The sequence below is a fragment of the Rattus rattus genome, chromosome 5 (genome assembly GCF_011064425.1).
Source record: "Rattus rattus isolate New Zealand chromosome 5, Rrattus_CSIRO_v1, whole genome shotgun sequence".
NCBI classification, from domain to species: Eukaryota; Metazoa; Chordata; class Mammalia; order Rodentia; family Muridae; genus Rattus; species Rattus rattus.
Window position 1 is genome coordinate 107,487,160 of NC_046158.1, and position 220,729 is coordinate 107,707,888.

A 220,729-nucleotide genomic window follows, 5' to 3' on the forward strand; every position below is an offset into this window, starting at 1 on the left:
CCCCCTCCCCTTCCTCTCCATCTCTCAATCCTTTTAGCTCAAGATGGTCGCCCTCCCTAGCTCTATTCCATCTTCTTTTCCTTCTCCTCCAGTACCTCGCTTCCAGTCTTCCCACACACTCAGGCCCGGGGGTAACCTGCTGGAGTAGGCCCAAGTTCCATTCACCTCTGCCCCGCCCCTCCACCCTCCCTAGGGCCCTGGCCTTGGATCCTCCCCGGCCCGCCCTCTCCTCCAGTTCCCTCCTTCTCCGCTCTCTTTGCCCTTCCCCCTACCCGCCCCTGTCCACTCCAACCTGCTGGCCCCTCCCGGGCCTAAGCCCTGGCCCCGCCTCTTCCAACTTAAGACGCCCCCGATCCCTAACTCGGCGCTGCCACTGCGGCGCCTGCTACCCGGGCGGCCGGGACTGAGGCGCTCCCCTGGCGCGCTCGGTTACCGGCGAGTTCGGGACGGCGACCTACGAGTTTGGGACGTTGGTGTGTCCGTGCATTTGTCCGGAGAGAACTGCCAGATCCGCGGCCCCGCGATGGTTCTGGCCCCACTACTGCTGGGGCTGCTGCTGCTACCCGCACTCTGGAATGGAGGTGAGTGAGGGCTGCGGGGTCTCGCGGAGCTGCTGCTCATTCCAGAAAGCCGTCGAGGGTTCTGGGGGATCCCTAGCCAGGTCCTGGGGTGCACGTCTTAGTGGAACCGGTGGGCACCCAGAGCTTCCCGTTACCACAGGCGCTCTGAGAGCACCCAAGTTTGAGCCTGTAAGAAAAGCAGCTCAGGTCTGGCGTGGCATGCACCGAGAACTTTACCCTCAACACTATCTGGCCTGGCCGTACTTTGGCGGGAGTTCTGCGAGTCACAGACCGAGGATTCCTAGGTAATTCCACACCGCGAACCAATAAGTAGCTGCAAGAGTTGGTTACTGCGGTTCGCGCGTGGCGTTGCACGGAGGCTAGGTGCCAGGGAAAGACTGGTTCTGACTTCTCCCCTGGGCTCTGATGAACACTGTGTTGGCCCTCCTCTGCGGGGACACCCTGCGAGTGTAAGAAGCCCGAAAGAAGCAGGGGGGAGGTGCTATACGGTCCCTTCACTATTATTATTATGGAGCGGAATCTGTTTTGTTTGGGTAGCGTCTACGTTCACCTCGGACCTTAAGTGTTCTCACAAGCGGTTCAATTTGACATGCTGGATTGATTAGCGCAAACAAGTATGGCAGGTTCCTCCAACAGATGACACTGAGGTACTTTGTGAAGAAGCTAGGAAAATACAAACTAGGCTTTTCCGAAAAGAAATAGAAGTGGGAGGGGTTGGAAGAGTACTGTAAGCAAGCACATTTCAGGTATTGCCCCTGCCCTAAAAGATCTGTTTCTATTCGGAATGTGGTTTTGTCTCTTTGATCTTGAATCGGGTTGACTGAAGTTTGCCTTTTAAGACTACCCGGAAAGTTTGGTTCGTTTTTCCACATTTTTTGAAACAATTCTTTCCTTGCACATTAAACTACATAAGCAATTTGTAGTTTGAGGCAACATGACAATATTGCAACAAACATCAAGAACCAAAAATGAGCAAAGAACCGAGACTGCTCTCTTCTCCGTTACGAAACCTTCAAAAATTCCTCAGCCTTTCTGCCAGGTCTACTCTTAATAATCCGCTGCAAGTGGCGGGTACTTTTGCTACTAGTGCTGGCAGGCCATACATCGTTTTGGAGGCTGTGAGTGTGGTAGGCAAGGGAAGAGTGACAGGAACCAACGCTTTTATTTGATAATTTAAAATCTGTGCTTTATTTTCTAAGTTTAGAAAACATTTGATGGAGTTCTGTAGCTAACAGACTTACACAGCCATAGAAAGGCTTAAAATGCTTTCTGAGAAAGAGTTTCTCAATCTTCTACCTGAATTGGAGATGCTGGGAAACATGTTCCAAGCCTTCCTCTCTGCTCAGGTCATGAGTCATAAGGCGGAGGGGTGGGGGTGGGCACAGAGCAGTATAAGGGGCATTCATGTGTGCTTAGGGAGGGTCAGGGAGGGGAAGAGGATGAAGGAGAAGTTTGAAAGTGTGTAGAAGTGAAGCCTGTCTGGTGACTTCGTCTGTGACTAATGTGTGTGAACCCTGAGAACAAACTGGGCTTTAAAATGGTCAATTTCTTAAATTGACAATGAAAACAGATATTCCAACTTATTATAAACATTTTCACAAGAACTCTAAGTGGTTGTATTGCTTACAGCCATTTTTTTTTATAGTGACTCCTCTTGCCTTTTGGAAGTAAGTGGGTTTATTTGAATGAATAACTTTTGTGAAGTTCTTTAAGGTTTCGAGCAAGATACAGCCATTTTTAAATTAACAAAATTATGCTTTAATTTAAAAAAAATTATCTGTATGGGTGTTTAGGTTATGTGTGTCTGTGCATCCTGTGTATGCATAGTTCCCAACGAGACCACCAGAGGGCACTGAGTCCCTGAAGTTGGAGTTACAGGTAGTTCTGATCAGGCTGAGAATTGAGCATGGGTCCTCTGGTAAACAGTCAGTTCTCTTAACAACTAAGACATCTCTCCAGCTCAAAATTAGGTTTGTAATCCTTACTTTTGGAAAGAATCTCTAGATAGTTCTGGAAGGAGGGCTAGTGAGTCACAGCAGATTGACAGGTAGGAAAGATGAGTTACTACATTAGACAATCATGTACCCCAGCCACTCCCCACACGACAGCCAGATGTGGGCTTTCATAACAAATCCAATTGTGTTGTCCCCAAGTGAAACATCCTCCAATGGCTTCCTGTCCCTTGCCAGATTTCCAGGTCCTATAAAGCCTCACAGGGCCTCTGCCCCTGTTTGACTCATTTCTAGTCATTTCCCCCTTGTTGCTGTTGCCCTGGCCACCTCTGTGTCACCTTCCTAGCACTAAACGGCTTTTTAAAAAGTATTTATTGATTTTTGCTTCGTGTCTATGAGTGTTTTGTCTGCATGTTGTATGTGCACCTATGCATGCCCAGCGGAGGCCAGAAGAGACTGTCTGAGGAGTTTCAGGAAGTTGGAAACCACCAGAGAGTGCTGTCCTCTGCAAGAGCGGTGCATACCCTTAACCAAGCCATGTTCTTTTATCCAACACTAGGTCTGGTACCATAGTGCCCTAAGACATCTGGTAGACATCTTCATCTCAGTCAGCAAAGCGTCTCACCCGCTTTGCTCCATCCCATCTCACACTGCTGATGGCTCCTCTCTGAGCCTGGCAACAATCTCTCTACCCATCTAGTTCCCAAGGCAGGTTGCCACCATGCCAGACATACACATCCCAATACCGTGGCGACCCAGTGCCTCCAGCCACCACACACTCTCTTGAATTCAATTAAATCTCCACATGAAAGAACACACAACACAATAACCTCTGATCCAATTGGTAAGATATAATTGCTCATCTAGACATACAAAGCCCTGTACACATCCGTCCCTTAAGAACATTCGTAACAACCTGTAAGTGTGCAGAGAGGAATCTTAACATCCGCCTCCATGTTCTCTCAGCTGCTTCCCCTCTTTCACGCCAGTCTCCTCCTCTCTCTAAAACTTGCATTTCTCCAAGGACTTTGACTTCGGATAGGAACCAGTTTCACCATAACTCAAAGCACAGGGCTCTGGGTCGGGCCTCATCTATATGTAGGAAGTGCATGGCTGAACTCTATGGGCCTTGGGGAGGTGGTTATGTCTTAGAACCCCTAGACTGTTTTTGGTACAGCGGGACACTTTCATAGAACTATTGTGTTAGAGTAAGTTTTTTTGTCAACTTGACACAACCTAAACCTATCTGGGGGGTGTGCCAGCAGGATCTTAGTCCTGCTGCTGTGAATGCCTGGGAGGTGGGAGGCAGCTTCTCTTTTAGACGGGTGTTCAGTGACACAGCTGTGTTCTTTATTTGAGATGAACAAGGACTATATGAACCTTGGAGAGCGGGAAGGGATTTTCATGGTGAGTGTGCAGTAGCTGGGGCTTAAGGTACTGGGAATGCCTCGTTTGCATGGAGAGGCATTCCAAGTGCTTGCCCTGCAGGTTCTTACTGAGAGAAAGGGAGTCAAACCTGTAATTTCCCCAAAGACTACCTGACATTCCTCAGGGAGAGGATGTGGGCGTCAGGCTCCCCCATAAGGTCAGGAGGAGAAGACAAAGCATGGCTGGAAAAGGGAGTCCTCCATTTTGGGCTGAGCTCAGGGAGCTGTCTGGTCCTGGTAGACCACCTTAATAGCGGGGGTGGGGGGTGGGGGGGAGTTTCCCAACAATGAGGAAGGGCCTAACCCATTGTGGGTGGAACCTTTACTGGCCAGGTAGTCCTGGGCCATATAAGAAAGGAGCTGAGCAAGCTGTGGGAACAGGTCAACAAACATGGCTTCTACTACAATTCCTGCCGTCAGGTTCCTGCCTTGGCTTCCACTGATGGTCTGCAAGCCAAACAACACTGATAAGCCCAATAAACCCTCTCTTTCCCAAGTCTTTGGTCAGCACCTCATCACGGCAACAGGAAAAGCAGTCTAGGACGCGCTGCAAAGATGAGATGGGCAAATAGCACGCTGTAAATGCCGAACGGTCAGTGCTATGATCGCCAATGGTGCTCCTCTGTGCTTGTGAGTCCAGTTTAGGAGTGGGCAGTTCCTTTTCCTAGACAAAGGGTGTTGAGTAAAAGTTCTTTTTTGTTTTTTACTGGAATGCTTCCCAAATAAAACCCCGAACCACGAGGGTAGAAGTTTCAGATGTAGCTGGGTCAGGTGGAGTGCGTGTCTATCACGCACACTGCACTGGTTGCAAGTCCCAGCGTTGCCTAAGTCAGGTATGGGGATTGGCTCACCAGGACTCGCTTCTACCTGAAGAGCTATTGGCAGGAGAGGGACCCGGTTTTCTTTAGGAGCGTGGCTCTTGGTGGCCATGCTCTAGTGGGTGGATCTACACTCCTGTGATACCTGCAGCACTAACTGGAATCAGCGCCAGTTGTAAAATATAAATAAAAAGAGGACGTGAACTTGGGAGGGGGAATCTGGGAGGCGTTAAAGAGGGGAGTTGGGCGGTAGATATCATCAAAACACAGTATATACATATATGAAATTCTCTAATTACAAGTTTAAAATTACATACACACTGACATATACCTATAATCCCAGCAATCTGAGGTGTAGGCAGGAAGGTCAAAATTTCAAGGTCATCCTTGGCTACATATCAAGTTTGAGGCTACCCCGGGCTATACTAGACCCTGTTTTCCCACCTTCCTTTCCTGCAGAGGTTTGGTGAAGAGGCTGTGGGGTGGTTGTTCTGGGTGCCAGAGTCCTTTGCTATACAGCCCTTTAGGATTTCGCTTCCTAATTCTGCCAGCAAAACCCAACCAGGAGTCTCCCAGAAGAGACTGGCCCTACCAACCCCTGCCCCCTACCTTCCTTGTGGAGTACAGGCTCGACTTGCCAGAGGAATAACTTCCTGTCATGTGCCTCACAGGAAGGCATAAAAATGAGGTCCAATTCTGGCTCCACTTTTCCTGCGTAGCTCTACGCCAAAGTGGGTGTGGGTTTGCTTTGTGTTTTTTTATTTGTTTTGGTTCCGGCTTTTTAAGTGATTGGATCCAGGTCTTTCCTTTGGTGCCCTCTGCAAGAAAATGAGCATTGTTAATTCTGTGCAGATACAAGGGTCTGTGTGTAGATTGCACTGTACTATTGGAAGTGGAGAGGAAGGTAGGTTCTGGGTGCCGTCCTACTTCCCGTTTGATGATCGTGCTATCAGAGATGTCTGCTAGCCAGGAGGTAGACCCAGCCTCTCCTCTCTCATGCTGGATATTCTTCAGCCTCTGTCCTTGGGTAAGTCTGTACCCTGGGCTTCCCCTCCACTGTGTCTGCTCTTCCGCCTATAGCTGGAACAGTAATGATGAATCCTGACAGGCAAGGTACATCCTCTCCTATCTGTGGACTCCATTCAGGGAATAAGAATACTGAGACACTTATCGAGAGAGGCTGTTCTTGATCACTGGCTTTAGTTTTTGCCGTGGTTTGCTTGGTTTTTTGGTCCATCCCCTGGCTTGTGCTCGGTGGGAAGTCATTTACTATACAGCAAGAGCCCTAGTTTTGTGGAAAGCTTACACTCAGTTCCAACGTCAAGCAGATGGAAGCCTGTTGCTACTCTTTCCCTGAACTCTCTCAGTTGGTGGGCTCAGTGGATGTGTGGTTACTTGAAGTCCTAGATATCTCATCAAGAAATCTACATTTACTTCCAGAGTATGTTATTATCCTTCTAGCCTGTTCATTTTTCATCATTTGACTCCATGATCAAAGGGATTTTCTGTAAGTCTTGAGGTGGTAGAAAGGCAGAGAGGGCAGAGACAAGAAAAGACCAAGAACAGAGATCTTGGCTTTGTGCAGTGCGGTAGTTTGAATATGCTTGGCCCAAGGGAAGTGGCACTATCAGGAGGTGTGGCCTTTTTTGAATAGGTGTAGCCTCCTTGGAGGACCTGTGTCACTGTGTAGGTGGACTTATTCCCAGTGCTCAAATTAAGGACACTACATCTGGTACAGCAGCTGCAATCGGGGTTACTACCTGATCTAGCTTTTGCTAGTCAACTGTCATTCTCCATGATCCGTCTGTCTTCTGCACTGGCCAGATAGGAGAATTAAAGGAAGATGTGGCAGGAACCACCACCCCCACATGTCCTTTCATGTCCTTGATGGTGGCACTAATTTCTGCAGTTCTTCCAGGTATATGATACTGTTTTTCATTCACTATTTTCTTTGGCAGAGGTAACTCTATTTGTTTTTTGTTTTTTTTTCCGGAGCTGGGGACCGAACCCAGGGCCTTGCGCTTCCTAGGCAAGCGCTCTACCACTGAGCTAAATCCCCAACCCGGCAGAGGTAACTCTAAAGGCTTCCCTTTTAGCCTTTCCAACCAAAATAGCCTTTAGTCCACAGGTTGGGGAGACAATGCAAGAATTCTACCAACTTCTAAGTGTATCTATTCCAATTATATATTCTGGAACTGGGGAGATGACCACAGGATGAGTTCAGGGACCCCAGTGGACCTACTGTGAATCAGACCTCAGCCAAAACTATTAATCACCTGGCCTCCATAAACCCCTACTGGTGGGCCACAGTGTTTTTGGGGATCTCCCAGAATTAGCATCAGTTAAGAACCAGTATCCTATAGGCCCCAGAAAATCTGATTGTTTCTGTTCCCTCACGCTACAGTTACCCTTGTAAAAAGCCTGTAGGTCCCTCTGGGGAAGAACAGAAGAGAGGCTAACAGCAAAACTTTTAGGTGTCTTATGAAGGTCCTTCCTCAGGGGTAACTGGCTGCCCTTTTCATTCAAGGGGTTCTTGGATCTGCAAACAGGCTCAAGCCCTGGAAATTGATTCACTGGCTGAGATTGCCTTCTGCCATGATCCAATGTAACCTTTTCCATTTGTTTGAGAATGTTTCTGCTTATATAGACCAAACAGAAATTCAGTAAGCTTCTTATCTATTTCATGCCTGGAAACACCATGACTAATTAGCTAGTACCAAAGGTCCATACGAGTCATGCCATTATAAAACTCACCTCGCCTGTGCTGACCATTCATTACGGGTCAGGTCGTTAGGCACGTTGTTTTGTCTGTGTTGCCCATTATGATAACTATGATCACCTTGCCTCTAGCAATTTAGTGCTGCCACTTGGCCCCACTACCTCAGGGCCCAATTAAACCCATTGCATTCAGTTCATCCAGTTGAGCAGCATCATCTCCAACCCTAAGGTCTGGCACAAGGAAAAGGGCAAGAATAGAACCCTTCGAATGTACTGGTGCCCCTCTCACCAGTTTGCATCTTATAGGATTACGTGAAGGGCATATGTCCCGGGCCTTCCCATTGTGGAGGATTAGGTTTTACATAGTGTGCCCACTCTAGCATTGCAATTTCCCTGAGCCTTAAAATCCCTTTATCAACACTAAGCCAAGGGCTATCAGGCATCTCCAACTTCTTTTCCAAAGGCTGTCTTTTGATAAACTTTTCAGTCAACCATTCAAATAAACTTCTGACACCTTTCTTTTTAAGCTGTGTGAGTTTCCATATCAATAAACTCAGCCTGATCTAGTTTTATGTCCCTTCCCACCACTGACACCCTTAAAACCCATTCCCACACATATTCCCCAGACTTCTGTTTGAATGAATTGGCAAACTCATTAAGCTCCTTAGTAGTGTAGTGTACTTCCTCATAGACTACACTTCTACCTCCCTGCTAGGGGTTTGCTTTGCCTTGAGTCTGGTTATAGGTCTGTTGGTGGGCCTTGAGGAGCACTGTCTGGCATTTTCTTCAAAGAAAATCTTTGCTGGTTTATCAGATAACCTCGGCTTTACATTTCTCAGGCAAAAAGGGTGATATTTTAAGAGTGGGGCTGAGGGCACTACTTGTTTAGGTAAGATAAACCCTTGAGAATCTAGGGGTTCAAAGTTCTTAGCTTCTACAGGGTCCTCCCACACATCCCCATCCCAAGTTATAGGATCCCATTCTTTGTCAATTAATGCCCTTAATTTAACTGCTGACACCCTCTGAGGTTGAGACTTCAATCGCTGTAATTCAGCCACCTTTATTATGAGGGCTTCGGTTTGATTTTCTGCACCTTGAACTCTGTGACTGCTGGAGAGAAGATTCTCTTCAAGGGCACACTTAGAAACCTCCAGATTGTTCATTAGAATCTGGAGCTGGACAAGTTCATCATGGATCTCATTCCTTTCCTTTATCAATTTATCTAAAAGTGCTAAGAACAACCAACCAGCAAAATCATTTTCCTTACTTCCCTCCAAACTGTAGAAAGTTTCATGTACAAGGTTCCCCTAATCCATTGCCATTCACAATGGATGGATCAAGATAAACAAAGGTATTTACCTCTTCAGCTTTGAAATACTATTTTTACCACGGGCCTTTCATATTCTCTCAGCTCTCAGGAGAGAGCGACTGGAAAGGTTTCATTAGCTGAAGGTGCTAACAAATTATAAAGGCTATTCCAGATAGTTAAAAGATTCACCCTTATACTTCTGTTCCTCTAGAACCACTCCAGGTACCAACTTCTGTCTTAGTTTGGGTTTTATTGCTGTGAAGAGACACCATGACCAAGGCAACTCTTTAAAGGCAAACGTTTAACTGGGGCTGGCTTACAGTTCCAGAGGTTCAGTCCATCATCATCATGGTGAGAGGCATGACATCATGCAGGTAGACTTGGTGCTAGAGAGTTAACAATTCTGCATCTTGATCCAAAGGCACCCAAGATTCCCACAGGCAGCCAGAAGGAGGGTCTCTTCTGCACTGAGTGGAACTTGAACACTAGGAGACCTCAGAGCCCACCTACACAGTGACACGCCTCCTACAACAAGACCACACCTATTTCAACAAGGCCATACCTCCTAATAATGCTACTTCCTAGGGGTCAAGCATATTCAAACCACTACGTGTAGGCCAAGGTCATACACAAGAAGTTGTATAGCCAAAACTAAGATATTCCTTTGGTTTTGGAGGAAGCCCATTTTAGTTCATTAGCTGTTTTTTTCTGACAATTCATTTGATGTATCTGTGCTTCTCTTGGTACTTAGAACCTCCCAAGGTTTCTCGGTTGACCTCTTCAGAGGTGCTGTCTGGCCCAGCATGATATGATCCATACAGAGTGAGTTCCTGTTCAGTTCCTCTCTGGGGGGACTGTCCACAACTCATGGGCCTCAGGTGTGCAGTTAGGTAAACACTTTCTGATAAAGATCCCTTTTCTGGCAGGGACATCCAACCTTTTGACACTGCAACACCTGTAAGGTTCACTCGCTCTCAGAATACATGCAATTGAGTTATCAAATAGATAAAATCACACACACACACACACACACACACACACACACACACAATGTTTGAAGTAAGTTTACAATTTTATATTGGGTTACACTCATAGCTGCCCTCAGCCACATTCAGCCATGGGTTGGACACCCCGGAGCTGCTTGCTCTTGCAAGCTCTAATTACCTCAGCATCCAGGGACTCTAAGCATGGTAGGATCTGCCCTAGCCACAATCTCACCTCATTAGACACACAAAGGAAAGCCTTGTTTGTTTTGGAGAAAGCGTTGCTTTGCTATCTTAAGCCTTCGGGGCTTCTGGTTAAAGCTACTAACAGCAAGCTGGCCTCCTTTATGGCTTTGATGAGGAGTTTCACAAGCAAGAACAGGCTGTCTTTGTGGCGAATATTAGAACGGGGCTCACACTAGCTGAAGTTGCTTTCTGTCCTCACACTGCTCAAGGAACTCTCTGGGAGGTGATAAATATTCATGGATTCCCCATTGCTGCTTGAATCTGGTGGCTGGTGTTCCAGTTTTGCTGGGAATGACCCTCAGCCTCTCTGGTACACAGGAAATGAAACCGGCCCGTAAGCATTTGACAATTCTCCACATGATTTGGAAATGACTGTCCTTTAAACTTTTTAGAGCAAAATTAAAAGGAAGCTCATTGGATTCACAACAAGTTAAAACAACAACAGCAAAAACCAGTTTGGGAAACCAAGCTGTAGGTTCTTGTCTTGGGTAAGATTTCATCTTGAAGGGCATTTAGGTCATTGCTCAATGCCCATTTATCAGAGAAGATAGATGAGAGTCTGTGTAGAACACATTTCTGTCTGGAGGGGAAGGAGATGGAACACTTTCTTGAAACCGGCCCAGAGCTCTGAGCTCTCTGGATGTGAGCAGCAGTCAGTATCCATTATACAATGAGGAAATGGAGACCAAGGGAGGCATGTGATTTAAAACACAGATCACTCAGTTGGCTCTTCAAGTGTTGGTAGCGTCCAATGCCTATGCTCCTCACACCCCCAATGAAACAGCCCCTTCAGCTCTAGCTGGAGAAATAGAATAGTCTTGAAGTGCAAAGTCATCTTCTTAAAAAATTGTAGACTTCCCTGAACAAACCATGAGGTCTTCCCATCAGATGTGCTGGGAGTGTGGGCTCTTGGGTTCTGAGTAGCATGAAGGACCCTAAATCTTCCTAGAGTAGGTGGGATGGGGCGTGTCCGCTGGAGTAGAAGCCTCAGGGTCTGGGGGAGACTGGCATCAATTCTAAACATCTGCTCTTTTAGTGTTAGGGTGTAGTTTTACATTTGGGAAAAAAAGCAAATGTGCTATACACGATTAAATGCAAGCCATCTAAGTATTTTGGCTGAAGGATAAGGAAAAAGGCAACTGAGGCAGAGGCGATGTGATTTTAGTTGTTATTATTGTTTTGTAAGACAGGCTTTCTCTTTATAGCCCTGGCTGTTCTGGAACTTGCCCTATAGAACAGGCAGGCCTCAAACTCAGAGATCTGCCTGTCTCCGTCTGTGAATTGCTGAGATTAAAGGCATTTGCCACCACTGCCCAGCTAGGAAGGTGAGCTTTAAACTCATCTACAAAATGTTTGCAAAACCCAACTGCCCAGGGCAGCCCAGGAACTACAGACTTGCTCTTTGGGAGTGTGGACCTGCCTTGTCTGGTTATTCTAAGTCACCTCTCTAATTACACTCCACAGAGCCATTGTATCTAATACTCTGATACTCAGAGAAGGCTGGTGAGCCTTTTCCTACCTTACAGGAGGAAGTGTATCATTACCTGGCAGTTAATTTAGGACTAAGGTAGTTGTGCTTATCCAAGGAAAGGGGCGGGTCTTAAGTCAGAATGAGAACTCTGGATTGAATCTTCAAGTCAGATGCTGTCATGGTTTTAGGACTTGTAGGGAGAATAACAGGACATAGCTTCCTCTCTCTAAACCGCACAAGCATGCTGCGATTCCAACTAGGTGGGCCAACCAATAAATATCCTTGACTTCTTTTTGCCGTTGCATTTTTTTCTTTTCTAATCTATTCTTTAGTCTTTATACGGAAGACTTGTCTAAGTAAAGCATAGGAAGTACTATTTACCCACGGCCTTCCCACCCAGTGTAAAAGCTCAAAGGTTAGCAATACAGACTGTTACTCACTTGTTTCAAACCTTAGTCTCATTTCATGTCAAGTTCATTAATGGCTTGTAGATGGAAATGCCGACTTTTCTGTTTCGTTTTTAGACAGGTTCTTATGTAACTCAGGGTGACCTGGGACTTGTTATATTGCTGAGTATAACCTTGAACTTCTGATCCTTCTGCTTCTATCTCTGGAGTTCTGGGATCGCAGAGTATGGTGCCATGTTCGGGTTATGCAGTGCATGCTGGAGCTAGAACCCAGGACCTCCTCCTGCACATGAGGCAGGCACTCTATCAACTGAGCCACATCTCAGCATGGTTCATAGATCCTTACAGGGACACACGTGAATATGCCATGCACTTACTGATGTATTAACGCTGTACAATAATATTTTTCTTTCAACGATCCATAATGTCACTCATAAGTATCTGTGTATTGGTAGGGGCATGCGAGTACGGGTGCCTGAGGGGGACAGAGGCATCAGTTCTCCCTGGAGTTACAGGTGATGAATGAGCCCCCCAGATGTGGGTGCTGGGAACCAAATTTGGGTCCTCCGCAGAAGCAGTGTACATTCTTAACTCCTGAGCCTTGTTCTTTCTTTCTTTTTTTTTTTAAAGCCACAATCTAGTTATCTCTTAATAGCTATTTAGGTTTTCCTAAAGAAAATTTCCAACTGATGGATTGGAAGGGCCTTAAATTTTTAAAATCATTTTATGTATATAGGTGTTTTGCCGGTATGTGGTCTACACTGAATGCCTGGTGTTCTAAGAGGCTGAAGAGGGTGTCAGATCTCCTCAAATTGGCGTCACAGAGAGTTGTCAGCTGCCCTGAGGGTGTTGGGAACACCTGGGTACACCTGGATGCCTTGCAAGAACAGCTAAGTCCTCTTAGCCACCGAGCCATCCATTCTGTCCCCAGATACACAGAATTTTAAGTGTGGAACTTGACGAGTTTCGGCAAATATTCACGACAAAGCCACCACACAAGTTAAGATAGCCCCAACTTTTGTGCACCTCTCACTGAACAAGGACACAAACTTAAAAGTTGAAATGCTGAGTTGTGGGTTAAAAGCTGCCTTCCCTCACGGAATGCCAGTTCTGTGTGTCTGTCTGCTCAGCAGGTTGCTGTGGCAGAAATCTGGACAGAGCCATTGCTTCCCAAGGCTGCTTTAGACAGGTCTGCCCTGCTCAGTCAGGGCAGGTGAGAGCTGGTTTGTCAGTGCGGCTGAGGCTTCACTCCCTGGCCCCACCAGGATTCTCATTCGGACCTTCCTGCTTGTCCTTGGTTGTCACGCCTAGGACTCCTCCTTCTGGTCAAACCCCCATCTCTCCTTCCTGGCTATGTAGACCCGCTTGTGAAGGCCCCACCATGTGAGAGGAACAATATTTTTAAAATATTCATTTTTATTTTGGGTTTAAGTTTGTGTGTGTGTGTGTTATGAATGTTTACCTGCCTGTCTGTGTGTGGTGAAGGCAAGTGGGCGAAAAGCAAACGCTTTCTTCTTCCGTGTCCTCTTCCATAGGCTGCCTCTGGAAGGCATAGCCCATATTTAGGGTGGGTCTTCTCCCCTCAGATGAGCCAGTCAAGGAAACGCTTCACAGGTATGCCCGGGTGCTTAGGTTTTAGTTGATTCCAGATGTAGTTAAGTTGACAACCATGATTAGCCATCGAAAGCTGTAACTCCACACCATTAAGTCCCCCTCCCCCTCCTCGGCAGCTGCCATACAACTTTCTGGCTTTGCTCCTTTTGACTGCTTTAGCTTTTTCCAGAGTGTTTGTTGTTGTTTTAAATGTTTGTTTTAAATGTAATAGCCGGGGTTCTTAATTATACTTACTACAGGAAGTAGGCAAAAGTTCATTTACTGTTTTTGAAGTGGATGCTGTGCTTTCTGTCACCTAGAAAGAACTCTAACAAATTAGTCTGGATAAGGGTTTATCCCTCCAGAATTGTCACATTTTATAAGAAAATACTTATTTTCTTTAAAAGATTTTTTTTTTTTTTTTTTTTTTTTTTTTTATTAATAGGGTTTTTTTGTTCTGGAGTATGGTATAGGTTTGGGAACAGCATGGTAGAGAAAGTGAAGCTGGGGACTGAGAGTCTCTCCTGGGCTTTGGAAACCCACCTCCGGGCCTTTGAGAGAATCAACTCCACCCCTCCACACTCCACCTCCGCCCCCACATACACAAACACGGTCTTGGTGAGAGAGAACCACGCTTTCTGCCTGTGGCCAGAAAGAATTGCTTCAAAGTCTTTCTGGGGCACTTGGCAGACTGCCAGAGGGGAAAGGCCTGGAACCCCTTGGTTAAATAAACAGTGTGTGTTCACATTTCGTTATGAGGAGTTAAGGGTCTAAGTCAGCAGAATTGATTCCATATGTTTAGCGTCTCCAGTCTAGGCATGACTAGTTGCAACAGAAACAAGGCAGATCAGATGTTGCTGTGGTGGAAATACTCCCTGCCATCCGTCTGTGCAGCGTTTACCTCCAGCGCCTGGCATAGCTCCACTTCATGGCTGCTCCAAGGCCAGACCGTGCCTCTGAAACCCTTCTCCTCATGCCCTCCTCCATCTCCCAAGGGACACCCAGTCAAACTTGGGCTTATCCAAGGGGTAGTTTCAGTTGCCATATGTGTTCCCTAGAGTTCGAGATAGTTTAATCAGGAAAATAACCAGGAGAGATTTTCAGAATCTTGATGCCCAAACTGTACCTCAGACATAAGAATCTAAAACCCTTCCTTGGAAGACTCTGGTGTTCTGCCAGGGTTAAAAATGTGGTAAAGAGGGTTGGAGAGGATGGAGAGATTTTGCAGTAAGAGTCTGCAATGTTCTTTCTGGTTGAATTGGGACCCCTCTACAGAGAGCACCTAGGGGCGGGGATCTACTTGGAAAACTGATATTACAAAGGATAGAAGAAGGAACCAAATACCCATGTCAAAAAGTGTGAGGCATTCTGCAGACATCATGGGGAGTGGCGCTTACAGCCCTTTGGGTCAACGGGTAAACACGGTTCTCTTTTTTTAACCCCTCCTCTTTAGCCGAAAGAAATGTGTAGGGCAAGAGTGGTGAGATTGTCATTCTGGTAAGTTCTTTTTACTTTGGTCAGAACTTTGGGACCCTTCAGACCCTCCAAGAGGATAAGAAGTTTGCTCGGTAGACCGGGGTCCCTGTCTGTCCTTACAGACCTTCTCTTCGTCCCACTGTAACCCCAGAAAGCCGACCTGTGGTCCCACTGAATGACCTGTGAGTGAGTGCCATGGAACTCTGACTCCAAGTAATCTCATATATACCACATAGTGGTTGTTTTTCTGTTATTTAGGTGTGAAAGTAGTGGCTGACATTCTGTACCCACTGGGTCCGTGTGAAAAATCTGGCCTGGCCAACATCATGCCTCATTGGCTACTGTACTTTCTTCCCACTGTGTGGGGAGCAAGGGGAGCTTGGGGCTTTTTGCCTCCTGTTGAGCCACAGCTGTGACCTCTTGCAACCACATGTGACCACTGGCCACTTACTCCCCTCTTTTCAAGTCATCAAGTCCTGTTCCCATTCCCTCCACCACTGACAAAGGCTGGGGCTGTACACTTACACACAAGCACGGCTCCAGAGTCTTTAATCTCTCAAATAGCCTTTTAACTTTTTCCAGTGGTCTGAGAGTAGTCTTTCTGGTGAAGTTAATGATTACTATATACAGTTTAGAACTGGTCAGGCCACATGATCTCTGATTGAAGGTTATATTTTTCCTACTCCTTTTTGGAGACAGTGCCTCATGTATCTCAAGACTGGCCTTAGATTCTCTCGTTCTAGCCTATGGTGACCTTGAACCTTCTGTTCCTCTGTCTTCCCCTCCTCCTGAGTGCTGGGATTACAGACATGTGCTTCCAGGACCAGTTGTATGTAGTGCTGGGGAGCAAACTCATACAAGGCTAGCACAGGAGCTCTCCCACCATCCCCAGCACATGAGCTACACCACCAGCCCCATATTGTTACTCTCTCTTAATTCAGAATCCTTTGCATTTGCATAGTCAGACTATACCAAGTGGAAAAACTTTGCCTTGTTTTTAGCAAGGAGGAGGAGAGTGAGGAGGAGGTCGAAGAAGAGGAGGAGAAAGAAGGGAGGAGGAGGAGGAGGGAGAGGAGGAAGAAGAGGAGAGGAGGAGGAGCCTCCACTTAGCTCCACAACTTGGGGATGCACACAGAACAGGAGATCAGTGACCCAGTACCTGGCCCCTTCTTTTGAGGAAGGCAAGAGTACTGTATATACAGGTCATGTGCCCCATTCAGAAAGAGGCCCCCAAGGAATGTCAGGATAGCAGATCATACCACAGGGAGGCCACAGGGCAGAAAGGAAAACACAACATTCTGAGACAAAGCATACTATGGCCCAATCATGGTATGTATGACCCTGCAAACCTATGGATTGCAAACCAAGAACACCCTAGTGGCTCGAGGGTAAGTCACCACCTCTGAAACCTCCTGTGGGCCTCCTGACGTCGGGACTGAATTATAGAGCATACAGCTGAGAAAGAGTAGAAAGAGCAGCCCACAGGTTCCACAGCCTGGCATTTCAGGCCCACTCTTCCTCCACCATTGGCCCAGGAACTCTCTTCCCAGATCCCAGCATTCCCTGTGCATCAGGATCATGGTATATAAATAACACCCCAGGGTGAAGGTATAAGGAACAGGCTCACTAACAAGGACCCTCTGCCCTCCAGAGCTGCTGTCCTGCTCAGCCCACAATTTGGAGGGACTTAAATCCAGAAAATCTGTTGATGCCCCTTGCTCACTTCCCTGAGGCCTTCCTCTTCTGCTACTGCCTTGATATTCAGGTTGTCTCTAACCTCTATGAAACCCAGAGCAAAAGAGGACCGTGGAGGAAAGACTTGGAACACACTCTCCACGTCCTGCCTGAGATGGTGCTCATTGGCTTTTCTCTGCGGCCTTCAGTGTCAGCTTCCTTTTTCCACCTTGGACTATGGTCACTGAACTTCCAGAAAATTAAAGTGAGGTTCTTGTTAGAAAAGTCTTATAGAGACCAACCCAGGAGAAATGAAGATCCCCAAGAACCAAGAGCCCAGAACATGTTTTCCTTGGGATTCATGGCTGTCAGGTACTTCACCATGGTCATTCTCTAGGCACTGTCCCTAGTGGGTGCCATTGATTATTCTTCGAGCTTTTCCCTACAAGGCATCAGAAATTGCTACTGCAGAGGACCGCCAGGCCAGAGTTCAGAGGAAAGCCAATGAGCACCATCTCAGGCAGGACGCGGAGAGTGTGTTCCAAGTCTTTCCTCCACGGTCCTCTTTTGCTCTGGGTTTCATAGAGGTTAGAGACAACCTGAATATCAAGGCAGTAGCAGAAGAGGCAGGCTTCACCTCTGAGTACAGAACTGCTGACTAACCACTGAGCTTCCCTACCCACCAGTCCTCACACACTGTGCTCCCCAAACATCCTTGGGCTTAATTGTGAGTTGCGTTAGTTCATCATACAGAATATAGATTGTTTGCTGGCTTGAAAATTCGTGGTCAGTCTTGAGCCTTCACAAAGTCCCCGAGTGTCTGCGCCACTGCAGATGTGTGGGTGCCAGAAGCCCGTTCTGGAGGCACAGCAACAGTCCCATCATTGTCCTCTGGAGTGGTTTGAATAGGAATGGCTCCCATAGACTCAAGGGTTTGAAAGCTTGGCCCCTGGGGAGCAGCACTATTAGGAGGTGTGGCCTTGCTGGAGTGGGTGTGGCCTTGCTGGAGTGGGTGTGGCCTTGCTGGAGTGGGTGTGGCCTTGTTGGAAGAAGTGTGTCACTTTGTGGGTAGGCTTTAAGGTCTCATGATCAAACTAGGCCTAGTGTAGCAATCTCCTCCTGCTGCCTGATGATCAATAATAGAACTCTCAGCTCCTCCAACACTGTGTCTGCCTGCATGCTGTCATGTTTCTGGCCATGATGATCATGGACTAAGCCTCTGAACTGTAGCTATAAGAGTCGCTGTGGTAGCCAGGCTGTGGTGGTGCAGGCCTTTGATCCCAGCTCTCGGGAGGCAGAAGCAGGCAGATTTCTAGGAATTCGAAGTCAGCCTGGTCTGCAGAGTGAATTCCAGAACAGCCAGAACTACACAGAAAAACCCTGACTCAAGAAAAGGTTGCCACTGTCGTGGTGTCTCTTTGCATCAATGAAACCCTAACTAAGACATCCTCTCAGCCGAGGCAGCATCAATGCCTGGCCTCTCTGTCTTCCCTGTCCACTCTTTAGAATACTGTGCAATCTCATGCCCATATTCCATAGATGTTCACCGTGTGTCAGTGCTAGACCATGCATCATGCAGAACTCTGAGGATGCCTCTGAAGAAGCCACAGACAAAAATTTGAGAAAAACAAAACAAACCCACATGGAAAGTGGACGTCATCCCTAACCAATTTAGCAACTGGGCCATTAACTATTGCTCATCGCATCCCACACGTCTGTCCCTGTGCTGAGCATGGGGGAAAGGTGATGAGGACAAAGTCTCTGGCTCTGATCATGTGATTCTAATTGAAGGTTAAGTGGGGCTTGGAAACACACAGGCGCTGTGCAGCCGGGGTCTCCTACCTAAGGCTGGGACTACGTGGTGCTGTTCAGCCGATGCAGGTGCTGGAGCAGCTGGGCAGCCCACCTGAGCTAGCGGGAGGCCACGTATCTAAGGGTGTGTGCGTAGCAGCGTGCGCTGTGAAGGAAAAATCACATTTCCCACAGCCTGCTCATTGGCCACCACAATAGAACACCCTTGGTTGGGGGTGGGGGTGGGGGTGGGGTGATTTCTTCTGCATTCACCCAAGTCACAGCCAGATGCAGCCCACTCTTCCACACATGCTGTGTGGGGAGGACTAAATTCACAGGGAGCTGCTGACGTGAGTTATCTCCAGAATGGGAGTCATCCCGCAGACCCACCTTTGCCTCGGCTTCCTAGAAGTTGATAAGAGCACGCCAGTGACAGTTTTAAAGGCTCATTATAGAACCCATTCTTGTTGTCTGATCTCATCTTCCCACCATCAGGCAGCCAGAAATAATTCTACTTCTGTGGCAAATGAAAGAGGGCGATAAAGGGGAAACCTGGCAGCCAGGAGTGTTCTTTGAAGGCTGGGAAATGGACTCAGCTAGAGGAGTGCTTGCCTATTGTACAGGATTCTCCAGTTCCTCATAGACTGGGTGTGGTGGCCTATGCCTGTAGTCCCAGCACTTGGGAGGTGGAGGCAGGAATGTCAGAAGTTCAGGGTCACCCTCAGCAGCACGCCAAGTTTGAGACCAGCCTGAGTTACATGAGACCCTGTCCAAAAAGAAAACAGAAATGTATTGTACAATTATCCTGACCCTGGGTCCAGAACCTCAGACTGTTTCTGATTTCCGTGCCCACTCCCTTTATCCACACTGAGGGTTATGCATTGCTCAACGGTAGGGCACCATTTATACCCATGGACGACACTGCAGCTGCACCCCGAAGTTGTAGAGTCCACATCTTGCCAGCCACAAAGAGAGGCCTGGTCCCCGGCACCAGGCCTTGGAAGTCAGCACTTTTCAAGTACGAGGCGGCAGCAGAGAGGAGAAAATAATCAACATCATCGCTAACCCTCACTGTTTGCTGTGAGTCACACACGGTATCTAGGACTCCTTTACTCCTCACAGCGGCCCTGGAGGCACCAGGCTTGCCGTCTCCGTTCTCCCTGGGAAGAAGCAGTGCACAGCGGCTCAGCCCAGGCCGCCGACTCCCCACTAGCTCTCGGACCCTCTGCTGCTCTGCGTTTTGGGCACGCATATGCCTTACTTTCTCAGATTGGGCTATGGGAGCAAATGCTGATGCCAAAACTCTATCTCCGTAGGTACCGGAGGGCAATATTGCGGGATGATGTCACAGGTGAGGCAGGTACATATTCAGGCAACTTCTGGGCAGTCACACATGGAGATGAGTTGTCTTCTGAGCCGTCTGGAGTATGGAGAATGTACAGGCCGAGTGCAACTATTGACTCAGGGGTGGCCCCAGAGATAGGGAGCCTTCCCCCCCCCCCCACTTAGCAACTTGTTTGCTTATAACAGCTTGGCTCGTCTAAAGCTGAAAGCCATAACTGCCCCAGATTGTTATAAAAGGTCATCTTGCAGGGTTGAGATTGGAAAGTAGTTTCCATTTTATGTGATTTCTTTTTTAAAATAACAAATTAGTGGTACCTTTACATTAGAAGAGCTTGGTGTTAAGGAATAAACCAAGTAATGGAACTTAGAACCTATTTCTTCCCCTTTTAAGTTTTGCCTTCAGAGAAAGAGACATACATCTAACTGAAGGAAAGCAATTTCTTAGACAAAACCCCTGACCCCTCGGTCCCACAGTACTTGAAAAATAGAAGAACTGCAGTTGTCTTTGCCCACAGTGAGGAAGTTCAGTCTTCCCTCTAAAGGTCAGGTGACTGGGTCTGCTCAAACAAACTGCCGACAGACAGACAGACACATTAGCAACAGAAAAAGTATATGAGGGGCTGGGGACATGGCTCAGATGATGAAGTGCTTGCATGGCATGCACGAGGCCCCAGGATCAATTCCTAGCACCACACAAAACCTGGCATACTTCTAGCGCTCCAGAAAATAGAGACAAGAGAATCGGAAGTTCAAAGTCAACCTAGGATATATAGAGAGTTTGAGGCTAGCCTGGGCTACATGAAATCCTGTCTCAAAAATATATACTTTTATCCATATTCATAAACACAGGGCTGATGAATATGCATATAAGTGAGATGCACCTGTCCTCTTGTAAACGCCTTGGGTGTTTAGGGGAGAGAATGAATGAATGAATGAATGAATAGAACAATGGATGGCCTAGAGCAAATTTCCTCTGGGTTGTAAATAAGAAGTCTGATTCTAAGCCCTTCCCTATGAAATAATTTCATTCTTCTTTGGTTAATAAAAGTCAATCAAAAGAATGGGGAAGTGGTGTCCTTCGGTGATTATAGATCTATTTAATTAGATGAAGACTACTCTCTGGGCAGTGGTGTTGCATGACTTTAATCACAGCACTCAGAAGACAGAGGCAGGTGGATCTCTGAGCTTGAGGCCAGCCTGGTCTATAAATCGAGTTCTAGGACAGCCAGGGCTACACAGAGAAACCCTTTTTCGGGTGAAAAGAAAGAAAGAAGGAAGGAGAGAGAGAGAGAGAGAGAGAGAGAGAGAGAGAGAGAGAGAGAGAGAGAGAGAGAGAGAGAGAGAGAGATGACCTTCTTGGTATTAACTCCTCTTCAAGTACTCTCGGTTTCAAACCCAAAGCCATATAGTTTGGAATACTGTTTTCTGAGCCCCAGTACCACACCAGAAGCAAAGATGAACAACACAGAGACCTCAAAGTGCTGAAAATAAAGTGTAGTGTTCCAGGACTCCACTGATACAGAGCAAAAACACACAAAGCAGATTTTACTTCTGTGAAAGGGAGCATCACTTCTTTTGATTAGCAGTCATACCAAACTGAGAAGGTTTCTCTAGAGTTTGTCCAAATAGACTGGGAAAGTCAGTAAATCCCTGGGGATGAACTGTCCACCTATGATATTTCTTTCTTCTTCTCTAAGAATCTTTTCAGTCTAAGGGAATTTGGTCTTATCTGTTCTTGGCTGAAGGACAAGACCCCAAACATATGTTGTAGGTCTACAACACTAAACCTATTGCCATGGTCATGTGAAATCTTGCTGATGAGAATGTAGGAGTTGAGTAACACAGGTGTCTGCTCTGGATAATTGGATTTGCTGTCCTAAGGTCTTGGGCCAACCTATAGGATCCATAATGGTTTGAATGAGAATGCATTCCCCCCTCCCATAGGCTTATATATTTGAATACTTGATCTCTAGTTGGTGGAACTATTTGGGAAGGATTAGGAGGTGTGGCCTTGATGGGAAAGGTGTGTTACTAGGGACAGGTTTTGAGTTTTCAAAAGATCCATGCCATTCCCAGTGGATTCTCACTGCCTAATGGCTGTGGAACAGCTCTCAGCTATTCCTTTACTCCATCATCATGGACTCTAACCCTCTGAAACCATAAGCCCAATTAAATATGTTCTTAGGTCATGGTGTTTTGTCACAGTAGTAAAGTAACTAAGATAGTACCCATCAGCCTTTAATCAGTGAGATTGGAGTGTTACAAGTGAACATACAGGACTCAGTGACACCAACTTTTATCAGTCCTGCAATGGCAGGTTTTAGTCCTGACCTCTGTTCTAAGGACATGGAATACTGCCCTGCCCTTATTGTGTCTCCCAGGACTCATAGAGTGCTATGAATTGGAGGACTCTTTAGGCTTCCTCTATATCCCTTCTTATTCCAACCCTTGAGAAAGTGTTCTTTCACCTGTGAAGTCAAGGGGTTTAGGGAGGCTTGGCTCTGCCTCTCAGCTACTGCTAGCCCCATGCCTAACCTGGACATGAAACTTCACCCTGTTAGATTAATCCTGGCCTCAGGTACAAGTGAAAGGTTTTTCTAGTTACTCTTTCCCAGACTCACACACTTTGGCTTCTTAAAAAAACGAGGCCTGGGATTCTCCTTTTAACTCTAAATGAGTAGTCCCTCTAGAGACAATTTGAGTATACAATGATTGTATACAATGAGAGGACCTACTTGTACCAGAATTAACCAAGAGATAATTTCTAGTTATAAACAAGTATAATTGAATATAACTGATTTCTTTAGGCTGTTGATAAGATCTAAGTATAAAAGAGCCCTGATACCCCTAACTCCTCTTTGAAAGCAATAAAGAAAGCTGATGTTTCTTCCTTTTTTACATCCAGGGCATCCCCTTTTGAAATGGCCCACCATTCTACCCTTGGAGCCTTGTCATCTCCCTTACTTATGGGCTTCTTTTATGTCACCCTTCCCTGGGGTGGCCTGGTGGGACGATCTCAGGCCTGTGGAGCTGAGATTCATCCTCTCCAGGAACACCCTGCCTACAGCTGAGAGCATACATTGAGCCTTTTACTTTTGTTTTTCTTCACTGCTTTCTATGTGCACCTTTTGGCCTAAGTAACTGCTCTAACTCTATGTATTTCCAATTTTCTATCTTCAGTCATCATTTTTTTTAGAAATAACTGGCCAACTACTGGTCGCAAATGTAACTCAAGCGTTCTCTTATGCAAAGAGGTTAGACTTCTTACTTCTCTGCTTCTGTAATAAAGTTACATGGCCAAGACAAGTTATAGAAGGGTTCATTAGGTTTATTGTTTCGAAGGGTTGGAGTTCATAACAGCACAATTGAGGCAGGCACAAACGATGGAGTAGGATGCTGAGAGCTCACGTCTTAAACCACAGGCAAAAGCAGAGAGAGCATACTAGGAGGAGGTGAACCATTTCTCAAAGCCTGCCCCCAGTGACACACTTCCTCCAGCAAGGCTGGACCACTCTAAACCTCCCCAAACAGTGCTTCCAGCTGAAGATTGAGTGCTCAAATGTCTAAGATGAAGAGGGAACGTTTCTCACTCAAACCACTACAGGGATCCTCCAATTTTTACTTCGTAGTATTTTCTCATCTGTTCCCTGATCATGCATTGGTACCCTCCTGGGGTGGCCTATTGACAAGGCTTCTTACCTGTGAAATTGAGATTTTGGTCAGCCCTTCATCTATTCCTGGATATTGAAAGGCTTACTGATATTTTGAGATCAAGGGATTGGCTCCTTTATCTCTCCTATACCTCTGTCTTTCTAGTTCCCCCCTGTGTTCTTGATAGGCCTCACAATTGTTGTTCCATTGAGTGTTCCTGACTGGGGGATTTAACCTCTTGTGCAGAACCCCAGCTGGCCTGTTAGATGTTCTCATCTCCAAATAACTAGTACGGCCCTACTAATCATTATCTCTTCTTTCTCTAAAATATCTAGTTCAGTCCTACTAGTCCTTACTAGTCCTTATGACTTCTTTCCTTGAGAACAGAATACTCAGAATAGACGCTAATAGCCCATGTACAGAGCTGGAGTCCTGAGAACTGGTCTAACTGGTCTACCACTCCAAAGGGTCCTCTAAAAAGGACTTATGTTCACCTCTCAGAGAGCTGACCTCAGTGCTAGTTAGTGAGACATTAACAAACCCAGTTCCTTCTCTTGGGGGACTTCCCTGTGGGGAAATGAAGTCAGGGGTTTCTCCTGGAGGGTTGGAGGGCAGGTCAAAGTTTAGTGTTCCCTTTCACATTTCTCTTCTTAGCTGGGACAGGGAGGGGTACACTGAGTGAGATAAGGGAGCTTCTGACCTGGTCAGAGGACTCAGTTCTTCTGCTGTCTTAAGTCAGTCAGTCCAGGTAGAGGGGCTGGAGGATCCACCCGAGGAGCTGGCTGTTGAGCAAATTCTGTCAGCTTGACTGTTTGGATCTAGTTGGGGCTGATCAGAGATAAGTGGGAAGCAAGAGATGAGGGAGTATGTTCAGGAACTCGATCATAGTTCCTGGCTTCTCATTGGATAAAGGAGCACAGGTCAATAAAGGGCATGGTCAATTTCTTCTTGGGAAATCAGACAAACTCTTACAATTAATGTATTCAATTAAGAGCTGAGAGACTCTCTTTGAAGTCTAAGAATGGGCTCCTTGGTCCAAATAAAACAATCTTCATTCAGTTTTCTTGTTGTTTCTGTTTTAAATTATTCTATTATTTAGCCTAAGTCTGGGAGAATCTGTTTACTTTCTTGGAGCTCATTTTGGCCTGATTATTCCCCATTCCAAAATAAAGAGCCCCCAAGATGGGGGCTGGAGAGATAGCTCAGAGGCTAAGAGCACTGACTGCTCTTCCAGAGGTCCTGAGTTCAATTCCCAGCAACCACATGGTGGCTCACAGCCATCTGTAATGAGATCCGATGCCTTCTTCTGGTGTGTCTGAAGACGGCTACAGTGTACTCATATAAATAAAATAAATAAATCTTAAAAAAAAAAAAGTCCCTGAGAGGCTCAGCACCCCACTACTCACTGTCTCTAAGGACTCCAACTCTGCTGCTTCACCCAGCTCCATCTGCTTCCCTTTCGAGACAGTATTGAAGGTTGGTACCTCTCACGCTAGGTAAATGGTATAAACCTATGATTGCATCTAGAGGCCTGGCCTGTTACTAAGTCTACTGAGGCCCCTGAACAGCTATAGAACTGTGAAGAGGGCTCCATGCTCACAACCTGTTCAGATGTTTATCTCATTCACCCTCAAACAACCCCAGGTCCCAACCATTAAGGCAGTACTTTGGTTTACTTTGATCTGTGAATAAAGTTGCATGGTTGCCTTTGTGCGTGGGCCCTGTGTTGCTGACTTTTCTGTCATTGCTGATCTAGGGAATATCAAACGCCCAGCTAGAGGACCACTGCAACGGGGCTGGCCATAAGACACATTTCTCCAATGTGTCTTCTGGACTTCTTTGCAGATGGAATTAGAATTCTGGATGAGCCCCTAAGTTGTTGGAAATAAAATATGGGGCCCAGGGACCCTCTGATCCTACACAAAGAACACATGGAAATGCTATTACCCTTTTGATATAAATGATTTGGATTCTTTATAGTTGTTTCCCTCAAAAGTTGCAGTGATAAATAGCATCCTTGAGGAGGTCAATAGTCATGAGCTAAACACCCAGAAATGCATGACCAGAGAGAACAGCCCATATGAGAGCAGGACTGGATGGAACCCACAGACTAGGAAGAGCATGGGTTTGGCTTGTGAATGAAGCTTTTTTGGTATGGCTGTGTGTAAGGACCAAAGAAGGGCCCCTTCTCTAGGGTCCCACTGATCACCACTCCTTAAAATAAATTAACACTCTCATTGTGACATGCTCATCTGTCTAGATGAATGAGCTCAAGGCTAGCCCCCAGCTGACCCATGATGCCCTATGTCATTCCCAGCCCATGGAGATTTCCAGTGAAGGAGATGTAGAGAGCTTTTCGATATTAGTGGATATCAGGGTTCAGTGGGCACCTCCTGAGGACTTCCAGGTTATTAGATCCCAGAACAAAGAATCGGAGACACCCTGATGCCAACAGAGGCAGGGCTGGGGTTTTTTGTTTGTTTGTTTGTTTGGTTGGTTGGTTGGTTTTTTTGTTTTTGTTTTTGGGTTTTTTTGTTTTTGTTTTTGGTTTTTTGTTTGTTTGTTTGTTTGTTTTGGAAAATGATATATTTCCAAGAAAGGAAACTGAGCTGGAAATGCTGGAGTGAGAAGAAAGCTTAGAAGCTCGAACAGCCACTGCCATGACCACATTGTACAAAGGGTGGGGTCATTTGTGTCACATCGGGTATTTGGGGTCATTTACATAGAGTGGGCTTTCTCAAGCATACTGTGACGTATATTTCTGTTATAGAAATAAGGGGCTGAGAGATGGCTTAGAGGGTAAGAGCACTGACTGCTATTCAGAAGCCCCAGGTTCAACTCCCAGCACTCACGTGGTGGCTAACGAATGTCTACAACTCTAGTCCCAGAGGATCTGACACCATCTTCTGGCCTCCATAGACACTGCATGTACAGACATACACACAGAAACACCCACATGCAAAACACCCACACATGTAAGCATTTAAAAAAAATAAAAATAAGAAATAATGCACCTGCCCAGGGAAGAATCACTCCACACACTTTCAGATTAATTAAGGTGATTTCCTTAAGTGCCTGGTTACCTGGGACTAATGCTCAAATAAGGGTCAACCTCAACGGAAGACTTCATTAGCAGACACAAGATGCATGTATAAGAGGCACACCGTAGCTTATGCATTTTTCATGCTCTGCCTTCCTTAAATCTCTTCTGGGTCCCAGCCTCAGGTTCCATCTCAAATAAATGGAAGCAGGAGTCGGAAAGTCTGTCTACTTAGGCAGGTAGGAGATTTACACAGTAAGGATATCACATATTCTCAGATTTAAAAGTCTTCCAGTGTTGGCCTTTTTCAAATAGTTGTTACCCAGGGCCATTTTGTCCACTTGGCAGAATTATTTTTTTTTCTGATAAGAGCAAAGGGGACTTCATGATGGTTGTGACTCTGCGCCCTGCCCATGCCCTTTAGAGGTATGTCTTTGGTATGAGAACGAAGTACTAATGGCTGGTCGTAAGTCACTGCTGACTCCTTCCTGTGGAAAGCAGAGCCTAATGGCTGGTCAGGCTCCCTGAATAAACATTTGCATCCTAGCATCCTAAATTTCACTTATCTCTAGCAGGCCTGGTTAGCATAGTGCTTACCTTTGCAGCAGAGATCTTTTGGTTCAACTCCACGTGTGTAAGTTAATCCTCAGCACATCTTTATATAATACCAGTTCTGTAATTTTAAGCTTCTTCTATATCAGTTCTATACAACTTCATATACGTGCCTCATTAGCATCTTAAATGTCTTCGTGTGTGTGCGTGTGTGTGTGCATGTGTGTGTGTGTGTGTGTGTGTGTGTGTGTGTTCCTAAATATATAATCACAACTGTTCAGTTTATAATGTCACCGTATGTTTCCAGGGCTGACCATTTGGTATTGGATATTCTATAGATGTGCTCTTCCCTGGGGAAGACTATTTCTCCAGCTTTTCAACATTCTTCAGTTGCCTGTAGTTCTCTGTATAGGGTTGAGACCTTAAACGCTTTTCTGCATCCACATGGGCATGTCTATTGGTGACATCCTTGTGTGTGTGTGTGTGTGTGTGTGTGTGTGTGTGTGTGTGTGTGTGTGTGTGTGTGTGTGTGTGTGTGTTAATGGCATGAGTCATAGGTTACCCTCGGGGACTCTGAAATGCTCCTGAGGCATCTGTTCTAGCTGGCTCCAGTGTGCCTTGTTAGGGAAGGAAGGGGCCCTTGGCCTATGGGTGTTTCTAGTAAACTCAGGCCTGTGGTAGCACATCCTTTACTGTAATTCTCCTGCTTCATTTTCCTTTCTGAATTCTTACATTGACTCTCTTGCCTACCATCTGGCATCCACCCTAATTTCTAAGAGGCATTTCCAAAGGAGGAATCTTGAGAGTCGATCCCAGAGTAAGAGAGCCAGGTAGAGTGGTTCCCAAAGAGGTGAAGGGTGTCCCAAGACGTTTCCTTATGGATAAGAGCAGTGGCCACAGCTGAACAGTAGATATGCAGCCTGTAGTGACAAGGCATGGAGGAAGCTACAGGAGCGGTCCCTAGGTCCTTCTTTTCCTTCCTCAGACTTCTTGCTTCTCTTCTTCACTAGCTAGTTGAGTATTTGGCTGGACACTTAATATGAAATGCTATTTGTAAAATTCAAGCTTATTTGGTGTTTATCTTAGTTAATTTTTTACTGATATAAGACACCATGATTAATGCAGTTTATAGAAGAGTTTATTTGACACCTGAATTCATGACCATCATGGCAGAGATCATGGCAGCAGGTAGGCAGGCATGGAGCTAGAGCAGTAGCCAAGAGCTTACATCTTGGTCCACCAGCAAAAGGCAGAGTCCACTCCCAATGACACACTTCCTCCAACAAGGCCACAGCTCCTAATCCTTCCCAAACAGTTCCACCAACTGGGGACCACATAATCACATAGATAAACCTATGGGGGTGTCAGTCTCATCAAACCACCACAGTATCCTGTGTTCTTTTTTCCCTCCTTTCCTCTCCTCTCCTCTTTCCCCTCCTCTCCTCTCCTCTCTCCCTCCCCCCCCCCCCCCCCCCCCCCCTCCCCCTCTCCTCTCCTCCCCTCCCCCCCCCCCCCCTTCCTCTCCCCCCCCCCCCCCCCCCCCTCTTCCCTCCCTCTCCCCCTCCCTCCCCTCCCTTCTTCCTTCTCCTCCCCTCCCCTCCCTCCCTCCCTCTCCCCTCCCTTCTTTTCTTCTCCCCACCTCTCCCCCATCTTTCTTTTTTTTCTCTGAGACAGTCTCACCATGTAGCCTGGAACTTGGTATGTTGATCAGACTGGCCTCAGTTCACATAGATCTACCCGTTCCTACCTCCTGGGTGCTGGGATTAAATGTGTGTACCGCTCATCTGGCTTGAGCATTTTTTAAAATCATATTTATTTCTTTTGTGTATATATGTGGAGGTCAAAGGCCAACTTCAAGAAACCATTTCTCTTCTCCTTCCACACATGTCACTGGGATTGGTCGTCAAGCTCAGCAACAAGTGACATACTCACTGAGCCATCTTGCCAGCCCCTGTGTTTTTAATTCTCTAATTATGGCTTAATCCTAAGCAGAAGTCACAGTGCTCCCTCTCACCTACTATCAGGCGCTTGGCAGGTGAGATACTCTGAGCAATGCAGGGGGTGTGGCCCCCAGGAAGGCCAGGTGCTCCAGGGCACTGCAAGGCGCTAACCCACAGCATAGAGTGCTGGGCTGTGTCTGCCTTGCTCACCGCCTCAACCGTTCACTGCCAACATATTTGAATGAACGGCAACCAGCAGAGAATGTGTGTTCCCAAGTGCCGCTTACACAAGCTCAAGTTCAGTGAATATGAGTCTCTATTTTTAGAAATACTTGCAGACCAGATGAGATAAAAACATTTCCTGCCTCGTTTGTGTAGACATGCATTTGCTAGAAGGTCCAGATCTGGAGCCTAAGAGAACTTTCCCTGTTGGACACAAAACCTCTAAACCCATGTCTTTGTGACCCACAGTGGCCATTCTGGTTGTCTGACTGAACAGATGGGGAGTAGGAAAGGTGACCCTAGACCCTCATATAGCTGTCACTTTCCTGCTAGGTTATGTATATAGAACTTGGAGTGAGTTACCACTTGACAAAAATTGTCAGAGAAACTTTGTTGTTTAAAATTTATATACTTGGTGTGTATAGGGGAGGTGGTGCACATCCTTCTGTACACATGTGGAAGTCAGACGACACCTTGCAGGAGTCAGTTCTCTCCTCCCACTGTGTGGGCTCTGGGGATGGAACTCAGGGTCATCAGGCTGGGCAGTAACACCTCTGACCCACTGAGCCATCTCACCAGCCCAGGAAATTAACTTCCTTCCTTCCTTCCTTCCTTCCTTCCTTCCTTCCTTTCTTCTTTCCTTCCTTCCTTCTTTTTTTTTTTTTTTTTTCCCAGAGAGGGTTTTTCTATGTAATAGAGCCCTGTCTATCCTGTACTCGCTTTGTAGATCAGGCTGGCCTTGAACGCACAGAGATCCAACTGCCTCTGTCTCCTGAGTGTTGGGATTAAAGGCAAGCACCACCACACCAGGCCAGAATTTTCTTAAGTATTCTTTAGAACAGTGGTTCGCAGCCTTCTTAATGCCGTGACCATTTGGTACAGTTCCTCATATTGTGATGACTCCCAACCATAAAATGTTCTCATTGCTACTTCATAACTGTGGTTATTCTGCTACTGTTATGAATCATAATGTAAATATTTTTGGAAATAGAGCTGCCAAAGTGGAGGAGACCTACAGGTTGAGAAGCACCCGGGTACACAAATTGTTAACTGAGGATAGTCGTCAGATGTGCGTATCTGTCAGGAAGTTCTCCCCCCCTCTTTTCTCCTTGTTAAGGTGCTAGGAACTGAACTGGGGGACTTGTGTGTGTGAGGCAGTGTTCTACCACTGAGCTACATCCCAGCTCTTGATTCTTTTGGGACAGATTTTCACTGCGTAACTCGGGTTGGTCTTGAGCTCTCGACCCTCCTGCCTCAGCCTCACAGATGCTTGGATGACAAGCTACGCCTTTGCATCCAACTTCGTGTTTATCTTCTCTGAGGCCATGGAGGATGCTCTGCTTCACCGACTGGTGTGGCGTCAGCATCTGAAGTTTTTCTCCATCATCTTAAAGGCTAAAACTCTACTATTTTGCTTCGCAGGCACTGCTGAAAAGGGGGAAGAAGCCAAGTCAGACCAGCCATTTTCAGGGCCTTTACCAGGGAGCCTACCAGCTGACCATAGGCCATTCTTCGCCCCTCACTCCAGTGGGGACCAGCTGTCACCATCCCAGACTGGAAGATCACATCCAGCACACACAGCCACTCCCCAGATGACCTCTGCAGCATCAAACCTCCTGCCTCCTGTTGCGTTTAAAAACACAATTGGACGCATAATACTTTCGGAACATAAAAGTGTCAAATTTAATTGTTCGATCAACATTCCTAACATGTACCAAGAAACAGCTGGCATTTCGTGGTGGAAAGATGGAAAGGAACTGCTTGGGGCGCACCATTCAATCACACAGTTTTATCCTGATGAGGAAGGGGTATCAATAATTGCATTGTTCAGGTATGTGTCCTTCTTTTCTAAATGCCATCGTGCTAATACCCCCTCCAAAGCAGAATCCCCAAGGAAAGAGCACCCTGGCTTTGTATATATGATTGTTCGTCAAGCAATCTTGATCCTTTTAGAGTGTAGATACATAGTTGACCTGGCTGTGTTGTTGATTTCTTTTAAATGAGCTTGCTTTGTGGTAACTGTTGGCTAACACACGCTCTGAGGGTTTAGAGGGCTGCTCCCAACTCATCTAAGGTCAGTATTAAGTACACCTTAGATCCAATGGCTACCAGAGAGTGGGAAACAGCGTGTATGAAGGGGGTGTGTTCATGTTTGTGCCTGTGCATGTGTGCGTGCATGCATGCGTGCATGCGTGCGTGAGAGAGGGAGAGGGAGAGAGAGAGAGAGAGAACTTGGAACTTGTCTTCATTTTCAGTTCTGGGAATGGAACCCAGAGCCTTGAGCATGTGAAGCCTACATTCTACCTCTGAGCCATACCTCAACCAAAGAGAAAGGCTCTCCGACAGTCCAGGCTGACCCCGAACTTGCTAGATAGCTGAGGCTGGTCTTATTTTTTTTTTTTTTTTTTTTTCTTTTTTTTGGAGCTGGGGACTGAACCCAGAGCCTTGCGCTTGCTAGGCAAGTGCTCTACCACTGAGCTAAATCCCCAACCCTAGGCTGGTCTTGAATTCCTGATCCACCTACATGCTGAGGTTACAAGACTGGATTAAGAAAGTGCTTAGATTTTTTTGTTTTTAAATAATTTATTAATTTATTTTATATTATTTATGTTTGCCTGAATGTGTAGACATACACTGTGTATGTGCCTCGTGCCCTAAGAGGCTAAAGAAAGGTGTTAGATCCTCTGGAACTGGAGTTACAGACAGTTGTGAATCACCACGTGCATCCTGGAGCTGAACACCAGGTCTCTGCCCCAGCAGCATGTGCCTGCCCTTAACTGCTAAGTCATCTCTCCAGCCCCAGGAAAGTAGCTTTATAAAGGACCATGAAAAGAATGCCAGCTCCTGGAGAGATGGCTCAGTTGCTAAAGCGCTTGCCTTGTAAGCGTGGGGACCTGAGTTCAGTCCTCAGTGGGAGATAATGTATTCCGGTTCTGGAGAGACCGAAGACAGGTGGCTAACTTAGTCTGACCCACCAACCGACTTGGCCTACTTGGTACACACGCACGCCCACACTCCAGGCAGCATCAATGCCCTGTAGTGGTTATGGGAACTTTAAAACAGTATAGCTGTCCCAGTGCTCTGATTCACTCTGTCACCCGCCCTCTGCCTCTCACCATCTCCTGCCTTCTTTCTGCTGCAGCTCGTTTTAGGGAATGAGACAGGCTGTCAGCCACAGTCTCAATATTCCTTCCATTTTTTTTCAAAGGTAAGGCTGATGAGTTAGAGTAACTGCCATCAGCCAAGGCGGGACAAGCATCTGGGATATTCTATTCTTCCGAAAGTTGAGCCATCGTTTTCAGAGGTGGTAGACTGTGGGGTTTTCTCTTCTATCTCCTCACTTATTACCTGGCTTCTATTTTTATTAACATGCATTAGTCGTGCATATTAATGAGGTGCCTTGTAGTATGTGCATTACATAACTGATCGGATCAGGGTAATTAGTATTTCCTCTTCCTTACCATTTAGATCCCTTCTAGATCTTTGTAAGACATATACCAGATTGTCACTGCCGTGGAGCACTGAGATAGATTCCTTTCACCCAACTGCGGCTCCTGTGTGCAGCCTCTCTTCCTCCCACCTTACCCACTCCCCATCCTCTAACAATCAGAGTTCTGTATTCAGATTGACTTTTTTAAACCGGGGAGGGGGGGTTAATCTTTTATGTTTTTCATGTACGATTGAAGAACTGACTCCGTCCCTTGTTACCTAAAGCTCAGACTGAGGTGAGAACCGCTCAGAGTCCAAGCGGGGCCCCTTTTCCGACGCCTGCCCTGGAGTGGGGCACTCTTTGATCTGCACTGTTTTTTCACTTTCTCTGACCTGACCCTTGGCACGATCCCACGTGTGTCATTGCCTTTAGGTGAATCATTTGTGTTTCCTTTTCAGAAAGCCGCCTCACGGTTCCCACAGTCCACATGACTCTGCCCGGGATCTAGTTTGTCAGTGTTTCCACTAGCTGTGCTTTGCTTCTGGGCAAAGAGCAAACTTCTACGGGTCTCTTGGTTCATTTTATTCTGGCAAGGTCTGTGGAGCTGCCCTTCTCAGACAGTGGCTCTGATGGTATTTTTTCCTGCGTCTACTTCAGAAAGCAGATGTTTTACATAAACAAAGATTACGAAGAGAAAGGGGTGACATTCCATAAGCACCTATGGGGTGTTTAAAGAAACAAACAGTAGGGTTGCATAGGTCAGGTGCCACTCGAAGAGAGCGCAGCCCTGCTGTTACAGCCATCTGTGTGACTCTGGGTCAGCTGCCACAGCTCCCGGGCTTTCCACAGTGATGGGCTTGGTCCAACCATATGATGCCAGCCCCAAGGATGTCAAATGGTCCTTTAGGCCTGGGAGATGGCTCAACAGGTAAAGTACTTGGTGTAAGGACCTGAGTTTGATCCCCAGAACACACCATGTTTTAAAAGCTGAATGTGGTGGCATGCGCTGGATATTCCAGCCCTAGGGAGGCAGACCCGGGGCCTTCTCACCAGTCTCTGAGCAGGTTCTGCTGTTTTTGAGGTGGAGGTGCATAGACCCTGTGAGCCTAACTTCCCTATGCTTGGCCTTTCCTGGACCGAGGTTCTGTTGTCACTCCTTTATCTCACTGCTCTTGGTAACAGTTAAAATGGGATCCAGGGACTGGAGAGATGTTTCAGCAGTTAGGAGCACAGGCTCTTAACTCAGTTCAGTTCCCAGCACTGACATGGTGGCCTCACAGCCATCTGTTCACTCCAGTTCCAAGGGATCTGAGTCCCTGGTGCTCAGGGACACCAAGCATAAACAGGATACACAGACATACATGCTGCCAGACACATCATGATGATGATGATGATGATGATGATGATGATGATGATGATGATGATGATGATGATGATGATGATAATGATGGAGAGGAGGGGAAGGAGGAGGAGGAGGAGGAGGAGGAAGAGGAGGAGGAGGAAGAGGAGGAGGAGGAGAGGAATCAAACGGGACTTGACAGAGCATGCCTGTAATCTCAGCAGTTTGGAGGCTGAGGCAGGAGGATCTCACATGGGAGGTCTGTCTGGGCCACACAGCAAAGAAAACTTGTAGGAAGAAGAAAGGGAAGGGGAATAGAATCAAGTATAAGAAGAAATCTGGGAAACAACAGCACAGTTCCCTTAGCCAAAGGACCATGGGCAAAGTTATTGTTAACCACAGGACATGAGGGTCATGGACTTGATTCACAGTCACAAAACTGTCCACCCAGTGACTTTTTCACTTGGGTCTCCACTGCACACTCTTACAACAGGCAAGAGCAAGACTTCTCAGTGGGTCTTTGCACTGATTTATTAAATTGTATTTTTTTTTTTGCTTTTGTATTTGGTAAACTGTATATAAAATCAGTAACTACTTAAGCCGTGTGTGTGTGTGTGTGTGTATGTATATGTGTATGAGTGTGTATGTGTATGTGTGTGTGCATTGTGTTTGACTGTATGTATGTGTTTTTCTGTGCATGTGTGTGTGTGTATGTGTATGTATGTATGTGTGTGTGTGTGTGTGTGTGTGTGTGTGTGGTGGTGTATATGTATGTGGTGAGTGTGTGGAGTGTATTGGTGTGTGCATACGTGGTGTGTGTGTGGGTGTGAGGAAGTGTGTGTGTGTGCATGTGTGGGTGTGTGGGTGTGTGCATGTGTGGTGGGTGTGTGTGGTGTATTGGTGTGTGCCCTGTGTGTGGTGTGTGTGAGTGTGAGGGTGTATGCATGTGTGGTGTGTATGTGTGTGTGTGTATGTGTGTGTGTGTGTGTGTGTGTGTGTGTGTGTGTGTGTGTGTGTGTGTGTGTATAAAGGTCAATGGTAATAAGAACATTTACCTTGACTGTGTGACCTTCCTATTCCCTGAAATGTGCCCCTCCCCCACAGTAACAATTATCTACCTTCCCTGTCCAAGCGTTTGACAGCTCTAAGCTTCTCCTTTGTGCAGAGTCATACAGTACCTATGCCTCTTTGTATTTCTTTGAAGAAGACTTGAGAGTTTAACTGCTCCTCAGGAGACATTTCCCTGTAGGCCAGCCCAGCATTGGCATACAGAGGGATGGAGATGCCGGCTGCTAGTGAACTGTCCTGGGGCCAGCCCAGCCACCACTTCCCCGGAGTGTGGGCTTCCTCAGTGCCAGCCCTGCAGCTCTGGCCAGGTGGTTCCTGTCTAGACACTGCAGCTCAGTCTGGATCACCTCATTCAGACTTCTTGGTCCAGACGTTTGTATTTCAAAGGCTGATGGGATTCTCATACCTTGGGTGAGGAGTGATGCTAGAGCCAGAACCCAGGGTCAGAGGCTGTGCTGCTAGTGTTCTGCATCAGGACTGCATTGACCAGACCCATAGTATTTTTTAAAGCACCATGAACAATTATAAATTTAAGAATTAAAATATATTATGTAAATTAACACCCACGAAATGCATCAAGAAGTAAAGTTAACAAAGTATGTGCTACTTAGACCTAAATAATGAATACACTAAGCCATAACTGGGAAAAAGTAATGATTAATAAAGCTACATATATAATGTAGTAAGTTATACATAATTATTACATATATATTCATTGGCACATATGAAGTATTTTGTAATTGACTGATTATCTGGAAAAGCATTAAATGTAGACAGTGTTTCATATGGCTTCATCAAATTTACCATAGGAAATAATAAAAACAAAAAGCATAGGGGAGAGATGGCTCAGTGGGTAAGGGTGCTTGCCACCAAGTCCTACGATCTGAGTTTGATCCCTGGAACCTACACGGTTAAAGGAGAAGATCCTTCAACTCCCCAAAGTTGTTCTCTGATTCCCACTCATGCACTGTAGCATGCATGCATGCACATGCATGCATACACACAAACACACACACACACACACACACACACACACACACACACACACCACATGTACTTGGACACAAAATAAATACATAAAAATGGAAGGAAACATTTCAATGCATTTCAGCTGCTTAAAACATTTCCCCTCCATCCCTGCCCCTAGCCCCTCCTTGTGGGGAACTGAGGTTACCCATCCTTATGGGGGCTGAGGTTACCCGTCCTTAGGCATCTTTTCAGAGCTCTCAGCCCATGTGCAATCAATACTGTGCATGCTTGCGTGTGTGCCCATCCCCGTGATGGTGTGCCAATGCAGTGTTTATTCATAGCAGTGGTAAGAATCAATACCCAGGGTCTGTATTTTTGTGGGTGTGGAAGTTATGTGTCTAGGTGAATCACTATATACTGTGCTATGGGTATGTTCTATCTTGTTTGTTTGTTTGTTTGTTTGTTTCCCATGCCTTTTCCTTTCTTTCCTGCATGCTTCATTTTAACTCTGAAAGGAAGCCCTGTCTCTACTTCTGCTCATGTCATGAAACTGCCAGGACTGTGCCTCACAGTCCCTGTCCCTGATTTTTGTCCTTGTTCCCAGCTCAGTCCTGGGGATTGAACTCAGGTCCCCAGGTTTGACAGACAATCACTTTTACCCTCTGAGCCATTTTGCCTGAAGCTTTTATGTATGCTGTATAACCTGCTGCTTGTAAACACATTGCAAAGGTGGAAAGGAGGCAGTAGTAGCCAAAGTTGCTTTTTGTTTTGTGACAAGATCTCAAAGTGTATCCCATGCTGACCTCACACCCACAGTCCTCCTGCCTTAGCCTCCTGAGGGCTGAGATCACAGGCACACAGCCCTGTGCCAGATGGGTCAGATATTTTCCAAGTGTTCCAGCTGGAACGTAAGCTAAGCAAGGCTAAGATGACTAATAACAAACCAAGACAAATTTCTATGTGCCAGCACTGGCCTGACCATGCCAGGAGAAAGGAAAGAGGAGACAGTCATGTGTCCCTTGTCTGTGTCTCCCTCCCTGACCACCACCACCTGAGCACAGAATTAGCACAGTGATGTTGGCCAGCCAGAGTGATGGTTTAGGTGGGGCTGGAGAGGCTCTGGTTAAAAGGACCGAGTTTGGTTCCCATCACTCATGCTAGGCAACACACAACTGCCTGTAACTCTAGCTCCATGGCATTGGAGGCCTCTTATGGCATCTGTACACATGTGAGCAAACTGGGACCCCCCCCCACACACACACACACGCACACGCACAGAGTGGGAGGGAATAAATCTAAAACAAGAAAAGATGACTCAGGCACCAGAAATTTCCAAACCAGACAAGAGGTTACCAGCCCTCCATTTTCACAGTAGTTGTACTTTTAGGCAGTTAGGTGACTTAGAGACCATGCAAGGTAGAAGCAGGAACTAATTTCAGAAAATTATCTGGGATATAGAACGATTGTTCAGGACCTTGAAAACTATGGAATTCCATAATCCTAATGACTGCCAAAAACTCCCCAGACTTCCAAAAATGTCCTGAAAGGAGAAGAACCAAAGCCATAGTTTAGAGGTCACCGAGGACAGCAAGACACCTGATAGTATGTGTATTAGGGATTCAAAGAGATATGAAAGCAAGAGATGTGAGTGCAAGAGTGACGGGGTGTGTGTGTGTGTGTGTGTGTGTGTGTGTGTGTGTGTGTGCATGTGCGAGCGTACGCTGTCTCATGTAATAGAGAAAGAGAGAAAGGGTCAATGAATTCACACTATAATAAATACTAACAAATATGAAACCAGCCGGGTATTGGTTGGAGACCCTAGAAGGTTGACACTAACATTCCTCAGGGGACCTTGGTCTGCAGCTGATTAGAAAGATCCACGCATGTTGGGAAGGGCCATCTGCTTTACTAAAAGGTGGCCGAGTTAAATGTTCAGAGCGTCTGAAAAATATTCTTACAGCAGCTTGTAGGCCACCAAGCACCACAGCCTGGCCACGCTGACTCATAAAATTAACCACATGATAAGTGTGTTGAAGGATTTTCTGTTTCTATAATGGAGATTCAAAAGATAGTCACTGCAAATTTCTTCCTGTGTTTCCTTTGAAGCATAACCAGTGTGCAGCGCTCAGACAATGGGTCGTATATCTGTAAGATGAAGGTGAACGATAGAGAGATTGTGTCTGATCCCATATACGTGGAAGTCCAAGGTAAGCCCAAAGCCATATCCTGTTGCCCGAGAGCTGGGTAGAGGCTGCATCCCATGTCTCCTAGGTGACGCTCGGGGTTTGGTCTGCCTGTTTATAACTCCGTCAGCCCTATGGATCTGTCAGTGTTGGGATTTTACAACACAATCCTCTTTTAGACTTTAGGTGATGATGTAGTGATCGATTTGGCTCTAGGGGTGTGTGTGTGTGTGTGTGTGTGTGTGTGTGTGTGTGTGTACACCTTCTCCCTCCCACCCAGGCAATTGTGCATGCTAACTAAGCATGTGCTCCACTACGGGGCCTCTATTGCCTAAGTGTTGCTCCCCAACCATGAGGTGCCACCTTCCACAGCGTCCTTGGCAGCATCCTCATCTTATTACCTCACCTTCCACATCTCGTTCCCACCTAAAGGCTTTTCTAGTGCCTATTCCCTTGTGCACATGAACCTGATGCCCAGTACCACAGCAGAAGGCTTGAGAGAGTGAGAGAGGGAGAAGAAAGGGACAAAGGAGTCCGTCAGACTTACAGCAGGTAAGTGTGGAGGGGAAGAGACAGGACAACGGGCCTCAGATGGACATCATATGGACCTTTGCTTGGGCGCGTTCCAGACCAGACAGCCAATGCCAGGATTGTGTGAGGATCAGTCAACAGGAGGGCATCTCTACATTAATCTTGTAAAACACAGTATTTAGTAGACAGTTTCCTTGTTAGGATCCCAGGAAAATACACAAGTTGGGGAAAAGTCTGAATCCTGAAAGCTTTGGAACAGGAAAAAAAGAAACCTATTATCCTGTGTGGATTTGTGAGACACGAGTTTATAAAACCCGTGACTTAAGTGTTGAGGGTAGCCAGCTCTCCCTGGTACACTTTTGGGCATGTGGTTCAAGCAAGCATTCATTGCTTTCTTTGAAAATTCCCAAGCTTTTCTGTGGGCCAGATTTTGGGGTTTCCTTAGATCTTAGGACTGTAACTATAGAACTGCTGATTATGTCTTCAAGTGAGTGCTTGCTATAAACTCTTTAGTTTCACACAATCGTGTGTGTGTGTGTGTGTGTGTGTGTGTGTGTGTGTGTGTGTGTGTGTGTGTGTGTACTGGGGAAAGGGGATGGAGAAGAGGACACCGGATCCCCTCGAGTGGGAGTTACAGGTAGTTACAAGCTGCCTGATGTGGCTGCTGGGATGAACTTGGGTCCATTCATAATGCTAGCCACCTTTCCTGTGTCACTCTGCTTGTTTTGGTGAGAAATACTGCCAATCTGCCAACCAGTGCCAAGCCCTTGAGCAACAAACACCTGCTTTAAAGGCTGGCTATGGATTCCGTTCTGGCCAAAGCGCATGAATCACCGTGCACAGTGACTAGAAAAACTGTGTCCTAGAAAGCTGACTGGGGATGGACCGGGAGCCAGGAACCTCTGCCCTCTTTATTACTCTACTTGGAGGTGACAATTGGCTATTTCAGACCCGGGAAACCCCCGATCCCTGTCTTTAAAGGCTCTGCATCTGGTTAAAGCATGCTCCGCTCCACTCTCTCTCTGCAGGACTCCCTTACTTTACTAAGCAGCCTGAGAGCGTGAATGTCACCAGAAACACAGCCTTCAACCTCACCTGCCAGGCTGTGGGCCCCCCTGAGCCCGTCAACATCTTCTGGGTTCAAAATAGCAGCCGTGTTAATGAAAAACCAGAAAGGTCCCCGTCTGTCCTAACTGTCCCTGGTAAGTCTGAACGTTATGCGCATGCGTTGAATTCATTCATTTATTCATTCATTTCTTCCCCTCTAACTGTAAAGGTGACAAATCTTTGGTGATGATTGCTATACCCCAACAGTGGTCAAAAAGAAGGGCAGAAGGAGGTATGGGAACACTAGGGGAATAGGTGTATTGGAAGAGAGGTGGGATGTTCAGGTGCCCCCCTCGATAGAATCCAGCCCAGGCATCCAGAGCCCTGCTCACATCTCCGTGGCACTGTGGCCTGGCCTACCTGGCAGGAATCACCCTATGGAAACACTAAGGTAAAGACCTAATTGAGGTTGGATGCCAAGAGAGTGGATCGGTCGCAGAGCACTGTGACAGGAAGCTTGTGAGTCACTGTGGGATGGCTGGTGAATTGACATTCCATGGTCATCTTGATCTCCATCCAAACCAGAACGCCTTGGCTTTGCTCCTGCTCTTGGGCTGGCTCTTGTCAGCCCTGCCACTGAAGCTTCCGTTGTCGATGCCGCTCGAGCCAATGGGCTCCTCTTCTCTCCCCGGCTTGCCTTTCTGAGCTCTATCTGACGGTGTGGCCTCGCTCCACCCCTTCTTCCTTTCTCAGGCACTCAGCAATGATCGGGAGGGTCTGCGTGTGCCCGAGGCAGAGCTGGGCCAGAGAGCTCCGTGGCGGACTCTTTAAAAGGCACATGATCCTGGCTACCTTCCCTCTTCACTGCATCTTCTTTGTTGCTGGGCCGGTTCTGAACATCGGGTGCCCAGCTCGGTCCTGGCCCAGCTCCTTTTCCCTCCGAGTCACACCCTCCTGGCTGAGTTCCGCGGCCAGCTTCAATGCCGACTGTGGGATGGCTGCCTGGAACTTTATGTCTTGGGCCCCGCCCTCTCTACCCAGCTCCCAGCTCCTGTGCCCAGACAGCTCCTTAGCTTTTGCTACTTGGTGAGTGCGTATGCATTTTAAAGTGCAAGTCTGCGTTCCCCTCAACCTTCTGCCTCAGAATTCCACCCTCTCGCTAAATAATATCAAGGAAAGGACACTCTTCCCTTTCCTCATTTTTTTTTAAGCTGCAAGCGTCAGCAGTTTTGTGGATTCTGCTTCAATAGCACAGTCTGCCTCGATCCATCTCCGTGGTTCACATCCGCTCCTGCCAAAACCACTGCTCCCATCCTGTCCCTTCGTCTCTCCGGTCTCCTCAGCAGCAGCTCATGTCACCCACCTCATGAGACCCCTCGGTGGCTCCCCCTTGATCTAGACTGTCACCCAGAATCCTTCCTGGTCAGCCCTTCATGCTCCGGCCCCTGCCCTGCACCCAGTCCTCTACCTGTGCTCACTAAGCACTGTTTTCCACACAGAGTCCCTTCCATTTCTTCAGACACATCATGTGTCTTCCAGCTCAGGACTTTGAACACCCTCTCTGTCTGCTCACAGTGTCTTCCCAACCTGCCCTTCGTCCTGTGACGCATACATATATCACTTAGTACCTCTGCTTTCCTTTTGATGCCCAGTCAGATCGTGTGTGCAGCCTTCACCACCCTTATCAGAGTTTAACTTCATTCCACGTAAGAATGGAAGTGGTAACTAACATATATCTCCCTTCTGAACATGGTCTCTGAAACCCGGGGCTTTGTGCTTGGTGCCCCACTGCAAGTCACCTTAAGCAGGACCCCACTGATGATTTGAGCTGAGGCCACAGAAACAAGTGAATTCCAGCCCCGGGTGTTGTCAGGAGGCCCCTCTGTAACCCCTGATGGTAGGAGAGGTGATGCGGGGTTCTCTACCTTTGAGTTCCTCCAAGGAATAGATAATAGGAGAACTTGTGTGTTTAATCTCAATTTCAAATAATACCCTCTCTGTGAGATACTTGCTCCAAAGTCCATAAAAGAAAGACATTCCTATTATCATTATTATTTTGAGATATGGTCTTATGTAGCCCAGGCTGGCCTCAAACTTGCTGTATAGCCCAGGCTGACCCTGAACTCCTGACCGTCCACCTGAATTTACCTACGAAGTCAAGTGATGGGATTACAGCCTGGGCCATTGCAGCCAGCAATACTAAGATTAATAGTTTGAAAAGACAGATATATTTAATTCAGAATTCTTTTTACATTTGTGGGAGGTTTGGGTGTGCAGGTAGAGGTCAGAGGACAACTTGTAGGTTTTGTTTTCTTCTTCCTTCCACCATGTAAGTTTTAGGGACTGAGGTCAGGTCATCAGGCATAGCAGCGGGTGCCTTTATTTCCCAAGCCAGCTTGCTGGCCTCAACGTTTTGTTTCTTTAACTGAGAAAAATAGGGTAAGCATTCATCGTGGAGTGCGTGCTGTTTTGAGATGCTTATGTGTATTGTGGAATGGCTTTAGTAACTAACCTATGTACTCCCTCAAATATTCTGTTTTAATCTTCAATGTTATTGTCTCTGTGTGCATATGTCCACCTGCCACAGGGCATGTGGAGGTCAGAGGTGACTTGTGGAGGTCAGAGGTGACTTGTGGCGGTGTCAGGTCTCTCTCCCCACCTTCACATGACTTCCAGAGACTGAGGTCAGATTTACTCGGAAATGGATGACTTTACCCACTGCACCATCTCACCAGCCCCACAGTACTGGTTTTGCAGGGTTTGTTTTGGTTTGTGTGATGTGTCTTAAATCATCTGCTTTTAGGAGAGACAGATAAAGGGGGATAGAAGGGGAAAGTGCATGTATTTTAAAGTTTGAAAAGTCCATTCTTTTTCCAAAAAGGCCTTGCCAGTTTCTAGACTTTCTGATAACGCACAGAGGCACAGGCTATATACCATGTGCAAGCAACGTTGACAGATTTGTATTTATGCCGACCTACAAATAGACCTGGGTCTATTTGTGTGTGTGTGTGTGTGTGTGTGTGTGTGTGTGTGTGTGTGTGTGTGTGTGTGTGTGTGTGTGTGTGTGTGATGTGGTGTGGTATGTATGTGTGTGTGTGTGTGTGTGTGTGTGTGTGTGATGTGGTGTGTGTGTGTGTGTGTGTGTGTGTGTGTGTGTGTGTGTGTGTGTGTGTGTGTGGAGGGTGCAGGTTGGCAGCCGGGTGCCTTTCTCAAGAGCACTCTGGCTTATTTTCTGAGACATCATCCCTCATCAAACCTGGTGTCCACAGACCTGACTGGACTGGATGGCCAGTAAGCCCAGGGCTCCTCTGTCTCTCTGATTACACAGATTCAAATCACACCATTTTTGGTTTTATTCTTTAGATTTTTTTTTTTTTTTGGCTCAATCTTGCTAGAAGATTCTCTCACCATCATAATACAGTAAACCCCACCCACCCACCCAATCTGAGATTTTGTTTCCTGCAAGTCCAAAAATTGTTTGGAAGAAAATTCCAGAAATAAGAAAGAAAATATATTCACATAATTTTTATTACAGTAATTTTAGGGATTGTTCTATTTTATTAGTAGCTCTCATTATTGATCTTATAGTGTACCTAGTTTATAAATTAAACTTTGTCAGAGGCATCTATGTCTAGGAAAATCATGTATTTCTGGAGTCTGGAACTGAGATTTCAAGTGTACATTGAAAGAGTCCTGGGAACATATTCCCCACAAACCAAAGTGGGGAGGTGCTTCATCTGACTTATTCCTTTAGCTCTCTTTGAGAGCCTCAGAGAGCAGGCACTAAAACTTCCTCTGGTTGCATCTTCAATGTCTAGGAATGACAGATAAGAGAGGGCCCAAAGCTACATCACAAGAGAGCCCCTTCAAAACTGTAAATATTCCATCAGAAAGCCCACGACAATGGAAAGTCTCTCTAACATCTTGTACATCCATGGGCTTCACCAGTTCCTCTATAATTTCCCAAGCAACGACTAATGTCTCTGTAAATGAAGAGCCTGTGTGTAAGCTGCCGAGCTGGCATTTTCCACCTAGTTCCCGAATGACCACAGTGTACTACGTTGCTCAAGCAATTCTCCTGGTTGTGAAAGGCTGGAAGAGTGGGTTTCTGACTTTTCTCTCTTTCTCTTTTCCTTTTGGTGAGGGCACTTTTTGCATGTGTGTGGGGGCAGGGTCCTAGCCCTGTATGTGCATGCTAACCATACACTTTATCATTGAGCTGTTACTCCAACTGTGTGTTCTTAAAGTTTTTTAGGATTCACGTTGATTATTTCAAAATAATGTGTCAGATTTACATTCAAGTCAACCAACCAACTTACAATTGCCTCAAAATGCAGCCATCCACCTGCTTCTCTGGCTTATGCAGAAGAGGCAACACCAGGTGCCTCACTGTCTCAGAATCATGTCATCTTTTAAAGACACATTTAATTTATTTTACATACATGAGTATTTTGCCCATATGTATACATGTGTACCATGTGTGCCTGGTCCCCATGGAGGTCATAGAGGGGGTCTGATTTCCTGGAATTGGAGCCACCATGACCATGACGGGAACTGAATTTGGATCCTCTGCAAAAGCAACACGTGCTCTTAAACACTGATCTGTCTCTCTGGCCCCTCCTACAAATATTTTGTTTTGTTTGATGGCAAAGATGATGAAGCTCAGGCCCAACAATGAAGGCCGCTTGAGCCAATGATGAATCCTAGTTGGAAACCTGAAATTTACCCAAATTCTTTTCTCTGCCCTGCCCGGCAGTCAGTCATCAGGTGCAGCACATTGCTCTTGACTGTCATTGAGCCCCTTCCCCTGTGCTTTTCCACAGAGATGCCCTTAATTCATATTTTCCTGCTTCCTTGCCAATACTCTTGCTGCTGCACCCTGTGGCCCTGCACTCCTTGTCCCTCTGTCCTCTGCGCTCTCCCCCTCCCCCAGCCTGCCACCTACACAGTGAGTCATTCTCTGCTTTGTCAGCTTCTCCTAAAGCACAGAGCATCCCACTGCAGGCCGAAGATGACCCCGATGACTCTGATGATCCATAGCCCTCAGTCCTTTGACCTTTATCCCCCTACCTTTCTCCTGAAGCATCACTGCTGCTCATGGGATCTCATGAGCCCGTGGCAAGTCCACAAAGGCACTGTGCTGACTTGCTTGGTTTCCCATGCTGGCCCTTCTAGCCCAGCTTTCTCCTCATTGGCTTTCTGGTAAGCCTCTATTCCATCAGATGATTCTCTGCTCATCTCCGAATGCCTGCCTGGTCACTCTGCCCTTATCTGTGCACTCACAGCCCCTCTGACTTCAGTACCTCTGCTTCATACTCAACTACAACCATCTACTTGTCAGGTCCCCAGGAGAGGCGAGCAGTCCGTGTACTGATTATGTGAGAAGTATTAGCTAGTGTAACCTCTTCGATGAGCACCTGAATGAACCACTGAACACATGAGTGGTTGACCTAAGGGTTGGAGATGCGGTTCAGTTGGTAAAATGCTTGCCCACCACGCATAAAGCCCTGCATTGGATTCTTAGCACCATGGAAGTGGGCCATGGTGGTACATACCTGCAATCTCAGCACTTGGGGAGTGGGAAGGTCATCATAGACTCAAGGCCATTCTTGACTATATAGTGATTTGGAGGTAGTCCGGCTACCTCTTCATCTTAAAAAGACAACTTCCTGGATACAAGCATTTCCTATCAATCCAAGAAAGTATCATAATAGGGAAGTCGTTGACTGGCCCAGGCAGTTTGGACTGCTCTGAGCAAACTTACTTGCTTCAGATAGGATCTCCCTTCAGGCTGGCCTCCTCTCTAGCAGAACTGGGGTCACAGGAGTGTCACCACACTCCTGGCAGTTTTCTCCTCTTGTCACAATCCCTCCTTACCTGACTGTAAAAGCTGTCTCGAAGCCACAGGAGGAAAGGTACTGTGTCTGAAGGCCATTATTCTGAGTGAACAAAGCCAGCCTCGAAGGTTGCATAGGGTCTGATTCCATTGAAATCACCGTCTCTAAGTGCAAAATTACCGCAGTAGAGAAGGGATCAGCTCTTCCCATTGGCTCTCTTAGACCTGTTCCCGTGGGGGAATCCTTTTACAGGGGAACAATTTTGTAGGCACAAATCTGTACCTCTGATTAAAATTTCGTAGGATTATGCACACATCAATGTGCCCTCCCCCAGAAAAAAAAAAAAAAAAAAAACAATCCTGATATGATCAGAGTAAGGTTGAATTTTAGTGACTAGCATTGTACTAAAGTCACCTTCCCAGTTTCCGTCCTGGGACTATGACTGCTTAAAATCATTTTCATGGAGAAGTGGAGGCGGGGTGGGGGGTGGGGAGCAGGAACTTGGCGCTATTTTTGCAACTTTTTTGTGAATCTAAAATTACTTCAATCTGAATTTTTTTCCCTTTTAAAGAAGCATTTTGTAAGGCTGGGTGGTAGAGAGTTTGCCTACCAGACACGAGGTCTGGTTTCTGTTTTTGCAAACAAAATGCCCAGAGCAGGGTGCATCCCTGTAGGTAGAGCGTTTGTCTGTCATTCAGGAGCCCACAGGTTGATCTCCAGCACGGAATTAACCTGGTGTGGTGGGCGCGTGCCTGTAATCTTAGCCGTTGGGATGTAAGGCAGGAGGATCAGACATCACCTGCGTGGTGAGTTTAAGGTCATCCTGGGCTACAGAGACCCTGTCTCAGAAACAGAAAACAAAATCCTTAGCCCCAGAAATAACACACAAGTAAATGGCTTTTGTCTTGAGCGACTCCAAATCCGAAATGTACGAAGACCTTTTCTGCTGTTATTTATGGTGGAACGTCCTGTGGGTGATTATGACCTCTCTTAGCGTACAGATTGATGGCCTCTTGTTGAGCACCGGTATCAGACAGCTCACGACCACCTCCAACTCTTTCCTGCTCCAAGGGAGTCAATGCCTTCCTCTAGACTCCATGGACACCCACACAGAAGATGTACACTCACACAGACGTACACGCAGATGAAAAATAAAACTTAAAAAATAGGACCCCCACCAACTATCTGTTTAAATGAGCAGCTAACAATTAGTTCTTGTTTTAGTTAGCTGGATATAGTTACTAATACTCCTCATACTAACCACAACAGTGAGAATTTATACAACTCAGTTCCTCAGTCTTACAGTGCTTACCAAACGGTTCGCTTTGAACCCCATTGCATTGAACCCCATTGCATTGTTAAGCCTATTTTGTCGTAATCGGGAACTTGCTTAAAGTCTGTTCTTCCGAGGTCAGCTGGAACAATCCTGACAAAGCCAAATCTGTCAGTCCTCCTCTAGAGCTCCAGGCTCCCCCCACCCCCACTCTTCACCCCCCACCCCCACCCCTACTCTGGAAAAAGGCCTGGGCAGTTTATATGCTAGGATTCCCCCAGGCTATTCCCTAAACCTAGGTATTTCCCTGAGGCATTTCTCAAAGCTCTACCTTTAACCTCTCCCTCCCTTGAAAATCACAGCCTGCTTCCCCACCCACCCAGACCATCCAGTCTTCAGGGGTTTTCTAGTACTTGTCACCTTCCTGCCACCTTCCAGCACAGCATTCAGCTTCTCTCTCAGGTCTTGCTTCATTTTGTTCTGGAGGTTTGGGGGTGTGGGGGGATTTGAGCTGTAAGGGACAGGAATTAAAGACCTCCTGGGGGGCAGGAGGGGGTGCTGGTACATAATCAGTACTCAGTATTTATTGAGTGGATGAAACCAGGGCAGCCAGAGTTCCAAGTAATAAGCCATTTTACCATACAGTATATTCTGTGTGTTTCATTCTTGGGTAGACAGACTCAAGGGGAAAAAAGATGAACGCACAGGGTTGTTTATTTCATTAAATTTCAGGGTTGCTTAATCCAGAACTCAGAGATTTGACCTAACTGCTCCTGGAAGTTGCTTCCTCAGCAACTGTGATTGTCCTTCCCTCTAGGGAACATCTTGTTCCTCAAAGCTCCTTAAAATACCTCAGGTCTGGGTCACAGGCTGCCATTTCTCAAACTGTGTGTGTCTGTGTGTGTGTGTGTGTGTGTGTGTGTGTGTGTCTGTGTGTGTATGTGTGTGCCTGTGTGTCCGTGTGTCCTGTGTCTCTGTATGACTAGGGTGGGGCAAGCAAGAGAGCTATCGACTATCAGCCTGGGGCTTGGGAAGGAAAGCCTTTCACTAGAGCCCAGGGGACGGGTGGGGAGGAAGAGGTCTCAGGCACTGTGGATTCTCTACCGGGAGCAATCAGGATCTGTGGGAGGAAGACCCGAGACTCACAGATGCTGTTCACCCAGGAAAGCCACAAGGAGTTGGACTATAAAACTCTCAGGTTTATTTTAACTTGCATAGAGGGGACCAAGCAAGGGAGAAGGAGCTGGCTTTTTCTGCTGAGTACTCTGTATAGCTAGTCTGGCTGTGCTTGGTTTGTACATTACTGCCACTAAACCAAAAACCATAAGGGAAAAAATTACACAGAGCGAGGGCGTGGTTCTGCGGTAGAGCAGTAACCTAGAATGAATGAGGTCCTAGTTCTGTCTGTCCCTGGAATGTGGGAGAATGGAATACCTGGTGGGGTGAGGGTGGTGTAGACTGGGAGTGGTGGGTGGAGGTGGGGTACCCCTGAAGCTGTCAGTGCCAGTCTAGTTGTGGAGAAAGTTGCCTTTATTTAGATGGGTTTCCACCTCTGTCTGCTTGCATCTGTTGGCTTGTCGGGGTCAACCCCCTGCCCTCATGGAGAAGCCTTGGCACTGATCTCTGGGAGTTTCAGTTTGATGTGAGTACCTTACGCTGCTGAGACATCTGCTACAAACTGTTTTTCTGACCTTGTGTAAACTTTGGGGAAAAAAAAAAAAACACAAAGAGGAAAATGACTTCCTGCTTGATCTAAAATCAAGTCGCACAGTAGCCAGCTTCCCTATGAGCACTTGTGCGTCCGTCCACCTTAGAGGCCAGAAACAGTGCTACAGTGCTGCTGGCAGATTGCGCTCCTCCGGGGAGCTTCAGTGAAGTACAGGATGAAAGTGAAGTACTAGTGAAATAAACATGGTTTTCCGGAGGGCCGACTCTTCCTGCCTCACTCAGCATGGAATGTGATTTTCTTAGTTCGTACTCCATGTATGTTTCCTAAAAGTTGGGATAAGAGTAACTGAAGTCAAATGATAGATAGGTTCTGGCGTGCAGACATCTACATCAAAGAAAGAAAGAAAGAAAGAAAGAAAGAAAGAGAGAGAGAGAGAGAGAGAGAGAGAGAGAGAAAGGAAGGAAGGAAGGAAGAGAGAGAGAGAGAGAGAGAGAGAGAGAGAGAGAGAGAGAAAGATAGATCGATAAATAAGTAAGTAAGTAAAATGAGTGAGTAATAGAATTCCTTGTGATGGAGCCAAAACGTGGTTTTCCTAAATAAGAGCCAAGCGTTGCAAGCTCTCAGGAGCTGGTAGGGTGGGTGTCTCCCCAGGGAGATCAAGACCCCAAGACCCATCGGTTCTGAGGACACTGCAGCATGACATGGAGCTGTGGCATGGAGCACGGCAGAATGCCCTCCCCACCCCATCCCCCCAACCCACCCCCACCCCCATGCACTGGGTCCTGTCTCGGCCCTCACTGTGTTCATTCTCTTTCCCACAATCAAAGCCCAACATTTGCACACTTGCTGTTGTTTGCCACCTGCCTCTCATTTCTTCCTCCTTTCACAGGAGGAAGAGCCTCCCCCTGCCCCTCTCTCAGAGCCCCAGTGGGACAGCAACTCTCAAAGAATTTGGAGTCAGGAGCCCTTTAAGAGTTGAAAAATTGTTGAAAAACAAAACAATTTTGTACAAGTTATGCCTATCTGGTTACAGACTTAGAAAGTAAAATGGAAAACTTTAAAAAAAAAAAGAGGATATGCCAGACCGAGTTCCACTGACTGGTAGACTGTGATGTCATCATATGACATCACCCTCTGGAAAACTCCTTCTTGCATTGGTGAGATGATGAGCACGGAAGGGAAATAACACTGCTATTATGGCAAGAAGCTAACTTTGGAGGCCAAGTGTCCCTGGCACCTCCTGGAGTCTGTGGACCCAACTCTGAGAGGAGCTGCAATGGCACCTCAGGGTTCAGAACTTTCTAGACTACATGCACAGAAAATTACAATTTGATCTGGCAAAGGAGATAACATTTCTGGGGAGAAAATGTAGCTTGTCTATCATACATGAAGTCTTGGACTGCATCCCCATCACTGACAGAAGAAAACATGGAATTATTTATACCAATTAATTGTTTCCTGATAATTTCTATAAATATAATCAATCCAAAAGAAAGAATCATACGGTTATTATTCAGAGATTTTTCAAGCACACATATGAATGCTATTAAAATAGACTTCATAGGAGAAGTAGAAAATCATGGTGGAAAATTTAGACTCTGCAGGAGGAGTGATTCCAGCAGGAGATGTTGTGTCAAGATATTGCAGGTGGAGTTGGGGATTAGTATGCCCAAGTTCCTAGACTTTATCCAGCTTTCTAGGTCTCTACAATTACATTTTATTCAGCTGCTTCAATCATGAAACATTTTGGGACGTAGACATCAGAATGTCTGAGGGGCCTTGCATACTTTTCGCAGTTAGGGGGAAAGCACACAGAAGATATAAGGACACCCCTTCCGGTGGAGTAGTCATTCACAAGCATCCTTTATAGATGCAAGTTAGGGGTGCAAGATAAAACATTCATTTCCAGATAACTAATTATTTGCTTTACCCACCATATAAAATAGGAGCGTTTCCCCCAAGAGGAAGTGAATACGCAAAGAGATGGCTCCAGAAGCAACTGTTCTTGGTTCTTTAAGTTGTTGGGAAAACATAATTAAAAATCCACTTGAAAACTTCCCTCCAGTGTTCCGCCACTGGTAATTCTTCTCCTTGGTTCCTGTGTCTTTATGACGTAACCCATCATTGCCTAGATGTACTTGTGTGTTGACTGTTGTGTTTGTGACTACCTCTGGCTGGGCATAGTGTCTCACACCCCTTAATTGCAGCACTTGGGAGGCAGAGCCAGGCAGATCTCTGTGAGTTCAAAGCCAGCCTGGTCTACAGAGTGAGTTCCAGGACAGCCAGAGCTACACAGACAGATCATGTCTCAACCTCTCCCCCAACTCAACTCAAAAAAGTCTGAACAGCACTACCTTGGCATTCAGGGATTGAAGGGACAAAAACAGCTGCCTCTGGGGCCAGGGCTGCCCTGCTTTGGGTACCTGTGGTGTCGTCTCAGGTTGGTTTTCTAATAGTTATGCTTTTCTCTTTAGATTGATTTTACATTTTAGGCTAGAAGCTATGAGCCAAGAAATAAAAGCTGGCAAAGCCAAGGTCTCTAGCCCAGGACCACCTGTTTACCTGCCTTTAATCTCCTGCGTCTCCTCCCATCCCAGGTCTGACAGAGACCGCAGTCTTCAGCTGTGAGGCCCACAATGACAAAGGACTGACGGTGTCCAAGGGTGTACAGATCAACATCAAAGGTGAGCAGGAAGGCCAGGGCTCTAGCAGGTTCCGGAGGCTTGCGAGGGGCACAGGATTGAGTCTGGTTACTCCATGGCTTTCTTTGTAACACTGTACAAGCCTCTTCTCCTCTTTGGTGTCAGTGTTGGGAAGAAAAAAAAAAGTCAGGGTAATTACAAAGCCTACTTATTTTTGAAACTTGGTCATTTACTATAAGTATTACGCTCATAGCAGTTCTTGGCACATACATCATCGATTAGCATGAGCTAATGTAGTTCTGCTTAGCACAAGAATAAGCTAGAAACTTTACCTTCATTTTCAATTTCCCATTTTCATCTCATACTTATTCCCATTAACCGTTGAGCAGCCCAGAGGTGGGCTGGTCGGGGCTGGGGGGGACTGGGTCAACAGAGCCTGATCCAAATCTTACAAGAGGGAGACTTACAACTGGGAGCAGAGAGCGGAGAGCAGGTGGAGTGCCAGTCTGTCTCCTCCTTTCCCTCTCCATTACCTCCCATTTCACTAGGTGGGAGCTCCCTGGGCAGTTGATTGATAGAAACAGAGCCCAAAGCAGATGTTAGTGGAGACACAGTCCTTCCCCCTGTCCCTCTACTCCCGTAATAACAGGTATTGACACCCTAAACTTGGAAGGGAAGGAAAACCCACCAGCAAATTCTGCCTTATTTTATCTTTATATCACCGTTCTTACTCATGGAAACTCAAACACATTTTACATTTTACCGTCGCATAGATCTTTAGATAGCGAAGAGTAAATACTGGGTTCATGGTTCTTTCCTCTTATCCTTGGGAAATCAAAGCAATACCAAGATATGCTAGAATATGCTGGATGATAAGTTAAAGGCTGGGCATGCGCAGGGAAGGGGATTTAAAACTACAGAAGGAGTTCTAAAGAGACTGATTTCAGTTTCGGTAAACGGACTGGATGAAGGATATGAAACAGCATTTATTTTATAAAGGTTCATTGCAAAAAAAAAAAAAAAAACAAACAAACTAAAAGTGACTCCTGGAGGAAGTGTATAACTTCCTTCCTCTTCCACAAATTCCGCTATTACAGTTTCAAAAGGCACGTTGGGAATCTCAGAAATCCGCTCGTGGGTGTAGACTTGTAAAGACCTATTTACTAAGTGTAAGGTTTAAACTGCTCGGAGTTTAGACATGTATAAAATGGGACGCATTAAACTGTGTACTTCATTTAGAATCTCACCTAAACTTTCTTTTAAAACTCTATCCCATTCCCAAAGCTTGTGGAATTTCTATGCGCTAATTTTAAGATGAGGTGACCTTGAACTTCTGGTCCCTCTCCCCAGTGCTGAGGCCAAACTTGTGTTTCTGACCTTCATTTACCTTAAAACTTAAATCAGAGCAACCAAGACCCCCTTTGTCTAAGCCAGTGGCTCTCAACCTCCTAACGCTGCGATCCTTTAACAGAGTTTCTCATGCCATAGTCACCCCCAACTATAAAATTATTCCATTGCTACTCCATAACTGTAATTTCACTGTTGTGAATAGTAATGTGAATATCTGTTTTCTAATGTTAGGGGACTCCAGTGAAAGGGTTGTTTGAGCCCCAGAAGGGTCATGACCCACAGGTTGAAACTGACTAGTATGATACTCGCAGCCTCCTGGGGTATAGAATTGTGATTCTGTGCGTGTCTTGTCTTTCCATAGTCATCCCTTCCCCACCCACTGAAGTCCATATCCTCAACAGCACAGCACACAGCATCCTGGTCTCCTGGGTCCCAGGGTTTGATGGCTACTCCCCACTTCAGAACTGCAGCATTCAGGTAAAGCTCCAGGGGTTGTGCGCTGCTGTGTGGTGCTCTCTGACTCTCCCACCTCCTCCCCAGGGCAGGCGTGGAAGGTCTACCTCCACCTCTACTCAGAACCTCTTCCGCTCCCCTCAGCGTCCATCATGGGCTGTTTTGATTCTCTGGCCACGGTGCTCCATTATGGCCCAGAACCCAAGCAGGAGAGAAACATGTTTCCAAGGACAGAGGTCTTGAAGCCGGGGAAAATTCTTTATAAATTATCCAGACTCATCCCTGAATGAGAACGGGTTTGTGATCAAAGGTCCAGGAGGCTACACGCCTCCCAGAGTGACTCATCCTGGGCTGGGGTTATGAAGGACAGTTAGTTGTACCAGCCCAAGGTGGGTCATGTATGCTGATAGACGAAGTCCCTTAGCCACTGTCTCTTAGGGAAATGGGGGTTGAGGAGTGGGTTTGCTGGCCTTGTTCAAGCTTCAGTTCCTTTTAACATTAGTGAAAGTTACTTTGAAACAGGGCTAGGAAAAATATGGGTGGGCCACCCTAAATGATACCTTGTCCATGGTATAAGCTGTACTCCTGAGTGCTCCTTTCATGAAAACAGAAACACTGTCAGAGGTCCTAACTCCACAGTCAGATCAGACACTGTGTGAGAGCTAGTTACCAGTCACTCAGAGGCTGTCTGCTGACAGTATGAATGTATTCTGCCTTGTTCATTGTCATGCATAGGTACAGAATTACTCTTAATTTCCTGAATATCTAGTTTTCTCATTAAAAACCCATTAACTAGCGGACAGTGGTGACGCACACCTTTAATCCTAGCATTCGTTTAGGGGAGAAGGGGAGGTTGAAGGGGGGCTGGGGGGGGTGGATCTCTGAGTTTGAGGCCAGTCTGGTCTACAGAGTGAGTCCCAGGATAGCTAAGGCAACACAGAAGCCCTGTCTCAAAAAACAAACAATAAGCAAACAAAAGTCATTAACCAGGCCAGCAAGTTGCCACGCTAGCTAGCCTGACAGCCTGAGCTTGATCCCACAGTAGAAGGAGAGAACTGAGTCCTGAACATCACCTTCTGACATTCCCTCCTGTATCATGGCCCACAGCGCCCCCCATGATGGTAATAATTAATAATAAACAAATAAATGGAATTAGATTTTAAAAAGACAAACAAATGAGCCTAGCATGCTTGTCGTGCCAATTAGTTTGGAGAAATGACTTCCAGAGAATTTTGTGTTGATTAGCCAGATGTTTTTCATACCAACTGGAATTAATTTCTCTGCCCTTGGTGCCTCCTACTCTTATCTGACAGCTGTTCCTTCTCTGAAAAATAAAAACAAGCATTATCCCTAAAATAGTCTCCTCGCCCTGTGGCCCCAGCCTTGCTTAGCTCCTTCCTGCCTAACTTTATTTGTAAAGCTCAGTGCACTCCTTGTGCCTATCGTCCCCCACCAGGAAATCCAATCGACTGATTAATGATTTTTTTTTTTTTAAGACAGAGTCAGCCTCGTGTCATCTATAGTGGCCTTCCGCTCACTGTTGCCAAAAATAACCATGAACTCCTGTTCCTCCTGCTTCTGCCTCCAAAGGGCTTGGGGCTATAGGTGTGTGGCACCAGGCCTCATTGAAAACAAATTTACTATAAGCAATTATGCTGCACGTCTGTGCGAAACATTTCCCTGTGAACATGGCTTTAGCTGTGCCCCAGGACAGTTTGGTTTGCTGTGTTATCATTCATCTCGAGGGTTTTCTTTCTTGGTTTTGTTTTGTCTTTTTCCTTTTTGTCTTCTTGATTATTTAGGAATGTGCTTAAGTTCCTGCTTTTAAATCTTTAAAAATCGTATGTGTGTGATATACTCACATGTGTATATGCAGGTACATGCACACATGCATGGGTGAGGGCAGAGGAGGCTGTCTGGTGTCCTGCTCTGTCGCTTTCTGCCTAGTCTGTGAGACAGGGTCTGTCACTGAAGCCTGGAGTAAGGCTGGCAGTCAGCAAGCCCCGGAGAGGCTCCTGCCTCTGTCCCCACCACACTGGGGTTACACGAGACTGGGTGTGCAGTCAGTCACATTCTGCTTTTTACGTAGGCACTTCTGATTTGCACAGGGTCTCCATGGGTGTCCAGCCAGTGGTCCATCCACCCCCTGAGCCATCGCCTCAACTTCTCCTTTATTTCTAATGTTCCATTAGAAAATGTTTAGCATGATTTCAGTCACTTAACATTTAGTAAGGCTTATTTAATGACATAGCAGATGTCCTATCCCAGAGACTGCCAAGCACTAGATGTGGTGTAAACCAGTTGTAGAAGTGTTCTTTTGTGAGAGTGGCTAACTTAAAGGAGACTCAGAGACAATGGCTCCCCTGACCACCTCAAGAGGCTAGGTGTGAAGATGGGCGGGACAGCTGAATGCTGGAAGTAGCAGGTCACTCCAGAAGGTGAAGAGTCAAACTTCACCCATTGCCTCTGACTTTGCTGTGGCTTTTCATAGCTGTGGACTATATAAAGAAAGTATCCCAGGGCACACAAATGGCAGGCCTCCCTCAGCCACCTTGGATGGTGTGGTGCCAGATGTGGTCACTCTGCACTCAAACCACCAGCTAACTCTTTCTCCCTTCTTCTCTGGTGGGGTTGTTAAATCAGCGAATGACACAGGAAAGCCAGTTAAATGACACAGGCAATCTTGATATTTACCTATATTAAAAACTGGGTTTCGGTTTTCTGACTTTTCTGAACCTCACACTTAATAGGAGCATCCTTTGTTTCTGTGGTAGCCCTGCGTGGAATCTAGAAGTTGTATACAGTCTGTCCCCTTCCTGGAGGGACTGAGCACGGATTTGAGTTCCTCACCATTTTAAACAAACGAACGGTTTGGATGGCGTTCAGGGCTGCACACTTTCGGGACACACCCTTCCATTTCCTTTGATCCTGACTATAGTTTCTTTCTTCATTTTTGGGACACATGCTCCATTTCTGTTTTTAACTCTTCTCCCACGTGCTCTGGCCATTCCTTCCTTTCCCCCAGGGTCCACAGAGGAGGGCCATGTTAGAAATCCTATTTTTCCCCCCCAAGAACCTGCCTGTACAAGCTCACAGAAGGTTCCGGAAGTGGGATTGGGGCAGAGAGCCAAAGGTTTCTTCCACCTTAATTTTAGTGGTTGCTCACCAGGAAGTCTGTGCATAGTTTAATATGAAAGAACAAAAAGTCATTTCTGCCAAAAAGCCACCCCAAGATAAGCACATGGCCCCTGCTTCTGGAACAGTGGTGGCTCCTCAGCCTCAGGCCAGCTGGGACCTTCCTGTCACCCACAGGGTCTGAGTCAGAGGTGGAATTCAGCCTCCACTCCACCTCGTGGCATCTACCAGGGGACTCCAAAATGTTCCAAAATGTCTATTTACGGTCCTGTGCGAAACTGCACGCACACCTACCCTGACGTAACGACACTGTAGGCCCATGACCTGTGATTGCACCTCCTTATTAAGGGGAACTCGTTTTTGGGTTAAAGATTTTTCTCCTGGGGATTTTTTTTTTCTTAATTAAATCAATGGAGGTGGAAAGACCCACTTTTAATCCAGATTTTTTGAGGTTGGAAGATCTACCTTTAATCCTGGCCACACCTTCTGCTGGCAGCCTGTATAACGGACGGACGTGAAGAAGGAAGCCTTCACTCTGCCTGCTGCTCTCGCTCCCACGGGCAAGGCCACTCCTTCACTGCCACCAGAGGCTGTTTCTCTGGGATTCTTTCAAGGGAAGACCAGATGAGACCTCCGGCCTCACAGACTGGACAATTACAGGACTCTTGGACTTTGCACTGGTAGACAGCCATTGTTGGACTAGCTGGACTGCAGCCTGTAAGGCATTCTGATAAATCCCTTGTCCCATATTTATTCTATCAGTCCCGATTAACACGGATGGCTCTACCAGGAGCGAGGCATAGTGCTGGGAGTTCATCTGTCTTCCCGGAATGGAAAGGCTGTCACATTCTCAAATTCTACAGCTGTGGTCACATGCATAAGACCTGCACAAGACTAGGCCCATCAGCATCCGGTCATGGAGTAGGGAGATGTTCATACAGCTTTACTCCTCCCTGAGAATGGATAGGCAGTTAGCAATGGTCAGGAAGGAGCAGCTCATAGAATCTCACTCCTTGAGGATTCATAGGCAGTTGATGATTGCTGGGGGAGGAAGAGCCTTTTTTTCAGTAGTATAGCCTCTGGTAGGGTACACATGGTTCTGTAAATAACCCCTTGCCCATGCTTCTGTAAACAATCTTAATGAAACCCATCACACACACACACACACACACACACACACACACACACACACACACACACACACGACCATGACTGTGCTGGCTCAGGTGTTAAGAGAATTGTTTACTTTTGCCATGACCCAGGTTGAGGTCCCAGCACCCACCGGAAGGCTCAGAACTGCCTGAAACTCCAGTTCCAGGGTATCTGGTGCCTTTTTTTCTGACATCTGCCAACACCAGGCATGTGTATGGTGCACATACATGCATGGCAAGGCATTCATACACATAAAATAAAAATAAATACTATTTTTTTTTTAAAAAAGACGAAACCATAGAAGAGAGACCAAGACCTGGAAGAGGGTGGAGGGAACAAGAGAATGTAATGGGAATCGAATATAATCAAAACACATGTATATACATGCATGAAAATGTTATAATGAAACCCATTATTACGGATAATTAACATATTAATAAAAACTTTTTAAAGGGGACTGCAGAGATTGCTCAGTGATTAAGAATGCTTCCTGCTCTTCCAGAGGGCCTAAACGTGTGTCCCAGCCCCCACATCTGCTAGCTCGCAAGCATGTAGATGCTGTGGCTCCAACCTAGGTCCTCTGAAAGAACAGCCAGTGCTCTTCACTCAGCCGTGCTTCCAACCCCACGTCGTAAGCTTTTAAACGCATGATAAACTGCATAGGGATCATAAAATTGCAGCAAAGCCGTTGGTACTGAGTCAGAAGTGCGAAGTGAAACAGACTGTGGTAAAATGCAAGATACGGTGGCGCTCCTTATGAAGTACTGAAAATGTGCTTGAAAGATATTTGGCATTTGATTTTCATGTTATCATAAAACAGCAATGCTGACAAAAGCCAAGAAACCCACCTTCTAAAACAAGGTCTGGAAATTATTTAAAGGACCAGCTACTGTGAAGCAGAAGAATGGATTAAGAGCTGAAGTTGGGTTGGGGATTTAGCTCAGTGGTAGAGCGCTTGCCTAGGAAGCGCCAAAGGCCCTGGGTTCGGTCCCCAGCTCGAAAAAAAAAAAAAAAAAAAAAAAAAGAACTGAAGTGGATCTGGGAGAAGTGGGGGGGGGGCTACTTTCTATTTGAGTCCATATCATTAGTACAGTAATAATATAATCATCACAGTAACTGTCTGTCTGTTGCCTGCCGCAGTGAAACTCCACGGTATAGACATTTTCCTGATGGCGTCAGTTGTTGCCAGAGCGACATGACTAACACACGCAATGCTGATGGGGAATTTTGTGTGTGTCCTGAATGGAAGCAGGTCCTTCCTCCAGCACAGAGGAAGGGCTACGTGCAGCCGACATCTGCGTGCCCGAGTCTGACCCCCCTCCCCCTCACAGCTCTTACTAATGCTGCTCCACATCTACTCTTCATCCAGGTCAAGGAAGCTTACCAGCTGAGTAATGGCTCAGTCATGGTTTTTAATACCTCTGCTTCGCCACATCTGTATGAAGTCCAGCAGCTGCAAGCCCTGGCTAATTACAGCGTCACTGTGTCCTGTCGGAACGAGATTGGCTGGTCTGCAGCGAGCCCTTGGATCCTGGCCAGCACTACAGAAGGAGGTAATTCTTGGGATACACAATGACCAGTTTCCCCAATCTGACAAGCCTTTCCCAATAGCCTGCTGTCCTGTGCACTCTGCTTGTTTGGTGCATTTTAGTGGAGTGGCCAATAAAATAGGAAAAAAAAAATAGTTCCTTAGTACTTTGAGAGGCTTGAGTTAAAAAAAAAAAAAAGCAGAAACAAAACAAAAAACCTTATCTGTACTAAGCGTATGTAACATTTTCTTTTAAGTGGGAAGACAGTGATACCATTTTTAAAGCCAGTGTTTTTTTTTTTTTTTTTTTTTTTTTCAACTCACAATGCACAGTTATTATTCGGCAACCTAAGGAGAAAGTTATTTTTTCATAAATAAAATTCTAGCCTGACAGTTGTCTAGAGGTGACCTAGTTAGATTGATTGAGACAAGGTCTCACGCTTGCTTGGAACTTGCTACACAAACCAGACCGGCCTCCCTCTTAGAAACCCTCCTGCTTCAGCCAGGGATCCAAACAGCGAGCAGTGGTTCCTCCGTGGCTTCTGCTGCAGGTTCCTGCCCTGAGGTTCTGTGACTGACTGTGACCTGGACGTATAAGACAAGTCACGCCTTTCCCTCTGCCAAGTTGCTTCTGGCGTGGCGTGTATCACAGCAGCAGAAGGAGCTGTGCAGTGTTGGTTTTGGTTTTAAGGGCTGGGATTGAGTCCTTGCTTTTCCCTTTTCTTTATTACAATGTTCCGTTGTTTCCTCTCTTGTTTCGCTTCCATTGTAAAGTTGGTGGTAAACCTGATTTTGAATCATAAGGGTTTCCAGTCTGATTGATGGGTGCTAACACTGTCTTCAGCCTTTTGAATGCCTGGGCACTGATGCCTTTGATCCCTTTTTTACCACTCTTTCCCATATCTTCCCTTGGAGTCATCGTAGAGACTCTCTTGCCTTGCCCTACATTTATCTCTCTTGGTTTATTCCCCAGTATGTGTGTGTGTGGGGGGGGGTGCGCGTGCATGCACGTGCTCTCTCCCATATGTATTTGTTCCATGACATTTCTGAGGGAGGTTCCCCTAGACTTTGGCTGACCTGTCTTTTCTCCCTGAAGCGTGAAGAACCAGAGGCGATTTGCATGAGACTCTGTGAGTGTGGGTGGGACTTACAGGCCTCACTGTCTGTTGAATGGATGAAGATCCCAGGGTTTGTTTCAGATGCCTCCTGCTTTTCTTTCTTTTTCCTTTGTAACTTTTTACTGATTCTTTGTGAATTTCGCACCATGCACCCCAATTCCACTCACCTCTCCATCCCTCCATATCGACCCTCCATGCTTGGAACCTCCCTGCCCAAAACAACAATTAAAAACCCATCTTGCCATGGAAGCTGTGCTGTGACATGATATCCCACAGTGCACCCTTTTGTCCACACGGCTTTGCTTGCAATGTTCGTTGCATTGAGTCCTCGGTCTGGCTTGAGGCCTCTGGCTTCTGCTATGCTATCAATACTGGATCCTCACTGGGACTCCTCTAGGATAGCCTGTCCTCCTGCTTTTCTTTCCTCTGTAAATACACGGGTAAGAAGAGAAGTCTGCTGTCTTCTGCCTCAGAAATAGGAGCATGGTACTGAGGTAAGAAACAGGTCAAGGGGGCACAAGAAACAGAATCCTCCTCCCTTGGGGAACCAACTTGCTCTTCTCTGGTTTTAGTGAGACTTCTTACCACATCTCCAGTGTGTTCATGCCCTCATACCCTCATACCAACAGCTTTTACCTCAGAATAAACTACCTTGTTTCCTGTGGCAATTTGGGGAAGAACTGCCAAGTGTCAAGGAATGGGGTAGAGGACAAATCGCCTCATAATCAAATTTTCAATGAGGCTTCCAAATTTTAGCCCCCATTTAGTGCTTGGGCCCTCAACCTCTGAACCGCTTTATGGTTCTTAGTGGGAAATTAGCTTGTTGAGTTAATGATTCCTAACTCTTTTTCAGTGTTCACTTATGTGTAGAAAATCCTCTATGGTTGACTCCTTTTGCCTTGTGAGCTCACGTCTTTTAAACCACACACACACACACACAGAGATACACACACACACACACACACACACACACACACACACACACACACACACACACACACAGGGGTTTTCAGACAGAAAGACCTGCTTAGCTGGCTCTGCTTATTATTAAATTCTACAACAGATCTGGAAGCGTGTAAGCTATTTCCCGGGTAGGTTTGGCCATAGGACGTTTCCCAGGAGGAAATGTCTTCAACTTCCATCCTGCCTGAGGATGCAGCAGAAGTGAAAGGGATTGGGATATCTTTTTTGTTATTTTCTCTTCAAACATATCCCAAATGTGTAATTTAATCTATGAATACAACTATAGGTAATGGTCCAGTATATACTATTCCTAGTAATACTTCTTTTTCCATCAGTAAGTCATGTAGTTTTTAATTTATAAAGTGGGTTGATATGGGAGCTGGGAACATAGCTCTATTGGTAAAGACTTGGCTGTATTCAGTCCTGAGCTGGACATGGTGATGTGTGCTTAGGATCCCAGTACTGGGGAAGCAGAAACGGACTGATCCCTGGGGTTGGCCATCCTGTCTAGCCTAATTGGTAAACCCAAGTCCTAGTTAGAGACCCTGTCTCCAAACAAATAAACAGAAAAATGCAAGTTGGTCAGCTCCTGAAGAACGACACTGAAGGTTTGCCTGTAGCCTCTCTGTCTACATGTACATAAACACGAGCATATGTGCTTGATACAGACATACGTGATTTGTAGTAATATGTACTGTAATATGTAATATTAAATGAAGTAATATGTACTGTTAGCCATTCCTTCTACCCCATTGGCGTTGTGTTATCTCTTGTTATTATTGTTGGGTATTTTTCATATCAATATACATAGTGTACCTAACTCCTTCAGTGGCCACATAGTAAGTTTCCCCTTGGGAAATGTATCAAAACTCATCTTATAATTTCTGCCTGAACATTGCATGTATCCTGTTTTTTGTTGTTACTATGCGATGATGAGTATAATTCCCAATGTAGATTAAATTATTGGGAATAAAATACTTGGTCAAAAAGTCAGGCATATTGGCTCATGGCTTTAATCTCAGAACTTGGAGACAGGTAGACCATGGTGATTCTGAGGCCAGTCTGCTCTTCCTAGGAAGATCCTCACCCACCAAAGCTTGCAGTAATAATCTTGACTTGTTTTCTAAGTTGTTTTATATATGCATACACAACACGCAGTTGGCTTCGTTTATAGACATCCTCAGGTCCCCACATCCTCAAAATTGATGTAACTGAGGATGGAAAACATTTGAAAATCAGTTGCATCCACACTGAGAATGAAAAGGCTTTCCCCTGCCCCCTTATCATTATTTTCTAAACAATGTAACATAACAGCCATTGGGGGGTGGAGTGTGGGGGGGTAAGGTTTCTCTGCGCAGCCCTGGCTGCTGGAACTGTCTCGGTAGAGGAGTCTGACTTGAACTCAGAGCTCCACCAGCCTCTGCCTCCCGAGTGCTGAGATTAAAAGCATGCACCCCTGCCACCCAGCAAACAACATCTATTTTTATAACATTTGCACTGTACTGTTTAGAAACAATCCAAAGATGACTTAAAGGTCATGGGAGGACATAGGTATTTGAGCACCTGGGAATGCTGGTACCTGTCGGAATCCCTTGTAGATACCGAGGGATGACTATACAAATGCTTCAGTCTCACCAACTAGTGTCACTAATGACTGCCCTTACTGTCCGGAGCAGTAAGCTGCCTCTGGACTGTATAATGCAGCTTCCTTCTGAGCTCCTCAGCATTCCCTGCCTGCCCATTCCGGACACAGAGAGCTTATCGCTGTCCAGCCTTGTTCACTTCCAATGCCCTAGGTATCTACTGGAGAAACCCACGAGCACCAAGTTCCTCCTTCCCAGGAGTTATAAACACCCTGGGCGTCTATAACATTACTAAAACAGCAAGTGAAACTTGAGGATTTTGCCTCCCAAAACCCTTTCTTGTAAAAAGTTACATGAGAGCTGGGATGTAGCTTACTTGGAAGGCTGTTTATCAGCATCACAAAGCTGGGTTTAATCCCCATCACCACATAGAACGGGCGCACAAAACTCCTGTGGTTTCTTTAGTGGTACTTTTCTGAGTCTTTCAAGACAGGGTTTCTCCTTCTAGTTCTGGCTGTCCTGGAACTTGCTCTGTAGACCATGGTGGCCTCAAATTCAGAGATCCTCCTGCCTCTTCAGGCCGAGCTGTGTTGCCTGCTTCCCTCTTCTCAGGGAACTTTTTTTCCTTCTACTTTTTATTTTGAGACAGTTTCACTAAGTTACCCACACTGGCCTGGGACTTGTGATGCCCCTGCTTTGGCCCCCAGGGATTCTGGGATTACTGGATGGTTTGTGTCACCGCCCAGCTCTCAATGGTCCCTAACTGCAAAGAAGATAGGAATTGACCATTAGTCTGGGTCGTTCATAAAATATCTGAAACCCAAACACTCAACAACCAAGAAGAAAATGAAACCACATGTTATGTTCCTTGTGGTCCTTCTTATCTCTTTCTCTCTCTCTCTCTCTCTCTCTCTCTCTCTCTCTCTCTCTCTCTCTCTCTCTCTCTCTCTCTCTCTCAGCTCCAGCAGTGGCGCCTCTAAACATCACTGTGTTTCTGAACGAATCCAGCAACAACCTGGAAATCAGATGGACGAAGCCTCCGATTAAGCGGCAGGATGGGGAACTGGTGGGCTACCGGATATCTCACGTGTGGGAGAGTGCGGGGACTTCCGTAAGTATGCACCCTAAAAGCACGCTTAGTCATTTCCTTTTGACTTGTCGATTGCATTCTGCTTCAGAAACTTTCGTTTTGTGGGACTCGGTATGATGGAGCATGGCAAGGCACCCTTTAATGGCACACAAGCAATGTGGTAAAAATTAGAGATGGCTAAAAAAGCTAGAACATTCTATGGAGTCTTTCGGGGGCTTTGCTCAGTACCTCATTTACCCTTTCGTTAATTTATCAGCAAATAGGTACTTCAAGAGTATCTAGGTTATCATGCGACTCTTGCCTTCAGGAATTTAGACTGTTATAGGAAGAGTACTGTGGACTCTCCAGTGATCGTAGCTTACAGTCAGGAGCTACAGAGCTTAGCATCCTGGCAGTTGATAGCCTCATGGAAATTTCTGAAGATTCTTTCCTGAAGAGGATTGTCATGGCACATTCTTAGCCTTATAGAGAGTGGCAGAGTAAACAGCCTCCAGAGGAGAGGATTCAGCAAGCTTCTCTTTGTGGAAAGGCCCAGCCCACTGTGGGCAGCACTATCCCTAGGCTGTGTGAGAAAACTACTTGAGCCTAAGCCAGTGAACAAATCACTAAGCATCATCATCCATGGTTTCTGCTTCAATTCCTTCCCTGACTTCCCTCAATGATGGCTTGTTACCTGGAAGTATAAACCAAAATAAACCCTTTCCTCTTCTCAAGTTGATTTTAGCCACAGTGTTTGTCAGGGCAACAGGAATCAGACCAGAGAAAGTGGCTTTGTTGGTGTCACTAACAGAGCTGATTCCTCCTTACTGTACCCATGGAAAGTATGTCTCTTGTGTTATCATATTCCTCCTCCATCTAACCCTGCTGGTAAATCCGATGTTGAGCCTCTTTATCACATGTGTCTAGGACATCACAGAAAGTTTTGGCAAGAGAGAAGAACAGGGTAAGCAAGCAAATAGCAACAGCACTGGCCCAAGCTGTCATGTCCAAGTTCATGCCATCCAGTGTTTATAAAAATTGCTTTGTTCTAAAAGGACAATTAGGATTTGTTCTTTTCCTTCCTATAAGAAAACAGCCTGTTGGAAACAGTAGGTGAGGAGGTGATAGAAGAAAAATACTCGGATTTAGACATCCACGTTTCTGTCATGTGAATGATAACCAAGTATCTTTAGCAGTCTGACATAAGAAGCCTCTCATTCCCTCGTCTTGTTCCAAGACATTTGTCCCACTGTCTCAAAGTGAGGTGCCTTTCTCCTTGGGCTGAGTTAGGAGAGTAGCTGGTTCAGTCGGTGTAGCATTTCCACCATGTTCTTAGTGTAGAACAGAAAGGTTTGGTAATTGACCAGTTCAGTAGGAATTTCACCTTTCTCTGTTGGCAGAAGATACTAGCAGACCCATATGTGCTCTAAAGCAAGCCAGTGTGTTTAAAGAGCTGTTCCTTCTGGTTGGGATGAAAGTCTCTTTCCTAAAGGGGACGTCTTGAGTTGTGCACTTGAGTGATGGAGAAACCTTCATGAATGACAGTGGCCCCAGAGCCTAATGACTGCCACTCACCCCCAGCCTCGCCCTACATTCTCTTTGCCCTCTCGACTGTCCCCTGGCAGTGAGAACAATAGAGGCACAGTTCAGGCTGTGACCTTTCAGTATCTTACCTCCTTGCGGAGGTCAAGTCTTCCGATCATGAGGTCATTTGCATTGCGCCCACTCTGTACTTTGTGCCTTGTGACAATAACAGGCGGAGTTGGTCACGTGACTTTGCGAACTTCGCCTGCTGCAATTAAGGTTTTGTCTTGTGATCTGAACCGAGAAGCAAAGAGGGGCTCCTGAAGAAGGCTCCCCACCCCCGCCAGGCTGAAACGATGTTTACAGTGACCTGGGCGTGCATCACTTCATTTCAGGACCCTCTGCACCTCATAAGGCTATGGCTGAGACACTTGTACTTTCCTTTGCACTTTTAGACTTTGCACAATTATACTTTCCTTTGCACTTTTAGCTACTTCTTCTTATGCAAGGCAGGAAATTGGACATTTCTAAAATTTCTGACTGACAGCTAAAATAAATAAGGTTTCGGATTTGTGTAATTTCAGAACTTTCTTGGAAGAGGTGTCTGCGTGGTTTGTTTTAGTGACCGTTACATCATCATTGTGTCAAACAAGTAGGAATTTCACGTTCCTTTATTGGTGGTGACTATTGACTGCCAATAGCAGACATCTGGTGCTCAAAAGGCCAACCGATGCCTGGCCATCCCTTCTGCTTCCGGTATGGGTGAAAGCCACCCTTCTGTTGTGAAGGCCATTACTGATAGAAATGTTGTGAATGACGCTGGCCCAAGGGCCGGCTACACAGAATGCCAGCAGTGCTCGGCTGTGTGCTGGGCTGTGTGCTGTGTTCCCAGTATCCTTCAGAATTGTGATCTGTGCACTGAGATCCATTTAGGCATTTAGACAAAGAACTTCTCATCTGGCTGCTTGGATATTTCTTATGCCTCAGTGAAGATTTTTACCTTTTTTTTTTTCTTTATTTCTCTCGATGTCCCTTGCCTTCCAAATCAGAGCTCAAAGTCCAAAGGTGAGGCACGAGTGCCAGTGTGCTCTTGTTCAAGCTGGAGTCCTGTTTGTCTGCAGTGTCTGAACTCGGGGTCTTTCCCTTCCTTTGGAGGCATCTGTCATGCTTTGGACCCAATTTGCTACACCATCTAAACAAGCTGGAGAATGTTCCTCTGAATAGGACAGCCTTTGACAAATGTAGACTAATGTTTCCCACCCTATACCATTCTCATAAAGTATCAGTAGACCTTCCAGGAAAACAAGGGCTCGGTGAGCAAATAGGATGGTCAAGTGTTGTACGACGTACAGCTTCCCTAAAGACCTACAGTGTAATCTAGCAAAGCTCAAGCCTCTTCAATAGTCTATGGTAAATAAGCCTGGGCCCTGAATTACCCGAAGGTTAGGGGGAGCTCATTTCCACACGTGTGGGCTTTATGGAGCCCATTGTTGGGGAGTCTAGCTCTGAAGCTAGCTTAATCTGTGATTGCCATGGGTAGAGGTTTTAGATCAGATGGAAATGTCAACAGAGATTATTATGGTCTTGAAACAATGTGATTGGGCTGAGATAGAGCACTTGCCTACCATGCTCCAGGACCCAGGTTCGATCCCCAGAACTAACACACACACACACACACACACACACACACACACACTATGGAACCAACTTCTTTAACATCACAGGGAAGTTGGAGCACACTTAGTATTCCCTTGGACATAGACCTCTGTTCTTCCTTCTCCTGAGTTCACATGGTGTCTGCATGTTGTGTGATCCTCTCTCTCTCTCTCTCTCTCTCTCTTAGCCAGAAGGGCAGGGAATGTGAGTGGGTATAATTTTGAGGCCTGAGAAATAGACAAGATTCTCACAATATGGGCCAGGGTTCTAAGCCATGTCTGAAAGCCAGGAATCAATCAAGGATGGCTGACTTGATTAGAGGAGAAGTTCGCTATGAAGGAGTCTTCGAGTGGGTCACTGCTCTGGGAAGCTAGACAGCTTCATTTCCTCCTGTGCACGAAGGCTTGCATGTCGCTATGAGACCGATGCTGAAGGAGGCCCTCAGCTATAGAGGAGGGAGACCAGAAGCACAGCACCCTGATGAACACAATGTAAGACCATTCATTCATTCATTCATTCATTCATTCATTCATTCATTCATTCATTCTTTGCCAGACTACTCACTGTTTTCTATAGGGAACTTGTTTGTGAAAAAGACAGTCACCTCAGTTTTCACCCAAGAGAACAAGCTGAGAGGTGTTGAGTGACTCACCCAGAGCCACAAAGCCTGGACCTAGAGGTTAGGGATAAGAACAAGGGCCTGACTGTAAGGCCAGCCCTTCTCAGAGCCCTCTGTCTGCTACTTCCCAGCAGCCGTTGGCTCTCTTCCTAATGCAGACTCTCACGCTTGGCTCCAAGGTGTGAACTCAGTAGAAGTAATGACAGGAAGGTATGAGTTGGTCCTCAGTGTCTATGAACCCGAGTACCTTAAACAAGTGACCTTTGTTACTTCATGTGACACATTTTTATGTAATACTTCTTTCCTCATTGAAGTTATTGCTCTTTGGGGCTGGGAATGGACCATATTCTTAGATGCAGTTACCTGTTATAGGGTGTAGTTCTTATACAATATTTGGTGATGTTAAAGCCATTTGATAATAATAAAACAAAATAGTATAGTTACCCTAACCCCAAGCCACGCCCATAAGGAAAAAAAGAAATTCTTTCGAAAGATGTACTGTTACTTTCTTGTCCCCAAAAGATTATAATGTCACTTTTTAAAATAATTATGGGAAATTGCATTTAAGAGCTATATTATGAAGTAAATTTCATTTCCTGAAATAAAAAAGCTAGTAGAGGGGTTGGGGATTTAGCTCAGCGGTAGAGTGCTTGCCTAGCGAGCTTAAGGCCCTGGGTTCGGTCCCCAGCTCCAAAAAAAAAAAAAAAAAAAAAAAAAAGCTAGTAGATTTTTTTTTCACCTTATGTTGGTGAACAGTGAAAGCTCACTAAACAAGAAATATGCAGTTGGTCCAGGGCACACATTGCATGGACCATTGCTTGCTGGGAAATGGTTCTGTTCTGTACTCACCAAGACAGGATATGTGTGGTAGATACTTAGTGATCCAGTCTTAAATCGATTTCCCAGTGCCCAAACTCAATTAAAAGGACTGGAGACTATGGATATGAGCACATCCAAACAGTAAGACTACATTACATCCTTTGGTGTGGTTTTTTTCTTAGTACTGTTTTGTTGAAACAGTTTCCCTGTTTTCCTGGCTGACCTGGGATTCGCTGGGTAGACCAGGCTGAATTCAAATTCACGGAGTTCTTGCTTCTGCTTCCTGGGTATTGGGATCACGACCACAGTGCTGTATTCGTGTTTTGAGACTTTTTTTTTTCTTTAAGAATGTGGGTGGGTGCATGTCTGTGTAAATGTGTGCCTCGTGTGTGGGTGCTTGAGGAAGACAGAAGAGGATGCTGAAGCAAGCACCCATCATGGCTGCTGGGAACCAAACTCCAGTCCTCTAGCAGAGCAGCAAATGCTCTGAGCCATCTCTCCAGTCCCCGCATGAGGGTCTTTGTTTGTTTGAAATGGACGAGGCTTTCGCCCTGGTACACTGGTAGCCTTCTCACTTGAGTCTTCTGAGCAGCTGGGATTGCCGACAGCCACCATGGTGCCCAGCTCTTGGGGTGTGAATGCTTTTTAAGCTATATTACCATTTAAGGGTTTATATAGAGAAAATGGTTAAATCTGCTCTAAAATGCCTACCAGGTAGCTTTCAGGTCATTATGTTAATGATGCATACTTCCACCCCTAAAATGGGATCATCAATGACCTGTTTCCCAACTGTTGCCAATTGCCCTAGCAACATTGTTATCCTTTGAGAGTCAGAGCAATGACAGTTACATACAGTGCCACATTTGCCAGGCTAGACCCTGTTCCATGCACTTTACCCAGGTTAGCTCTTTGTCTATGTTAACTCCTCTTGGGAATAGAAGGTGGAAATGAAAAATAGCTTCTCTGGGTTTTCATAATAGATTATAGGCCCCAGGTAAGAAGGCATTGTAAGCAGAGTTGGTCTTCCATGGCTGTGACTTACGTGTCTGTGGATTCACTTAATCACAAATTGAAGCTATTCAGAAAATAAAGCATGCCTATTGGTAAGCATTTTGTTTTCCTAGCCAGGCATGGTTGTATTGTGATTTTGGCACTGAGGAATTGTGGTTATGAAAACTGTCAGTTCAAGACCAGCCTGCTCTACATAGTGAGTATCCAGTCAGGCAGGTCTAAATAGTGAGACACTACTTCAAAAAACTTAGTTTTGATTTTGTTTTTATTGGGGGGTGGGGGTCAGGACCTTACTAGGTGGCTCTGACTGGTCTAGAAATTTTAGCATTCCTCCAGCCGCTGGCTTCCCCTTGCTGAGATTAGATGTATGTACCACCAGCCCTGAGCTTGTTTTGTTTTCTTGAGGCCAGGAATATATTTGGTACAAGAAAACATGTTCATAGTGCACAAGATCCTGGATTTTATCCATAGGACAAAAAAAAATTATAAACATTTTGAGTCATTATTCCCTAAGCAATCTAACCACATTAGCAATACTATATAAATAACCACACTGTTAAAAAAAAAAAACAATGTAACTAATAAAGCAGCTGTTAACACTTATCAGTTAGTACATGCTATCAAAGGATTTCCACATACCAACATGAGCTGGGGAAATCTCGCAAGATGAAGAGCTATAAGCAATTAATGGCTGCTGAGAGAGGAAGAATTCGTTTTCTCCAGAGAAGGTCCATGATAGGTTATCCAATTCCAGGAGGTCAGCCTTAAATAAATAAACATATGAGCTACACTAAATGAACTCGGCGGATTGTATTTATATGTGTGTGTATGGGTTGGAGAGGGAGTGGGAGAAATGATGTAAATAGTGTGTTTGTGTATGCATATCGAGGATGGAAACCCACCTAGAGTATCCCTTCAGCTAAGCGTGCACCCACAACTGAGCATGCACCCAGACATTTTTTGTGGGGAACCAACCCTGTACAGATCCCAAGGGACAAATGTACTGTTACATTTATTTTCCACCCTCACCCCACCCCACCCTAAAATTAAAATTAATTTCTGTGGGGATTTATATTGGTCTAGGCATGTCAATTTCTTCTAGTTTGGTGTTTTGTTTTAAACATATAGGTTATTTCTTTCATAAATGATGTATAATCTTTGGGTCCTTGGAGGAGAGAACAGTATATGGCAGAAGCAGGCCCAGTCCTCTAGCGTAAGTCCCATGATTTGAAGAGTGATCAGGGTGAGAGCTATGCTGTACCCGTTTCCTCAGTGAGAAGCCCAAGTCACTCCAGGGCTCTGAGACTCGCTCGGGGTGTGGACTGTGGAGTTACACTACCTGATGATTTTCAGTACTATCTACCCCCGAATTAAATGCGCAATTGCAAGCTGAGCTGCTATCAAAATAAAGCACTTTCTTTCTAAAAAGGATCAACCCAGGATATGCAACCCCTACCCTGGCTAACTTTTCATTTGTTTATTTAACAACAGAAATCTTTGGCAAATATCCTGAGCTCAGAGCTTGGAGCAGAGGGGAGGAGGCCGAGTACTTCCCCTTTCCTTTCTTTTCCTCACTTGACTAAAGGTCACTTCTAGTTTAGACTTGGAAACAACTCCGGAAGGCCAGAAGGCCAAACTGAAAGGCCTCTTGATTCTGAACGACTGGCCTGGAATTAAACCAGTACTTATCCCCGTCTAGCTTAGGAATGAATGAGACTCCGACTGTGGTTATTTTATTTAGCTTGACAATTACGGGAAGGGGGGTAACCCCTAATCTACTCTTCTAACCTCTGGCCTGGCTACTTCTCCAGCTGTGTACCCTAAATACTTGCTGTTTCTCCTGGCCCCATGCTCATGGTTCATCTCCTCTCGAGGTGGCTTCCTCCCCTTCCCTCCCTCCCTCCACCCTCCCTCCCCCTCCTTTATTCCCCCCCCCCCCTCTCTCTCCATATATAAATATCTCCTTTCTCCTCACCCTCTCTGCAACTTCCAACCAGGTAACTCAAAAATCCACCTACCTCTAATCCCTCCAGCAATTGGCTGTAGCCATTTTTACTTAACCAATAGTTTTAAATTAGGGAACAAGATTTACACAACAAAAACTGGCAAATGTGAGACTTCACTCTTCCCTGTACCTTCCAGTATAGAATTTTGCATTACAATACATAGCAACTGACCAAGCCTCTCACTGGCCTGCTCTGTCCTTGAAGCTGAGCTAGCTCTGTCCTGCACCATTTCTAGAGTTGACTGGATTGAGACCTATAGAACCTAAAATGAAATTGCCACCAACTTCACCTCCAGTCCCCAGATGGCCTGGGGTACCTGTGCCCCACATGACCTGTGCTTTCTGTCTGAAATCAAACTTCTACCATCCAGAGATGAAGACAGGTTTCCAGAGCCTCACTGCAGACTGACAGTCCCACACTTGTCACTTCAAAAAACTGGGCGCCTGTTGGATTACCAAATGGTGTTTCTCCCATTCTCAGCATTCCTTGTGCTTGTCGCTCTTAGTGTAGGGCCAAGGCCTCATTTACTTTCCCCATTCACTTTGACACATCTATTGCTATCACCTTTGTTTGGCCCTGAAAACATACATACAGGTAATAGTCTAAGCTTGAATAGGTTCTATTTAGGGATATATATTTAAATACATATACAAAAACAGCCATGAATTTGAAGGCAACAAAGGAGGGATATATGTGAGGCCTTAAAGGGAGGAAAGGGAAGGCAAAAATGATATAACTATATTATGATCTAAAAAAAAAAAAAAGAAAGAAAGAAATAACAAAAGTAAAAAATCTAGGGTCAAATACATTTCCCACAAGAGAGAGCGCAGTGACCATGCAGATCCGGAAAGCCTGAGGAATGTGTCAGTCAGTGTGTGTTACAGTTGCTTCTCCCTGGGTCTTAATGGCCCATGGCTGTGTGGCAACATCTGTAAAACACCAGCAGTAAAAGTAAACCCAGGCCTCCCAAAACTGCACAAATTGAGGCTGGAGAGATGGCCGAGCAGTTAAGAGCACTGACTGCTCTTCCAGAGGACCCAGGTTCAATTCCCAACACCCATATGGAGGCTCACAACAGTCTGTAACTCCATTCTAGGGACCCAACACTCTCTTCTGGCCTCCACAGTACAGGGATGCATGTAGTGCACAGACATACATGCAGGCAAAACACTCATGTACATAAAGTTAGCAAATCTAAGAAAGTTTTTTTTTTAAATCACACAGATTGTCCGTTTGTAAAGCATAAGTGGGAAAATGCTCTCAGTACCCCCATCTATCTACCCAGAGTGTTCGTTCAGTCCGAATCCCCAGGACTTCAGAGAGAAGAAGCTGTGCTCAATCAAGGGTGATTGGCAGTACGTAAAGCCAAGGCAGACTATGAGTCTGTGGCCTTGTGCCAAGAGTAAGCTTTGGCACACGGGGTCTCGAGAGTTCGGTCCTGTGGTAGCATACAGAACAGTGGGTCTCAACCCATGGGTCACATCCCCCTTTGCGGAGTTGTATATCAGATATCCCGTATCTCAGATATTTATATTACGATTCCTAACAGTAACAAAGTTATAGTTATGAAGTAGCAATGAAGTAATTTTATGGTTCGGGGTGACCACAGCATGAGAAACTGTATTAAAGGGTTGCAGCATTAGGAAGATTGTGACCATTGATCTAGAAGCATCCACTACATGTTCCCTCTGTCCCAGAAGTTTCTGAAACTGTAAGTGCCATGCCTTTTTGGTTCTTAGTTTCCCAAGGCTTGAGAATGCAGTCATCCCAACCACAACCCCGTGACCCACCCTGTAGAGTCACTGGCAGTGGCTTCTCGTGGAGAAAGAACTTTGTGGAAACATGACCTCTGTGCATGGAGAATGAGTGGCTTCCCTCAGAAGGAACTGTGGGCAATGTGGGTGGCTGTCGAGTGAGCCGCCTCCCACCATGCCTCAGTGTTTCATTTCCTTTTATCTTCTCTATTTCCAGAAAGAGCTTTCTGAAGAAGTCAGCCAGAATGGCAGCTGGGCTCAGGTTCCTGTCCAAATGCACAATGCCACCTGCACAGTGAGAATTGCCGTCATCACTAAAGGGGGCATTGGGCCCTTCAGTGAGCCAGTGGAAATAGCCATTCCGGAACACAGTGAGTGGGGCAGGGTGTGTTGACTGCGGGATGTGAGCTTAGACTGCCTAAGTGGGACCAATGCATGGATGGCTGATTGTCACATGCAGAATAAGGACCAGAAAAGCTTTGTTGCAATGATAAAGAACTTTAGAATAACTCCACAGAATTCCCACACCCTCGCCTGTACTGTCTGTACTAATAACTTGTGAGGAAGATCTGTCTTTTCAGAATACTGAATTGAGCTCTACCTGTTGAATTTGCTTTAAGGGACATGACACTGTATTGTGGACAGGCAGTACCGCTGGTCCGTAGCTGCCTTTGACTGGCACCGTTGGTTTGCCACATTTGTTTCTGCTCTGATGGAAGCTATTGCTTGCCTTGTTTTTACCCATTCAACCCTCGGGTAATGACCATCAAGTGTTTCCTTCGGGTGCCGTCCTCATGCTGCCGTGGCTGGCTGAGCTAAATGCCCAACCATGCATATTACCTCTTGCCTATTGCTGGAATGTTTGGCAAGAAGCCACCGTGATGCCTCACATGGGCGAAATGCTGTTCAAGCTTCTGTAAATCAGGGGAGCCAGCCAGCTTTGTTCTGACTCCAAGCCATCCTAGGTTGTGCAGAATTAAACCATTGTTATAAAATCCATGCCCTACCATCTTTTCAGCATGACTTACTCGCTTACAAGTTCTTGCCAAACGTGGCCTTTGCACCCAATAGCAGGTGAGACTGGAGACCTAGCTGATGACTCATTTGTGTCTGTTTCTTTCCCTGTTATCCTCAAGCAGGCTCTCCCCTCCCGTTTAGTAGATTACCTTCCTACAGCCAGTAGACTCAGTAGCTGGGAAACACAGTTGCTGGTGCCAAAGAGACTAAGGGTGTCTACCTGGAAGAAACTCCAAGGCAGAATTCCTGACTCAAAAGACGCAGCTTTTCAAACCAGAGTTCAGGACAGAAGATAAGAACACTTGCTGCTCTTGCAGAGAACCAGAGCTTAGTGCCCAGTGCCCACATCACACAGCTTACAGCCATCTGTAACTCTAGCTCCAGGGGATCTGATACCTTTTCTGGTCTCCATGGGTATCCACATGCATGTGCATGTGTGCATTTTTATGCACATTGGCAAATATATACATACCAATAATGGTCCATCCTTCTTAGAGATCAGAATTTGCGACCATAGAAATTCCATTTTCATGTGTAACAAACGGTAAACAATTTTGAAGCTTCGCTTCATGGGCAGAATCACTTTGCAATGCTCCAATATGTAAAAAAAAATAAACACCCAGCACTGCAGTCTGAATAACACCAGTTCCTCCCAGCAATATGTTTCAAATTTTAGTTACCCTCCTATGAGAATCATTGTACAAAACATAACACTGCCACTGGTCACTGTGAGTGACAGATGTGCAGGGTCTCCAGAGTAGTCCTATCACGTTTCCAGGCTTGTCGGTGACTAACCTGTCATTCAGTTCATACACTTGGCAAAGACACATGCCAATGTGACTTCCTTGCCTCCCAGTACCAAATGTAAATGACTTTTCCAAACATGGATAATTGACAGAAGCTCTTAGTAAAAATATGAAAAAGTGTGGGAGGTGGAGGGTGGGGGGCATTGGAAGGTAAGTGGAGTGGGCATGTGGGCACCACTGTTGTTTGATCAATGTATTGGCTTGAGCACAGTTGTGAAATGTATTTACATACGCCCAGCATGTGACAGAAACAATGATAATGTCCCAGTTAAAGGGACACCTGAGAAAACAAACAAAATCCTTACATTCCAGGCTGGGAGCACAGCTTAAGACTACAGCACTTCACTTAGAATTCATGAGGCCCTGAGTGCCATCCGCACACAATAAAACCTTCCCAGTTAAGGAGCTCACAGAGATACCTTATAACACCAAGAGCAAGAAGACAGAATGGTGAAATGACCGTCTGACTTGGGAAAGGACATGGCAGCTCTCTGCAACACAGAGGTGTTCCCCTATGCTCAGCTGCATGGCTAGCAGACAAACGTTGTTTAAATGTCTCTTCATTTTTTTTTCTTTTTTGTACAAAGAAATAACGTTGATTTCTACTGTCTTGACTTACTTTGCATGAGACAGGTGTGGTGCCCAGGACTATGATCCTGGGAGAGGCATGAGGAAAAAGAGCAGGAGACCAGCCTGGACTGTGTAGGGAAAACCCTGTGTAAGGAAGATAGGAAGGCAGGGGGAGAAGGGAGGAGGGAAGAAAGGGAAACCGCTGTACACCGAGCAAATGCTAGTTTTACTAATTTTTCCTTTTCTTCTGCACTTAATACCAACAATTGGTTATTTTTTAATTGACAATAGAAAGAGTTCAGTACGTCGTTTTGACAGGCACTGACTGTGGAATGATACAATCTAACTAGTCTCATTGTCTTCCTAAGTTTTATTTGGTTTTTATTTGTATACATTGTATGCCGATCTGTGTCCCACGAGGGCACCCCTCACTGCTCTGCATGAGAGAGCAATGCCCACATAGGGTGTTGGAACACATCAAAGCTGGAGTCTCAGGAGGTTCTGAGCCACCCAGTGTAGGTATTGGCAAGAGATCCTAAATCTGCAAGAGCAGCAAGGGCTGTTAACTCCTGAGTCATCTCTCCAGCCCCTACTTTCACTGATCGTCAAAACTCCCATTCATTTCCCCTTGCACGAAGTGAGAGTGATCTGCTTTCAGTGCTCACAAAATGGTAGAGGATGTGCCCGTTGATGTTTCCTGTGTCTTGTGTTCCTGTGTACTTGTGTTCCTGTGTACTTGGAATCTCAGAGAATCATTTCCGACGCATGGTTTTGGCTTCGTTCCAGGTAGGGTAGATTACGCGCCCTCATCAACCCCAGCCCCTGGCAACACCGAGTCTATGCTCATCATCCTGGGCTGCTTCTGCGGGTTTGTTCTCATGGGGTTGATTCTGTATCTTTCTCTGGCCATCAAAAGGAGAGTCCAGGAAACAAAGTTTGGGTAAGTTTCTCACTTAAACTAAAGTGGTAACTCTGAGCAGGCATGGCAGAGCAGGCAGGTAGACTTTTGTGAATTCAAGACCAACCTGAGCTACATAGAGCTGGGATGGGGGAAACCCTGTCTTAAAAAACCTCATAGTATTGGTGACGTTGTTATGACAGATGATAGTGCCTCTCTGGCCGGGCTTCCTACCTTATCCTATCTTATGCAAGCCCATAAGTCAGGTGGCTTCCCTGCTTAGACCAGTTCTTGCCAAGTCAGCCACAGTAAGAGCAAGCCCTGTAATGGGCTCTTTTCCAGACGAGAGCTCCAATAGGATACACTGTGCAAACTGGGCAGTCTCTACTGAGAGCATTAAAATTGAGATCAATTTATTTATTGCGTGTCTATGATATGTGCACATAAGTACACATGTGTGTACATCTGTACTTTTCTGTGTATACCTATGTGGAGACCAGAGGTCAACATCAGGTGTTTTCTTATGTTGCTCACTACTGTTTTGAATTTAAATGAAATTTTTTTTAGCTGTGTGCACGTGTGTATAAGCGCACATGTGTGGCCATGCCATGATACGCATAAGGAGGTCAGAAGACAACTTGTGAAAATTAATTCTCTTCTACCACATGAGGGTTCCAGAGAGTAAACTCAAGTTGTCGTTGTTGGCAGCAAGGACCTTTACCCACTGAGCCATCCCACGGCCTCCTCCCATGTGTTTTTGAGATAGGCTCTCATTAAAGCCGGGCCTTACCATTTGGCCAGACTGGCTGACTAGTTATCTGGGTAACTTGTCTTTCTCTTCTCCTCCAGCTCTGGAAGTACAAGCACCACACTCAGCTCTTATGTGGATCTGGGGGTCAGAACTCACATCCTCATGCCTGCACACCAAGCACTTTACCACTGAACCATCTCCCTAACACCCAGATATTTTTTAAGGCATACCCCAAACATCCAGAAGCAGAGAATATAAACTACTAAGTGGTTCAAATTAGAACCTTGATTCTTGTGCTAAGTTTTCATATTTTCTGTAATTATCAGGTCTTTTCTTTTTTAATTCGAACCTTTCAATTTAAAACCCTCTTTCCTTTTCCAGCATCGATCGACTCTGTCGCTTTAGGCCAGCCTTTCAGTGCTGCCCAGCTTCCTAGCTCTTATCCATCCCATTGGTCTCCAAGGCCCTTACCAAGTCTAACTGCTGTGAGCCCGAGTTAAGATTATGTTCAACTGGAGAGACGGCTCAGAGGTTAAGAGCACCAACTGCTCTTCCAGAGGTCCTGAGTTCAATTCCCAGCAACCACATGGTGGCTCACAACCATCTCTAATGGGACTCAAAGCCCTCTTCTGGTGTGTCTGAGGACAGCTATGGTGTACTAATACTAAATAAATAATAGATCTTTTAAAAAGAACATTATGTTCTGTCACACTTGAGATGTTGAGTCAGGGCAGAGGGATGGCTCTACAGTTAAGAGCACTTGCTTCTCTTGCCAAGGATGTGGGTTCGGTTCCAAGCACCCATGTCAAGTAGCTCACAACGACCTGTAACTCCCCCAGGGCCCTTATGCCCTCCTCTGGCCTCCTCAGGTGCTCACAGAGATATACACTTAATTTTTTTTTTTTAAACTAGACCTTAAGCAAAGGCTTGGGTGGGGCTGGAGTGATAGTGTTCATGCAGGCAAAACACTCATACACGTGAAAATAAGCAAATCCCCTTTTTAAAGAAGTATCACTTTTATTCTTTGTTCCTAAGATATATATGTGTGTGTGTATAATCATGATCATGATAGACAAGCACATTCACCATTGGTCCCCAGTCCTTCCTGATACCTGAGCAGTGTTTAGCTATTACCATGTAGTCCTGAAATAGATTTAAGGAAAGCAATCTATTCATCCCATTGGGATTTTTCTAAAGTGCCTTCCCTCCAACCCCACTCTACACCCCCTCACCCTCCCCACCCCCACCCCGGATCCTAGGAATCAAACCCAGGGCTTTCTGCCTGCTGTACTATTATCCACCACCAAGCCACATCCCCCACAGGGAAATGTTCTGGCTGCAGGAGAACCCTTTGTATTTGGTGACAACACCATACGGCCCTGTGTCACACAGTTCCAATGCCCCGTCTTTATGGTTGAATGTCTTTCTTTTTGTGCAGGGGTGCATTCTCCGAGGAGGACTCCCAATTAGTTGTAAATTACAGAGCAAAGAAGTCTTTCTGTCGGCGAGCCATTGAGCTTACCTGTGAGTTGACCTTCCTTTCACTTTTTGGCAAAAGTTAAACTAGTGGAGACCCAAGAGATGAGAATGGGAAAAAATACATACATGTATCTGTTTTTCTGACATATATACACATATGCATACACGCACGCACGCATGCACACACGCACGGGTTTTGTTTTTGTTTTCTGAGACAGGCTCTTGCTGTGTAGTCCCAACTGGCCTCAGACTCATGATCTTCCTGCCTCAGCCTCCTAAGTGCTGAGTTTACTGGAGTTAAGAAATGAATTGAGGATTCACAGCCTCATGAAACACTGAGGAAAAGAAGAACCTTGTGGCTGACGGGAAATGGGGCAGAGGTCAGAGGTTTCAAGGAAGCAACCAAGCAGTGGATTTATCATCCTGCCCCTCCTCCTATCGTCCTGGGCACTCACTCCAAGTTATACTGGCAGGATTGGATTTGGCTGAGTGGGATGAGGGGTTCTGGTTTGTGGGGAGGGCAAACAGAAGTTCCTAAGCAATTTTAGAAGCAACACGAGAAGAATGCAAACATCGCCCAGTCCATGCTTCTGGAAGTCTAGCTTAGCAAAACTAAACTAAACAAAAGAAACCAAATAGAACAGAGCCAGGTTTCTGTGAATCGAAACATATTTGATGGACAGCAAGCAGCATTAACTACTTTTCTAACACACATTTTTTAACCTTTTGATGTCTCTGTTCTTGCATTTAAAAATTATTTATGGGGTTGGGGATTTAGCTCAGTGGTAGAGCGCTTGCCTAGGAAGCGCAAGGCCCTGGGTTCGATCCCCAGCTCCGGAAAAAAACAAAAAAAAACAAAAAAAAAAAATTATTTATTTAGACCATTTTCCCTTTCTTGGAGAACAAACTGGGAAATTTTTTTTTCTAGGAGGGAACATCTCCCTTCCAAGGCTCTTCCCTTTCAAAGGCTACTCATGCCCCAGCCGTAGATCAGGGTGAGCCGTCTTCCAGCTGGTCATTAAATGGGCCTCTCTCTAGTGCCGCATGTCTGTTGCATTCATTAACATATACCACGTCCTTGCTATAGACAACCTTATTCTCCAGTCCCCTGAAGTCCCAACGGAGCCTGATGTCTTAAAATGAGGCGCCACATACCACATGTATGAGGACAGTTTATTCTCTGGATATCTCCTGTGCTCCATTTATCTTCTTCCCTGGCTGGCCTGGGAGGGTAGGACACATGTCCCCACAGCTCTTCTCTATACCACAAATAGGCCTGTAGACTCCACCAGCACACGCTCATTGATGTTACCCTAACCCCTCTCTGTGTGAATCTCAGTGCAGACAGTGAGTGCTGACGTGAAAAGGGAAGTCTGGGTCTCATTTGTATGGCTATTTGTAGGTGGTCTCACCTTGAAGGATCAATACTATTCCCCCCAATTGCAGTAGAACGAGTACACAGTTGGGCAAGTGTGTAACCGTAACACAGGACGTTCTATATGCGCCTGCTTCCGTTTCCTGGAAGGAAGCCCACGGCTGATTCTCACTCACACGGTTACTCCTTTTACAGTGCAAAGCCTGGGGGTGAGCGAGGAGCTGCAAAACAAGCTAGAAGATGTTGTGGTTGACAGAAATCTTCTAATTCTTGGGAAAGTTCTGGGCGAAGGTAAGCCGCCTTAAAGTCATTCTTTCAAGGTTTGAGACAAAGCGCAGTTGAGGATTTTTTTTAATGTGTATTTGTTGAATAAAATATCAATTTTATGACTTGGAGTTATAATCCAAAGAACTCTTGGAGCTGAGAATGAAGGAGGAGAATTTTGAAACTTAGATCTGATGCATGTGAGAGGCATCTGCAGTCCCTGGAACAGAGTGAGCTTCAAAAATATGAATGCCCTTCCTTTATTGCAAAGGACAGGATTCATTGATTATTATTATTATTATTATTATTAATTATCTATTGATTGGCATTGTATTTACTTTAAGATACTGATCTTCAGTTGATGAAAGTATATACTTAAATTTCATTAGCATGAATGATAGTGTTATTAAATGTGTGCTTTGGCCTGGGAATGTAGTTCAGTGGTAGAGTGTTTCCCAAACATGTACAAAGTTCTGAGTTCTGTCTTTAGCACTTGGGTGGTGAAAAATACTGTTTTGTGATCTTTGGTACTATTTCCCATGTTTTCCTGTAAGTATCTTGCGTCTGATATAATGGCTGGTGAAGTGACAAGCTAAGTAAAGTCTGAACTATTCAAACTCAGACCGCCAGTGTACATGCCTGGTATGCAGTTCTGAGCAGGCTCTGCCTGATGTCTGTGGGTGGCTTGCTCCAGGACCACACGAGTCTGCAGTTCTGTGGCCAGGAGAGCCTCTGTATGGCTCTGCATAGATATTGCTTCTCTTCACAGGAGAGTTTGGGTCTGTAATGGAAGGAAATCTGAAGCAGGAAGATGGGACTTCTCAGAAGGTGGCAGTGAAGACCATGAAGTGTGAGTTCCTGGCATGGGACCTGTTCTTCCGGGCTGGACAGTTACCTCAATGTCAGATGCTCCTTGTAGAACAGTTGGTTATGCTCTATTCTCGGTCACCGATGGTCAGTCGGTGTGGCAATCAATGTGGGAGCATGGTCACCAGCAGAAGATACAGGATGAGTTCTCTGTATACACATGCATTGTATACTCTTCATGCTCAAAACAATAGTTGTCACTCCCACCAACTCTCTTTATGTCCTTCACCCCCCCCATTACCAAGTACAGCTCGTGATCCCGAAGTGAGTCATGAATCCTGGAGGCAGAGGGGTCTAGTGTTAGCGTCTGACCCCCATGGGGCCACTTGCAGACTAGTTCCCACATGACTTACGTCACCCTGGTTATCAAAGACTGAAAGAACAGCCTCTGGCTTCAGAATCTCCCTGTAGTTCAGGCCCAGAGCACTCACCTAGCGTGCACAAGGCCCCGGGTTCGATCTCAAGCCCTGTGGAACATAAAATCAAAACCAGGTCATTTCAAAGAGAGCTTGTTAGACTCTTAACCAAGAGCCCTTGATATTGTGACCAAAGATTGATGTCGTCCACAGGGTGACACAGTTGCTCAGAGTACTCTTTTCCTGATGATGTGGTGAAATAAAGATATGTTTCACACGTACTAAGAAAAAGAAAGACTCCTGAGAGCCCACTGGCCTGGGGTTGGTCCTTGGGGAGGAGTTCGCAGACTGGCCTCCATCCCCACCTCCTGTTGGGTTCCCTGGTGCTCTGTAACTAAGGCAACAGAGAGGATGTAGTGACAGCTATGCTGTAAATGTAATGCTTTTAATACTTTTTCTAAGTTTCTGTGCTGGAATGAAATATATATATAGCAAACCACTAGAATAGTCCAGACCTGGGTAGGAACCCTCAAAGGCCATTTTAGTCACTAGCTATACCCTGCTCAAGAAATCCCTTAAGACAGGTCTGGACTTGTGTTTCGTCTGTTTTTAATTATAGTGAGATTGGCATTTTATTTATGCCAGTGGTGTTTAGCACCTTCATGTTGTCAGGCACTGTCCTCACCGTGCAGTCTTTTTTTTTTTTTTTTTTTTTCATTTATTATATATAAGTATACTGTAGTTGTCTTCAGATACACCAGAAGAGGGCATCAGATCTCATTACAGATGGTTGTGAGCCACCATGTGGTTGCTGGGAATTGAACTCAGGACCTCTGGAAGAGCAGTCAATGCTCTTAACCACTGAGCCATCTCTCCAGCCCCCTCACCGTCCAGTCTTAAATTTCCCATCTCTTCAAACTGAAACTCTCCATTCCCCACTCCCCTCCCCCACCCAGGAAGTACCCCTGACATTCTCTGTCCAGCTTTGTCACTCTAGGCACTGCCTAAAAGTGCAATCAAACAGGGTTTATTCTCTTGGGACTGGCTTGTTTCAGGTAGCACAATATTGATTTCTATTTAAAATTTCATTTACTTATCTCTGTGTGTGTGTGTGTGTGTGTGTGTGTGTGTGTGTGTGTGTGTGTGTGGCCAGCCACCAGCCATAGCACATGTGCAGAGACCAGAGAACAACTTGTGGGCATCTGTTGTCTTTTTCTACCTTGTGGGTTCCCAGGGCTCAAATTCAGGTCATCAAGCTTTTGGGGCAAGTGCTTTTATCCACTAAGCTGTCTGGATGGGCCAATGCTAAATTGTAATACTGATATTGGTTACATTTCAAAATTTTGCTGTGAAAGTCCGCCCAGCTCCCAAGTCTGATTGAATATCTGGGCCCAAACCTGTAGCAAGGGAGAGGCAAAGGTAACTGGGCCAGACCAATTGGAAATCACTTTGGATTTGGGGAGAATATTTTTTTCCTTACTAAAATTAAATCAACACTTTAAAGACCAGTTTTAGGCTGACAGAACAACTGACCAGAAAGACCCTAAGTTCCCCATCCCCTCGACCACAACTTCTCTTTCAGACTGTAAGCAGCCATCTTTGATTAGTCTATTGTACATCTGGTGGGCTCACATTCATATATCACCAACAGAAGTTCTTTGATTTCACTCCTGCCCGATGTTGGTCTAGTATAGTTCTATGGTGTTTGACAAATGCACAAATGATGTATATCCCCCATATGGTATCACGCAGAACAGTTGCATGGACCTAAAAAAAATCCCTCGGGTTTCACCACTGGCTTCTCTTCACCCAACCCCCAAACACTAGCAAGTGCTCCTTCCTGTCTGTATAGTTAGGAAGTTTCTATTTTTGTTTGAAAGGGAGGATTTGTTTGCTTGCTTGCTTGCTTTTAGAGACAAGGTCTTGTTCTATAGTCCAGGCTGGCCCCTTGAGTTCTCCTTCCTCAACTTCCCCACAGTGCTTTCACCGTGAAGCCCCAAGGTAGTTTTTAGCTTTACTAGACAAAAGTGTTGTTCCTGGCCCCCACCCCTGAACTACGCTGGTCACACCTTGCATTGCTGTTGCTGGCCCCTTCCCTTTAACGGAGTGCAGTGATCACACCTTGTATCTTCATCTGCTCCTCTAGTGGACAACTTTTCTCTACGGGAGATCGAGGAGTTTCTCAGCGAAGCAGCGTGCATGAAAGACTTCAATCACCCAAACGTCATCCGGCTTCTAGGTACCTCAGGGAGATGCCAGGCGGGGAGGGGCTTTGCTGACCCACTGTGTGCCTGAAGGGAAAAAGTTCCAGTGTAGAGAGGTTCATTCCAAAATTTACAACACTGGCTTTATTGCACTTTCCAAGGCTGAGAGTAAAACTTGGTTTGTATTTCCTGGGTGCTGTTGGAGTTAGCACAGTGTGCTAAGTCAAGGCACGAGGGAGCCACTCATGATAGCCTTTGTTGAGTGGAGGTTGTCTGTGAACTGAAAACCAGTGAAGTCAAGTTTTAAACAATGAATCTCTCTAAATAATCTTTGAGAAATAATTTATGAACCAACTTGTGAGTGATAGCGCATTGACTATTTCATAGACACGACTGAATGTAATTCGGCTTTATATAAACATCTCTGTGAAAAAAATTCTACAGACATGAGTACCAGAGCATGATGTGCAAGGGACACTATCCTGAGATAAACGGTCTGGAAATGGTGACCTCTTTCTTCCCTGCCTTCTGCCTTAATCCATAATAAAATTTTTAGCAACCTTTCAAGATTCTATATGGTTAATGCAGCAAAGAGGTCTGAAAGCTAAGGTTTGGGTAAAATCTCGTGTCAAAGAAATAGCTATCGTTTGAAGTTAGTGGCTTTAGCAGACTAAGAGAGACAGCCAACTTTGCTTGACACATTACACTTTGCAAGCCTAGCACTGGGTGACAGGCTCCTTCTAGAATTCCATGCTAACACATTGCAACTTCAATCACCGAAAGTTTAGAAAGAGAGGTTTAGCCAATAGGCCCTCAAAAGTGTTTTAATAACGTTAAACATCTGGTTGCAGTAAGCTTTTTTCATAGATGTACTTAGCTAATTTATCCTCAGGTTCTCTGAGGTCTCCACCCCTCAGTCATTCAATCTAACAAAAACAGAATGCAGAATCCTTGACTTCTTGTCTGTTCTTGTGACAGGTTGATTTATGAGAACAAACACTAGCCTGAAAGATAGAAAGAAAGAAAGAAAGAAAGAAAGAAAGAAAGAAAGAAAGAAAGAAAGAAAGAAAGAGAGAGAGAAGAAAGAAAGGAATGAATGGGGGAGGGAGAGAGGGAGAGGGAGAAGAGGGGGAGAGAGAGAGAGAGAGAGAGAGAGAGAGAGAGAGAGAGAGAGAGAGAGGGAGGGAGAGAGAGAGAGAGGTTATATAGCTGGCAAGTGTTGCATATCCTAGAATCCACTGTGAGAGTCCCAAGCCTTTTGTTTTTCACCTCTTGGCCTGTTAGCACATGGCTTCAATTGGCCAGTGGGCCTCCAGGGTTTTATGTGTTCATACCTAACAAGGGCTCTTTGTAACTGGTCCTGTTTTCAATTTCAGGCGTGTGTATAGAACTGAGCTCTCAAGGCATCCCGAAGCCCATGGTGATTTTACCCTTCATGAAATACGGAGACCTCCACACCTTCCTGCTATATTCCCGGATAGAATCAGTACCAAAGGTAACAGGCTGTTTGTGTGGCCTCTCAACTGTTTCTGAAACTTTTATGACAACTGGGAAAACCCCAGTGTCCCTGAAAATGCAGAGAAGGACACTGGCCTTTGTTCAGAGTTCATTATGCACTCAGGGGTTAAACTATGGTCTCCATCCTCTCTATGGCAGGCCTACGAGTGAGGCCTTGCTTATGGTGGAAAGACACCAGCTGGTCCCACAATCTTGGTCCAAAGTCTCCTTGCCTGCCATCTATGGAGTGTTTACTCACCACGGGCTGGTAAAGGCAGCTCTCCTAAGGAGTCCTGTTTTGTTCATTTGAGATAAGTTTATATTATTAGCCCAGGCTAGCTCCTTAATGCAGGAATGACAACCTTACGCTTGTCATACCCAGATCTCCTAAGGTACATTTTCAGAGCCCATGTTGGAGTCATGGGTTTGAGCCTTTGAAGTGTGAGATATTCACTTGTGACTATATCTTCTATGACCCTTATTAAGATGGGTGGCAGGGGATATGGCGAGGTGAGGACCCAGAAATTCTTGCACCCTGTTACTCCTTGCGTTGGCTTACGCCGTGAGAACTACACAGCCCTGGCAATTCAGGTGATAGCCTGAGAGCCCATGGTGGGTCACCTCAGAGATTTAGGAGCATAAATGTAAAGTCTTGTCTCTTTTTGGTCAGTTTTTACTGTGGACTTCAAATATTGTATTTGGGGACCCTACGCTGGAGACATGGCTGTCGGCCTCCTTATGAAGCGAGCACTGCATTGCCCCTCCCTCATGTTCCCCTTAGGCAGAGCGACTGGAGCCTATGAGCAGGAGCTGTCATCTGTGTCCATGGCATGCTCAACCTGGTCCCTATCCCTTTCCATCAGGTCACTTCCCTATCTAAGGTGGTAGCTTACTGCAGGGCACCCAAAAGGGGAAAATACGGGGCTGACGCTGTCAGGAATCACCCTAGATTCAGACAGAATTTACTGTGGGCCAACAATGTCCCCAGTCATTCCTGCCAAAAAAAAATGCAGGTTGTAGGAAAGCACTGGACCCATCAGTTGATACCTGAGCATCCTCTAACACAGCTGCCTCTGTCCCCTTAGCTGCCACCAACAGCAGAGCTCTGGGGAATGTAACTAAAGACAAGTGGTTTAAGTTTTCTTTTTATGTTTCATGCTTTGGCAATCGTGCCTGAGAACTCTTTACTATCCCCTTGTTTAAATTGCCTTTTTCCTGCTGCTTTCCAACAAAATGTTGAGTTTTAATAGGACATATTTGAGTACTCAGTCCATTTTGAGTCGGTTTTTATAGGAGGTCTGAAATTTAGTTTAAGGCTTCTTCGGTTTATCACCACCACCACCACCACCACCACCACCACCATCATCATCATCATCATTTTGTTGGCCAGGATTTCGTGTAGCCCAGGCTGGCTCCTAACTCACTGTATAGCTAAGGATGGCCTTTAGGCTTCTGATCTTCGTGTCTCTGTCTCTAGCTCTGGAGTTCTGAGTGACAGGTGTGTGCCACTATGCCCTGCTTCTCTGGCGCTGGGGAGTGAACCCAGGACTTGGTGTGCTTTATAAGCACTCTGCCAGCTAAGCTACATCCTGACCCTGAGGATCTTTTGATCGGTTGGTTTTGCATATGATTGGTCATCATTTATGAGATGGCTACCTTTAATCTGCTAAATTGCTTTCGCACCTCTATCAAAACCGTGTCCGGCTGTGCACTGCAGGTCTATTAACTCACCCTCCCCTGCTCCTTTCTTCCCCACCCCACCCCTAACGTGTACTTCAATAGTTCTACTTCAGCTGGCAAAGGTTCTGCTATAATCTTTTGTCCTTTTAAACAAAATAACAAGTAAGGCAAGCAAGCACGCAGTATTTTCTTGACTCATCATTTCCACTTGCAGAAGTATCAGGGCGTCCTCGGTGGTAGAGAATGACTCCCCAGTGTTGCAGAGATGTAAAAGGAGTGTATTTTTCCATCTTGATATTCTGTAGCCCGAGATAAAGATGGGAGACACAGTGTTCATGGAGTAGCTGGGACACGGAGCTTTTATTCAGGCAGCTTTCTGTGCAGTCAGTTCCCTGGGCATAAAGACCTTTTGTTCCAACCTAAGATTAAGTCTCCGGGCTTGTCAGTGAACTTCTGAACAGGGCCTGGGTTCTGGCTCCAAGTGTCACTGTCCTCAGCAGAGACAGTGTCCCTGGAGTGGGCAAGGCAGACAGGCAGATGATCAGCACCAACCTCAGCTCTCACAGAGGATGCAGCTGGGATGACATAGGCATTTGGAGAAGGGAGGAATTCTGACTGGAGAAGCTTGAATAGTCCATGGTGCCAGTGGCAGGAATAAAAACGAGAGAGAAGGAAGCAAAAGATCGGAGAGCACATGCATGGTAGGAACCTCAGGTTTTCTCCAAAAACAATTGTAGGGACCTTGGGGCAAAAGCAAAGCAAGGGAGGATCAATAGGGAAGAACTACAGCAAGGAGGATGGACAGGGAGGAGCTGCAACAGTGAGGACGGACAGGGAGGAGCCACAGCAGAGGAGGACGGACAGGGAGGAGCTACAGCAGTGAGGATGGACAGGGAGGAACCACAGCAGGGAAGGAAGGACAGGGAGGAGCTACAGCAGTGAGGATGGACAGGGAGGAGCTACAGCAGAGGAGGACGGACAGGGAGGAGCCACAGCAGAGGAGGATGGACAGGGAGGAGCCACAGCAGGGAGGATGGACAGGGAGGAGCCGCAGCAGGGAGGACGGACAGGGAGGAGCCACAGCAGTGAGGATGGACAGGGAGGAGCCACAGCAGAGGAGGATGGAGAGGGAGGAGCCACAGCAGGGGAGGATGGACAGGGAGGAGCCACAGCAGAGGAGGACGGACAGGGAGGAGCCACAGCAGAGGAGGATGGACAGGGAGGAGCCACAGCAGAGGAGGACGGACAGGGAGGAGCCACAGCAGAGGAGGATGGACAGGGAGGAGCCACAGCAGGGAGGATGGACAGGGAGGAGCCACAGCAGGGAGGACGGACAGGGAGGAGCCACAGCAGGGAGGACGGACAGGGAGGAGCCACAGCAGAGGAGGATGGACAGGGAGGAGCCACAGCAGGGAGGAGGGACAGGGAGGAGCCACAGCAGGGAGGACGGACAGGGAGGAGCCACAGCAGGGAGGACGGACAGGGAGGAGCCACAGCAGGGAGGATGGACAGGGAGGAGCTACAGCAGGAGGATGGACAGGGGAGGAGCCACAGCAGAGGAGGACGGAGAGGGAGGAGCCACTGCAGTGAGGAGGGACAGGGAGGAGCCACAGCAGGGAGGATGGACAGGGAGGAGCCACAGCAGGGAGGACGGACAGGGGAGGAGCCACAGCAGGGGAGGACGGACAGGGGAGGAGCCACAGCAGAGGAGGATGGACAGGGAGGAGCCACAGCAGGGAGGATGGACAGGGAGGAGCCACAGCAGGGAGGACGGACGGACAGGGAGGAGCCACAGCAGTGAGGACGGACAGGGAGGAGCCACAGCAGGGAGGACGGACAGGGAGGAGCCACAGCAGTGAGGACGGACAGGGAGGAGCCACAGCAGGGAGGATGGACAGGGAGGAGCTACAGCAGTGAGGATGGACAGGGAGGAGCCACAGCAGGGAGGATGGACAGGGAGGAGCTACAGCAGTGAGGATGGACAGGGAGGAGCCACAGCAGGGAGGATGGACAGGGAGGAGCCACAGCAGGGAGGACGGACAGGGAGGAGCCACAGCAGAGGAGGATGGACAGGGGTACTAAGGCACCCTGCAGTTGCCCTTGGATCTGTAGGAAGGAACTTGACTTTACTAGCATGTCAAACCAAAAACAACTCAACATCACCTTCAAAAAGAAGATAGAGAGTGGGGTCTGGTGTCCCAGGCCTGTGATCCCAACCACTGAGGAGACTGAAGCAGGGGGATCATAAGCAGGAGGGCAGCCCGGGATACAGTCAGAGGTCACATTGCTCCTCAGGGGATGTGTTCTGGCTGCAGCATAAGGTGCCTGGCATCACCTCGCCCTTGGACTTTCCGTCCGTGCCCGTACTGCACGCGGTACTGCACGCAGTGCTACACATGGCATAAGGCGGCTGCTCTAAGTGTCCTGTGCTAGCATCCAGAGACAAAGGGGAGAAGCCAGTCCTTTACCTCTCCTGGGTCTATTTTTCTCCACCCACTGTGTCTGTCTGTATCCACACCCCTCCCCTATCTCTTTTCTTAGAACAGCACGTTCTTTGCAATAACTTTATCGAGACACTACACAGTTCTCCCAGTTAAGGTGTTGAGAAGGGGGTAGGGAGAGCTCAGTAAACAAAGATGCCTGCCACTGAGCCTAAGATCTGAGTTTGCTCCCCAGGGACCATGTGAAAGAATACATAGGCCCCAAAATAATTAAATGTAATTAAAAAAAAAAAAAAGTTTAAGTGTTCCAAGAGAGGAAAGAGAAAGCTACAGTGAGAGTTGATTGTGAGGATGGTGACTAAGACCTCCAAGTAATGCAAAATATTTTAACACAATCAGGAACAGGTCCATCTGATGCATTCCCCTCCAAGATTCTCGGGGTGAGGGCTAGAGCCACAGCAGGTAGAGTACTTGTTGGAAGCATTTGGAACCCTGGCTTCTGCCTCCACTCCTGCAAACACCAGACGTGGTGGCACACTCCTGCTGTCCCCAGAGGTGTGGTGGCACAAGATGTCCTCGGGTGCCCATCCCAACCCTTCACTTCGTTTAAGGCAGGATCTCTTGTTCTCTGTTGAGGGCCACAGGCTAGCTGTCTTGAGAGCTTCCGGTGATCCTCCTGTCTCAGGGCCCTCCTTTCTGAGCGCCCAGACTTCAGCCGCTGCTATCTTACCTGGTCTTATATGGGCCCTGGGGATTCAAACCTAAGTGTTCACCCTGTACCCCTCACACACACGGTTCCCACTGAGCCATCTCTGCAGCGCTCGACTGCCGATTCTATTTCATCAGTGGCTGTGTACACACCTGCCCTCTTACTTGGCCGCTCTAATTAGAGTGTCTTTAGCAAGTCTAAGACTTTTAGCTATGTTCGTCTTCAGGTTGAGGATATTCTGAGTTCCCTGGATTTCCCGTGGAATTTTAGAACTAACTTGTTACATTTTACAAAGAAGCAGAGCCCTGCTGCACTGGCACTGGAGCAGAGTCGATATTGATTATAAAGGCTGAGCAGTATTGGCATCATGATATAAAATTTTCTAAGCCGTATGTGGAAGATAAATTCTTCTTATATTTGGATTTTTCAATTTTTCGTCACCGCTGTGTATTGTTTTCAGAACATGAGTTATATACGTCTTGTGAAATTTGCTCCTGAATGTTTTTCTTCTATCGTAGCTGAGACTGGGCTGTTTGTCTCGCCTTCAGGTTGTTCTCACTAGGACAGAAATCTCTGTGGAGACACCAGTGGCCAACCCGACTCACTTAAAAACTGTGCTCTGCAATTATCTTTTAAATAACTTTTAGTCATAGGTTCCAAGAATAATGTAATTATTACAGAAAAAACCATCACAAATTAGTAGTATCTCCTACTTACTAATGACAATAGGATTTGCTATTTCCTGGAAACTAGCATCTGGAAAACTCAATACACAGAGAAGAGACAAAACTTCCAGGTTTGACTCGTTAACCTTTCTCTGTGACTCTGTTACTTTAGGGTGAGGATAATTGTGGCATTGTGGTTTCATATGTAATTGGCATGTATCGCAGTTGGGAGTTATGTCATTAAAAGAGAGTGCTTGAGCTTATGGCTGGTAGAGACTTGTCTAACACAGGCCCTGAGTTCCATCCCCAGTACCAAGGGAAAAAACAAAACCAAACACAGCGCCCTTGTGAACCCCATTTTGGAAAACGTATAGTGCTTGGAGAATGAGCCGTGACAAATCCAATGTCATGTGGAGGGGTGGTAGTGGGGGCCATGTGGCCATGAACAGACCACTCATGAGTCATGATTGCCAGGAACGTTGTGGTCAGACTTTCTTCAGTGCCACACTGTGGAATGGCATTAGATTATTATCATTCTTACAAACAATTCTAAATGCCTGGAAGACTGACTCTCTCTCTCTCTCTCTCTCCTCTCTCTCTCTCTCTCTCTCTCTCTCTCTCTCTCTCCTTCCTCCCTCCCCCCCTCCGTGTGTGTGTGTGTGTTGGGGGGGGGCTGATGATACTGGGGATTAAACCCAGGGTTACAGGGTTGTGTGTGTGCTACATGAGTCCTCTCCCACTGAACTGCATTCCCAGCCCACAGTTTTCTGCTTTATTTCTAAGCCAGGTGTGGTGGCTCATGTCTGTCATCCCAGCACTGGGGAAACTGAGGCAGGAGGATCTTGAGTTGTAGTCTAGTCTGAGCTGCGTAGGAAGACCTCGTCTCAAACAAAGAGTCTGTCTTTTAAAAAAAATGCATTAATGATAAAGAAAGGAAAGAACTGTCTCTCTGTGACACCGCTACGGCTTAAGAAATAAGCACAGCACTTCAGGGCTGCAGGGATGGCCGACAGCTAAGAGCACACTGCCTGCTCTTGCAGAGGACCCAGGCTTGATCCCTACATGGTGGCTTACGACACTGTGATAGGGCCCAGGCTTCTGATACCCTGTTCTGGCCTTCTCCGATGCTAGGCACACACATGGTGTACAGACATACATGCAGGCAAAGTGCTTATGCACATAAAATAGAAATAAATACAGACATACCTGCAGGCAAAGTGCTCATGCACATAAAATAGAAGTAAATACAGCACTGTTTTCCCCTTGGCTGAGAGTAACTTGCCAGCTTTTCCTTCTAAAGCATTAATGTTTTTTCTTGTTTCCTCCCCTTAGTCCATCCCCCCGCAGACGCTGCTGAAGTTCATGGTGGACATTGCCCAGGGAATGGAGTATCTGAGCAGCAGGAATTTTCTCCACAGGGATTTAGCTGCTCGGAATTGCATGTAAGAACCTGGGCTGTCTGGGGAGGCAGGGTCCTTAGACTTCACAGGGTGGGAGTGACCTGCTATTAGGTTACGGAGGGCATCTGGCCTGGGGTGGGGCAGAGTGCCTTGCTTTGAATGGAGTTTCTATCACTCTGGTTCTTCCTTGGGGGTTTTCTGTCTCTGCCTCTAAGAGTCTGGTTAGCATCCATGCTCCCTTATGATTAGCCTGCTTCCTCCTTGTCACTAGGCTAGGGGTGCTAGGCGTGATCTTTGGGGTCTTTTGCTGTCAGCTATCTTTGAACCCACAATAATGTGGAGGTCAGCTAACCATAGTATAACTTGAACAACAACAATAGAAGTCCCGAAGACTGTCTCCCAATGCCTTTGTCAACACACAGCTCTCTCCTCAAGGAAGGTAAGGAATAGTGTGTTCTAGAGAGACCATGGCCTGAGAATACAGATTCCACGATCTCAAGGTCATATATTCCAGAGTGGTAACTGTTTTCATGTTTCTATATTAACATAACAAAGAAAATCATAAATCAACACACTTTCAAATACATTAGTGGAAACATCAAGTAGGTAGGTTACAGTGGAGAAACTTCTGCTCTCGGCCTCAGATGCCAGATGACGACTTTCTTGGCCTTGGTTGGTCTGCTAAATCAGTGCATCCAGAGTGGTTTCATCACTGGACAGACAGAGGAGGGCAGAGACCAGCAGTTAACTGAGCTAAAGATAACTCAAGATATATTATACTTAGACTCTGCCCTGCGGCATTCCAATGGTTCCTCCTCGATCATTGAACTTCTAACCAGACAATCAGCCTTCTGGAAGGTTCAATGGGAGGCGTAGTTTCTTTCCAGGAACTTGTGTTCTTACCTACCCAACCCTTGTGATAACGTTTAGTACCTTAAATGTCTAGAAGCTTTCCTTCCACTGCAGATGATGAATAATAAGAATTTACTTTGGTCTGGGATTTTTTCCATTTCTTTACCTGCTTTGACAGAACCACTTGCTGTAAATCTGCAAACATTTTAACTGTTCCTTGATTAGCTTGCCTGTTGTGAGAAGAGGGGTGACCCGTATGTATGTGTTTGTCTTAGTCAGAGGTTTGACCGTAAAGTTGGCTACTCATTCTTCTCCACCATAGCTCCTTCTCCCCCTCCCCCTTTAATTTAGTCTTTAAACCCCCCAGGATTTGGGGTTTGTTACTGTTTTCTGACTGCGGATACAGAGTCATGAATTTTTCTTTTTACATTTCCTTCATGGTTTTCCTACCAGGCAGGAAGACTGCCTGTCTGGTTGTCCTGAACTAAGAATGTGGGTCTTTTGCGTGTACACACCTTTACCCCCAACACTCACGAGACAGAGGCAGAAGGATCCACAGTTCAGAACTATCCTCAGCTGCACGGCAAGTTCCAGGCCAACCTGGGCTACGTGAGACCCTGTCTTTTAAAAACAAAAAAGGAATGAAAGAAAGAATAGGGGTTATTGTCAGGCAGACAAGGATATCTCAGACACCTGCCTCTTCTCCCCTCTCCTTTCCTCTCTCCTCTCTGTCTTCTTTCTCTTCCTTTCCTTCTTGTCTAGGACCTGCTTTACTGGTGTGGACTGTGACAATCTATTTCCCTTTAATTCTCCAGTTCCTTCCTCTGACAGCTGTCCACATTAGCCAGCAATCCCTCAGCACCGTCTTTTGAGGAGTGCGTCCCACTTCTCCCAGACTTCACTCCCCCTATGCCTCCACACCGCCTTGCTTGGTCCACAGGTCTGATGCTGCTCCCAGACAGGATGGCAATGGCGATGCAATCCATGGAAGGACTAAGGGAGCTGCTGTTCCTTCCACTCTGCTCTGCCACAACTCTTCCCATCCCCCACGCCCTTGCCTCCACACTGCCTGGGTGCCTTTGTTAGAGTAGCCCCACACAGGCCAGAGTGGTGGGGGCACAGTCACATCTTCTCCCTGCTATTTGCTGTGTCTTCGACCTCAAAACAACTTCCTATCCCAAGCTTACGGCTCATGGGCTCCATTTCTTCTCCTCTTCCTCCTCCTCCTCCTCCTCCCCCTTCTCCTCCTCCTCCTCCTCCCCCTTCTCCTCCTCCTTCCTTCTTCTCCTCCTCCTTCTCCTCTAACTTCTTCTTTCCCTCTTCCTTTTTCTCCTTCTTCCTTTCCCTTTTCCTCTTCTTCCTTCTCCTTCCTTCCCTTTTCCTTCTTACTCTTTCCCTCCCCGATCCTCCTTCTATAAAAATGCCCTGTATCCTAGGCTGGTCTTAAACTTAATGAGCAGCTGAGGATGACCTCGAACTTCTGCTCCACCTGCCTCCACCTCCCAAGTGCTGGAGTTAGAAGTATTCACCACCATTCCCATTTATGCTGTGCTGGGGAATCGAACCAAGAGCTTCGTGCGTCCTAGCCAAGCATTTCACCACTGATTCACATCCACAGTCTCCCCATGTCTTCCTTAGTCACATTTCATCCATTCCGAGCTGCATCTTATACAGGCATAGGATTAAGCGCTCTGCTCCCAAGGTTACTGAGGACCAGAATTTCCCCTTCGCAGGTTGCGGGATGACATGACTGTCTGCGTGGCAGACTTTGGCCTCTCTAAGAAGATTTACAGTGGTGATTATTACCGCCAAGGCCGCATTGCCAAAATGCCTGTGAAGTGGATCGCCATAGAGAGCCTGGCAGACCGAGTCTACACAAGCAAGAGTGACGTGGTACGTACACAGCTTTGACGTGCCAGACAGGACACACTGAGAGAAACGACTGAGCCTGGCGATGTAGCGAATTACGCTCTGATAAAACTGAGGGCTGGGAGCATGCTCAGACCACGCTTTTATTTCATTTATTCACTCGTTCCTTCGCCTTTTGTTGTTCTGGGGTTGGCCCTGGGACCTCACACATGCTACACTAGCGACGTTCACAACCTCTTCTTTACTTTTAAGACAACTTTATTTTAATCACGTATAGGTACGTGATCTGTATGTGGATATGTGCACATAGATGCAGCTGCTCTCAGGGGCCACAGGCATCAGACCCCCTGCAGCCTGAGCCAATCACAGGCGACTGACTGTGAGCCAAAATGGATGCTAGGAACCAAACTTGGGTCCTCTTCAAGAGCAGAAAGTGCCCTTAAACCACTGAGTCATCTCTCCCGCCCCTTTTACTTTTTATTTATTTTTATGTTAATGAGTGTTTGGCCCACATGTATGTCTGTTCGCCCTGATGTACCTAGTGCCAAGGGAGGCCAGAAGAGTGTCAGATCCCCTGGAACTGGAATTAGAGATGGTTGTGAGTGACCATGTGAGTGTTGGAAATCCAGCCTGGGTCCTCCGGAAGATCAGTCAGTGTCTTAACCACTGAGCCATCTCTCTAGTCCTCTCTACCTTTTATTTCTGAGGACCGGTCTGTGTCAACAAGAAAACCCTTGAGCTCCCAGTCCTCATGCTTCGGCCTCCCCTGTAGCTGGGATCACAAATGTATTACATTATACTCGGCTTTCACTTTTTTCCATTAATTAATTAATTAATTAATTCACTTTACATAGACTTTTTAATTCAAGCAACTAGTATGTTATGGTAAAGTGCTCACATTTGATTTGCATATGACCTTCAGAGATTCCCAGGTGTCTTTGCTTCAAATTACTTACTGCCCATAACTAAGATACACATGAAAGTGAACGAGTTCATTCAGTAGCCCTTGGAACTCATATGCTATGTAAAAGATGCTGTATAATCCTACCCTTGATCCAAACTTGGGAAGAGAAAATACTCCACAGTAAGGGCAGACAGCACACTAAGTAAGCAGTGTTGATATGGGATGAGGCTCCGTCTGCCTTTAGCCAAGTTTCCCAAAACAGCTTTAGTCAGAATGGTTAACTCTGGGGCTTCAACCCCATGGATTGCTGTGTCAGGAGAACAGTGGGCCTCAGACAGAATTACCAGCTTTGTGCTTCATCATCAGGGCTTTAAGGAAATGACCTTTCCCTATGAAAAAGTCCATTCAGCCTTTGTGGAAAGACTTTTGTCCTAACTTCTTGTGGCTTTGTTCTCAGTGGGCTTTTGGCGTGACCATGTGGGAAATAGCAACACGGGGAATGACTCCCTACCCTGGAGTCCAGAACCATGAGATGTACGATTACCTTCTCCACGGCCACAGGCTGAAGCAGCCCGAGGACTGCCTGGATGATCTGTAAGTGCACATCCCCCACGTCACTGGGCTTTCTCCAGTGGGCAGCTATCTGGCTGTGAAATGACCCAGGAAACACAGTGCTGGCTTGTGCAAGTGGGGTCTGCTGTTAGCCAAGAGAGGCCGTGCAGAGAACGCCTCTTGCAGAAGCCTCGGCCAGCAGACATTCCTAATGCAGGTGCAAGTGTATGTCCAGCTTCTGTAAGCTCTCTGTGGCTCACTCATTCCACAGGTCTCAGTCTCCACCAGTCAAGGCAAGGTACCAGCGTGTGTTTCCAAACAACAGCAGAAGCATCACTAGGAAGTAGATGGTGCCAGTAAAAAGGTTCACTTTGTAGTCTATGAGGTACTGGGATCCTTCATCCTTACTCGCTTGAACCCAGTAATCCCTTTTCTGTATAGCATTTCAAATGGTATATAAAAGGGCTGATCGCACTTATTGGGAAACAGGAATCTGCACCAGTGCCTTTGAGGACAAACTGGCCCTGGGGATTGCTTGGGAAATATCCTGACAATGCTTATCCCTGTGTCAGAGGGTGCGGCAGTGTTGGTACAAAGCGGGTCTAGAAAGTGTGTGTTTAAAAACGTTCCCTGGAAGATCTGTGCTCCACCAGCTGTGAGTTTTCCTATCTCCCGTCACAGAGCACACGCAACCAACAAAGCCCTCTCTCAGTCCTCAGTGCATCATGGGGAAGAGACCCAGGACGGGCCCTGTCCAATAATGATCCACATGTGTGACCCAGGCTTGACTTTCTGTACCTTGTATCACGAGTCACGTAGTGATGTTCTCAGAGAACTGTGGTGTCTCGACTGAAGTGGAGGAGGGTTTATTCCAGCTCCAAGTCCAAGGTGCTTTTCCTGATGTCAGGGAAGTCAAAGCTGTGACACAGCTGGTCACATCACAAACACAATAAGGAACAGAGTAAGGAATTCTTGCTGCCTTTCAGCCCCCTTTCTCATCCAGCCAAGGATCCCCTGCCTAGGGAATGGTCCCGCCCACGATTAAGATGAATCATCCCATATATTTAAGGTAATCAAGACAATCTTTCACAGCCATGCTCATAGGCCCATCTCCCTGATTATAGATTCTAACAAGTTGAAAACAGTAACCATCACAGTATATTTATGTGTGGGGGGGGAGGGGTACACACGTGTGTGTATGTATGTATCATGCGTGTGTGTTTATCTGAAGGCTGGAGATTGGTTTCAAGTGTCCTGCTCAGTAGATCTCCACTTTTATTTGCTGAGACAAGGTTTCTTGCTGAACCTAGACCTCATGGATTTGGTTTGTCTGGTTAGCTAGCTCGCCCCTGAATATCTCCTGTCTTCACATTCGGATGGCTGGAAGCATAGCCCAGCCACTTGAACTACCTGGCTTCTAGATATCTGCTGAGGATCCAAATCCTGGTCCTCATGCCTGTAGGCAAGTGCTTTATCAACTGGGGCATCTTCATAGCTTCAGCTTTAGTCCGGTCTCCCCAAGCTCTATGCTGAGCTTTTCAAGACGATGATGTGCAGTGCGGCCTTCATTTGTGACTTACACTCCCTTTGGTGAGTCTCCTCCAAGGATGGGATATTCTCATCATATTTAACAAGAACATTATAAAAATGTTGGTCTGAGTTAGCTCTGTCATGGAACAGCCTGTGAGATGCTGGTGCTATGCGAGACCCTCAGCCCCATTCTCTGTCTCTGCTGCCCCGTTCAGCACATGGGGCCAGGTCACTTTGTACACAACCTCCTAGGTACATCTATGGCTTAGACTCCAAGCCGAGCACAAGGAAGATTGTTTTGTTCCCAGCCACAGCCTGCTTTGTGGTTGAAGATATTTGAGACCAAACAGAAACAAAGGCTGCAAATCTCTTGAAAATATCTTAAGGCCTTGATTAAATTAGCCTTCAGGTTTCACGGTCATTTTGGAAAGGGCTGTGGTAATGAAACGTTGGCTTTGGGAAATGAGGAAGCCTGGCTGTGCAGCCACACTGTCCAGGAAGTTTTATGGTGGTTTCTTTCACCGCTGTTCCCCTTGCGCTAGCAGAGACTGACATTACCAACGACCTAAGTGAGTTCCAAGCTGTGTCACATTGTGGTTTTTAAGTTTTACTTCAAACTAAAACAAGAGACCGCTGAGCTGGTGTTGTCTGAGAACACTTTTAGCTGGTAGAGTCAGCTCCCGCCCTCTGGCTGGGGACCCAGGTGGTTGCAGACAGGCTGCCGTCCCCATGTTCCTGACTTCTGCATGCCCTGGGCTGACAGATGTGATGTGGTTAGCAGGTTAGCGGAGCAGGCTTTACCCCTCGTGTGGATGCCGACAAGCAACAGCACCCAGAAAGAAACTTCTGTACTTGACACACAAACTCACACTCATACACATACTCATTCATATGCACAAACACACACACTCACATACTTACACACAAACACACACTCACATACAGACTGACACACGCAGACACAAAAACACACTCACACATACACAGATTCAGACACAAACACATATACAGCCACAAATACACACTCACAGACATACACACGTTCAGATACACAAACACACATACTCATAGACACACACACTCACAGACACATACACATTCAGATACACAAACACACATATTCATAGACACACATTCACACTCACTCGCACATACATACTCACAGACACACAAACACATATACTCATAGACACACGCACATTCATAGACACACACACACACTCACTTGCACATACATACTCGACACAAACACACACAGACACACTCACACACACAAACTTACAGACACACACTCACTGGATGAGTGTCTCAGAGTCCAAGCATGGCTGGGATGAGTGCGCTCCTTGTGTGTGCTTCTCTTTGGCTGCTTTAAGCTAACTGTCTGGACCGTGGCAATGCCAGTTGGGAGTGTAGCTCAGTGCTAAGTGTTTGCCTGCCCTACACAGAGCCATAAGCTCAGTGTCCACTACTGTAAAACAAAGAGCTAAGGAAGAGCTAAGTGAGAGGGGGAAGGACGCAGGGAAGGAAGGAGAAACAGAAAAGGATAGGCAGACAGATGTCACAGAGCCCCTTGGCCCCTACTCTCTACTCTAACCCCCAGAGTCACCTCTGAGAGCAATTTCATTGCTACCATGGAGTGACCAGACTGTCAGTCTTGCTTCCTGCTACCCAGGATGCCACTCTCTGGGGCGTGTTAATCAACTCCTATGGGACATCTCCTTAGCTGAGCTCCCTAAGGTCTCTCTGGCACCCTCAGCCCTTCCCTACCAGCTAGCTGTCCACAGTGGCCCTCCATGGCATGAAGATCCGTCCTTCCCCCTCTGATATGGCTGTTCATTCACGCACAGGATCCTGTCGGCCGGCAGGTACCCTTCAGCATTGAGAGTTCTCCTCCTCACTGGGAATGAGAGCACACACTTCTAATCCCAACAGGGGCAAGCCAATCTCTGTGAGTTTGAGATCAGCCTAGTCTATAGAGTGAGTGTCAAGGCAGGCAAGCCAATCTCTGTGAGTGAGGTCAGCCTAGTCTATAGAGTGAGTGTCAAGGCAGGCAGGACTACGTTCCAAGAGTCTGATTAAACAAAACAAGAGAGGGCTGGAGAGATGTCTCAGCAATTAAGAGCACTGACTGCTCTCCCAAGGAACCTGGGTTCAATTCCCAGCACCCACATGGTAGCTCACAACAGTCTATAACTCCAGTTTCAGGGGCTCTGACACTCTCTTCTGGCTTGTATGAACAACGCACACATTCAGCACACAGACATATATTAAGGCAAAAACTCACACACACACACACACACACACACACACACACACACACACACACACAAGTAATCTTTTTAAAAAAGGAGAGAACCAGGGGTTGGGGATTTAGCTCAGTGGTAGAGCGCTTGCCTAGCAAGAACAAGGCCCTGGGTTTGGTCCCCAGCTCCGAAAAAAAGAAAAGAAAAGAAAAGAAAAAAAAAAAAGGAGAGAACCCCAGAATTTCCATCTTCTTTTCTCATTGCTGATACTGACAGATCACAGAAATCCAGAACTGCATTCCCATCATGATGACATCATGACATAAGTACAATGTTCTGTGCAGAACTTTCATCTCCCTCCCCCAGGGGTCCTCTTTCACTGCTTAGACAGCAACCAACGTGATCTCTCAAATATAATAATCAGAGCTGAGGTACCTCAGTGGTGGAGAACTTGCCTACCATGCACACAGACCCTGGTAACATCCTAAGTACCACAGACAGATAATTACCATCATAATCTGGTCGTGGATTGCTTCTGGATATCATCTTCCTGTGGTTTCCTGGCCCTTATGATATCTTTCAAAGCCATATTTAAGATGGGCATAGTGAGGTGTGCTTATGCAAGAAGGTCAAGAGTTTGAGGCCAACTCAGACTATATAGCAAGGACTTTCTTATCATACATAAACACACACACACACACACACACACACACACGGTTTTATATATATATATATATATATATATCACATCGCACAAAGTTATATTTATATTCCCATAAAGTATTAGACATGAAAGGAAAATAATTAAATAATTTCAGGATGGTACTGCCTCTATTCTCTATAAGTCACTTAGTGCTTGCTTCTAAGATGTGAGGTAAACAAAAGAGAAGAGTCCTGCACTGCAACACAGAAAAGGAAATGATGTTAAGTCCTTAGGGACTGAATTTCTCAAAGCCCATGTGAACAAACAAGCAAAGCTCAAGGTTCTGTGCAAAATTGGAGTCTTGCAGATTGACTGATGTTTCTCCAAAACAGAACCAGACATTGCTTGCCCAGTCTAAGCTGCTGGCTACTGAGAGTGAGTTAGACTCAAAGGAGCTCCCGAGGCTAAGACAAAACTCAGGACTGCAAGGCAGTGTCCGAGTGGAGTCCTGGGTTGGGGTCCCGTCCCTTTGTATGTGAGTTTCCGAGTTCCAGAACCAAGTAACAGCCCTGGGTAAGGGCTGCAAAAACAGATCAGTGAAAGGCCATGAGAATGTCTGCACAGGTGAGATCTGTGTGCTGTGTGTAAGGACTAACACTCGCCCAAGGATCTGTAGATTGTGGGAACTGCACATTTTTGTTCCCAAGGAAGCCAGTAATTAGCATGCATCAGATAATCTAGATTCGGCTTGGTTTTATAGTTTTTAAAGATTTATTTACATGTTTATATTTTGTGTGCACATATATCTGCACACCAAACGAGGGCATTGCATCCCATGGCACTCCAGAAATAGTTTTGAGCGTCCATGTTGGGGCTAGGAGTTGAATTCAGGACCTCTGGGAGAGCCAGTGTTCTTAACCACTGAGCCATTTCATCAGCCCTCACCTTAGTTTTCTTATCATGTGATATTAATATCAATTTCCCAAAGCAGAGAAATCTCAAAATGAAACGCTCGTGTGAATCTTTCTCAGCCCAGCAATTTCCTGTTGTCATTTCCTTCCCATGGCCCTCAATTGTAATCCTTAACGATACTAGACATTGGGGATGAAGTTGCCAGAAGAGAGACACATGCCCCTGTTGAACTCGGCAGAAATGCCTTGAGGAGCACTTGTGTATTGGGCTTTCTAACCCTAACCTCATTCCTCTGCTCCCAATGAAGCCAGGGCATGGACTGTAATTTACACAGAAGCTGGGAATGGAGTGGTACACACTACTTACCACTCAGTCACTCTTCATGTGCTCTCTAGCTCTGGGTCCTCCTTACTTAGTCCACTGGTCCAAATACTCCAAGTTCTTGGTAAGAATTCAATTTAATGGTGTAGACAGAGGTTAGCAAACTTGTTTGGTAAATGTCTTAGTTACTGTTCTGTTGTTGTGCAGAACCATTATGACCAAGACAGCTTATGAAAGAAAGCATTTACTTGGGGGCTTGTTTACAGTTTCAGAGATGAGTCCATGACTGTGCACAAGCATAAGTCAGAGAGAGAAAGCCTGAAAAGGGTGTGGTGTGGGTTTTGAAACCTCCTCTGTCAAGGCCACACCTCCTAGTCCTTCCCAAACAGTTTCATCAACTGCAGACTAAGCATTCACGTAGATGAGCCTGTGGCTTTGAGGGCCCTTTGTAGCAACCACTCAATGCCACAAGTGTAGCAAAAGCACAGATGGCAAATAGGCATAGCTGTGTTCTAATAAAACTTTATTTACAGAGATGATTGGTTTGATTGCCAAGTCTGTATACAAAATGGATTTGACATCCGTTTATTTGCAAAAGGAGATACAATTGCCAGATGCATCTTCTATTTTTAGCAACAGAAAGGTGTGTGTGTGTGTGTGTGTGTGTGTGTGTGTGTGTGTGTGTGTGTGTGTGACAAGGGGCTGGAGAGATGGCGTAGTAGGTAAGAGTACTTGCTGAACAAGCATGACAACCTGAAGTCAGTCCCCAGCACCCATGTTCACAGCTTGGCCTGGCGGTGAGGTGCCTCTAACCTCAGTGCTGTTAGGGGCAGAGATGATGTGAGGATTCCAGGGCTTCCTGGCCAATCAATCCAGCCAAAACAGCAAGTCCCTGGTTCAGTGAGACCCTGTTTCAAAGGAATAAAATGAACAGGGGTAGAGCAGTATATCAGATGCCCCCCAAGCCTCTATATACACATGCACAAGTACATATTACCACACACACACACACACACACACACACACATACACATACACACACACACACACACACATATACACACACATCACATGAAACATTTTAAAAGTTGAATAACCATTAGACCACTTCCCCCACTTATTCATTTCCATAAAAAGTAGCACAAAAACTAATTAAAATGGAATGAAATTAAGCATTGGTTGAGGCGGAAGGGGTGGCTGCACTGCGGGTTCTGGGTCTGCTAGGTAACACTCACTTGTCTCTTATCAGGTATGAAATCATGTACTCTTGCTGGAGTGCTGATCCCCTGGACCGACCCACCTTCTCAGTGTTGAGGCTGCAGCTGGAAAAGCTCTCCGAGAGTTTGCCTGATGCCCAGGACAAAGAATCCATCATCTACATCAATACACAGTTACTAGAGAGCTGCGAGGGCCTAGCCAACAGGTCCTCCCTCGCAGGGCTAGACATGAACATTGATCCTGACTCCATCATTGCCTCTTGCACATCAGGCGCTGCTGTCAGCGTGGTCATGGCGGAAGTTCACGAGAACAACCTTCATGAGGAAAGATACATCTTAAATGGGGGCAACGAGGAATGGGAAGATGTGGCCTCCACTCCATTTGCTACAGTCACAGCTGGAAAAGATGGTGTGTTACCAGAGGACAGACTCACCAAAAATGGCATCTCCTGGTCTCACCATAGTACGCTACCCTTGGGGAGCCCATCACCAGATGAACTTCTGTTTGCAGACGACTCCTCGGGAGACTCTGAAGTTCTGATGTGAGACCAGCCGAGAGGAGGCATGACAGAACCAAGCAAATACTGCTTCATGGATCCGGTTGTCTTAGATACTTTGCTGTTGCGTGTGACGAAGCATCATGAGCAAGGCAATCTTTAAGAGAAAGTATTTAGCTAGGTTTACAGTTTCAGAGGGTTAGAGTCCGTGATTGCAGAAGGAAGGTACGGTGCCAAGAACAGCTGAGTGCTTACATCTTGAATAGCAAACAGGAGGCAGAGAGCACTCTGGGAAATGGCACCAGTCTTGTGAAACCTCAAAGCCTGCTCCCAGTGACAGAACTCCTTCAACAAGGCCACACCTCCTAATCCTTCCCAGACAATTCCACCAACCGGAGACCAAATATTCAAACCTATGAGCTTATTGGGGCCATTCTTATTCAAACCACCACACTGGTTATACCTGATGTTTTGGTGTTTGCTCTTCTTACCAAATCGAGTCCATGGCCTGACAGCACCAGGTGAAAGCCATTGAGTCAGTTTTGCAAATAAATACATAACCAAGGTCTTGAGAGACGACTTTTTAATAAAGATTCCTTTTATACTGTTGCCAGCAACTAAATCAGAGGGCTCACAACCACCTGTAACCCCAGGTCTAGAGGACTGATGAGGGTACCTGCACACACGAGGCAGACCCTCACACAGGCACATGAATAAAAATAAACCTAAAAATAGGTAAACCAATAGTAAGGCTGGGAGTGTGGCTCAGCAGCTGAGTGTGTGCTTAGCCTGTGGACTGCCCTGCATTCCATCCCAAGATCCCAAAGCAGTGCAGAATGAAAACACAGAGGCTAGGGGAGATAGCTCAGTGGGTAAAGTCCCTGACTTGTGAGCACCAGGACGTGAGTTTGATTCCTAGATCTGACATAACACAACTTTGAATGTGGTGGCACACACTGTGATCTCAGTGCTGGGGAGATGCTCTCAGATGGATTTCTGAGGCTCAGTGGCCAGCTACCCAGGTGAGTTCCAGGCCAAGTGAGCCCTGTCTCAAAGAAAAAAGGTGGCCAGCACCTGAGGAGTGAATATTTGATACTGTTTTTTGTGTATACACACACACATACACACATGCACACGAATATACATACGTAAGAAAAATATAAGTAAAATACATAATATATTTATTTAAAGAGAGAATATATATGTATATGGTGGAAAGAGACAAGGATATTATATTTTAATAAAAGATGACTTATTTCACTGACCTTGCAGAACTCAGAATGTATCCCTCAGTGTTAACATTTGTACAGAATCAATGTCGCTCCTTTAAAGCTGTCTTCTTTTCCACAGTATTAAATGTATAAGTGTTTATAAAAAGAAATGTCAGGTTTGACTTCGTTTTTGACCTTCAGGAGAAGCCGGGCATGCCCCCACACATCGTGTGTGTGGTAAAAATGATTTGTTTAATGTTCAACTGATTGTCTGATGACTTCCTAATAAAATGCAAATGAGGAAGAATGTGTTCGCGTGCTTCAGATGTGGAGAGATGGCCGTCACCAGCAGCCCCGATACCTTCCTCTGCAAAGGAGTTCCCTTAATGGCTGGCCCTCACCACCGTTCCTGTGCCCATTCTTACCATTGCTTTGAGGGACATGGACAAACCATCCCAGGAGTCCATAGAGGAATGGCTGGCAAGATGGCTCAGCTCCTAACGGTACTTGTAACCAAGCCCAGTGACCTGAGTTTCATCCCCAGGACTGACATGTTGGGAAGAGGGAGCCAACAAAGATGTGCTCTGTCCTCCACATGGACACACACACACACAATAAATTAATAAAAATAATAAAGGATTTAAGATTATACATGCTCTGAGACGATGTGGAAGCATTTGAGCAGTGAGTCATATTTTACTGCAGAGCTGTCACTCACAGGAGGTGGGCGGAGCAGGCCCAGGGCTCAGGCTGTAGAGTTCTGCCATTTCTGCCATTTCTGGCTCAGCCACCAGTCGTTGAGCACCCGCCTTGTCCCCACCCTGTGTCTGTCCACTCCCTTTACTGTGTGTCTTTAGAATATTTAAGTAATCACGTGTTTTAGAGTTTCTGCTAGTAAGTTTCACATTACAACAAAACTCTAGAGGCAATTAATAAATGAACTAACGAAGGACAAAAGAAAAAAGGAGGGAAGAGGGAAGAAAGAAGCAAAGAAAGTAAGTTTATTTAACCTACAATATGGAGATTACAAGCCTAGATAGGGCAACCCCCTGGTCCCATCTTTGGTAAGATGGCGGATGGTAAAGGTCAAAGGAACACATGCTGGTGTGCACACCACCAGCCAGGAAGCAGAGAGGGCAGGGTCCCACGGTTGCCTTCTGGAATACAATTCCAAAGGTTGAAGGACCTCCAGTAGATCTCAGCTCCTACGCATTTCACTAGTTCCCAATAGCTTCACTCTGGGAACCCCTGGGGGACACTCATCCACATCACAGGATTCTACTCCGAAGCTTCTAAACATTTAATAAGCATACAGATACTGCCCACGCTGTGCCAGCATGGTGCTCACTTAGTTTCCTGGTAGGTATGACACAATCCCTGCTCCACAGACGGGGAAGGCTGGGGCTGTAAGAGGCCGACTGAGGGCAGTAGCCGGAAGCCACCCATGGAAACACTGCCTAGGGATTGCGGGCCGTTGGCATCATCAGAACTGTTTGCTTCAAACTCGAGAGTTGGTTCACTCAGGCTACCAGCAGGCTTCAGGGATCAGAGTATACAGGGCTCAGGGCTGCAGCTTCCCACAGCTGAGTCCTGGCCCCAGCTGCCAGCCCAGAGTCCCCATCCCCAGGGTGGCTCCTTTGTCACTGTGTGAAGGTTCTGAGGAGCTTAGATGAATCTGCGTCCTTATCAAATGCCAGCATCACATTTTATTAGTGCAAGGACGGACAGAGACAGTCATAGCCTATAAAGACTGTGCTATGGGGCAGGAGAGGTGACTCAGCGGTCATGAGCTCTGGCTGCTCCTGCATAGGACCTGGCTTTGGTTCCTAGCACCCACCTAGCAGCTCACAGCTGTCTGTAACTCCAGATCCAATAAATCTGACATTCTCTGATGGAGAGTGGGCACCAGGCACATGCATGGTGCATGTACAGGCGGTCAGGCAAAACCCACTCATACACAGAAAATAAAAATGCACAAATATTTTTAAACAGCCTGGAGAGATGGCTGGGTAGTTGCAAGAGCTTGCTGCTCTTGCAGAAGACCAGAGATCTATCCTCAGCACTCACGTCAGGTGTCTCACAAGTACCTGGAACAGCTCTAGGGGATCTAACTCCCTGGCCCCACATACACACACACACACACACACACACACACACACACACACACACACACACACACACACACAAAATAAAAATAAATCTTAAGAGGTCATGCTTTTAAAACTATTTTAAACATGCATTAATGAAATTTTGTGACTAGTTTAAAATTTAATTTAAGATACTTTTTGCTTGTTTGTTTTGTTTTTCAAGACAGGCTTCTCTGTGTAAAAGCCCTGACTGTTCTAGAACTCCCTTCATAGACCTGGCTGGCCTCAAACTCACAGAGATCTGCCTGCCCCTGAGTACTGGGATTAAAGGTGTGCATCACCACTTCCAGATAATAAAATACTTTTTAACACTTGTGCAAAGTTTCTTGTTGATGGAAAAAAACAAACAAACCCAAGAATTTAGAGAATTTGGGTCTGTGAAATGGCTCTGTGAGCAAAGGTGCTTTACCACTAAGCCTGACTACCTGAATTCAACTCATAGGCCTCATAAGCTGCATGGTAGAAAGGAGGAACTGGTGCCACGAGCTGTCCTCTGACCTCTGAACAAGGGCAATAGCATGCACATGCACGCACGCACACACCTGCCCACCCACCCAAGCACCCACCCACCTATGAACCCATGCACATGGTAGTCAAAAACATTGTTAAAGAATTTGAAGGAGACTGGAGTCTGTGGTTGTAAACTCTGGCTGCTCTCCAACCGGACCTCAGCATCCAGACAGCAGCCCACAGCCATCCATAACCACAGCTGCAAGGCACCCAAAGCTCTCTGAGGTTCAAACATGTACACCAAGACTGAAAAGGAGGGGTTGGGGATTTAGCTCAGTGGTAGAGCGCTTGCCTAGCAAGCGCAAGGCCCTGGGTTCAGTCCCCAGCTCCGAAAAAAAGAAAAAAAGAAAAAAAAAAAAGACTGAAAAGGAGAAACTATTGTAGCACCCAGCCCTAATCTCTAGCCATTGTTCAAGGAGGTTTTGGCCCCGATCAAAAGCCTCTCACAGGTTATATAGCTTTCAGCTAGAATCTTTAGCTGCAGGGTGGTAGCTTTCAGGTACTCCCCACACCTAAGTTATACTTTCTGAGCAATTCAGTGAGTTTTGTAGGATCAAAGAACTGTGGTTACAGCGACCGTTACATTACTGGGGCTGGCAAGATGGCTGGGCACGAAGAGCACTGACTGCTTTTGTAGAGGACTGGGGCTGGATTTCAGCGCCCTCATGCCGGCTCACAGCTGTCTGTAACTTGTCCCACAGGACCTGACGCCCTCTTCTGACCTCCACAGGAGGTGCACATATGTGGTACATAGATATCCTTGAAGGCAAAAACACTTCTACACATAAAATAAATCTTTTAAAAAATAAAGGCTACATTTCTGATCAACTAAACAGGCACAGTTTTGGTTGTCTTAAAGCAAGCAGGATTTGCTCTCTGGGCAGCTGGCAAACAGGGTCGTTCCTTGACGGAGTTTGTAAGGGAAAGGGGGTTTAATGAGCAAGGAGTCCTAATGAGAGTTTCAAAAGGTACAGCTTCAGCAAACGTAATTGTGATGAAATTTGAAATACAGCTTAATTTCTTTTATTTTTCTAAATTGTGCAGTCAAGCCCGTTGGTAAGCCACCTGTCTTAAAGTTTGATTTAGCAATCAAGGCAGAACCTTTAGCTTAAACTTCTTATTTCTATGTAATGCCATTTTCTGAGTCAGCTTGTTAAGAACTCCCATTTAATCAGCGTGAAAGCTTTTTATCACACTTTCCCCTTCACCATCATGGCTCTACGCGCCTAAGCCTCCTCCCTGAGAACCTTGGGTCTGTATGTTCAGCCATAGCCCTGAACATTTGAAAATGTGGAGACCACTGACTCTCCCAAACTCCCATACTGTCGCTTGCATTTACTATAAAGAACCTTTCCTACTCTCTCTGTATATGCTCAAGTCTGTTTTCAAAGTAAAAAGGCTGACAGAGGAAATGGGAAGGAACTAGTCAGGTCATTGTGTTCTGCTAGCTTGGAATATGGCTGGGCGGCCACAAGGAAGGGAGTAAATAAACACCAGAGACACTGCGGTCTGCAGGGTGAGACTTGTCTGGCAGTGTGGCTGCGGGGAGGGAAGGGAATCTCTCCCTCCGCCTCCGCCTCCGCCTCCGCCTCTGTCGCCTTCCCCCTCTTCCCCCTCTTCCCCTTCCTCCCCTTCTTCACCCTCCTTCTCCTCCTCCTCCTTCTCCTCCTCTTCTTTTTCTTCCTTTTCTTTCTTCTCCTCCTCTTCCTTCTCCCTTTCTTTTCTTTACTTGTTCTAGCTCTTTCTTCCCTTTCTTAATGAGAGATGCAAGGTCTTTTGAGGAAAAAATAAACAAAGCACAGACCCATCTGGCCAGAAGAAAGGGTTGGATGGAAGCTATCCATGCCTGGTTTCCTTGGGCAAGACACCAGTATCTTCTGTTACACTGCCCTGCATAGGAAGGGGATGAGACAGTCTTTGAAAGAACTCTGTCCTTGAAAACTTGCTTGAGGTTCTTCCTAATTTGAGGTTTCATTCCCTACGCAGTGGGAGACCACCAACGTTTGTCATATTGGAAACCTCTTCCCTGACATATGATCAAGTTGCCTCCTAAACATTTATACTTAGGCACTGCATTAACCTAGCTCAGAGAATTTTTTGCACTGGGCAGCTGTCAGCGCAGTTGCTTGGAAGTGCCAAAGAGCTGAGAGTGACCGTTAGGTGCTTAGTCCTACATGGGATATTGATGTCAGTTACCTCAAGGCTCAGGGGACATCCAAGAAGGAGAGGAAAAATGCAAGAGCTGTGGGATTGAGGGCCAGGTGGTTGTTGTGAAATGCTATCTTCTAGACAGAATGTGGCTACTGTACCAATGGAGTGGTGGTTATGTGCGTAAGTCAGTCAACGTTCCAGCTCAGATGGGGAGGGGCTCACAATGTCCCACCCTTACTGAGGAGCTACTGGAGGAGGGGTGTGGCACCAGTAGGTTGCCCATGCTCTGATGGCCCCAGACCAGTGCACACACAGGTAGCACTAACTGGACTCAGAGTGTTGTTGTTGTTTTTGTTTTTTTTTTTTTTTTTTAAGGAGAAGATAAGAAGGTTGAAAAGGGATGTGTTGGAAGAGTGGGAGGGAAAAGGGAGGGTATGAGGATGATATATAGAGAGAGAGGTGTGTGTGTGTGTGTGTGTGTGTGTGTGTGTGTGAGAGAGAGAGAGAGAGAGAGAGAGAGAGAGAGAGAGAGAGAGAGTCACTTAGGCAGAGATGCGTTATTGGGGAAGTGCAGATTGAAGGATGACATTCCTCGCTCCTCACCTCAGGCAAACTATTGGGTTCTGGAGCCTGCAAGTTGCTGCCCTGTCTTTGCACAATTTGGTCCAGTTACCATGTAAGCCTTGGTGTCCCTCCCCCATGTGTGGAAATTTTACCTATAGAATATAGGGACATGAGGTGGGTCAGAATGTAAGCCCCGGGTCTCTGTCTCTGTCTCTCTGTCTCTCTGCCCCGCCCGCCAAGTCCACCAGACTAAATAGAAATTCCCCACAGGAAATGGTCAAACCCCATCCTGGTTCTCAGAATTGAGCCCATTCTGGCTGTCCTCATTCACAAAGTCAAGATGCTGTACCGTGTCTGCATCAATGGCTTAAGCAAGTGGGGGCTTCTGCTGACTCTGTGGAAAAACAGTAAAGTTGCACAACAGCAGCTTCCACTTCTCCAAAGACCTCTGCTGACTCTAGAGATAACGGGAAGTCAGGAAGCCTTCCATGAACATGTCACTAATGTGCAGTGCTCCTCCGTTAGATTCTGTTTCCTCGCTTTTCAATAAAGAGAAGATTGCAAAACTACTCTTCTGTTTAACATAGAGTTTGTCCAATTACTTATTTCACCTACTTAGATGCAATTATTCCTAAAAATCTTAACCCACAGACCACTACTCTAGAATGCCTCAATGTACAGCATATTTTGGTAAAATGGGATTTGAGAGCCTGGAGGTGAGGCTCGGTTGGTAGTGTGCTTGCCCAGGACACACGAGGGGATCGTCCATCTCCAGCACTGCATTAAATGAGTGAGGTGTCGCACACCGGCCATCAGAGACTTAGAAGTAGAAGCAGACGGATCAGGGGTTCAAGATCATCCTTGACCATGTAGAATCTGAGCCCAGCCTGAGTTACCTGAGCCCCTGTTGTTGAAGAATAACTCAGTGATCACAAATGTATTTATGATGTAAATATTATTCAAATAGAATCCTGTTGTATAAAGTGAAAAAAAAACATGCAGGGGTCATATGGATTCTAAATATAAATATTTTTTTTTCTTCTTTTCTTTTTTCTTTTTTTCGGAGCTGGGGACCAACCCAGCTTTCTAGGCAAGCGCTCTACCACTGAGCCAAATCCCCAACCCCATAAATTTTTTTTTTTTAAAATTTAAGGGCTATCTTAAATAAGTTTAAGAGTTATTCTTAAACTTAAGAATTAACCTTTCTGGGGTTGGGGATTTAGCACAGTGGTAGAGCGCTTGCCTAGCAAGCACAAGGCCCTGGGTTCAGTCCCCAGCTCCAGAAAAAAAAAAAAGAATTAACCTTTCTGCTCCTTAAATATATGATTTTTTAAAGTTGTTTTGTTCAGAGAACACAATTATAAATCTATCCAAGGACGTGTTTCCTGGCAGCGTTAGTGTACAATGAATCCTCTGTTCACAGACACAGAGGAGGGAGCCCGGCTCTGAGGTCGGGATCTTACAATGACCGTCTCGACCTTGTTGTCTAGTAGCCAGAGAAGGTAATGGACAAGTTCTTACAGTCTTTTCTTACAGAGTATGGCTCAGAACGCTCTACTTTGCGTGGTTTGTTGATTCTATCGGTGGTCACAGCGAAGTGGTCAGCCTGACTTGTAAGTCCTGCTTAAAGACTAAGAAACCCTTGGCTACATAAACTTCCCGGAAGCAGGCTCTAAGGCCTGCCCTGTGTACCTCAGGAGGAAAGGCTCATTAGTGGGTGAAAACCATGACAGCTTCACACCACTAGCCGTCTGAGCAGGTTGGAGGCAGGCAGGTCACTGCCTACCCCGAATTTGCTGACAGCTTGTTTTAAGGATCAGTTTCTCCTTCCTAGGCCCAGCTGTCTCTCTAGCTCTCACTCATTCTGTACCTCAGATGTTATCTCTAATGAGCCTCCCTCAAGTTGCTAGTTTTCTCTTCTGACAGTGTTAGGCTCTCTCTCTCTCTCTCTCTCTCTCTCTCTCTCTCTCTCTCTCTCTCTCTCTCTGTGTGTGTGTGTGTGTGTGTGTGTGTGTAAAAGTGCATCTGCATGTGTATGCATGTACGGGTGGTGAGTATCTTTTTTAATTGCTCTCCTCCTTAGTTTTTGAGACAGGGTCTTTTGTTGAGAGTGGGGCTCACCAAGTGACTAGCCTGGCTGGCTGGTGAGCCCCAAGGACCTGCTTGCTTCTGCCACCCCAGCACTGAGATTGTAGGTTCATCACAGGCCTGGCTTTTTTTTTTTTTTAACAGACTCCAGGAATCCAAAATAAGGTCTGATGCTCACATAGGGCATGCTCTATGGACTATGCAGTCTCCGTGGCCCTCTGATGAGGGTTTCATTCCAGTCAGTGTACTTCTCCCGATCTGGAATAGCCATATGTTTGCTTGTTTGTTTCTCTGTTGACTAAAACTTCTATTTTACCCATTCCCGTCTTCCAAACTGGGTCAGAGACACAGGGGACATTGGTACCACACTCCCAATGACTTATTTCTTTCTTTTCTTTTGTAAAGTCTATCTGTTTTTCTTTTTAATGACTCCTTTTCCTTTATTGATAGTCTCCATTAGAAGTGTCAGTAGGTGTGGAGGCACATACCTATAATCCCAGCATTGGGAAGGCAGAGACAAGATCGCTTCAGGTTCAAAGCCAGCCTGCTCTACATAAATATTCCAGGACAGACAGGGCTACCTGGTGAGATCTTGTGTCAAAAGACTAATAAAAGTACTTAAAAGTCATTTTATTTCTCTGAAATTATTTACAAATAGAGGCCTGCTTATAATAAAGCGTTTACCTGATGACTGCCAGGTAGTCCTCCGTAGGGACAGTTGCTACTGACTGCCTTTTCCTCCTGTGTAGGACAGTATCAGTTACTCCTGTGTTTAGTATTTTAACTGAATATTTCTCGTCATATTATTACTAAAATTCTGGGTCTCGCTGTGCCCTTCTATCAGAGATGGGAATTATTGTTAAGGGTTTTATGACTTTCATGGGTTAATTCTGTGCGTCATGTTTTTACGGTTTTTTTGATTGGATGATTACTCAAATCCTTGACTTGATGCAAGTTCCACATTTTGCTGATGGGTCTGTTTGTGGTTTACTGAATGTATTTTCCAAGTCCAGAAAGTCTTCGAGTTAGCTCTGTGTTAACCTCTTTTTCTTTCTTTCTTTCTTTCTTTCTTTCTTTCTTTCTTTCTTTCTCTTTTTCTTTTTACAAATGATGCCTAGTTCACTAATTGTAAACAGATTAAAATTTTCTACTCAAAACATAGCAATTGGATTGGGGATATGGCTCGGTTGGTAGTGCTGCTTCCTAGCGTGCACAAAACCCTGGGTTCAATCCCCAGAACCAAATAAACCAGATTGGTGGCATATGTCTATAATCCCAGCAGCAGATGCGGAAGCAAGAGGACCAAAAGTTCGAGACCAGCCTCAGCTACTTAGTGAGTCTGTAGTCAGTCTGGGTTATATGAGACCCTGTCTCAAGACAAAACCAAAAACAGCAGAACAAACAAACCAAAAAACAAAAACAAACAAAACAAAACACACACACACACACACACACACACACACACACACACACACACACACACACACAAAATAAGTCCACAGATTATCAGGCTAAATGAAAAAAGGATATGAATCCTGAATATATAAAGAACTCTTAATAATAAGAGAACAAATAAAGAAACCAGTTTTACATGGAGCAAAGAACTTGAATTCACATTTCTCCCAATCTGTGCAAATGACCAATAAGCAAAAGAAGCCAGCATCATCTGCCATTAGAGAAATGAAAGCCAACACCAGCCCTCGAAAACAATTCACACCACTCAAACCCAGGCCATCTAAAAGTCAGGCACCAGCAGTGTTAGGAGCTGGGTATGGTGGTGCAGTCCAGTGATTCCAACACTTCTCCACACAGAGGTGGGAGAATCATGAACTGCAGGCTAGCCTGGGCTACACAGTAGGAGCCTATCTAAAAAATAAACAGCCTCCATTCTGAGGGGCTATTTTAACTTTACAGAAGTTCATTGAGTTGTATAGTCTGTGAGCCTGGTCCATTTTGGCGTATGGCATGTGTGTGTGTGTGTGTGTGTGTGTGTGTGTGTGTGTGTGTGTGTGTGTGTGTAAATTTTTAAAAATGAAGTTTAAAATAAAAGCCATTAAATAAGAACATATACACAAATGTCCATAGCGTTGGCATTCACAAAAGCCAAAGGTAGAAAGAAGAAAAACGTTCATCGACAGGTGCACGGATACGGGAGGTGGTGGTGCACACCTTTAATCCCAGCATGTGGTCAGCAGAGGCTGGTGGATTTCTGTGAGTTCGAAGCCAGCCTGATATACAGAGTGAGTTCCAGAACACCCAGGCAGGGCTACACAAAGAAACCCTGTCTCAAAAAAGCAAAACCAAACCAAACAAAAAACAGATGCAGGGATAAACAACATAAGATCTACTGGTACGACTGAACACAATTCACTCTTTAAAGGAAGGGAATTTTTTTTTAAAGATTTATTTATTATTATATAAGTACACTGTCGCTGTCTTCAGACACACCAGAAGAGGGCACCAGATCCCATTACAGATGGTTGTCAGCCACCATGTGGTTGCTGGGATTTGAACTCGGGACTTCTAGATGAGCAGTCAGTGCTCTTAACCTCTGAGCCATCTCTCCAGCCCAAAGGAAGGGAATTTTGATGCTACAGTGTGGGTGAACCATGAAGATGCTGTGCAGAGGAAAATATTATGTAACTTCATGGACTTGGGGCTTCTAGAGTAGTCAGACACAAAGAGGCAGGTGATAAGATGGTGACTGGGCCGGAGAACTGCAATGTCAGTGTTAAATGGGTGCAGAATTCCATCTGGGAAGGAGGAGAAGATTCTGAACGTGAACGGTGGCAGTGGCTGCCCAAAATCCTGAATGCCATCGATGTTACTGAACTACGTCCCTGAAAACAACTAACATGGTATCTTTATCTTGTATGTATTTTACCAAAATTAAAAGTATGGACTTTAATCTCAATTAGTCTATAAAAGTTAATTATATCATGTTACTAACACAAGGGGGAAAATCATGTGATTGTCTCATTAGACATGGAAAAAACTGTACTCTCATTTGGGAAAAAAAGTCCCACAAAACTAGATCCAGATATTCTTTTTTTTTTTTTTTTTTTTTTTTTTTTTTTTTTTTTTTTCGGAGCTGGGGACGAACTGAGGGCCTTGCGCTTCCTAGCAAGCGCTTCTACCACTGAGCTAAATCCCCAACCCCAGATCCAGATATTCTGATGGAAAGTTCCTTCGACATCAGGAAATGAAACAAAGTTAGTATGCAAGACAGACACTCTCCAGAACCACACCCCTTCGTCCTTTACTCCCGCCACAAGGCAGTATAACACTGCTTACATTTACAACGTACTTGAGATTAAAGACCTCTCAGACAGGATAAAGGCTCTAGCTGCTGAACCTCGCTGCCTGAGTGAGTTGATCCCAGTGATCCCCATGGTAGGAGAGAACTGACTCGGGAGCTGTCTTCTGGCCTCTCCATGTGCATCATGGTATGTGCCTGCTCCCTTAGTAGAAAACTAAGTAACTAAATAGATGTAATCCTTTTCAAGTGTAAGATACTCAAAAGTGTCCGGGAGAAGGTGTGTAGGTTATATGTGAATATTAGGGCAAATGAGTATCCATCCTTTTTGTTTGTTTGTTTGTTTGTTTGGCATGATCAGAATTCTGAAGGAAAAGAAACAGTGATGATTTCTCCACATGCAGCACTCAGGGTCCCTGCTGAAGAGTCAAAGGGGCTCCTGTGGATTTCAGAAAGTCTCTCTCTATTCCACTCTCTCTTTCCCCCGATTCCTCATGCGCACTCCAGTGCCTTTGCTCACACTGAATTCCCAGCCCCGGCTTCTCAGAGCCTGCCCCTGTCTGGATTCTTCTCTCCTGTTCCACAGCCTGACAATGTCCTTGAGGTAGGAATTATAGGAGGAGCCTTAGGGCTTAATCTCCCTTACCCTCCCTCCCCATTGTGTGTGTGTGTGTGTGTGTGTGTGTGTGTGTGTGTGTTTGTGTGTGTGTGTGTACACACTTTGTATTCCTTTGGGAAAATTGTCTTTTATCACCCTAAGTCCAGTATCTTAAAACCAATGGTTTCATACATTTGGCCTGGTTTATCATTGTTTTACATAGGATGTAAACTTAGACCCTATTATTACATCCAGCAAAAATCTCCAATGCAATAACCTTATTGCTATGAAGGGCTAAACGTATATAAACAGGCAGAAGGGTTGCGTGGCTGCTCACATATCCATCTCCAGGCTTTAAAAAGGAAAGAAAACCATCAGTTCAGGCTTGGAGAGACAGTTTGGGGTTTAGTAACACTGGCTGTTCTTCTAGAGCACCCAGGCTTGCTCCCAGTACCCACATGACACTTACAACTCCAGTTCCAAGGAATCTGATGCCCTTCGCTGGCCTCTGTGCACACACTGCAAACATGTCTGCAAAGAAAACATCTATATCCATAAAAATAAAATAACAATAATAACAAATTTAAAAATTAATTCATAGCTCATCTTATTTTATCGTTGTCCATTCCCTTCTATCTTTTTTGTATTGTTTTGAAGCAAATCCCAAACACCATGTGAGTTCGTCTGCAAGAGTTGCAGGGTGAGTTTCTTCAGGGGTCCTTGTAGAGTTCTTCCTGGCCTTTCTATCCTGCATGTCTGAATTGACGTCCAGCTGTGATGTTCTCTATTTCTTTGCTTTCCTCAAACTCTGGAAAAGCTATTCTGCCTTTCTCGTGGGACTTAAACTGCCCTCCCAGGGATAGCCATACTCCAAGGGTAAACTGAGGTAAGCACCTCTGCTCCTTGACCCTTGATGAGGTTATGTTTGGACACAGCCATCATAAGTAGAAAGCATCTCAAATTGAACATGCATATCTGTAACCTGAAACTGGAATGAGAGGCTATTCAAATATGTCACACTAGCTGGCCACAGTGGCACATGTGTGTTATCCCATGAGAGTCATTTATGAGGCAATATGGCGCATACCTTTAGTCTCAGCACTTGGGAGGCAGAGGCAGGTGGATCTCTGTGAGGAGGCCAGCCTGGTCTACAGAGCAGGTTCCAGGACAACTAACAGTCCACAACTCCTCAGGAAGGGCTAGGGCACCATGGGCATCTCCTCTACCCATAATAGATGTTGAAGGGCTCAATCTGAGAGGACTAATTGGGAAGAAAGTGAAGTTTAGAGGGAAAGGTAGGGAGACCCCAGCGGGTAACGGGGTGAAAACAATCACAATACATTACCTATGTGTGTGCAGTGGCAATCTTTTTCATTTTATTCTATGGAAGTAAATAAAATTGTTTGTACTATAAGGTGGGGTTGGGGGGGCAGGTATAGTGGTACAGTCCTGTGATTTTAGCACCTAGGAGGAGGAAACAGGAGGGTTGTGAGTTCAAGGACTGGGGTATATAGTGAGTTGCTATCTCAATTAAGGAGAAAGACGAATGTTGGCACATCAGCCTACAGAGCTGTCCGCTTGGTGTCACAGGACACGGCAGAGCTTCCACTTTGCTTGCTGACTTCAGGCTACCCAGGGCCACCAGAAAGCACCACATCACACCTCTCCAGCCATGGCAAGATCAAGTCTAAGAACAGTCTGTACTGGGTGTGTGCTACTCTTGCAGTACCATGAAGCTGAAAAACTGTAAGTCTGACTACCATAAGCCATCTTCTATACATTCGATCAGCTTCCTGGTGAGGGACCGGGACGCGCTCACACACTTTTACATGCCATTTGCCACCATGGTAGCTGACTGGATAATAATGTTGTCTTTCTTGTCCACATTCCATTCACTGTCATATTTACTCATTCTCTGGATTGATTTGTTAAGATTAGCGAAAGAAAGCGCCAGAAGGCTGAGAGGCTTAGACAGCAGCAATGAGTTGTGGGGTCAGAAAGTCCAAGATTAAGTTGTTGACACAGTTAGATTCTTCTGACTGTGGCTACCGAGGGCTTGTTGCAGCTCCTCTAGTTTACAATGTCCTCCCTGGGGCCATGAATGTGTCTGAGGTTCCTCCAGGGCTGGGGATATCAGTCGTTCTGGATAAGGGCCCACCCAGAAGACCTTGTCTCACTTTATCTCTTTCTCCATTCACATTTGATCAACTGGAGATTAGAACACGTAACACAGGAACTTCAGGGCACAGTATCTGCCCCAGAACACTAACTTATTGCCATTTATGATCCTTCCCTGATGAACTGAAGTTCTTACTCCAGAGACTGCTTCTAGAAGCATCTAAATTAAATTAGTCTCTAAAATATAAGGATTTTTAAAATGGTTATAGGCTTTTAAAATTAAATATATATTTTACATTTATTTTGTGTATGAGCATTTGGCCTGTATGTATGTTTGTGGACCACATGGATGCCTGGTGCCCAGAGAGGTCAGAAGAGGGCAACAGACGCCCTGGAACTGGAGCTGAAAAAGGTTGTGAGCTGCCATGTGGATACTGGGATAGAACCCAGGGCCCCTGCAGGAGCAGCCAGAGTTCTTACCACACTGAGCCATGTCTCCGGACTCTTTTCTTTCCACACCCTAGGATGTGCCTAGTTTCCCCTGTTCGATTAGCTCTTTCTGTAGTTCTGGGGACTGAACCAGGGCCAGGGCTGATGGCTCTTTACTGTGTTAGCTTTTAGTGAGCTTACCCAGGCAGAGTGCTGTGGATGAAGATCACAAATACAGCCTAGCTAACCCAGGGAAGCAATGTTAGTACCACTCTTCCTTGGAAACGAAATTACCCTAGAATAAGAAACATCTAATTAAAAAAGTAATTACTCTTAAAATTTTTAATTACATTTTATTTATGTATTGAGTGGGAAATATGTGGGGGCTAAAGAACAATATACGAGTCTGTTCCTGGGACCTTATGGGACCTTACAGAACTCAGGTAGTCAGGCTTAGCAGCAAGTGCCTTTAACCTCAGGACCATCTCAATATTCCATTTGCTCTTCATTAAGGTAAACGTCCCTGTTTACTCTATTACTTGGAAATCGATACCTCTGTGAGATACTTAATGAGCAGTAAGATACAGTTCTGAGTTGATTATTGGTTTAATGGTCTCCATTAAAGGCACTTCTTGTCCTGTGGAATGTTGCTAACAGGGGAAGGTATTTGGGAGCTATTAGAACTCTCTAGAGATCCATTCCTCTCGATTTTACCGAACTTAAACGTGCTTGAAAAATAGTTAATTATTTAAAAGTAAATTAGAGGTATGAACAGCAACTCCTATTGAAGTTAGCGGTAATATAATCGGGACTAAAAAGACATTCAGGAAAGATTCAAATTCATATAAAACATCATCAATTTACTAGTGCCACCTACTGGTAAGACCTCACTATTGCTCTTGAAACATATTTTCCTCCTGTAGAGAGCATTTCGATGTTGACAAGTGTTTTGTTTTGCTTTTAGACAAGTCTTGTGCAGCTCCCACTGGCCTTACGCTTGCTATGTAGCTTGGGCTGTCTTTGAATTCCCACGATCCTCCTACCTCCACCTCCCAAGTACTGAGGATCTTAATTTCTGCAAAGTTGTAATTAGAGTGCCCCATTATCCCTCGAGCCTTGCTCTGCAAGCTGACCTTTCAGCTGCGTAGTAGCCAGGTCTTTAACTTCTAGGGTCCCTGAAGGCCCTCCCTCTTTTTCCTCCCCCTCCTCTCTGCCGTCCGTTTCCCCGCCTCCACCTTCCCACACTCAACCTTCCCTTCGAATCGGCTTCTAGTTCCGCCCAGGTCCGGCCCTTTCAATCTTGTTGCAACCCCGCCTCCACACTTCGGTTCCGCCTTCCCTCCTCCCGGGAAGGCCCGCCTCCCTGCCACGCCCCTCACCATAGCCCCTCCCGAATTAATGTGTTGGCTCCGCCTCCACATCGCGGCCTCACCTCCTCAGCCCCGCCCCGGCCCCGCCTCCTCCTTGGCCCTGCGGGTTTTTCTCCGTACTCTCATCCGTACCCCTCCATTCTTCCTCCGGTCCTTCCAGGCCTGGCCCTGAAACCCACCTCCAGGTTCGACCCCACTTCCTCTAACAGCGCCTACCCGCGTCAGCCCAAGATCCCCCTTCGCACTCCGGCCCAAGCTCTATTTTTTCCCTCGTAGGCCTGCCCCTTCAGGGGCGGAGCTGCGCCAGGTGCGGCCCCGGGGCGTGGCCGAGTTCCGGGAGCGCAGGTGCGGCTTCCGTGTCAAGATGGCTGCCGCCTGTCGGTCTATGGCTTCCCTCCTTCCCGGCCTCCTCTGCCGCCTACCCGCTGGGGCCCAGATGCTGCGCGTTGCCCTGTGTCTCCTATGCTGGGTCCCGGCGGCTGTGGATGCAGTCCCTGAGCTCGGGCTTTGGACGAGGACGGTCAATGACGTAAGTGCTCTGTAGGGATTGAGGCGTGGCGCTTCTCAGGCTCTCAGGGCCCCGGCAGGATAGCTTCGCCCGCGGACCCGTCTGGCCTTGGGCTTGATAGCTACTGCTCTGTCCTTTGACATGCTTCTTGAGCCTTTTGTCTAGATTGGGCTCTGGAAAAGGAGCGTCCCCTTCTCTGCCTGATGTAGGTTTCAGGAAAGAACGGTCCCAGTGTGTGCTTAGGACAGCTTCCCTTCCTAAACGTTCTTGCAGTTCGTGAGGCTCTCCACCCGTCCTGACGTGGTGTGTCTAGATCTTGCTTTTATTTATTCAGTTCAGAGCCTCCAATCTCTGCATTCCCAGCGGCATCGTTGGGGCTGAACACTTTGGCTAGGTTTGGCTACAGGGACCACGTCCTCAAGGCCACAAGGTTTGTCTAGCCTTTCTGTTAGAGCATAAATTGAATATGCTCTACAGCCATGCGTAAAGTCACCTCGCCTTTCTTTTTCTTGTGTTTCTGTATATTCCTTAGTGCTTTTATTACAGTTCAGGATTTCCGTGTGTGTGTATGTGGAGCGGGGTGTTTGTTTAGGAGTGTTTAAAGGGTGAGTCTGGAGGCATGGGTAGATGAAAACTTCCTTAACTGGGCAGACCATTAGAGAACTTGACGTCCTATGTGGTTAAGAGATGATGTGGGAACAATGCAGAGACCAAATTATGGAAAGTCTTACAAAAGAGACAGGATATCAGGAAGCAGCATTGTCTTGAGCATCTCTAGAGTTAGATGACTCACCCAGATCTGCTTGGGGTGCGTTGAAACAACGTCCAAATTCTAAAGATGACATTTATGTTTATATTCCTTCAACCAAAAGTAGTATCAGAAGGTGCACACACTTCCAAAACTACAGAGGATCAAATGTAGGCTCAGTATATCCATTTATTTTTAAGATTTTTCTGAGTAGGTGCCCTGTATTTTTTGAGATTGTGTGCTTTGTTCAGGCTGAGTTTATTTCCTGTGTAGTTCAGGCTGGTAGTGTCAGTGAGCCTAGTTTGCAAGAAGCAGGATGATTTTTTTTTTCTTATATTAAGTTGTCAGAATTTAGCTTTTAGAACAGAGAGAATGAGACTTATCGTTGTGTACTTATCCTGATAGGGCCTGCCCATCTCTATTACTGGATTTCTCATCAATAAAAAGCAATAAAAAAATGCTTTATGGTTTCCTGCTGCTTCTGTAGTAAATGCATTAAGCCAGTTTCCAAACTCGGAATAAGAACATTGCAAGTGAATCAGCTACACGACAGCTGTTAACTCTGCTTGAGCATGTATAAAAAGATCTTTGTCAAGCATGCTTTGGACAGTAAGAATTGCACTGGGAAAATTGGCAGGTACTTTTGACAATCGGAGAAGTGTGTTTTTTGACTGTCCTGTGCTTCAGTCAGGCTGAGTTTATTTCCTGTGTAGCTCAGATCAGTAGTGTCAGTGAGCCTTTCCTTGCAAAAAGCAGACTGATTATTTTCTTCTTAGAATAAGTGGTCACAATTTATCTTTTAGAACAGGGAGAATAAGACTTTAATTTATCTTTATGAATTCATCAAAAGTGAAAAAAAGATTCTTTTAGCTATAAAAATTAGCAAGTAGTTTGAGCATCGCCGTATGCCATTTGCTAGATTGGTCATTCCTCTTGCAAAGATGAATTTTAGATACAATGCTTTCTCTCAAGATGCTCACACAATATTGAGGACAGTTCATTTATGAGTAGATACTTATGTATACCATATAGCATGCTTGGGTTATTATTATTCAAGTGCTGATGGAGCCAGCCTAACTCTGATTTGTGGAGATGTGTAGCTAGTCTGAAAAGATAAATAGGTATTTTCTTTGTGAAGAGTGGAACAGTAGCAGTGGAACAAACCTTGGTGGGTTTGTTGAATGAAGTTCCGGAAGGTAGGGTACTAAGGTCACTATAGGTCTCCTTCACTAGACTTCAATCTTAAATTCCAGGACTTATAGGACTGAGACAGATCATGTCAGAAGTGAGCTGAGCTCGAACAGCATGTCTCTCTTGAAATTGGTACCTGTTATGTGACTTTCCCTCTGAGACCATTTCTAATAGCACAGTGACAGATAAAAGTACTCAGTCCATGGAAGTCCAGCTTAGTGAACCAGTGAGTACATTGGGGTTACTTTTAAGAACATGGGTGTCCCTGACATGGGTAAGAATCAAAAGCTATGTTACTGTCATTCTACCAATAACTTGCAGCAGCTACTCCAATACAGCACTTGTTGTCTTCGTTTGTAACTTCAGGGACGACCCTGGTTAGCCTTGTAAGCTTCCTGAGCCTTAGGCGTCCCTCTTCCTCAGAAAGGAAAAGTTAAAGCCAGCTATTATAAAGCAACTGCCATCTGGCTTCGAGGAAGGAAACACTGTGGTTCCTAGGCACAGAATTGCCAAGTCTCTTTTTAAGAGACGCTGGAAGCAAACCGTTTATTATGTCACCTAACTCAGAATTTTTGATTTTGACTTTTTTCTTTTATAATGCTCGTCAAGGCTTTTGGGGTTTGCGTGGACCCTGGGGTCATCAGTAGTTAATTTTAGGTATAAACAGCTGAGAGCCATTACAGGGGCTTGGGCAGAACTGCCAATTATTCTGGCTGCCATTCAAGGGTAGATTGAAGGCTCAGGTCTGGAGGCAGAAGAACAGTTAGAGCGTTGAGGTCAGAGCAGAAGTGTTGAGGGCCTGCACCCCTACCATGTTGGTAGGTGTGGAGAGAGCTAAGGTGGGAAGCATGAGCAAGTAACTAGGTATATGCTGGGGGTTGGGATGGAAATGAAGCTTGACTGACTGGAGGACTTCATCTTCACAGCAGACAGCATAGGACTTGGTGCAACGAGGAGTGCGCCTGCTACTGCAGTTAGTGTGGTGTGCCGGTTCACCATATCCATGAGTGTATGGATGTGGAGATGAGAGGGGGGATCTGAGCTGCTGACTTTATATTTTGGAAACTGCTGGGAAGGGGAAAGAGGTGTCTGTCCTGTCTGCTCTGTAATTCCTAACTACTCTTTCATTTAGCATGGTTCCTTCCTGCAGGATTTTTATTATTGAGAAGAGCTGTTCATCTTTAATTATGGTTAATGTTGTGAAATACAGTGGTGGCTAGAGACTGCATAAAGGAGGTTTGGGGTCACTGGGGAGCACACCCAGGGCCTTTTGTAGGCTAAACAGACTCTGTGAGCTATACACTCCAGCCAGGGAGGAGATTTTTGAACTTGTTCTTGTGGTAAGGAGGAGCTAAGTAGGCAAAGGAAAAACAAGACAGGTATTAGCAGCTTTTAGATTGACCACTATGGTCCTAGCAGCAAGAGTTTTCCAGAAGTGAAGCATTGCTGGAGAGGTGAGCAGGGTGTTTGTGGGGTCTCTAGGATGTTGTAAGTAAACAAAGTCATTTTGGAGAGAGATGCTATTTATTGAAAGTACTTTGACTTTGATACGAAGAGAACAGCATGTAAACGTGCCATTTGTGTTATGTATGGCCAAGCAGCACTAACCATAATGGACAAACCCCTTCTGCCTTGTGTATCACCACACCCCAACTGAGACTCCTTGAGGCCTTTCTATTCCTGACAAAGTTCACTATGTGACCCAGGCTGCCCTTGAATTCATGATCCTTAAAAGCAGGGCCACTCCTTCTGATCCTCACATCAACTAGGGAATAGACACAGCGATAAGATTTTAAGCCAGAGATGTGATCAATTTTATATTTTAGAGATTTTTATTTTTAATTTTTCTATAGGGGTAGGAAGAATGTGCACATGAATGCAGGTACCTGTAGAGGTCAGAAGTGGGCATCATCTTCCCGGGAGCTGGAGCTATGGGTACTAGGATCTGAACTCAGCTGTCTACAAGAGCAGTAGGGCTTCTTCACCACCCAGACATCTCTCTAGCCCAAGTTTTATGTTTTAAAATGTCTTGGCTCAAAGACTAAATATGGGGCTTTAAAATAAAATCATCTGCTCAGATAGTATCATAAGGACTAGAGTGCTACATTTAGAAGATAAAACTATGGTTAAAAAATAGAGAAAGTTTTTTTTTTTTTTTTTACACTTCTTCCCGGAGCTGGGGACCAACCCAGGACCTTGCGCTTCCTAGGCAAGCGCTCTACCACTGAGCTAAATCCCCAACCCCCATAGAGAAAGTTTTAACTAAGATTTTTCTATATTTGTTTTTCACTTTAGAAATCAGGACCTTTGATATTCAGGAAAACTATGTTTAACTCTACTGATATCAGATTTTCTGGTAAGTATATTAATATTCAATTCTGATATATTATAAATAAATATATTAATTTAAACATGTAAGATATGTTAAGCTGAATATATTTTTTTAAACTGGTGCTAATATTTTAGAATTTTATTTCGTTTAAGACTTAGTTTGCAAAAATACATCTTTTTTTTTTCTTTTCTCTCAGCCTTCTCTGTGGGCTTGATTTGCCATCCTTTAGGATGACACTCAATAACCCTTGCCTTCTGGTGCTCATCATCCAGCACGTTCTACAGAGTTGCTCGTAAACACCTGAGCTATGTTATAGAAAGACCCTCCGGCTTCTCTGGCCTTTCCCTGATCCTGCTCTGGGGAAACTAGCTGTCCTGGCACAGTTCACTCCAATAGGAGCTTTCTCTGACCGTAGACCTAACCCTCAGTCCTAGTCACACCAGCCAGAACTTTAAGCGCTTGGTGCTGCTTTCTGGTATTCCAACTAAAGGTCAGACTGCTTGGTCTGTTCTAACTGTATCCAGGCAGTCATCCTCGGTCTGGGCTCACACTTAGGTGAGGTTCGGTGCATCTCTCTGCCCTCCTCTTCACTTTTTTCACTGCTTTTTTTCAGGTAACATGCCTTTGCCCTAGATCATGTCCTAGTGCCCCTGTTCTCTTAGGCTTCTAAAAGCACCCAGTTGTTAACGCCCCACAAAGAGGAATTGTTCTTGATAGCTGCTGTGTCCTTTCATGGTACACAGCAGAGGACTCATTCAGCATGTTTGGATGAGTGAGTGAGAGAGCCACGGCTTAACAAGCCAGCATGCTTAGCTGATTCCAACCTTGGACCTAGATTTGAAAAGTGTTGTAGCAAGTTTGGGTAGCTGTTAAAATTTAATGAATTTATCTCATTTTGCAGTGATTCAGAGAAATGAGATAATGTTTTACTCATGTTACTATTAAAACAGTCAGTTTCAGACTGAATTCTTGAAGCCTCAAGTTTCTACTAGACTGTATCTAACATACAATAAAACTCTTTGTCTGGTCAGTGAAGTCGTTCAGTTGCTCCGGACCTGTGAAGTTTACCATAGAGTGGCATTTGAAGTATCACACCTGTCACAATGAGTACCCTGAGCTGGAGGAGGTAAGTGGGAACAAGGCGTTAGTGTCTACAAAGCTGTGGAGGAAAATGGTAAATACAGAGACTCAATAGCACACCAGGTGAGTAGATTAGAAGTGGGGCATTTAAAAATGCTCTAAACTGACTTGGGACTTAAGACAATAAAAGAAAGTGTGTGCTTCTTGACAAAACTGTAAACTTTGCAATCTCCTTGTGAAGGATCTTCTAAAAAATGTTAGTAATGTTTAAATCAGGCTTGTGGGAGCCTCTGGTAAAGGGCTTTGACAAGTCATCTTAATTTGAGAAGGAAATTGAGATTTCACATCATTCAAACTGAGTTGCTGGGAACCCAGAACCTTAGGAGGATGAGTAGATTTCATGAGTTCTAGTCAGTCTCCAAGGAGGGAAGAGTGGAGACCTCTGAGGAAGGGGAGAGAGGAAGAAAAAGGCTGTGCCAACAATGGATGTGAGGGCTCCTTGTGGCCTCACAAGGAGCTCTTTGCTGAGTCTCACGATTGCTGAGAAAGCCTCTCCATCCCGTGCTTGACTCCATCCTAAGTAATGATGGCTTTCCACTGTATGAGTACTGGCTTTCCATTTAGAGCAGATGTCTGCTGCTTCATGATCAGATTCCAAGTAGGTACTGACTGCAAGCAGGCATCCCACACAATACTGACTCGTCCTTTGCTGTTGTTAACTTAAACAACTGATAAAGGAAGTATTTGTTGATCTCTCCACGGTAGTTAACTGTGGTTTTTGGTATGTGAACAGTATTTTTACGGTTATGTAAATGTCCTGTTTTTTCATCAAATATTCATCCATTTTCGCCTTTTGTGAGTTTTGCGTTATGAATCAATTGTTATAATAACTGCAAAATGATGATTTTATTATTTTCAGTTTTTTATATTTCTTAGCATTTTCCTTTGTGAATGAGCTGCCCTGTTTCTTCTATCTTTTCTATAATCCCAGCCAACAGTATGGACACATTAATTTTCCTTTGTTTTATTGGCTATGATGACTTAATTTGTTGTTGTGGTTTTCATGTTTTTTGTTTTTTCAAGACAGGTTTTCTGTATAGCTACAGCTGTCCTGGAACCATTTTGTCAAGCAGTCTGGCCTCAAACTCACAGATATCCACTTGCCTCTGTCTCCCAAGTGCTGGGATTAAAAGAAAGATCCACTATTCCCAACTGTTGTTTTGGGTTTTTTGATAGAGTCTCTGCTTGTCCCAGGCTAATCTTGAATATCCCTTTCTTGTGCTTTAGCCTTTAAGGTCTAGGATTAACATCATGTACTCCCATGCTCACCCACAGTTGTATTAATCACTTTCCTCACAGTACTTGTACTTGATAGTGTATGAGAACTCACTGAAATGGCTAAAATGGTGTGGTCACCTCGTATACTTAAGAATCACAGTTAATATTTTTTTCTTTTCGGTATGTCATTTTACTGCATATTTTCAAATGTTTCAAACTGAATTAATTGGTATTCTTTAGATATGAAGTTTTTTTTAATCAACTGGGAAAATAGATGAGGAAGTAAATTATAACTTAGAATTTTACTTTGGATAGGAGCTGTTCCAAAAACATGAACTTCATGCTGATGGAGATGTCTGTGCTTACTTCAAAAACATTGACTGTTGGACAACAAAAAGTGAAAACTTAGATTGCAGCAGTGATTCACAGGCTTTTCCTTCATTAAATGTGAGTATCTGCCTGATTAAAATCATTTATGTTAAAATCAGTTTATTTTAATGAATATAGACACCAAACTTGAATAATGTTTTGTCAGTATTTTCAGAAAGGAAAGTGCTTGTTTTGTATATGTGCATTAGGATATAAGAAATAAATTGGCATCCTGGTGCTTTTTATTCTTTACTGTCTGTCTGTTTCCCACACCTCCCCCCCCCCCGCGCCCTCTCTTTCTTTTTTTCCCGGAGACAGCCTCATTATGTGGTCCTGACTGACCTGGAACTCTATGTAGAAAGGCTGTCCTTCAGCTCAGAGATATACCTCCTTCTACCTCCAAACTGCTGAGTTGAAGGTGTGCACTATCATGCCTCTGGTTTTTTCTCTTTCCGCATTACAAGAGATTTTTGTGATTTGCCCTCTCTCATTTTATCTCTCTTTTTTTCCACCATTCTCAGGTTTTTGCTCCCAGCATACTGTCAAATGAGCTCTAGTCAAGGTTACCAGTAACCTCCTTGTTGTTAATGCCAGTGATCTATTACCCTTACCAAAGTTCTTGCTTTTTCATGGACATTTAACAACCTAAATACTCCTTCCTGTGTGTGTGTTCTTTCTCCCAGAAAGTGGTATTATAAATGTTGCTAAAACCGTCATATCCTGGTGTTTTTGGCTGGTCGGAGCATCAGCTTGACCCAGGCTAGAATTATCTAGGAAGAGGAACTTCAAATGAGAAAGTGCCTCCATCAGATTGCCTGTGGGCAAGTCTGTGTGGCATTTTCTTGATAATAGTTAATGTGGGAGGGCCCAGTTCTCCATAGAAACAGTGGCATAGGACCACTGGGCAGGTGGTTGTGGTTTGTGTAAGAACTGGGCTGTGCGAGCCATGAAAAGCAAGCCAGTAAGCAGTTTTCCCTCCATGGCTTCAGCCTCGGTCCTGCCTCTGGGTTCCTACCCTGACTCCCCTCAGTGGTAAGGTGTGACCTAACCTTTACTCCCCGGGGTGCTCCTGGTCATGGTGTTTATCACAGCAATAGAAGTCCTAACAAAGTCACACGAATAGGTAGGTTGTGAATCATTGTAGTCTTTTTTTCCTGAAAATTCTAAAATGAAAATACCTTTAGTAGTAAAACATTGAAAGTTTTTAAACCTGGATATGGAAGCATAACAAACACACAGGAAATTGTACACATATGGCTCAGTGGATTCCAGAAACTTCAGGCTTTGACCAAGTCCAGAAGTTTAGAACCTAAAACCCATTTATCTCCTATACTCTCTCTAACAGCTCCATTCTCCAGCATCAGCCACACTAAAGAAGCACGGTCTAAAGAGAACTTGGTTAATTCATGTTCGCAGTACAGCAGGACCTGATCTCTGATACTCAACTGTTAAACCTATTTTCTAATGCTTTTATATTAATTATTATTTTTAAAGAGTACTTTTTTAAAGACTTATTTTATTCTATGTATGTGAGTACACTGTCAGTCTCTTCAGACACACCAGAGCAGGGCATCAGATCTCATTATAGATAGTTGTGAGACTCCATGTGGTTGCTGGGAATTGAACCCAGGACCTCTGGAAGAGCAGTCAGTGCTCTTAACCACTGAGCCACCTCTCCAACCCCTTTTCTTAATTATTAAAAGCTACTTTTCTCCATGGAAATTAATACAGAATGGAATTGTTTTACTCTTTTCCAGAATAAAGAACTAGCAGGTATCAGGAACATTTCAACCCAGGAAGGATCAATGGTAAGCCCTTTGTCTTTAAATCCAGTAAGCATAAATTATAGTAAGATTTGGAACCAAAATCTGATGACTGCTTGGAGAATAAAAAGAACTATTTAGTTCTTTTTTTTTTTTTTGGAGCTGGGGACCGAACCCAGGGCCTTGCGCTTCCAAGGTAAGCGCTCTACCACTGAGCTAAATCCCCAGCCCCAAAAGAACTATTTAAAACAGTACATTTTCTTTTGCTTCCCTCTATATATTGCAGCATTAGTTTGCTTTTGGAAAGACTAGCTCTGCAGCCTTTTGTTGTTTTGTTTTTTGTTGTCTGTTTTGTTTTGAAATGCCAGTTCTCAGTGCACAAGACAGCATAGCAGTGGGCTCCTTCAATCATCAAGGCTGTACAGTGAGAAACAGTGTACCACAGGAAAGGGAAATTGTAGCATTTGGGGGAGTTACTAAGAGGCAGATGACTGAGTAGGCAGTACGGATGGTTAGGAGGAGTTATGTGTGGACAGAATTGAGCATAGCAGAGCCTGAACTTAGTTTTTATAGAGTGACTCTACATTTTCCTCATCCATTCCAAATAGAAATCTAATAGGAAGACATTCACTGCAGAGGCAGGGACAGACTCTACACTAGCTCTCTTATGTGGACGAGTAGAGAACGAGAGGAAGGGAGGATGCTCACGGATGTGCACGGTGCCATGTTGACTGCACGGCCTTTGGAAGAGTCATTAGCATCATTGTGGGGCAGGTTTTAGTGTTTTTTAAAAAAGTGTGTGTGTGTGTGTGTGTGTGTGTGTGTGTGTGTGTGTGTGTGTGTATGTGCGTGCTTCAAGAGTATTGCATTGAATGGGAGTTACAAGCCGTTGTGAGCCACCTGATGTGGTTGCTGGGAACTAAACTCAGGTCCTCTAGAAGAGCATCAAGTGCTTTTAACCTCTGAGCCATCTCTCCAGCCCTCACTGGACAGCTCTGTTTGTCAGTGGGACAGCTGGTAGCAGAGTGACCCTAGTTGGTCCAGTCATTTAGTCTATGTGAGTCAGCCCTCAGCACCTGCAGCTTATGTGTGCGGATACCACATCAACAGATACAACCAAATACAGCTCAAACAGCCAGAAAGGAATTCTGTGTTGAACATTTAGAGACATTTTCATGTCATTCTCTAGACAATCCGATACAACAACTGTTTGCATGGCATTTACATTCTGTTAGTATTGGCATTTTATATGAAGGACTTAAGCATTCAAGGATTTTGGTACCTATCCCTTGTAGAGACTGAGGAACAATTGTGTAGTTATATTTTGTTTTGTGATATTGTATTACTGCTGCCCAAACTGGCTCAGACTCAAAGCCTCTGGCTAGTCTGACTTATTTTTGACATTTTCTCACTTGTCTCTCAACTCAATTTTTTAAAAAACAATATTTAGTTAAAATTGAATGTTTGGTATTAGAAAGGAATATGAGAATTCCAATATCAGATTTTTTTTTCAAGGTAGTGTCACTGGCTGTCCTGGAACTGTCTCTGTAGAGTAGACCAGGCTGGCCTCACAGAGGCCTCACAGAGTCTGCCTTTGCCTCTGCCTCGGAAGTGCTGGGACTAAAGGCGTGTGCCACTGCCACCACGATAGGATTTCACTCTGTGGCCCCGTGCAGCCTGGAGCCTCATATAGATTAGGGGGCCTCGGCCCCACAGAGGCTCACTTGCCTCTGCCTCCTGTGTGTGTCACCAAACCCACCCAGAAGAAGTATTTGAATGATAATATTAAAGGCCGCACAGACTGAGAATGCATGGGGAACCTGTGGCGGTGTAAGTGGTAGAAGACACAGAGGATGAGAACCTTTTGTTCCCCTCTCTTGGGCATGGGAGTAGGTAAAAAAGAAAATGGCAACAGTGTCTTCCTTCCACTGCCTGCCATTCCCTCCCTTTGTCTTATCTGTTCAGTTATTAAAAGTGTTTAAGTGTGAATCATATAACTGTATCTCATATACCAATCTGTCCCTAAGAACAGACTTACTCTCTCTATTGCAGGATGTTGTAGCCAGGACCCAGAAAGATGGCTTCCATATCTTCATTGTTTCTATTAAAACGGAGAAAACAGATGCAATCTGGGATTTAAATGGTATAGTTAACCTCTCTTCATCCATTATCTCTGTTCTAGTTTTTGTCATTAATGTGAATCTATTTCTGTTTAAAATGTACTTTTCAAGGATAGATTTGTTGGTCATACATCTATTTTGAAGACCTAAAACTTAATTCTTCTCCCATACTAATACACATTTTTAATAGATAGGGAGAGATGAGCTTATGTTTAAAATGTTTTTCAAAACTCAGTTTTTAGTTAACTCTTGTATGTTTTCCTCTCCTCCCTGTTGCTGCCGTCACCAGTTTCTCTTTCCATGGTGGGGCCTCACGGCTACATCTCTGCATCCGACTGGCCTCTCATGATTGTGAGTACCCCTCCTTGTTCCAGATGAGCTTTTACGAATGTGAAGGGTTCAGTGGTAACAATTGCTTTGTAGGTAATGCTTTGACCTGCCCTCTATTTCTGCTTCCAGAGAGACTAGGAAATGAAGGGTGGGAGAATGAAGGGATGGCTACTTCCTAGAGTTAAAAGGGTCAAAGGCTAACACTGTTTCTCTTCCTGCAGTTTTACATGGTGATGTGTATTGTTTACATATTATATGGTGTCCTCTGGCTGCTGTGGTCTGCCTGTTACTGGAAAGATATACTGAGAATCCAGTTCTGGATTGCAGCTGTTATTTTCCTAGGAATGCTTGAAAAGGCAGTTTTTTATAGTGAATACCAAAACATCAACAGCACTGGACTGTCGAGTAAGTTTTGACTGTTTCCATGAGTTGTGTGTAGTGTATTTAGCTAGTGTGAGCATAGCTAGAGGAAGACCCCTTTTGTACATTGGTTTGCAAATATCTGTGTTGCCAGTGAAGAGGATGGAAGACAACAAGAGAATGTCAGGAGGCTTGGAGGATGGATGGCTCAGTTTGTAAAGCACTTACTAAGAAAGCATGAGTACCTGAGGCAGAACTTCAGCACCCACTTAAGAGCCAGGTGTGGCTGGCTGCCTGCACACCTAGAACCGCAACACTAGGGGATCCGTGGAGCTTGCTTGCTGCAGGTTCAGTGAGAGACTTAGGGGAATCAAGGGAAATCAGGACGTCTTCTGGTGTATAAGCATGTGCGCCCTCCACCCATACACAAAAGTGACAGTGTTAGAGTAGGACCCTGATCATCGGAGCTAGTGCATGTGTTCTCTCCTTTTTTTTGGGGGGGGGGGTGTGCTAATTTTCTCTTCACTTTTCTTTGTGGAAGAAGAAAAATTCCCATTCTCTAATTATATTAAAACCATACCAAGATATGGGTGAGGGAAGGTCTTGCCAGTGCTTTTGATATTTTCCTTTTCTGATTTTTTTTCTCTTCTTTTGAAAAAAAAAAGAAAGAAAGAAAGGCTCTTGGGCCTCAGAGAGTGAGATGAGTAGCACCAAAGTCTGTGGCATCCATAGTCTATGTTCTCCTCTTCACCCTGCAAAAGCTTCATATGATCAAAGGAGGCTCTACCATGGTAGGCACAGGGGGTTCCTTGAAGCTAGCTAGGCTGCTGTTACACATTTCAGATATGTGCCTCGGGCTTCTAGAAGACAGAATCAAACAGGCCACAGAAGTGAGGGTTTGGTCTTACCACTGACACTCTGGAAGATTTCAGAGGGGTAAAAATGTCTTTTTAAGTGCAGTTACAAATGATCTTGGCATAGATTATTAACAGACATGATGATGCTAGCCAACTTGAAAAAAACTGAATGGAAATATACATGAAACTACTTTGGACTCAAGTTGCTATTTATTGAAACTGGTTGATGGATTCATAGAAATTTATCATACTAATTTCTCTCTGTTGAAGAATGTTTGAAACTTCTGAGAATAGAAAGGCTAAAAGCATATCTACAAAAGACTAAACAAAGGGCCAACATGAGGACTGCATAGTAGGGCTGCTCCTGCTGTATATGGGCTTGCGTATACATGCACAGGGAGGTGTGCATATGTGCTGTAAGTCATATAGTGAGGTGCAGGGGGTACATCCCAGTGGTGGATAACTTGCCTAGCTTACATAGGCCCTGGACTCCTTTCCAAGTACTGTGAGGTGTCCGGTGGAGGTGGTATCCACTAGTAAAGCGTTATGTTGACACATGACTGGATGTCAGAGTGTTTGTCCCTGGGCTGTAGTTTACCAGTTCCTCTCCTCTCTTCACTGCTGTTGATATCCCACTGCTTTCAGCACCACATCTAGACTACACAACAGAGTCCCCAGAGCCATGAGTGCTCCTGGCCTCTATCCTATATATATATATACACTCGTGTCTTGGCATCTGACATTGCACTCTGCTGCACATACACTATGCTTTCCCTCTTTTGTGCTTCCCAGGGGCTGCTGTGTTTGCCCTTTTCTTCCCCCCATATGTCCACTTAGGCTTTAAATCCTCATTTCCAGACCAATTACATGCACCCCAGGTGTGTATTAGGTTGTTCTTCCTCTTAGTCCCAGGGTTACTGTGTCACATGCAGCCCTCCCCGTGCTGAGTTTTGTCTGCTTACATGCCCTAGCCAGAGGTCAAAGTCTATGCAGATAGAGATCCAGGTGCCTCTTTTACTCACAGTCTCATAGGAGCACAATGAAGACTTCACTTCTTTTTGTGGGTTAGAGTTTGAACCCAGGGCCTTGCCCATTTCTAGGCCAGAACTTCACTACTGTAAGTGTACTTTAAATGAATAAATGATAAAGGCACTGGAAAAGAGAGAACTCCAGAGAGCACGATGGCTTTCAGATGTTTGCTGGACATAAAGAGGGATGTAGCTGGAGGGCTGCTCTGGAAGGTTTTGGGTAGACATAAGAAAACTGCCCAAGGGTTGGGGATTTAGCTCAGTGGTAGAGCGCTTGCCTCACGGGCGCAAGGCCCTGGGTTCTGGTCCCCAGCTCCAGAAAAAAAAAAAAAAAAAAAAAAAAAAAAAAAAAGAAAACTGCCCAGTAGAGCTAGCTGATCAGATCTGTGGTGAGTCTTCAGGAGCTGGTGTTGCCTTCCACGGAGGCCTGAAATATCAGTTGACTTCAGTGTAATTGCACAGTAAATTTTAGAGTCTTAGACGGCTTGCAGAAGTACACACAGTCATTTGTTTTCTTTTCTTGCTCCTCAGCCCAAGGTTTACTGATATTTGCGGAGTTGATATCTGCAGTTAAGAGGACGTTGGCTCGCCTGCTTGTGATCATTGTGAGCTTGGGTTATGGCATTGTGAAGTAAGTAAGCTCTTGACTCTCCAGTCTAGTGCTTCAGCTCATGTACACCATGACCTCTGTAGAACTTATCAGTTGCAAGCTGAATCCCCAAGGGAAAACTGCAGAAACATAGGTTTAAAAAACTTGCATGGACTAGCCATTTTATATTATCTCCAAGTGAAGTTCCTGAATTGAATCCCAGTAGCCAAGGGGGCCTGAGCATCCTAAGAGCTGAGATTATAGGCCCCCTACACCTTAACTCTTTTTTTTTTCTTTTTTAAGATTTATTTATTTCATGTATGTGAGTACACTGTAGCTGTCTTCAGAAGAGGGCATCGGATCCCATTACAGATGGTTGTGAGCTACCATGTGGTTGCTGGGAATTGAACTCAGGACCTCTGGAAGAACAGCCAATGCTCTTAACCACTGAGCCATCTCTCCAGCCCCACACCTTAACTCTTAAGCAGCCTATGTCTTATTATAAAGGTGCAGCAAATCCAGACCCAAAGTACAGAATCATAATAACTGGAGACCACCACTTATTTTCCAATGGACATACCATCCTCCTTTGCCCTACAGACTACAAGGCCATGAAGTTCTGGACACCTTTTTCTAATATTAGAGCCACTGAGGGCTCCATAAAAGGTCAAGAAACTGAAAGAGTGAAGGCAGGAGGATTGGTCATACCACACTGAATCTTCCTTTCTCAGGACCCCATTTACCTCTGTCTCGATTTCTCTGTTTCAACAAGCTTGCAGAAGAGGCTAGGGACTGATACAAGAACCACACATTAAGTAAGGTCTTCCTAGGTATGCAAGAAACATGGGATGGGCCCAACTTGCAGGGGTCCCACTGGTAATAGTGATGGTAATAGCAGGGGACCAGTGCTCCTAGCTATCTAGGTGGCAATACTCTTACTGTCTGTAATGCAATCTGAGGGTGGAGGAATGTACCTAGAGACAAACTCAGTGCTTGGGAGAGCTGTAACCCACAGGAATACCTACCCTTCTTTTGTGGGTGATCTCTGGTTGGGATCTGGGTCACCCCTATCTTCAGGATTCACTAATGGGCTGTAGTACAGTTGACCTACCCAGGGAACCAGGAGGGGTCGTGCACTCCCAGAGGAGTCCTCCCACCTGAGACTAACCATACCACTGCAGCAAGGCACAGGCAGCTTTGGAGAGAGAAGTATAACTTCAAAATGTCACTTGAGCTGGCCTCTTTGCACAGTAGTCTGAATATTTGGCCGGTGTTTTAAGTGCCTGTCTAAGGATATTTTCAAGTTAACATAGGGTCACTGGAGAAGCAACATTGATGTTTGCTAATATAAAAATACTAGAAGAAATTTAGGAGCTCTGGAGTGTCCATGTAGAAGCAGAGGTAGAAGAGTGGTACTAAGAGTGTGGCTTCATGGGTCTGCCTTCTTTCTTGCTGATTCTCCTTGTGTTTGAGAGCACAGCTAGGGCCGAGATGTCAGGGGAGACAGGAATGAAGCTAAAGTGAATGATGGAGTTGGGTTGACTCCAGGATCCAAATGATTTTGCTGTGTCTGATGTTCCATTCACAAGGGCAGTAGAGACTGTTTGAAAACTGCCATCTAAGCCCAGATGCAGACATGGGAACCAAGCTACGCCTTTGAATTACAGATCTTCCTTCTTAACTGTCATAGTTATGATCTGCCACTCCCTGTGGTGTAAGGAAGATTCTGACCCCCACGAGGACTAAAAGGTTTATTTCCATTGAAGCTCCAATTTCTCGCGTATCATTGGCTAATTTAACTTATGCGTGCCTTGGAGTTCTGGTCACTTTTGTAAATGTTTTGTGTTCAGCATCATTTCTGATTGAGTGTGGCAGGTTGCACAGACAGTGCTACCGAGTGTGTGATTGAGTGTGGCAGGTGTGCACAGACAGTGCTGCCGAGGTGCTTACCTTTGACTGGTGCTGAGAGCCAGCCCGTGGTTTCCTTGGCTCTCTAGGAGGGGATCTTTAGTCTGTTGGCTCTGCCCAGTTCTTTCCATTCTAAAGGCAGGAAGGTTGGCAGGATCTGTGCCTCTCAGCAGCGTAGGTTTCCTGGAGGGCTCTGTTACATAGAGCATTCACAAGGTAATGAGAGTGTTCTTTTTCCCTAAATGTGTTGGGTTAGTACTGGCTATCAACGGTTTTTCCCTTAATTTTTGACAATAATGGTAATGCTGTCATGACCACTGCCAAACAAGCTTTTAGGCAGACATGTTTTGTTTCGTTTTGTGTTTGAGTAAGTATTGTGGAGTAGAATTGTTAGGTCATAACTAGGTCTATTGACATCCGTAATCCCAGTACTTAGGACATGGATTCCAAAGGATCTCTAGTTCAAGGCCAGCCTGGGCTACATTCCAAGCCCGTTCCTTTCCTGTAACCTGAAGGAGCCACCGCCCTAATTCCCTCTCTGCACCCAGTTCTTAACTCATTGCCTCAGGTTTTGCTTTAACATGACTTCTTAGATAGGTTTTCAAAGCCATTGTTTTTCCTTCTAATTACTCTGAGAAATGTGTTTTTAAAGTATTTTAAAATATATGTGCAATGAATTCTGATTTGTAGGTCCCATCTATATTCAGATTATTAATTGTAAAAGAAAATACATTTTCCCCTACTTATTATAAGGCCCAAAAATGTTATTTATCTTTTAAGTTTAAAGATTAAAAACCAGATTATGTTATCACCCCCACTCTGGGGTGAGAGGCAGGAAACTAGAGAGAGGGCACTGGTGTTCCTTTGCTCTGTGTTCAGTCACAAGGTCAGTGGGCTCCTCTAAGAGCGTGCTTTGTGTGGTTTGCAGTTAATAGAAGTTACAACCTCTGTCAGCCCCTAGAAGCTGGCAGATCTCTTCCTAGGTTCACCAGCCCATGCGTTCTCCATACTAAGAAGTAGTACTTGGTTATGTTCATCCTATTGCTTGGACTTCAAATCCTTTGGCACCTCTGTGGCTAGACACACAGTTTTTTCCCTGGTACCTGTACAGTTTCAGGTGATTGTGTCCTGTAAAAGAGAACCCAAGCATGGCCATGTGACTAGATCGTGCCCTCTGTGTATTGACAGCTCGAATTCTGTGCTCAGATGATCTCTACTTACAAATGCTTTCTCTCCTTCTTGCTTCCTCCAGGCCGCGGTTGGGAACAGTGATGCACCGGGTGATTGGACTGGGCCTGCTTTACTTGATCTTTGCAGCCATTGAAGGTGTCATGAGAGTCATCGGGGTAAAAGCTGCATTAACTCAGTCACCCCTTTTCGTTGCTATGGAATACTACCCTACTTTGTGTCTTCATTTTTGGAAAAGTCCGATTTGAGCTTTTTTTAGATGGAATAGGCTGCTTTTTCCATACTTGGTGAAGGGAGAGCCCAGCAGAGTGCTTCCTAAAATGGCTGTTAGTGAAAGTGCCACTGATGATGCCCTTGGAGTAGCATCCGCAAGTGTCTGTTCATCAGGGACTTCTGTCTTTGCCCTTACATAGTTTAAACACAGACATAAACATCCTGGGTTTAGAAACGGATCAGATGGGCAGGAAGGATTTATCCTCTTCCCTGGGGTGAGCACCCTCCTCTTACCGGCTCTGACAGGACTTGATGTCTGGGCAGTCAGCAGGTCCCGCTGCTGGAAGAACCAGAAGGAGGTCATGCTCAGGGAAGACTGATCACATGGACAGCAGCACTTTGTCATCTGAGGAAGTGTTGATATTTTAATCTCTGAAAACCCCTAAGGAAAAAAAAAAGCAGAACAGGCCAAAAACTCCACAAAAGGAGCGTGGATTCTTCTTAGGAATTTCATCGAGGGCCTAGTGCTCCATGAAACTCCACGAAAGGAGCTAGTGGATTTGCCTGATCCAAAGAATCTTGCATTTTATCCAAAACATGCTTGAATTCAGTGAGAAGGTCAGACCATTGTGCACAGAGCAGTTAATCTGTGTGTTGTCACATAAGTTTACTTCATATAAAATTTTGTTTGGCTCTTAGAGGAGGACATTTTTCAACAGTATTAAAAAGCCTTATTCCCTATTGTCTTGAGGCATCTGCATTGTGTGTTTCAAACCTGTTCTTTTATTCTCTGGGCATATTTATTCCTTTGCATAATTATGAATCCTTCCTATATATTTATATATATATATATATATATATTTATGTATAATTCATAGGAAATTAATTTTTTCTAAAAAGACTAGGAAAAATATTACCCCACATATAAACACAGTACTATACATTTTAATATTTACATACTCAGCAGTTAGATACTGGCTGTTTTGAAACAAGTGCCTAAATTATAGTTTGTCTTCCCTTCCCAGTCTCCCACCTTCACTCTGCCTTTTTGCATGAGTGTTTCCCTTTACCCTCAGGGGAGGTCAGGAACTAGCTTTTCTGATGGGCTCAGCTCTAGGTTTGGTGTGAAGAGGAAGGAGGTTGAAGTGGTGGGTCTGGGTGAAACAGGGCATGGTAAGCATTGTACTAATTTATACAGAGACATTCATTTATGTCTCTGTAACTGTGAGTCACTAATCTACTCTAAGATCCCTACAAGGGCCCCACTCAGGAGCTCTGGATTTTAAACCAAGAATACCAGAGGGGAGTGTGTGCTAGCCTGGGGAACTTTAGAAGTGCTCAGCCATTGAGCTGGTCGGCACATCAAAACTAAGAGCTCGTGGGCAGGTGTAGAGCCTCTCGATCATCTGCCAGGAGCCTAGAGCGGATTAACAACTCACCACTGTATTTCTAACATAAAATAAATTGGTGAGAAATTACATTTGTTGTTCTGAGAACAGATGATTTCTATGTGCTAAATACATTTCATCAAGGTATAAAACAGTACAAAGTTGGAGGCGATAAAAAGTAAATTGTTTTTCTTCATCAGATGATACTTTTACACTGCAGTGAAACTTGTGTAAACTTGGGCTGTCCATACTTTTCTCTTTCAGGGTTCTAAACATTTAGCTGTTGCTTTGACTGACATTGTTTTAGCAGTTATTGACTCCATTTCTGTGTGGTTCATATCCTTTACCGTGTCCTTCCAAAATAGTTGGTATCAGTAAAATCAGGTTCCTGTCAATCCGTAGTAATGGTGGGATGAGATATAATTGTACATTATTGCTTTCTCAATAGAGTTTAGTTAAAGCAGGAAAGTAGTAACTCCCCAGATAGGAATGTCTTTATTTTCTCCTTAATTCATTATGTACACCTCAGCATACATCTCAGACAGTGAGGCACAAAAAGAATATTGTCTCTGTGTTTACAGAGTTCACACCTCGTAGAGAGAGTTGTAACTTCACTGAAGCAGCATAGCAGAAGAAATCACCATTTTAGAGTGCTGGTGTGAGAATAGAGGCAGGAGGAAAAAACCTCTGGCAGAAAAAGGAAAGACTTCACATGTCCCAGCTCTGTTTTTTTTGCGTGTAAATGTGGGGGGAGGGGATCATGGCAGATGAGGCCATAGGGAAAGATATAATGATGTTAATGGGTCCTGTGTAGCTGCTACAGTGGCTTTTCGGAGCTTCTTGCCTTCCTGTGGGGAACGGACAGGAAGTAGACGCCTCTGGAGCTGGAACAGCAGAGCTGCAGTAGAGATGGAGGCAGTCCCTCCTTAGCAGTACCTCTCTGTCCTAGTGGCCTGTCCTCTGCCACTGTGCATTAGAAAGTTGTCCAGGCTGCCTCTCTTCCAAAGTGGCTTGTGCTTGGAGCTTGTAAAGTCAGGGAATAGATCCTTGCATTAAGCAATTGAACGATAGACTTCATCCTGAAGAATTGTATATCCAGCGTATTGGTGACACCTACTATAATCCTAGTACTAGGGATGCAGAGGCAGGTCTCTGAGTTGGAGGCCAGCATGAGATATAAAGAGAATTCAAAGACAGCCAGGACTATATAAAGAGACCTGTTTCAAAACAAACAAACAAAATGAACTGTTTTCTCTCGGGAACCTAAAGATACACATTTCAAAGATTTCTTCTTAACTGTCCACAGAGTGACTTACTGGGAAACCCTCTAGTAGTAACTGTAGTAGAAATGTCTCCTTTGGACAGCATAGACTTTGTTACTTTCTAGTACATGGGGGTGAGGGGGGGAGGAAAGCAAGATGAAATTTACTCTGTGGTCATATAGAAATCCAGAAATTAAAGTGATTGTGGATGGTATTCAGTGGTAACCAGAAGTGAGTTACTATAGCACTTCTTTCTTTTGAACTTGAGTTTGCAAAGTTTACTGTCAGCTGCTGCTTGGTCATTTTTATTATTATAAACTGAGAACTGGTTCCCCAAATGGTTACAGATGACAAGCAGATAGATAAAAGCAAGGATAGATACAAAATCGATGGTTTTGGATAATGACTTTGTTGTCTTTGATTTCAATGAACCTAACACAAAAGCAGTTAGTCCTGTAGGAATCTAACTTACAGATTTGGAATTGATAGCCTTTCTCATGTCTCCCCATGCCCCTGCCCCTTTCCTGCTTGGTTATTGTTTTTGCTGTTTTGCTGCAGGCGAATGACTCTGATCTTGTTCTTCTGGCCAGCCTGCCTCTCTCTCTCCTTGACTCGGGCTTATGCTGGTGGATATCCTTTTCCTACTGCAGCAGCTGCTCAGCTGGCTCTCTCCACCTCGTGGAGTCTGTGCGCTTCTGTCCCTGCTTTCCCTTCTGCCGCGGGTGGTGGTAGGGCGAGTGAAACTTGGCCTGAAGTGTCCTGGTAAGTGAAGGTTTAGGCAGTTCCAGATTCGCTTTTGAACTTTTAATCCTTAGCTTTTAAAGAACACTTTTGGGTGATTTAACAAGAACAGATTTGTTTGTTTCAGTTGGTAAGTTTAATGTGTTTGCAGTTTTGTAGGATCTCACAGTAGATCCTAATCAGTGGGATCATGTTACCTTAGAAGTTAGTCCCAGCATCCTGTGCTTTAACTATTCTTGGCCATTTTCCATGGTTTTCCTTAACTGGTTTTTCACATTTTTATAAGTTTGGCACAGACTATGAAGACTCTGAGGCTAAGAAAGAATACAGTGAAATTTTCATTGTATAGGCATTTTACAAATACACTCATCTTTGCTGTGCTGGGTAAGCTATCTATCTATGCCTCTTTCAGAAATGGCCCATTTCAGTGTTGTATGTTCTTTCAGAGGTGGCTTTCTTTGTCTTTCAGCTTCTATAGTGTTCATGGTGTGGACAACAAAGACCTTCAGGATAGCAAAATGCCAATCAGTAAGTAAAATCTTTTCTTTTTTTTAAGTTTTATAAATGAAAGCATTTAATTGGGGCTGGCTCACAGGTTCAGAGGTTCAGTCCATTACCATCAAGGCAGGAGCATGGCAGCATCCAGGCAGGCATGGTGCAGGAGGAGCTGAGTTCTACATCTTCACCCAAAGGAAGCCAAGAACAGACTATAAAATCTTAAGTGTTTAAAGATTTAATTAAATTATTAGTTAGATAATTAAAGTGGTTAATTAAATTATTGAAGAATTAAAGCATTTAATTAAATTATTTAAACAGTTATTTTTAATTATACTGTTGTGGAATTTCAATGAGTTTAATTTGTAAAATAATAATTTTATTGGGCACTTTTAAAATCTATTTTCTGTAGAACTATCCAAACTTTTGTCTGTTTTAAATAACTCTGAAGCTGGGGTAGATCTCAGTTGGTAGAATGCTTGCCTTGCTAGGTCTAACGCCAGTGTCACATAAACTGACATTAGTACAGACCTTTAATTGCAGCCTTCAGGAGGTGGAGGAGGCAGGAGGGTTCAAAGTTCAAGGCAAACTTGGGCTGTGTCTGACCCTGTCTCACAACACCAAAAGAACTATGAGAACAAGTTCCTCTCGAATTTTTATCCCTTTTCCCCAAACTTCCTTTCACATATTTTGAGAAAGGATTTTGCACTTCTTTCTCTTTGTTTACCTTTGGTGCTAGAACTGGCACCCAGCCCTTTGCACAGCTGAGCACTTGCTTTGCCTCACTAAGCTATGCCCCAGCCCCCGCTTTGTACCTAAGTCTGGTGTGGTGCTGATGTTGTACTCAGCTTTGGGGAGAGGCCCGGTGCTTGCTGTACCTGGAAGAACAGTTTCCACTCAGAACCTGGTCTTGAGGTCATAGTGTGCTCACAAAGTGCCGGGAAGCCTCAAGCTGCTGCAGTATAAGAGACCATTGAAGGAAAGAAGCTGAATGTCTGGGTCTCCTCCCCCCCTTTAATATTTTCTGTTTAAAGTTCTAAGTCTTAGTTTTGATTTTTTTTTCCCTAAATCTTTCTGTTGGTCCTAACATTTTGTGAAGGGAAATATGTATGTGTTTTAGAAACAATGCTTACAACATAGGTTTCCTTAGAAGAAAATTATTCACAGGGAGGGTTTGCCAACTGGAGAGGTCTCAGTACTCAGGCCTGTGTATGGTTGGAATGGGACATGTGCACGTTTGTGAGAAGGCTGACGTTTGTGTTCGGATCATCCTTACTTTAGGACTGGATGGAGCTGTGGGTTGACGATGCCTTTTGGAGCTTCCTCTTTTCACTCATCCTTATTGTGATAATGTTCTTATGGAGGCCATCAGCAAATAATCAGAGGTAACCAGCATGGGGAGATACGACCTGAAAGCATTCATTGGCTATCTTCTGTGGTGTTGAAAATTGTAGGAGGCACATCTCACAGAAAATATTAGAAAATCCCAAATTGTTAAACATTAGACTTTTTTTTTAATTCAAAGGAAGAAAATGACTGACACCCATTTACCCAGAAAGCTGTCTAACAACCTGGTGATCTTTTTGCTCCTCCATGGAGCCAGCCCTCACTTGGACCCCCCAGTCCTGAGCATCGTTTAGATCCTTAGGGAAGAGGTGCCATGAACTTTGTTTTTTCCATCAGTCCAGTCCACCGTATGCCTGTTGCACTGAGCACTGTTGATCCCAGAGGTTACAGATGCTGTACTACTTTGCACGGGAGTTTTGATGTAGCTATCCCTGAAGCTTTGTTATGATAATTGTCATGTGGAGACTTTTTTTCCCAAAGTTTTACTGTGCTTAACTATATAAGAAAAATATGCCTTAAGGTTAGACTCTGGAAGATTTGAACAGAGCTTGCTAAAGTAGTGCTGACCCAAGTTTCATTCCTCACCAAACACCTCACAGCAGGGAACTGCTGACCTCGGTGGTTGTAGGGACCCTGACAGAAAACAGAGAGAGACTGTTGGGAAGTACTTTTGTTATCAAGCAATTGTGTAGTCAAGTGAGACAACAGGCGTAACGGATGCAAGGCCATGAGAGAGAGGCGTTAAGCAGTCCAGGAGGTAGGGGACGGCTCTGTGAAGAGCTGGAATGTACAGTATAGCTTTAAGATAGAGTTAGCACCTGAAAGACCGGGCTGGGAAAGAATGTCCACTTGGGGAGGGGTGTGGAAAAGCCGTGTCCATAGGAGTCAGGATGGTGTGCTTCTCATCTAGTACGGCAGGGGCAGTGTCCTACCACGTGCTTAGAGGTGCTTTGGCTTTGCTCGTTTGTCTTCAGAGTTTACAATATTTGCATAGATTTTACTGGCTAAGCATCCTAATCTGAAATCCAGAGTGCTCAGAGTCAGAAACTTCTAGAGCACTGACCTGAGGCTCAGACAGGTATACAGATATTCAGCCTGTTATTTATTTCAGGAGAGCTGGGCAGGGAGAGCAGGACCTGACGTCACAGGGCCGATGTCGACTGTGGCGGACAGCCCACTTGCTCTTGCACTGTTTTCTCCTAGAAGAGAACTACTGAGTTTCTTACATATCCCTCTAGGGGAAATGAAGTGGGCATACTAGGAAGCGTGTTTCCTTCTGCCTTCAACCAACAGTCATGTCAGGCCAGTGAGGTAGCTCAGCTGGTGAAGGCTCTTGCCCTCACGCCTGCAGACCTGAGTCCATTGCTGGGACCTACCTGTTGGAAGTAGAGAAACAACTCCTGAAAGTTGTCCTCTGACCTCCAATTGTGTGAGCACATGCATGTGCATGCACCCACAAATAAATATAATAAGATTGTTTTAAATGACTGGGCATGTTGGGACACACCTTTAATCGCAGGAGGCGGAAGCAAGTGGGTCTGTGTAAGTTCGAGGCCAGCCTGTGATACATGGCAAGACCTTGTCTTTAAAAGAGCTTTTTAAAAAATAAATAATAAAGGTAAAAATGGTCACATATACATGTACTGTTCTGTACCTTTCTTTTAAAAATATACTTGTCTCACACAATGAATAGAGGCATCATAGTAACCAGAGGCTCTTCAGTATTTTGTAATGTGAGTGATATATGTGTGTGTATGTGTATTTATATATATTCCAAAAAATTAGACATTTCGTTACTAGATTTTTGCTATTATCAACAGTGTTTTCTGAATGCTTTTACCTTTTTAGTGTGCTATGAGGCAAAAGTGACCTTTTCTTAGAAAGATGTGGCCCAAAAGACCTTAGGGAAGATTGTCTCCTCAACAGTGCATCACATGTGATATATTTAATGGATGATGTATTTAACAATTAAAATACAAACATTTCTAGAGGATTCGAAGATGTGTTAATTTAAATATGGACTCATTTGGTGATGATGAAATAAAACACCAGCCCTCTAAACAATGCTTTTTGTTTGCCTACAACCATTTTCTTTTTGAGGGCTGGAGAGAGAGCTCAGTGGTTAAGGGCACTGGCTGCTTAACCTCTTGCAGAGGACCTGGGTTTGGCCCCCACTGTCCACATAGTGGCTCACAACTACCTAACTCCGGCTCCAGGACATCTAATGCCCTTTTCTGACCTCTGCAGACACCAGGCATGCAATGTGTTTAAATATATGTAGTGACACCACTCATACACATAAATAAACCTTTAAATTTCTTCCTTGCTATCCTGGACAATATGTAGAAGTAAATTTTGTCATCAACACAGTATTTTTGAGAAGGTATTTGACCTTATCACCTTTAGTGTCACTAATCAAATTAGTGCCCTCTTTCATTCGGGAAGACACTAAAATATGGTAGGCAGAGTGTTAGTTATCTTGGTGCATGACTAACTTAGACAAAACTTGGACAGTGCAGTTTTTTATATGCAGTGACTGCTGGTGATCAGGCTTAAAGGCTCCTTTGTTTTTCTTTAGGTATGCCTTCATGCCCTTGATAGATGACTCTGATGATGAAGTTGAGGAATTCATGGTAACATCTGAAAATTTAAGTGCGTGATGTGTGTTTTTTTTTAAATGACTATTGTACATATTTTAACAGAAAGAAATCTTTACTTGAGATGCAAGGTCACATATATTTCAAATTTTTCCTATGAAGACTAGAGAGATGTCTCAGCTTGTAAAGTTGTTTGCCTTATAAGCATGAGGACATGAATTCAATCTCCAGAACAATTTTAACATTGGTATTTAAAAAAAAAAAAAGCCAGTCATGGTATCATGTCTATGCAGTGCTGGGAAAGACAGATCTCTGGACACCTCACTTGTCAGCTAGGAGGGCATTCTTGCCTAATCTCAGGCTTCTGTAGGTAAATGGTATTCAAGGAACAACATCAGAGGTTGTCCTCTGGTGTCTCTCTCTCTCTCTCTCTCTCTCTCTCTCTCTCTCTCTCTCTCTCTCTCTCTCTCTTTCTCTCTCTCTCTCTCTCTCACACACACACACACACACACACACACACACACACACACACACACACACACACCCATACACTGGCGAGGTGGCTTAAAAGTGTCTGCTGTACACATGACTTAAGTTTGGATCCCAGCACCTGTATAAGAGCCAGGAGTAACCCTTGCTAGAGTGGGGAGGGAGAAGAGGAACGGTGTAAACAGGCAGATCTGTAGGCTTGCTAGTCAGCCAGTCTTCCTGAGACAGTGAAGTCTAGGCTAAGTGAGAGACACCTCTGAAATAAATAAGGTAGAGAATGATAAAGGAAAACATCCACAAAAGCTTACCCATATGGTAATCAGTGGGTAGAAGACTTGAACAGACAGGGTGCACATTGAAAATGCTCACTCTTCTCAGTAATCCGGGAGATACAAGATAGCAGCAGTGAGCGGCTCCAACCCCACAGTGGGCAGTCAGCATGACTGAGCCAGATGAAGAGCTTATGTCAAACTCTACTTACTACAAGTCCTGGACAGTGCAGAGTCTCTCTAGAGGAGATTGGCCTGCATGTACATACCACCTAGACACATATGCATATGTTTTTAAATACTTAAAAATAAAAAGCTCTCATCAAATGAAGAAAATAATTTTATATTGTATATAATAGCCATACACTGCTGCTTATATGTCTAGCAAGTGAAGATTTCCAAGATGTGTGTGTGTGTGTGTGTGTGTGTGTGTGTGTGTGTGTGTGTGTGTGTGTGTGTGTTTTGGGAGTGTTAGTGATGAAACCTAGGGCTTCACACATCCTAGGCAAATGCTCTACCACTGAAGTATATCCCAAGCCCCCAAAGATGTTTTATTTTTGAAATACAGTAAATTTTACACATTTTAAACTTTAAAGTAAATTGAATTGGAAGACGTGTGTGCTTGAGCTTCTCCACAGATGCATTGCAGAGCAGCAAGCTGAAAACCTGCTTGTGATACAGAGTCACCAGAGCCTGAGTCAGGAGGACACTGCTCAGGTCAGGGACGGAAAGGCAGACACCACATGTTATTACTGATAATTACAGAAGCCAAAACTGTTGATCTCCTGCAGAGACAAAAGAGGTTGGGGCAAGGAGGAAAAGCAGAAACAGTAATAGAAAGGACAGAATTCTAGTTAGACAAGAGGACGAGGCCTAGTGGGTTATACAATAGGGTGACTATAGTTAGTAATTCATCGTCTGTTTACTATAGCTTCATCACCAGTACAAAGAAATTAAATTATCCTTTTGAAGTGAGCCTACTGTGCACAGACACACTGTATGAATGTGGGCCGTGAACTGTCCAGTGGTGGAACATCAATTCAGAAGCCTGTGAGCTTTCCCCTTGCTTCTTTCTGATTCCTGAAATGCACATTAAGCTCCTCCCCTGGCTAAAGTATCTACTCCTAACTTGTTTTTAAAAATAATCTTTTTTCTTATTGGGTATTAAGTGTGAAGTTAGAATTTTCTAATCTCTTATATGTCTCATATGTCTAATCTTTTATATGTCTCGGATGTTTCTCATTATAGCTGAAGGAATAAAACTAAGAGCCTCAAAAACGGTTTCGAACGGAACAGCTAAACCCACTTCTGAGAACTTCGTGAGTATCTATTTAGTGCCGTCTTCGTCTAGCACTTGAGAGTCTGTATCCGTGCCAGAGTCACTGACTGTCCAGGGAGGTTTAGCCAAGGAGTGTTATTAAATCAGCTGTTTCCGTGCACCGAGGCCATAGTGGCTGTGCTGCTGCTTCTGTCTCATCTGTCAGGAGCTGTGTTTGCCCAGCGGCCTCAGCTTCCCCAGTGCTGCTGTGTCTGAGTCCATGGCTACCCAGGGCTCTCTACCAGGCTCATCCCAGACTGAAGCTTTAAAAGCCAGTCAGTGATGGCTTTTAAGCATATCCAAGCCATTTCTTTTGAAGCTGTCTTAGGTACAGTACAGACAGTTAACCTGTTGGTAAAAGGACTTCAAGTGTCCCATTCGCTTTCTAAAGCAACAGACTTTTTAAAACTGTGGAAGCATGAATAAAATGTAGAGTATAGGGCAGGGATGAGTTTTATTAATTATTTTACTTAATTTTATACATATGAGTGTTTTGTTTGCATGTATGTCTGCATGTGTACCACATGTGTGCCTGGTGCCCTCTGGTCAGAATCTGGAGCCTCCGGGTTGTGAACCACTATTGGGTGAGCCCAGAGCTCACTGTACAGATCACACTTGCCTGGATCTGCCCGCTCTGCCTCCTGAGTGCTGGGATTAAAGGTCACACTGCCACACCCGCCTCAGAGATGAGCCGTAAAGTACCTTAGAGGTGCGAGCTGTGCATGAAAGTGGTGGTGATGGTGGTTAAGCAGAGTAAAGCCATATACTCTCCTGCCCTCTGCTGCCTTGGAATGATAAAAAGGACATGTGCGGGGTGTTCACAGGGCAGGTGCCGTATGACAGCACTGCTCTCTGTTGGATTTAACAAGTTCTCTTATGTTTATTTTTGGCAATTTAGGAATGGTATTCTTGGAGTGGTTTCATGGTAATTTGAAACCTATAGTTTTTTTCCTTTTTTACTTGGTATTAGACCTGCAGGTAGAGCACCCTAATCTGAAAGTTCAAAGTCCCCAAATATTTGAGCATCAACATGACACCACAAATGGGAAAAGTATTGTGAAACTTTGTTTTATCTACTTGAGTCTTAAAAATACTGTGTGAAGTTGCCCTCAGCCTCTCATGTAAAGTGTCTGAGTTAAAAATGAATTTTATGTTTCAACTTTGATTCCCATCCCATCCCATGCTGTATATCAAATGTGAACCCCAAAACGCTTCTGGCCCCAGGAGTTTTCAAAGAGGGATACTTACTGTCTTACTCATTAGGTACTGCTCTGTATTAGGTATTGGTGACGTAGAGCACTTTATTTAAGCTTCAGTAGTCACAAACACACCAGAGAATTTTACCCATTCATCTCAACTAAGGGTTGGCTTTTGATCAGAAATTAGAGGTCTTATTTTTCATTACTAATTTTTCCCTGGGAACCAGGCAGAAATGGGCTCTATTGCCTTGTCTCAGGCAGCAAAGTGCTTATGCTGCAACCTTAGACCAACCCAGGGAGCCAGGAACACAGGAAAGAAAAACTGGGTTTATTTTACAGTGCCGTCTCTCTTTTCTAAGTGTAATAATAGAAGTAAGCTTATTAGAAAGGACAGACACCTGGCTACCCCATCTGATAGGCTTCCTTTGGGGGCAGAGGGGGAGTTGCTTGCTTGTTTGTTAGTTTGTTCTTTAAGACAGGGTTTCTGGCCTCAAACACAGAGATCACCTGCCTCTGCCTCCTGAGTGCTGTGATCAGAGGCGTGCACCACCATTGCCTGACCTGACTGGTCTTTCTTGCCCCCTATGGGATGTGAACACAAGCACAGGCGCTCCATTCAGTGCTTTGCTAGGGTTAGAGCATTACCCATTATAATTTTCTGGTGAAAAAACTATAAACTCAAAATTTTTTACAAATTAGGCATAATGAGGGGTAGAAGCAAGAAAATCAAAATATACCTTGCTATTTCCCATTCTTGCAAATCAGTTCTGCATTTTTATTTTGACTTCTTGGGACAAAAAGAAAAAGAACAGTTATGTTCTTAGCTAAAACCAAGAAACAGAAAAATCAGCATTTTCTGTCTGTTTATGAAACATGGCACTTGCTATGTGGTGCCTACGCCAGGTTCTAGAGCACATGCAGCACAGCAGACTCCCTGCATCTGATGTGCGTATGTAAACTTACAGACATGCTGAACATGTTCTCAGTAAGATTTAGGAAAAACTAAATGTAAATGTTTATTTCTACAGGATGAAGATTTGAAGTGGGTGGAAGAAAATATTCCCTCTTCCTTCACAGATGTGTAAATATCCTCTGTTCAAGTCTGGACCTCGGGCTCTAGCTTAAGGGGATTTCATTCAGTGTATCTCGGGCTGTGTGTGTGTGTGTGCACACATGTGTGAGTGTGTGTGCATTGGTATGCATGTGGTATGTATGTATATGAATGTATGTGACCCCCATCACTACTTCTTACAGAGCTGAACACAGCCTGGTCCCCGTTCTCTGACTTTGCATTGTACAGCCATTTCAAGTCACCATGTTGGTGGCCTACTTAACCACAAGCTGTCTCACTAGCCTGGGCTTTGAAGACTTCAGAAGGAGTGTGCATTTTTAGTTTTCCTATTATGGGGTCTTTGTTTTATATGCTGGTTTTATTTTTTTAATGTATTTGCTTTGTTTTCCCCTAGTGTCAAGGTTCTTTATCTTTCATCCCTAGATGTTGGGAAGTGTACATGTGTTTATGTCTGCCACAGCAGGTGAAGGCACTTGCTGCCAAGCCTGCCAGCCTCAGGTCAACTGCAGGGATTCACAGGGGTGAAAGGCAAGAACCAGCTCTGTGGAGCCTCTGACTTCCACACCTGTGGTCCAGGCACACACAGCTACTCACACATACAATAAACAGACATCTCTAAACCAGTGTCTCCATACAAAAGAAATACTACCTATTTTTATTTTATTTATTTTTATTTTATTTTATTTATTTATTTATGTATGTGAATACACTGTAGCTGTCTTCAGACACACCAGAAGAGGGCATCAGATCTCATTACAGATGGTTGTGAGCCATCATGTGGTTGCTGGGAATTGAACTCAGGACCTCTGGAAGAGCAGTCGGTGCTCTTAACCACTGAGCTATCTCCTCAGCCCAAAATACTATCTTTGATAACATGGTACTCATCTCCTGATATTCATAAAAGCATGAAATATGAGTTTCCTAGTTAAATCACAGATCATCACTAAGCTACCCCGCTGACGGTTAAAAGCAACAGTAGCAAAGGGCTAAGCAGTAGCTGGGGTGGGGTGGGGGCGTGTGGAAGGCTGTGAGTTGTCAGCCAGCTACTCCATATGCAGTAGACCTGCACTGCACTAGCTTGATTCTGTTTACAGTTCAGATTCTTAACCATTTCTGTTAACTTTAGACTGAACATTTTTAAAGAAATACACATTCTGGAAAACACACATCCTAGGTAGATGTCAGTAAGGTTTTAAAATAAGTTCCTTTATGTACTCGAAAGGTAGAATGCTGCCAGTCCCCTGAGCCCTGGTCCCTCCCGGAGCTGCCCCACAGCTCTGACTGTGGACTGAGGGCTGTTAGGCGGATCACCTGAGCCTGCAGAGGCTCACACTAGTGAGCGGGCGCTCTCTTCTTAGCCACTGTTGCATTTGGTTTTCATTGACTCCTGGGCCTCGTTTGAGTGACACTGTCCTTGTCTTTTGTTTCAGAGCTCTCCCAGTGTTAGTGGACTCAGATGAGGTAAACATTCTGTTGCTTATTTCCCTAGAGCTGTTTCCATTTTCACTGCATTTCAGAAGCTAATTCTAAAAATACTTTGAAGAAGTTACCAACTGAGCAGGTAGAAGGGGATAGAGCCGGCGTGGTGTGTGAAGGGTTGTGGGCTAAGTCTCACTACAGGCACGGAAGCAGGGTAAAAGCTGCTCGGTGTAAGTGAGGGGAAGAGGCATTTCATGAGATTTGGTTTGAAAGTCTTTTTAAAGGCCTATGTGTCCGTTGTTTAGCTTTTGAAATGTAGAGATAATTTATTGGACTAGTTTCTTTCCAGCTTTACTTACTAAGCATGAAATTTAAATAAAGGTCTAGGCAGGAAAAGTTAATTATGGGTCATCTAGACATCGCAGGGTAGCCCAAGGCAGGGCACATCTGCTCTACGGACTAAAAGATAAAGACAAAGAAAGCATTGGCTCACCCAGAGCAGGGGCAGCTGTTAGCAGTCGGTGCACAGCATGTTGTGTTGACTGTAGAATGTGAGAAGAGCTGACAGAGAGGTGGTTCTGAGGTAGTGTTGTGTAGCAGGACGGCAGGGTCGAGGACCTGTAACTTGCCGGGATGTGCTGGAAGGCTAGTTAGTGGTGCACTTGAACTTATTTGATACACTAATTAACTCTGGATTCAGTAACATGAGACCTTAGTCACATGGGGTCCCTGTTAGCTGTAGTTCTGTCTAAGCTACACAGATCCGAAACTCATTTGCTAGGTAGAAGGAAGCTGACCTTTCCAGCCTCTGCTGGTAATTGACCTACTATACTAGAGAGTGGGGCTTGGGGGCAGGAGGAATATGGTATTTATCTGCTACTTCTCTAAATTTAGGTCTATTAAAAAGATTAAATAGTGACTTGTTAGATTAGAACATTTTTGTAGGTTCTAGATGTAGCACCAGCATTTGACACCTATTTTTCTTTCTTTTTTTAACCAGGAAATTATGACCAGATCTGAAATAGCTGAAAAAATGTTCTCTTCAGAAAAGATAATGTGATCAGGGCCCCAGTGGGTCCAGTGTGCATGGGAGCGCGGTCAGGTGATGGGAAAGGCCTGGCTCTCGTCAAAACTGACAGCTGCGCTATGATACATGTCTCACTTTGTTGTCTTGGAGATCTGTGTATGCAGGTGAAGAACTCAGGTGTGGGAGGGTCTGCCGCCCTCAGAAAGCCATCTTTGAAACGGACTCATGAAGTCAGTTTTGTTGCCATTAAGTTGCCTGATTTTGGGAACAATTTAAGAAGTGTTAAAGACGTGTGTTCAGATGCCTCTTAGGCGGTAGCCACAGGCATGCCAGGTTGTGTCCCTCAGTTTTCTCCAGACAAAAGAATCTGCAGCTGGGCCTGGCGGCACACTACTGGCAGTTGAATGTCTGTAATTTCAAGGCCAAGCCTGGTCTACATAGTTCCAGGACAACCAGAGAGATCTACATAGTGAGACCCTGCCTCAAAACACAGAAACCAAAAAGAAAAAAGAAAAGAGAAAAATCTCTGTGAACATTCCTTCCCCTCAACTTCGAGATAACATGATTCTCCTGAATGCTAACACGGCGGTCTTCATCTTTTTAGTGATCATTTTATTCGATTTTTTTATACTGAAGTGACAATATTGGAACTCAAGCATGTTCATTTATTTAATCTTGCCCCTTTCGTTGGTGTGCACACAGCCTTTGTTTGTAAATACCACCATGCACTCCAGTTCACAGTCTGAGCACGGGAACACGTGTGCACAAAGACTGCAGGCCTCAGGTACATGTGCTGCTGCTACTTCTGCTGTGAACCTGGCCACGCGACTCCCTATAGCACTTTATCCCAGCCCGGGGTGCACTGTCTTGTGAACCTTGTGAAGACTTGTGAAGTACCAATTGGTTACACAAACATCTAACTATACATCAACATGTAATTAACCAGCTCTCAACCGTATTTTACACCTTGTTAAATTATGTTTATAATGTATGATTGAAAGTTTCTGTTCTAATAATTTTTAAACAAAGAATGTTCTAGACTTGAAAGGCACTTGAATGTAGAGTGATGAAAATGTGAACGTTTGCCACTTTCGTGACCAAAGATACCAGGCTGTTGGACATTGAGTGTGGTAATGACAGGCAGGGTCTTGTATGCCTTCTCTCTGGAGGACTTCTGGCCTTGTGGGTCAGAACCCTGGGAAAACTGAGAAAACATGGAAATGATAAGAAGTACTATCCAGAGCCTGTGAAGATTTTCACTGTGGCACCACAAAACAAACCTTTTTCTTTCAAATGCCTACTTTCTGAGTTTATTTCCTGCGGTCTCGTTTCAAAAGGGTTGGTAGATATATATTTCTATAGTTGTGTGTTGAGGGAGGAGCATTGCAGGGCGTCACCGAGTGGCTCAGGCTGAAGTTGGACTTGTGAACCTCTTGCTAAGATGATAGGCACGCACCACCGTGGGCCCCTCCACATCTAATTTAATACCTGTCCTCACAGCATGAGGCAGCTGGCCCCAGCCCACACCAGCACCTCAGTGTTTCTGCTCATAGCCAGCAGGAGCTACACATTGCAGGAGCAGGGTGTGAGTCTGGAGCAGAGGGCAGGGAAGTCTTCTGACGCCACCTCAGTGGTGTTTCTGAAACCCAGGAAGGACAGATAATGCTGCCGCTGGCATATGAAATGAACTCTTTCTTTCAATCCAGAGAAAAACACTGCTTAGAAATGTTGTTGCAAGCACGTGTATGGTGTCTGCTGCATTTAGGGATAACTGCCAGGTGCTGACGTTCAGTGCCCTAAGGTGAGTATTTCTTGGGGCCTTAGCCCCAGCATGTGTCCTTATGCTGTCACTGTAGATCACAAGGACTGGGAACTCCACCCAGGAACACCGCACAGCTCCTCTTCCCTGTCTGCCTCGGGTCTGCAGACAACATTGGGACTCTGCAGGTGCTCAGCTCAGTGTCTGTTCAGGATGCTCTTGATGGACCTATCTTTTAATTGCGTGCTCTAAGGATAAGGCTCCCATGTTCAAGACTTCTGGGAATACAGTTCATGTTAGATTTTGGAGGCATAGGAAGTTTGAGACATTTTTTTCATGATTTGAATTAAGTTAATATTTAAAAATCTGCCTTCATGGATAGTTATTACATTTCAGTAAGAAACAGGAGGTGGAAGTTGTAAGTTTGGGAGATGGTAGGATACTCCCATGCGTTTTCTGTTTTTTGTTTGTTTGGGGTTTTGTGTTTGTTTTTTTCCTATCCTGTGGAGAGTGCCACCTGTATCTTGGTACATTATGTTTATACTACTATAATGTAAGGATTCAACCTGAAGTACACGTACAGAGTTGACTTCGTGCCCTCTTGAAGGTTTGGGCCATTCCCTGGCTGTACATGACTGAAGCTGAGAGAGATCATGCTATGTTTTGTCTCTCGTTCTGATATTTGTCTTCGTATGATTGACAGCATGCAGTAAGCAATACAAAACACTAAGCCTTACATCAGAAAGAAGTTTAATATATAAAATTCTGAACATATAGATGTATATGTGACAAAACTAGATTTTTAAGGAAGGATATGCTATAGGACAGGAACTCAATACTGTATTAAGACACTGCTTTAGAATTAGGAAAACATTCATTTCTGTGGGGAGAAAGTCTAGAGGTTAAACATGGATTGTCTATTTTAAAAAGTTAAATTATAATTTGGAGAAATTTCTTTGAATATAGAACACAGCAATTTAAAAGACTTTTGTTTGAAATTTTGTATTTTTGTGCCTTAATTGTTTTTTTAATAAATTGCTTTCTGACATTTGGAGATTGTTTCCTGGGATTATCTGTTAGTGCTGCCTCATGAAAATCTGTAGGAAATGTGGACTCAGGAGATGGCAGGACATGGAATTCTTTAAAAGAGAAGCATAGCTCAAAGGCAGAAAAAGTAGGACCTCAGTTGTGATACAGCAGAACAAAACAGGAAGGTATCTAAACCAGGTTAACCTAAGTGTGCAACCCTGAGTGTATAGTTTATATGTGCGTGTGCGTGTGCGTGTGTGTGTGTGAGAGAGAGAGAGAGAGAGAGAGAAGTCCCACAATGTTCAGGATCATTGGTAGCAAGCTCTCTTGATGTTTTCAAAGATCTCTCAAAATACAGAACAAGGTTTCTACACTAGAACTAGAGACAGCAAATGCCAACGCCAGACAAAAATAGTGAGTGCTTTGTGGCTTGTCCACCTCTTGTGGAATGGTTGCTGCTTTTGAGTTAAAGTGAAGAATTTGTGGCAACAGGAAAGAACATACATGAAGCATGAACAAGGGCACATGTGAAACCTTGTTTACCTGTGGGAAACAAAACAGACTGAGCAGCAAACTGTTGGATCCCCCACAGCTTGTGGTGCCTTTGAGGTTCAGCTACCTATGATCCCTGCCAGGGCCAGCCCTTCAGGACATTAGAAGTTATGTATACGGGCTGGAAAGATGGCTCAGCAGTTAAGAGCTCTTGGTTCACATGTTACCTCCAACCCCAAGGGATCAGATGCTTTCCTCTGGCCTTAGAGCACTATTACCATGTGTATGCAATGCACCTACATGCAAGCAAAACATTCATATGGTATATAAAGCTTTTAAAAATCAGATTTAAAAAGTTATCTGAGCCATGCATTAGGGATGCAGAGGAAGGGGATGTCTATGAGTTTGAGTCCAGCCTGGTCTACTGAGTGAGTTCAAGAACAGCCAGGACTACATGGAGAATCTCTGTCTCAAGAAACAAACAAAAAACAAAACAAGAAAGCCAACAGTTCTGGGTGTGTGAGGTAGGAAGAGCAGCCCTGCCTGCTCTGTATGGTTCTGGAGGATCCCACAGTTTATCACCATCTGTGGAAGGGACACATCGTCTGCGTCCAGCCAGCCCAAAGGGTAGGACAGCCTGGGAACTTCAGAGGCTGGCTTCTGAGTGTACTGTCTTATAGTCAGATGGTCACTCCAGTCTGCCAGATAGTCTAGAAAGTGACATCGTCATGGGCCTGCCACTGCTCTAGTTCTGTAGAAGACAAGTGATACTAGGTCGTTTGCGGCAGTAGACTATGGAGACTTGAAGCTCTGCCCCTGCTTTTCTGTGTTTTCCTAATGTTTTCTTTAAAAGGGAAGCATACTAAAAAATAAATACATGACAGCACCTTAAGAAAAAAGTAGGTAGGTAGGTAGGTAGACAGACAGACAGACAGACAGACAGACAGCCTGGGTGGAGAAGCATGTCTAATCTCAGCACTCCTGAGGCAGAAGCAGGTGGATCTAAGTAAGTTTAAGGATATCTTGTTCTATATAGAGAGTTGTAGACCAGCCATAATGACATAGTGAGACCTCATCTCAAAGACAAAACAACAGCCAAGAAAACCCATGATCCCAGAAGATAGAAGAGCCTGTGTGGCCTTTCTAGTGCATCTTGCTATAAGCAGGTGTAATGTTAACAGGCCAGCCCGGAGTCTGGCTGTTTTGGTAACAATAACTTGGGAGGGTCAGGAGTATTTGCAGGGTTCCGGGCTTTGTTCACTGCTGTAGCACCCGAGTTTGAAGGAAACTCATTACTATAACTTCCTCCTGGAATAAAGATGAGAGTCATAGAGATGAACCAGCTTGCCGAGGGTCACCCTCCTGGCAAAGTAAAGAGGCTAGTATTGTAGGAGCAGGCATTGTCTGGGAAGGGCAGTCCTCGGAGTCCTGGGGACAGGGCAAGCAGGTGTGAAGGTAATACAAAAAGGGCATGGTATGCAGCATGCATGAAACAGCTGAAGTTGATGTGCAACTGAGACCGGGCAGCGGGAAAGCCGCAGAGACCTTGTTGAGACCAACTCCACCTGAAACATCCAAAGGCTGGGGTACTTATATTGAAAGGAAGTTACCCAGGGCAAGTGATCATGGATTCAGGCTGTACTGAACCTGAATTCAGGTGAAAATAACCTTGACAGTAGTTCCTCAAAAATCAGTTTATACACAGGCAAACACACCCAAATTATTCAGCCATGGTGGTGCCAAACATCATCTCTGAAGAATTGTTTCCTTGCCTTTAACCAACTAATAAATGCATTTTTACTCACTAAAATGTCTGTCTGCCAATTTGAAGATAAAATGAAAGTCCTTAAGGAAATTAATCACGCTACATAAAAAAAAATAAATGTTTATTTACTTTTGGAGACAGGTTCTCTCTACATAGCCCTGGCTGCAACAGAACTCACTCTATAGGTCAGGCTGGCCTTGAACTCTCAGAGATCCTCCGGCCTCTGCCTCCAAAGTGCTGGGATCAAAGGTGTGTGCCACCACACCTGGTCCATGCTAAGAATTTAAACGGTGAACTTTAAATCTGTTTAAGAATTGGCATGAGTTCTTAGACACAATCCCCAGCAACACACACACAGACACACACACACACACACACACACACACACACACACACACACACAAATAATGGAGGAAGGAGCTCTAAAGAACAAGGTAGCTGGACACGGGGAGAAATGGGGAGAGGCTAATACGGAGGGGGAGTAGGGAGGAGGGATAAATAACCTTAAGGTGTTTAGCAAACCTTTGGGAAGCATTGTTTTATATTAACTTAAAAATACATATGTGCCTACACATATCAGATGATAGATAATAGAAGACAGACAGACAGGCAGACAGATAGAATTCACATGAAGTAGTGGCACTTAAAGTGTCAGTTCTCTCCCCTAGAACCATAGACTAACAAAAACTTTACTGTCAAGCATAGGAATTCTCCCTTCAATTTGCTGGTCAGTGGAAATCTAGAAGACTCCCATTACAATACAGGCCATTGCTATCACCCTTCGCTATCTTCCGGAACTCAAAGATGTGATCCTACTGCTGAAGACAGCACACTCTGGAAACAGTATACTTGGTCAAATCTCCAGCTGGAACTGACCCAGAAACCCCTTTCCTGAGGACTCGCCCTCGCCCTCGCCCTCCGAGAATTTAAAGTTGCCATGCAAACTGTTAAGGCCTGGGATCTAGCCAGCCACTTGAAGCCTTTGTTAGTGTTAGAAGGAAACTTTCTCACGCCGGAGTTGGTTGCATGTTCTGTTATGTTCTGTGATTTGGTGATTGGAAACCAATCACAATAGAGGCCAATCAGAACTGCTTTGCATAGGTAGCCACAATAAGCTTGGTCCTGAAGCAACCTCCTGGCAACACTTCCTGCTCCTGAGCATGGGCTTTTATAGTCTTTGCCTTTATAAGCTGCCCCTGGGATGGACCCCAACATACGAGAAACACCTGCACCAGTATAAGAAACCATTTGGAATAGGACTTCCATTTTGAGTTGAGGTCGAGTAAATTTTAAGTTCCCGAGACCTCACTGGGAATTGGTATCCTACTTGGCAGAAAGGACACATGCAGGGGTAGAATGCCAAATTAAGGCATGAACGCCTGGATGCCAAGTTAAGGCATGGATGTTAGGCAAGGCAAGTCTCTCACCACAGTAGAATCACCCAACCAATGAGGACAGGATAAATGTACAACAAAGTCATGTTCCTAAGGAAGTCTCCTATTTTTAAATCCTGATTGGTGGAATAACTTGGCATGGATGTTTGTGAATGTCAGGCTTAAAAGCCCTGTAGGATTCTGGCTCAAGGCCAAAGACAGCCCTGGGGTCTGGTCTGCACTCCTGATAGATCAGTCCTGGAGCAAATGCTCAGTAAACGACCCCCGTGTGACTGAGATCGGTGTTCTGTGATGTTCAATAGGCCTACCTGACTGTGACATCTACAAATCACGAGAGTCAGCTGGGTTTGGTGGCCCACACCTTTAAACTCGGCACTCAGGAGGCAGAGGCAGGTGGATCTTCATGAGTTTGAGGCTAGCCTGGTCTACAGAGGGAGTTCCAGGCCAGCCAAGGCTAGACAGAGGAACCCTGTCTTGAAAAAACAAAAGAAAAACATCACAACGATGACCAGCATTGACAAGATAGACTCAAAATGCAGTAGTGGAACTTAAATCTTAGGGGTCACCAAGGTATAAGCCACACACTTAGACATAAGGGCCATTCAATAGAACGGGTTTATACCCGATACTGTAAACCCAGTCAACTTCATTGTGAGGTCATTGACCCTAGAGGAGAACTTTTGTCACTTTCCTAAACCAGTATAGTTTCTTTAATTTTTTTTTTTTACTTATGTGGATGGATGTTTTACTTGCTTGTCTGTCTATGCATACATGCATGCCTGGTGCCCACAGAAGCAGAAGAGGGCGTCAGATCTTATGGAACTGGAGTTACGGATGGTTGATAGCTGCCATGTGGTGCTGGAAATTGAGCCAATGTTCCTAACCACTGAGCAATCTCTTTAACTCCCCGTATAACTTGTAGTTTCATTCTAAGTATTTAGCCTTATACCAAAGGTACATATAATTCTTACCTCTCATCAGCTTCTTTTGCAGTAGGTAAAGACTATTCAGAAATCCACGGCTGCTCTATGTTCAGAGAACACCTGACAAAAAGGTGCCCAGCCTTACCTGGTCCAACTACAGCAGAACCCCTACATCTACAGCTAAGAGAATATAGGCAAAGAAGGACAGAAATAGTGTGAGAACCAGAGGCATCTGCTATAGTATCTCCTGTATATGACAAGGATACCATACCCAGGAAATCTCAACAATGTGATCGCTGAAACAAAGACCTGCAAAATGGCAACACTAGTTGACATGCTGATATAGATGGGGGAATTCTCACGAGACTCTACCATTAGATAAAGAACTACAGGCAAGTAATGGCTGCTGAGAGAAGGGAGATCAGTCTTCTCCAAAGATGAGACTCCTGAGAGGTTATCCAGTCCCAAACGGTCAACCTTAAACATGAGTACATACAAGCAACATTAAATGGACCAAGCAGGTTGTATTCATGTGTATATATAAACATACATAAAAGTAATGAAGAAGAGATAATAAATTTAAAAAGATAGGGAGCACAGGAGGTGTTGGAGGGGGGGAAGGTGGAATAGAAATGATGTAACTGTAGTATCATATATGGAATTCTCAAAACAATATTAATGATCTGTGTAACAAGATAAATGTGGGGAAGAAAGGAGGGGTAAAAATGACAAAGTTTACTGTGGTGTTTGAATGAAAATGTCCCCCATCAGCTCATGTGTTTGAAGCAGCTGGTGGAACTGTTTGGGAAGGACTAGGAGGTTTGACCTTCTTGGAGGAAGTATCACTGGGGGTGAGCTTTGATGTTTCAAAAAGACTCAGGTCATTCCCAGCACCCTCTCTCCGTCTGTGGTTGATAAGTTAGTTGCCTTGGTCATGGTGTTTTATTACAGCAATACAAAAGTAACTAAGACATTACTCTTTAAAAAAAAAAAAAAAAGGTTAGGGATTGGGGATAGCTCAGTGGTAGAGCGCTTGCCTAGCAAGTGCAAGGCCCTGGGTTTGGTCCCCAGCTCCAAAAAAAGAAAAGAAAAAAAAAAGGTTAAAATAAAAAAAGCTTTCAACTTTTTAAAAACTTTGGATATTAACCAGAGTTATAACAACCCAACACACTCCAGAAAAATGGCTTTCAGTACAAAGAGAAAGCAGATGGTGGTTGGGATTGCCTAGGCTCCCTCGCTCTGCCCTCGGCTCTGAAGAAACTTTTTTTTTTAAGATTTATTTATTATTTAATGTATATGCGTACACTATAGCTATCTTCAGACACACCAGAAGAGGGCATCAGTCCCATTATAGATGGTTGTGAGCCACCATGTGGTTGTTGGGAATTGAACTCAAGTCCTATGGAAGAGCCTTCAGTGCTCTTAACCTCTGAGCCATCTCTCCAGCCCCCTGAAGAAACTTTGAGAGGCTTATGGTCGTGGTTGCGGCTTGTGTTACCGCTGGATAGGACTAGTGGATGCTTTTCTCCCTGGGTAGCCTGCATGTGAGTCTCTTGAACTCTTCTGACCAACAGCTCAGAAGGAAGTGTCCCATGCCCTACACTGGAGTTTTTGTTAGCTACCTCGTGATTTTCTTTTTGTAGGAAATGGAATAGTATCACACCAGGTGAGTAGTGTAACTTCAACTGAACTCTATGTATATATGTTAAATATGACTTTAAGTAAACATAATTTCTAAGAGCTTCTTGAGACATCCTTAGTGTTATTTATCCTGACTCCTTCATCATGCCTGGCTCTCTATTATTTAGGATTCTTATTGGCTCTGATAAATGCTTTTATTTTCATATAAATGAGGAATGAGAAGAGGTGGGGAAGCCACAAGTCCCCATTGGTACCTACTCGGTGACATTTGGCTCAGGCACGTCTGACTCCGAGAATTACATCACCCACCAACTGAGCCCACTACTCGGCCCTTCCACAGGCAGACTTCACTGTGGGAAGACATTTGTGGGTCCTCAAAGTCTCTCTCCCCGTGGCAGACACTGAACGAATGATGTTTGTTCTATAATTATGACACAATGGACTGTAGTTTTTGTTGTTGTTGTTGTTGTTGTTGTTGTTTTAAACAGGCATTCCTTCTGTAAGATTGGAGGCAGTCCTCAGGGCATGGCCAAGAGTTTCCCTGGTCTGTCCTGGTTGTACACAGGCAGACAATGTCCTCAATGTTATCCACAACTGCAGGGCTTGTTGAACGATATAATGTATGGACATAACGTAGCACTGGCTCAGGGCCAGGCCTGGAGTTGGCACTTGATAAATATTTGTATAAGGAAGGAATTGGATGAAGTCATGGCTCTCCCGCTGAGTGGTTCCTCCCTCCTCTTGCCCTGTCATCTCTGGTCAGACTAGCATGCCAGGCTTTATCCCTGAGACCTTTGGAATAGCTCCTTAAGGTCGATGACAGAGTCATAGACAGATGCAGAGGTGTGAATGTGCCGACAGCAAGACTGGGCCATGCACGGATCAGGAGAGAAGCACCCTGATGTGGACACCCTAAGGGACCATGAAGGCCCCACAGGACAGCCCTGGAAACTGTGTGCTGCCAGTAGCCGGGTGGTCAACATAGACTTCTACAACAAATCTTTCTCTCTTAGTCAGGAGTGGTGGGGTCTCTGTAACATAGTAAGAGCCTATCAGATAAATAAGTAAATGGATAAATGAATAGGTAATTTAAATGCCGAGGAGATGGTTCATTGAGTAAAATGCTTACCTTATAAGCATCAGGATCTGAGATTGAGCCCCAGAACCCATTTACAAAAAGTGAAGCCCTGGTGGGGTATCCTTATGCTCCCAGTGTTGGCGAGGCAGAGACAGGAGGACCATCCAGTCTAGACTAGTAGGCAAACCCCAGACCAATGAGAGATACTTTGTCCAAAGAAAGAGGTGGACAGTACTTTAAGAATGACACAGGAGTTTGTCTCTGATCTACGCAGACAGAATATTAATAAAAATTAAAATTCAACTTTCCTCTTCTTCCTTTGCAGTCCTGCTTTCCCCTCCAAGTGCTGGTGTTATAGGCGAGTGCTTGCAGGCGCTTATGCAGCGCTGGGGATCCAGTTCAAGTCTCACTAACACCAGTCGAGCATTCTACCAACTGTGCTACATCCTCGGTCCCTAAAACCATTTTTTTTCATTAAAAACTATATTTGTCCTTGCCCCTAGAGGAGCAGGTGTGACTGCTGTGTCACACGCATGTCAATAGGTGGCAGAGAAGAGAGAGACTATGTCTCTGCTGCATTCTAACCTATGAACATCTGAATGATTCGTAGCCTAACAATCCCCGAAAAGTGAAGGCCTGAGACGGCCACCAGCCCAGTGCCAGGCAGGCCTGGATAGACTCCCAGGATGGATAGCAAGCTGGAGACTAGAAGAACCCTGCCTGGGACCTACTGGCCCAGGCTGGGAGTGAGCTGGAGAAGGATGACTCTCTCAGGGGGCCACTCGGGCAGGCTAGGCAAGAAGTGAGTCTGAGATGACCACCAGACTGCTGCCATGGAGCCCAACAGGGAGCTAGCCAAAGGTGACCACTGGTCCAGCACTGAGCAGGTCTGAGGAGGCCTCATGTCTGAGATGCCCCCTGCCTGGTGCCATACTGCACGAGCCGACCATAGCACTCCAGGGACCTCTCCTGAGATGATCCCAGACACTCAGGGACACTGGATGCCACTAAGAGTAAGTGGTGGAGAGGTGGAAGAGAAACAGAAAGGTGTGGGCACAGTGAAGAGGCAGAATCGGAGAGTAGAGGGTAGTGAGGAGCTACCCTCAAGGCTGTCAGGCTTGATGATAAGTGGTTACCACAATACCGAGCTATTTTGCTGGGCCCATTGTTTATCTCAAGAACCATCCAGCTCTGATCTTTAAAAAAAAAACAGTTTACTTACAAACTAATTCAGCAAAGTCTGTGTGGGAGAAAGGGTAGGGGGTGGGATATCTACCACCGGAGGGAGTTTTGGGCCATCAGACTTGGGGAGGGTGCTGTTGTGAATAGCTGGTGATACCACAAGGGAGGCACCATGACCACATGGAGTCATGGCCTATTCTGCCACCGGGGGCCACACCTGTGTCTGTGGCCTTGCAACAGCAGGTGTCTGTTCCTGCTAAAGGCCAGGTGGTCATCCCTGGTCTGGGCCGCTGCTGGGGGAGATGTTGATGTCGGAGGGCCGAGCAGAATTGCCTTACCCCTTACCTGGGCATCATGGGAGAGCTAGCCCTGGAGGTATGAGAGCAGGAGAGCTGGCCCCACCCCAGCTGCAGTACTGAGGAGAACAGGCCCCACGCATTTCAGGAGCGGCTGGTGAGTTCTCCCAGTGCGGGAGAACTTGTGCTATGACCTGTCTTCCATGCAGTGGCATAGGTGAGAAAGAGATGCCCTCCTATCCCCTCACCATGTGTGCAGGCAGGAGACCTGGCCCTGCCCCTCACCAGCTGCAACACTCAGGAAAGTGAGTCCTGCACCTGACCTGGGCAACACAGTAGAGCTGACCCTTGTGTGTGTGTGTGTGGGGGGGCACATGGTAGAGCTGGGCTTAGGGAGTGACAGTAGAAAAGGTGGCCCACCACTTGTCTGCTGTGCAGTAACATGGGCACAGGAGAGATACCCCTCCCCTCCTTCAATCCCTTGCTGCCTATGGCAGGCAAAAGAGCTGGCTCTGAGGTCAGCAGAAGAGAGTAGGCCCTGCACTGCTCAGCAGGGTAGAGCTGACCCTGGTTTTGGGGGTTGCTGGTGAGCTGGCCCAGAGGGTGTGAGTGAGTGTGGGAGAGCCAGCCCTCCCTCTTGTCTGTTGGGTGGTGGCATTGGTAAAGGAGAGATTCCCCACCCCTTCTTTTTGCCCTCACCAGTGGCAGCAGGTGGGAGAGCTGGCCCTGACAGAGTCACGAGAGAAGAACTGGCCGTGTCCCTCACCTGCTGTAGCACTTGGGAGAGTGGGTCCTGTACCTTGACTGGACTGCAGGGCAGAGCTGGCCCTAGTCTTGAGGAGTTACTGGTGAGCCAGCCTCAAGGGTGTAAAAGCCAGAGAGCAGCTGGCTGACCAGACACTCCTCAGGCCCAGATCCAGGACTTTGAGTTGCTTACCCCTATATCTACCCCATCTATAAGCTGCTGAAGCACGTAAAAGGGCCAGTCCTACAGATCCAAAACCCTAGTATCTCCAAGACACAGAGCAATGACAGCATATCTGACAGGAGTCCCAGTGAGGATCCAGTATGGATAGAGTAAGAGAAGCCAGAGGCCTCAAACCAGACCAAGGACTCACTGCAATGAACATTTGCAAGTAAAGATGTGTGGACAAAAGGGTGCACTGTGGACACACTGACACACTACAGCTCCCACCATGAGATTTTTTTTTCCTGTGTTGTGGGGGCGGTTGCAAGGGTGGAGGGTGGGTACAAGGGGAGGGAAAGATGGGTGGGATTGGGGTGTATGATGGGAAATTCACAAAGAACCAATCCATACCTGTGTGTGTGGAGGGGGGAGTGGGAGAGAGAGAGAGAGAGAGAGAGAGAGAGAGAGAGAGAGAGAGAGAGAGAGAGAGAATGTATGTATGTATGTATGTATGTATGTATGTATGTATATGTGCTCTTTCACATACAATGGCATTCATATGGAAGGCAGGGAACAATCTGTGGAGTTTGGTTCTGTCTGACTGTATAGATTCAAAGGATCACACTCAGGTAATCAGCCTTGGTGACAAGAACCTTTATCTGCTGAGACATCTCCCTGGTTCCAAAATGATTCTCTTTAGATGTGACTACCACCAGGGCAGCCCTCCAGTATCCCCAGATATTCTCCTGAACACAACAGAAAGAAAGCGAAGGGAGCAGACTCGCTGATAGACCCGCTCCCTGACTAAGTCCCTGACCGTAGAGTGTGTGTTCAGAGCCACCTGCTCTTTACATTTACTTTATGTTATGTATATGAGAGTTTTGCCTACGCGTATGTATGTGTAGATACATACACCAGTGTACAAAGGCCAGACAAGGATGTTGAGTCCCTGGAACTGGACAGAGGAATGGTTGTGAGCTACCCTGTGGGTACTGGGAACTGAACCCCGGTCATCTGCAGGAACGGCAAGTGCTCTAAACCACTGAGCACCGCTCTAACTGCTAGCCACTTTCGAGATACCCTTGACAAGCTTGCTTGTGGGGCACCTGCTTTGGTTACTGCAGATCAGGAAAGCTGAGAACGGAGAGAAAAGGATGGCCAGACCTCAGGAAATTAATTCAGCTGAACACTGAACACTAATGGAAGTCAGCCATAGGGCAAAGGTCATGGGTGGAAATTAGCAAATAGGGACAACGACAAAGCAAAAGTCCCTGTTGACTTTTAGAGACGCCAGGAAAAAGCAAAACAATGACAAAATGCAAAGGCATCTGTGCCGCTCCGAGTAAAAGCTGTCCTAGATTCCAAAAAAAAAAAAAAAAAAAAAAAGTCCTTAGATTTCTAAAAAAAAAGTTATTAGATTCCTAAAAGTGAAGGGAGGATTAGGTTGAGATGGAATGTTCTGGAAGTGCCTTAAGGAGAAGGGACATTTAGACTGGGGTTGATATACCCCAGGGAGGTCATCAGCCATGCTTCTGTTAGCTTGCCTCGTTACTAGAACTAACTGCCTGACAAGAGGCAAATGAAAGAGGAAGGGCTTTCTTGGGCTCATGGACTGAGTCCAGCATGGTGGAGAAGGCTGTGGCTCATCTGGCTTCTGCTTTCCCCCCTCTTCCTCGGTCCCGGCCCCCAGCCGAGGGGATGGTGCCACCCACGTTCAAAGACTTCTCCAACTGAACCTCTCTGGAGACAGACACCCTCTTTGCCAAGCCTAGGTGTGTCTCCTAAGTGATTCCAAACCCAGTCAAGCTGACAAAGGAGATTAGCTCCTACGTCGTTTCACTCTCTTCCTCTCTGGAATCTGGCGGGTCTCAGCTTTATGGCTAAGGAAAGGACGAAAGGAGAGGACGGACGGCTCGCTCACATCCGCCCAGCCTCTGGTGTCCAGTGTGTAACCAGAACCGCTAAGAGTGCTTGGAAGTTGCCATGTAAATACGGGGCAGATTGAAAGTCAAAATAAATAGCCACTCCAAGTAGAATGAAAGCTTTCATTCACGGGAGAGGTAAGCATAGCCAGGAAACTGGCTCTCTCACAGCCAGCAGACGCCTTGGAGACTGACACAGAAACCTGCCATATCTACGGGCTACCCTGGTTTGGCCGCTGTCCTTTCCTCTCTACCTGGACAGTGACATGCAGTGTTCTGACTGGGTCTCTCGGCAAGACTTTCAAAGCACAAGGACGTGGACTTTGCTCTGCTGCGGGGAGGTTGGGGGCGGGGTGGGGTAGCTCAGTGGGATTTGTTGGATAGCGATTCTTGGGTGGCCAGCAGGTCCCAGGCCCAGTGCCCCGTGCTCCGCGCTCCGTGCTTTCCAGGGAACTGGCTGTGGTCATATTTTGAACTCCTTCCTCAGTACGGTAGTGTAAGGAGATGTGGCCTTAGGATATTTCTGGATTACATAGCTACAGTGTCCTTACAAAAGAGGCCTCATGCTGGGTGGTGGTGGCATATGCCTTTAATCTCATCACTTGGGAGGCACAGGCAGGAGGATCTCTGAATTCAAGGGCAGCCTGGTCTATAGAGCAAGTTCCATAACAACCAGGGCTACACAGAGAAACCTTGTCTCCTCCCACCAGAAAAAAAGAAGCCCCAGAGATCTCCCCTGTCTGTTCCCACAAGTGAAGCTGGAGTAAGCTTCACCAGATATCGAATCTGCCGATAGATGCCTTGATCTTGACCTTCCAGCTCGCAGAGCCCCGAGGCACGCATTTGCATCGTTTGTATACTGTCTAGTCGGGAATACTTTGTTATAGCATCTCTAACAGGCCAAGAGAGGACCCTCAGTTTGTCTTCTGATTCCATCGAAAGCAGCTCCAGGTCAGGGGCTGTAGATTTCAGAACCATTCCATACATAAGAGTGAGCTTCACAAAATGTCCTTGCAGGGGGAACTAAATTACATTTTCCAGGGGTAGAGGGTCTGAGGCATCTGGTTCACCATAGCCTGGGTGCAGGGCTCTCAACTCTGCCTGTCCACCCCAGGGCTGTTACCTAACTAGACCCTAGCCGGATTCTGTAGCTGGGCATTTACTTTAAACCCTTGGGAAACAGATGGAAACCTAGAAGGAAGGCTGATTCTTAGCAACTGAGCACGCGCCCTCCTAAAACCCTGGGGAGCACTATTTTTAAAATTGGCAGAGTTGTCCAATGGGTGACTTAGTCTAACCCAGAGCCCTTTAACTTCCCTCTGCCAGTCCCTTTTCACTGAGGAATATTTCCGCCATCCCAGGAATTCAGGCACATGAGTAAGTGTACAAATCACTTACTGGTAACCATAAATGCATTTAAAGCAATTATTTAGTACAAATATTATTTTATCCTTTATTAAAGATTAGACAAAATTTGGTATGCTTATTTATTTTTACATGAAGAATTAAATCTTGGCTGAATATTTGATATTGAAGAAAAAGAAGTATTTTCGACATTTTTCCCCCAAATTAATTGTTTGGTTATAATTGTCACACGGAGCATACCACGTCACATAATAAGTAGTACAAAGTAGTGAAAATTTTTGTGTGTACATTAAAAACACTTCATTGCGGGCTGGAGAGATGGCTCAATGGTTAAGAGCACTGACTGCTCTTCCAGAGGTCCTGAGTTCAATTCCCAGCAACCACATGGTGGCTCACAACCATCTGTAATGGGATCTGATGTCCTCTTCTGGTGTGTCTGAAGACAGAGACAGTGTATTCATATACATAAAATAAATAAAATTAAAAAGAAAAAACACTTCATTGCATATCATAGGTTAGTCTGAGATCTGGGCGAAGTGTCCTAGTGTTTTGGTGTGTGTGTGTGGGGGGGGGTCATTCCTGTGGTGCCTCGAAGCATCTGACCAGTAACAGTTGTGGAGACCAAGGATGCCTTGGATTTATTATATTTGATTTTGAATTAATTTTTGGTTTCGTGCTTTTACCATTTGCTAAATTCCGTAACTCGGCTCCCATTTTTTTGGCCCACAGTTTAAGAAGACGTGGTCTAACCTGGACCAAGTTTATGAAGGCCATTTTTCTGCCACAGTAACCCTGTTCTCTGCTCTACTGGAGGAAGGTGTCCTTATGTGGGCTTTGGAGTGGGACAGACCTAAGTTTGGCTCATCAATCAGCCACGTATAGATGGCAGGGGCCTAGCGGGCAGTGGGGACGGCGGGCAGTGGGGCAGCCTAGGGTGGTCACTGGCCACCCTTGGTCGCGAGGCGTCGCACCCGGTCTTTTCCAGAGCAGAGGCTTGGGCGCGCTCCCAGGCTCATTCCAAGCTCCGCAGCCCCTCCTCTCTCGCCTCCGCCACAGGCTGGCGCCTCCCCGCATCGTCGGGACAGTCTCGTGCAGGCGGCTGCGGACGATAGTGGCCTTGGGAGCTGCAAGGGACTCGTGCACCGTGGGGACTCAGGGCCAGCCAGGGAACAGCGATCTATCTGCCTTCCCCACCAGCCAGGCTGTGCGGGGCAAGATGGGGCCAGGCTCTCAGCGCACGCTCGTCCTTCTTTTGCTGCTCCTCGCCAGCCCTGGAGCGCGGGCTTTCCAGGTCAGTGTCCCCGCAGCCCGTCTTGGGGTCCCGCTTCCCGGGAAGGTAGCGCCAAGGCCAGGGCATGCCACGTTCCACTCCTGTGCTGGAGTTGGGACTTGGAGCGGAATCTCGGGCTGGGGTTTGGTTGATGGAGAGAGGAGCTGGTTCCCCGTCTGTCATCGTAGGTGACCTGGGCTGCTGCAGCCCAGCGGGAGAAGGTGGCTCCGCGTGGGAATCGCCAGCCGGGGAAAGTTGCCCTGGGACTTCTGAGACATTGGTCTTTTGTGGATCTCAGTGAGAACACCTGGCCGCCCAATTCTGTTAGAGAATGTCCGCGCTCTCCAAACCCAACATTTGCGTTTCTAACTGAAATATTCTTGCTGCCACCACACCCTAACCATTCTCAGAAATTCTTAGCAGTGGCCTGAAAGATCCTCAGGTGGTTCTATCCTGAGTACCCTAAGTCTTAGAGTTGCAATTACGTTTTCTTAGAGTGCAATTACACACTCATAGGGGCAGCAACATCTTTTCTTTTCTTTTCTCTTCTTGTCTCTTCTTTCCTTTCCTTTTCTTTCTTCCTTTCTTTCTTTGACATTTATGTGTTCAAATCCCACTAAATTTATTTGCTTGGCCAGATTTTCTTCATCATCATCATCATCATCATCACCACCACCACCACCACCATCATCATCATCACCCACAGTTGGAAAGTGATTTTAAAATTGAGAATGTAAATAAAAATGTACTGTAGAGACTCTGTTTTGTCAGGTTCAGGATCAACTCCCATCAAATGCATTTCGGCAGACAGAGGCCCTTTACCTCTGAATTCCTGACGGAGGAGCAGCCCACCAGCTTCTCCAGCCATGCCAACAGCAGCACCAACAGCTGCCGGATGTACAGGGAAGCTGGTGCCTGCTGAGTGTCAAGACCCTTGCTGGTCTTCTAGGTCTTCTCTAAGACCACCCAGTCAGGAAGAAGCGGTATAAATTCCCTCTGGCTGGACTCTGACCTGATCTTTGCCCATGCTCCACATCCTGGGGCTAAATTGCTGTGCACTGGCAAGTTTGCCCTGGGATACTGAGACGTCCCCTGGGGTGCAGAAAGCCTAGAGAATTTGGTTTCGATCCGACCTGCTCCCGTTAGTGCAGAAGGCAATGAGTGGGCGCCACAGGAAGTTGGCTCAACAGCCAAATGGCAAGGACCCAGCCTGGGGCTACTGTGAGCCCACCCACCAGAGCAACGGGATTTCCCCGATTTTGCAGATTACAAAACCGAACTAAACCTTCATCCCATGCCCAACGCCAGAAGCACAGAAGGTGCATCCCCACTGGGCTCCTCCATCCCAGGCTGCGAAGGGGCAGGGCATGAGAAGAGAGAAGTTCAAGAGACCGATCGTCTCATGATATTGATGGGCATCTGTCACGTGGGTTTAGGCGGGAACTAGTGAGATCAGGGCGGCTGTTGAATCTGTCGCAGAGGCAGCACCAACCTTGCCTCAGCTTGAACATGTTCCTGCGACACTAAGATCCAGTCCCTGCCCTGCCTTGGCCAGCTTTCGCAGCCCCTTGCCGCCCACCATAGCCTTCTTTATCTGCAAAACAGAGGAGGTTAAAGGACCAGCCATCCATGTTTGTTTCAAAGTTCTGGTTAAACTGACCTTCAGAGGATGGTTGAGGCTCCCCCATCCTTCCAGCTCCAGGCTGGGCAAGCAGAGGGGTGGACCCCAGGGAAGACTCAGTGTTACCTTCTTCCTTCTCATCTTTCCAAGCTCTGCTCTGAGAAGCACGTCTTTCCCAGAAGCTTGCTGACGCCCTGCTCTACACAGATTTCCTCTCTGCCTCTATTTTCCTGCTATGGCTCCCTGAAGAGCAGACCAGCATTGGCCTGTGTCAAGCAGTCTCTAGGCAGATCTTGGCTATGCATGACATGACCCGAGGGATGCCTAGAAATTCTGATGCCAGTCTTACCTCCAAAGGCTCTGGTTTGGTTCGTCCAGGTTGCACCTCAGATCGGGGTAATGTCCCTAGACCTTACCTGAGACCAAGAGCAATCCCAACTCTAAGAGTCATAATGTGGAGTCAGTTACAGCCCGGGAAAGGTTTGGGGTCAGGGGAATTCTCAGTGGACTCAGTATGGGACTCATGAGGACCTCGAGTAACATGGTGTACCTGGAGTCTACCTGACAGTATAGACCCAAGGCTCTCAGATCCAGCGAGGAGACCCGCTGGCAAGCAGTAGGGCTGGAAATGACCCACACCATCACCTCTTTTCATGGAGGAGATGGGCTAGCATGGGCGAGGGACTTCACCAGCAGAAGCAGGAAGGCCTCCGAGTGAGCCAGTGTGAGCTGCTCTGGAGGAGCCCTGTCTGTGCCTGTAAATGTTCCCACTTTGCTGACTTTTGTGACACCTAAGAGTGACATTGTAAGTGTGCATCTGTGTGGGTGTATGAGTCCATGCATACATGTGTCTGTGAGTTCACAATTGCCTTGTGTGTGATGAAGGTGAGTATATGTGTGTATATGTGCATGTGTAAGGGTATGTGAGGGAATGAGAGAGAGAGAGAGAGAGAGAGAGAGAGAGAGTGCATGTGAGGGAATGAGTGTGTCTGTATGTGTGTGTGTTTGTGTGTGTGCTAGCATGTGTGCATTATTTCATGTGTGTATTAATGCATGATTGTTGTGTGTGTGCCCATGCACATGTGTCAGAGTATTTGAATATTACAGTGTAAGTATGGATGTGACAGTGAATATATGTCTACATACGTATGTCAGAGGACATATCTGTTTCTATGTGTACATGCGTGTGAAGGCATAGCTATATGGAATGGCAGTGCTCTAGTTGACATCTATTGCTATGACAAAACACTGAGCAAAACCAGCTTGGTGTTTTTGTACTGACAGATACTGTTCAGTGTAGGGATGAACACACTTTATCAGTTCACCATCAAGCAACATCCACAGTGTCATTTCGAGAGTCTGGCTATCATGAGCAGTGCATCATGGGTCAGAGAAGGGAGCTGGCCAGTAGACAGAAGCATTTGCCACACAAAGTCGATGCTCTGAGTTTGATTGTTAGGACACACAAAAAAGTGGATCACACACACACACACACACACTTTATAAAAAGCTTTGCATAGATTCTTGCATAATATAAATTTCTTTTCTCCGGTATGAATATGTAGGAGAGGGATTGCTGAATCAGATGGAAAATGAGTGCTTAACATTGCAAGGAATTTTCAAACTCTGTTTTGTAGCTGCTATGTCCCACCGGCTACCTGCTTCCTTGCCAATAGTAAAATGACTAGGGTTTCACCCCCAGTCATTGCAATAGGTGTCGAGTGCAATCTCTGCAAGGTTTGTGTTTGTTCCCCTAACGACTGGCAAAGGGTGTGGGGTGTTTTCTTGGGTGCTGGTTGCCACGTGAATAGTTGAGTCAAGCACCCATCCTCCTTTGGCTTTCATTTGTGAGATAGAAGTCATATGTTCAATTCGTGGGCTCACCTCAGGCTCCCCAGCAGCCCAGACTTCAGTGATGAGCTCCCAAGCCCGCCTTGCCCAATGGATAGTCATTATTCTTGTTTAGTTTGGAGCCTTTTTTTTTTTTAACAGATTCTATATACAAGTGAATTAAAAATATGTTCTCCATTTGTGGCTTCTTTGAACTGCTTCCCCCCCCCTCCCTTTTCTTTCAAAGATGAAGTCCCATGTTGCCCAGGCTGGCTTCCAGCTAAGACTGGACTTGTAATCCTAACCCTGACTGTCTCTGCCCTCCATGTGCTGAGGTCAGGTGTGCACAGCCACACCCCACTGGGTGTCTTCTGTAGAACCAAGTTTAATAAAGTCCTATTCGTTGGCCAGAATTTTAGTAATTACATTTAAGAACCTTTGGCCTAATCACAAAGCCAAAACCTTTTTCTTCAGTTTTCCTCTAAAATGTTCATAGCTTTTGCACTTTTTTTTTTTTTTTTTTTTTTTTTTATAGTTATAATTTTTTCGGAGATAGAGAACAAACCCAGGGCCTTGCGCTTCCTAGGTAAGCGCTCTACCACTGAGCTAAATCCCCAGCCCAGCTTTGCACTTTTTACTATGATCCATTTTGAACTTCCTTTAAAAGCATGGGATTTGTGTGGAAGATCACTGTTTTGCTTATGAATAGTCAAATATTCTAATGGTGTTTAAGAATATGGGACTTTTTTCTGCATCACTAGCATACTCTTTTATCAAAAATGTATATACTCACATCGTTCCTGGGTGTGTGTGTGTGTGTGTGTGTGTGTGTGTGTGTGTGTGTCTGTGTGTCTGTGTGTCTGTGTGTCTGTGTACATGTATGTGTGTGTGTGCATGTGTGTGTGCATGTGTGTGTATGTGTGTACGTGTATGTGTGTGTATATGCACAGGCATGCATATGCTACTAGAAATTTGCCGATGGTAAAATGAGGCCTTCATCTTTATTATTACTTTTCAAAATTGTGTTACCTCTTTTAGGTTCTTTGTTTTTTGTTTTTATTCATTAAAAGTTTTAGAGTGAGGGCCATTAGGTACTCAGCAGATAGAGGGACTGGCTCCCAAGCTGACAATGTGACTTGGATTCCTGGTACCCAGGTAGTAGAAGGAAAGAACTGACTCCAAAAATTGGCCTCTGAGCTCAGCCACACACAAGTGGCACGTGTAGGAAACTGCCCATGTGCTCAAACACACACACACACACACACACACACACACACACAAAGCGCATATAAACAACATTTTTAAAATTAAAGAATGAGCTCTCCCATATATAAAAGCCCCACTGTAGTTTTGATTGATATTCTATTGTATTTATAGACCAGTTTTGGGACTGTAAGGCTTCAAATCTATGAGTACAGCCTTCCCATTTGCTTAGTTAGTACTTCATATTTTTTTCCGTCAGTGTTGTTTTAAACAGAAACTTGTTTTTGTTCAACTTGTATCTAATTATTTTAGTCTGTGGTCATTTAAAATGCTCTTAATTGGGTTAGAGAGATGGCTCAGTGGGCAGTGTTTACTTTGAAAGTATGACTACAGAAAGTTAGATCCCTAAATCCACACAACTACTGGGAAGGCGTGGTGGCCTTCTGGTGGCCTCGGAGTATGAGAGGCAGTTTGACATTTAAATACAGAACTGGCACTGCTAATTCACAGGAGAGCAGACATCTTAGTCAGGGTCCAGAAAGCACTGTGCTTCCCAGTACTTTGAAATACCCAGGAGGCCCCTCGGTATGTCTGAAACACTCTGCTCCACAGGTGGGCACTTTCTTCCATGGGTTGCTTCAGGGCCAGGGGGTCTGCTGTGGCTAACTGCCTGTCTTGTCTAAGTTCCAGAGTTTCCTGGTATGCTGCCCCTCACCTGAGTCTGTTTTGGGCATTACCATGCCTACTTCCTTTTGCTCTTTCCAATTAGCCTTCAGCCAGGACATCTCTTTGGAGACCTGTGTATTCTAGCCCTCTATTTTGGCTTGCTGGGCTTGTGGTCCTGCCTGCTGACCTAGGGACTTAGAAACATGGCCTCTCTGCTCTGAAAAACTTTTTGAGGTCCTGCTCATGCTCCTTCTTGGTTCACCAAGTCAAAACATCTATGATATCATTTCCTGCCTGGCATGCTTGCTTGGGCCTGTTATTGGCCATTTGCCCCATTGAGCATGCCATTGCCAACACATACACTTTAAAATTATGAGATGGGGTTTTTTGGCCCATACTAGCCATCCCGTCTCAGACTTCTTCATGCTGGGATTATGATCTATAAGTGTAAAGGGGCAGCTTTTGCAGCCCCAGGGCTCTGGGAACAAAGGCAGACACCAAGTGAGTAGAACTTTCATATCCTTTCATATTCTCTTCCAGAAACTTCCATGCTCTTAGTAACCTCCTAGGACTTAAAATAAGGACAAGGAACCTAAATAAAGGAATAAGAAAAGATATAAGATCTCATTACGTGAACCGGGCAAGCCTCTAACTAGAAGCGATCCTCCTTCCTTTGCCTCCTGAGTGCTGGGATTATAGGCATACTCAACTGGACATATTTTTATTAAGAAAAAATAGCACCCATAATTTGACAGCACTGAAAGCCACCATTTTCAGAAAATGGGCTGTACACACCATTGGAGTCACCATTTGTAAGAGTATATTCATCCAGAGGGACCTATTTGGCATGAGACTTGAGTAGCCTGTCTTGGGCTAAGGGCAGGCAAGGCAGGGAGGCAGGCAGGAATGGGTGGGTGGATGGATGGGTGGATGGATAGATGGATGGAGATGGAGGGAACAGGAGGCAGGCAGGGAGAAAGGGAGAAGGGGAAGGAGAAAGGAGGAAAAAGATTGTTTGTAGAGAAGTAGAGGCATTTAGAACGTAGCGTAATAGCATTATTAACGTGTTGTGTCACCCAACTGTGCCAGTGTCACCCTAGAGCATCTGTCCCTGACTTCATGAAAAGAATGCGTGTTGCTAACCACAGCCTGGCTCGACACCAGCACAGATGGTGTTTCAAAAGGCGGCAGGGCCCAGTGGTATAGACCATTGTCCTGTCCGGCACAGCTTTCCTCCTGGCTGGGTAATTTGGGTAATGTTTCTGTCCCTGTGACTCAGTTCTCTGAGTAGTGATGACAGCAGATGCTCCTGTCTTGTGGTGCATGGCAAGGAGAAAATGCATAGAAGAGAAGACATGGGGCGTGTGTTTAGCACATGTTACGGAGAGGATGGGCTAGCATGGCTCACAACTTGCTGAGCGGTGAGAAAGAAACAGGAGAAACCACTGTTCTGTTTCCATGGCTGTGTGAGAAAACAAAATGAAGGTTTTGGTATAAATATAAAAATCACCAATGACCAGCAAGGAACAAAAAAACAAACAAACAAACAAACAAAAACCCCTGCAGGCTGTGTGCATGGCTCAGAGGTAGACTCCTGCCTCCGGTGTGTGGATTCTATCCCTGCTACCACACACACAGAACCTCAAAATGCCCTGTGGCTCAGGCCCTGGAAGGGAGACTCCAGCTGCAGGCTTTTGACAATGAATTTTGTGTCAGCTTAGCTAAGTCATGGCTTCCCTACAGATTGCAGGGAAAATATTATTTAGATGTGATTAACATCACGTCAGTGACTTTAATTAAAGAAATTACTCCCCTTAAAATGGAGTTCTTCTCTTATGCAAACAACAGAGGAAGTTCTTCCAGGCTGTCTTTGAACTTGAGATGCAATAGCGACATAGATCTTACCCCACAATTACATGAACCAGTGAGACCCCCCACTCCCCCATCTCTCTCTTCCTCTTTCCCTTCCTCCTTCATGAGTGCGTGTATAGGAATACATGTGTTACACACACACACACACACACACACACACACACACACACACACACACCAAAGGCTGGAGATTTGGCCCAGTGTTCGGAGTCCTAGCTGCTCTTGCAGAGGACCTGGGTTCAGTACCCAGTACCTACATAGTGGCTCTCAAACATCTGTAACTCCAGTTCCAAGGGATGCAACTTCCTCTTCTGACCTCCACACCTGCACACATCAGCTTTAAAAATAAATCAGTCTTAACAGTAAAAATATGATATATCTCAAATGTGCATGCCGTACATGCACAACACACACATCCTAGTACATTAACTATGCTTAATTCCTGTTTATTTCCTGTTGCCTGTGCGTCTTTGGAGAACCCTGACTACTGCAGGGGCTGTGGAGAGCTCTTGGGGTGACCTCTCGAACTTTCTCTGCTCTTGCGTGTGTGTGCTCAGTGGAGGAGTGACAACTCTAGACTTGATCTAAAAGTAAAGTTCTAGAGAAAGTGCACACATTTCCCCATGACTCAATGGTGAGGGCCTTGAGCTTTGGCTTAGCCAGCCCAAGTTGGCAAGTCTGTCCTGTCTGAGACCTAAAGGCATCAAAACATCTGTGTTTCCATGAAGAATATGCTGACACGGCACATAGCTGTGGCTGAGGAGGAAGCAGGGTGAGAGGCAGTCCCTTCCAGTTGGAGGGGTCATCTGTGGCCGCCTGAGAGCTCAGGGCTCTGTCAGCAAGGTAACTGTTGAGGTGGTTACCATGCTAAGACACTGTGAAGAAGTCCCCTCAGCTATGTACATCAAAGCCTCAAGGACCATCCAGCCCTCACCTGACACATCTTGCCTGTGGGAGTCTTTACTCTGGGCTCTGGGTCTTGACTTCACTTATAAATTCAGCCCAACAGTCAGGAGACCTGGATAGGGTGGGAAGTGCTAGGCCTACTAAGTTGTGGGATAAAGGACAGGTAATCTTGGAGTCACACAGCATCCTTAGCTGTGGGCCCCTCAATCAGCTGGTGGGGTCTGTGTGTAAAGTGTACTTGTGGACTCCTCTCTCCTGGTTGGTTTTCAAAGAAAGGTGAGCATGGCAAGCCCCGAGGGGCTTTGAGCAAATAAACCTCGAGAAAGACAATAATGAAAGAGTGAACAAGGACTTCCCTGAGGAAGATGGGTGCGTGTCCGTGTGTGTGTGTGCGTGTGCACATGCGTGCACTTGCTCCTGAAGGCACTTGCTCCCGACATCCAGTGTCCTGATCTCAAACACTGTCAGCAAATCTGGAGCTGGGCTGGGGCCTCTTTCTGGTGATCCTCCTGTTGTCCATTCCCACAGCCCCAGGCTGCAGATGCACTTGCCTGTCTTTTTACCGAGGCAACCATTCTTACCCACTGAGCCCTCTCTCCAGGCTGCAGATAAGATTTCTCATCACTCTCGAGAACTTCTGGCTCCTCTCCCAGTGCTCAGCGGTGACGTCGTGTTCTAGAACCATCTATACCTGGGAAGAGCTGGCAGTGTGATCCCACTCTTCACTGAAGGCTTCTGATGTCAGAGTTTGAATTAGGTGACTTATCGTCTCTTTTAAGAGTGGTGTAACAAGAATGATAAACCCTAAGCCAGGCCTGGCGGCTCACACCTTTAATCCCAGCATTTGGGAGGAAGAGGCAGGTGGATTTCTGTGAGTGTGAGGCTAGCCTGGACTACAAAGTGAGTTCCACAACAGCCAGGGCTACACAGAGAAATCTTGACTCTAAAAAAAGAAAAAAGAAAAGAAAACAGAGATTAACCCAGGTCTTTTTATTCTTTCAGAAGTGGAAAATTTCCTTATCTTAAGTGTTATTAAAATAGAGGCAATGTTTCTACAGCTTCTTGTCAGTGCCGTAACCTGAGTGTGTAGCCAGATGTTTTTGCTTTGTTCGATTTTCATTTTTGTTTCTGTGGTGATCAAACTAATGACCTTGAACATGCTAGTTAAGAGCTGTACCGTCATCCTGTCCTTCCAACCTCAAAAGCCAGTGACGGATACTTCAACTAAGGGGGAAATCTCTTCAAGAGAAAAATAAAAACCAAACAGAAAAAGGAAGCACTGAGGGTCCCACAGGAGCCTGTGAGATGAGGGCCCAGATGGAGTGGACTCCTTTCTCCTTCCTAGGGTGTGGGGGCCTCCTGCAGCCCTGACTGAATTTTCTCTCCAGAATAGGAAGTCTATTGAGAAGGTCGTGGGGAACCTAGGGTCACCTTGTACAGATGGAGTCTGGTATCTTCCAAGGAGAAGGACTGGCCCCTTCTCACTGCCTCAGACTTCCACGGCCATGCAGGCTCGCCTCTTGCCTTGCTCCTCAGGCAGCCTCAGCAAGGCTGTATTTGAGAAGTAGGGAGTGATCTGTTCCCATGGCTCAGGAGCTCATGTTCCGAGCAGGCAGTGGTGGGTAGGAGAGCACAGTGGAGAGAATGGATGGGGGAAAGAAGGAGCCCCCTCCAGACTAAAAAATGTACACAGAGGAAGGGAAGCGAAGTTGAGAACAGATCTGGACCCATGCCATGTCCACTGATGTGAAAGTAACAGTACATCCAGTGGAAGGAGGGACAGACGGAGAGCCGCGTGGCAACCTAGTCTGTCCTGGTGATCATGGAGATGCCAGTGTGGGCCCGACTCAGACAGTAACACAGAGCAGGACGTTAGCGTTGGTGTTTCTTGGTTTGGATTAGTTTTGTGTTTTGAATTGTTTTTCAAGATGGATGCTTTCCCTGACCAAGTAAGATGATAAATACTGTTTCAATTTGAAAATGGGGAACGTTCGGGCATGACCCACTCGTCCCCAAAACTCAGGCCTCTTGAGCACTTGCCCTGGCTGAAACGGGGGTGCCAGTTTCATCACCCCATTGTCAGGTGGGCTAAATTCTGGACTAGGACAGCAGAGTGTGAACCTGCCTCCCGCCAATTCCATGTCCATATTTCTGGATCAGAGAGCTGCCCAGTCAGTGGCCGCTGCAGTGAGGAGCCCCCAGACATCCTGTGAAAGGCATCCATTAGCCAGCTCCTGTCTCTCATCCAGCAGAATGGCACCCGAGACCTTTCTTTTACTGCCTGAGGCAGTTAGGCAGGGGTGGGTCAGTCTTCCTCATCAAGTTGTCACAAACCTTCTTAGTGGGCTCCCCGTTTCCCGTGTCAATACAGCCTAAAGCTGCTAGGTCTCACCCCAGTGACAGTTAAGGGATAAAGCCTCTGGTGTCAGTTGTCTTTAGGGTGAGCACTGAGGTTAGAGAAACCTGGCTGCCCCAAAGGCCACCTTCAGGCTCTCCCCCACTCTCCTCTTGTCTTACTTCCTGGGGTCCTGGGGCGTTTGCCATTCCCAGCAAACCCTTTGGAATTGAGAACTCTTGACTTCAACACTGAGCCTGGCGCATCCCCTGGTCCAGCAAGCTCTCTCCCGGGTGTCATGAGCTGACATCTGCGTGTGAGAGATACCTCTCCACTTCCTGTTTCCATCACTCATTAACCAACTTTTTAAGAGTTAAAAAGTCCACTCCAGGGGTGCTAATTCCTGAAAAAACCCTACCATGAAAGGGTTATGTGGGAGTCGATAAGGATGCTCCTTGGGAAGGTTGGAAAGCCCAGACTCTACCAGTCCTGTGTTACATGATTGGGGTCAAATCACTTGCCTTTCAGCCTCGCTGTGGCATGCGGACCAACGTAACCACAAATAGAGGCTGCTTTCTCCACGTGTGGCCGCCAGCCAGCTGCCGAAGCAGCGACGAGGCAGCAGCATCTGAGGAAGAGAAATGTGTCTTTGTGAGTGGAAGCACATCCCAAATGGAACTGACGAAGCCGCAAAGACATCCGCTTCCTTTTTAGCGCAGGGAGATAGGTGTGGGAGCTCAGGTCTGGAGGGGTTGGCCACACAGTGCTAGGCAGGTACGAACAGGTCACCGCCTGGGTGCCCGGGACTTTGTGTGGAAAGGATGGCCAACCGTGGGGGAGGAAGTAGAAAAACAAACTTCTCTTTCCAGAAGTTGCCTTTGGGGCTATGCCTCATCAGGCTCCGGTTATGTTGGAGGCCAAGGAGCCCCTGTGGATTCACAGATTCCAGGGGCAACTGGGAACTCAATTTTGTCAAAAGCATCCATTGACTCTAGCCCATGAGTCATGTGTTTGGTGAAAACTCCAAGGTGCCGTGGCCTGGCAGTCTCTCCGGGAGAGTGGCCCACTGTGGCCACAGCAGCTCCACCGAGCGGTTGGACATGGCCCAGGCTGCGGAGGCCACATACCTCAGCTGCCCAGCTGCCTCACTGGCTTTTACACATTTTGTTTAATTATAAAACTTATGCTTGGGGCTCGGGGACATAGGAAGACATAAACATCCACCTCTGGCCTCTACATATGTCCACTTGCACACACGTGGCCACATACATGAGCATGTACACACTATAATGCACACAACTGACGCTCAGTGAGAAGTAAAAGCCAACTAAACCATGATCCACATCCCTAAGATGTGTGCACGTCAGTGTTGACGTACCGCCTCCCCGACCCCTTACACGGAATACAAGCCAGGTCAGACAGATTGTATCTTGTGACGCATAGTTCCCAAATGATGGAGAATGACCTTAGCCCAGAATCAGTTACCCAAGGCCAAGCTCCTCTCTCCTTCCTGGATATTCCTTGTCTTTGCTCCACCTCATCCCTAGCTCTTTTCTCCTTAAGATTTCGTGTGTGTGTATGTGTATGTGTGTGTATGTGTGCAGGTGTATGTGTATATGTATGATGTGTGTGTATGTGTGTGTATGTGTGTGTGTGCGCATGTGTGTGTATGTGTGTGTTTATGTGTGTATGTGTATGTATGTATGTATATGAGTGTGTGTGTATGTGTGTGTGTGAGTGTGTGTGTATGTATGTGTGTGTATATGTATATGTATATGTGTGTATGTGTGTATGTGTGTATGTGAGTGTGTTTATATGTGTGTGTATGTGTATGTGTGTATGTGAGTGTGTGTGTATGTGTGTGTGTATATGTATATGTATATGTGTGTATGTGAGTGTGTGTATGTATGTGTGTGCATGTGTGCATGTGTGCGTGTGTATATGTATGTGTGTGTGTGTGTGTGTGTGTGTGTGTGTGTGTCAGTGGAGTGGCGGGCACAGTAAGTGAATGTGGAAGTGCAGATGACCTTGGAATGCAGAAGAGGGCATCAGATCCTCCGGAGCTTACAAGCCAATGCAAGCTGCTCCTTACAGTGTTGTGAATTAAACACCGTCCTCTGCAAGAGCAGAAAGCACTCCTAACCACTGAGCCATCTCTCCCTGATGAGGTGGGAAGGAACTTTCTCATGCAGCATGATGTTCCCATTGCTGTAAGTCAGATAGTCTTTGCCAATGTCAAGTACAATCAGGATTTCCTTTTTTTTTTTTTTTTTTTTTAAAAAAAAAGCTATTTAAAAAGCCCCCAAACTGGCACTGGTTGTATTGAATACTTCTTTATTCTATTTTTCCCTTATTTTACCTTCTACATTTTTGAAAAGCCCAGGAAGCACCAGGTCTCCCTGCCTGTTCTCTGTGTCCCGCCGTTCTCATTTTCCAAGTGTCCGATGGAGAAAGGAAAATTTCACCCAGCCTGGAACTCAGTGTCTTAACTTAGAGTAAGGAGGAGTTCGTGTGTCCTTGGAGTGACAGGCCAGTCATTATAAGGAAGTTTGGCTTCAAATGGCTGCTTAGCCACCCAGTCATTTGGTCGCCAAGTCTGTCCTTGTTTTGTTGTGTCTAAGGGTGAGGTCGGGGTATGATGTGTGTACTTGGGCTGTCACCTAGCGACTTAACTGAGCAGATGCTGTTGTCCAGGTAGAGCAGTGGTCCTCAACCTTCCTAATGCTGTGACCCTTTAATACAGTTCCTCAGGTCGTGGTGACCCCCTTAATTAATTTTGTTGCTACTTCATATGTGTAATTTCGCTATTGCTATAATGCAAATATTTGATATGCAGATGACCTGGGAAAGGGTTGTTCAACCCCCAAAGGGGTCAAGACCCTTAGGTTGAGGACCACTGAGGTTGAATATCTAGAAGAGAGGGGTGCCTTGGGGTAGCTGATCTACCAAGGTGTTTTACAGGGCACCAGGGAGTTTGAAGCCCATGGTTCAGACTTCTGCAAGCCCAGAGCATGATGGTAGGATGACATCAGCTGCAATGGCCTCTTCTCTCCCCAGAGCTGTCTCAACAAACAGCAGCTCCTCACGACCGTCCGCCAGTTGCAGCAGCTGCTGAAGGGCCAGGAGACTCGCTTCACCGAGGGCATCCGAAACATGAAGAGCCGGCTGACGGCACTGCAGAACACTGTTAGCAAAATGACCCCGGACGCACCTCCAGGTGGGTCCCACAGCATCAGGCGGGGGCCAAGAACTACACTCAAGAGCCTTCCCCACAACTCTCCCCATCCAGTTTGTCTGTCCTTCACCTGTGCACACAAGTGTGTGTGTGTGTGTGTGTGTGTATTTATATGTATGTGAGAGATAATGTGTGTGTGTGTGCTAGAGAGTGTGTGTGTGTATGAGTATGTGAATGTGTGTATGTGTGTGTGAATGAGTATGTGAATGTGTGTATGTGTGTGTAAGTGTGTGTGTGTGTGTGTGTGTGTGTGTGTGTATTAAGATTACTTCTCTCTCCTACATTTGACAGTTACCTATTTCCAGGTTTCTTTTTAATGATTTGTTTGTGAGTGTCTGTATGTATGCACATGTGTGTACATGTATGTGCCCAAGGAGGCCAGAAGAGGGCATTGGACCCCAGGTCCTCTGCAGGAGCAGGAAGCATCCTTAACCACTGAGCCATCCCCACAGCCCTCTTGTTCTGTTTTTACCGTATGTAGCTCAAGTCATCACATAACTTGGCTTCACACTTGCTATGCAACCAAGGATAATCCCGAACTCCCGATCCTCCTGCCTCTGCCTCCCAAGTGCTGGGATTATGTTTGCATCCCCAGGCCTGGTTTTCGTTTTTGTTGTTTCAAGATAGGCTCTCAATACCTCGTTCAGGCTGACATGGACCTCAAAGTCTTCCTATCACTGCCTCCCAACAGCTGTGGTTTGTCACCACACCCAGCCCGTCTCCTCTTGTACCTCTTACTCTAGGCTTAATAGCTACATAGGTAGCAACCTACAATCCCACAAAATTGTCAAAAACATCCCTCTGCAAGCAAAGGTACTTTTCAGCTCCCCGTCCTCCCCAGAGGGCAGAACCCTGGTTCCGCTTTTCGTCCTGCTTTTATTTTTAGTGCAACAGTCTATTTTTCAGACTGGTTTTAAGTTCACAGCCTGGAAGTCTCAGATGCTTCCTACATCTGCCCTCCACACAGGCACACCCTTCCACCCTGACCTACCAAGCACGCTGCACTTACTAAGTTTGTTATTTTCCATTCACAAGAGTGGCTCTTGCTGTTCATGCCTGAGAGTTCATTCTTCAGTGACCCCACCAAGTTGGGGTGAGAAGAAGGGCTTTGAGGGCAAGTCCCGCTTATCTGGGGTGCAATGGGGGCACCCCGGTTTCCCTCCACTAAGGGAGAGTTCAAGCGTGTCTTCATGGTGACATCTTCCATACCTTCTAGGCTTAGAGGTGAGTTTCCCCTAGTCTAGGGGGTCAGGGGACAGGAGATGGAGCCGGCGGGATATCTGACACCATTGGTTCCTACACTGTGGCTTTGTTTCTTTGGACTTCCTTTGTTGTGTGAGGTACCATTTCCAGAGACGGTTTTCGTCAGAGGTTCAGTAAATCTCGTTTCCTTCAAGGCTCATTTATAGAACATACTTTGTGTGCCAAGCACCCGACTGGGGTTGGGGCTGGGGCTGGGGCTACAGAAGAGCACAGACCAGGTTTCATTCAGGCAGAGAACTCTGATGATGAACGTGAAGACACGGCCATGTAGTCACAAAGGCTAGGAAGAAAGCAAAGTGGGTTGAAGATGCATGGTAGCCAAGGCTTCACATGGGAAGCGGTGATGTTTGAATGAAGACCTGGAGAGCAGGAAGAAGGAGCCGGCCTAGAGGTAGGCTGAGCCTGTCAGGAGACTTTGGACACCCAGTAGGCTGGAGACGAGAGAAAACGGAGGCAGTGGTCATCTCACCAATCTGGCACTCCAATCAAAGCCTGGAGGCCCTGCACGTACAAGCCTCCAAGTCTCTGAGGCTGTCTCCTCAGTTTTCTCTAAGCCAACAGTGTGTTCTCCTCCTTGTCTCCAAGAACATCAGGAGGTTTCGTGAGATGTGGCATTTACAAAGTCCAGGGCCGTGCCCAGCCTGCAGCAGTCATTCGACACACAGAGAGGTCTTATGAGTGCTAGCCATGCTTCTGTGGCTGCAGCTCAGGTCTGCAGGTCCTAATCCCTGCTCTTCTCTTTACAGTTTCCTGCCCAGCTCTGGATGCCCCTCCTAATGGCAAGAAGTTTGGGAGCAAGTACTTAGTGGACCACGAAGTCCATTTTACCTGCAACCCTGGGTTCCAGCTGGTTGGGCCCAGCAGCGTGGTATGCCTTGCTAACGGTACCTGGACTGGAGAACAGCCCCGCTGTAGAGGTATGATCGACCATTCTGCCCCGTTCTCTCTGTTTTCTAGGTGTGTGTGTGTGTGTGTGTGTGTGTGTGTGTGTGTGTGTGTGTGTGTGTGTGTGTGTGTATGCGTGCATGTGATTCTTCTGTGTGAGTTCAGGTGAATATACTCTACGGTGGTCAAAGGATTACCTCAGGTTTCAGTCCTTGCCCTCAGTGTATTTGAGAGTCAGGATCTCTTGTTATTTGCTGCTGTGTATGCCAGGCTGACTGGTCAGCAAACTTTCAGAGATTCTCTCCGATTCTTATCTCATGATAAGAGTGTTAGGATTACAGTGTGGTGTATGGGAAGGTACTGGAGATCCAAACCCAGGTTTTCACATTTAAGTGGCATACATTTCACCTACTGAGCCATTTTCCCATGCCCCTGGTTCTTCAATCATTCTTCAGCTACAAACCAGGGGAACATCTGACCAGTCTCCAACATCACGAGCAGCATTTTCTCCTTTTCTTATTTTGTTTTTTGAGACAGGGTCTCTCTTCAGAGCCCCAGCTGTACTAGAACTCTCTGTGTAGACCAGGCTGGCCTTGAACTCAGAGATCTGCCTGCCTCTGCCTCCCAAATGCTGGCTGGCTTGCTTTTGTTTTGTTTTGTTTTGTTTTTGTTTTTGCTTTTTTTGGGATAGCATCTTTTAAAGACCTGACCTTAAACTCACCATACAGCTGGTGACAGCCTTGAAAACCTGATCTTGACTCTACCAAAGGCTTAACCTTCCAAAGGCTAAGTTTACAGCTGGGTCAACTGCACTTTGTTGGTGATTGGATCTTATCAAGATTGGTTCTTAGAAGCTGGAGGTGGTGTTGCACACTTGTTAAATTATTTAATTTATTTTATATGTATGGATGTTTTGCCTACATGTACCTTTGTGCACCATGGATTCTTCAGAATCCAGAAGAGGGCATCAGATCCCTTAGAACAGTTGTTAGCGGTCATGTGGGTGCTGGGAATAGAGCCCTGGACCTCTGGTGAGCAACCAGTGTGCTCTTAACCACTGAGCCAGCTCCCCAGCCCCAGAAAGTGTAAACCTTTTTTTTTCCCTTGGTTATTTGAAAGAGGGCTTCTGTGTGTAGCCCAGGCTATCCTGGAACTTGCTCTGTAGATCAGGCTGGCCTCAAACTCACAGCGAACCTCCTACCTCTGCCTCCTAAATGCTGGGATTCAAGACGTACAGCTGGGAAATGCTGGCCCAGACCTTTAATCCCGTCACTCAGGAGGCAGAGGCAGGCAGATGTCTGAGTTAGAGGCCAGCCTGTGCTACAAAGTGAGTTCCAGGAGAGCCAGGGCTATTGACACAAAAGCTGCCTTGAAAAAAGATTGGCTCTAAGCTGGGGTTATCAGCTCCACCCATAATCCTGGCACTTAGGAGGCTGAGTTGGATGGGCTGCCTAGATTATCCTAGACTACAGAGGAAGACTCTGCTTCAAAACTTAAATTTAAAATAATTGGATCTTATCAATGTCAGGTCCTGTGTTTGCCTCAGCTAGGACAGGGAACTAGAAGAGGGGACAGCTGCTCTGCCCTGGGGCTGCCGTCTGCTTGTGGGGCTCTTGGTAGAGTCTGCGGAAGAAGAAAGTCAACTGTCCTTTGGGTCTAGGCTGGGTCTTGGTGTGGACAGCTCTGGCAGAGGTCAGTATGGGAATAAAAGGTTTCTCTGTGGTGGGCTTGAGAACAGAATTGTGTGACATAGAGAAAAGTGAGGCTTGGCACATGTAATTTACTGCTTTTCAAACACCTTTAGACCACAGTTTTAAAAGTTCATGGCTATCAATCAATCGTTTTTAGGCATCCGTGGAACATCTTTTGAGGCAAAATGGCTATGATTTTAGCTAGGGCTAAAGGGAGCATAAATCTTACACAAATGCAAGAGTAGTGTGAGAGGGGACTCGGTGTGAGCTCATTTGAAGTAGGGCTTCTTTATGTTGCCCACTCTCAAATCCTCAGTGGGTACTAGGAATCTAACCAACGGCCTCATGCGTGCTAGACCAGAGCTCTGCCATATGCTACATATGAGACCATGCTAGACCAGAGCTCTGCCATATGCTACATATGAGACCATGCTAGACCAGAGCTCTGCCATATGCTACAGTTGACAGCCCTGAGTACTTAGATCTTGAAAACTATGAGAGCTCAGGAAGCATAATACCTCTCAAGAAGACTGGCAGGAAGAGCCACGGCACCCAGCAGCATCCAAGAGTCCGGTGTCTTTCCGGTGTCTTTCCAGTGTCCTGGAAGGAATGCCGGCTCAAGGGTTGATTACAGGTGTGAGCTCTTAGGCCTCACCAGGAACCATCTAGGCCATAAATCTGAGCCATGCAAACACACCCAGGAGAAAGCCAGTGGCTGGTCTTCACCCTGACTCTGAAGGCGTTCCATCCCATTAAACACCTCATGGATGATAAAAATGCCATCGGAGGGGTGGACATAAGGAATTTTCTTTCATTGCTTTGCGAATCTGTAGTCTTAACTTCCAGGATTAGTCCACTTGGCACCCCCGGGTCCTATTCACCGGGCTGTCTGTGGCCTGATCTGCCTGCCTGTGTTCTGTAGCCTGGACCTCCACATCTCCCTGCCTCTTGCCCTCTCATGGTGACTTTGTGGTCCTCAATGACAGGGCTGACATGGTCCTCTCCTTTTCCCACCTTGTCCCTGGATTGAATGTCCGTGTATCTGTGATGGAAGTCAGCAGTTTTGACTGGAGACCTGAGTTCAATCCCTGGAACCTACATAGTAGATGGAGAGAACCAACTCTTAGAAATGCTTTCCTCTGACCTTCACAGGCATACTGCGGCACATATGTGTGTGTGTACACGCTCATGCTTACACACACAAACACACACACACACACACACACACACACACACAAGATAAATAAATAATTGTATGTTTGTTTGTTTTCTGAGAGGCTGGAGAGAAGGCCCAGCAGTTAAGAGCTCTCACTTACTGCTCTTGCAGAAGACCTGGGTTCAGTCCTCAGATCTCCCCCAGTTACTGAGTTTGGATCCCCAGAATTTGCGTAGAAGTCATGGGCAGAGGTGTATGCCAGTAACCCCAGCACTGGAGAAGGGAGGGACAGGTTCCAGGAGATCCAGCACCCTTTTCTGGTCTTCATGGACACGACACACACGTGATACACAGACACACACTCAGGCACACACATACATATAACATAAGTGAATATTTTCCAACTTCCTCCAAAATAGTAGGTGATAAAGAAAAACATACAGAACGAAGGCAAAAAGACACACACGCCGTAAGACACCGTGGAGCTTTCTTCCCCCCTGGTCAACTCTGTCATACGTATGCATGTAGGTATGTATGTATGTATGTATGTATGTTTGTCATGGTGGATAAGTGAATTCAAATTTCTTGGTATTGAAGTAGCTAGAACCACTAAATAAATAAAATAGTAAGCAAAGTAATTGATAGTGGAAGGCGTAAGGGCTCACGTGAAGCTCCATGGCTGTAGAGCGGCTCGTCTAACCATATAGACGCTCACTGAGGTGGACAGAGTCGGGGCAGGGCTAGCGACCAAGTGGCTACCGTAAGCTAGCTGCATCTTGCTTCATTTGCAAGTTGGATAGAATAAAGTGATGATATGTTTTAAAAATGTTCAAAATGGTATCTGGGATATTTTCCATCTCACTGAGTGTAAGCTGGGCCTGGATACTTACCCTGTACTGATGGAACAAAATACTTGTATGCTACAGCCTACTGGATCAACGTGCTGCTAGGCTCAGCCTCTCCCAGGTTGGCATGCCGTGCCTGTACTGGCACCCATGGGTGCTGTCTTCAGCCAGAGCCCCACAGCAATGCCAGAGGGCTGCTATTGGATCTTCTCAGGGGGCAGTGACAGCCTTGATGATAGGATGAGTCTTAGTGTTGCTGGGGTTGTCAGCATCAGAGCCTGAGCACTGGAAGCCTTTACAGCCTACCTTCGCCCACCCATCCTTGAAGGCCGACTAAACAGACAAGTCATAGTAAAAAACAGGTTTGTTCATGGAAGCCACACTGGGAAGGGGAACAAAAAAGGTGCAGTGACCACCTCACGCAGTCTGTCTCTGGGGTCCTGACATAAACTTTAGATTTAAATAGAGAGCAAAAGGTTTGCATAACGGAACAGTCACTGTCAATGTGTGGCATGGCCACGGTCTTTATTTGGGCTTCAGTCTCTCCCGGGAAGATATGATAAGTTGTCAACTTAAGTGAACCCGTGGGTCTAGAGAGATGACTCAGAGGGTAAAGTGCTTGCTATGCAAGCATAAAGACCTGGGCTTGGAGCCATACCTAAAAGCACCCACTTAAAAGTAGGATATGATGATGTGTGCCTGTAACCCCAGCACTGGGGACTAGAGGGACAGGTGGGCCACCAGAGCCTTCTGGACATCTGGTCTAGCTAAACGATGAACTTTGAGTTCTCAAAAATGAAGATGGAGGGACTAGAAAGATTGCTCAGTGGTTAAGAGCACTTGCTGCTCTTCTAGAAGACCTGGTTTGATTTCCAGAACCCACATGGTGGCCCAAACTGTCTATAATCCAGATTCAGGGCATCCAATGCTCTCTTCTGGACTCCATGGGCACCATAGACACACATGATACACAGGCAAAACACACAGACACAATGCTATTTGCATAAAGTAAACTAAACATGGATGCAATAGAGAATACATTCAATGTTGACCTCTGGTCTCTCACTTAACATATACACATGTATAACATGCACACACATGGGCGCGCGCACACACACACACACACACACACACACACACACACACTAAAGGTCTATCTGTACTCTCTTCCTAGGACACAAGTTCCTTTGGCTGTCCTCAAACTTTATCCTTTTCCTTCCCCCTAGGATGAAATTCCTGGGAGAGTTCCAATTATTGATATCCATTGTCTCGGTACTATGAGAGCCAAGGGGTGGGGGTGGCAATTACAGATGTCTTCGGAACATCTCTCCTGCCAAGGCAGTTCTATTAGGCCGGAGCTCAGCAATCTCGTGACCAGCATTAGACCCACCCCAGCAGCTGCTGAGTGTGCCCAGTTCAGTGTCCACATCAGCAGTTCTGTCGCTGTGTGTTGTGACCATGGGGCACAATAATCTTAATTACAGCTGTTTACTTCAAGACACAAAATGTCAGTGCCAGTGAAACTCTTGGCAACATTGTAATAACTGTCCAGGACTCACTCTGCAGTCAAATGACTGAAAAGAGGGTGACAAACCCTACTTGGCAGAGAAGGAAATTATACATAACGACACTGTTAAAAGATGCAGTGGGCAGTAGAGCTCCAGAATGCCAGTGGAAAGCAGCCATTTGGCTCCCTGAGTTCCCCTTTTCTCTCTGTGAAGGGCAGGAATTTTTTGTTTGTTTTTTGCATTTTGTTGTTGTTCCTTTTGAGACAGAGCCTCATGTAACCCAGGCTGGCCTTGAACTCGGTAAGTACCCAAGGATGACCTTGAACTTCCAAGTCTCTGGCCTCTACAATTACACCCAGTTTTTGTGGTGCTACAGAAGACATCCTAAGCTGTAACGTGTATTTTAGGGTGTGCGGCTTTCTGAGTTGGAGAAGCCATAGGCCTTCATTTTGACCCTTTGGCCCTAGAGGCAACCAAAGGAAGTGTTTGAGAAGTAAAACCCTTTGTCATTTACTTCTATCTTGAGGGGCTTCCCCACATGGGGCCATTCAGTTGCTTCAATAGGTGATCTTTCTCCTGTTTTCATAGTCAGAAAGATGCCAATCATCTTAAATATTTTTTTCATTAAGAAAAAATATTCAGGCCAGGTGTGGTGGTACATTAATCTCAGAAACAGGTGATCTCTACGAGGGCAGCCTGATCTACACAGTGAGTTCCAGGACAGCCAGAGGTACAAAAGACAGAGACCTTGTCTCAATGAAGAAGGAGGAGGAAGAGGAGGGGGAGGAGGAGGAAGAGGAGGAGGAGGAGGAAGAGGAGGAGGAGGAGGAGTAAGAAGAGGAGGAGGAAGAGGAGGGGGAAGACTCCTCCTCGGTCTGGGAGAGATGGCTCAGAGGTTGGGAGAGCACAGGCTGCTGTAGGTTCAGTTCCCAGCACCTACAGGAACCTACACAACCATCTCTAATTCCAGCTTCAGGAGACCCTGACACTGTACACATGTGGTGCCCACAAATACATACAGGCAAAACGGCCATATACATAAAATAAAAACTTTAAAAAAAAAACTTTAAAAACTTAAAAAAATTCAACATCTAAAAATATAAAAGAGCTTATAAACCAAAATTCCATAATTTTCACAAACTAAACTCCTTCATGTCATAAAATATCTAATTAAAATAAAAACTTCCCTATTTCCTTATATATTTGTAACATTGTTTGCATTGGAGCCCAGATCACCACCATATTTCTACCTGGCTGTCCTGTCTCTTACATCCGTCGCCTGGGTCCTCCTACTGAGGTTCTTTGGTTAATTGTTCAAGAAAAATTCAGGGCTGGTTCTCTGAGCTCACATATTTTGAAACAATCTGTTAGAGGGCAGCTCGATTGGGTGTAAAATGCCCATCTCCCCTTTAACTCTCTTGACTCTCTCAGATACTTTGCATCTGTTCGCTACCACACCCAGTTTCATGCAGTGCTGAGGACCAAGCTCGGATCCTGATGCCTGCTAGGCCAGCATTCTACCAACTGAGCCACACCCCAGCCAGGACCAGCAACAGTAGTTCCGGGAAGAGTCTGCCCGAGTCCCCAAAAGTTTCCTGCCAAAGCTGTCATACTGGACCCAAGTTGAACACAAAGAAAGCAAGTGCAAATAAGACATGGCTGTTCACATAACAAGGCCAGTAGAAGGGTTAAAGGGCACGTGTTGCTCTTTCACAGGACCAATGTTTGACTCCCAGAGCCCACATGGCAGCTCACAGGTAACACCAGTACCTGGGGATCTTTCTCCTTCTTCTGGTGAATTGCATTCATGGGGTGCACATACGAATATGCAGGCAAAGGACTCAAACACATAAGATCATAAAATAAATCCAAAAGGAAGCTGAGGAGGTAGGAGGTTCTGTCTTCGCTCACAGAAGAGGAAATTTTAGAGGCAGGACGCTGCTGAAGTTACAACTTACTTCATGAGAGAAAATAAAGCGGGGTGTGGGTGAGGGGCGGACTCTTGTCAAGTCTCACGAAAGCTGGTCTACAAAAACAAAAAGAGAGAAGCTGCTCGCGGTGGCACGCACCTTTGATCCCAGCACTGGGAAGGCAGAGGCAGGCGGATCTCTGTAAGTTTGAGGCCAGCCTGGTCTACAAAGCAAGATCAAGACAGCCAGGGCTCTGTTACACAAAGAAACCAGGTCTCAAAAAACCAACCAACCAACCAACCCTGAAAAAAAAATTAGAGAGAAGGGGAGAGAGAGAGAGAGAGAGAGAGAGAGAGAGAGAGAGAGAGAGAGAGAGGAGGGAAGGAAGAATGGAGGGAGAGGGAGGGGGAAGGAGAGAGACAGAGAGAAATGGAAAAAGAACAACATTTCCATGGACAAAAAAGAATTGCCAGAAAGGCATACTCACAAAACATCAAACAAACAAACAAACAAATAAAAACCCCCAAAATCAAAAGAGAGGCCAATATTTCAGAACAAGCCAGCAGAGCTTTTTAAAATATAAAGAATGCAAAACAACGTCTAGGCTGGGGATACTCAGCAGGGAAAGGTTCTTACTACCAAGCCTGATGACCAATCCCTAGAACTCATGTGGTAGATGGAAAGACTGAACTCTTGAAAGTTACTCTCTAACTGTTCCACTCATGACAGTTATTTGTCCTTCCCCAAAAAGCATTAAAGTAAAGAAATGTCAAAGAAAAATATTTTAAACAGCAAGATACATGAAAGTGAGAAACCCTTAGAAACAAGGTCACTGGGATAATGGGAAATGTGAAACAAGACACAGATCCCAGAGATCAAGCAGAACAAAACAGCAGAAAGGGGCGTTCGAGTGTAGCTCGGATAGCCCGTGCTTGCCTGGTGTGCATGAGGCCCCGAGTTCAGTGTCCCGCATCATATAAGCCTAGAACTCAAGAGACAGAGACAGAAGGTCAGAGATAAAGGTTATCTGGGCTACTTGAGACCTTGGCTCACATACATGCATGCATGCATGCATACAGGCATACATACATACACACACATACATATGCATACATATATTCATGCATACATAATTTTTTAAAAGGAAAAAGAGTGTACATGTAACTGGTCACTTTCATAGAGCAGTGAGGATTCACGAAATGGGAGATGGAAACATGGCTGTGCCCTGCCTTGATTTGCCAGCCCTTCTCATTGTCACTGCCATTGTCCTCTTCAAGTCAAAACTGAATGCCACAGCCGGGGACACACGTGAATGTGATGACAGCTATCCTTCAATTAGAATATAGCTCTTGCCAGCCTGGGCGCCAGGCCACTGAATATCTCTGACTGCACATCAAGATAAGAAGCGCAGAATGTCCGTCCGTCTGGAGCCTGTGAAGAAATGGATATGTCAGGGCACCTGTTCACATCTCTAGCAAGCCGATGTCACACTAGCCCCTCCTGAAGGGTATAGGACCGCTCAGTGTCTTCCACTGGAGTCTTCCAAGGACAGAGAATGGTTGTAGGCATGCCGAGACCAAGCTGAGGGATCTAAATGCTCTCACACTTTCTGGTTGCTTTCCCAGGTCTTCATGGCTTATTGATCTGCCCACTTTCAGAGGGGGTCAGCAGGCAAAGATAGGGTTGGATCTTGAAAGACCTTGGAATAGTGGTCTCAGGGAGCCATGTGTGTGTGATGCCATCCCAGACACATTCCTGGAAACTGCTCATCTGAAAACAGGCTGACTGGGGAAGCATGTGACCAGACTGAGGAGACAGAGGAAGGGAAAACGGTGCCTTCCCTGGCATAAACAGTGTGGACAGCCTGAATCCTTCTGGATGAAATAGAATCTTTTTTTTTTTTTTTTTTTTCTTTTTTTCGGAGCTGGGGACCGAACCCAGGGCCTTGCGAAATAGAATCTTTGAAGTAGTAGCAAGCAGTCTTGAGGGAAGCGAAGGTCCCTGCTGCTGGCCCAGAATGAGGCTATGGCTCTCACTGGGAGTGAAGCACCTGCTTGGCCCTCTTGGGAGACACACAGGAAGGTCGCTGTTAGGCCAGACAGGGGTGTTCTCAGGTTTCCCTCCCTCCCAGGCACTGCAGTTAAATCAGATCAATGGCAAAGCTCCTCCTGGGTGGAAATGGCCTTTGTATGAATGGGCTTAAATGGGGCCTAGGGCATTCATAGCAGCGAAGATGTTATAAAATTACCTTTTCCAAAGTAAGACATCTTATAAATATTTGTTGTAGAAAGGGGACAAATACGAAAGGTATAAATGAGGGACAAATGGACAAATAAAACATGCATGAGCCAAACAGAGAAAAGCCAAAACGCAAGGTAATAGTTTCCTTGTGGGGACAGTACTGAGGATTTGAACCCAGGGCCTCGACCTCCAGTACTCAGCTGCCGAGCTACCCAGTGCTGAGAAAAAACTGCTGAACTTTACGATTCTCTCTCTCTCTCTCTCTCTCTCTCTCTCTCTCTCTCTCTCTCTCTCTCATCTTCTTTCCTCTCCAAAGCTGAGAATGCCACCTGGGAACTAGTCCCTTTAGCAACACTGTGAACTGCCATAGATCCCCTATTGATGGAGCCCAAGGGAGCCGAGTATAAACTTGGAGAATTAATTTTTCTCATCTCTGGATATTCCAGTAGGCCATCCTCTTCCTCCTTTTTAATTTCTTGGAATTTAGCTCCCGTTTGAAAGATGAACCAGGGCCAGGGATGTGGCTTAGTTGGTAAAATAAGCCTCACACGCCCAAGGCCCTGGGTTCCATCCCTAGCATGGAAGAAAAGTGGACATAGCAATACACACCTGTTAACCCTGCACTCAGGAGGCAGAAGCAGGAGGGCCTAGGCTCAGTCTCATCTTTGGCTGTACAGAGGGGAAGTTCAAGGCCAGCCTGGAATCTGCCTTGAAAGAGTTGAAGAGCAGAAGGGCCTCCCTCACAGGTAGATGCCAGCACTTGCCCATGGCTGTGTATATTACACTGTCATAAATTATAGCACCATGTTTCCCCATGGAGCATGGTGGTGTTCTGTCCTGCACACAGAGCCTGGGTGGACACAGTGTAAGGCAGGTACTAGAGAAGCAACGGCCTGCATTTCTGCTCATCAGTCCCCTTGAAGTTCCTACAGAGAGAGGGACAAGTGGGAAGATAGAAAGCTAGGGTGGTGACGGCGTAGTAGTACATGTCTATACCCAGGAGGCTGAGGCGGGAGGATCACAAACTAGGGTACCAACCTGAGCATCATAGTGAGACCTAGTCTCAAAACCAAGCCAGAAGCAAGCCAGACAGGAAGCTGGGGTGCCCCTACAATGTAAGGAAAGCCCTGTTGTTGAGTTTTTGTTTGATTTAGCTCTAGAATCTATAACCGTATGTTGGTATCCTTTCCTAGATACCAGTGAATGCTCCAGCCAGCCTTGTCACAACGGCGGGACGTGTGTGGAAGGTGTCAACCACTACAAATGCATCTGTCCTCCAGGAAAAACTGGGAACCGCTGTCAACATCAGACCCAGGCTGGTATGTAGCCACTGTGGGACTTGGTGAGGATGCTGGTCATAGTCACCGAAGGCAGATGTGGCGGGAACTCTGCCTCTCATAGACTTGAGCTTTTCCTCTCTGGTTCCCACCCACAGGGTGATCCTTCTAGGAGCCTAAGGTGCTCACGTTGGTGAGCTTAGCTCTTGTTTTAATAACCAGAGCTTTGATCCTTCTTTTGGAGAGACAGACTCCGACTTAACATCCTGCAGATTAGGGGCATGGGAAGATGCACTGGGGGTACCTTTGCCTGGTTAGTGCTTCCTCCACCAGGAGAATCCCCTTTCCTTTCAATGTTCCCAGAGAACCCTGCAAAGTCAGCTGTACGAGGTGCTTTAAGACATGAATGAGCAGACATTTGATTACTGAGTTCAGCACATGGCAAGAAAATCTAGGGATAAGGAACTTATGAAGGGTGGGTTGGGGGGCTTCACACTGTTCTCCAGCCCAGAAGTTCAATCCCAAGATGCCTGGCTGTTTTTATTTCTGGGTAGACTCCTTGTGGGGGAAGGGCACTGGGGGATAGTGTAAGATCCAGGGAATAAGAGCTGACAAACTCTTGGGGCTGGAGATGTAGAGCTCACTTTGTGGAGAGCTTTGCCTCCCACGTAGGAAGCCACACATTTGGTTTCTAGCATCACATAATGTTGGGCATAATGGCGTGCATCTGTGATCCCAGCACCTGGGAAGGAGAATCAGATATTTAAGGTCAGCCTTGGCTTCATAGCAGAGTCTGAGTTCAGCCAGGAACACAGAAGACCCTGCCTCAAATAAAAGAAAAGAAAACTATTTTATAGCCTCTATAGCAGCTAGCCCCAGGTTAGGGCTAAATAGTGCACCCACAAGCTTGCTGCTGACTGAGTCTTGACAAAGTGGGACCGGCCGGCCAGGTCTCCTCACAAGGAAGCTGCCCCCAAAGGTTCCCTCCAGCTCGGCTGTCTGGAGTTACCTTCTGTTGAAACAGGGCGGAGGCAGGGCTTTCCTGGAAGGCCACTGACTCTGTTTACAAAGAAGACAGGAAAAAAAAAAAAGATCCCCTTTCACCTCAGTGATGCCCCACTGGCCACTAAATGCCCCTATTGGGGGTCTTCTGCTGTGGGACCTTTGGGTCATTGCTCCTCAGGCCCTGGGATCATTTTATGATTCATCCCCAAGACTGGAGTCTTCACCAGGAATGGAAAGTAAGGAATGGGCAGGTACTCAGGATGAAATGACCCAACAGGCTTACCTAGAACCTTCTTCCCCATTAGTTGGATAACGCATCTCTCCCAATATTTTTTCTAATTTTTAATTTTTAAATAGTGGGTGCATGCCCTCTCTCTCTCTCTCTCTCTCTCTCTCTGTGTGTGTGTGTGTGTGTGTGTGTGTGTGTGTGTGTGTGTGTGTGTGTGTGTGTTTGTGCATTTGACTGAAGTACCTGTGGAAGCCAAAAGGGGGCTCCTGAGTCTGGTTCTGCTGCCTCAGGCTGGCCTTGAATTGGATTCGGGTGATCCTGCCTTGACCGTGAGAATAACTATAAGAATTACTTTTTAAAAATCTACTTACGAGCTGGAGAGATACTTAGAGGTTAAGAGCACTTACTGTTGTTGCAGGGGTAGGCAAGGGTTACCAGCATCCACATGGTGGCTCAAGGCCACCTTTAACTCTCCAGTTCCAGGGAGATCAGAAATCTTCTTTTGGCCTCCAAGGGGATCAGGGACCACAGGAGAGATTTTATACATACATACATACATACATACATACATACATACATACATACATACATACATGTGTGTGTGTATGTATATATATGCACAGATAAAATCTTTTTAAAACCCACCAGGCTATGGCGATGCACCCCATTAATCCCGGCACTCCAGAGGCAGAAGCAGGTGGATTCCCAAGTTCCAGGCCAGCCTGGTCTACAGAGTGAGTTCCAGGATTGCCCAAGGCTACACAGAGAAACCCTGTCTTGGGAAAACTAAAACAAAATCCTTTAATCCATGCAGAGGAAGTTAGAGGCTAGACTGGTCTACATATTGAGTTCCAGACTAGGCAGGATCATGATTTTGTTTATTTGCTTTTAATCCATTTACTTTATCTTTATTGTGGTTAGGAAACTAATTTCGAACTTTGGAAGATGCAAAACTGTAATAATAAAACTAATAATAAAACAGCTACCCAGAAGACATTGAGGAAGCCACAAGCTTGAGAGAGAGAGAGAGAGAGGCTCAGAGTTTTAAATTCTAATGCTCTTCGCATTGTGGGCATTGTACAGATTCTCAAAATGAATCTCAGGCGTCAATATGCCTGGCTGTCCCGCCTTTACATTCCAATTTTACGGGTCCTGTCAAGGTCATAGTCGTTTGGTTTAGGTTAATCATTTGGCACTCCTTCCCTGCTGTACACCCTGAGAGATAGGGTCTCGGGGCGGGGGGAGGGGGGAACAGGCGCTGAGCGTGTCTTCTTCAACAGCGGCCCCGGGCGGTGTGGCCGGCGACTCCGCCTACAGCCGCGCGCCCCGCTGCGCGCAGGTGGAGCGGGAACAGCACTGCAGCTGCGAGGCCGGATTCCACCTGAGCGGCACCGCGGGTGGCCACAGCGTCTGCCAGGGTAGGCTTGGGGAGCTGGGGAGCGGACCTGCGCGTGGGAGGAGACCCGAGTCCTGGGGCAGAGCGCGGGGGTGGGACCAGAAAGTCTCTCTGGGCGTGGTCTCAGTGAGACCGGTGATTTGCCTTTTAGGTAAGGGATGCCGGGATGATCGAAATGAACAGGTAGACTTCAGGGGTGCTCTGGAGAAAAAAAGTGTTCGCCCATTTTGGCCTCCTCATCTACCCGGCTTATCTTCCTACGGTTGGATTCTAGTGGGGTGCCCCAGGCCTTCTCTGAGATGTTATAGACAGCAGATGGAGTATTGGAGTTATGCACTCAGTCTCTAGCATGCACATTCATCCAATTCCATCACTGTTTAAACCTGGAGGGATATGGATCTAATCCCAACACTTAGAAGACGGAGACAGGAGGATCAGAAGTTCAAGCTCATCTTCTGCCACTTATGGGGTAGGGAAAGAAGGAAGCAGCCAGGGGGTGACATGCTTGTCCTCTGACATAGCCTGGAGCTACTTGCCCAAAAGGAGCCCTTTACCCAGTCATGTGCGCTCACCACCATAGCTCTGGTAAACCTCCTATGAGCTGGTGGCAAGAGAGGAGCTTAGATCAATTATGGCAGCCAGGGGCATGGATGTGGGCACAGCCTGAGACTCCTTCCCTCTCAGTTTAGCTGACTATAGAGTTGTTCCACCCTGAGATCTGGCAAATAAAAACACTCGCCACCCCCTTTCGAAGAGGCATCTCAATATACAGGCCAGGCTGGAGATTCTGCTTCAGCCTCCCAAATGCTGAGATCACAGGTCTGCAGCGCCCCAGAGGCTGCAGGGCTCTCTCACTCTGTTTCTCCATTGATGAAGATGATGAGTGTCTGAGTCTGGCTCTAGTCTCTGAGCCGGGTACCAGACTCGATAACCTTTGCAGTTTCCCCATTTACACCGAGCTCCTCTGGGGTCTTCCACATCAGCTCCTCCCTTTGGCCCTCTCCGTCCTAGACTGGGGAGAGCGGTCCTCTGCTCACTGCTCTGTCCAGCTACTTAGTCACAGCTGCTGACAGGTCTGGTTGGTGGAGGCTGTGTAGCCTCCCGGAATCATGGGCACTTTTGTCCCCAGATGTGAATGAGTGTGAGATCTACGGGCAGGAAGGACGCCCCCGGCTCTGCATGCATGCCTGTGTGAACACCCCTGGCTCCTACCGATGTACCTGCCCGAGTGGATACCGGATCCTGGCTGATGGGAAGAGCTGTGAGGGTGAGTGAGACTGTGTCACCCTTCACACCTGGTCACCTGCTGCTGCTGTGACCCCTGCCCTCATCCCTGGTTCCCATTCACGAATGATTAGGTTAAGAGAATCAATGATCTGGGTATACATTTGATCTTTGTCTTAGTCAGGGTTCCTATTCCTGCACAAACATAATGACCAAGAAGCAAGTTGGGGAGGAAAGGGTTTATTCATCTTACTTCCACACTGCTATTTCATCACCAAAGGAAGTCAGCACTGGAACTCAAGCAGGGCAGGAAGCAGGAGCTGATGCAGAGGCCATGGAGGGATGTTACTTACTGACTTCTTCCCCTGGCTTGCTCAGCTTGCTTTCTTATAGAACAAGACTACCCACCAGCTGGAGGAGGTTACAACCCACAAGGGGCTATGCCCTGCCCCTTGATCACTAGTTGAGAAAATGCCTTACAACTGGATCTCATGGAGGCATTTCCTCCTGAGGCTCCTTTCACTGTGATAACTCCAACTTGTGTCAAGTTGACACACAAATCCAGCCAGTACAATCTTGAAAACAAAGTTAACAAGCAGGTCTTCCAAAAGTTGATCACCCAGTGTCTCCTGACCTCATGTGAGTGACATTTCTGGGTAAGGTCACTTCCTCTTATTCAGCAATGCCTAAACCCACAGGCCAAGAAGCCAGCCAGACTCCACTTTATTAGAATCTAAAGGGACCTAGGAGGCTTCATGACCTTGTGTGTCCACATGCTAGTGTCCTCTGACAGGAAAGGTACTTTACAGGTACTGTACCTCAGCATGGCCAGGCTCCACAGCCATGACCATGTGTGGTGGCTATTTGAAGAGAAGCTGAGCCACCAGGGTCAAGGCTCATAAGGGCCTGACTAGTTGTGACTGGAAGGGTTCTTCTACCCATAGAACTGCACCGGGCTGAAAAGAGAGACCATGGCTTCCCAGGCCTCCATTTGCCAAGTTCTACTAAATGTCAGAGTCCTGCAAACAAGAGGGCCTGGGAGCCAAAAGGTGGGAACCTGTGCAGATAATCCAGGCCAATCAATCTCCCAGGAGGGTGGGTTGTAGGAAACACACACACACACACACACAGACACACACACACACACACACACACAGACACACACACAGACACACACACACACCCCTGGCTCAGGCTCTACATAGTGGCTCTCCAGAAGACAGGTCTGAGATTTATCTCTTTCTAGTCATGGTGCAGATAGGGACCGCTATCAGCAGGGAATGTCTTCAGGTAAAGTGGGAGTCAGGAGTAGCAAGGAGAAGCTGAAAGCTGCAGTCACCATCCTCACCATCGGACTAATCTAGCAGACCCTGGGCACAGTAAAAAGAGGCCTCCTGTTACCACACTTCCTCTGAAGACAAATACTGTCTTAGGGTTTCATTGCTGTAAGGAGACACCAAGACCATGGCGACTCTTCCTAAGGAAAACATTTATTGGGTTTGCTTACAGTTTCAAAGGTCTATTACTATCACGGCGGGAAGGATGGCAGTGTGTAGCCAGACATGGTGTTGGAGACAGAACCCGGAGTTCTACACCTTGATCCGTTAGGCAGCAGAAAGAGACCGTGATCCACACTGGGCAGAGTTTGAGCATAGGAGACCTCATTCAAAGCCCGCCCCCACAATGACACACTTCCTCCAACAAGGCCACGCCTCCTGTTAGTGCCACTCCACATGGGCCAAGCACTCCAACACATGAGTCTATGGGGGCCATATCTATTCAAACCACCACAATAGAGAATAATAAACAGATATATCGAATCACCACATTAGCCCAGTCAGGATAGAGTAGCTCCTCTTTGTACATAGGTCAATACCCAAATTCAGTTGAATAGTATCAATCCTATATACACGATGTCCTATAGTATATACCTAACATGAAGTTTAATTTATAAATTAGGCAGATGGAATATTGACAACTAATAGCAAGATAAATAACTATAAGAAGATTTATTAAAAACGAATGAACTATATTTGGCCACAGGTAAGTCAAACCATGTATAAGTTGGGACTGATGTATACAGTTCAGGCTTAAAGGCAAAGTAGGGTCTCCTCTTCCTCAGCTTGGCTCCTAGGTCTTGGAACTTGGGACTCCAGAGGTGCCGCTGGGGACAATGCTGGTGCTTCAGGAGTATTCGCTGAAGTCCGACTCCTCCATGGACTAAAGACACTGAGGGAAACCCAGCTGGCTTCAGACTATGACTCTGAATTACTGGAGGAGAAGGCAGAGAAAAAAGGCAGGGGTGGGCTGGGGAGGGGGTGGTGCTAAGCCACAAGCTTATTTGGTATGTAAAGAGAGAGGTGGCTCCTTGGTGACATCTTGTTGGACTCTAGCCCTAGTCTCAGAGGAGTGGGCAGCTGGAGACTGGTATGAGATGTCCAGATAGCCGTCCTCACATTCACACGTCTACACTTCACCCACCCACCCACTCGTTTATCTTCCACCCATCTACCCACCCACCCACCCACCCATCCACCCACCCATCCACTCACCCACCCACTCACCCACCAACTACCATTCCCACATCATCCGTTTCACAGCATTCCTATGAGCCCATAGTGGATTAGCTGGGCTAGGGAAGAGACAGCCTCCAGCTGGGTCTATGCATTGAGTGTTTGTAACGGGCAGTGAATAGAGACGTCTGCTTTCAGTAGGGGCCGAGGTGAAGGAGACAGACTTTCCTAAAGGTTTGAATCTGAGTGTGAGAACAACCAGGGGCAAGGAGACTCAAGAACACCTGGGGTGGAGAAGGAGGCAGGTGACTGGTAACACACATTTGGTGTTAGCAGGAACCCCTGTCACGTGTCACACCCAGGAAAGGGAGGATGATTCACCACCATAGTCCTACAGAACTTCTGAAGGACCTCGATTCCAGAGGTTGAAAGAAAACAGAATTCCTGACAAGATTCTTGACTTAAGGGGGTAGGTCCCTGGCACTCATAGCCAGGCAGCCTAGCAGAACGAGTGAGCTCCAGGCTCTGTGACAACGTGGAGAAGTGATTGAGGAGCATCAACCTGTAGGCTCTGCACATACGCACACTTGTATGCATGTATACTGCACCTGACACATGCAGAGTAAGGATTGGGTATTTGGAAAATTCACCCCTTGTGGAGTCTATCATTCCATTGCCTATTGGAGTTTCAGGTGGTTCTACAATACAGGAAAGTCAGAAAGATTCACAACCTTCGTTGTATCTCCCGCAATACAGACATTGATGAGTGTGCAGGCCCACAGCACATGTGCCCCCGGGGAACCACATGTATCAACACTGGAGGGGGCTTCCAGTGTGTCAACCCTGAGTGTCCTGAGGGCAGCGGCAATATAAGCTACGTGAAGACATCTCCCTTGTGAGTAGATCCAGGGATGCCCACAGCGGGGACGGGGGAAGATAATTACATCATACATAGGAAATATGAAAGACAGAGATGCTTCTCTGAGCTTTAATTTCCCCTATAACTATTAACTCACATGAAATACAGACACTTTGTTCTCCAAAGGAGAAAGGAGAACCTCTGGGAGTGTGGCCTCTTCAGAGGTAGGGCAGCCCCTCTTGAGTTTTCCCAAGTCTAACTCTATCCATTTGCCTCTGCTCCAGCCAGTGCGAGAGAAACCCCTGTCCCATGGACAGCAGGCCATGTCGCCACCTGCCCAAGACCATCTCCTTCCATTACCTCTCTCTCCCTTCCAATTTGAAGACACCCATCACACTCTTCCGCATGGCCACAGCCTCAATTCCTGGCCACCCTGGACCCAACAGCCTGCGCTTTGGGATCGTGGGTGGGAACAGCCGTGGCCACTTTGTAATGCAGCGCTCAGACCGGCAGACAGGAGAGCTCATTCTTATACAGACCCTGGAGGGGCCTCAGACTCTGGAGGTAGAGGTTGACATGTCGGAATACCTGGAACGCTCCTTCCAGGCCAGCCATGTGTCCAAGGTCACCATCTTTGTGTCTCGATATGACTTCTGAGGATGCCATGGGAATCGGGAGGCTGGGGTTTGAGATCTGGGCCGATTTCTCTTCCCCAAGATCACACTGTGGGCAAGAGCTGTGATGGTCATGTCTTCTCTTTGTCATATTCCTACCTTCTCTACTTGTTCTCTCAGGCTTCTAGAACAATGCTATGGGCTGACGCAGGGGCTGGCACAGGAGAGAAGCCACAAACAGATGCTGTTTCCACAATCACACTACTTTTATTTTTTTCTGCTTTAAGGCCCACCCGTACGCTGTTAGGAGACAGCACAGAATTTCAAAATGCTATGTGAATGACCATGTGAGTTTAACCAGCTGGGGGAGAAGCTCATGGTGTATGCTTGAGACAGTAGCCAACAGTTCTGCATTGAGGTCACCACGCTTTTTCTGGCTAAGCATGTTCTAACTCTGGATGGTCTAATGCCCCTGTGAGCTACCTACCATGATACTTTACCCTGTGGCATTCCAGCCAACCTTCTCATCAGCAAGTTATAGAGGAGACTAGCAACCCCGAGTGGATCCTTCTAGACCAAGGAGTCAACATTAAATCATGGATTTTGTCAGTTTCTTCACTTGAGAAAACACGTGTCTCAAAAACATGACCTGACTTTATGGCTGTGGAAATAGAATCTGTTTCTATTCTCTGCCGATCTGACTTCTCCCTGAGTGTGAGAGCACCTTCTAGGAAGGGATAGTCCTCTTTCTGTCCAGGTTGGACATGGAGGATAGAGAGAGTAAGAGAGGTAATGTGTGAGATTGTTCCATAGTTTTAGTATGGGTCGGTCACGTGGGAGACTGATAAGGATGCCATCCGCCCATGGAGTGTTTAGAATACTTACATTGTCTTTCATCCCATGGTTTCTTCTTTAGTTGGAAAAACCAAGAGTTGGTGTCTTCCACATGAATGAATCAGGAAAACACTGTTGAGCACTGAGAACTGGGTGGGACCATTCCAGTTAAAACTTAAAAGCTAGATGGGTTGAGAGAAGTTTTGATGTCCAAATACATGCTAATCTACTGGAACATTGCTTCATATACATCTTATCCTAAAACTTATTTCTAGAAGATGGGACAGGGAGACTGAGTTTGAGGGCAGTATGGATGACATAGTAAGACTATGTTTCAAACAAAACAAGACAAGAGGCTACAGTTCAGTAGGAAGAGTTACTGTCAAGCATGCAAAAGGCCCCAACTTCATTTTCTTGAACTGCATAAAGCTGAGTGCAGCTGTCCATATCTCAGCTACATAGCCAGTCTGAGAGTTTGTACCTGGCCTCTTTTGTGAGACAAAGTATGAGAGCCTTCCCATGGCTTCTGCTGCAGTTTCTAGCAACAACAAGGGCCTAAAGATCTGCTTTTCCAGTTTGTTACATGACTCATTAAAACAATATTCTAGAAAGCTTGTGTTTCTAGATCAGAAGTTCTCAACCTGTTGGCCAAGACCCCTTTGTGGGGGTTGAATGACTCTTTCATCAGGATCATCTAAGACCTTCGAAAAACACAGATACGATTCATAACAGTAGCAAAATTACAGTCATGAAGTAGCAATGGAAATAATGTTATGGTTGGGGTTGGGGGGTCACCATAACATGAAGAACTGTATTAAAGGCTGGCAGCATTGGGAAGGTTGAGAAACACTGTTCTAGATGGTAATATGGTATATGATATTGACACTGGTGTCAAACAGGCCCTATGATAAGTAGTATTTTCTTCACCAAGATCAGTCAACATCAAAGCTGCCTCCCACTTAGCAAATCACTCAGCTTCAGTCCCTATGGTCCCAAAATATGAGTGCATGATTGCTTCAGACTCTGTTGTGTGGTCTATACTTAGAACCTTCTTCCTGGTCTCTCTTCTGTGTTAGTAGACTTTCTGTTACTATAGCAACACAGCTATGACCATCCACTCATGAGGAGAAAGGGTTTATTTTATTCTCCCAGTCAACAGCCCATGATCCGCTGGCTCTCTTGTTTTGGGGCCATGCTGAGGTGATTGGCAGGAAGCACAGCAAAGCATGTTTAACCTCGTGGCTGGGAGTAAAGAGCCCAGAAGACCTTGTCTAATAATTAGCTTCAAGGACACACCCTCAAAGACCAAAGATCTCCCACTAGGCCCCACCACTCCCTGGTGCTTCTAAATACACGGGCTTTGGCTTTGGGGGAGACATTTTGGATCCAAACCACAGCAGTGCTGTTTGCCTTCCCCTGTAGACAGCTACTGCTGGATCTTCTTAAGGCTGAAGTCTATGTTAAGTCAATGTGACAAGTTGTCAACATGTATTAGTTTACATGTCTTTCTGGCAATACGGATCCAAGTACTGCAAATGCACAAACTGGAGTAGCATAAGGAATCCCTTGTGCCAGCATCAGCCCCAACCATCAACACCTGCCAATCACTTACTCCCACTCCACCACATGAGGACTTTGAAGGAGGTCCTAGACATGATATCATTCCATCTGTATTTCATCATGTGTTTCTAAAGCACTTCTCTAAAGCATGACCTAAACATTATCTGCAGTCAACATCATCTACAACTGTACCAGCAGGGCCTGCAGGATGGCTCAGCAGGTGAGTGATGGTTGCCGAGACAACCTGACTTCATTCTCCAGGAGCTCCATGGTTGGAGAAAGAGAATCAACTCCCCTAAGTTGTCCTCTGACCCCCACATGTGTGTTGTGGCATACTCTCATCTGTGTATATACACATATGAATAAATAAATAAATAAGTAAATAATATGATTAAAAAAACAGAGATTTGACGATGATTCCTCACTACCTCTAGCCCTAAAATCACTGTTTAAATTTCTCTGAATGACTTGGGTTTTTCTTTGCTTGGTTTGATCATGTGGTACAATCTATGGATAAGTTTGTAGCAGAGATTTTCACATTTCAGCATATATTACATGACCTGGAGGCTTGTTAGAAGGTAGAATATTGGATTTTTTTTTTTTTTGAGACAGTGTTTCTCTAAGAATTCCTGGTTCTCCTGGACCTAGCTCTGTAGACTAGGCTGGCCTCAAACTCAGAGATTCATGTGCCTCTGCCTCCTGAGTGCTGGATTTAAAGGAGTGGGCCATCCCTGACAGCCTCCGGATTGTTTATTATTGTAGAATTTCTCACACTATATACTCTTTTGATGTGCTTCTCTGTCCCCTCTCTCTCATATACAACTGCGGATCTATTCAGAGATTTACTGAGATTTGGATTGGCTTTATTCTGAAGACGACTTTACTGATAATGATGGGTACCTAAGTAGAAGTCACACAGTATCTCTCCTTTTTAAAAATAAATTTTATTTTATTTGAGGCTGGAGATATGGCTTAGCAGTTAGGAGCACTTGTTGCTTTTGCAGAGGACCTGGGTTCAGTTCCTAGAACCCATATGGCAGCTTGCAAGTTCTGTAATTCTAGTTCCAAGGGATCCAACCCCCTCTTCTAATCTTCTCAGGCACCAGGCATACATGTGTTTCACATACTTGCATACAAGACACACACACACACACACACACACACACACACACACACACACACACTGTAAAATACTTTTTTTAGGTCAGGTGTGGTGGTGCAAATCTTTAGTCCCAGCACTCAGGAGGCAATGACAGGCAGATCTCTATGAGTTTGAGGCCAGCCTGGTCTACACATCGAGTTCTAGGCTAACCATGGATACAGAGTGAAACTGTCTCAAAACAAAACAAAACAATAATAATTTTACATCTTGGAAAATATCTCCCAGAAAAACATCACAAATCCTGCTAGTTACAATCATCCTTTCATGGTTTGTTTGTTGTTTCTTTTGACCTTAAGTTTGTTGTCACCAAGCATGAGTGTGGTGTGCTTTTCTGGATCACTTAAAATAATTCTTTGTGGCGATGGCTCAGACTACAGGCAGAACAGTTGTAATTCATTTTGCTAAAATTTTAAAATGTTTCACTTATTTATTTATTTATTCCCGAGGGGGTGGCGTGTAGCACAGCACACCTGTGGAGGACACCTTGTGGGACGCAGTTCTATCCTCCCATTACATAGTGGCCCCAGGGGTCAAACTCCTTAGGGGTCACCAACCTTGGTAGCAAGTGCCTTTGCCCACTGAGACACCTCATTGGCCTGAAACTTTTAGCAATTGTTTGTGGGTTTTGCTTGTTCTTTAGTTTAATTAAATTTACGGTGTGTGGGTGTAATCCTTGCGTGTATGTCTGTCTACTACGTGTGTGCCCAGTGCCCACAGAGGCCCGATCTCTCTATTTCTTCCTTTTTAATAAGCATTTTTTCTTTTATTGTTCTACTTAATATAGTGGGGCTGGAGAAATGGCTCCATAATTTTGAGCCCTGGCTGCTTTTAAGGAGGACCTGGGTTAGATTCCCAGCAGTACCCACATGGTTGCTCACAACTGTCTGTAACTACAGTTTTGGGAGATCCCACACCCTTTTCTGTGGTACACAGACATAGTCACAACACATATATACACAAATAAGACAACACAACTATTTATTAATAAATATAAATAAAATTTAAAGTCAAATAATATAACTTAATGACAGATGATAGCATAATATTCAATGTGCCCTTTGATCTTTTATTAAAAATAACATTGGCTATCACTCTGCATGACCATATCCCATAGTAGTTCTCTACTGTGAGAATTTTCCGCAGTTTATTCATCGAGTCCCTTGGGGTTGACGGCTAGGGTGATTTCAGTCCTTTGCCACTGAGAATGTTACATCAGTTTGTAGCATATTTCTGACTTCCTGTCTTAGATGTCAATGTTTCCCCCATAAGACATAGGCAACCTTCCATCCTTCCCCACAAAAGGCACTGCATGGAAGGCCGGGATCCTGAACTGAGGGGGTTCCCAGCAACACTGTTTCCACATCTGCTCACTGAGCAGATCCTGCTTTGGAAGCAAAGGCAGGCTCGAGTAGAGGGCTGTCCTACAGCCAGCCCATCTGTCTGTCTGGGGCCTCTGGGTGGCGGTCCACAACCACCAGGAAGACAGGAGCAGCCGGCCAGATCATGAGTTACTGAGCAATGGAAAATTAAGTCAAATTTTGGATGAGTTTTTTTAAATCATGCTATTTTTAAATTGTAACATGTCCAACAGTAGCAAACAAAAAGGAAACTGTGCCAAATCTCAAAATGCCATCCCAGGGTCATAGTCAACCTGACAGGTTTATAGTCTGAGGCTGGCTTTCCATCAGCCGCTGCCCCAGCTTTGCCAAGCCCTCACCGCAGAGCTAGAAAGATGAACCCTCTGCCTCGGGGCTTGTTCGGAAGAACACTGCTAAGTGTCATCAATCATCTAGAAACTGCATAGCCACCAAGGACTGCGTCCTGCTCTGGTTACTGAAGACGCAGTGGATGACGAGGCCACCAGACTCTGACCTCCTGAAGCTTACATTTAGCATTACACGCATGCGAAGACAAGAAAAGTATGTGATCAAAGAGGGACAGGGCCTGCAAAAACAAAAAACCTTATATAAGGTGGCTCATACCTTTAATCCCAGCCCCTGGGAAGCCGAGGCAGGGGAATGTCACAAGTTCAAGGCCAGCCTTGCTAATATAAGTCAGTGCTAGGCTAGTCTGGACCACATTTGAGACTTTGTCCCAAAAAACAATAATAATTACAAAAAACGTCAGAAAAATATTACTTTTCCCTAAGTCTGCTTCAGCCTTGACTAGTCCATTAAACTTAAACAGAGCTTTCTGTAAATAGGTAAATTAAAGCAGTAGAAGAGAGCTGTGAGCCTTGAGTAAATGTATACACACTCTATGTAAATACTGCAGATCACCCATGCAACCGGAATGCCTCAGACCCAGATCGTATGTGGTGACAGTTGGATCACACACCAGGGTGTTTGGGGTTATGGCTCAGAATCTCAGGCAGGCACAAATCAGGATGGAAACCCAGGCCTGTGTGTTCATGCTGAGTTCATAAGCACCCTGGGAAGGCATCTTGTCTGGATATAGAGAACAACGATGCTAACTAAGGAAGAGGGGGAAATGGGATGCAAGCTTTGTCTCTGTGGGTTCAAGCCCAGCCTGATCTACAAAGCAAGTTCCGTGTCAGCCAGGGCTACACAGAGAAACCTTGTCTAGAAAAATAAGCAAAAAGCCTCCATAAGCTCAGTCTGTAGGGTAGACCGTAGAGCATTTTCTTAATTAGTGATTGATTAGAAGGACAAGCCCATTGTGGGTAGTGCCATCCCTGGGCTGCTGGTCCTGGGTTCTATAAGAAAGCAGGCGGAACAAGCCATGAGGAGCAAGCCAGCAAGCAGCATCCCTCCATGGCCTCTGCACCAGTTCCTGCCTCCAGGTCTCTGCCCTGCCTGAATTCCTGTCCTGGCTTCCTTCAGTGATGAATTACTATGTGGAAGTGTAAGCTGAATAAACCCTTCCTCCCCATGCTTTTGGTAGCAATAGTCACCCTAACAAGGACATACGCGTTCATGAAATTTGATGTGCAAATCAAACATATAAGTCATAAAGAAACATTTTAAAGCAACTACTTGATGTCCATGTAATTTACTATCTATTAAAAAACTAAAGCCAAGTTTGCACAGTAATGAGATGGATGTGCTGAAAACCTGATATTAGAAAATAAAGCGTCTTCAGTGTCTCTCAGAGCTGGCTGCTATTTTAATTTAGTGAGCATCGGTGCTGAGAATGCCACATCATACAAACGCATAGTGCAGGATGACAGACGAGTATATTTAGGGCCATTTCAGAAACTATTGGCCATGCTATTCCAACCCCAAGTCAAAGTTCATTTAATACTTTAAAAAGGAAAACTCGAGTTAATAATAATTCAAGCAAGTTTTAAAATAAAAATCCCGAGGCCAAGGAGATGGTTCACCCAGGACTCACCACCCAGGCAAGACGACCTGAATTTGGATCCCCAGAAACCCACATAAATACCAGGTGGGCATGAAAACATCTGTGATTGCAGCCTCGGAAGAGACGGCTGGCTAGCAAAACTGGGATTCTAGTTTCTTCCTTGTGTTAAACCACCCTGCTCAAAGCAATTGAGGAAGAAGAGGATGTATTTGGCTTTCACTTCTGGATCAAGGTCCATCACTGAGAGAAGTCAGAGCAGGAACTCAAACAAGGACTTGAAGCAGAAACCGCGGAAGAACTCGGCTTGCTGGTTTATTTTGGCTCATGCTTAGCCAGCTCTCTTTTGCAGCCCAGGGCTACCTGACCAGCTGCTATCCTCTATAGGCTAAGCCCTCCTGCATCAGTTAACAATGAAGACAATCGCACACAGACACGCTCACAGGCCCCTCTGATGCGAGCAACCCTTCAGTTGACTCTAGACTGTGTCAAGTAGACGCACAAAGCTAATTAGGACTATTGGTCATATTGGCAAATTGGGCTTGATTGAAAGTCCCTGCTTTAATGAGTAAGACAGAAGATCAATCAAGGACGGCTTCCAACATCGATCACCGGCCTCTACATATGCATATACATGGGCACCAACACACCACACACACATACACACTATCTATCTATCTATCTATCTATCTATCTATCTATCTATCTATCTATCTACAAAAACGTGTACACAAATACGTCACACACAAAAAACGAAAAAGGGGGAAAGATAAAAATAATAAAATCAGGGGTTGGGGATTTAGCTCAGTGGTAGAGCGCTTGCCTAGGAAGCACAAGGCCCTGGGTTCAGTCCCCAGCTCCGAAAAAAAGAACCAAAAAAAAAATAATAATAATAATAAAATCAAGCATTTTAGCACATTGCAATCTAGAGATATACTATGTTGATGTTTTTATGCTAAGAAACCGGGGTAGGAAAATATGAAAAGACTTTCTTTCCATAATTAAGTCATTATGTTTCTGTGAGGGCAGAAAAGTTGTAAAATGACTTCAGTTCATTGCATTACACACAAATGGTCTCGAATTTGTGCCATGGCATTTTGGGCAGCAGCCGATGGTGTTTTGTGGTGTGCCTCTGTGTGCAGTGCAAAGCATGCCCATGGCATGTTCAGCACCTACTCACAGGAGTGAGTCCTGCCAGAGACACCTCAGAGTCATTAGCTGTAAGAGCACGTGGCGTCAGCACCCAGTTGAAGAAGCCTGGAGCTAAGAGCATTGGGATAGGAGTCCACCTGCTATAATACTTCCTAAGGGTTAGTTAGTTATTCTTGGGGTTGGATTGGCTCAGTTAAGTCAAAGGCAGACCAACGGAGGCCTACCCTTGGGGCCTCCACGTGCATGTGATCTAACCCTCTCAGAGCACGGTGGCCTCAGAGCGATTGGACTTCGGACACTATGACTCAGAAAGGACATTTCCTGGAAAGGTCACAGACAGTTCATGGAGACGTTGGCCTCGAAATGGTTCTTTTTAGAGTAAATATGATGAGAAACGCAGGCCAAGTCCTTCTGATAGAAGGATTTGCAACAAGAGCCGGCCTTAGCAGAGTCATGGGAATGGCAGCTGACTTAGAAACATGAGAACCTGGTGGATGCCAAGTAGGTTTGGGCTGATGAGTCTGACCCTCTCTTAGTGAAAACAAAGATCTTGGCCATCCAGTTCCTTATCTCAGTTTCTCAGGGACCCTGTTAGAGAAAAGTGGCTCTATCATATGCCAGAACTCCCAGCCACCATGGGTACACTTGTATAATAAATAGCTTGCCTTTCTGTCTCTATTCATGGGACACACACTCCACGTTCAATAAGGATTGCTGTGTCTCCCAGGAGCAGTAAGATCTTGGAGTGAGCCCCCACATTCTCGCACTGATAAGTGACCCAGCCTCTGCTATCTCCTGGGCCTCAGACTGGCTCATTGTTCACGATGCTGTTACGTGCCTGGACTCGGGCAAGCACCTTCCCGTTGCTAGGCCTTTGAATCTGCTGCTTCTTCCCTCAGATCCCAAAGACTGGGGCCCAAAGTCTACTCAGAGAAGCCGCTTCAGCCACCCTTGCCAGTGCTGCCCACCCTTCCAGGCTGTCTTGACCACTGTATTCTCCCTTATCTTTTAAGAAGAAACTTTTAGGGTTAAGGATGCAGCTCGGTGGCAGAGTGTTGGCATGAGTATTTTACAGCTACTTTAATAAGGGTTCAACCTCCCTTCGAGCCCATTACTCACCAGAGGTAGTGGAAGAGAAAGGTTATTAGGATATGAGGGAAGTGGACCTGTTTAGAAATAGTTCTTCAAGGTGATTCCAGTCTTCCTTGTCCTCTGTCCTGTCCACTAGCAAACACCACACACAAATCGGCAGCTGAAGTCCAATCCATTCAGCAGACACCACTCACGAATCAGCAAGGAAGTTCAATCCAGAAGAAACTGTGAGGTTTGCCAACCAGCCCAAGCCTGTGGGAGTGGCAAGAAGTTACAGGAATCTCTTTGGTGAGTTTCTCTCTTTGAAGTCAGCACAAGCAAAGCTCAGCAACTCACTGTAAGGCGAACCGATACATGTGTGTGGTCAGCACAGACGAGTGAAGTGAAGCAAAGAGAACCAATGCTTGAGCTCCCCCTGTCTGCGGGGTCATTTATATTCCTTCTAAACATCACGCAGCCTTTTACATGTCTGTTCCAGCAAAACATCCTTTCACCTGTGTCTGCTTCAGAAAAACATTCTTTCACACGTCTGCTTTAGCCAAATACCCTTTTACCTGTTTGCCCCAGCCAAACATCATTCGGCATAACTGATTTCCAAAGAAACCAGAAGTTTCCACTTCAGCAGAGTACTGTCTAACACACACACACAACCCAGGATTCAATCCCCACACAAGGGGGAAAGGGGTGGGTTGATGAAATTTCACTGGCCATGGTAGTCCACATCTGTAATTCCAGTGTTTAGGAGTGAGTTGCCCTGAGTTTGAAGCCAGCCTGGATTATAAAATGAGTTCCGGGTTATCCTGGGCCACCGAATGAGACCTTATCTCTAAGAAAAGCCAACAAACCCCAAAGCACTTATCTCTACTTGAAATTGTCATAAATGAACCCTTCTCTACCTTCTGGGCCCAACCTGGGGGCTGTTCATTCGGTATTCATTTCCCTTTCCTACATTCCTTTTTCTTTCTTTCTTTCTTTTTTTTTTTTTTTTTTTCCGGAGCTGAGGACCGAACCCAGGGCCTTGCGCTTGCTAGGCAAGTGCTCTACCACTGAGCTAAATCCCCAACCCCCCTACATTCCTTTTAAAAAAAGAAGTTATTTATTTATTTTACACTTAGCTGTCTTCAAACACACCAGAAGAGGGCCTCAGATCTCATTACAGATGGTTGTGAGCCACCATGTGGGTGCTGGGAATTGAACTCAGGACCTCTGGAAGAACAGTCAGTGCTCTTAACCACTGAGCCATCTCTCCAATCTTTCTAAATTCTTAAAAAGAAGTATTTGGTTCACACCATCTTCCTTCCTTGTTCTTGTTGTGTTACCTGCCCCTCCACCAATCCGTATGCTGAAGTTGTAATCCTCAGTACACCAGAATGTGATTATATGATGTGATGGTGTCTTAAATCATTGGTGAGGGTGTTCATCTAATATACTAGGACTTGAATACAGCCTCAGGAGAGACTGTAGATAGATCTAATGACTAGGCAGTCAAATATAAGCCAAAGAGAGGACTCACAAGAAACCACTGTAGAGATAGCCTAGACTCCAGATCTATAAAAGAATAACTTTCTGGTTCATCATCATCATTATTATTATCATTATCATTAATTACAAAACAAGGTCTTACTGCATAGCTCTAGCTGTCCTAGAACTCATTATATAGAGCAGGTTAACCTCAAACCCGCTGAAATCCACCTTCCTCTGCTTCCCAAGTGCTGGGATTAAAGGTGTGCATCAACATGCCTGGTTCAGGTTTTTTGTTTGTTTGTTTGTTTTTAAGATTTGTGTGTGTGTGTGTGTGTGTGTGTGTGTGTGTGTTTGCGTGTGCCTGTGAAATCAAAAGTTATCAGATCACCTGGAGGTGGAGTAACATGTAATCATGAGCTGCCTGATATGGGTGCTGGGAACTGAATTACAGTCTTCTGAAAGAGCAGTAAGTGTTTTCTCTTGGGCTGGAGAGATGGCTCAGCAGTTAAGAGCACTGATTGCTCTTCCAGAGGGCCTGAGTTCAATTCCCAGCAACCACATGGTGGCTCACAACCATCTGTAATGGGATCAGATGCCTTCTTCTAGTATGTCTGAAGACAACGACAGCGTATTCATATGCATAATATAAGTAAATAATTCTTTAAAAAGCAGAACAAAACAAAGTGTTCTCTCTTCAGCCCCGATCTCTCTATTGATTAGCTTGTTGGGTCTTTGGTACTTTGTGCTGACAGCTGTAGCTGACATATGCTTACCATTTTAGCCTGTGTCTCAAAGGAAGAAGACAACGGACCTCCCACTGTCCAGACACCAAGGGGAAATATAATGAATCGTTAGCAGCAGAACTCAGGCTAGCGCAGCTGGGAACGGAGGGCGTTCCCCCTAGACAACTGCCAGGTCTCTACAGGGGCCGCCTTAGGCAGACTGAAGAGCTGTTCTCAGAATATCTTGTATATGTATATGGATGCTCTGCCTTCATGTATGGCTGTATACCACATGTGTGCCCATAGCAGCTAGACGGTGTCAGATTCCTTGGTCCTGGAGTTACAGACAGTTGTGAGCTGCCACATGGGTTCACACGAACTCCGGTCCTCTGGAAAAGCAGCCATCTCGCCAGCCCCTGAAAGAGTTTCCTTTCTGAATGGTCTTTTTATTTTCTACCTTTGAGAGGAAATATCTCATCCTGGCTGCAACCGGAAGCCATCTTTTTTTGGCAACAAAGGAAGAAGCTAAGAAAGGACAAAATGTCCGAATGAGTAGAGCCAAGAAAATGGAGATGGGTTCCCAGCAGGAATGGACCTGGAATGTTCCTCCTCTGGACTCCCTACTGTGTGCAATGATATGGGACTGACTTGGTGTCAGATGAAGACCTCATCAAAGTCAAAAGCATCCTTACAGATTGAACCCACTGGATAGGCGGCTTGAAGCAGCCCCTACACCCACCTGTACCAATGACACAATGATGGATTGGCCACAAAAGTTTGCATTTGTAGCCGGCAGCAGGGAATTTGGCCACCTCTGTGTCTAATGGCGGGCTGGCCTTCCTGCCCCTTTGTGGTTGGATGTAGTGGGTGAAGAAGTGGTACAGTGCCTTGAAGATGCTGGGACCCCAGAGTCCTCACTCTCCTCTTTCATATGGGAACTGACCCCGACCAGGTCAACGGCCAGAGTCATGGCAGTGGGCCACTGCTGCAGATGCATGCAGGGGTGGGCATGTGTGTTAAGTCAGCTGCAGGTACCTGAGCACTGCTATCCAGACAAGAATGGAGGAAATGAATGCCCCCCTCCCCCACTGACAGATCACATCATGAGACCCAGAAAGTACCCAATTTCTTCCATCTGCTTTATAGGGGTTTTTTTTTCTCCCTTTAAATCATAAAACTGGAGCTAGAATGCATTTGAGAAGATTCTTAAGATCAAGCCCTAGCTTTATCCCAAACTTGTCTGGAGGCCATAATAAGCCTATGCTCAGAGCCAAAGTATACCACCTAATGCTGTGTTTAGTCCAATGCCTGACAACACCCTTCTCACTTGGAAGCAGGGCTGCAGATGTAATGAAGTCATCCCAGATGGTGGCAGACCCTTCATTCAATGACTGGTATTTAAGAGAAAACAAACACAAGTCAGCGAGGGAGATGGTGGTCAGATTGGAATTGTGCCGTGATAGCCATGCACTACTAAGGACTGCTGGAAACTCCCGGAAGCCAGGAAGAAGCGAGAGGATTCTTCCCCGGAGTCCTCAGAGGGAGCACTGCCCTGCTGATTCCTTTTAGGATCACAGCCTCAGGACTGTGAGAGAGCAGATTCCGGTTATGTTGAGCAGCCCAGTCTGTGCTACGTGGTGATGGCAGTGCTAAGATACTAACCCCAGATCCTCTGCAAACATCAGCTGAGCTGGGGAGGCTCATCCCCACCCTGGGAAACACTGGGTACCACCAACTGCTAACTACACACAACATCTCTTTACAGCATCCCTTCCAGCTAAGTCATCCTTTTCTTTGCCAAGAATGTGGAGCAAGATGGTGACTTTATTAGTGTAATTGCTGTTCAATTTAGTCAGAGAGGCAAGCCATTTGCAGGGAGTTCAGAGTAGGACATTCAGCAGCCCAGTTCCAAACATTGTGGTCTTTTTTCCTTTTTCTGAAAGAGACATTGACTAATTTTATATTACTAATGACATAATCCTGTTTACTTCAACAGTAAAGTTGAAACTGGGGGCTCCATTAGCAGATTTCATAAAGAGATTCATTGAGTTCAGGACTAGAAAGAAATCTGGGATTTAATCCCAACCCTGGATTAGCCTAGAGCCCAGCTTCTCAAACTGTAGGACTGTAGGCTGCGACCACAGCGGCACGGTAATTGAAGTAGAGGAGGGCAACGTTGTAAGGTTTCTGAAGGTGCAATGACCAAAATTAATTCAAATTCTAAAGTGCCATGAATCTGAGGTACCCGCAGCACCTGCTGCAGGTGCACCTGAAGCTTCAGTCCAGCTTTGGTTGACACACACACACACACACACACACACACACACTCACACACTCACACACACTCACACACACACTCACACACACTCACATACACACTCACACACTCACACACACACTCACACTCACACACTCACACACACTCACACACACTCACACACACTCACACACACACACACACTCACACACACACACACACACACACACACACACACACACACACACACACACACACACACACACGATCATGCATTCGGCTCTGTGCAGGTTGGCACACCACACTGAGTCCCCAAACAATGCCCGAAATACCTGAGCTAAGACAAGGCCAATGTATTTTCTTAAGTAGTGTTTCTGCCATATCAACCAAGTTTTCTGCAATTCTAGAAACATCATGGAAACACAACATAAAACACTTTTAATATGCAATGTTTTCCTATTATCATTTCTCTGGTTGCAAATATTAAATTATTGTATCTTCAGATTGTATTGTGCTAGAATGTTTGACTTTAAAAATTACTGCTTGAGTCACTCACTCGAGTCTCATAAGACAAACGATCAGTCTTGGATTATGGCTTGGGATTAGTAAAAAGAAATTATAACTATTTCAACTATTTCTGAAATGGCCTTAAGCATATTTCTGTTCTTTTGTATTATGTTGCGTGGATTAAATGCATTAGTGATGAACTTTGAGTCACCAACAATATGCTGGTTTTGTATTAAGAAAAGAAATTACTACCCCCCTCATCCTCCATCCCTTCCCCCTCACCTTAACCCCACCCCCACCCACCCCCACCCCCACCCCTACCCCTGAAATGGGTAAAAAGAAACCTTGGTGGTAGTGGCGATGTTCCCTATACTAGTCAGGGCAAAGCAGATGGCATCTGTCCCCTCACCCCTCAACACCTGAGGCAGTTAGGAGCTGATCCTAGAGTCATAATGGGGAGTGAGGGGCAGTACTTGAGAAAGCAGGCCTGAACCTTGCCTGGGCAGCACAGTAGGGCTGCCATGGTGGAAGGGGCACAGGAAAGTCAGTCCCCAAGGACAGAGTGAGGGAGAGCTGGCCTAACCAGTCATCTGGCATGAGGTGGTGTGGGTTCAGGGGTGATGCCCTCTCCATCCATTGCAGCAGCCAGGAGAGCTGAGGTCATGAGATCAGGGGAACTAATCCTGCCCCCTCACTGGCTCTAGCACTGGGCTGGGAAGAGTGGGCTCTGCACCTTGCCTGGAAAACACAGTGGAAATGGACCCCATGGCAAAGCCACTGTTGAGCCAGCCCTGAGGGTGTGGGAGCAAGAGAGCTGGCCCAGCCCCTCACTGGCTGTACTTGGGAGAGTGGGACCAGGTGAGCCAGCCCCGAGGGTATGAGAGTAGTAGAGCTGACCTTGCCACTTGCTGATGGTGGCATTGCTGTTGGATGGTCTAGCTGAAGCAGTGATGGAAGGCTCAGCCTGGTGGTGCGGATAAAGGAGCTAGCAGGGTGACCAGCTCAACTACTACCCAGCCCCAGATCCAGGGCTCTGTATTAGCCCACCCCAAAGTCTATATCATCTGTGAATGACTGGGATGTGTGAAAGGGACACTTCTGTTATTCCAAAGCTGTAGGATCTCCATGATACAGGGCAACAACAGGGCAACCTGGAGGAGTTCCAATGAGGATCCAACATTGAAGCCAAAGATCTCGAACCAGACCAATGACTCATTGCAATGAACATTTGCAAGTGAAGATGAATGGACATGGGGATATACTGTAGGACACACTGGGACATACTACAGCTTCCATGAAGAGACGTTTTCTATGCTTGTGTGTGTGTGTGTGTGTGTGTGTGTGTGTGTGTGTGTGTGTTATTTTGGGAGGAGGTTACAAGGGTGAAGGGTGGATATGAGGGGATGGGGAATGGGGAGATGAGCAGGACTGGGGTATATGATGTGAAACTCACAAAGAATACAAAGTTTTATTTTTTTTTACAAAAAGAAATGAGAGCACTTTCTCTAAGTATGATTTAACCTCATACAAGCTGGGATTTGAATTATTTACTTCATGCTCCCTGTGACTTCTACCCTCTGTCTGTCTGTTGTCTGGAACTGAATCTGCCTGTGTTTCTGTATCAGTTGTGTGTGTGTGTGTGTGTGTGTGTGTGTGTGTGTGTCTGTGTGTCTGTGTGTCTGTGTCTGTGTGTCTGAGTTGTGTCTGTGTATGTCTATATGAGTGTGTTTCCCATTAAAGGACTTTATATTTATTGAACAACACAGAAAACATCTCATGGGATAAAAATGAAACACTTTACCAAAACCTTAAACAGAGTCTTATAAGGGATTAAGTCACTGACCCCAACTGACTCAGACAACAAATAGTATCACAAACATCATTGTTTACCATGCCACATGCAAATGTTGTGTTCAACATTAGAGTGGATATTCAAATTATACAGTTGTTTTCAACCTCTATTGTTGCCACTTTCTGCAGATGGGTGTTAGAGCACTGCTGCATCACAGATGGGTGTTAGAGCAACAGCTGCATCACAGATGGGTGTTAGAGCACAGGGGCATCACAGATGGGTGTTAGAGCACAGGGGCATCACAGATGGGTGTTAGAGCACAGGTGCATCACAGATGGGTGTTAGAGCACAGGTGCATCACAGATGGGTGTTAGAGCACAGGTGCATCACAGATGGGTGTTAGAGCACAGGTGCATCACAGATGGGTGTTAGAGCACAGGGGCATCACAGATGGGTGTTAGAGCACAGGGGCATCACAGATGGGTGTTAGAGCACAGGTGCATCACAGATGGGTGTTAGTGCACAGGGGCATCACAGATGGGTGTTAGAGCACAGGGGCATCACAGATGGGTGTTAGAGCACAGGGGCATCACAGATGGGTGTTAGAGCACAGGGGCATCACAGATGGGTGTTAGAGCACAGGTGCATCACAGATGGGTGTTAGAGCACAGGTGCATCACAGATGGGTGTTAGAGCACAGGTGCATCACAGATGGGTGTTAGAGAACAGCTGCATTCATTACAGATGGGCGTTAGAGCACAGCTGCTTACTCTGGGTCAGGGCATGGAAGAGTATGCAATATAAGATTACAGCTATGCATTAGCTTAGGCTACAAACGTTGATTACATGTGTAGTGGCTATTCCTGGTTGTCAACCTGACTATATCCAGAATGAACAACAGTCCAGAATTGGAAGACTCACCTTTAATCCTGATCTTGAGGCTGGGAGATACAAGTTTCTGACCTGGATCTTGGTCTGGAGATCTTGAGACAAAGTGACTATGAATCCAAGGAACTCAAAGGAGATCTTTGAGTTCAAGGTCACCTGGGACAAAGCAAGTCCCAGATCTAGGCAAGGTGGTACACACCTTTAATCTGGTACACACCTTCTGCTGGAGATTTACATAAGGACATTAGAAGAAGGAAGAGTCTCCCTTTTCTGCCTGCCTGCCTGCCTTGTGGTACTGAGCC

At 45.8% G+C, this 220,729-nt stretch overlaps 3 protein-coding genes and 1 non-coding gene across 5 annotated transcripts; all 4 read left to right on the forward strand.

The window, feature by feature from the left end:
- The first annotated feature begins 30,469 nt into the window (after nucleotides 1-30,469).
- Mertk (MER proto-oncogene, tyrosine kinase) lies at nucleotides 30,470-104,960 on the forward strand. Its single transcript, XM_032902600.1, has 18 exons — nucleotides 30,470-31,026; nucleotides 38,108-38,208; nucleotides 39,744-39,917; nucleotides 51,139-51,225; nucleotides 52,895-53,010; nucleotides 58,643-58,826; nucleotides 63,425-63,576; nucleotides 73,141-73,294; nucleotides 76,103-76,256; nucleotides 78,404-78,489; nucleotides 80,015-80,110; nucleotides 80,853-80,933; nucleotides 83,453-83,545; nucleotides 84,887-85,005; nucleotides 91,835-91,944; nucleotides 94,488-94,647; nucleotides 95,985-96,121; nucleotides 102,978-104,960. The coding sequence occupies exons 1-18, from the start codon at nucleotides 30,470-30,472 to the stop codon at nucleotides 103,489-103,491; spliced, it is 3,075 nt and encodes a 1,024-aa protein (XP_032758491.1). The 3' UTR covers nucleotides 103,492-104,960.
- Nucleotides 104,961-120,207: 15,247 nt separating this feature from the next.
- Tmem87b (transmembrane protein 87B) lies at nucleotides 120,208-153,669 on the forward strand. 2 transcript variants are annotated; one of them, XM_032904181.1, is made up of 19 exons: nucleotides 120,208-120,413; nucleotides 124,627-124,687; nucleotides 125,695-125,789; nucleotides 127,337-127,468; nucleotides 129,148-129,198; nucleotides 131,206-131,296; nucleotides 131,563-131,624; nucleotides 131,825-132,008; nucleotides 134,380-134,479; nucleotides 137,598-137,691; nucleotides 139,399-139,470; nucleotides 141,413-141,521; nucleotides 141,607-141,665; nucleotides 142,914-143,017; nucleotides 145,558-145,631; nucleotides 147,583-147,653; nucleotides 149,880-149,932; nucleotides 151,354-151,384; nucleotides 152,343-153,669. In XM_032904181.1, the coding sequence occupies exons 1-19, from the start codon at nucleotides 120,249-120,251 to the stop codon at nucleotides 152,400-152,402; spliced, it is 1,668 nt and encodes a 555-aa protein (XP_032760072.1). In that variant the 5' UTR covers nucleotides 120,208-120,248; the 3' UTR covers nucleotides 152,403-153,669. The 2 variants fall into 2 exon arrangements, with proteins under 2 accessions (XP_032760072.1, XP_032760073.1); XM_032904182.1 differs by lacking the exon at nucleotides 139,399-139,470 and adding an exon at nucleotides 140,955-141,026.
- Nucleotides 153,670-162,942: 9,273 nt separating this feature from the next.
- LOC116902589 lies at nucleotides 162,943-163,069 on the forward strand. The gene has a single exon (XR_004388181.1). It is a non-coding gene; the product is annotated as a small nucleolar RNA SNORA17 (small nucleolar RNA).
- A 6,160-nt stretch (nucleotides 163,070-169,229) lies between these two features.
- Fbln7 (fibulin 7) lies at nucleotides 169,230-204,299 on the forward strand. The gene is made up of 8 exons (XM_032904184.1): nucleotides 169,230-169,413; nucleotides 182,883-183,042; nucleotides 185,070-185,240; nucleotides 195,753-195,878; nucleotides 198,351-198,488; nucleotides 199,596-199,733; nucleotides 202,960-203,098; nucleotides 203,347-204,299. Exons 1-8 carry the CDS (start codon nucleotides 169,339-169,341, stop codon nucleotides 203,717-203,719), a joined length of 1,320 nt encoding a protein of 439 aa, XP_032760075.1. The 5' UTR covers nucleotides 169,230-169,338; the 3' UTR covers nucleotides 203,720-204,299.
- Nucleotides 204,300-220,729: the final 16,430 nt, after the last annotated feature.

Bases quoted from the DNA above. Each gene is read 5' to 3' on its own strand.
- Mertk (XM_032902600.1), top strand. From the start codon at position 30,470: ATGACAAGCTACGCCTTTGCATCCAACTTCGTGTTTATCTTCTCTGAG. The intron at 80,111-80,852 runs GTAAGCCGCCTT...TTCTCTTCACAG, and splicing joins TGGGAAAGTTCTGGGCGAAG to GAGAGTTTGGGTCTGTAATG. The intron at 83,546-84,886 runs GTACCTCAGGGA...TTTCAATTTCAG, and splicing joins AAACGTCATCCGGCTTCTAG to GCGTGTGTATAGAACTGAGC.
- Tmem87b (XM_032904181.1), top strand. From the start codon at position 120,249: ATGGCTGCCGCCTGTCGGTCTATGGCTTCCCTCCTTCCCGGCCTCCTC. The intron at 127,469-129,147 runs GTGAGTATCTGC...ACTCTTTTCCAG, and splicing joins AGGCTTTTCCTTCATTAAAT to AATAAAGAACTAGCAGGTAT. The intron at 149,933-151,353 runs GTAAATATCCTC...CTTTTGTTTCAG, and splicing joins CCCTCTTCCTTCACAGATGT to AGCTCTCCCAGTGTTAGTGG.
- Fbln7 (XM_032904184.1), top strand. From the start codon at position 169,339: ATGGGGCCAGGCTCTCAGCGCACGCTCGTCCTTCTTTTGCTGCTCCTC. The intron at 195,879-198,350 runs GTATGTAGCCAC...CTTCTTCAACAG, and splicing joins TCAACATCAGACCCAGGCTG to CGGCCCCGGGCGGTGTGGCC. The intron at 199,734-202,959 runs GTGAGTGAGACT...CCCGCAATACAG, and splicing joins TGATGGGAAGAGCTGTGAGG to ACATTGATGAGTGTGCAGGC.